The following is a 288,358-nucleotide window of genomic DNA, read 5'->3' on the forward strand; positions in this document are numbered from 1 at the left end:
AGAAATTACTCTTCAGAGCGATCTTCCGCTAACCTGCCAGCCGCGAATTATGACACCTATGCGCATATATTCAATACCGAATTTAACATTGGATTTCGTGTTTCAATGAAGGATCAGTGCGACCAATGTGAAGCTTACAAAAACAGTACAGATGAAGACAAGGCAAAGCTACAAGAAGCATTTCAAGAACATCAGGAAGAAAAAGAATTGAGTTGCACAGAAAAAAATTTTTGATAAGGAGTTGGCTCAAAAGAAGAAGATACAACTAGCTGTTTATGATTTACAATCTGCAATCTGTCTTACCGGTACCAATGGGACAAACATCTGCCTTTTTCTACAAGTCGAGGCTCAACTGTTACAATTTCCCAGTATGTGTTCATACATACAGTTTTTTCACTATGTATTATTACTCTTGAAGTCTGTTTTACATATTTTTGTTGTTTGTTGCTGGTTACTGAGACTGGAAACAACAAAACTACCCGTTTCTTTTGGCACCAGGGCATTGTAAACTGAGGCGTGGTAGAAATAGCAACTTGCATCTTACAATATCTTTAAGAGTTATCCAAGAGTTCTTGGGACAGATGTCGTATTTTACTCTGACAATTGTTGAGGGCAACAGAAGGACAAGTAAGTACCATAAACTCAGACTGTGACTCACAGAAATCATGTAACAAAACGTTTCTATTGTAAAAATCAGATTGTTTAAAATGTTCATTCTCTTCTATTTCAGATACATGATTCCAACGTATTTGTATGCAGTACAAAGGCTGGATATTCGGTCCATTATGCAAAAGTATTTGATTTGTGGTCACACCCACAATGAGGGAGATGCACTTCACAGCATCATTGAGAGAGCAGCTAAAGAGTGCTAAGAAGTCAGGGGCAGTTTATTTCCTGATCAATACATATCAGTCATCCTTAATGCAAAAAAGGAGGGAAATCCGTTACATCTTACAGAAATGGGTTTTTCAGATTTCAATGACATTAAAGCTTTTCATGATGAGATGGCTCCTTGCATGGCCAAGGACGTTGACGGGAGTATTTTCAGAGTGTCCGAAATTAAATATTTCCATGTAAAAAGGGAAGTGATGTGTTTCAGTATAAGAACAGCTACAAACAGTCTGAGTGGGGACAGGTTCAGTTCAGAGGGAGAAAGAGACATTTAACAGGGAATGTAGATGGGAGTAATTTGGATCTGAAACCTGCTTATACTACAAAAGTGACCCTCTCAGGAAATAAAATTCAAGATCTAAAGAATTTGGTTAACAGCAACATTATTTCTAAATATTACAAGGCCTTCTATGACCCTCTTTCCACATAAATGTAATTTGTTGCTTTTATGTCATTTGGAAATTCTTAATTTCACTTAATATATTATTTTTTGTCAGTTATAAGATGCAAATAATAAAAATGATAATAATACAATGAAACTGTAAGAGTGAACAAAAAATTATGGTTTAGAGATACATTTCTTTTTTTCTCCATACACCTTCTTTAGTCATATTTGTTAATTTTGATAATGATGTCGGAAGAACAGTGACACATTTACTTACATGGTTGCAAGGGGGTGAATGGGATGCTGTTTCAAGGAAATAATTTTTGTAATTTGTAGAGTCACAATTAGGCCAACTTTCAATTCCATAGATAATTTTACTGTTGTTTCATGAAGTTTTTAAAAAATGTCGTTTGGTTTTCTGCCCCTCCTGTAAACCAGTCATATTGACAGTTATGTCATTAGAATGAAATTTTCACTCTACAGCGGAGTGTGCGCTGATATGAAACTTGCTGGCAGATTAAATCTGTGTGCCGGACCGAGACTCGAACTCGGGACCTTTGCCTTTCGTGTGCAAGTGCTCTACCAAAGCTCTACCCAAGCACGATTCACGGCCCATCCTCACAACTTTAATTCTGCCAGTACCTCGTCTCCTAACTTCCAAACTTCACAGAAGCTCTCCTGCAAAAGGCAAAGGTCCCGAGTCCGAGTCTCGGTCCGGCACACAGTTTTACTTTGCCAGGAAGTTTCATATCAGCGCACACTCCGCTGTAGAGTGAAAATTTCATTCTAGAAACATCCCCCAGGCTGTGGCTAAGCCATGTCTCCACAATATCCTTTCTTCCACAAGTGCTAGTTCTGCAAGGTTTGCAGGAGAGCTTCTGTGAAGTTTGGAAGGTAGGAGACGAGGTACTGGCGGAATTAAAGTTGTGAGGACAGGCCGTGTGTCGTGCTTGGGTAGCTCAATTGGTAGAGCTCTTGTCCGCGAAAGGCAAAGGTCCTGAATTCGAGTCTCGGTCCAGCACACAGTTTTAATCTGCCAGGAAGTTTCAGTTATGTCATTATTTTCCTGGTTGGCGATATGCTCTTGATGTACAAGGATGTCGAACAGAAGGTTGGGGTAAATACTGCCCATCGTGACATCCACAAAAAACACAGGCTTCGTACCATTCTTTCTGCTCCACAGTTGTGAGGCAGAAACAACAAAGGATACACTGTTCCAACTTCAACTAGACGATACTAAGGATAACTAGGTGAAACCATTCATCACCAGGACTGAAGAAGCAAGACAATGGCTTGCATATGGACACTGGATGCCCTGGGCAAAGACGGAGAGCACTGTAATGACAAGCACTGGCCACTGAGATACAGCATTGGAGACTTGGTATGGATTTTTACACTTGTGCAGAAAATTACTAAAGTGCTATTTTGGACTGTAGCGTATCCTTTGTTGCTTGTCGGACATCACATACGAAGTCGAGGATTATGATCCTTCATCAAAAAGACAAAAACTTAGAGACAACATCAATGTCATCTGTATGTAGCCCTACTACATTTCAGGTATGCAGACTGGTGATGGGTGGTTCAAGTAAAGTGAAGACCCTTGTGATTATTATGAACCTTTGATGGGAGGCGCCATCTACAACGTTCATCACAGTGAAGTGGCTGTAATGAGATCAGAACATGAGGATCTGCCAGTGGCACCATTCAGACGACCATTGACAATATCTACAGCCACAGTACTGTAGTTGGCTCCAATAAGAACTTCTGAAACAGCAAATCACTATTACTCCAGTAGAGGGAGCAATGCCACAAGCTGTGGTTCTTGCTGGGTGGTGTAGTGGTTAGTGTCACTGGCTGGCGTGCTGTCGGTTGTCAGTTTACACCCAACAACCAGCAATCATTTGTTACTTAGTATTTATCATTTCTGGAAGGTTCTTGTAATCTTGTGTTTATAATGCTTCTATATTCTGGAGTATTCTACATAAATACCAGCATTCTGAAATATCCAGTGTTTGTATAAATAGCTGCTCTCTCCGTCCCAGAATTCAGTTTTGTTCTGGCTGTAGAATGGCGTTTGTAATAAACATACTTTCAGTGCTATAAACTGTATTTAACTGATGACCCTGCTTTTCGATTTGGATTTGAGTACGGTTACGATGTGATAATATGCTTCTCTTATTAATGTTTTCAGATTTGGAAGTAGCACATCACAGTTGATGGAATCATACACATTTTTAAAATCTACAAACATAGATAGAGTTTGCCTCCTTCTTGGCATACATTATGTTATTAATATCATCAGATTTGGAAGTAACATATCACAGGTTATGGAGTCATATGTATTTTTAAAATCTACAAACGTAGATGCATATGGCCTTCCTCAAAGCACATATTTTCTTATAAATATTTTCACACTTTTTGAGATTTTACATCACTTCATGACAAATGCAGTGTAGATCTTTTCTTTCTCTGGCAAGCACAGAATTAACAGTAATAAAGGGTAATCAACTGAACCCAACTCAAGTATTCCATGTTTGCTGCAAATATACCCCACAACAAGTGACTAAATAATTTATTGTGCTTCAAACTATCTGATTGTCATTTACAATGGTGCAGTCACTAGGCAAGGGATTTCATATGACTGCAACATGTAACTGTTGGGTGTCAATTTTTTATTGCTATATTACAGTGAGTTGCTCATTAACTTGGACGAACTCTAAACATTATATTGTGTATTATCTGTTAGAAAACTTGGAACGGTTGTTCATTCTTCTTTGAATTAGTTTGTGTAGTATGTTGCAGTGTCTGTTGTGTCAGTCTGCTGAATAAGTGGGTATGATCAGTATTGGCACTGTCACCACATGTTTGTGAGACCAAGGACTTTCGACGCAGCTCTCTGGCAAAAACAGATACCAGCTCTAAAAACATAATCTATTATCAGCAGTAATCTGTACCCCATTTCAGACCTGGAAGAAGTTTGGTCTTTGGCCAGAAGTTCAATGACACATTTTGTTCCCTAGTAGAGCAGTCTCATTTTTTTCCCCTTGAAATGAAACTATATGGTTCCAGAGACCTTTTTAAGTCTCAGACATCTGTGATGTATATATGCAAACTAAAGTGATGAATGGAAATTTATATCAAGGTCAGGGTTTGAATCAGGGTCTCCTGCTCACTAAGCAGATGCACTAACCACTACACCACTCTGGCACAGTAGCTTTGCACAACTGCATGGACTGCCCTTCATTCCTCAAACCAAATTCCCATTCACACCCCAGATCACTTTTTTCTTGGATCACAATTACAAACAGATTTTACTCACTCAGTTGTCCAGTTCTCTTAAGTACTGACAGCAAAATTTTGTTTTCAGGTTAAAAATAAATAAAAACTGTGAGTCTGTGACTAGTTTCTACCACGAGGTTCATAAACCTGTGCCTTCACGACATATCATTTACACTCTGAGTCCATCAAGTGTCTCTCTCTCTCTCTCTCTCTCTCTCTCTCTCTCTCTCTCTCTCACACACACACACACACACACACACACACACACACACACACACACACCCACACACACATGATGCTATTAGTACCACTTATAAAAGCAGAATATAGTTTCAAAAGAAGCAACTTCAGTTATTAAAAAAAGAAGTTCACAAAAAGGAGAATATGTATGTGATGCTAAAAATGAAATTCCATACATAAATATTATTAATATACTTAATACACTTCAATAACTTTGTAACTTTTGACTGATTATTTACACCTACTTTAAACTCTACTTCCCATGCTTTCCACTGACCAGATTAAAGTTAACGTGATAACACAATTAATTTTGGTTTTGTTCAATTTTTAGACAAAACAGATCTAAAAATATTGTACATATTTACTTTATTCAAGTTTTACATTACATTGTTACTACAGAGTTCTGCCTATTGTCTAATAAAACATACAAAATACTGATTTTGGTACCAGACACTGCTAGCATGAGGATTCTTAAATAGTGTAACTACATGCCTGAAGGCTTAAGTTATAAAAGTTTCTTCAAATGTTCAAGAAAATGTGTAACTTAATAATTTTAGTGTTTAAATATTTAAGTGTTTTCCTGCGGTTCTGTGGGCGTTTTTGGACCTTTTGGCCTCACAAGTTCATATTTTTCACTGGTGTAGCCTGGTGTTAGAAGGGCTTTCATAATGCGGAAAGGTTCCACTTTTCTCGAAATCACTAAATGCCGTTGCTCCTGCTTGCCATAGCTCTTTGACTTCAGGTCAAATTTGGCAGCAAGGCTAAAAAAGAAAGGACAGATCACTTCATTATCACATCACATACATGTAAGAACTTGAGACAACCATACTATCTATGACTGCCTAAAATGTCTCAAGAATTAACAGAGGCACATGTGGCACTATAAGAAGACTAGCAACTACAATTAAACTATTATATACAACATATGCTGTATTTTCCACACATGGCAAAGTTACAAGGGTGTTATAGAGTAGGATATTTGCCATTCACAGCAATACTCTACCAACAGAACCACATGAGCTCATGCATTACTTCTAATTAAAATTAAACTAGTTGAAACAGAGAAAACATCCTAATACACTTTCCTTCTCATCCCGTGCAGTAAGTCTCCCCTGACCCAGGGTTCTGGGTGACTTTCCCGAAATCTACCCCTTTTCCTAGACCTCTCCAGTCCTTTTTCTTCATTCCTCTTCCTTCCCCTTCAACCCTTCTGCGTGAAGAAGGCACCACTGTCTCTGAAAGCTTGCCTAATTACTACCTTCTTTTAAGAGAGTGTTCTGCGGCTGCTTGGTGAGTAAATTTTTTTATGTATCCAATTAAATTGTTATACACTCTTTGAATTGTGCAGTGAAAATTATTTCAAATTTCAAAACTAATAGAAAAAAGACTTCATGTTAGAAGTCAATGCCGTTAGCATATGTAAACTGATGCAGTAAATGTGTATTATATCTTAAATAAGAAAGATTATTTAATAGGAAACAGTATTTCCCTAAGCACTGATGAGGCTTTATTAACTCCAGACACCACACAAGCTTTTCGAGCAGAAAAAATAGTTGCCAGTAAGGAATACTTTTAAGTTTTCCAGATTTCCAATTTCCTATCTTCAGTGTGCCACAAAACTTCCGTACTCAAAATCCTTGGATGCAAAGTCCATATGGAAATCATCCTAGTATTATGAATAATTATTTTTTAATCACAATTTATTCACTGCCAAGAATTTAATTCATTTCACCTTCGACCAGAAACTTGCATTGTGTCCAATAATGGAACAAAATACCCCTTGCCATGCACTGCACAGAGGCTTGCACAATATGTTATGTACATGCAGATTTAAATAGATTGTAAGCTGTTTTTATCACACTGTATGTCTATTGTTTCAATCTGGGGTGCACTGTTAAAGCAAATTTGCTCTGATAATATGTATTAGTCAGCAAGATGAACTGGTGACTAGGCTGTAGTGAGAACTAAGTTGGTCACATGACTAGGCACAGTCAAGTTCCAATTCAAAGCAGTGTACATAGTTACTTCACAGTGCAAGTGTGGAAAGTGATCACAAAAAGCAATCACGAAAATACATTTGCGGGAAGCCATGATAACTTTCTGTTAATGCCATTAATTTTAATGACAATGAGAATGAAAAAGGTGTGATACATGATAGAAGATGTTAGTAAGCAACTATTAAATAAACCAATGGTGTGCAAATTACAGGAGGAGGGACATGATACCGACCGGAGCAGAAATCAAATATCTTCTCAGAACAGAACAAGTAAAATGTATATAGTAAATGTATTATTAGACAGCAATTTCTCTGACATAATGAAAAGTACACAGAAAAGGACTTAAAGGCTAGCAAAGAAAGTGAGAGAGAAAAGTGTTGCATCTATGGAATTTGATTTTAAAAGGTGCCTGAATGAACGAATTAATGTGTGTTGATGAAAGAATACATTTTTTATTAAAAAATGAAGCAACAGAATTAGAGTGGCCAGTGTTTTCTATATTTTTGATACACGCTACACTGTGAATAAATGTTGCAATGAGGCAGAGTCCACCAAGTGTTGTCAAACAAAAGTCCCAGGTAATGTTTGATTGATGTATAAGTACAGTTTTGCTTCATGGTCACTTTTCCTCTATGATGGTAAGAGGAAATCTTTGGCCTATCAAGGATAAATGATCAGAAAAAGGTTAAAAATACACGGAGGCGGAAAATGCCAAACTTCTGGCATTAATTAAGGAGCATCAATCTTCCTCTCTTTATTCTACTGACAAAATTTTGCAACAAAATAGTTCCCTACCTATTGCCGCAATACTATCTAGACCTAAATCACACCCAACTAGTGTGGAATCCATAGTCGTAATACGCTGAGACTCTTGCGCTCATAAACACCCCCCCCCCCGCCCCCCCAAAAAAAAAAAAAAAAAAAAAGAAAAGCTAATAATGCTTTTGGTGCTAATAAATAATTGTTGTCTGTCATCTTGCCTATTGTAAACCTTTTGATGTAACACTACGTTGGTGCGTGTGCATCAATATTTCTGCATTTATACTCAAGTGGATTTTCAGTTGCTCTCACAAGGCCAAGTGGGCCTCTTTCCAGACCTTTAAATTTGAAGTGGTTACCAGGAATCAAACTAAAGACCTCAGCATTAGTAGCCTGAAACACTAACCACAGTGTCAGTTTGCTTTGGCTGTTGTGGCATTAGCTTTTACTGTAGTGACGTTCGAAGACCTGAAACGCCATGGATCCCAGCAAAAAAAGTGTGCGATTACTATTGAAGGACAGATACTTTGACAGATGAGCAAACTAAAAATGTAATAAAATTGGTCAGCAAAGATTCTAACAAATATCATTATCACCCACGACTGAGACAGCATATGACAAATCAACAGACACCCCTATGGAAAACAGTGACACCACCAGAGAAGTTAGTTTCAAGGCCAATGCCAGTGAAGTGCCATGAGCAGCAAAGGTAAGACATACCTTATGTCCTGTTATTGTTCTTGTTCTAAATGGGCATCTCATTCAGTGCTGTGTAAAGACGTGTAGCATGTGACAGCATCCCACTTGCATGAGTACTGGAATCTATGCTGTGTAAGTATGAGGGTTCTGTCACCATAGCCAGACAACCAGTTTTTACTGAAACCCCTAATTGTTTAAAGTGAATTCTAATACATTTCTGGATGGATAATGCGTGTGGCTCAGTGGATAAATTTGTTCGAACTTGAAAGTTGTTAATATCGGATTTCTTTTCCTGTTAGATGATCCGACATCCAGCTCCTGCAATGTTTTGTATGTATAAGGTGCTCTGAGGCCCCGAATGTCAGTAATATTTATTATTTAAATTTTACAAACAGACCGCCTTTTCATCCATTGCTTTTTTGCAGAGACTACAACACTCAACTGCTTCACACTGGAATAGGCCATATTGTTGGCAGCAAACTTGCCATGCCAATCGAATCACATTACAGGATCGTGTGACTTGTGCAACTGAGGACTCTCGAAGTGGTTGCCGAAAAACTTCTCTCTCTTCTGTTCCGAGCCGCCACTAAACTGCTTTAGTTTCTTTATCTTGGCAATCTCCCTTGTCCTTCAAGGTGGGTCTGGAGCTATTGGAGTTACCTTCTCTCACCCCCCGACAATCATTAGCATATAATCCCCACGACTAGATAATCCAATATAGTTTCTTTTTCTAAATTTGAGTACTGTATATTAATTATAAGCCCATGCCACTTTCCAATCCTGACTACACCACCATGTAGAGTGCAAAAACTGTCATCAGAATCGGGATGCCGGATTCATCTTGTTTTCGGCTTTGAGATGATGCGTACAAATTACTAAGACACGAGCAGATGTGTGAAATCATTATGCGGGGAAGTCTGGCTCTGTGCTGTGACACAACAACTGATCACTTAGCGTAATCAGGATCACTTAGCGCAATCAGTTAGGACTGCCTGACGCAGTGTAGCCAGAGCTGCCACCACTGCTACCACTGCTACAGCTGTGCAGGGTCGTCCCACTTCTCTCACCTCCTCTGACACTTTCGCACGAGGTCATGTCATGGGTACGATGACCCTGCACCATCCCGATGTCAGATGCTGCTACCATGTTACTACCGTGCCATTTGTCGATAAACAAATGAAAGTCATGAGCTTTGCTTTTAGAAAGAAGATGGCACCAAAGCTGAAACCGCCAGTGATGTTGCCAAAAGCTGCTGCTGAAGACTTTGTTTGATGTCTGTAGTTTAAAGGGATGCCCACAACCAGGTCACAGGGCCACCTGGAGATGGATCCAGAAATGCAGTTCCGAGTGGAGAATGAAGATCTGCAAATGCACCTTTAATGAGGCATTAGTAAATGGAAGCTGCAAAGCAGCACTGTACCCACAGCCAGCCTCGCTTGTACATTTTTGGGGTTCCCACAGGCAGTTCTGTTCCAGCCAGTAACTGATGTTGCTATGGGTTTGCTGTTTTTCACCTTTACAGGTAAACCAGGCATAAATGTCTACATTTTCATACAAAATTTAATGATGTATGGAAACACTCTGCAAGGGGTCATGAAATGTTGGCAGGGGTCACATACGTGAAGTTGCAAGCAGAGGCTCGTGCTTTTGTAAATTCCGGGGAAGGGCTAACAAACTATCAAGGCATTTGATTTCCTTTCAAAAGGGCTAATTGATAGATATAGAAATAAACATAGTGTTAACTGCTGTAAGGAAAAAATTTACATCCTATGCCAAAATTTCAGACAGGATTTAGAGCGCTTTGCTGGAGAAATCAGAGTTGTGTTGTGGTGTACTTGTGTACTAGGGGAATGAGGAACTTCTCAGGAAAGTACGTTGTGAAGATGTATTTGTCCATGGGACAGACCCAGAGTTAAGTGCCATACACAATTGTGCTTTGCCAAATACATTAAGGGAGGCCATACAACTTATGTTTCTATGCAAGAAGGCAAGGCAATTGGTCCAATCTTTCACTAGGGTTAATCCCACTAGATATGCATTCACTGCTGAAGTGTTCTGCATTTGTTGTAAATGCTCAGGTCACAAGGTTCCTGAGTGTTTGGCACTGGCATGTGCCTATTGTAGAAAGAGCGGACACAAAGGAGAAATTGTCCATCTCTACAGCATCACTTGGCAAACAAAATATGTTGGTGAGGTGCTCGAAGGAATGCGAATATGGAAAATGTAAATGGGAGCAGTTCTGTACTGTCCCTTGAATCCAGTAAGGCAGGTTGGACTCACTCAGGTGCAAACACAATTTTGTAAGGTAAAATCGAAGACAGACAGTCTACCTTTATCACTCATTCAGGTGCACAAGTAAGTGTTTTGTTCATTAAATCTACAAACGGCCAAGAACTAAAACTACCGCATTGTACACCGAGTTGAATGAGAAAAAAGGTAATTCACTCAACAGGCTCACAAAATGTGGAACTGGAAATAAGACGAAAGGAAGTACCAGTTCATATTCAATGTGTGTTAGAATTTTGATACCATTCTAGGCAACAATTTCCTGTGTCATTTTCAGGCATAGTTAATTTTTTTCAAAAACACCACCTCCAATTTGGGGGGGGGGGGGTTGGAGTCCACGATTCTGGCTGGGTCCCTGTTATATGAATGCAAGGGAGTCCGGAAAGAACAGCCACATTCCAACAACACACTAACCCACATACCATTGCACAGTACCGGAAAAATCATTTGGATAGATTTGATGAAAGATTCTTTAAGCAGAGATATTTTCTTATTGGATCCACTAACAAGAAATGAAGTTTTAGACAGTAAACAGACACATGTGAAGTGCAGTTTATTTGGGATAAGTGTGACTGAAAAAGGTACGTTTTTGCTCATGAGCATAGAAATTTTGAAGCATAAATGCGAAAATTCCCTGGGGTAACATACTTGCCAAAGTGCATGAAGTAAATACTGATGAGATGAACAGCATACCAAGAAAATGAGCAGCCTGAAAGAACAGTTTACATAAATTCCATCTCAGTTACTCATCTATACAAGCAGAAACTGAAAAGAAACTTGGAACACCTGTGTCAGCTAGATCAGGATGTACTGTACCCTGTTCTAAACAATTTTACGAGTTTGTTGAAGAAAAGAAACAACTTCCAGCACCCTCTTTAACATACCATGAGATTCCTACGGGTGATGCTAAGTTTATAGCCAAGAAACCATATCGCTTACCCTGTTGCTTGAAGCGCATAGTGCAGACAAATAAGGCAGATTTACTGGAAGCTAGAGTAATTCAACCTTCTTTCAGTACGTAAGGGTCACTGGTCACGGTAATCCCCAAGAAAACCAATAATGGAGAAAAGCCTTACCTAATTTGTTTAGACATGAGAGCAGTCAACATGATTGCAAAACTGCATACTTATCTCCTTCCAAGGATTGATGACACATTGGATCACCCTGGCAAATGCAAATTCTTCACTGTCTTTTATATGTGCTCTGGTTACTATCAAATTCCTATGGCAATGGAATATCGGGAAAATAAAGCTTTTTCTGTGTCCTCCGGGCATTACGAATACCTATGGATGCCTTTTGGCCTCGGATATGCCCCTGCTACATTTAGTGTTTTGCTGATTTACTTTTATGAGGTTTACAGTTAGCCATATGCCTAGTATACCTGGATAACATAACTGTCTTTCCAAGCACCATGAGAGAGCATGCAGAATGACTAAGAAACATACTAACTAGTGTTAGTGATGCTAATCTAAAAACGAAATTAGAAAAGTTCAGTTTCATGTCATCAGGAGTACATTATTTAGGCCACATAATTTTAGCAGATGGTGTGAGGCCAGACCCGCGATTAATGGACGCAGTGGAAATTAGAGGATTGGTTACAAAATTACTAAAGAAGGGAATTTTTTTTTTTGCCTGGACAGTGAACAGCAAGAGTGCTATGTTCAAACTGAAAGAAATTCTTACAAATTCACCTAACTTGGTTCACCTGGATAATGTGATATCTTTTATCTTGTCAGCCGATGCTAGCAACATCGCTGTCAGCTACGTTTTGAGTCAAATACAAGACGGTAAAGAAAAACCAATCCATTATGCATCACATCTGCTGTATCAAGCTGTGCAAACCTACATCACCACAGGAAAGGAACTTCTGCCACTTGTTTTCGGCACCCATTACTTTCAGTATTACCTATGTGGTTATCAGTTCAGAGTAACTACTGATCATACGACTTTAGAATGCCTTTTGAATTCAAAAAATGCCAGTAGCAGACTTGTTAGATGGTCCTTGAAATGCAGTGAATATGACTACACAGTCAAACATATGCTGGACAAGTTAAACCAGTATGCAGATGCCACGAGTAGGAAAGTTAAGATCCTGCAAGTAGATGACATACTTATCACAAGAATATGGTGCTGAGTGTAAAAAATTGGGTACCTTGCTCAATTTTGTTACGAAAGATGACAATTTAGATAAGACAACACCTCTTGAGAATGGACAGTAGTTGCAAAGGCTATCCGCAAGCACATACTGCAACTCTGCCATGATAGCACATAGGCATGCCACAATGGAAAAAGCACTACACAAGCATGCATGACAGGCCATTACTGATGGCTGCAACAAATGAAAGATTTAGATGATTATATTTAAAATTGTTCCTCTCTGGCTAAGAGAGCACAAGGGTGTAGACCAAATAAACCTCTTCAAACTTTGGCTGTAGCAGCAGGACCTTTTGAAATTGTAGCACTCGATACTGTGGGACTGTTTCCCCATAACAGCCCACAATAATAGATACGTTTGATCGAACACTGACCATTTCTTTCACTATCTTGTTACGATACTGACTGAAGACGTGACTGCAGAGACAGTTGCAAAAGCATTCGTCACTCATTTGTTACTACTACAGTGACACAAAAAAATAATCACAACACCAAGGAGTCGTGTGATGTAAATGGAAGACGGTAGGCGTGTGTCTACATCTAAAAGATTACGTATATTTAAATTTCACATCAATCGCATTAGAGTGGCGCCAATAGTGCCACTACGATAATTCAACTCAGGTCTGCTTTAAGTACACACTATAACGGTCTCGAGCATTAGTTACCTTCGAGACCGGACGTGGTGAGTTGACGTTAATCGAGATTGTCTTTAAGGCTACAAAGATGTCATTATCAACATTGCACCGAGTCTGAACGAGGTCGTCTAATAGCGCTACAAGATGCCGGATGTTCCTTTTGCGATGTTGCAGAAAGACTGCGCAGGAATGTAGCCACTGAACACGAGTGCTGGCAGCGGTGGTCACAAGAAGACCGGAATCCAGATGGTCACATCACACTACCAAGAGGGAAGACCGTAGTGTTCAGCATTTGGCTCAGGCGCACAATACTGCATCTGCAGCAGCAATCTGAGCAGCAGTCGACACCACCGTGACACAAAAATCTCTTACAAATTGATTACTTCGAAGGCAGCTCCGAGCCAGACGACTTCTAGCACGCATTAAACTGACCTCAAAACACTGCTCGTTCTGCCTCGGTGCCAGTGATAGCCGCGTGTTGGTTAGGAAGAGGCCAGTTGAGGGCCTACAACCAGCCTGTCTGCAAGCTAGACACACTGGACCTACACCTGGAGTTAAGGTCTGGGGTGCGATTCCGTACGACAGCAGGAACACTCTCGTGGTTATCCCGTGCACCCTGACTGCAAAATTGCACGTCAATCTGGTGATTCGACCTGTCGTGCTGTCATTCGTGACCGACATTTCAGGGGGTATTTCCCAACAGCATACGCTTGCCCACATACTGCTGTTGTAATCCAACATGTTCTACAGAGTGTCAACATATTGCCTCGGCCTGCTCGATCGACAGATCTGCCTCTAATCGAGCACAAATGGGATGATTCCAGTGTCATCCACAAACGGCATTAACCGTCCCTGTTTGACTGTCCAAGTGCAACAGACATGAAGTCCATTTTACAAACTGACATCTGGCACCTTTACAACACAATGCACGCACGTTTACATGCTGGTATTCAACAGTGGCAGTTACACTGGTTGTTACAGTAATAGATTTTACATTTGCGATGGCTTATCTCACACTTACATTAACCTCTGATCTTGCCATGTTAATCACTTATACGTGTTATCTAGACAAAGGCCCTTATAAAAGATCAAGGGGCACACTTTATGGCCAACATTATGGTACAGATATATCAAGTACCTAAATTAAAAATATGGAGAACTATGTCATTTCACCCTAAGAGTAATGATAGGGCTGAACGTGTTGATTAAACAGTGGTGATAGGTCAAAATGTTGTTGTATTATGTGCTCAGCTCACATTGAGATTGGGATAATCTATTACCATGCAATTTTGTCATGCAATGTAAGGGTGTATGAGACAATAGGACTGAGTCTCTATGAGGTTGTTTCTAGTCACAAACTGCATTACCCTTTCAAGACCGAGAAGTCGCTTTCTGGGATAAATTCCACGAAAGTGAAAAACCTGTGCAAAAGATTTAAACTGATTTGGTAGGGATTTCATCAGAATAATGCAGCTGTGACACAGACAACAGCTCCGTAATCATAAGAATGGTAGGATGGCACTATACTGAGTAGGAAATTACATAATGTTACAACAAACCACAAAGAAACCGTGCAGAACTAAGAAATTTAAGTTTCCATGGGATGGACCGTTCTGGATATTGCATTTCACATCACCTGTCAATGTCGAATTACAGCTCTCAGACCAGAACATTGTAATTAATTTTGATCACTTAACATAGTATAAAGAAAAATGGTTCAAATGGCTCCGAGCACTATGGGACTTAACATCTGAGGTCATCAGTCCCCTAGAAATTAGAACTTCTTAAACCTAACTAACCTAAGGACATCACACACATCCATGACCGAGGCAGGATTCAAACTTGCGACCGTAGCGGCCGTAGTATAAAGATAGTGATATAGTATCTTCCACAGTGGAATCAGAAAAACTCTGAAGGAACTGTTCAGAACAGAAGCAAATGTTGAGTAAACTGTTACACAGATGTTGCTGTAATTTACTTCTATTCCTGCATATAATTTATGGTCCAGGGATTGAGACTGAATCTTAAGTCTCGAGTTGGAAATAATGTCAGTATTTTCTATGTCACTCTTTTGCTTAGCCATACTGATGATTCTGCTGTGAGCTTTTGCCTCGCTGGTCATGATTAAGTAGAAACTTTGCGTAAGTGTAGCATATATATTGTCGTGAAGTTACCTCTGTGCCTTACAGGGTTTTCTAGCATGTTAATTTGGTATTACCACTGCCTGGACAGAACTTCTCCCCCACTGGATTGCTTGCTATGGGCCAAAAATCTGTCCATTGTCAACATCTACCCTTTGTCAAACAACATTAGTCACACAGTCGTTTCTCCTCTGCGCACAACTCTGTGTTCTAATGTGGTTCTCTATGGTCGTAATGTGGTTCCACAAGACTAGCAGGCCCCTGTACCACAAATGCATCACTCTTTTGTATTTGTTTGTTGCACACTCCCCATTATCCCAAAAATTAAAGTGTGCCCTTTTCAGCCTAGTTACCCTCTTTTGCTTATTCCTCTATATTTTATTATGTGCCTCTACTACAGAGTGATTTCATAATATGTTTGCATTATTTTGCTATTTAGAGGCATTGTCACTGCATGGTATTCACCATTATCTGGTGTGGCAAAGTTATGTTCAAAGTTTACAAAATTTGAAAACTTTTGCAACAAGGACGCACATCACAAGCCACTAATGTGGAGAAGGTAGCTGCTGTGTTTTGAAGGAATATGTAGGAAAAAGATCCCACTCTCCATAGGACTGAACCACCTATTGTTCAACCACCACTGAATTCAACACTGTTCCACGTGACTCATGCTTACAGCCACTCTGGCTGATCATGTGTCTGGGCAGGTTCCAGTGGATTGTACCGACATAAAGAGCAAAAGTTAATGACAACTTTTATTTTTCTATTGCCCTAAACAGCAATTCCTCAATGTCACTCTTCTTTAATTAAAAGTATTATTTTGTATTTGTCTTATGAATTGCTTACTTTGTGACTGTTTCAAACTTCTATTATTGTGATTATCTGTTCATTTGATATTTTATTGTCATGAGCTATTTTTACAATATTTCTATTCATTGTGACTGAACTTAATTACCTTACTGTTGTGATACATAAATTTAGGTTAAGGGAATCACCCTTCAGGTGTTTACTGTTAATGATTCATTATTTGTTTATAAGATGAATTAATGCAATGAGAAGTGTAATATTCTGCAGTTGTTATTTTATACTTTTTTTTTAGTTACATCTGTTTAATTTCATACATCATTCTGGTTGATACTCAAAAAGATTCAATCAAGCAGTTGACTTGGTACCTTCTCCACATTAACATATTTTCAATTTGGCAACTTTTCTTTTATCAGTTAAGTAATTACAGTGGTACTTCAAGTACTTAATCAGTGGGGCTAACTAACTTAAAATTTTATTTACAGTGCTGCTCCCTGACTACACATAAAACAAAATGTTCCGTTTCAAAATTCTGTTCTGTAATTTTGATCTGCCTTATCATCAGGTTGGCAACTGAATGGTGCCTTCCTGGTGATTACCTAGTCACCATAAGGACACTGGACACCGTGTCTCCATGTCGTCTTAAAAACTGACTGCAGTCTGATGAGGAGGCCTTTCAATGTCACACAGCCCACATTCTATTACAAATCACATCAAGTCCATTATCTCCTCCAATAATGCTAGAAATCAATCATTTGCCTCTTTCTTAAATCTTGAAAAATGACCTGTAAACTTATGTTGCTTATTTTCACGTTATCTTCTCATCCTTGTTGTGCAAGTGTTTCAGTTGTTTGTACTCCTTAAAACTCTCTCTGAAGCCAGCTCTGGTTGCCTTTCTAACACTGCCACCATCATAGTTCTGTGCCAACAACTGTAGTCACCATATTGTCACGTAACAATTATACTCACACTCCAAGATTTGAATTGTTAAATTAAATTAAAATAGTGAACTGTTAAATAAAATTAAAATTGTTAAATGAAACTAAAATACTGAACTGTTAATTGAAATTAATATATTGGTATCCCTAGATTTAAGCCTGATTGCGATTGTTGAATTCAGGGAGAGGGGAATAGATGTACATGATGCTCCCAGGCTCCGATTGCAAGTAACATTTATCATTTAAGCTTCACAAAGAGGCTGCCTTTCTGTTTATCACTTTTCCACTGATACAATAAAAATCGATTAGTTCATGCCAGAACAGGTCAAATCATCATCAGCAAAGTCTCTCTGTCAATCAAATCACATCACAGGATCAGTTGACTTATGAGACTAAGGGCTCTAGAAGCCATGGCATCTGTTCCAAGCCGCCATCTAGAGTAGATACTAAATGGTTTACTTTCTTTACTGTGGCAATTTCCCTTCCCCTCCAAGATGGATCTGGAGCTACTGGAGTTATCTTCCCTTATGCCAATTGCAACCCTTATAGGCAAATAAACTGATACAGTTTCTTGTTAAAAACGTGAGTTCCGTATATTAACTACAAGCCCACATCATAGGCAATCCTGACTACACCCCCTGGAGGGGTGTAACTGTATATGCTGAAATATAAATTGCCTTTGATTCATTTCCTTGTCCAAACGGTAGGTCCCACAATAACCAGTTATGTCAATCAGTTCACAAGCTGGAAAAGGGAAAGGCATAATGACAATAAGGCACTGCACAATAGTTAATCATTGTGAAGTTCAAAGCAACCTTCTACCTGAGGGTTGCTTTATTTAATCTGTACATATCGTTCTGACTGCTCAGGTTTATCAATATTTCTTGCATGTCTCACAATACTGTGCAGGAAAACAGTATGTAGCGGCAGAGAAACTTACACCTTGTTTGCATTTACATTAGCTGTTCTTGAAAAAAGAAAAGCAACATTGTGTGAACTTCTTTATACCTACCCGTGTGTGTGTGTGTGTGTGTGTGTGTGTGTGTGTGTGTGTGTGTGTGTGTGTTTTTTTATGTCAAGTTCTTCTGATATTGACCACAAAGCAGCCAGCTTCCTGGCATTGCTTTGTTCAAGATGTAATTGATATAGAATTGTCTTATGCTAATTTTCAATGGATGATTGATACACATATTCGAAAGCTGCAACACACTTGTCAGGCTGCCAGCTTTTCTTTTTTCAGTTTTTGTTTCACTCAACCACCAGTGTACCTGGGAAAACTATTCAACAAAAGCATTGATTTTGAGTGAAGAAGAGCTCTTGGCTACTTTTTCCATACTACTGAAACCCAGTCTAGGACCAGCTCATCTGTCATCCACCTGCCATCACAAGCTCTTACAATAAAACCAGCAGGGAAACTTTCTCCCTTTGGGACTGTTTTCTGATTAAAAACCACATACGGTGGCAATTTTATCCATCAGCCATAATGCTGAACATCACTGGCCACCGCTGTTTTTCAGCACCACATGTACACATTTGTATGCCACATTTCCCTACGTTATTTATTGTAGTGCCGTTTGGCATATCAAAGTAGACTGACATTTGGCTTGCATTTCCTATTTGAGAACGTAAATAAAAATTTTTTGTGCTGTAGTTGGGTCACATAAATGCTGAAAAAACATCAAATTGTTTTCTAAGCTTGAGGCAGTTTTTGTGCTATTGTAGTTCTGCAATGAATACACAGTTTATTTCATAACATAAGTTGTCCAACCCATTCATACAAAACGTTAAATTCCATTGGCAAAATGTTTCTCTCACGTGCTGTTTTGCAGCCTTCAATTTCAATTATTTCAGTTGTAATGGCATATGCACATTTCCTGTTTTGAACTAAAAAATCAAGCACGTCTTTTTCCAAATCTGCAGATTTGCACTTTTACCCTCAAAATGAACACTGAGTTTTCAAACTACTAAGAGTTTCTCTTCACTTGTACAGCAGTGAGGAAAGCTGATAACTTGAAGCTTAAATTTTGCTGAGTAACTTATGTTGCTTTCTCATCATCACTCACTGTCTCTTAAATTAGTCACTTTATCAAACCTCCAATACGCAAAACCTGTCCTACTGGTGATGAGTCATCTTTTCTTATGAGGTAGTTGAAGACAGGGAGGGAAGGGAGATGGACTCTTTTTCTACTTGAACCTCCTACTGAAACCTGTCCTGTTGCTGATGAGTCTCACTTAGTTATGTGAAAGCTAAAGATGGGGAGGGAGAGAGATGCAACTCACAAAGTACTGTCACTAAATTAGCTTTTCAGTTAAGCACTCTGGCAGGAACAAGGGAAGATAAGCTTTTTATCTCCCATCAGTAATGAAGTCACTGCTGGTGGAACACAAGCTCTGACTGAGGAAGGAAATAGGCCATTCAATCTCCCGCAACCCAGCGTGGGATTCATCTTAAGCAATTTACGAAAATAAGGTAAAAATCTAAATCTGGATGGTTGGATAGCGAGTTGAAACACTAGACTTCTGAATATGGCTCCAGTGGCTGACCACAGCACCACCATGCTCGGTCTCTGAAGGCAAGCAAATTTTTGCAGGCTTGTATCCTGTTTAAGCAGCATCGAGTATTTGACTGGTTTAGTTAATTCTATCATCTAAGTATGGAGCTCATGCACAAACTTCAATTATCGAAATAATCAGTGTGATATAAACTGCAAGGGTTAAAGAAATTTTAATTTTATATATATCTACGCACTGCAACAGGGGCACAAGCACTTATGATAACATTTTTTCTGCCACCAGCAGGATCAAAACTCACAGCAGAAATTGTATGTCTATAAATTACTGACATTATAAATATAATTGGAGAACAAACAAGATTCAAGTATAATAAATTCAAAAACTTACTTGTGAAGAACACTCCGTTCATCACTGGTAAACTCTGCCGTGAACACGAGATCTTGTTCAGAGTTACTCCTTGCATATGATTCGAGAAATACAAGTGCTTTATTTTCGAATGAGGTTCCCGGTTTCTCAGCACTTTCTTTCTTCCCTTCCTTAAATTGACTACCAAAGCCACTTCTGTTCATTTTGGCTGTCAAACTAAAAAAAAAAAAGGAAGCAATAAGTTATTCAATGACAACAGCTGCAGAATTTGGGAGTTAAGTAGATGTGATCCATATATCTTGAGATAAAATTGTTTCATTTCCATACATATTTCACAAATACATGTTCTCTGTTTATCACCACTGTAAGGAGATTAAAACAACAAGTATATATTCACATTAATGTGCAGGTGCTGGCCAAAAATGTGGAAACACCACGAGAAATGCATGCATAAATACTAATGCAGATGGTAAACAAGCCTGCAGGTTGTGCCGTTGTATCTGAACATGAATAGCACCTGTGCAATGTCCTCAATACGTTGCAAGTGTAAGTCATGGTCACAACAGTGTTCTATGTAACTTTGAGTTCATTATGTCGGAGATAAGTGAATTCAAACATGGGCAAATTGTTGGTGTTTACATGGTAGGTACTTCCATAAGCATGGTGATCAAAGCATTTGATGTTTCAAGAGGCATTATATCAAAAAATTTTACTGCATACAGGGAATGTGGAAAAACATCATTCACTAAATCACAGTGTGAACAGAAGTGTGTGTGTTAAGTGTTCATGACAGAAGGTCATTGAAGAGGCTAATGATGAAAAATAAAAGGAAGACACCTATAAAAGTCACTGCAGAACTGAATGTTGCACTCACAAACCCTGTCAGCACCAAAAAATATGAAGTGAGCACCATAAGTTGGGTATTGTAGGGTGAGCGAGAACTCCAAACCCACTCATCAGTGATGCAAATGCCCATAACATGGAAATGTGGGGATGAAGCTGTAAAACTTGGATTATGGAGCAAGGGGAAAAGTCAATTGGTCAGATGAATCTTGTTTCACACTGTTTTCTGGCTGAATTTATGTTCCAAGAGGGAAACAAGGAGGAGAGTTGTTGTTGATTTGGGTAGCCAAGTCATAATATTTCTGGGCCCCATGGCTACTCTGCAAAGTCGCATTACTGTCAATGATTATGTGACCATTTTGGCTGATCAGGTCCATCCCATGGTACAATGTTTGTTCTCCAATGGTGATGCCATGTTCCAAGATGACAGAGTCCCTGTTTACACAGCTCACATCGTCCAAGACTGGTTTTTTGAGCACAAGGATGAATTGTTACATCTCCCCTGGCCACCGGTCACCAGATCTTAATATTTTTAACCTTTGTGGTCTTCTTTGGAGAGAAGAATCTGTGATTGCTATCCACCATCATCATTACCTGAACTTGACATTATTTTGCAGGAAGAATGGTTTATGATTCCCTTGAAAGTCATACAGGACCTGCATTTATCCATTTCAAGATTATCGCAGGCTGTTTTGAATGTCAATGGGTTTCCTAAACATATTAGACATGTTAAAGTGCTATGTTCTGGATGTTTCCATATTTTGTCCAACCCCTGTATACTGCACATTATAAAATACTAGCGAATCCACCAATGCTTCACAATTGCTAAATATGTACTAATATCCTTCTCCCCCTTCTTTGTCCATCTCCTCCTCCTCCTCCTCCTCCTCCTCCTCCCCCCATTCTCTATCCAGCATCTCCCCCCCCCCCCCCCCCGGCCATCTCTTTCTCCTCCTCCCTATCTTTCTTCTTTCTCCACCTCCTCCCCTCCTCTCTATCCATGTCCTCCCTATGTCCATCCGCACCTCCCCAGCCATCTTTTCTTCCCCCTCTCTTTGACCTTAAACCACACACACACACACACACACACACACACACACACACACACACACACACACAAAAATGAGGTTTAAGGTCAAAGAAAGGGGGAAGAAGGGATGGCCGGGGGAGGTGTGGGTGATACTACACGTGACCCCCAAACCCCGCCCCCTTGGGTGGGGCAGGGGGCAACTTTTAAATCTTAAATGGAAACCCCTATTTTTTATTGCAGATTCGGATTCTCCATAAAAAAGTAATCAAGTTTTGTCTGAAACATATTTTAAACCATTGACAGATGGCGCTGAAATCGAGAAAAATTAAAACTGGGGAAGAACTCTGATTTATTTAGAATGATCCAAGGAAGACGCATCAAATCGATACAATATGTGCACCAATTCTTTCATTACGCCAAATTAAGCTTTTTTTTTTTTTTAACAAAATGCATCCTACCCGCCACAGTTTTTGATGGAGGAAGGTGGAATGATATTAAAATCTCGTTACGGAACTCTTCACAATTGCATTACTCACCCAACTGTGGCACTACCGTGACCAAATTGTGAACTACGGCTCAGTATAAAGGTCATTGCAATGTGATCAGACGTCGCTTCACTTTCAGATTGTGAACCGTAAACATGGCTTACTATCCTCGTACAGAGATTGTTGATTTGATGTTACGTTTAGGTGAATGCCATAACAATTACGCTGCACCTGCGCAATTGTATGTGGATAGTTTCCCAAACAGACGACATCCAAGTGAAAACATTATTCAAAATTGCACTCAATGAGCTCGAAATGGATACATGCACTGTTCACCTTGTCATCGCGACTACAGTGAAAATGACGCTTGTTCCCTTATCGTTCTCGCCTGTGTTCGACTGGATCCCAAAATGAGTAGTTGTGTGATTCAGAGACTAACTGGAATACCAAAAGCAACTGTTTTGAGGATTTTGAAGGCACATAAATATCATGCGTATCATATCACACTGACACAGGCATTAATGCCGAAAGATATGCAAATGCGCGTGCATTTCTGGCAATGGGCCTTGGAAATGGTAAGAGGTGAAATGATTTTTTTAGATACATTATGTTCACCGATGTAGCCACATTCAAAAACAATGGCGAATTAAATCGTCATGACTGTCATTATTGGTCCCCTGTCAATCCACACTGGCACAGACCCGTTGACAATCAACACAAATGGTTGTTAATGGTCTGATGTGAAATTTTAAACGGTTTCTTGATAGGACCATATTTTTTTGACGGAAATGTTACTGGGGAATCTTTCTTACAACTTCTCTGCGATGATTTGTTGGAGCGAATGGAAGATGCTGATTTAGAAACTAAGCAACAAATGTCATTCAAACAGGATGGAGCAGCTCCTCATTATGCTAAAAATGTGCAGAACGTTTTAAATTTACAGTACCCTGGTCAGTGGATAGGACGCAGCAGACCAATTCAGTGGCCTCCACGTTCACCAGACCTAACATCTCTTCATTTTTTCTTGTGGGGTTATTTAAAAAATATTGTTTATGAAAGACAGCCCACAACCTGAAACGATATGGAGCAATGCATTCAAAGAGCGTTTGCAGCCATACCACAGGATGTGCTGCTGAAAACTGTGGACAACTTTCGCAGATGATTGACTTTATGCATTGAAGCAAATAGGGATAATTTTGAACAATTTCTTCATGGCTAATTTCATTAATTAAGCACCCCAAATTGTGAGATGCACGGGGACTCACACTAATGAATCACCCCAACATGTGAGAGGCAAGGGGACTCACACTAAATTTTATTTTTTTCTCTATTTCAGCGCCACCTGTCAATGGTTAAAAAATTTTTTCAAACAACCTGGTCATACTGTGGACATTGCTACTCTCATAAAGAAATGTGGAAGGCATGCTAATTGTACAACAAGCTCCTTAATGTGTTGCCCTGCAAGTACACAAATGCATTAAACCTGATTGTGGACTTTCTGAATATGTATTGTAGATTGTACTGTGATAGTGATTGTTAATAGTTACAAATTTGCAGCCTGAGAGATAAATACAACAGATTCTTAAAAAACAGTATACTGCCTTTTGTCCTGCAATATCCTGTGAGTGTCTATATGTACTACCTACACTGCGTAAAAGAATTGAAAGGTCACTTTTTTGCAACTCCAGCATTTTCCCCCGTTGGTATGCAGAAGTTTGAAATTTGATTCAATGGTGCCTACAACCTTTCTCTGTAAGGATGCAAAAGCGATGTCACATTGGCACCAAATTTCACCATAATTCTGCCTAATGCCACCGTGCATGTGTCACACAATAGACTCCCCTTACCACAGCTCACCAATTCTCTTGATGCCTCTGTGATGGACGTCTGAACTGTGGCACCCAGCATTACAATCCCCAGCATTGAAATCAGGTAGTTTTCTTTTGTGTGGCTGATGAAAATATTTCAGACACATTCCCACTCAGAAGAGATACAAAAAGGCCTAAGGAGATGGCATAAAGGGTGTCAATGTAAGTACCTCTTCCCTTGGGGAGTATTCATTGAGACACACCATTGAGACACATTTTATCGTCTAAAATCGCAGTCTGCAGTACAATGCGCAACAGAACGACATTCTTGACAACCTTTGACAGTGCTGACACCCCTCAGATGATTCAATCCTTCTTTAAGGACATTGTGGGATTGTAACCCAAATTAATTTGATATGATCCATTTTGAATGTAGCATGACCACAAATTTTGCTCTGGTGTACAGTGTGAAACCACTAGGGACTGTTCAGAACTATTCAATGAAAACTAAACATGATCTGAAGCAGCAAGAGTGTTTGTGCTTTTTGTGCCCTCCTGTGGAATCATAATGGGGATCCTCAGTGCCACCCTTGACTGATACCTATGCACATGCATGCACGCAACCCCTTCAACATCATTCAAATTCTGCATGCCTGCAAAGAGGCACCGGAGCAGCAGTGTAGTTCCACTCAAATGAATGGTGTCGAAGGGGATGCCTGTGCCGAGTCACCCAGGAATCAGTCAAAGGCTGTCTATTTACAGATACATTTTTAAAGTGCTCAATACAGGTATGCAGGTGACACAGAATGTGTTGCCCCCACCCCATAATCACACCACAGGAGGACTGTAAAATCATAAACATCCTTTGTTGAACCAGATCATGTTCAAATTTCGTCAAATGGTTTTGAACAATCCCTAGTGGTTTCACACTCAGGATAAAGGGGAAATTCTTTAACTACTCCATAATTAATGCCCATGCACCAACAGAAGAATCCGAAGAAGAAGAGAAAGAAGTATTCTATGAATCTTTGGAAGAAGTATATGATGAGTACCCAGGCCATGATATTAAAATAATAGCTGGAGACCTAAACGCTCAGGTGGGGAAAGAACAGATTTATAGACCAATAATTGGCCCCCACAGCAAACACGCAACAAGTAATGATAACGGAACAAGGCTTATACTGTTCACAGCATCTAGAAATATGGTAATAGGATCAACACTGTTCCCACAGAAAGAAATTCACAAGGGAACATGGAACTCACCGGATGGAAACACAGTAAATCAGATTGACCATGTGTTGATAGATCTGAGACAGAAATCGGGTCTATTGGACGTGAGGGGTCTCAGAGGCCCAAACATAGATACAGATCATTTTCTGGTATGGGCACAGGAGAAGGCAAGGATATCTAATGCAGCGAAAGGAGACCGACCCAGGGCACAGAAATATAATATAACAACTTTAGAATCAGTGGAAGTAAGAAAACAGTATCAGGAAAAGATAACTCGGATTTTGGAAAACACTGGAGAATATAACAATATTGAAGATCAGTGGGAAGTGATAAAAACGATGGTGGAGACAGTGGCAAGAGAGATACTTGGAATTGGGACAAGACAAGTAAGACCATCATGGTTTGGTACTGAATGCAAAATAGTAACTGAAGAAAAGAACAAAGCATATAGAAGGATACTGTGATCACACTGTACGAGGAGGATAGTAGAAGAATACAAAGAAAAACAGAGGATTGAAAAGAGGACCCACCAAAGAAAAAAGAGAGAATGGATGAAAGCAAGTGTCAAAGAAATGGAGCTCAAGAGAAGCAAAAATGAAATAAGAAAATTCTATAGAGAGGTGAATGCGGCACGGAAGCCTTTTGGTAGTACAACAAGCTTAATAAAAGATGAGACAGGGAATATAATAAGTGAAGGGAAGGGAATATGCGAAAGATGGCGCAGGTATTTTGATAGTCTCCTCAACCCTAGAATAACTATACCAGAGAACCCAACAGACACTAATGGGGAAGAGGACCCAGACAACAACACTACCCCACCGAATATAGAAGAAGCGAAAACTGCCATGAAGAAATTGAAAAACAACAAGGCGGCAGGGACAGATGGTATTCCAGCAGAACAGTTTAAGCAAGGAGGCAGAGAGTTGGAACAAAGCCTTCTGAAAATGGTCACCAGAATATGGGAAGAGGAGAAAATGCCCCAACAATGGAAAGAGGGTATCATATGTTCCACATATAAGAAAGGAGATAAGATGGAGTGTGGCAATTACAGAGGGATCACACTACTTAATTTGGGATATAAAATACTCTCTAATATACTATTCGACAGAATACTCCCAATCATACAGAGGGAGATGGGGCCGTACCAATATCCTTCCTGGGAAGTCAACCATAGATCAAATATTCACCTTAAGACAAATCCTGGAAAAAACAAATGAATATGGAGTTGGCACGCATCAACTCTTTATAGATTTCAAAGCAGCTTATGATAGCATAAATAGAGAGTAGTTATATCAAGCTCTAGATGAACTGGGAATCTCGAGAAAGTTGGTAAGGCTGGTGAGAATGACAATGAGCGAAACACAAGGTAGTGTAAGAATAGGAGGAATGATGTCCAACACATTGAGTATTAAAAATGGAGTGTGACAAGGGGATGCATTGGCATTCCTTCTCTTTAATGCCACCCTGGAGAAAGTGACGAGAAACGCAAACCTTCTAAACAGAGGAACGATCTTCTGTAAATCCGTGCAGATACTGGCCTACGCAGATGACATAGATATAATAGCAAGAACCCAAAAAGCAATGGAAGAGACATTTACAGCTCTTGAACAGGCCAGTAGGAACACGGGGTTAATCATTAATGAACAAAAAACAAAATATATGGCAGCTGGAAAAGCACATAGAGAAAATATGCCAAATGAAATAACAATGGGCAATTATACATTTGAGAGAGTTGAACATTTCAAGTATCTGGGCTCGACAGTTACACATCTAAATGATACCTCCTTTGAAATTAAGCAGAGATTAATACTGGCCAACAGAGCCTATTTTGCCCTAACAAGACTTCTATCCTCAAGGCTCCTGACTCGTGCCACGAAATTAACTATGTATAAATCACTTATGCAACCAGCGTTTACCTATGCCTCTGAAGCCTGGACATTAACAACTAAAGATATTGAAACACTGGATGCATTTGAAAGAAAGGTACTTAATGAATTATTGGCCCAATCTGTGAAAGAGGAAGGTGGAGGAGGAGATACAACCATGAGTTGTATACAATATACAAAGACCAACCCATCAGAAGGATAGTGAAATCATTCAGACTGAGATGGGCGGGACATGTGGCTCGCATGAATGATACAGAAGTACCAAAAAGGATATTACAAGGAAAGCCAGGAGGGCAGAGAGGACGTGGTTGACCAAGAGCCAGATGGGAAGATGGAGTAATTGAAGATCTTAGGAAGATGGGCTATAGAAACTGGACAGTATTGGCAAAGGACCGAGAGAGATGGAAGAAAATTGTAGAAGAGGCCAAGGCTCATCATGAGCTGTAGTGCCAAGAAAGAAGAAGACAATACAGGTATGCAAGGTGGCACAGAATGTGTTGTCCCCACCCCATAATCACACCACAGGAGGACTGTAAAATCATAAACATCCTTTATTGAACCAGATCATGTTTAAATTTCGTCAAATGGTTTTGAACAATCCCTAGTGGTTTCACCCTGTACATCAGAACAAAAATTGCAGTCACAATACACTCCAAAGGGGTCAGATCACATCAAATGGGGTTGAAACTTCACTATGTACTTAGAGAAGGGCTGAATATCCAGGGGTCACAGCACTGTCGAAGGTTGTCAAGAACATCATTCTGTTGCACATCGCCCTGAAAACCATCAGTTTTGACAGTGAAGTGTGTGTCCATGAATGTCCTATGCGAAATGGAGGTTTCACTGACATCCATTATGACACCTCCTGAGGTCTTTTTGTGTCGATTGAAATGTTTTCCTCAGTCACCCATAAGAGAACTGTGTGACTTCAACACTGAGTGCCACAGTTCTAACCTCCATTATGAAGGCATCAAGAGAAGGGGGTGAGATGTGGGTAGAGGAAGGTGTGACATACCCGCAGTGGCATTTGGCAGAATTGCAGTGAAATTTGGTGCCAAATGTGACATCATTAACCCACAATGCACCTCACATGAACTGTTGAGGACTGGCCTTTTTCCCTGGATGTCTCGACACATTGCTGTTTCAAGTGTTGCTGAGCCCAAGTATGACATTACAGGGTGCTACACTTATGTACCATTATGCAGGAAGGTTGTAGGCACCTTTTAGTCAAATTTCAAACTAGTGGGTCGCAACAGGGGAAAATGATGTGGTTTCAATCAAATGACCCTTTAATTCTTTTGTGCAGTTATATCTTGATGACAAATTATTATCACTTACACACGAATAAACACAGTGTCACTGTGTATAAATTAAGATATAAAACAATAACTAAAAAACAACAAAAATGAAATAATTAAAAGGTGGGGGGGGGGGGGGGGGGGGGGTAGTGAGTGAGATTGTAAGCTCTTTGAGGAATGACTTTGTGTACCAATGCCCAACTATTAATTTTCATTTTTTACATATCTGTCTTTTACTAGCCGGCCTGGGTGGCCGAGCGGTTCTAGGTGCTACAGTCTGGAACCACGAGACCGCTATGGTCGCAGGTTCGAATTCTGCCTCGGGCATGGATGTGTGTGATGTCCTTAGGTTAGTTAGGTTTAAGTAGTTCTAAGTTCTAGGGGACTGATGACCTCTGAAGTTAAGTCCCATAGTGCTCAGAGCCATTTGAACCATTTTTTGTCTTTTACTTCTGTTCCCTCATATTTATTGCATTTAAAACATTTAAAATTTCTATTGATCATGCTGTATCCAAATATAGTAATCTAATAATGGCTGTACATCACAGCCCATAAAGCTGTTGCTTTCAGTGAAGTACGCAGTATCTAACACTTATGGACTTTTATTTTGTGAATATTATCACCTTAGTTTTCCTGGATGATTTTTTAAAATGTACTCATAACAATTATCTTGTACAAATGCAGTATGGATTTTCCACTTTGCAATGGTGTTTTGCTGTTTTGAATTTTGTAGGCAGATTAAACCTCTGTTGACAGATTGCTGTCAACTGCAATGGCCACTTTTGCTTCACAGTCCATATAACCTGGATCCCCCCTCCTCATAACTTCACTGATTTACATAAATGGGAATTGTACTTAAAACATATTCTTTGGTGCCAGAATCCTTCTGCTCCAAATCTCCACTAGACCCTGTTCCACACCCACTTCCATGCCTGTCCCCATGCCTCCCACTGCCATCAATCTCCACAGTGTCCCTCCCACTCTGTCATCATGTGCTACATGCAACTTCACCTGCCAGCACCAGAGTGAGCTCACCAGTGCCACATCACTGTCCATCCCTGCCAGTTACCTGTCTCTTTTCCCCCTCATCCTCCCCACCTCTTTGCTCACCGCACCTACAACACCCAACACGACCCCTCATCCCTGTTCAGCTACTGCCCCAGAACACGGTAGCTGTGTGTATGTGTATGTGTATGTGCATGTGCGTGTGAGAGCGAGTGTTTATCGTTGCCTGAAAAATCACCAATGTTTTCAGCCTCACCATTTATGTGCTCATTGACCCCTTGATGTGTCATCTATATGGCAAATAACTGTCATGTTTCAAAGTTCTTTTCTTTAGTATCCTCAGTAGTGAGTTTCTCGCTTCGTTTTGTGCTGTCTCGTATGAATAATTGTATCATGTCCTTTTAATATTAATGATCAAAATCACTTGCAGTCCTTAGCCTACAACTGTACATCAATTTTTTTATATATAAAAACACCTGCCACTTTCCTCTCTGTACCTAATCCCTTTTGGATCATCTCCAAATTAATTCACCCATTAATTTATTGCCTTGTGTCTTCAGAGGTAGACGTAAAGTCATGGTTTAAACATATTTTATATATATATATATATATATATATATATATATATATATATATATATATATATATATTTAATTTCTGGTTAATACCCATGAGTGACAACAACGGATTAAAATAAGCAAAATGACTATATACATTGGGTGACAATGTGTTGAAGAGGAAGAAGGCATATGAAATGCTTAGCGCAACTATCCAGTAAGAGGAACTTTCTAGATTCTTCAGGAATTTATTATTGTAAACCTTTATAAGCAGTCTCCTCTTTCTCATACCCTGCAAAAGTAACGCTATACAGCCATCATTTATAATACTCAACTGAAATATTTTACTGAGAAGAATAAAATACTGTAATAATAATAATAGGCATAAATACCATAAATAAATGTATATTTGATAACAGAATATGCAATTACATCTTGTTTTCAAGCAAATAAGCCATGCAAAAGAATAAGCACGAACACCCTGTGTAACAGTTACCAACATCTAAGTAATTACCTTATTGGCTCTACTATTCCCTGCTGTGCTTTGCCAAGGCCACCACCTGTCCAGCCCATATTTGCCATCATTCTCAAAGCTACACCCCCAACAGCAGGTGTAACAGGTCCTCTATTCTGTGGTTCTTCTACCTCCGAAACTTCTGGTTCACCAAAGTTTTTCCCAACAATTTGGTCGTAACGCCGACGTTTTATCTGAAAATATTTATGTTTTTCAATATGTAGACTTGTTTCAAAAGCTACTTGAGACCGTACCATAGATGAATCACATTTCACAGCACCTTCACTTCAAAGCCTCTCAAAATAGACCACAAGTGGTGCTGAAAAGCTAACAGTGATTCACCATTAGATACTGAAAACAACAAAGCAGGGAAATACTCTCCTCGCAATAATAATAATAATAATAATAATAATAATAATAATAACAGCAATTTGTTGCAGAATATAACTTTCATTGCTAGAAATTTACCTCAGAATGCAAAGAAAGCAGAAAAAGTTGCAGTCGAAGTAAACAGAGATAACAGATAAACAAATTAACACATTTGCAAGGAATAAAATAAAACATTAATAAATTTGTGAAAAGGCACAAAAATACCAAGAAAGGATTTTCTACTTTCTACACTACTGGCCATTAAAATGACAACTCCAGGAAGGATAGAAAATACCAAAAATTAATGTATTGTCTGTATACAGTATAGCAAGAATATACATGAGATTTGGTGGTACACAGTCTGAAAAATTTTGTACACATAACTACAATGTCTTGCAGAAATGAGGGCTGGGCATCATGTTACAGTGAACTCGGATGACAGATACAAGTCTCTCATTCCAGGCCGATTCCACTCTATGACAGAATTTGTCAATCGCAGGGCTCACAAGCGGTGGCATGCCAATCTCTCGGCAAACCGAGACAGGGCTTTTCGACACGAGACCTAGAAAGCGGCGCACAGCCACCAACCTTGAACACATCATGCATAATGCTGGCTTATTAGCTGTTTCAACTGGATGTGATCACGCCGTGTACCTGATGGTTCCTTGTACCATGATGCTAACTGCTGGGACCATACAATGATGGCAAATACAATGTGGTAATTTTCATTCTCCTCAGAGCCTCCACACATGGATAAGTCTGCCCTGTCGCCAAACACAGAAGTAAGACTCATCTGAAAAGATGATGCCGTGTCACTCCTGTATCCTGTATCATTGGCACATGCACCACTGTTGGTGCAACTCTCTCTGCTCCGTGGCAAAAAAAGCCGCTACTGTGATTGCTGTGCTGACTGTCCGTGGTGCTGCAGACTTTGTCTTAGTGTCTATGTGGATATTTGCTTTGCTGCAAATGAGTCAATTTCCCCAACTCACAGTACGTGATGAGGCTGTACCATCCCACATGGCTGGCCGAAAAATGAGTCTTGTTTCTCAGGTGGTCAATGTGTTATATCCTGCATGGCGTCAAATATGGCTCTCTCCGACTCGTCAATTCCAGATTTGCATGAGAGCATCAGGGTCACAACAGACGTGAGTGGTGTCATTGGGGAACAATAAACTGCAGTCTCAATACGCCAAAATTCTGTCACTGGCGAATTATGACATGTGCTCTCTTTGTTACACAAGTCATAACATAAACTTCTGACAAACAACTAACATTCACATGTGATTCTCGAATGAGAAATCTGCTGTATAATCTCAACTTATGCACCGATTGTGGATGGCATTACTCCTATTGACTCCATGCAGTTGTGTTGAAATGCTTGGATATTTACATATTCTAACATGTAGTACAATCCTTGCCAATTTGACTTTTGTTGTGCTGTCTTCACAGTGTTCAATTTTAAGGACCAGCAGTGTAGATAGTAATAAACAAGCAGGGCGGAAATCAGAAGCAAGCATCTTTACCTTAATTGTAAAGCATTGTTCCTGAAGCTTTTCCAGAGCTTTTAGGTAAGCCCTCTCTCGGGCTTTCTTTCTCACCGCATCTGCTTCCACAGATATCTCTTTCCCTCGAATGTAAACTTTAAAAAGCCTGTTGATATGAAAGTCAACACAATTATAATATAAATGCGTTAAGTTCAATTGCAGAAAAAAATGTAGGATTCAGAAAATGACTTTTGATAATAATAAAAATAACAGTGAAATATGAGTATTAAGCATATTTCAGGCACAAGAGAACTGTCTACTTGCCAGACACCACAGCTGAAATAACTGTAGGAAAGGTGACACACAAATTATTAAAAAACGTGAATGTTTCCAGCTTACAATAATATTTAAATTAATTTTCTTAAAAGAGATAAAGGAAGTCAATGTCTGGCCCGCATCAGATGAGATTCTATGTGCACAGAAGGATATGGAAGTAGCAATGACTAATAATGAGCTGTGAGAAACTGAAACAGCACAGGTGAGAGGTATAAATAAAAGCAGAAGGTAGGTGAGGAAAAACATTAGCACCAAATTTTACAGTTCTGAAAGTTTAAGATTCAACCAAGTTTCCCAGTTTGCTTGTTCATGATCCACACTTCAGTTTTTCGGGCTTAATAAAACTATATATGAAGGGTTTATTTCAATAGTGGTACAAGTCCATTCTTGTTCATTCTGAGATACAGAGTCCTAAGGTTAAATAAGTGCTGAAAAATCTGCAGTTGAGATACCAGAAATATTCCAGTATATATACTGGTATCTCAGCTGCAGATTTTTCAGTGCTCATTTACCTTTAGGACTCTGCATCTCAGAATGAACAAAAATGGACTTGTACCACTATTGAAATAAGCCCTTCATATGTTACCATATAAAATTAAGTGCATCAAAAGTTCTCGTAGGCAGCTTAATGGACGAGAAAATGCCCACTCATCAGATGTTATGGGAGGATGTTGGCCAAGGGAAGGAAGGTATTAATTTTGGCAACATTTATAACAAGTACATTGTCAAAATAAAGAGGAGCCTCTTGCACTTCTGGCAGATCAAGTAACACATTTTATCAAAAACACAAAAATCATAAGCAGACAACACAATGTTTTGAAGTATTTGTCAGATAATTGTGAAAAAATGATAAATGCAGGGGTCAGAAAGTCAATTTTATCATGCTTTGGATGCTTTAGTAAAATTTTATCAAGGCCCAGAGAAAAAAGAAAAATTCAAATTTAGCTCAATTTCAATTTATATAAAAAAAGCTTTGGTCTACTTATTAGAAACCCATATTATAGGTAGCAAAAGGTTTTTAATTTTTATTTTTACTCTTAAAAATAGTGTAAGATAGACAAGTTTACAAATGGACAAGTGAAATTACGTTTGCAGCCTTGAACCAATCTTTTGTAGTTCGGTTCTCACAGGGAAAAATTCACGTGAAAAGTTTCTGCAGGTGGGCATCCATCCATTACCCTTGAACAATATTTGGTTTTCAAATAATTATTTTTGAGAAAGATGTTTGACATAAGTTGTGTGGAAGTAAACATAGAAGCCATGCAAATAGGATTTTTTTAAAGCAATTTGTATACTTTTCCAAACCATATTTACCACAAAATTATTCAGTGGCTGGAGTTTTGTAAGTCTGCAAGGACTTCTTGTAAATCAATTACTTCCATATGAAGTGAAGATTTTGGAAGATTAGATACCTTTACAGCCACATCTGCCAAGTCTGTCACTGGAGAAATTCATATGGTAACAGTTTCCCTATTTCTGCAAAGTTTCGGAATCTTTCTGCAAATTCCTTGGCAAGATCTGATACAAAACTTCAAAACACTGCTGTGTATATTTCAGAATTATATATTTTTATATTCATATTATCAGAAAATGAACAAATTTTTGATTTCTAATACCTTTCTCACATATATCAAGCTTGTGAAGGAAAGCAGACATTTTTAGCATCATATTAACTGAGTTGCTACAGAAGAATGCTGAAGATTAGATGGGTAGATCACATAACTAATGAGGAAGTATTGAATAGGATGGGGAGAAGAGAAGTTTGTGGCACGACTTGACAAGAAGAAGGGATCGGTTGGTAGGACATGTTCTAAGGCATCAAGGGATCACCAATTTAGTATTGGAGGGCAGCGTGGAGGGTAAAAATCGTAGGGGGAGACCAAGAGATGAATACACTAAGCAGATTCAGAAGGATGTAGGTTGCAGTAGGTACTGGGAGATGAAGAAGCTTGCACAGGATAGAGTAGCATGGAGAGCTGCATCAAACCAGTCTCAGGACTGAAGACCACAACAACAACATTAACTCAGTGTTGAGTGCACGTAAATATTTGATAATGTCTTTCAGGTAAGCCACAGCTAGCATACTGCACATATCTGCTGGGAATTGCAAGTTGCTTTCTGTAACTCCAAATTTTCCAAGAAAGAGGTTACTTTTTTTTATCTGCCCTTTTCTTAGCCAACAAACACGGTTATGTTACAGAAAGTCACAATATTCTGAATCACATTCAGACAGAATCTCCTTGAACTGCCTGTGCTGAAGGGTAGAAGAATACCTCATGAAACTGATTAACTTGACTAAGTTGTACATTACATCATTCAGTGTAGTGCACAAATGGTTGTCTGGTGAATTATGCACCAATAATAAAGTAATTCAGATTCGTATCTCTGATAATCCTTACACAGCTCTTTTCTCTGCCCCGCATTGTACAAGCCCAGTCCATTGAAAGGGGAAATCATTTCACCATAATTAATGTCTGATTATGACGTCAGGGAAAGCCTGCAACAAATCATCTCTACAAGTCTTGTCTTTAAACGGCTATGATGCTAGCAATTCGTCCCATAATACTGTTATTCCTTTTCACCATTTAAAAGGAAACAACTCACACAGGAACTAACATTAGTTCATCATCAACAATGTCACATGATTTGTCAAGGGCAGTAGGGTAGCAAGGTATCTTCTGTAAAAGCCCGAGCAGGCTTCTTTTGTTATCAGCAGCCAAAATTTCAGTTTTCTTGTATTGCTTCTTGCAAATAATGGAATACCTTGAATAGTGGTAACAATATCCTCCTCCTCTTCTAGAAGCGTTGTGGCCACTACAAACATACATTCTTTTACTATCTAGGACTCTGAATATGGCTTCTGGTTCTTATTAAACCTCCAGCACAAACACAAAAAAAATTGCTTCTCCTAATTTTTCTTGCTCGCTTATGCACAGAGCAAGTATAATTGTGTTTTTTCTTTTCTTTTCTTTTTTGTATGAGCTAAAATATGTCTGAAGTTTATCTCGACATGATGCACTGGCAAAAGCTTCTATGGAACTGCTGATGAGTTGTTAGCTGTTTCGTAGTGTCGCTTTGAATTAGCACTTTCAACAACAGCAACCGTTTTGTTGCATGTGAGGTTAACTGGGATGGCTTCAGCCCTATCAGGTAGTGTAAAACAATACTGTTTAGTCCACTCAGTTAGAAACAGTGTGTTTTCATTGCCAACTTTGCACTTTTTAGGATCCATATTAAATGATGCACAAAATGTTACTATCATGCATCAATAAACAACACAAATAAATTAACAGTTGTGTAGCATGAGATCGCAACAATGAAATCTGGCCTGCTACCACCCGCACTACAACCCATACTTTCATCAACTAAGGGTCGAAACACATCTGGTGGAGAGCACAGCAGCATTGCTTTTACTGCCAAATAAATTTCAACATTGCTGATGTTGAAATAAAGTAAAAACTACACAAACTTAACCCTAGTCTCTGAGGGCATGAAAGTAGACTCTTGAGCATGTGAGTGCAGATGGTTACTACGAGGTGCATTCAAGTTCTAAGGCCTCCGATTTTTTTTCTCCGGACTGGAAAGAGATAGAAACGCGCATTGTTTTAAAATGAGGCCGCATTCATTGTCAATATGTCCCAGAGATGGCAGCACCGTACGGCAGATGGAATTTTACCACCAGCAGCGAGAATGAGAACTGTTTTAAATACTTAAAATGGCGACGTTTTCCTTACTTGAACAGCGTGCAATCATTCGTTTTCTGAATTTGCGTGGTGTGAAACCAATTGAAATTCATCGACAGTTGAAGGAGACATGTGGTGATGGAGTTATGGATGTGTCAAAAGTGCGTTCGTGGGTGCAACAGTTTAATGAAGGCAGAACATCGTGTGACAACAAACCGAAACAACCTCGGGCTCGCACAAGCAGGTCTGACGACATGATCGAGAAAGTGGAGAGAATTGTTTTGGGGGATCGCCGAATGACTGTTGAAGAGATCGCCTCCAGAGTTGGCATTTCTGTGGGTTCTGTGCACACAGTCCTGCATGATGACCTGAAAATGCGAAAAGTGTCATCCAGGTGGGTGCCACGAATGCTGACGGATGACCACATGGCTGCCCGTGTGGCATGTTGCCAAGCAATGTTGACGCGCAATGACAGCATGAATGGGACTTTCTTTTCGTCGGTTGTGACAATGGATGAGACCTGGATGCCATTTTTCAATCCAGAAACAAAGCGCCAGTCAGCTCAATGGAAGCACACAGATTCACCGACACCAAAAAAATTTCGGGTAACCGCCAGTGCTGAAAAAATGATGGTGTCCATGTTCTGGGACAGCGAGGGCGTAATCCTTACCTATTGTGTTCCAAAGGGCACTACGGTAACAGGTGCATCCTACGAAAATGTTTTGAAAGCACTGAAACAAAAACGTCCGGGAAGGGCTGCGCGTGTGCTGTTTCACCAAGACAACACACCCGCACATCGAGCTAACGTTATGAAACAGTTTCTTCGTGATAACAACTTTGAAGTGATTCCTCATGCTCCCTACTCACCTGCCTGGCTCCTAGTGACTTTTGGCTTTTTCCAACAATGAAAGACACTCTCCGTGGCTGCACATTCACCAGCCGTGCTGCTATTGCCTCAGCGATTTTCCAGTGGTCAAAACAGACTCCTAAAGAAGCCTTCGCCGCTGCCATGGAATCATGGCGGCAGCGTTGTGAAAAATGTGTACGTCTGCAGGGTGATTACGTCGAGAAGTAACGCCAGTTTCATCGATTTCGGGTGAGTAGTTAATTAGAAAAAAAAATCGGAGGCCTTAGAACTTGAATGCACCTCGTAGAATGAATTTTATTTATTCCTGATTTTATTTTAACATCAGCAACGTTGGACTTTATCTGTGATGTGAATCTAAATGGGTGTGTGTGCTCGAGCATCCGCACCCCTCTTAGAAACCAGCTTGAGCATGCTGTGCTCTGCTCTCCAATCTAAGCCAACATTGTCTGACTATTTGTTGGATGGCTACTTGATCTGGCAGTGCTGTGAAGTTTAGGCATAATATTGGCGTGTTAATATAGGACAGAGTTACGAATCCAGTTTAAAAAGTTCTTATATCTGCTCAGTTGTGCTATTATCACTGTGGAGGCACACAAAGAGTGAGACAACTGTCTCTTGAATTTAAACTGAATGAGAAATCAAAAGTTTGGAAAAGTTGTTGGCAGTCCAGTTTTCAACCTTCTATGTATGGAACAAACCATGGTCATCCAGTTGCCAACCATTGCTGTGTCATATTATCAGGGCACTGACACTCAACTTCAGGACTAAAACTAACGACTGTAGTTGCCAATACCAAATTATTTTCAAAGACAAGGAAAGAGCATAAGTTTTTCCAACTACATTTTATTTTTATCATGCTAATGGGAGATGGATAAGTGACTTGACACTACCAGTCACAACAGATGCTAATATATATTATTACTACATTGACTAATTTCGTCTCTGTTCCCATAAACACTTTGCCAAAGACCACATTAAAAACTGTTGCTCCCAAGGCAACACTGAACAAAGCTCTAGGAGGGTAACGTACATCCGAATATATTAGTTTCTTATAACCTCTGTTTAAGAGCTGAAGTAGTGATCTACTACCCATTCACTATATGATTAATTCCCACATAGTTATCCAAAATAATGGAAGTTTCACATTTAATGTACACCATCCAGAAAAATGTGCGACGGACTTTATTCCTGACATATAAACAACACTAGTACAATAACTATGGTGGCAGTTTAAAGTAACAACTGTAAACAACAAATGCGCATTTGAACATTCACTCATGAGCAGGCAGTGTTAAGTAATAGACATACGGCCATAAGCACTTTACTGTCATTGTGTCACAAATTGCAATGGCGCAAAAAAGGGGACATCTCTAAATTAAATGTTCAAGATATCATCTAGAATGTTTAGAAAAAGAGAAAAAGTGTGCAAAATTTGTCCCACACACCTTGACTTCTGAACAGAAACCAAACATGGAGATGCCTGCTGTGACTTGATTGAAACGAAAACCATGAACAATTCTTTTCTGTAAAAAGTCATCACAAATGATTATATATGGTGTTATCAATATGATCCTGCCACAAAATGTCAAAATGCAGAGTGGGTACCTGAAGGTTCAACAAGACCAATGAAGGTGCAACTGTGATGCAGGAGTTGAGCAACATCCATAAGAAGGACTTTCCTGAAAGTTTCACGTCGTATCAACATGCTGTACAATATACTCAAATGTACGTGTGTGTGTGTGTGTGTGTGTGTGTGTGTGTGAGTGTGTGTGTGAGTGTGTGTGCGAGGGGGGGAGGAGAGGGGGGAGGGGTGTCTATGTAGAATACTTGAAGCATTAAAACCACCATCCTAACTTTTCTGTTTTTTACTAATTCACTCTCCAAACTTTTTAAATGTTTAAACAGCTTTGTTATAACACCATATGTAGACTTTAATTACACCAACAATAAAAACATGGCAGCAACTTTCAACAATATTTTATACTATCTGAAGTATACAAATCAATTTTGATTCCCCAAAATACCATACTGACACAAAGTTAAACTGACTGTACTTTACTTTACGATGCCAAAATTACATTAATAGTCCGCCGCTACATATCTGTGCTCCCTGCTGTCGTTGGATAAGCAGCTGCAGCAGCAAGTCGTATACTCCTAGCTCACTCATTTGTTATATAGTTTAATTCTTAATTTCTTTGCGTGTTTTTGGTACTTGCATTGTTTAATTCATAAATTTCGGGCGTATTATAGTATTTGAGAGTTGTAGCATCGCGTTTTAGTACCCGAATAGTGTAAAATCGCATAGTCTCCTTCCGCCGCCGAGCAGTGTGTCAGCAGTGCGCAAGTAGCAGCATTACTGCATTTACTAGGCAATCTTGTATTTTAATAACCATTTAAATTTTGTGTCGATTTGTTTGCGCTCTCTGTAGATTAGTTCAGACGTTCTTTCCACAACAGATTTTAGCATGGATAGGGACTGCAACTGCTGTGCTCGGATGCAGGCTGAGTTGGCATCCCTTCGCTCCCAGCTTCAGGCTGTGTTGGCTACGGTCACACAGCTTGAGGCTGTTGCAAATGGGCATCACTGTGGGGGTCCGGATAGGGGTTTGTCGGATACGGCCAGCTCGTCCCACGCATCCCCCAATCGGACTACGACTGTGGTTGCCCGGGATACTGCCCGCATTGAGGCTGATCCCTCACCTGTGGTAGAGTGGGAGGTCGTCTCAAGGTGTGGCAGGGGGCGAAAGACGTTGCGGAGGGCTGAACGGAAGGCCTCTCCAGTTTGTCTGACGAACCAGTTTCAGGCTCTGTCTCAGGCTGATACTGATCTTCGGCCTGACATGGCTGCTTGTCCTGTTCCAGAGGTTGCCCCTCAGTCTGCAAGATCCGGGCGGTCGCAGAGGGTGGGCTTACTGGTAGTTGGGAGCTCCAACGTCAGGCGCGTAATGGGGCCCCTTAGGGATATGGCAGCAAGAGAGGGGAAGAAAACCAATGTGCACTCCGTGTGCATACCGGGGGGAGTCATTCCAGATGTGGAAAGGGTCCTTCCGGATGCCATGAAGGGTACAGGATGCACCCATCTGCAGGTGGTCGCTCATGTCGGCACCAATGATGTGTGTCGCTATGGATCGGAGGAAATCCTCTCTGGCTTCCGGCGGCTATCTGATTTGGTGAAGACTGCCAGTCTCGCTAGCGGGATGAAAGCAGAGCTCACCATCTTGCAGCATCGTCGACAGGACTGACTGCATACCTTTTGTACAGAGCTGAGTGGAGGGTCTGAATCAGAGGCTGAGACGGTTCTGCGACCGTATGGGCTGCAGATTCCTCGACTTGCACCATAGGGTGGTGGGGTTTCGGGTTCCGCTGGATAGGTCAGGAGTCCACTACACGCAACAAGCGGCTACACGGGTAGCAGGGGTTGTGTGGCGTGGGCTGGGCGGTTTTTTAGGTTAGATGGCCTTGGGCAAGTACAGAAAGGGAAACAGCCTCAACGGGTGCGGGGCAAAGTCAGGACATGCAGGGACCAAGCAGCAATCGGTATTGTAATTGTAAACTGTCGAAGCTGCGTTGGTAAAGTACCGGAACTTCAAGCGCTGATAGAAAGCACCGAAGCTGAAATCGTTATAGGTACAGAAAGCTGGCTGAAGCCAGAGATAAATTCTGCCGAAATTTTTACAAAGGTCAAGACGGTGTTTAGAAAGGATAGATTGCATGCAATCGGTGGTGGAGTGTTCGTCGCTGTTAGTAGTAGTTTATCCTGTAGTGAAGTAGAAGTGGATAGTTCCTGTGAATTATTATGGGTGGAGGTTACACTCAACAACCGAGCTAGGTTAGTAATTGGCTCCTTTTACTGACCTCCCGACTCAGCAGCATTAGTGGCAGAACAACTGAGAGAAAATTTGGAATACATTTCACATAAATTTTCTCAGCATGTTATAGTCTTAGGTGGAGATTTCAATTTACCAGATATACACTGGGACACTCAGATGTTTAGGACGGGTGGTAGGGACAGAGCATCGAGTGACATTATACTGAGTGCACTATCCGAAAATTACCTCGAGCAATTAAACAGAGAACCGACTCGTGGAGATAACATCTTGGACCTACTGATAACACTGTTCGACATGGGTTCTATTTCTGGGTTCTATTTCTGATATGAAAGTATGTGCTTCTAGACCATTTTACCATGAGAAATTCGAATATGTAAACAAAATATTGTTGTCAGGGATACTTTTTATGTAATATGTATATATATGTATATTTACAATTCATGGCATCGAGTTTACAACAGTGGTGTTAGCCGCAATTTGTGTCAGTCTTAACGAGTGGCTGTTTTGGCTGACAAGTAACTATCTGTCATATTTCCGAGCACAGTTGAATTTCACTTATATTTCACAGGAGTGGAGACTTTTCATAGATGCATCGAAAACAAGTCTGAAGGGTGTTTTGCTCCATAACGGAAATAAAATACCCTCTGTTCCAGTAGCTTACGCTAGTTTGACAAAAGAGAATTACGAATTCGTACAAAGGATGCTAAATTCATTAAAATACAATGAACACAAATGGAAAATATGTGCAGATTTCAAGGTAATTGCTATGGCACTAGGAATGCAACAAGGCTACACAAAGTATGCCTGTTTTCTTTGCGAGTGGGATAGTCAAGACCGAAATTCTCACTACGTGAAAAAGAAATGGCCTAGGCGAAGATAAAAAGTTGGTGAAAAAAATGTACAACGTGAAAGTCTGGTAGCTTCTGCATATATACTACTTCCACCGCTTCACCTCAAACTTGGCCTGATGAAACAATTCGTGAAGGCCACGGATCCAACAGGTTGTGGGTTTGCATATCTAGCTACCAAATTCCCCCGTCTTTCAGCTGCAAAAATAAAGGAAGGTGTATTTGTGGGCCCACAAATCAGGGAACTGCAAAAAGATGCAAATTTTGAAGCATGTTTAACTGATAAAGAAAAAACCGCATAGGACTGTTTCAATGTGGTGTCGGAAAACTTCCTGAAGAAGAAGAGCTACTAACTACAAAGCAATGGTGAAGGATATGATCAAAGCATATCAAGATTTGGGGTGCAATATGTCTTTGAAGGTACATATGATGGACTCTCATCTGGACTACTTCACAGAGAGATGTAGTGACGTATCGGATGAACATGGGGAAAGATTCCATAAAGACATATCTACCATAGAAAGGCGCTATGAAGGGAAGTGGGTACCTTCTATGTTAGCAGATTATTGCTGGAATATCATTCAAGAGAAGAAAGATTCACAATACAAGAGAAAAAGTGATGTTCATTACAAGGCAGTGGCTCATTGTTTGTCAATTTTCTGTAATTTCTCATGTCAAATAAATGCTTCAAAGTGTATACACAAAGGTTACCGTGTTATACGTTAGATCCCACCCTTCATTAATGTGATGAACTTATAACATCATAAAGATGTGCATTTGTTTGTCGAAATTCACCTCATGTTTGCTGCACTATATCAGAAACTGAAAACAGAAATAAAATTGCGATTACTCATAAACTATCCCTGACAGAAAAAAAACCAAAAACAGTTTTCAATTCAGCACTCAAAATACAACTAGGATCACAATATTTTTTATCAGAAATAGAAAAAAAGGTTTTTTTTGTAGAACAGTGTAACAAACAGACCCGAACTTTTCGACTCTGTAAGCGCAGAACAGGGAATCAGTGATCATAAGGCCGTTGCAGCATCCCTGAATATGGAAGTAAATAGGAATATAAAAAAAGGGAGGAAGGTTTATCTGTTTAGCAAGAGTAATAGAAGGCAGATTTCAGACTACCTAACAGATCAAAACGAACATTTCTGTTCCGACACTGACAATGTTGAGTGTTTATGGAAAAAGTTCAAGGCAATCGTAAAATGCGTTTTAGACAGGTACGTGCCGAGTAAAACTGTGAGGGACGGGAAAAACCCACTGTGGTACAACAACAAAGTTAGGAAACTACTGCGAAAGCAAAGAGTGCTTTACTGCAAGTTTAAACGCAGCCAAAACCTCTCAGACAAACAGAAGCTAAACGATGTCAAAGTTAGCGTAAGGAGGGCTATGCATGAAGCGTTCAGTGAATTCGAAAGTAAAATTCTATGTACCGACTTCACAGAAAATCCTAGGAAGTTCTGGTCTTACGTTAAATCAGTAAGTGGATCGAAACAGCATATCCAGACACTCCGGGATGATGAAGGTATTGAAACAGAGGATGACATGCGTAAAGCTGAAATACTAAACACCTTTTTCCAAAGCTGTTTCACAGAGGAAGACCGCACTGCAGTTCCTTCTCTAAATCCTCGCACAAACGAAAAAATGGCTGACATCGAAATAAGTGTCCAAGGAATAGAAAAGCAACTGGAATCACTCAACAGAGGAAAGTCCACTGGGCCTGACGGGATACCAACTTGATTCTACACAGAGTACGCGAAAGAACTTGCCCCCCTTCTAACAGCCGTGTACCGCAAGTCTCTAGAGGAACAGAAGGTTCCAAATGATTGGAAAAGATCACAGGTAGTCCCAGTCTTCAAGAAGGGTCGTCGAGCAGATGCGCAAAACTATAGGCCTATATCTCTGACGTCGATCTGCTGTAGAATTTTAGAACATGTTTTTTGCTCAAGTATCATGTCGTTTTTGGAAACCCAGAATCTACTATGTAGGAATCATTATGGATTCCGGTAACAGCGATCCTGTGAGACCCAACTCGCTTTATTTGTTCATGAGACCCAGAAAATATTAGATACAGGCTCCCAGGTAGATGCTATTTTCCTTGACTTCCGGAAGGCGTTTGATACAGTTCCGCACTGTCGCCTGATAAACAAAGTAAGATCCTAAGGAACATCAGACCAGCTGTGTGGCTGGATTGAAGAGTTTTTAGCAAACAGAACACAGCATGTTGTTATCAATGGAGAGACGTCTACAGACGTTAAAGTAACTTCTGGCGTGCCACAGGGGAGTGTTATGGGACCATTGCTTTTCACAATATTGTATATAAATGACCTAGTAGATAGTGTCGGAAGTTCCATGCGGCTTTTCGCGGATGATGCTGTAATATACAGAGAAGTTGCAGCATTAGAAAATTGTAGCGAAATGCAGGAAGATCTGCAGTGGATAGGCACTTGGTGCAGGGAGTGGCAACTGACCCTTAACATAGACAAACGTAATGTATTGCGAATACATAGAAAGAAGGATCCTTTATTGTATGATTATATGATAGCAGAACAAACACTGGTAGCAGTTACTTCTGTAAAATATCTGGGAGTATGCGTGCGGAACGATTTGAAGTGGAATGATCATATAAAATTAATTGTTGGTAAGGCGGGTACCAGGTTGAGATTCATTGGGAGAGTCCTTAGAAAATGTAGTCCATCAACAAAAGAGGTGGCTTACAAAACACTCGTTCGACCTATACTTGAGTCTTGCGCATCAGTGTGGGATCCGTACCAGGTCGGGTTGACGGAGGAGATAGAAAAGGTCCAAAGAAGAGCGGCGCATTTCGTCACAGGGTTATATGGTAACCGTGATAGCGTTACGGAGATGTTTAACAAACTCAAGTGGCAGACTCTGCAAGAGAGGCGCTCTGCATCGCGGTGTAGCTTGCTCGCCAGGTTTCGAGAGGGTGCGTTTCTGGATGAGGTATCGAATATATTGCTTCCCCCTACTTATACCTCCCGAGGAGATCACGAATGTAAAATTAGAGAGATTAGAGCGCGCACAGAGGCTTTCAGACAGTCGTTCTTCCCGCGAACCATACGCGACTGGAACAGGAAAGGGAGGTAATGACAATGGCATGTAAAGTGCCCTCCGCCACACACCGTTGGGTGGCTTGCGGAGTATAAATGTAGATGTAGATGTAGACCAGTATTTTATTCTTGGAAGCAGTTTCACCCATTTCTTCAAAATATCTGTGAACAGTGCAAATTATATTCCATGTGTTTGTACATTGTGCATTATACATGGAAACACTAAGTATATGCAAAGATGTAAAAGCCATATCAACTGTTATTAATGTGGCATATGCATCAAGTAGCCACAAAATTCTTCTGCCTGTCTCAAAAGCAACAACTTAACTTATTATACACTATGTGATCAAAAGTACCCGGACACGTTTTTCATATCAGGTGCCGGTGCAGGTGATTGGGTGTCACTTGTGTCATACGCCTGTATGCGAGATTTCCACACTCCTACACATTCCTAGGGCCACTGTTTCTGATGCGATAGTGAAGTGGAAATGTGAAGGGGCACGTACAGCACAAAATCATACAGGCCGACCTTGTCTGTTGACTGACAGAGACCACTGACAGTTGAAGAGGGTCGTAATGTGTAATAGTCAGTCATCTATTCAGACCATCACACAGGAATTCCAGACTGCATCAGGATCCACTGCAAGTACTATAACAGTTAGGCGAGAGGTGACAAAACATGGATTTCATGGTCATGTGGCTGCTAATAAGCCACACATCACGCAGGTAGATGCCAAATGACGCCTTGCTTGGTGTAAGCAGCATAAACACTTTCAGTGCTTATGAAACATCGATATTCATTTGACTAAAGATCAGAGGAAGTCGATGGTGTACCACTTCTAACAGAACCATGCTTAGTAAAGCACTATGGTGTTCAAATCAACTTTTGTGTTACAAACAGCTTTACAAGGGTATGATAAGCACAAAGTAAGCAAAATGCCAGGAAAAATTCCCAAAGCACATGAAACCTCTGATGACACCCAACACAAGATAGAACCCAGATGAAGGAGGCAATACACAGTCTTATACTTGGATTGTTTGGGACTGGGGGAAAAATGTGTCAAGCACCCCTACCAGAGTAGGTAGTACAGCAGGCAGTGATTTAACAAACACAAGATTAAACAAAAGCACTGCAATAAGTTCCAAAAAATCCTACATGTTGTATCAACGGTTGTCACAGAGGAACAACTGGCTGAGATGGCATTGTGGATGAGATGCTGGATTCACTTTTGAGTGGATTGGAGCTCAAAACCCTGTCCAGCCTTCCAGGTTTAGGTACTTCATGGTTTCTTCCAATCTATTAAGGGAATACCAGGTTTGTTCATACGATGTCAAGCCTGACTCTTTCTTTTCATACAGAGGCTTATTATTAGCACAGAACTGAGATAGCAGCCTCCTGTTGTGAGTATTAAGAGCACAGATACTTTAACTGGATTACTGCAACACACTTCCATGCAACAGTTACTGGTGTGCGCCCTCCGCCACACACCGGTGGGTGGCTTGCGGAGTATAAATGTAGATGTAGATGTGTTTTTAGCAAAGTGATTGTCATAAGCCAGGAGGGAAATAAATAATGATCTTAGGTCTCTTGAACTACTGTTGACATAAATTAAAAAAAAATACTGCTCCAGTCTAAATTTAAATTAAAATAAAAAACAACAATATGCAGGTGTCCCGGGGAACAGTTAATATTTGCTTTGGACGACTCTTTCTGCCATATCCCTGAATACTGACAATTCCTTCTGGGACACACTGTATTGAGGCTCCTTGTGCATGAAAGAGTGATTGTGGAAAAAAAGGTAACAAATTAGCTAACATTGTAACACTATAAGAACACATACACAGTGACACAACAGTCATCTGGGTAGGGGGGGGGGGGGAGTGATAGGAAAGAGGGGGGGGGAGGGGGGAGGGAGGGAGGGAGGGTGGGGGGGAGAGAGAGAGAGAGGGGGGGGGCGTGAGGGGGGGGTTAGGGGGGGGATAATAGGAGATGGAATTTCCAATGAAGGAAATACGGGGTGTAGCTTTCAGAACTGTAGACATATGCTTACCTTACAGAAATGGTTAATTTGCAAATTAGGAGACTTTATTTAATATACTTAAACAAAACTGGATAACAGAAAGAGAATGGTCATTTAAGAACACATTAATCACCCTCACAAATTAATTAATAACTGGACTGGGTAAAGGTAACAAGCAATGGGCAAAAGGGGAACAGCTCATCAACTTCTACATTTGAGCTATCAACACTGAATACATTTGGCTTGCTACCTGAAGTAGGAGGGGAAGAGCCTCATAGAGCTGTAGGTTACAGTAGGGTGCAGCAGGCTTCTAGCCAAGAAACTCAGCATAGGTCAGTACCAAAAGAGAGTAGGAAGATAAGAGTCTTGCTACTGGGTAGTAGCCATGGGAGGGGTGTAGGCCAGATGGTGCAGGAAAAGTTAGGAGCACGGTACTAGGTCACAAGTATTGTAAAGCCAAGTGCTAACCTTAGCCAGGTGACAAAGGACACAGCAAAACTGTGCAAAGGTTTTGGCAAAGAAGGTCATGTTATTAGAGTAGGTGCAGTAGTAAACAGCCTGGCTAATAACAGTAATTACAGCATTAAGGGTGACTTGGATAAAATAGTAGTAGCAATTACACACACAAATGTGAGTTTCATGGAGATCCTGCAGCTCCATGACCAGTGATGGGTTGATACTGGTGTAGGTCGTGTTAACTCTGAGTTGAGCATGTTATTGCTGACTGAAATGAATTCTCATATGAGTGCAGTGCCCGTTACTACAATTGGGAGGTGGGGTTATACTAGACATGGCCTTCACCTGAATAGGAAAGGGAAAGATACATTGGCTGAACTTCTTGCAGCAAATGTACGGGAGGGGGGGAGCACAATCACACAATGCAAGGAGAGCCCCACAAGAATGCACAGAAAAGTAAGGTTAGCTTATTCCACCAAAATAATAGAGGATTGAGTACTAAGGTGGAAGAGCGTCTTGCCTCCTTGCAAAATTTAGAAGAAAAGATAGACATCCCATGCCTGTTTGAGCACCACATAACCATGGGGTTAGGTAAGTTACATATAAAAGATTACCGTCTAGCAGTTTACTCATGCAGAACTAATAAGGGAAAAGGAGGAGTTGTTGCATATATTAAGACAGAACACAAGTTCAAAAGCACTGATGCAAGCAGATTTTGTAGTGATCAGCACACACAAGTGTGTGCTTGTGAATTAATGCTGAAAAACAGTTCACTTTTAATTGTAACAGTATATAGATCCCCACTGGGAAATTTTGAATTATTTATGAGGAACATGGATTCCTTACTGCGCTGTCTGTCAGATATCAGCAAGCAGTTAATAGTCTGTGGTGACTTCAATGCAGATTTTCTAAAGGATTCTGATAGGAAAAATGATCTGGAAACCTTATTTGGATCTTACAATTTGCTCTCAGTAGTTAACTTTCCAACACGGATGGATAAAGGCAGTAGGTCCCTAATTGATAATGTTTTCTTTGATGAGGCACAAAGCAAGAAAATAACTGTTTTCCCAGTAACAAATTCTGTCTCTGATCATGATGCACAGTTAATCAGGATAAATGACATAGTGCCTTACAGTGTGGATATACATCAGTGGAAGTCATTCAGAATCATTAATGACTACAGGGCAAATGTTTTCAAGAGTAGTTTACATGAAACAACCTGGGATGAAATTTTAAAAGAACTAAATGTCAATATAAAATTTAATCTATTCAATGATAAATTCATATCAGTATTAGAAAACAGCTTTCCATATAAGCTAATCAGAAGGGACATTAAACATCCATGTAAAAACCCATGGATCACTAAGGCGATTAAGGGATCTTGTGAAAGGAAAAGGGAAATTTATCTTTTGGCAAGAACAAGTAGAGACCCTGCAGTAGTTGCACACTACAAAAACTACTCAAAATTACTAAGAAATATTATTAAAAAATCAAGGAACATGCAATTTATGTCAGAAATCAGTACATCTGACAACAGAGTTAAGGCAATATGGAATATAGTGAAGCAAGAGACAGGACAACCAACCACAGAAGAGTATAACATTACTACTGAATTGAATGGATGGGATGTAAATGACAAGTCACAGGTGGCAAATGTATTTAATAATAATTTCTTAAACATAGTATAAAGCATAGGGACCAACAGTTCTAGAGAGATCACAGCAATATGTTGAAGAAGTAACACTCTTAAAATTACGTCATATGAATGTACCATCAACTTCTACTTCTGAAATCGAGAGGGTCATACATTATCTCAAGAATAAAAGCTCTTCTGGTTTTGATGGTGTTTCCAATAGAGGACTAAAGATATGTTCCATACAATACGTCCGGTATTGTCCGAAATATGTAATGCATCACTAACTCAAGGTATTTTTCCAGAGAGACTAAAATATGCCGTTGTTAAACCCCTCTTTAAGAAAGGTGATAAGAGAGATGTCAGTCACTACTGACCTATTTCATTGCTGACATCATTTTCCAAAATTTTTGAGAAGGTGATGTATTCTAGAATAGTATCTCACTTTGGCAACAATAATATCTTCAGCAAATCACAGTTTGGGTTTCAGAAGAGTCACTCTATTGAGAATGCCATTTACGTGATCACACACCAGATATTACGAGGGTAATCCCAAAAGTAAGGTCTCCTATTTTTTTTATAAGTACATAGACCTGTTTATTTCTACAATGAAATCACGATTTTTATGATGAGGTGAAAGAAGAGGTTCATAACTTTCTGAACAGCATGGCAGTGAGCTGGTATGACATGGGCATACAAAAACTGCCACAGTGTCTACAAAAATGCATCGACAGAAATGGTGATTATGTGAAAAAATAGCTAAATCTTCAAGCTGTAAATTCATGTAAACCATTGTAGAAATAAACAGGTCTATGTACTTATAAACAAATAGGAGACCTTACTTTTGGGATTACCCTCGTACAAGCATTAAATAACAAAATAGCACTGGTAGGTATTTTCTGTGACCTGTCCAAGGCATTTGATTGTGTGAATCACAGTATTCTCCTAGATAAATTGAAGTTTTACAGGATTTATGGTGTAGCCAACCAATGGATCATGTCACATCTAACCAAAAGAACGCAAAAAGTTGTACTTAGTAGTAATTCAACCAACAGAGTCCAGGGACATAATTCTGACTTGGGAGAAATCATGTATGGTGTTCCCCAAGGCTCAGTCTTCGGTCCACTACTGTTTCTCATATATGTACATGACCTACTGTCTAATGTACAACAAGCAGAATTAGTTCTTTTTGCAGATGACACCAGTATACATACAGAAATGGAAGAAATGGTGAACAAAGTTCTTAAAAGCATCATTGACTGGTTTTCTGCGAATCGTCTCATCCTGAATTTCATAAAGACACATCATATTCAGTTCTGCGCCTCTACAGGTACTGCACCAGTGACAAGTGTAACATATGGTGATGAAATAACACATTGGGCGGAAATTTCAAAATTTTTAGGTGTCCATATTGACGAGAATTTCAGTTGGAAAAAAATTTTTATTTTAACTCCTAAAACAACTTAGTTCACCCACATTTGCACTTAGAATTATAGCAAATTTTGGGGAGAGAGAAATAAGTAAGTTGACATATTTTGCTTATTTTTATTCAGTAATGCCATATGGAATAATGTTCTGGGGTAACTCATCTTTATGAAAGGTCTTCATTGCCCAAAAACGTGCTCACCCATGATCATACTGTGGAGTTGGGCATTCTGACTACTGCTTCATTGGGCATTCTGACTGCTGCTTCACAGTATATTTATTCCCTCATGAAGTTTGTTGTAAATTATTCACTACAGTTCAAAAGGAACAATGAGGTACATAATTACGACACTAGAAGAAAAAATGACATTCATTACTCAACATTAAGGTTGTCTTTAGCACAGAAAGGGGTGCACAACACTGCAAAAAAAATTTTTGACCACTTACCCAGTGATATAAAATGTCTAAAAGACAACAAGGTAAAATTTGACACTAAATTGAAAAAGTTTCTCCTTGACAACACCATCTATTCTGTAGAAGAATTTTTATGTTTTTAATGTGTAAAAGTTGGTGGGTAGGAACTGCTAACTCAATCTGTAAACATCGTTTTCATTTCAAGGAAAAAAACAATAATTATATGGTGATGTTTAGAGTACAAATAGATGTACAAATTAATTTGCGATACTAATACAAAATGACTCGATCCACATCATAACAATTTATCGTGCAAACGGATCCATGGAACATGAATATAACTAATTAACTAAAATTATTTCATAAGTTGTTCCAAAACACATGTAACATTACTTTACACCTGCAGTAATAACAGTGCTGGATACACAATAGCAGTAAGCAAGCGCGCACCCGCGCACGCACACACTCACACACACGCACGCACGCACGCACGCACACACACACACACACACACACACACACACACACACACACACACACGGAGAGAGAGAGAGAGAGAGAGAGAGAGAGAGAACACACTTTAATTGTTATTAAAGAGTACTTACGATATGATTATGGTTTGCCCGCACTCCACAATAGTATGCTTTTTTTCCTGAACTATAAGCTTTGCACGGCACAAACTTGTTGAACGTTCTATGATTTGCTGGGGAACTACGTGTGTATCAGCATCTTCAATGAGCACCATATATCCATAGGTTGTCCAGCATTCTCTTGGTATATCGGTTGCTCTCAGATCTCGAGATACATACATTTGACCTTTAACTTTTTTCACTTTTTTTAGTTTTTGTCTTCTTCTTCTTTTCATATTATTATTTCCTTGTTCAGTGTAAAACTCTTCTTCCGACTGGAACAACACAATCTCGCGGTAACAACTTTTCTTTCCTCTTGTCTGATATATACTAGCCATAAGTAGTAGTTTAACTGCAGTTTCTAAACATCAATAATTTATATGGAACAATATTCATATAATTAATGCACTTTGAAGGATGCACTTTGAAAGAGTAAGTATTTGAAAATTTATGATTTATAAAGCTTAATAAAATTAAATTGCAATGCTAGATTAAAAACACACAATTTCCTGATATTTTAGACATTTCTGAAATTTCCTGAGATTACCCTGATTCTTCCACGTAAAATGTAATTCCCTGAGATTCCAGGTTTTCCAGAAAAATCACCACCCTCTTGTTACATAGTTTACACATAAGAAGCAAGCTAGTTAGTACTAAGAATCTGCCTATATGATTTTTTTATTGTGAAAGAAAAGATGGTTAAAGTATAACATCCAACAGATGGTAAGGCTGTTAGAGATAAAGCCCTAGTTCATTTGATCAAGGATGGGAAACTTTATTGGAAGAACTGTTTTAGGATTCTAATGCATAACTACCCATTACAAATTCCAGCAGCAGCCCTAATAATGACCAAATTTCAGAACCACATATGAAGAGGTGCTGGAAGTATCAAAACACCTACAAAAGTAGCAAAGCAGTGGGGAGTGATGTAATTCCAGCTGAGATACTAAAATATGGAGGAGAAGAACTGCACTCATGCTTTTTTCCCTCCCTTTTCCCCACTTGATACAGGTAATCTGTAAAACTGAGACCATACCAACAGAACGGTAAGAAGCATTAATAGTCCATTTACATAAAAAAGGAAACTTCAGAAATTATAGGGGAATATCACTAGTTAACACAGACTATAAGATTTTATCTTTTTTATTGCTGAACCACTTGAAACCATAGGCATAAAATATAACTGCAGATTATCAAAATGGCTTTTGCAGAAATGGATCCACTACTGATGGTTCAAATGGCTCTGAGCACTATGGAACTTAACTTCTGAGGTCATCAGTCCCCTAGAACTTTGAAATACTTAAACCTAACTAACCTACGGACGTCATACACATCCATACCCGAGGCAGGATTCGAACTTGCGACCGTAGTGGAAGCACGGTTCCAGACTGTAGCGCCTAGAAGCGCTTGGCCACCCCGGCCAGCGATCCACTACTGACAATATATTTGCAATCAAAACAATAAATGAAAGACTATGGGAATGTAAACAAAAAATATAATCATTTTCTCACCATTTTATAAAAAGCTTATGACTCCATTCACAGGAAAGCCTGTTGAATGTAATGACGGACTTGGGATTTCCAATTAAACTCGTGTAAAAGTGCATAGATGATAATATAAGTAGGGTTTTGTGAAATGGAATAAAATCTGACCATTCAAAAATTAAAACTGGACTAATAACAGGGAGATCCTCTACCCCTTCCTCTCTCTAATGTAGCCTGGGAGAGAGTTGTGAGGAAAGAGGAAAGTCAAACTACTACTTGCTGGGACACTACAAAGAAATAAAGTTGACATTTTAGTGTATGTAGATGACGTAGTGTTCATTGGAAAAAGTGAAGTAGAGATCAGACAGTTATTCGTGGAGGTCTTAGAAGAACCATCTAAACTTGGTCTAAAAGTAAATGATCAGAAAACAAAATACATGGTAGTTCAAAAAGAGAGAGATTAACAAGACAACCATTCACATCTAATAATCGGCAAACATAAATTCAAACGCACTGAACAGTTGAAATCTCTGGGTGCAAAGATAATCAAACAAAAGCAGAGACAAGCAGAAGTGAAAATGAGACTGCAAAATGCTAACAGAGTTTACTATTCCACACAAAAACGTCTAGTGCTGAAACTGCTGTCAAGGAAAACTAAAATGAGAACTATAAAACACAATTATCGGACCAGTCCTAACTTATGGAATAGAAACATGGAGTTGCACTAAAATGGAAGCACACCAGACACAAATGAATAAGAAAGTTGTTTGTACCACATACAAGTATCTGAAAACAAAATTTATAGGAAACACTTTGGTCCATACTATGATAATGAATTGCGAAGCTGGAAGAAATGACACAACACAGAAAGCCCAATGCTATCACAACAAGCAACAATAATGAGCAAAGCAAATAGCAAAAGACTTAATGGGTGGGCCAACTGATGAGAATGAAAGATGGTTCAAGAATATTCATGGAGAAGTCATTTAACAAAGGACCAAAAGGAAGACCCAAGGAATACATGGATTAATGAAATTATAACAATATGCAACAAGATGTGCATAAATAATTGGCAGGAAGTAGCACAAGATAGAAGCATTCGGCACAGGAGCTTCAAGTTACTTAGAAGGAAAAGTTTTCATCTAAAATGATTTTGGAAAACCCAGTTCAAAACATGATGGGGGGGGGGGGGGGGGGGAATTAGTACACTGACCTTTTGAAATACGAATCTAGTGTGTTAACCATTGCATCACTTCACTTGCTTTGTCATGTGAAACATTTCTGTGTTGGAAATGTGGTTATTTGTAGTCTTACATGGTTTCCATTTTATGTGAGTGGTATCCCATTGTGTTAAGTTAGATAGGCAACAGTTGAATCAAATACTAGTCATGCACTGATGTTTACAGCTGCATTTTACCTAATTCAATTTTCCTGTCTGCATACCTACTTAATAAAGGACACAGAATACAAATCAAACTGCTGGGCATTATGCAGCTTCCGATTGGGTGCAGTTGTTGAGGATTCTTTTTCTTGAGACTTTTATGGCTGACAACATTTCTATCTATGTGAGGAACCATAGTTATACTTTGTGCAGTGAAAGAAGAGCACTGACAGCTAAAAGCTGTGTTGCGAGCTTTCAACTGTGAAGTGCAAATGGCTGCTGTCTGTTCTGAAGCTAGGTGACAAAACAACAGTTGCCTAGAGAACTGTGGTAACACTGATGCATTGCAATAGAGATGTATACAAAATAATGTCACGTGATCTGTTGTGCTACACTGACATGTGGCAGTGGCATGCCTGTCCATGTACATATTCATCATATGTCTCGTTCGTAATTAGATAAATTGACATAAATAAAGAACTGAGCAAGTTTAAACATATCTAAATGCACAGAAAATTATATTACAATAATTGTCTTGAAGACTGCAACTTGATCCGAGTAGCAAATTACAAGATATTCAGGTTTTAATCCAGCAGATCAATCTAAATTCACAAGTGATAGAGGCAAGTGAGCTCTGCCATCATTGCAGAGAGTGATTGTGTTGGTCAAGGGAATGCAAGTCACTGGGGTGTAAATGAAGCCATAGTGTTGAGAAGGTTTTGAAGACAGGCTGATGGATATCAAGTGTGTCCCAAGCAAAAATACAGAGTAGTTCGCAGAAGCAGTCAACCCTTCCTTCTGACTGGGTGGAAGAGCCCAAAGTGTCATAAAAAGACAGAGGAAAAGTAATAAATGGTAAATAATGAACTGTAATAGTTAGAAGAGAGGCAAAATTCTGACAGATCTCATTCAGCAAGTGTATCACATGGAGCTACCGATGGAATGTATTTTAATATCAGAAACATTAACAATTCTTAAAGATGATGGTGGGATGGATTTCTTGCCCAGAATGGGCAGCAATGGCGAGAACACATCATTGTTCAGGGGAACATGGGGGTAGCCTAAAGTGACTGGGCGCGGTGAGAAACGCAATTCCACAGTTGTGGCAATATATGCTTTGTCTTTGTCCATATTACATAAATAATACATTTGCAGGTCGCAAAGGATGTGAATTTGGTGGTTATAAGTATTTTTGATTGGTGACAAATTCACAGACTTAGACAATGTCTGGCAATGCGAAAACTTATGAGTCGTGAAACCATTACAACAACTCAAGTAGATAAGTTGGGTGTCTTTGCTACTACAATGTTTACTGCCTCAATGTTGTGACTTTATTGTCACTGATGACTAGAGACCAGATTATATGCATCATAAAAACCTTAAAATATGCATGCAAATATGCATGAAAAATGTTTAAAAAATGGATGAAAATTGTCAAAATATGCAAGATCAAATAAAAAAAGGTAATTACTGCATGCATTATACCTCAAAGTCAAACCTGTGCATATCAATTACAAGTAAGAGCACCAGCCACATGTAAAATCTGTACATTTAGAATGCTGATATAATTTTCTGAATACTTTCTCTTGAGGTTAGGAAGAGGGCCTTTACGGGATTATTTTCTAAAAATTTGCAAAATGGGGACGCATTCTGTGTTTCAATAACTGTTCCTCCTTTGCTACTGCCGTTGGTAACAATTGGATGCGATGCGAGTGAGTTACAGTGAAACAATTGATATGTACAGGACCAACTTCAAGATATATTGCACACAGAGGGGCTTGCTCAAAATTCTGTAATATTTAATTTAAAAAACAACTTACAATCATGAATTTTTTGAACAGCTTTACCTTTTAATTACTACTACTGGACCAAAGCATCGTTTACAATTTGTTTTACATTATTCTATTATTGTAAACATAAATGGCCAAGTACTGTTCCAAATGTTCGGAAGTACGACTGTGTCTTCGTTCACTCAAAACATTTTTATAAGCAAAAAAGGACCATTCTACATCAACTGAGGTAACTGGGCAGTATTTGAATTTGGGTGCTGTGTTGGCACTTAGTGTTTGTGGTAAAAGTTAACCAATCCCATTAATAAAACTATCATTTTGGCACAAGAGTTAAAAGGCTGAGTTATTGTTTAAAATGTTCTCAAACTTTTCTTTAAGTTTTCTAGGGAACACCTCCGGCAAAGAGAAGTTCACTAACACAACTAACATTAACTGAATAGATTCATTCAACTCTAAACCTTGAGTTTCAAGCTTTTTAATACTTTAGGTACATGGGAAAAAGAAGAGCTAATCACAGCAATGTCTTTAGTAATACCGGAATCATTAAAGCTTCCTTGTACTGGCGAACTGCCAAACCTCTGCACTATCGAAGTCATTTATTACCCCTCTAATGGCCTCGAAATGTTCATTGTAAAACAACACAGCTTCAACCCACATACCCCAATGAGTTACCACTGGTTCACGAGGTAATTTTTCGGTAGTTTTTCTTTGAAAGTCTTGATGCGATCAGGAGAAACACTTTCTTTGTGGATAACATCAGTTTATTTACATTCACAAATGTGGAACATACTTCTTCAGCAAGGCGGTGTACTCCTGGAGCAAAGCACATCACATGAATCAAATTGGGATAAAATAATTGGGGGGCTTTTCCTGCTTTGATCATACAGGGAGCAGCATCTGAAATAAACACAAACACCCTTCCATCTGCAGAAGATTCTGGAAATATTGTCAGTATGTAATTTTTACGCAATGTTGATTCATCTGGTACATTTTGATTTAAGCAATATTTGCACATGGAGCCTTTGAGTATAGGGTTTGTAACTTTGTGAAGAGGAATATTGCTTGCAGTGAATGCTTCACACAGATCCATGTTCCACTGACTTTTTTGGTTACCTTCAGACAAACTCCTGCTACTGCAACCTGCTCTTGTCAGAAGTTGTTGTCATGGTCCTTTCTTCTGCATTCCTGTGATATGAAGACTTATCTTGACATGCTCGTCTATTTGAAACTTTTTTTGCATGAAATGGTTTTCTAACAAACTCTACAATATAAAACAATTCCATCATATGTAAATGTTCCAGGATGGTCAGCTATCCCTGAAACAACGTTTCTTATTTCGGGTGGCATGGCCCACCTGTTCCTATTCCTTTTCTGTAATGATTTTGCTAGGCAGTGGCCTGCCTCTTGGTTAGCAACTGCACGTATTTCTATGTTGCGGTCAATCTGTGAGAAATCAAAACCAGATCGAGCTAGAGAATGCCCATCTAAATTTTTAAAATATTGTAAACATAGAGCGCAAATATGCATCGTCACTAGTTTTTAGTTAAAATCTGCAATAACCAGTGAAAAGGAGCCAAATATGCAAATACATATGCAAATGCATATAATCCAGTCTCTACTGATGACCCTTTGGTTGTGACAGGGAGAGGATTCAGTTATGTTGTGTTTGTTGAGAAAATGCCAGCGGTGTGGTAACTGTGTGACAGCAACTGTGTGGCAGGCACAGGTTTCAAAGCATAGCAGAACTGCGGCAGATTAGTATTGTGCATTCGAGAGCAAGTACTTTCTCTTGTGTATTGGTAGTGTCAGGGTGAGAGTAAAAAGCTATATTCCAAAGAGCACTGTGAATTCTGACTTTGTGCAGCTGCTGTAACAATTGCATACCTATAAAACACTGGGCCTTAACAATACATTAAGCCTTTACCAGATTTGCCTTAGAGTCATTTACAGGTGTAACAACTTGTCCAAAGTGTTATTTTCATAGCATATTTGTTATCAGAATTCATATGCCGGTGAGCAACATGCTGGTAGCTGTCCTACAAATCAATTTGACAGGTGGGGAGGGTGTGATTGGACTTCAAAGAGGCAGAATCAAGACAGGACCTCACTCACAAGATCAAAGGACTCATGTTAGATTACCACTTCCTGATACAGGCAGTTTACATGTGGTATGTCATTGGTTAGGGTTTGGACTGTGGTTATTTTCTCTCGTAGTAAATCAATGTGTGTTGTTTTGATTGATACATAAAAGGATAACAATTCAAATTTACAATGGGGATAAGGAAATAAGTTACAAGATGTGTGAAGCAGCCATGCTAAGCCCTTTTCTTTTGCCGTATGTAGCATTTTTCAAGAGCATTCATTCCCAGTTTTCACATAATGCAAGTAACAACATTTTTTGCTAATAACTGATCAATTTATGTGAGGTATAGCATACTGAAGATACAGAAAATTAAAGACACTACTTGAAAATTAATTTAAAAGCAGTTAGAATTTATTATGTCATTCCTATGCAATAGGTCAACAACTACAGCACATAAATCAAAAGGAAAGACAAATACGATAACCAATGCTTGAGCAGCCAAATTACCTGGACTGGAGTTTCGATGTCTCAAATTACACTTTATTGCTTTTCAGGCTGCCCTAAATGATTACTGATGATAACTCTGCTATCTCTGATGATAACTCTGCTACTGCTACACTAAGGACATTGCCTACACTATGTTTGTCTGTCCTCTTTTAGAATACTGCTATCCGTAGCAGATAGGATTGACGGAGTACACCGAAAAAATTCAAAGAAGGGCAGAATAATTTGTATTATTGCAAAATAGAGGAGAGAGTGTCACTGAAATGATACAGGATTTGGGGCGGACATAATTTAACAAAGGCATTTTTCACTGCAGCGGAATCTTCTCACGAAATTCCAATCACCAACTTCCTCCTCCAAATGCAAAAATATTTTGTTGACACTGACCTACATGGGGAGGAACAATCACCATGATAAAATAAGGCAAATCAGAGCTCGCACAGAAAGATATAGATGTCCGTTCTTTCTGCGTACTATACGAGAGTGCAATAATTGAGAATTTTGAAGGTGGTTCGATGAACACTCTCTGCCAGGCACTTAAATATGATTTGCAGAGTATCCACGCAGATGTAGATGTAGAGGTAGAGGTAGAGGTTGATCCTCATCCACCACACATAGTAAAATATATTACAATCATTACGAATACAAAATTGTGACAACAGCTTTACACAAGTTTCCCTCATTAATGAGAATGAACTGTGCTAGGTAAGGGACAGGAAAATTTCCCAATAATGATAACATGAAACATAACACGAAATTAGCGGTTTTCAGCAAAATATTGTAACATCAGTGATTTTTTACGGAATTAGTGAAATTTATAATTTTCCTGTATAAAAATGTTATAAATCTAAAGACGACAGCCTACCAATATTCATAGCTGATATGTACTGAATGTTGAAATTGCATTTTGCCTTCTTTTTTCCTCAAGGCTGAAGTTCATCTACAATATTAAAATGACAGTTCATGTCCCATGTTATGAACTAAGGTGTGATGTCAAAAAAAGCATCGAAACTGATAAAAAAATTAAGAGTGACTTTGGCAAAAATCACTAAATTTGGCAAAAAGTATCCAACTTGGCAATAAGCATGCTGAAGCTGGCAGAAACATAACAGTGACAGTGATGAAAAATACCAAATTTATCAAAAGAAACAGTGAATCTGGGAAAAAAGTAAGACTCAATCTGGTTAAAAAGGGTAACACTGAATCTGACAAGAAAGTAACACTGAATTTCACAAAAAAGTAACAATGAATTTGGCAAAAAGCTAATTCAGAACTTGGCACAAAAGAGCACCAAAATCGGAAAAAATAAACATTGGAAAAAAAAAAAAAAAAATATATATATATATATATATATATATATATATATATATATATATATATATATATATATATATATATATATAAAACACAGAAAATGGCAAAAAAATTGCAGTGCAACAGGCAAAATAGCATCTAATTTGATAACGAAACAGCACCGAATTTTGCAAAAAATAGCCTTGGAATTGGTCAAAAATAATACCTAAACTGTAAAAGTATACACCCCTAAACTGAACAAGTGTAAACACCTAAATTGGAAAAATATAACACTGGATTTGGCAAAAAGAATAACAATTAATTTGTCAAAAAAATAACACCCAAACTGAAGAAAAAAAAATACAGAAAGTGGCTAAAACATCACAGAAAGTGGCTAAAACCACACAGAAAGCGGCTAAAACACCACCAAATTTGGCAGAAAATATCAAGATGGCAAAAAAATAGCACCAAAATTGGAAAAAGTTACACTGAAATTGGAGAAAAAATATCACAAAAAAGGGGCAAGAAACAATGACAGGGAAAAACGAATTTGGCAATAAAATACTAATGAACTTGACAAAAATAACACTGAAATTGGTAAAAAAAAAAAAAGAATTTGGTCACAAAATAACATTATTTTTTTCCTATTGCTAGTGGCCCTGTGTTTTCCACCAGTGTTTTCTTCAATGCAACCTATCTGAGAAGCAAGAAAGATTAAGGTTTAATTTCCCTTTCAAGATGAGATAATTAGAGATAGAACACAAGCACTGGTTGGACAATGGCGGTGGAGGGAACTGGCTGAATTCTTTTCACTGGAAACACCCAAGCATTTGCCGCCATCAGTTTAGTGAAACCAAGAAAAACCTCAATTAGGCTGGCCACATGGGACTTTAAATGTCATTCATCCAGAATGTGGGTACAGTGTGCTAAAATTGTGCCACCTAAGTCAGTAAACTGCTCACAAGTTCCTGAAGCATGCACAATATTGCGAATATTGCAGATGTACAAAGCTGAATTCCACAGAATACTCAGAGTTTACTCTATGACAGTCATTCCAAATTTCATAAAGCTAACACAAAAAGAACATTCAGAAGACAAATATTTTTGTTGAGAGTAATGTGCCTTACAAACACTTAGCATTTCAAACTGACAATTACATCTTATCTTCGTTTTAAAAATAAAACATACAAATAATTAAAAGACTGCTGTTTGTATGTTTATGTTAAATTAGATTCCACACTGTAAACCACTTTCCAGAATATACAGGTCAAACTCCATTACCACCATCAAAATTCTGAATTTGTTCTGGGGTATTTTCCAACTGTTTTGGTACCAGCAGAAGAACGCTCCTATCAGAGCACAAAAAATGTGAATATTACAAAGGCTCTGACTTGAAAGTGGGGTACTTTCCTCAGCACCTTTTTCCCAAAAATTTTGACATGCAAACATTTTCACTATTTTTTTTTCAACATGCAACTCACCTCAAACTCCCACAAGCTTTCCTAAATGTAACTCACACCCATTAGTCCACTGCTATAAGTTGTTCATACCTATCCACTCCCAGTTGCCCTTTCTCCTCACTCATTCAGCATCATTCTCTCTTTGTCTCTCTCTGTCATTGTCTCCTGTGTCACAGTCACATTCCCTTCATTCTGTCCTACTAGTACAGTCTCCAATCTCTGTCACTGTCTTGGTCTTTCTCTCTCTTACTGCTAATATCTCATTCCTTCCATACTTTCTACTGCTACTGATGTCTCTCATACACTCTGTCTCTCATTATCAATGACTCTCACCTACTTCCACATTATCCCCTCACCCCTAGCACTGTATCCTTCACTCTTTTCCTAGCACTGTTCTGTCCCTGTCAAGAATGTTCCATTGTTACTGTGTCCCTCTTTTTCTCTCACACTGACATTGTCTCCTTCACTCTTTCTATAGCACAACCACTGTCTACTATCTTCCAGTATTTATTACTTTTCCATCTCTTTGCCACTGCCACTGTCCTCTTCTCTCTCACAGCATAACAAAGTGCAAATATGTTTGCATACCAAAACTTTTAGGATAATTTTTAAAGGTGCTGAGGACAGTAGAATGAGGCAGCTGGTACCCCACTTTTCAGTCAGAGTCTTTTATGTAAACATGAACATATTTGCATTTTTTCCCACACTGGTTCCTTCTTTTCTCTGCTGCACCAGGACACCTAATGCATAGGAAAAGAAATGTATTGACCACTAAAATTTTACTTATGTGAAACTGAAATAATGTGAAACTAATTTTACACCTCAGACCGGATTTCATGCACCAATAAGTTTTACATATGCTTCAGCACTACAACACGGGGTTCCAAGACAATAACAGAAACACTTTACAGTATATGTCTTCATGCTACCTCACTTTATAAACTACATTTTCATGTCACACCAGATTTTGTGTGTATATTTTATGTGTACAAGCAGGAATACATCAAATGCATCATAAAAATTACAGCCATTTCATGCACATAGCTGTCTCGGAATTTGCGGCTGGGTTTTGGATCCCAGAAAACGTGTTATTGGTGTTTCTCGATAATGGACGTAGATTTTTGAAAATGAGAAGGTTCTTCTAGAGAATATACCGTTAAAATTTGAGCAATTTGCTGAAGTTATTTATTATTTAGATTTCGCCTCATACCAGATTTTACATGCAGAAGTAGGATAGCTTTGAATCTCTGTATCTTGGAAACACACAAAGATAGCAAGAAAATTTTCAAGGTAGTTTGAGATTGGAGTCTTAGGAATTTTATAAAAATTTCAGCCATTTGCTGCGCACAGCCATCTTTGGAACTCTCGGTTGGGTTTGGGCCCGCTTGTGACGGCAAAAACATTTCTCAGGAACCGCCCATTAACTAATGGTGCCTCGATAAGTCCTATGAAGCCCACCATAGACCATGTCAAATGCAAAATGAACCAACTGATATGCACCACTTGCCTAAGCAGAAGGAAGTGTGTAATTTTCTTACTTTAACCCTGTAATGTAGGATACTGACACCAAGATGATCCTTTCATTGGATATACAAATGGTCCCTTGCCAAAGGGCTATCCCAAACACCTAATCCTACATTTTTATCACCAACAGAACTTGAGGTTAAAGCACTGGAAAATTCAGTTTTTGTGCACGGCATTTTGGAACATATTATGTACACATGCTGTCGTATGCACATCAATAAGGGGTGTGTGGTCTCCAGTGGCTTAACACAGAGTAACTGTGTTTAGTTTGATTTCTTACCTCCATTTGTCTGTTTATCGCACTGAAAATATAGAAATGTGAGTGGTATGTGCTGTGTGTTCTTTGGAAAATGTCTCACCCATTCATGGTACTTGCTGTTGTCAAGAGTAATGCTCACTTTACTCTTACCCTAAATTTTGCATTTTGGTGCAGTCTCAATTTTCTCCTTGACACAAGAACTAACAGCTCCAAAAACTAGGTACATCTTTTTGTAATTTCTAAGTACTAACATGATTACAAGCTTGAAGAGGTTACTTGTGGAAATACATAGGATATCAATTTACAAGGCTTATTCGGTATGTGTAGATGAGAGCTCAGAGACCTCAGAGGGGAGCTAGGAGATATGATATGTTGTTTAGAAAATGCAAGAAGGTGTTAAGTTTCAGCTGTATGAGAGATGACAAAACAGTTTCAAAATAAAAGATATTGTCACGTAGAGGAAGGTGTATGTAGATGAATGACGGACACTAACTTCACTTAACGAAGATTTATTCAGCACTTGCGCATACAAGAGCGCAGAGAAAACTGCCTCTGGCCAGAACACATATGGTATATATACAGCTACAGAACATTCCAATACAATGATTCTTGCCATTTTTGGATACTTCTAGAATGTACTCGAACCGAATATAGAAACTAAAATTTCACAGTTCAGGTCAGTTTGGAACTCACGACTCTCCATGCAACAGTCTAGTGTCACAACCACTACACTGTGGCGACTGTGCTACTCCGTGAGACAGTGCTCCCTCCTTAAGAGAACAGCGTCTCAGTGTTACGTCCTCCTAGTCCGGGAACGAGTCATCGGTCCTGCATACTCCTGCTCCTGACAACTGATGTTCGCCCTGGCGGTGATCTTCTTAGAACTTCCCTTGCTGCTTCGTTCTTCATCACCTTTCCGCTTGTTGCCTGTCACTGGAGATTCAAATTTACCCTAGGTTGCAGGATCCTTAAAGGGCTTCATTCGAAGGACGTGGACCGTATCTCTGATCTTTCATTGTCTTGTATTGGGGTCGAAATCTTCAACTTCATAAGTAACATCAGACAACTGCCTTACAACCTTATAAGGTCCAAAGTAGCACCGGAGGGTCTTTTCAGAGAGACCACCCTTCTGAACAGGAGTGAAGATCCAGATGAGGTCACCAGGCTGGTATACAACAGGGCGGTGGCTTGCGTCATACCTTCGGCGATCGTTTTCTAGAGCCTGCCGTGTGCGGAGACGATCTAACTCCTCAGCTTCCTCAGCTCTGGTTAAGACCTTGCCGATGTAGTCATTGTCCACATGATCAGGTTGTAACGGAAACACAGTGTCCATTGTCGTCATTGCCTCACAGCCGTGCACCAGAAAAAATGGTGTAAATCCTGTGGTGTCTGGTTTGGCAGTGTTGTAGGCAAACATCACTAAAGGTAGCACCTCATCCCAATTGCTCTTCTCAACATTGACGAACATTGATAGCATGTCGGCCAAGGTCTTATTAAGGCGTTCAGTAAGCCCATTAGTTTGTGGATGGTAGTCAGTTGTCATGTAATGAGTAATGTTGCAGCGATGGTTTATCTTTGTCACAATATTCGATAGAAAAACTTTCCCTCGATCCATAATTAGCGACCTTGGGGCATAGTGTTTTAATAGAATTTCTTCTATGATGAATTTGGCTACCTTGAATGTTTTGGTTGTTTTCATGGCTTTTGTACTGGCATAGCTTGTCAGATAATCAGTGCAAACAATAATCCATCTATTTCCACTAGCAGACATTGGAAATCGTCTGAGGAGGTGAATCCCAACACGCTGGAAAGGCGTTTTGGCTGGTGGAATTGGTATGAGTAAGCCAGGTGGTTTCTGAAGAACTGCCTTTCTCCTCTGGCACTCTCGACAGTGCGACACATAGTGACGGACACTCCTAAATAAACCTGGCCAGAAAAATCTCTTGCGGATTCTATTGTATGTCTTAATAACTCCTAAATGTCTGGCCTCAGGTGTGTCATGAAATTTCTGTAGAACATCTAAGCGCATGTGTTTAGGAATCACTGGCAGCCACCTCTTTCCAAACGATCAAAGTTTTTCTTGCAAAGTAATCCATTAATTACCTTAAATTGTCCTCTCACATCCTCTGACCAATTTAAGGCAAGTATAATCTGAGATATATTTGCGTCCTCCTTCTATTCAGCAGATAGATCCTGGAGTGCAGCGAGATAGTGACTACCTTCATCAAAGTCTTGATGGTCTTGCATAGGGTTTCTTGGGAGACAGTCAGCATCTTGGTGTTTTCTTCCACTTTTGACCACTATGGTAATGTCATACTCTTGAAAACATAGTGCCCACTTGGCAAATTGTCCTGTTGGATCCTCAAGACCTGTCAACCAACAAAGTGAATAATGGTCTGTAACAACTGTGAATGGCCTTCCATAGAGATACTGTCAACATTTGCACATGGCCCCAGATCACAGCAACACATTCTCTTTCTGTGGTTGAGTAGTTTCTCTCGGCTTTAGTAAGTGTCCTAGAAGCATAGGCTATACCCTTCTCTCTTCCATCTGAAATCTGCACCAGAACAGCGCTGATCACATACCCACTGGTATCTGTGTGTAGTTCTGTAGGTGCTCTCTCATCATACAGACCAAGTACAGGGTCAGTCGTCAGTGCTTTTCGCAGCACATTGAAAGAATCTTGTTGAGCACCACCACAGATAAATTCAGCATGGGCTTTTAACAACTCTTGGAGTGGCCTGGCTTTGATACAAAAGTCTTTGATAAAACGACAGTAACAAGAACACAATCCGAGGAAGCTTCTCACATCTCTAATAATTTTAGGAATAGGAAATTCCGTTATAGCTCTCACCTCTTCTGGGTCTGGCCGCACACCTTCGTTGGACACAAGGTGTCCAAGTATTTTGATTTTTTTCCCCCCCTCCAAGTTTCAGTCCGGCTTGTTGGAGACACTTAAGAACGGCACTCAGTCTTTTTATCTGTTCATCCAACGTCTCTGAGAACACTGTAATGTCATCTAAATAGCAAGGTCACATCGTCCACTTCAGGTGACTTAGAAGATCATCCATCATTCGTTGAAAAGTTGCTGGTGAATTACACAAACCAAACGGCATTACCTTAAACTCATACAGGCCCTCAGGGGTGATGAATGCAGTTTTCTCACAATCAGCCTCATCTACTTCGATTTGCCAGTATCCCGAGTACATGTCCATGGATGACAAAAACTTAGCCTCCTTCAGACCATCTAGTGTATCATCAATTCATGGAAGAGGGTGACGAGAACCGCTGGTGATGACCATGGGCTCTGTGAAGGCTGAATGTCATTCTTCATCATTTTCTCTACCTCATCGCGAATTATTCAACGTTCTGTTGATGACACACGGTATGCTCTCTGGCTTATTGGTTGATGGTCTCCAGTGCTAATCCAGTGCTTCACCGTTGATTTGCGTAATTTGCTCTTAACCTGTAGATTGAATCATTCAGAGAACTCTTGAAGAATGGCAAGAAGCTTCTTCTGTTGTTCCTTAGTGAGATCTGGTGATAGTTGAGCTAGAAGATCTTGTCTCATAGTGGTAGTGCTAATTTCGCCCACAGACTCGGCATGGGAGGTTTCTATGATGCTCAGCTGTTTGGCAATTAATGGCTCAGTATTTGCTACGAGTTTTCTGCAACTGGCAACGGTACTTCTCCAAAATAACTGAATATGATGCTCCAGAGCCCAGAAGAGCTTGGGATGGTCAGCCATCCATGAGGATATGGACATAGTTTCCTATCATTTTTGTAGTGATTGACGGCGGAGGATTTTTCTCTTCGGCGGTCTAACCTCCAATGAAGGTCGCACCCTTTAGTTTTCCTGGTTATGGCAGCTAGGTGGTCGGGTGGAGCTTCTATACGGCAATGGAGACCTTGATCGGCATGTTGGGGAGCGTCCTCTCCCATGGCTAGCTTGCAGTGATGGTGACCTACGTTGTCATGCACCCACATCCTCTCGTTGATCTTCGTCGTCCCAGAGTTGGCGTCGGCAAAGATTGGTCTGCTGTCTTCTGGTGCGGGCGTCATCAAATATCCGCCGCCTTTCTCGACAATAGTGCACCACATGTCCCAGTCGTCCACAGTGGAAACATAATGGTTGGTTATCTCGGGTCCTCCAGACGTCAGTCTTCCTTGGTGCCCAAACAGGTTCCTCATGCGGCATTGTAGGAATGTAACTTCACCTGGGTCTCAACGTTTTTACCATTTTAAAGGGAAATGAAGGACAAGAGATTGGGATCAATGTCTGTTCCAGTTCCTCCCTTATGGCCTCTTGAAGTGTCCCGGTTTTTATGCTCGCCGTGCAATCCAAGTACCTTCTGAACTTCCTCTCTCACTATCTGACGAAGAACACTTGTGAGATCAGTTTCTTCCTCCATCACAGACATTGATACCACGTTTGGAAGCCGTTCAAAGTTCTTGCATGTAATTCTTTTTTGATGCATTGTCTCAATGTACTGGCACCATTTTACAAAGTCGTCTGCTGTTGAAACCTCCTTCAAGAGTAGGGCTTGATACATGTGCTCAGCAACACCCTTCATGAAATGTGCAACGTTATCTTCCTCCTTCATTCTAGGATCCACTAGTTTACACAGCTCCACGACGCCTTGAATGTAGGATGCGGTAGTTTCTCCTGGAAGCTCTGTCCTGCACTTTAATTTATCTTCAGTCTTGCACTTCTGTCATCATGTGTCGCCAAAATACTTGCACAGTTCTGCTTGGAATATTTCCCAGCTTGTGGACTTCTCCTCGTTGTTCTCATACCATTGCTTTGCAGTGTCCTTCAAATAAAAAAATACATTGGCCAAACACAGTGTCATCCCATTTGTTAAATTTGGCTATACACTCACATATCTTCAGCCACTTGTTGGGATCTTGGCCATCGTCACCAGAGAACCCGGAAGGATGTCTCATGTGGTTGCACACAGCTGCTGTCATCGTAATGTCCTCTTCTTGTTCTGTCACCGATAGATTGCGATCTGTTGAATATGGCTCGAACTCAGGTTTCTTGCCACGTAAATGGCGGCTCTGTTGTGGCCTGATGGGAGCAACTGTCTCATCGATAATGTGCGCTATTTCGAGTTCCAATACCCAGTGCCTCCACCAGAATAACATCGTGTAGAGGAAGGCATATGCAAATGAATGACGAACACTAACTTCACTTAACGAAAGTTTATTCAGCACTAGTGGAGCGAACTGCCTCCAGCCTGACCTGAACACATCCGGTGTGTGTGTGTGTATATATATATATATATATATATATATATATATATATATATATATATATATATATATATATAGAGACACAGAACATTCCAGTACAATGATTTTTGCCATTTTTGGATACTTCTAGAACGTATTCGAACCGAATATAGAAATTAAAATTTCACAGTTCAGGTGAGTTTTGAACTCACGACTCTCCATGCAACAGTCTGGTGTCATAACCACTACACTGTGGCGACTGTGCTACTCCGCTTCTTTTGCGACAATATGACACTACATATTGTCAGCTTATAATGAAAGCCCCAGAAAAAACAAATTTTACAGGAGGTGAAATGAACTGATTTTGAATTGCAAGTTCTTCATTCTATCTGACCTTATCTTTATACCTGGTTTTTACATACAATTATAGAATTTAAGAGGTAACATTATCAGGAATATTGATTAATATCTTAACTTAAAGATAAATATAACTGTACATACTTAGCAGAGACAAACATATTCTTCCCACTGTTGAAAATTGCCGCAAACCATTAAAACACGCACAACAAACATCACAAGTTATGTTATGGTTTCCTCACTTAACACGGTTGCCTAGCAATATACACTACTGGCCATTAAAATTGCTACACCACGAAGATGACGTGCTACAGACGCGAAATTTAACCGACAGGAAGAAGATGCTGTGATATGCAAATGATTAGCTTTTCAGAGCATTCGCACAAGGTTGGCGCCGGTGGCGACACCTACAACATGCTGACAGGAGGAAAGTTTCCAACCAATTTCTCATACACAAAGAGCAGTTGACTGGTGTTGCCTCATGCAATGTTGTTGTGATGCCTCGTGTAAGGAGGAGAAATGCGTACCGTCACGTTTCCGGTTTTGATAAAGGTCGGATTGCAGCCTATCGCGATTGCAGTTTATCGTATCGCGACATTGCTGCTCGTGTTGGTCGAGATCCAATGACTGTTAGCACAATATGGAAACGGTGGGTTCAGGATGGTAATACGGAATGCCGTGCTGGATCCCAACGGCCTCGTATCACTAGCAGTAGAGATGACAGGCATCTTATCCGCATGGCTGTAACGGATCGTGCAGACACGTCTCAATCCCTGAGTCAACAGATGCGGACGTTTGCAAGACAACAACCATCTGTACGAACAGTTCAACAATGTTTGCAGCAGTATAGACTATTAGCTCGGAGACCATGGCTGCGATTACCCTTGATGCTGCATCACAGACAGGAGCGCCTGTGATGGTGTACTCAATGACAAACCTGGGTGCACAAATGGCAAAACGTCATTTTTCAGATGAATCCAGGTTCTGTTTACAGCATCATGATGGTCGCATCTGTGTTTGGCGACATCGCAGTGAACGCACATTGGAAGCATGTATTCGTCATCGCCATACTGGCGTATCACCCGACATAATGGTATGGGGTGCCATTGGTTACACGTCTCGGTCACCTCTTGTTCGTATTGACGGCACTTTGAACAGTGGATGTTACATTTCAGATGTGATACGACCCGTGGCTCTGCCATTCGTTCTATCCCTGCGAAACCCTACATTTCAGCAGGATAATGCACGACCGCATGTTGCAGGTCCTGTATGGGCATTTCTGGATACAGAAAATGTTCGACTACTGCCCTGGCCAGCACAGTCTCCAGTTCTCTCACCAATTGAAAACGTCTGGTCAATGGTGGCCGAGCAACTGGCTCGTCACAATATGCCAGTCACTACTCTTGATGAACTGTGGTATCGTGTTGAAGCTGTATGGGCAGCTGTAACTGTACACGCCATCCAAGCTCTGTTTGACTCAATGCCCAGGCGTATCAAGGCCGTTATTACAGCCAGAGGTGATTGTTCTGGGTACTGATTTCTCAGGATCTATGCATCCAAATTGCGTGAAAATGTAATCACATGTCAGGTCTAGTGTAATATATTTGCCCAATGAATACCTGTTCATCATCTGCATTTCTTCTTGGTGTAGCAATTTTAATGGCCAGTAGTGTATGTTGTTACTTTTTTCCCCTCACTAGAGCGCAGCACATAAGTTATTATTTCTCATTGCCTTACTAACAGTTGCGATACAAGTTTTTTTTACCTAATAAGGCAATAAATATAATTTTGATTTTCATTCTAATATGATGATATGTAATCTACAAGCTACCTCATGTTGTGTGGTGAATGGTAGACTTATTTCCCATCTTTTCTGTATTCTTCAATAATGACTTAAGGGAAGAAAGACAGTTGGCAAGCTCCATATAATCTAAAATTGCTCTGATTTTATCACTGTGGCTGTTTCATCTGAGGTACACTAGAGGGAATAATATATAACTCGGTTCTTCTCAGAGTATGTATTCTCGGAATTTTACGAATAAACCTGTCTTGCAGCAGTTGCCACTAGAGTTGGAACATGTTTCTCATTTTTTCCTAAGTCAATAGGTGAAGCAGCAGTTTCTTTGCTACCATAACATTAAGGGCGCATGTATGAACTATCTGTGCACAAGACCATCTCCATTATTTATGAAAATTTCTTTACTAATTGATTACCAACATCTGCAAGTACAATTGGATAATTCGCTCAGTAAATCGACTTTCATTTTATATATTATTAATAATGATGTATAAAACAAAAGTATTAATAATATGTAAGAACAGCTGAAAAAATCAATGTTCTCATAGCAATTTGTGAAATGCAACTGAACTGTTTCTCACATTTTGCAACTATATTGGCATAATCCCTCATTCTTTTGTAATTAATCTTAAGACCTGGATGGACCAACAGATACGATCAGGAGAAGATTGGAATCCTAATGAGATATCTTTCATATTTACCAAAAAAAGAGCGGTGGACCTACGCATCTGTCTGTCACCGTCACCTCAGTTCTTAACACCTGTACCATCAGAAGGAAAGCATAAATGCTACTTTTAGTATCTTAAATGCACACATCAGACTGCTTCCAACTGATTAAATAACTGAAATAGATAATAAGACTGTAGGAAACACACAATCACACTTGCAGATAATAATAATTTTAGAGTAGCTGAGAATGCTGCCCTACGCAGTAACAAAACTCATTCGTCCATAATGTAACAATAATAATTTAGGTCAAAATTTGTTAAGACACTATTTCAGTGCAATCTAAGCCAGAGCTGACGACAGTGCACACACTGAGTTAATGAGGGTAGTATACACCCCAGGGATAACAGATTCTGCTCATCTTCTGCACAATTAAAGTACATAGTTAAATGTAACAAATGCTACTCTAGTACAACACACTTTTTGAGCAGTTTTAAGACTTTGGGGTTAAAAGTTTTATGAACCTGTGGAATTATCATACAAGAATGGCAGCTGTCGAGCAGCGCCGCTATCAAAATTGGTTAGGGTGGCAGAGTAAAAATCTGCCTGTACTGCGCTCCGAGGTACATCAATTTCTTCCCCTCCAATCTTCCACAAAACTTTTTGTTCGTATCCGTTTCTTTGGTTAGAACAATAATAATAATAATAATAATAATAATAATCATTGTAATACATTTGTGGTGAGGTATAATTGAGATACAATAAGGAATTGTGAAGAACTCAACATTTATTTATCTATACATTTGTATATATGCGTTGAATATGTGATGTATGTTATTGAAAGCAGATATAGCAAAGTTTGACTTCACTGCAATATGAATGTATCAATTAAAAAAATGATCACTTCATCATGATTCTGTATGGTATCTCTATTATAACTTGCCACAAATATACTTCAATAATTATCATTCCTTTCCAAAGGAACATGATTCACTGCAGTTGTACAAGTGATTGATTGGTAGAAGAGTAAAGAGGAAATGCTGCAGCAGCATTTGTTACATCCAAGTACACACTACAACTGTGTGACAGATGAGCAAAATTGGTGATCCTTTGGCTGTATGTTTTGTTTGTTAGTGGTAAGGAACCAGCAGACTACAGCACATCATAATGAGAGATTATGCTAAGAAAAGAGGACTATAGCAGATGAGGTGGTTAAGTCACTGCACTTGCATTCGAGAATAGTGGGGTTTAACTCTTTGTTTGGCCAACCAGATTTAGATTTTCAGTGTATTCCCTAAGTCACTCTAAGGAATACAGGGATCATTTGCTCATAAAAAAGGAATGGTCAATTCTCTTTACCATCCTTGCCCTGTCTAAGTTCGGGCTCTGTCTCCAGTGACCACCTCTTTATTGGAAGCTTAAACCCCAAACTTCCTCCCACATATACTATGTGATCAAAAGTTTCCACATACCCCCAAAAACATATGTTTTTCATATTAGGTGCATTGTGCTGCCACCTACTGACAGGTGCTCCATATCAGTGATCTCAGTAGTCATTAGACGACATGAGAGAGCAGAATGGGGCACTCCGCGAAATTCGCGGACTTCGAACGTCGTCAGGTGATTGGGTGTCACTTGTGTCATATATCTGTAAGCAAGATTTCCACACTCCTGAACATCCTTAGGTCCACTGCTTCCGATGTGACAGTGAAGTCGACATGTGTAGGGCCACGTACAGCACAAAAGTGTACAGGCTGACAACGTCTGTTGACTGACAATAGACTGCCTACAGTTGAAGAGGGTCGTAATTTGTAATAGGCAGACATCTATCCAGACCATCACACATGAATTCCAGACTGCATCAGGATCCACTGCAAGTACTATGACAGTTAGGCGAGAGGTGAGAAAACTTGGATTTCATGGTTGAGCAACTGCTCCTAAGCCACACATCATGAAGGTAAGTGCCAAACGATGCCTCCCTTGGTGTAAGGAGCATAAACATTGGATGATTGAACAGTGGAAAAACGATGTGTGGAATGATGAATCACAGTACACAATCTGGCGATCTGATGGCAGGACGTGGGTATGGCGAATGCCTGGTGAACATCATCTGCCAGCGTGTGTTGTGGCAACTGAAAAATTCGGAGGCGGTGGTGTTATGGTGTGGTCATGTTTTTCATGGAGGGGGCTTGCACACTTTGTTTTATGTGGCACTATCACAGCACAGGCTTACAATGTTGTTTTAAGCACCTTCTTGCTTCCCAAGTTGAAGAGCAATTTGAGGACGGTGATTGCATCTTTCAACATGATCGAGCACCTGTTCATAATGCATTCCCTGTGGCGGAGTGGTTACATGACAATAACATCCCTGTAATGGACTGACCTGCACACATTCCTGACTTGAATCCTATAAAACACCTTTGGGATGTTTTGGAACGCTGACTTCATGCCAGGCCTCACCGACCAACATCAATACCTCTCCTCAATGCAGCATTATATTAAGAATGGGCTCCTATTCCCCAAGGAACCTTCCAGTACCTGACTGAACATAGGCGTGCGGGAGTGGAAGCTGTTATCAAGGCTAAGGCTGGGCCAACACCATACTGAATTCCAGCATTGCTGATGTAGGGTGCCACAAACTTCATCTTCAGCCAGGTATCTGGATACTTTTGATCACATACTGTATTAAATCTACAAACCAAGGTATCTTGAAAATTGGACAAAAGAGTTTTAAAGAAACACATACGGATACATTTTTGTCTTATTTTGCAATTAAATGAAAATATCTATAAAAACAAACACATAGATATACACTGAGGTTACAAAAATCACGAATAGCAATGTGCACATATACAGATGGCAGTAGTATTGCATACACACAGTACAAAAGGGCAGGGCATTGGCAGGGCTGTCATTTGTACTCAGTTGATTCATGTGAAAAGGTTTCCGGCTTGATTATGTCTGCATGATGGGAGCTAACAGACTGAACGCAGAATGGTATTTGGAGCTATATGCATTTAAGATACTGTTACGGAATTCAATTTTCTGATATCCACAGTGTCAAGCATACCAAATTTCAGACATTACCTCTCACCATGGACAATGCAGTGGCCAACAGCCTTCACTTAATGACCTAGAGCAGCAGTGTTTGTGTAGAGTTGTCAGTGCTAACAGACAAACAACACTGTGTGAAATTGTGGTGTCACCACCAGACACCACACTTGCTACGTGGTAGCCTTTAAATCGGCCGCGGTCCGTTAGTATACGTCAGACCCGCGTGTCGCCACTATCAGTGATTGCAGACCGAGTGCCGCCACAGTTGTACAGCCGACTTTGCTAGCGATGGTTCACTGACAAATTACGCTCTCATTTGCCGAGACGATAGTTAGCTTAGCCTTCAGCTACGTCATTTGCTATGACCTAGCAAGGCGCCATTACCAGTTACTATTGATGCTGTAAAACATGTACCGTCAAGAGCGATGTTCACCAATTATGGATTAAAGTTAAGTATTCCAGCAGCTACGTACTGTTTTTACTAGTCTCAATTCCTTTAACTGTTCCAGACCTCACACCAGCCTGCGTGAGCTTAAACGCGTGCCTTTCGGCTTCCTGTCATAGTGGGTTGGCTGTCTTGCCAATCCACAACAATTTTGGCGACGAGGCCAACTCGCGTTCGTAACTATACTGCCCTGATTTACTTGTGTAATGGCTTCGCCACCATCTCCAGATGTACTGTCCGAATTTTATCGCTTACAGAATCAGCAGATGCAGGCCTTACTGGATGCCCTCGGACAGCTCGTCCAGGGTCAACGTGCACTGCAAAACGATGCGGCAGTCGCCGCTCCACCGCTACTGCAGCCACAACACGCAGTTGCACCACCTTTTCGTCCTTTTGGTGCTGCACTGGAAAGCTGGATGGAGTGGTCATGCCAATTTGGATTCCATCTCGCCGCCTACAGAATTCAAGGTAATGAGCGGCAGCCTTTTCTCCTTTCGTCCGTAGGCGTCCACACGTACCGTGTGATAGTCAAATTATTTCCCCGACGCGACGTAACAACTCTGTCCTACGACGAAATTTTGTCTGCATTAGATGCATATTTCAAAGAATCAGTCAATGTAGTTGCCAAACGGTATACGTTCTTTCGTACAAAACGTACAGGGTCTTGCGTGGACTTCAAGGCAACAGTGAATCCACAACTAGTGACTGCAACTTTTCCTTTACCCCGCCCGGAAGATCTTTTTGACAAACTGTGCCCGGGTAAATATTTTTCGAAGTTAGACCTAGCAGATGCGTACTTGGATATACCGGTGGACAAAAAATCTCAGCGCGTTTTGGTGGTTAACACGCATCTTGGTTTGTATCGATTCAAACGACTGCCATTCGGGTGTGCATCCGCCCCTGCATTGTTTCAGCAATATCTACAAACTGTTTGTGCATCGGTCCCTACTGCAGCAAACTATCGGACGATATTGTGATCTCCGGAAAGACGGAAGAACAACATTTAGCCAATCTCAGAACATTATTTCAGGTCTTGCGACAAAATGGTCTTCACTTGCGGAAGGACAAATGTGTGTTTTTTGCTCGTGACTTACCCTACCTGGGACATGTACTCAATGCCCAAGGCATACACCCCAGTCCAGAGCACCTCCGTGCCATACAAGACTTGCCTTCGCCGCAGAATTTGAAGCAGCTACAGAGTGTGCTGGGAAAAATTAATTATTATCATCGCTATGTGCGCCATGCCTCTTCCATTTCAGCTCTGCTTCATCGCTTACGCCGTAAGGGTGTTCCGTTCATCTGGACGATGGAATGCGAACGTGCCTTTCGCCAGTTGAAATTGGCGTTGCTTTCCAATACTTGCCTTACGCCATTCGATCCCTGGAAGCCCCTTTTGTTGATGGTGGATGCATCGGATTTCGGGATCGGTGCTGTACTTGCGCACAAAGATTGTTCGCACGATTGCCCTATTGCCGTCCAAATTGCTCTCGTCTGCGCAACGAAATTATTCACAGATCGAGAAAGAAGCATTGGCTCTCGTATTTGGTGTTACAAAATTTCATGATTTCTTGTATGGTCGTCACTTTACCATCATCACGGACCACAAACCTTTGACATCGTTTTTTAACCCGACCAAGCCTGTCCCTCCACGTACAGCGCAGAAATTCATTCACTGGTCTACTTTCCTCTCGCAGTACCGCTACGATATCTTGTATCGGTCCACTGCTAAGCACGGAAACGCCGATGCGTTGTCCCGTTTGCCTGTTGCTGTGGATAGAGCATTCGATTCTTCCGAACTTGCTTGCATGTTCATTGATTCGGAAACTGATGACGTGGTTGAATCGTTTCCGATTGATTTTCGTCGTGTAGCTACAGCCACAGCTGCTGACCCTGTCCTTGCTACCGTTCTGCGTTTTGTTGCTACGCAATGGCCCTTGTCAAAATCACGGATCGGGGATCCATTGGTTCGTCAATTTTTTGCTCACAAGGAGAGACTTTTTGTACGACATGGTGTTTTGCTGTTGCGTTCAGATAATGATCAGTCCAGGGTCGTGGTCCCACGTTCGTTACAGTCCTCTGTCTTACAGCTTCTCCACCAAGGACATTGGGGTATAGTGCGAACGAAACAACTTGCTCGTCAGCACTGTACTTGGTTCGGAATCAATGCCGCGATTACGAATATGTGCTCTTCTTGCATGGTGTGTGCCGAACAACAATCAGCACCACCGCGGCAATTCTTTGCATGGCCAAAAACCACTTCCCCTTGGCAATGCTTACACATCGATTTTGCTGGTCCATTCTGGAATGCTCGATGGTTGGTTGTGGTAGATTCATTCAGAAATTTTCCTTTTGTTGTCCGGATGTCTTCCACGACCTCATCTGCCACCATCCAAGCGTTATCTGCTATCTTTTGCATTGAAGGTCTTCCACAGACTATTGTTTCCGACAATGGCCCACAATTCGTGTCCGCAGAATTTCAGTCATTCTGCATGGCCAATAGTATTCAACATCTGACGTCCGCACTGTTTTCGCCACAGTCAAACGGTGCCGCTGAACGTTTGGTCAGGACTTTCAAGTTACAGATGTTGAAGTTGAAAGAGTCTCATTCTTGGGAGGACACGTTATTGCTCTTTTTGTCCTCGTATCGCTCTCAGCCTCGCGATGGTCGCTCGCCAGCTGAGTTGCTTCATGGTCGCCCTCATCGCATCTTGATGTTGTTGCTCCATCAGCCGCATCAGGTTCCTGTGCAGCGGCAGACACCTGCTTTTGCTCCAGGCGACGTTGTCTACTACCGCAACTATCGAGGTTCACGGTGTTGGCTCGCAGGGCGCATTCTTCGCTGCCTTGGCCGCGCGATGTATCTGATTTTGGGGGCCTCTGGTGAGGTGCGTCGGCATCTCAATCAGCTGCGCCTCTGTCGTCGCACAGGATCTGCCGCTCCCCATCTGCTTTCAGCGACGGTGCCGTCCGGTCAGCGCCCTGGGGACCCGTCTACTGGCTCGCCTCAGCCCCAGGTGTTACCGACGATGCCTTCCATTTTGCCCCATGGCGATGCGCCACCGCCGCCGCCGCCTGTTCTCCCGCCGGCGACGCCCGCAGTGGACGCGGCGCTGCAACCGCTGGGCGCCTCCCTGGGTCACGCGGCGCCGATCGCTTCCCGTGACCAGTTGCCCTCCGCCATGGAACTCTTGCCCGCTCCGGACCATATGTCGTCTTCGCCAGTTGGGTGCCCCAGCCCGATGGAGGTCGACCCTTCGGCCCCTCCTGTCTCTCTACGGGCGCAATCACCACATGTTGGCGTGCACCCTGGAGCAGGTTTTCAGGCGTTTCCTCGCTCCCCTCGGTCTGCATGGCAGGGTGCGGGTGGCACAGCCTCGCCTGTAGTTAGGCTCCCCACCTCGTCGCATACGTCAACATGGGGTCCTCCCCACGGTGGGCGGAAGCCTTATGCCACAACCGTCCGCCGATTTGCGGGGGAGGAATGTGGTGTCACCGCCAGACACCACACTTGCTACGTGGTAGCCTTTAAATAGGCCACGGTCCGTTAGTATACGTCGGACCCGCGTGTCGCCACTATCAGTGATTGCAGACCGAGTGCCGCCACACGGCAGGTCTAGAGAGACTTCCTAGCACTCGCCCCAGTTGTACAGCCGATTTTGCTAGCGATGGTTCACTGACAAATTACGCTCTCATTTGCCGAGACGATAGTTAGCTTAGCCTTCAGCTACATCATTTGCTACGACCTAGCAAGGCGCCATTACCAGTTACTATTGATGCTGTAAAACATGTACCGTCAAGAGCGATGTTCACCAATTATGGATTAAAGTTAAGTATTCCAGCAGTTACGTACTTTTTTTACTGGTCTCAATTCCTTTAACTGTTCCAGACCTCACTCCAGCCTGCATGAGCTTAAACGTGTGCCTTTCGGCTTCCTGTCATAGTGGGTTGGCTGTCTTGCCAATCCACAACAGAAATAAGCACAGAAATCAATGCGGGACATACGAAAAACATATCCGTTAGGACAGTGTAGCAAAATTTGGTGTTAATGGACTATGGCAGCAGACGACCAATGCGAGTGCCTTTGCTAACAGCACGGCACCACCTGCGGAGCCTCTCCTGGGCTCGTGAATGTATCTGTTGGGCCCTAGATGACTGGAAAACTGTGGCCTGGTCAAATGAGTTCTGATTTAGGTTGGTAACAGCTGCTGGCAGGGTTCGAGTGTGTTGCAGACCCCACAAAGCCATGGATTCAAATTGTGAACAAGGCACTGTGAAAATTGCTGGTGGGTCCATAATGATGTGGGCTGTGTTTACACGGAACAGACTGGGCCCTCTGGTCCGACTGAACCAATCTTTGACCGGAAATGGTTATGTTCAGCTACTTGGAGACCATTTGCAGCCATTCATGGAATTCACATTTCCAAGCAACAATGCACCATGTCACCATTGTTAACGACTGGTTTGAAGAACATTCTGGACAATTCGAGCAAATGATTTGGACACCCAGATCACCTGACGTGAATCACATTGAACATTTATGGGATATAACTGAGAGATCAATTCAAGTACAAACGCCTGAACTGGGAACATTCTCACAATTATGGATAGTTACATAGGGAGCATGGACCAATATTTCTGCAGGGGACTTCCAACAACTTGTTGGGTCAATGTCACGTTGAGATGCTGCCCGTATGCTGGACAAAATGAGGTCTAACACAATATTAGGAGGTATCCCATGACTTTTGTCATCTCAATGAACAATTTCTTTTAATTATTTAAAATTATTTGAAAATATTCCTCACAACTATGAAGTGCCCCAAAGATTTAGGGTGAATATTATACAAATGGTAGAGGATAACAAAATGAGATAAGGAAGCAATGGCTGAAAATGAATATTTAAGGGGTACAAGGTTTCTGGAAGAGCAATGCACGTGAAGTACACACCGCATATGTTCTTGCATCAACATTGGTGGCACTACTTGAAACATAATATACAATCATCCACATTGTTTCAGAAGCAGAATTTTTCCTTTAGGTTTGCAAAAAGTTGTCAATGTATGAAACTCGCTAGCAGGGTCCTGGCTGGCTGCCTGCCTAGTTGTACTACACAGAACACAGACATCTGATATTGTGCGGCAAAATTTTACATGCTACTGTAATGCAACGAACAGTTACAATGAAGCTGTTGACATAAGGTGTAAGTTACTTATGTGAATTTCCAACCACTCACTATTTACCTGGAAGTACTCAGTTTAGAATGCTGTATAATGTTGACTCTGAAGTTATGAAACACCCTGTATTATTATAAACATTTTAAATAAATCTGTGAAACAAATTAATTATCTTGCAGGGGAAAAACTTACCTCACATGAGTCATCACTTAATTCAATTACATCATCATCATCCACATATCCAGGATCCGTTGCTGGTACACATCCAGGATCCGTTGCTGGTACACATCCAGGATCCGTTGCTGGTACACATCCAGGAAGCGTTGCTGGTACACATCCAGGAAGCGTTGCTGGTACACATCCAGGAAGCGTTGCTGGTACACATGCAGGATGCGATGCTGGTACACATGCAGGATGCGATGCTGGTACACATGCAGGATGCGATGCTGGTACACATCCAGGATGCGATGCTGGTACACATCCAGGAGGCGATGCTGGTACACATCCAGGATGCGATGCTGGTCCATATCTACGATCTGTTGGTGGTCCATATCTACGATCCACTGCTGGTCCATATCTACGATCCACTGCTGGTCCATATCTACGATCCACTGCTAGTCCATATCTACGATCCACTGCTAATCCATATCTACGATCCACTGCTAATCCATATCTAGGATCCACTGCTAGTCCATATCTAGGATCTACTTCTAGTCCATATCTAGGATCCACTTCTAGTCCATATCTAGGATCCACTTCTAGTCCATATCCGGTATCCACTGTCAGTTCACATCTAGGATCCACTGTCGGTTCACATCTAGGATCCACTGCCGGTCCATATCTAGGATCCACTGCCGGTCCATATCTAGGATCCACTGCTAGTCCATATCTAGGATCCACTGCCGGTCCATATCTAGGATCCACTGCCGGCCCATATCTAGGATCCAGGGCTAGTCCATATCTAGGATCCACTGCTGGTCCATATCTGGGATCCACTGCTGGTCCATATCTGGGATCCACTGCTGGTCCATATCTGGGATCCACTGCTGGTCCATATCTAGGATTCACTGCTGGTCCATATCTAAGATCCACTGCTGGTCCATATCCAGGATCCACTGTTGGTTCATTTTCAGGATCCGTTGTTGGTTCATTTTCAGGATCCGTTGCTGGTTCATTTTCAGGATCCGTTGCTGGTTCAACATCATCATCATCATCATCATCATCATCATCATCATCAGCAATATCTATGAGGGGGATCTTGCTTGAAATAGATGCACCAGCTACATTTGGCTCACTTGTTATGGTAGCTTCTGCCTGGCCTGTGGAATTAAAATCATTGTACAATTTCTTTGTACTAACTTACATAAATTTAAAGCTTATGTGATAAACGTGCATAGGTGAGACTATCTGTAATAATTAATCATTAACACATTTTGTGCTGCCAGCAGAACTGCAATTACCTTGGTATTTTGTTGATACACTGTGATTTAGGAGTTAATTTTACAGGTGCCCATATTTGTGATAACAGTCTAAAACATACCAGGGGTGCCAAGATAAACTGTCTGTAGTGTAATGCCACTGTACAAAGTCAATGTAAAACCTGTCAGACACAATGGTGGAGAATAAACTAAACTTACTGATAGGCAATGAAACTTAGCAAGGTCGAATTGCTTTCCTTGCTATAATGCTACTCATAATTTAAATACTTTTTTCCTGCTCTCTTTTCCATGATATGGATTATCATATACATATCAAATACATATACATACAATAGAATTACATATCAAATATCCAAATTCTTATCTGAGCCATATTTTTCAAAATTGTGTGTAGGTTGCAGGCTGTCAGTTGTTCATGAGGAAACATTTTCTTTAATGAAATATGCAAAATTTACTGCTTGTGAATACCATGTGCACTTGAACATTTAACTCTGTTAATAATTACTTGTTCTACAACTGACATACCTTATTTAAAGGCTGTTATTTCTTCTTTTTAAAGAACATCTTATATTTTCAGAAGATAGTGTATTTAAAAAGTGAACTTTATTCAAAATTGTCTGTTTCCAGAATCTTAGGACATAATCCTTTTGAAACTCCAGTTTTCAGAAAATTCTTGGTGGCCTTTGCTAAATCGCAGGGATACAACTGCACATCCAAAATTTTGCTACCTCAAATACAACATATCATTATAAAATTTTGACGATATTTATGCCATTGTTAATCAACATAACTTTGCTGCCTAATGTATATCTATATTGTCTGCTTGTTCTGTCTTTTATATTACTATTAAAATTCTATTCAGGGTAATCCCAAAGAAAGGTCTCTAAAGTGTTGAAGATCACAGAGAAACTGTTTGTGAGTGTGTTGTCCTCACTGTTGTGATCGGTGCTTCACTCACCCCCCAAACGAGCATGTATGGGCCTCACTGGGATTCTCTGTCTCAGCTTGGCAGATGTTGACAATGGAGCTCCCATTGGACTTTTATACCGAGTGCAGAGTTCATACAGTGATTTCATTATTGAATACAAAGGGGTTGAATCGACTGAAATTCATCACCAAGAGATGGATGTTTATGGAGAGTTGTGCATGGATGTCAAAAATGTTCACTAGTGGTGTAGAGTTTACAGCCGGTCATATTGAAATTTATGAAAAATAAAGGAGCAGGAGACCATCAATTTCTGATGAGACAGTCACGAAGGTTGAGCAATCCACATGTGAAGACCAGCAGATCACTCTCGACAATATCTGAATTTTTGTTCCTGGGGTTTCCTGAAGCACCATTCACAGGATTTTAATGTAAAAGTTGCAATATCGGAAGGTGTGCATAAGATGAGTACCACGAATGCTATAGGACAACCACAAACAGCAACGAGTTAATTCTCCCCAAAAATTTCTTCACCATTGTGCAGACAAAAAGGTCAACTTTTTGTAACTGTCTGTCATGCATAATGAAACCTGGGCATTCAACTTAATAACTGAGACCAAACAACAATAAATACAGTCTGCTAGTACAGTCATGGCAATTGTGCTTTGGAATCAATAAGGGGTACTGTTGGTCAATTTTATGCCTGCTGGGATCACAGTAAATACTGACAGGTACTGTGAAACACTGAAAAGACGCAGACAGGCAAAGCAGAACTGGAGAAGAGGAATGTCAAGCAAGTGTGTAAGCATTCTCCTTGACAATGATTGCCCACATGTCGTCAGTCAAACTTTTGCTCTCCTGCAAATGTTTCAATAGAAGGAAGAAAGAGGAAAGGAAGACAGAGTTTAACGCTCTGTTGACATTGAGGTCATTAGAGATGGGGCACAAGCTCAGAAGGTGTCAGGGATGAGGAAGGAAATAGGCCGCACCCTTTCAAAGGAACCATCGTGGTATTTGCCTGGAGCAATTTAGGGAAATCACAGAAAACCTAAAACTGGATGGCCAGATGTGGGTTTGAAGCATCGTCCTCCCGAATGCGAGTCCAGTGTGCTAACCAATGCGCCACCTCGCTCGGTGTCTCAATAGGAAATCATCCCCCACCCACCCTATAGTCCAGACTTGGCACACAACAATTACCACCTGTATCCTAAGGCAAAAGTACATGGGAACACAATTCAGCTTTGATAATCGGGTGAAAGGTTTGGTTCAAGTCTTCCTCAATGATATAGCAGCATATGTGAGCATACAAAAACCATCACAGCATCTACAAAAATTCAGTGACTGAACTGGAGATTATATGGAAAAATGTAAGCATTCAACCTCTAAAATTATGTAATTATTATAAAAAAGAAACAGTTTTTTTATTTTTAAAAAGCAGAAGCCCATAATTTGGGGGAAGTACCCTTGTAACTACCCTTTATTTGATCGTATTATAAAGGTAATCTTATGTGTGCCTTTAAATAGGTACTCTGCACAAAGTCAAAGTCACAGTCACAGTCACTTTGCAACCAAAACTCATTATGTAAAATTCCTAGTCAGAAAGCACTATTTAAAGTCAGCCCCGGTTGTGTTTTCATAGAGTAATATTTGTATAGGAAGTTACCACCAAGATTCAGTCGTGTGTAGTTAGTTGTCAGTCTATCTGTGTTTTGCCGTCACCACATAAAGTTTTGTTTCAGTCAGCACTATGTAGTCACTTACTTGAAGTCAGTCCACACTACGCAATCATCAAGTAACATTCACATAATGAGCCTGTGTCCAATATTATAATGTTCACTCATGGCTGTGCTTTTACTGATTAATGTTTAGACAGTCAGTTGGTGCAGAGCATTCATTATGTTCAGTCAGATGAATTAAGATATAATTAGACATTTATCGGGTTCGTACCAAGCATTATTCCATTCATTCATGTTATTTAGATTCATTGTAATCTATATGAGTTAACTGATCTGTATTATTACAAGTGAGAGTTTATACTTTTTTTAAAAAGATCATCAACATAAGAAATGAAATCAAAATTCCATAAAATTCAAATCTACTTTGGGAATGTTGTGTATGGTAATTCTAAGTTCACTCAAAACACTTAGTAGCAGTTAACTATTGGATTTAATGAGAAGAATTCCAGGGAACCCAGTTACAAGTAAGTAAACTTGATGAAAAACAGGGGAGAGTTAAAGAGGATTATTATCTCTAATAACATGTCCTCTGTCATGAGAACGACTGCTGAGCTTAATATCCATCTTCAAAACACAGTGAGGTGAAGTTGGATAAACAAATTATTCATGGTGGAGATGCTATTGCTATACGTCTTGCAATCCAAATCGATGCAAAGGAGAGGCTTCAGACTGCCAACCAATGGAAACATGCCATCAGGTCTAAACTTTTCATTACTTTATACTGTAATGTGTGGATAGTACCAGGAGAAGCATATAGTCCACACTGAACACTCCCAACTGTGAAGCATGCTCGACATTTGGTAACTAATCTGATAATCCTGAACTGGATTTTCCTTGGTTTTCACAAAATTTGTAACAAGGTTATAGCAGTTCTATAAAAAACAAAATTAAGAAATACTGTGGCTTTCAGTCATTCCATAGGTCTGTGAAACCATTTTAGATGATCCTACCCCCCCCCCCTCTCTCTCTCTCTCTCTCTCTCTCTCTCTCTCTCTCTCTCTGTGTGTGTGTGTGTGTGTGTGTGTGTGTGTGTGTGTGTGTTACAGACTTTGTTGTCAGCAAGAGATTGCATCTTACTTCAGCCTCCACGATGATTACATTTTAATATTATTGAGCAACTAGCTTCACATCCCAATGAACTAGTTTTATCACCAGTATGATCACAATTACTGTGGAAGTCTCTTCTGAATACACAGAAATTGGTCTTGCCTGCATTAGAAGCAGTACTGTCTCAAATTGCACTGAAAAATGGAAACCATTTGATAACAGAAGTCTATCTTTCTCCTTCTCCTTCCTTTCTGTCAAGGTGAGCTTCCAATACTTGTTTGGACAGAGGAAACTGTGGGAGGGAGGACTTGTGAGACTTTTCATTCGGCCCTGGCAGATATCAGTATCCACAGCAATAATTCACAATTAGTATCTCTATCGGATAACATCTGTGGCGTCCTTTACGATAGTTTGCTACCTGAAAATATTTGTACTGAGATGAGAAACTTGCCTTACATCGGGAAACACACTTGGACAGAAAGCATTTTGCTCAATAGAAGCAGATGAGGATCAAAATATAGATAGTTGCACCATTTTATTCGTTTACTTTGCTTCTGCAAATGGTATTTGTTTTGTAATTTTCAGTTCTTCAATTTTCTTTTCCTCAGTGTAAATTAAACAGCCTCTAACCATACAAGGTGCAAACCAGAACAGTTAATGCAAACCTGAGGCAATGGATAACATTTTTCATCTTCATAAATACACTACTGGAAATTGAAATAAGAACACCGTGAATTCATTGTCCCAGGAAGGGGAAACTTTATTGGCACATTCCTGGGGTCAGATACATCACATGATCACACTGACAGAACCACAGGCACATAGACACAGGCAACAGAGCATGCACAATGTCGGCACTAGTACAGTGTATATCCACCTTTCGCAGCAATGCAGGCTGCTATTCTCCCATGGAGACGATCGTAGAGATGCTGGATGTAGTCCTGTGGAACGGCTTGCCATGCCATTTCCACCTGGCACCTCAGTTGGACCAGCGTTCGTGCTGGACGTGCAGACCGCGTGAGACGACGCTTCATCCAGTCCCAAACATGCTCAATGGGGGACAGATCCGGAGATCTTGCTGGCCAGGGTAGTTGACTTACACCTTCTAGAGCACGTTGGGTGGCACGGGATACATGCGGACGCGCATTGTCCTGTTCGAACAGCAAGTTCCCTTGCCGGTCTAGGAATGGTAGAACGATGGGTTCGATGACGGTTTGGATGTACCGTGCACTATTCAGTGTCCCCTCGACGATCACCAGTGGTGTACGGCCAGTGTAGGAGATCGCTCCCCACACCATGATGCCGGGTGTTGGCCCTGTGTGCCTCGGTCGTATGCAGTCCTGATTGTGGCGCTCACCTGCACGGCGCCAAACACGCATACGACCATCATTGGCACCAAGGCAGAAGCGACTCTCATCGCTGAAGACGACACGTCTCCATTCGTCCCTCCATTCACGCCTGTCGCGACACCACTGGAGGCGGGCTGCACGATGTTGGGGCGTGAGCGGAAGACGGCCTAACGGTGTGCGGGACCATAGCCCAGCTTCATGGAGACGGTTGCGAATGGTCCTCGCCGATACCCCAGGAGCAACAGTGTCCCTAATTTGCTGGGAAGTGGCGGTGCGGTCCCCTACGGCACTGCGTAGGATCCTACGGTCTTGGCGTGCATCCGTGCGTCGCTGCGGTCCGGTCCCAGGTCGACGGGCACGTGCACCTTCCGCCGACCACTGGCGACAACATCGATGTACTGTGGAGACCTCACGTCCCACGTGTTGAGCAATTCGGCAGTACGTCCACCCGGCCTCCCGCATGCCCACTATACGCCCTCGCTCAAAGTCCGTCAACTGCACATACGGTTCACGTCCACGCTGTTGCGGCATGCTACCAGTGTTAAAGACTGCGATGGAGCTCCGTATGCCACGGCAAACTGGCTGACACTGACGGCGGCGCGGCGGTGCACAAATGCTGCGCAGCTAGCGCCATTCGACGGCCAACACCGCGGTTCCTGGTGTGTCCGCTGTGCCGTGCGTGTGATCATTGCTTGTACAGCCCTCTCGCAGTGTCCGGAGCAAGTATGGTGGGTCTGACACACCGGTGTCAATGTGTTCTTTTTTCCATTTCCAGGAGTGTAGATTTGACAGATTTGTTGCACGTTCCCCAGTCCTTAAGTGGCAAAGTGTTGATCTTATTAACAACACTTATGACAAGATCTATAGGGACATAGCTGTGAGCAATGCCTGCCTTTGTATATACTGGCTGTAACTGAGCAATTAATGTCAGAATTAAAGCAGCTTTCCTTCCCAAATGCTTAGTTACTGGCTTTGTTATGGTTCTTACACTGTACTGCTTTCGTTACCTCAGCCATCTTAAGTTCATTAACATCAACTTTTTTAATTCACCACAAATGATAAATTCCCCTTGAAGAATTAGAGGAACATGCATATCAGACTTTCTAGAGTATTACCCAAGTCGACTTACATTAACAAGCTATGTGGCTTGGTAGGCTAACACTATGCCATTGAGGAGTGTGCTGCTGCAGGCAGCAAAGGCACATTCTAAACATTCAATATGGCAGATCACTAATACCAATCATCAGAGCAGGGCAATAACACAACACAAATTTTGGTGATCCATCTGTCTTCCATCTTCAGGAGGGACATCGCTGCAGCTGCCGAGTCCCATTGAAAATTATGTCAAGGCTGGGTACCATTATCCTATGGAAGGAAAGAAGAAATGGAAGGAAGGAAGGAAGGTGTTTAACTACTTGTTGACAATGAGATCATTAGAGATGGAGTATAGATCCTGATTAGTGAAGGATGGGGAAGGATCAGCCTTCACCTTTCAAAGAACTTACCCTGTCATTTGCCTTTGGAGATTTAGGGAGATCATGGAAAACATAAATCGGGATAGAGGGACAGAGATTTGAACAGTCATCCTCCAGAATGCGAGTGCAGTGAACTAAACACTGTGACACATCGCTCGGTGTCATCCTACATAGCCCCTGTACCAAACATGGCGCATGTGCTGCCCGCCATGGTTACTGCCCTGACGACTGGGCTTGTGGCACAGCCCCTAGCAGAACAAAGACTATCCTCAAACACTTGGGCCAGCCACACCAAAGAATTTTGTGCATTGATGTACAATAATACAGGCTTCCACATCCTACTGCGAGAAATACCATTACCTCTACTAATCACATTTGTCTGCCAACCTAATTTCAATTGACTCCTTATCAATATCATTCTTAAAATTCTTCCATTCTTAAAGGATATGCCTCCAGCATCAGGAATAAAGGCGACATATCTATGCTTCTTTTCATGTACCTATGGGAATGGTTCAAACTCCATAGCCCAAAAAATCTGCTTCTCACAGTATCATTTTCCTTAAATACAAGATGTCAAATGTGCAAGTTCCTGTTAGTGAAAACCATATCAAAATCCACACAGTACTTTTTAAGATTAGCTTTCGCATACAGAACAATTTGGCAGGGGACTTCAATTTATAATGTGTGTGTATGGTAAATATAATGCTGCGATGAAGACAGCTGAAGTGATCCAAAAATCGAATAAGAACATCATGTCCATGAGGACAGACAAAAATGTTATCATAAATGTATTTCCAGAAGGTCATTGCCTGCAAAACTTAAGTCCTCAGTGCCCTGTCCTCAAAGCCCTTTAAGAATAAATTGGCGACTATGAGTAATGGTCAAAATCTTTGAGGCTAGATCCTTAAAATTAACTTGTGTTTTGGGTGTAGTATCTCTATTCACACTTTTCTTCTGAAAGATTCTTTGAGTTTGACTATGGAGAGTACAAGGAATTGTTGCAGCTTTTTCATCATGTGCCAACATTGACGTATTTTTCCATTTGATAGCAGTATGTTTGCGTTTCTAAAGTGATGTGATCAATCTGGAATAGACAAGACTAACAATACAAAATACACTACCTCAATATGATATATTTCAAACAGTGAGAGAAATTTTTTGTGGGGTAAAGACTGAGTTCTTGAGATGAAACTTTGAACTCAGGTGATGATAATAGACTACTTATTCATATGAAACTGTAATTTTACAATGCAGGTAAATAATCCACAGACTCCAAACATTCAGCCGATTATGCTTGTGCATTTTTTATGTTATGACAATGGAAAAATGTTACAGGCATTACTTTCATTGCTATGACAGGTGCCTGAAAACACACTGCCCAGCTCATATGTTTTTGTCAACTTGTCAATTTTATATCTGAGGAGTCGTGGTTTGTGGAGATATATTAATGCTGTTAGCTCTTTTCTTCTTAAGTTCATGGCTTACTTCTGTACTCCGATTCTGAAATCAGTCAATCACCTCCTCATTTCCGCTTTTTCACGGTAGGTGTCTTGTCAATGTCAGTGGAATAGTTACGGGCATTATCAAGAGCAATATTGTTGATGGTGCTAACTAATTTGAACTGAGTCTAAGAACCACTTAATAAACGTATCCTGGTTCTCTTCAATATGATAATCTGTTGCCATCTTTGAGTTAAAAATCAGGAGAAAGCCAAAAGAACACCGGTGCATGCATGCAACAGAATAGGTCTACTTTCCTGACCGAGAAGTACTGCCATTGGTCATTTCTTCAAGATACTCTCCAGTTGTCTTTGAGTACCACTAGAACAATGGAAGGTGTCAAAATGACCCCTGCCACACTTTTGTGTCAATGTCATATCCAATATTTTTACTTAGTTTATGAAATCATATTAATTTTCTCAAGTTTTTCTCCTCTTTACAATGATGTACTAGGACTTACAAAATATTTATATCTTCATTTGATATACTTGGAATGGCAGAAGGGGTAAGTCTGACACCAGAAGAGGTCAATCTGACACAGCTGTAATTTCTCTTTTGAATATACATAAATAATTCAACGATAAAGCAGCAACAATCAGTAATCACAAAGAGTTATCGCTGCACATTTTTACATCATGGCATGAGTACATTCCAATCTGCCTCACTTTATACAGTATCATTCAGGTAATGTTCACTGTCCATGAAAGAAATGTCTCAATGTGGACTTTCTGATGAAGAAATGTTACATCTCTTAGAGAATTCTAATGTTGAATCAGAAACTGACTTCAGTGATGAAGATGAGGATTTTGTACCAGAGGTAAGTGAAGACAAAGTCACTGTGGACAAGGAGGGATTAGTGGAGGAGGATTCAGATGCGGATCTACATCAATCCTCACCTCATCCATCACAGCATGTCCAGTTGAAAGCATATACAAAGATGGTGACTAGGAATGGAACTGAATGGGAGATTGCCAATTTTCATCTTCTGGAAAAAGGCAGGCTGTGCAAGTTCCAAAGTTGAAAGGAGGTCTCTCTACTTACACTTTCCAATAAGTAGACGACTCTGTCAACAGTGTCCTCCATCTTATTTTTGGAGAAGCAATGGTATGTCATATCAAGAAATATGCAGACTCAAATACTTAAAAAGTACTAAACTGTAAAGTTGATAGCCATCAATATATGCAACGGATGTTACTTGTACAAATGGTATGTCTGTGTATAACCTTTCGTTGCATTTCTGGGGGCCTACTTTCATTAGGAATGTTACAGCAAAGGACAGATTTCATTATGTTCTCAGATTTCTCTGTTTCGGCAAAGAATCAACCCGAGTTGAATGCCTGCCTGCCAACAAATTTGCTCTTGTATCTGAAATTTGGGGAAAGTTCATGAAAAAAGTACTCATTCTTACTGCCCTGGAAAAACTATAATCAAAGACAAGCAACTATTACCAAGCAAACCAAGATGCAAGTTTGCTTGATTCATGTTCACCAAACTCGAGAAATACAGCCTTAAAAATTCTGAACTGCTGCCAATGTAGCAAAAAGATATATAAGTAATGCTTTCTCATATCTCAGAAAACAGGACACACACAGAAAGAAGCAATCACTCAGAAAGTATGTCATTCTGTGTTTCATGAAGCCATTTCTACATCAAGGATGAAATATGATGGCAGACAACTCCTTCATGTTTCTTCATCTTGCTATGAAGCCCAAAGAAAAGATCACTTCATTATTTGGTACCATGAACAAGATTTGTCATGAAATCCCTGTTGAGATAAAGAAGCCAAATGCTGAAATACACACCACCACCATCCTGTGTCAGATTAGCAACACAAATTGCACCACGATTGTATACGAAGGAAGAAGAATAAAAATGTCATTCATCTGAATACACTGAGATGCTGAAGTGGCAATAAGCAAAGAAGAAAAGAAGAAACTTGGAGACATTACATTCTACAATGCAACAAAATACGGGATGGACACGATTCATCAGATGACCTATAAGCACACTACAAAGGTTGCATGTAGGAGGTGGCTGATACATGTCTTCTACAACACCTTGGACATGGCGGCAATAAATGCATGGGTCACCTACAAAATAGGAACAAACATGAAATTGGAAGAGAAGCAGTTCACACTTCAGCTGGTGAATGAACTCAAGGGAATGAAAGAGCAAGAAGCAGAACAGACAAGAAGAGGGGATACAGGACATAAATTATCTAGAAAGTGGAAGAAGTGCCAAATCAGCCTTTGCAAAGGCAACAAGACCAGTGACAACTATGTACAGTGCGACAAAGCAGTGTGCGGAAAGTGTGCACGTGAGACTGAAACCACCTATGCTAAGTGCTTCAAGCATATTCCAATGACTTGATTACAAAATATAACTAAAAACACATGTAGAATACATGCTTGTATAATACAAGGAATATATATTGTGTGTGTCTAAAAAGGTTCAACAAATAGTTAATATATGAAAGTCTATAGTTTAGGAAAGTTGTTTGCACAAGCAATGAGAGAACAGTAATTTTTGTTGAATTAAATATTTAATGTATTAATTACCATGTTAAATAACTATAGTTATGACTCACAAAAAGGTAGGGATGAACATACACTAAAATAAAGTACTTGTTTAAGTCAGACACGAAAATATTTTATTATGCGAGGTCAGAATGATCTCTTTCTGCTGCTTTAGGAATGTCAGAAACTCTCCATTCTAGCATTAAAAAACTGGAGAAAGCACCCCCCCCCCCCCCATGACCACCAAAAAAAGGCTCACAATGTGCCTGCATGGAAAAGACAGGGTGTCCAGCAATAAGTCATTTTCAATTCAATGTCTTTTCCAAGTTTTGCACAAGGCAATTTTTTTCCAGGTTGCTTTTTTAAAATGTGACACTACAGCATCCATTTTTAATAACAAATTACAAATTCTGTTTTTACAAATATGTAAACATTATTACTTACTGATTATAAAGGGAGAAAACTCCAAAAATCTGTCATAATAAAAATGAATACATTATTTCTTTAAATTTTCTGTCTCTGCCAGACTCTCTGAGGCTTTACTCAATATATTAGCTCTTCTTGTTTCTAATTCTTTGATTTCACCTTGCTTTCATTTGTTCAATAATCATTCCTACTTTCCTCTTTCTCCTTCCTACTCCTCATTTTTCATGTAATCTTTGTACAAAGAATGTGCACTGAGAAAACAGTGTACATGACTTTTGTTGTTGCTGAAACTTCAAGTACATTAGCATGTTGGATTGCACCGTCTATGCATCTTTGAGCAATAAGGTTTTTCCTTACGTATTTTGGAGTTTACAGGAAAGCCTTGCTAAGCAATTCCCTATGAGGTTATTAAAATAATTCACACAAAATCGTGGAAATTTGGGTATGTCTTTGAAGATAATTTGATAACAACAACCCAGAATTTACCAATATGATTTTCACTTCTCTTGTAAGATTTCACCTTATCTTCACGTCTTTTTTCTCTGCAAATCTCTACAAATTCAAGTTTGACAAGGCCTGCCTTTGAACCAGACATTCTTCCATCTGATACCAAAATTTCAAGACACACTGTCATTCTTGTTTGAGCTACTTCATGGTTTAATGCGACTGCTGGATTCACTCAGGAAATTGCATGTGTTGGGTTGTATTGGAGGACTGACCTTTCTCATAACTTCTCTAGTAGGCCAATAACACAGGTTTGCATACTTTTCTTTAGCTAATATATTTCTTCTTCAGATACATTATCAATTTTTTTAGTGCATTTCTTGTATCAAAATCCAGATTGAGCTGTCTGGCAGTAATCAGGTTCTTTACATCCTTCAAGTCAATTTTCATTAAAAACGAGTTTTTGCTTTTTAAGATGTCTAGTTTCACAACTCATCATCATCACTGGCACAACAGTCTTCTGCGAGCCTTGGCTTTCAGTAAAAGATTATTCCATTCTTCTCTGTTTAGTGCCAAACTCCACAAATTTTGAATTCCGATTTTCCTTATGTCTTCTCAGACATCTTCCTCCCACTTTAGCTTTGGTCTTCCAACTCCTGTAGTTCTTCCAGGCACTGTGCTGAATCTCTTATTGATCATTCTGTTGTTTGCTCTCAGCACACATCCTGTCCATTCCAGCATTTTAATCTTAATGTAGCTGACAATATCTGGTTCATTATAAAGATATGTTCAAATTATTAGACTAAACGATTCTTTTTGATATTCTAAGTTTTCTGCTGTAAAAATAGGAAAGTGTAATAATTGATTTGTTTCAATGGTTAGACTGATGCCATAAAATTTCCCTTCCAAGCAACTGACAGAGCACTGAATTTTTCAGAGTTGGTAACAATTGTCATTTTCTCTCTAAATAGTGTTTATGTTAGTTGTTTGTGCACATGCTTTGAAACTGTGTTTACAGTAATGTTTTGTTTCTGTGGTGTACTTCAGCTTGTTATTTGTTCTATCAACTTCTTGCTACATCAACAAGACATTATATAGCTTGTGAACTTGCAGTTTTTAGCTATAGGAATAAATCGTGGAGGTTCCAAGGAAAGTGAGGTTATGGGGAAGACTCCTTCTACTCCATGTAGGAATTTCTGTTTCAGAAATGGTAAATAAATAAAAACAAAAAAAATGTTCCTCTAAATGTAGTTGCATGTGTAGAACTAAAAATTTCAGTAATATTAATATTAGCACTATTCATGTGTGTGTATATATATCTTGTAATCTGACTTGTTCCACATCATATTGACAAAATAATTGGGAAAATAATCTACGGAACATGACATAACTATAACTACAAAAGATGTTTCACCTCAGAAAGTTTCAGCTGTGGTAGCACATCTTGCAGCTGTGGTAGCACTTCTGGCTAAAATCATTAGACACAGCAAGAAATTGCTGACAGAATGAGAATATCACAGAAAACTGTCAGCAGAATCAAACTTTCAGTGCAGAAAGGTGGTGAATACAAGACAAACAGGAAAGGAAAATGTGGGCGTAAAAGAACGATCAGTCCTAGAACAAGGAGCAGACTTACAAACATGGCAACAATGAACCGTAAACTTACTTCTACAGACTTGAGCCGTCAGCTGGAAGGTTTGGGTGTTGAAGTTTCACCTCTGACAGTGAGGAGGAGGCTGTTTCAATGTGGTTTAAAGGCATGCTGACCAAGGAAAAAACAGAAAAACCACACCTGCCATGAAAACTAAAAGATTGCAGTGGGCTACACAACTTCAGGAGTGGGCAAGTGACAACTGGGCTAAGGTATCTACAATGATGTGGTAAATTATGTGGGTCTGATCTCTAAAGTTAGGGGTTTTGGCTTGAAATTGTGATGTTTTACTGATGCTGAAGAAATGCACAGTTGAATTTTGGGACTGCTGAGGTCTCCTCTGCTACTATTCCCCAATTTTCCAACTTGCAATTTTGTACACATGCTTCAAGTACACTTCAGTGATGAATCTGTATTCACTGTGATGGAAAAAAGCAGCCAGTATGTTCATCGCAAACCTGGAGAACAGTTCAAAGCTGAGTGTGTGCAGCAATGTGTGAAACATCCAACTTCCATTATGGTCTGCAGTGGGATGTCCGTGAAAGGTCCTGGCAGATTACACATTGTTGAAGGGACAATGAAGCAAGAACAATAAAAAGAAATCCTAGAAAATGAACTTTTCCTCCAAATAAATGAGTGGTTTCCTAATAAAGATGCCACTTTTATGCACGATGAGGCACCTTGCCACAAAGCCAAAAGTGTTTCCAAGTACTTGGAAGAAAAGCAACTGAAAGTGTTGCCCTGGCCAGGAAATAGTCCCGATGTGAACCTAATTGAAAATTTATGGGCTATTGTGAAACAGAGGCTAAGGAAATTTACAATAGCCTCCAAACAAGATCTCATGGAGAAACTAGAGGAAATCTGGTACCATGACAATGATATTAAAATGTCATGTGAAAAGTTAACAAAACTACACCAAACCGGATAAAATAAGAACAAAGGTATGCATACAAAGTATTGAATGTACCAATATAATCTGTATGTAGATGTAAATCTGTAATAAATGTAAAGTTTTGGAAAAAATGTCTTTAGTCTAATAATTTGAACATGTTTGTACATATTATAGACTTCATAGCCGAATATCCTCCTCCAGACACCATTTTCTTTCACCGGCCCACGAATTTGTCTCAAGATCTTTCTTTCAAACATGCCCAGTTGCTTTTCATCAAATTTTGTTAACATCCATGTTTCAGCACCATATGTTAGCAATGGCCTTACTAAAACTTTATACATCGTAACTTTAGTTTTCCCGAACAGTAACTTAGATTTCAGATGTTTTCTGAGGCCACAGTAGCACTTGGCGGAAAACATTCATTTTTGGATTTCAGAGCCGACATTGTTCCCAAACTTTACTTTTGATCCAGGGTAAGTGAAACTACACACAACACCAAACTCATACAAACCAATTTCTATTGATGGGGGCACATTTGGATAATCTTTTTTAGTTACAAGCATATACTTAGCTTTCTCTTAATTTATCTGTGGGTTCACATTTCTAGCAGTTCTTTCAAGACTTTAAAGGTTCCTTCCATTGCTCTTGGTTTTCTTGCAATTATATCAATATCGTCTGCATATGCCAGCAACTGAGCTGATTTGTACAGGATAGTCTCTCTAGTACTGATGCCCGCATCTCTTATAACCTTTTCCACACCTATATTAAACAGAAGGCAGAATAATGTGTGTCCATGTCTTAACTCCATTTTTTGTGGCCACAGCACTTGATAACATATGCTGTATCTTAATTTGACTGCAGATGTTCCCCATAGTACCTTTCACTAAGACAATCAATTTATGAGGAATGCTTAACTCTTCCATAACGTACACAACTTCCTTCTGTCAATACCGTTGTAGGTTGATCTGAAGTCTATAAAGACGTGATGTGTATCAATCCCAAATTATTTACATGTTTCTAGTATACGCTGTATCGTGAAGATCTGATCAACAGTGGCTCTTCCTTGACAAAACACACGTTGATAGTCACCAACAGCATTTTCAACATAATGTGTAAGCCTATTAAATAGGATGTTGGAGAATATTTTATATGCTTTAAGTAATAGGCAAATTCCCCTGTAGTTAGACCAAACTATGGTATAACTTTTCTTGTGTGTTGGGCAGATGATACCTAACTTCCAATCATCAGGGAAACTTTTATCTATCTAAATCTTAACAAAAAGCTGTTTGACAAATTCCTTTCCTGCACTTTTAATGAGTTCTGATTCTATTAGATCCATTCCTGGGGTCTTATTATTCTTCAGCTTCTTGATAGCTGTCTCCACTTCCTCAGCAGTTGCTACTGGTTCCTCTATTTCCGAGTTCCCTGTAATTACAGAGGGTAATATTCCTTGGTTCTTAGCTGTACCATCACCCAACAGTTCATCAAAATATTGAGCCAATCTTCTACATACTGCTTCATCACTACTCAAAACTGAACCATCCATATTTTACATAAATTCGTCCTCAGCTGGGAATCCTTTTAACTCTTATTTAACTTCTGATAAAAAGTTCTCACTTCACTCATCCCTTTCAGCTGTTCCAGTTCTTTCTTTTCATGCTCTCAGCTTTTGTAGGGGTGTCTTTTAGGTTCCTCCATAATTCCTCGATATTCTCACTGTTGGGAAAGTTTGCCAGATCTTCCTTCAGTAGGTCAGAGAATCTTTGAGCAGTTTTTGGCTCCTTGAGCTTATCAATATGGAATTTTGAGATCCACATTTCTTCCTTGCATTAGATATTCGACTTCTGATTGTTGCTATTACAAGGTAGTGGACAGAGTCAACAATAGCACCTTTATAACTTCTCACAGCTATTAGATTGTACAGATGTCTTGTGTCTATTAGGAGATGGTCAATTTGCTTAAAAGTATTTCCATTTGGAGATTTTAATGGCATTTTATGCATATCTTTTAGCCACAAAGTTGTACTGCCCACTATCACATTTCTTGAAAGCAAAGTGTGCATGTCGGAGCCCACTGTCATTTGAGCGTAGGCTATATCTTCCAGTACACAACTAATATTCATCTTCTTTTCCTATTTTAGCATTCATATCTCCAAAAATTCTTACAGCCTCCTCTTGGACATTCAGCATATACTTCATCTAACTCATCATAAAAGTCATCATTCTCTTCTTCACTATTCTATTCAGTTGGGGCATGAGCACATATAAGACGACTAGAGCACATATAAGACGACTAGAGCTGAAAAAATTTTCCTCTGGTTCTAAGCCTGCACAATCTGCAAGATTGCACCTTGAAGTCCATAATAAGATGTTTTCCCCTCTTGTTTACAATAAAACTAGTACCAAACAAGTGACCTTGCAGTAATCAGATTCTTTACATCCTTCAAGTCAATTTTCATTAAAGATTAGTTTTTGCTTTTTAAGGCATCTAGTTTCACAACTTGCAGCATCAAAATGTTCGTAAGATTATGTAGTTCATCATACAGAAATGGAGCCATCAGGACATCGCTCTGAGAACTGAGTAAAAGTGGTTTCAAAAAATGTGCTTTTGAGCTGAAGATGTGTTTTAGTGCTAGCAATTTGTCTTTGCAGCTTCAGAAACAATTCTGAAATTTGATGACTAAAATGGGTTTTTATTTCTTTCTCTCAGTAACATAAGCTCAAATACGTTCGAAAATTTCCATAGCTTTTTCTGATGCATTGGCATTTTTGACCCACCTTGTTTCAGAAAATGATGGAGTAAAGTATGAAAATCTGGTTATCTCAGTTTATTGTGACCTCTGTGTGGGTGAGTGATGAAATAAATAATAAAGTGCCCTGAAAAGTGACACAATGTCCCTGTTAATTTTGGATGCACCTGTTTTGAAAGTGCCATGTAATATGTGCAAACTGTCAGTAGCAATTTGTAGCAGTTGTAGATCAGCAAAGGATTCTTTCAGTTCCTTGTTAAAGTCATTCAAAAGTTTTAAATTTATGTTTGGCCCACCCATTGATAATTGAAAATTTTTTTTAGCAATTTCCATCAAATTTTACACATTATTTCATAAATTTTCTAATCTTTATCTCACTTCTAGGCACACATTAGTATGATCATTGCACATTTGTCAATGTCTCGTGTGGTGCCAATCTGTATACAATGCTTTGATTTTTGCGACTGTCTCTTCTTTGTAATTTGATTACCAAGAAATAACTAAGGGGATAAAACTATAAAGTCTGCTGAGCTCCAAACTGACAAATGATTCTGATGATGCATAAACACCACAAAATTTCAGTTTGTCTGATGTCGCCTGATAGTAAATAGGACTGCACTGTAGACTGTATCATCGGATCATTCTGTGGCTTTGAATATATTGCTTTGTTTGATACCGGAATGCCTATAAAAATGATAAATAATCTATATTAGCTAGTAAATAATACACATTTACAAATTAATAAATGGTACTTTAAGCTAACAAATGTTTATAATATAATTTTCTCAAACTTCGGATGAAATTCCTACTTCCGTCCTTAAAGAACTGATGTAATACCAGACAGTTGCTTCTCATCCCCCCCTCTCTTCTCTGAAGTCGGAGTCTAACCTTTTCCATCACATATTTTCAGAAGGAAGCTGAGGTCTCTAGTACATATTATTGAGAAGAACTTCATGTGCATAACGGGGCCAATGTGGCCCTCAAGTCTCAACTCATATTATATCTGAACTTGCTTTCAGCTCATGTAGCTAACCTCACACTTGCTGAAAATCACTTTCATCTATACTATTAAATGGCCAATGGTAAAAATCTGGTTCCAGCTGCAAATTGCCTAACAGCTTCCAGGGGCAACAAACATATTAAAATCTTCACTATTTAACATAATTATTGACCAAATTTAAACATTTAAAATGCTGTTGTAACTTATTCATTAAGCGATATAAGCTTACATTAAAAGGTTTAGCACAATAAGGCAAGTATTAAAGTTAGAAACTGTGCACATGTTGAGGCAGTGTAACTCACAGCACACAAATTACCCAGACTATTCATCCAGTATTTGGGAATGAAAACATTTAGCAACTGCCATCAAATTTTACACATTATTTCAAAAATTTTCTAATCTTTTTCTCACTTATAGGCCCATTAAATAATGAAAGAAAACAGTTTATTGTTTATTAATTATTTTCTGTTTTGTGGTAAAACTTTAGCTTCATGCATGATATTTCAATTTATTACTTCTTTACTGTGTTCCGTCAAAATGTCAAACTGTTATATACAAAGGATTCTCTAAACTAACCATTGGAAACTATTGTCTGTCTCCAGAAGAATGACCAAATAATCAATATAAGTTGTTTGTGTGTCACTTATTATAATAGAATATTGCTTTTTAAACCATGTATTTTTACAAGTTTTATATTCAATACTATATTAAATTGTGATACATTAAAACTTGCACAAATCAGCACGTATATAATTTGGAAATCTGCCCAAACCGCTCAAGTATTTCAGTCCCAATGCATTCAGTGCACTTTTATACGCAGATTTTTTGTATACAGCGGAACACGCCTAACGCGGAAACAGAAAGCAAATCTTAGAACATACTTAATAATTAATTGTATAATGTGGAAAAGAGCCTAAACAGTACTACTGTATTACAGTTCATTAGTTATTCACGACTCTACAAGGACGTTACTTTTAACACCTATGTTAAGCAACTCAAAAACAAGAAAAAGAGATCCAGTGCAGCACAGCGCTGCTGGTGTGGACCTAAAACCGCACTACTCTGTGCAACAATGAATAAGTGTCGCTACACTACATCAAAGGAAATGGTTTGTTCGTCAGTGCTCTGTTTATTGGCTTTCTCGTTTTTCTCATTACTCATGCACACCAGTGCATACAGGAACATTGTTGCGCATCTAACAACACTCTGCTGCAATGTGCACAATGAAAGAGGTGGGTATTGTTCCATTAAACAATGGTTTTACCCAGAAGGTCATTATTTTCTGCCAGTTTCAGTTGATTAGTAGCACTTAAAAGATACAGTAACCTGATGTTGAACAAACAGTATGTGTCATTAACACTTAACAAAAAGATTAATGTAATTGAGGTGAGTGAGAAAGACAAACCCTCTGTGCGCGAAATTAAATTGCGTTTCACATGCGGTAAAACACAAATTTATGAGATTTTAAGAAACAAGTATAAGATTCAGGAAGAATGGATAAAAGGGAATGAGCACATGGAAAAAAAAAAGTGAAGAAGACTGGGAATGATGAAATTAACGAAATAGTGTGGGAATGGTTCGTAAGTTCGCGGGCAAAAAACTTACCTTTATTTGGACCCATGTTGCAGAGTGAGGCTCTCAAAGTCACTAAAGAGCTTGGAATTATGGAGTTTAAGGCACCCACAGGATGGCTGGGCAGTTTCAAAGCGAGGCACAACATTGTGTGGAATGAAGTGTGTGGAGAAGCTAAGGACATGCATAAAGGTGTAGCAACAGAATGGAAGACAAGACTGTCCAACTTAATTGTGAATTATGACATGTTCAATGCCAAATGAAATGGGACTGTTTTATTGCGTGTTGCCTTTGAAATCTCTAGCAATTTGAGGTGAAAAGTGCACTGGCGGAAAAATGTCCAAGGAAAGACTCACTGTACTGTTTGGTGGAAACATGTTAAGTGAGATGGAGAAGCCACTGGTGACGGGAAAGGCAGCAAAACCTTGTTGTTTCAAAAACATAGACGTCAGTAAGCTTCCAATTGCATGGTGAAGCAATAAAAAGGCGTGGATGGTGAGTGGTCTTACAGACGAATGAGTGGGCTCTTTCAATGCCAAAATGAAAAAAGGAAGTCACCAAGGTTTCCTTTTCCTAGACAATGCAACCTGCCACCCAAAAGTAATGTTATCAAATATGAAATTGGCTTGGTTCCCTCCAGGTTCAAACAGCCTCACACAACCCATGGGATTATTTACACACTCAAGTGTAATTATAGGCGATTACTGATGCAATCTCTTATTCTTAGTGTTGAAGAAGCTGAAAGTGCATTTGCTCTTGCATGGTCAGTTTCTGTACTGGATGCAGTAAATTGGATTGGCTTGGCAGTAAAGGAAATAAAACCTGAAACTGTCACACAGTGCTTCAACAAAGCAGAATTTGGGGATCAAGAACAAGATGCATCTGTGGTCATCAAAGTTCAAGAAACTGCAGCGGCACTTGCTGAATTAATGAAAATGCGGAACATTTCATGTAGTGCAGATGATTACATTTGAAGTGAAGACTTTCTGTCAATTGCACTTTCACTTTAGCAACAGATTTAATAGAAATCCTCAACACAGAGGATGATGATGAAGAAACAAAGGAAGAAGACAAGGAGCAAAATTAATACACCTGAAGAAGCCACTGCACACATCAATAACATTATGCAATTTGCAGCACACACAAATTCTCCCAACTTGTTGGAACTATTGTATGGTGCAAGAACTTGCCTAGAAAAAACAATTTTGAACAGGAAATTAAAACAAGTTTCCCTCCTCGATATGTGGTGAAAAAAGTGAAATGTAAATCGAATAAACATGGGAATAATATGTATGTACACACAATAATAAATGAATTTAAAGTTTGAGTAAAAATATAGAAATGCTGTGTTATTTATCAATTAGTGTAATAGTCCAGTGTTTTATTGTCCAATATACAGTAAATGAACATCTACTGCGCTGGAGTGAAGGTCGTAAATGATGATGTCCTCCTCGCCGTGTCCGGCGACAGCGACTCCGTCAGTCTTCTCTGTCCTTGTTGTGGTAGGCTCGGATGTGGCTCGCGAATCCGAATTTCGCTTTGAATATCCTGTTGCATGGAGCACAGTGAAGTTGACCAGCAGAGTTGTAAGTATACGTGTAGACAGGCTTGAGCTGAGATTTTCGGAGCTCTCTTTTAACATCCAGGTTCATTAGACGCTTTTGCTCGAATTGCTCGATGCTCTTATGTACAGTTGATCGCCACTCCGATCGGCGCAATGCTAGCTCCTCCCAACGGTTGCTTGGAATGTCACAGGCTGCAAGGTGGCGTTTGATGGTGTCTTTATATCGCAGGTGTTGACCACCTTTCCTCCTCTTCCCGCACGAGAGCTGCGAGTAGAACACCGCTTTAGGTAGCCTACTGTCATCCATGCGTACTATATGGCCACTCCATCTCAGTTGATGTTTCATTATTAAAGCTTCAATACCAGCCAGTTTCACGCGGCGCAAAATCTCCGTGTTTGGGACACGGTCTTCCCATTTGATGCGCAGAATTGATCTCAGACATCGAAGATGAAATTTATCTAGCTTCTTTCTTAATGTCAGCTTTGTAACAGCACCAGGTTTCCGAGGCATAGAGTAAGGTGGATAATACTACTGCTTTGTAGACTGCAATTTTTGTTTGTAGTTTGAGATCATGTGATTTCCATACTCGGTCATTAAGCTTACCGAAGGCTGAGGCTGCGCTGGCTATACGCGCTGCGATTTCCGTTGTCAGGCTGTTGTCACTTCTAATTTGGCTTCCCAGGTATTTGAACTTTGACACATTTTGCAAGGGTTTGTTATTTATCTCAATACTAGAGTCATCTGCATTAATACCTCTAAGTGGCTGTTTGAGAACTTGCGTCTTAGTGATGCTAATGGCTAAGCCAAATCTTCTGCAGGAGGCATTTAGCAGATTTATGTAAGTCTGAAGAGTTTCGCAAGAATTAGCCATCATGCATACATCATCCGCATAGAGAATCTCTAAGATGTGTAGTTTGGTTACGCGACTTTTTGTTCTGAGGCGAGAGATGTTGAAGACACTTTTGTCTGTCCTTGTGTCGAGACTAATTTGATTACTACAGGCTTTGGTCGCGTCTCTCATAACAACTGCGAAGTAAAGTGAGAAGAGTGTGGGAGCCAGAACACAGCCTTGTTTTACACCACATGTCACGGGAAACTGTTCTGAGAGCTTGTCCTCATGGCGGATTTTTGCCATCATGTTTTCATGAAACTGCCGAATCAAACTGACAATTTTGTCAGGGCACCCAGTTTTCTTTAGTATGATCCAGAGAGCTTCCCGTGGGACACGATCAAAAGCTTTTTCCAGGTCTACAAAGCACATGAACAAAGGCCGATGTTGCTCTAAGCTTTTCTCTTGCATTTGTTTGACAACAAATATGGCATCCACTGTGCCTCTGTTTGGGCGAAAGCCACACTGGGTCTTTGGTAGCAGTTTTTCTGCAAAGTGTGTTAACCGGGTGTTAATTATGTGGGCAAGGACTTTTCCCGCTGCTGAGAGAAGAGAAATGCCCCTGTGGGAGCTGCAGTCTGATATGTCACCCTTGCCTTTATAGATCTTGGAAATACAAGCATCTTTCCAGTCTTGTGGAATCATTTCATACTCCCAAATCCTTAAGATCAGAGCAAACAATGGTTTCTTGATGTTTGGCCCCCCATATTTATATAGCTCTGATGGCAAGTTATCTAATCCTGCTGTTTTGTCATTTTTCAGCTTAGCCAGTGCTGAAATGAATTCATCGTAGGAAGGGGCATCCGCAAGTTGTTCCTCAACTGGCAGGTCTTCAAGTGCTTCTATGTATGGAATATCGGTTGTCTGATGGTCGGGATTAAGAACGTCATTAAAATGTTCCGCCCACCGAGACAGGATGTCACTCTGTTGCGTCAGCCGACAACTTTTATCTTTGTTATAGACTGGTGCTATCTTCCCAACTCTTGGACCAAAGATAGTTTTCAGGGACTCAAAGAATCTGCCCGTTTGGTGCGTGTCGGCATATAGCTGTATTTCATTTGCTTTATTTGCCCACCAACTGTCTTTGAGAGCACGTACCTTCACTTTCAGATTGTAATGCGCTGCTCTACGCTTGTTATCATCAGGGGTGCGAAGAGAGGTTCTGAAATCATTAATTAGCTTTCTGATCTCTGGATCTGAGTCGTCAAACCAGTCCAGTCGGGGTTTTTGAATAAAATTAAAAGGTTTTTCCCCAATTATGAAAATTTGTAACCATTTTCCAAGCTTTCAAGATATCAAGCTTTCCTGGACACTATGGAAAGAATAAGACTGTTTCCCTTGCTGGAAGATACTGCTACGGTTTCTTTAATCATGGCATCTTTCAACGGTTTCTTTAGTCATGTCATCTTTCAAGTCCTGCTTGACTACGTGAGAGACTTGACTTGAATTTCATCGAGGCACATCATTTCAACAAGATTCACCACAGCCCCTTCCTTCTCTCTCTATCAATAATCATGGTCATAGAAATGTCCATCATGAAAACCCACGTTTCACAGAACTCTAAATGGTAATAAGTAATTGCCTTGACAAAGACCTGCTTCCTTAAGGGTGGCTAGTAATTTGTTGAGTGCCACATGTTCCTTTATGCAATAATGATTATAAGCAAGGCAGTGAATTGTGTCCTCAGCAAATGAATCTATCTTGGTAACCTGCTTATCCATAGAATGTTTCCCCTGATTTTCTAGCTTTCTGTTTTTTCCCCAATCTTTTTCTTGGGTATCCCCAGAACAGAGCTTTTGTTTGCGTTCAAACCTACAGGAGTTTTAAAAGTGAGAAGAAGGCCACCATTAAGTTTTCTTGCATCAAAGTATGCACGTAACATGCAAACCATTTGTCCCGACTGACCTCATATGGCAGTCCCTGGCCCAACGGAGTGATGTCTAACATTTCCAAACATTTGACGACAATACTTCAGACACTGCTCAGTGTCACACAACAACACATAACATATTAACCCTACAACTGCAAGAAATGAAAAGAAACAAAATTTATGCACACAACAAAGATTCCACGTAACAAAAAGCGGACCTAAATTGAAGTGAAATGCACATGGGAAGTGTTGTAGTGGTAATGTGAATCTTTGGCAACCACAGATGGTCACTGTGGCTACCAGTCTTGTGAAACTGACTGACTGCATGCTGTGCCTCCTGTGTGACCCTCATCCTACTACTTTCTTCTTAGCTCTTGATCCTAGTATAATTTTTTATTTATTCACCCATGGATTATCACATGATGATACAAGATTTGTTGACACAATAAAATGAAAATAGGTAGCTCAAAACACACACACACACACACACACACACACACACACACACACACACACACACACACACACACAGAGAGAGAGAGAGAGAGAGAGAGAGAGAGAGAGAGAGGACACTGAGGCGACAAAAGTCATGGGATAGCTATGTGCACATATACAGATGGCGGTATTATTTCGTACACAAGGTATAAAAGGCCAGTGCACTGGCAGAGCTGTCGTTTGTAATCAGGTGATTCATGTGAAAAGGTTTACGACGTGATTATGGCTGCACGATGGGAATTAACAGATTTTGAACTCAAGAGTTGGAGCTAGACGCTTAGGACATTCAATTTCAGAACTCATTAGCAAATTCAATATCCTGCTATCCACTGAGTCAAGAGTGTGACGAGAATACCACATTTCAGGCATTACCTTTCACAAAAGCCAATGCACTGGCTGATGGCCTCCATTTAACAACAGAGCAGTGAAGTTTTTGTAGAGTTGTCATTGCTAACAGGAAGTAACACTGCATGAAATAACCGCAGAAATCGATGTGGGACATAAAACAAATGTACCCGTTAGGACAGCGCAGCAAAATTTGCTGTTAATGAGCTATGGCAACAGTCATGACACTCCCTGCAGCGCCTCTCCTGGGTTCGTGACCGAATCGGTTGGACCCTAGACAACAGAAAAACTGTGGCCTGGTCAAATGAATCCCGATTTCAGGTGGTAAGCACTTATAGTATGGTTGAAGTGCGTGCAGACCCCAGGAAGCCATGGACCCAAATTGTCAACAAGGCATTGTGCATGCTGGTAGTGGCTCCATAATGGTTTGGACTGTGTTTACATGGAATGGACTGGGTCCTCTGGTCCAACTGAGGCCACTTGCAGTCATTCATGGTCTTCATGCTCCCAAACAATGATGGAATTTTTATAATGATAATGCACCATGTCACCAGGCCACAACTGTTCACAATTGGTTTGAAGAATATTCTGGACAATTCAAGTGAAAGGTTTGGCCACCCATATAGCCCAACATGAATACCATTGAACACTGATGGGATATAATCGAGTCTTAAGTTCATGCAAAAAAACCTGCATTGATAACATTTTTTTCAGTTACAGATGGCTATAGAGGCAGCATGGCTCAGTATTTCCATAGGGGCATTCCAACAACTTGTTGAGTCCATGCCATGTCAAGTTGTTGCTGTTGCACCATGTCAGGCAAAAGGAGGTCTCACACAATATAAGGAGGTATCCTATGACTTCTATCACCTCAGTGTATGTAAATATGTTATTACAAGGATACAGCAGGTGGTTGGTCAAGGCCTTGCTGAAGGGACTATCCAGGGCTGAAATAATTTAGGAAAACCACACAAAACCTACGCCAGAAGGGCTGGACAAAGGAAACTCCATCTTCCCAAAGATGAGGTCAACAGGGTGAATACATGGACAAGGTAAAAAAATTGCAGGATTTTCCCCGGATTTCCTGGTTAAAAATTCACTTTCTCCTGGGAGAAAACACACTTTTTCTGTCTTAGGTGATAGTATATTTTCTCTCTCGGAACCGCAAAACTTATCAATCCTTTGAATGGTTATGATTTTCGACACGGCCGTAGAATTTCGCGGCATTTTAGTAAACGAAACTCAGGGAAAAAGACACGTTTTGGAAATACCTTTGATGTGCAGCAACACGTATGCTGCGTATTTTCATATTACGAAAGTATACATTGGAATTCCACCAAACACTGCATGTTACTTTCCAAATCATAGAAATCGAAATTGTGATGCGCTTTTGTAAGCCAGTCATAGCTCATGTCATGTGACCTCGCCAGCTGATGGCGAATATTCAGAGCATAGGATGCGTGATGTAGTCAGCCACAAGTTAATGGTTTAAATTAATATACACAGTGTTGCTACAAGAAAAGCAAAGCTTTCACATGTAATATTGGTCTCTAAGGTTAATAATCTGCAAGGGAAGCTAATTTTTCACATATAATGTTGATCTGTTTTGTGCGTGTTACACTTTAAGATACATCACACAAATGTGCCAGTAAAATTTTTAATAATGACATAAATGTCTGATCTTCAGGGTTCGAAATTCTTCTAAATGGCTTGTTATCAAAGAGTTGATTTTTAAATGAGAGTCAAATGCTCTGTGAATTAAGAAATTCATGGTACATACTCCCACATACTTCAACTTATATAAAAGGATATTTACTTTGAAAGTAACGCTTTTCAAACCAGCAATCGCATTATTTTTCCACGACTTGTTAGAAATAGGTTCGTTTCAGGAATTGTCAGAGAGCGCCAGGTAACAGGCAACATCCCGCTTGCACAGCTACCGTGACGTAGGAAGACCGTACGTATGTACATGTAAACAATTAAAAGATCTTACTTTATGTCGTAAAAGCAGCAAGACATCACAGGATACTCCAAGAGCATCAGAATTTCGAGAACCATACTAAAATGTGCACATTTAAACTGCAACTTAAAGTGCACATTCATATGTCCAGATTCCCAATGAAGTAGACCTCGACCCGAAGATGAAACCGTGCACTTGAAATGCAGCGAACAGTTACAACTAGCTAGTACTGTGGAACTAAACATTTCGTTTCAAATATTGACTGCCTCTGCGGAATAGGTTAATAAAAGCCAAATTTCTTTAGCAAACAGACAAAAATAACTGCATTGTTCTGCAAGGCGATTAATGCTTGACTGTCAGAAAGGTGGAAATAAAATAAATTCTGAAACTAATAACGTATTTTAGCCTTTCGTAATTATGTGAATGTATTTTAATTCACTTAATAGACCCGGCCACAGATATCCGTTTTGTTTTCATTTGAAATAAGAGTAAACGAAGGGGAAACAGCAAAATCACTAAATGTAAACATGGGTCATATGGGGACTACACACTATAACTCAAACTGCTCTGCGCATTAGCCCCGGATCTATGATATTTGCGAACAGGGTGAATACTATGTCCTGTGGTGCCTCTCCTGCTCCCAATTGGCCAGTTTGACAGCCTGCCCCTCTTTATTAATAATAATAAAATTTTAAAAAATCTCATCATTAATAGTAGATGGGATTATTTGTAATAGAGATAACAAGAACTCTTCTTCAGAAAAATTTGCACTCTTTATTGCCTATTAGCTAATAACTTCTTGTTTCGTGTGACATAAAATTAAATATAGGATACATAAAACCAATATAGACAAGAGACAAGCAAGAAAGTACACATTTCTTCAATCCTTAGCTCTTAGCATTTTTTTCTCTCTAGTCTTGCTACAGCTTTAAATGGCATGCTTTCCTTTCTGCGAAAGAATCTATTACCTCACCAAAGTTCGTCAAACGCTTTGCTACATGAAAAATTGAAATTTCGTTATCTAATACTGAAAAAGCTGTTAATACAAATAATACCCAAGACCCTGTCTGCTAGATAAAACAAAATAAACCTTTCTAATATTGCAGCAGTTTTGTAAACACACACCAAATAAGCGAGACTGTTTTGGCACAATAACGACCATTTTTATAACACGATAGAATATAATTCACAAAGTACAATATCAAATGCCTATTAGGCCTACTACAAGCGAAAAGCTTTATGTTGGGAAATAGTTTCACATTTCATTCATACGCACCAGTTTCTCAAGCACGAGATCGAAAAGTAGTAATATGCAATTTTTATATAAATTTGGAATCATCTTATTCTTCCATAATTTGTGTGACGTCCCCGTCTTCTCCTTCCTCGTTCTAACAATCTTGTCATCACTAATTCTGTAGCTATTCCTGCCATTGTCAAAATTTGTTAGCCAAATAACTTCACTAACCCTTCCAGAATCAGCGGTTTAGTTATCCCACGATTATTCTCCAGTTAGGCGTTGTTGCATAGTTGTACAACACCTTGCGTTACTTCCAAATAGAACTTAAGCGACTGCTAGCCGGGGACTGTACAACTGGTCCTTACTAGTGTAGCGACCTGGTCAAAAATTTTCTATCAAAATTTCATTTTCTTGGATACCCCAAGAAGATAATATGTAATCTTTCTCACCTATTATTCCTGTTAGTCGTTTGTTTCCATTCTGGTAGTCTGAATCTATGGATTTCGATAGTAATTATAACAACTCTGATTATTTGCAAACCCAATCAACCACATAATCAGACAGCGATTGGCATTCATCCGTTCGGCTTTACTCTACTCAGCTCGTATAGCCCCATTCCCTTTTGTCTGGGGAAAGTTTATTTCTAGGTGCAACGAGGATTCTCCTGACAGAGACATCATGTACACTATGCACGCAATCAAAAATCAACTTACGATTCATTCAGAAATCAACTTAAAATGTGTTCAAAAATTTTAAAAAACCAACAGGGATGCGTTTCAAAATCATATGAATCATTGATAGATCAACGTGCGCTGGATGCCAGGCACTTAGTGAAACAAGTTTTTTTCCTCAAGAATATGAATTTGGCGTCCCCTTTTCCCGGAAGCATCTAGCTGCTTTCTGCAACTGATTGCACAGCCAACAGCCACATTCCTGTAGCCAGAAGTGGGAGAATCTACTACTCAAACATGACTCAACTGTGCATGCGCATGAGCCCGTTCATAACTGCTAACACGAATCTGATGTAAACAGTTGTGACTTCACACTCATCAGAGGCAATTTGTTGTTATGAAGCATTGCATAGTCTTCCCTAAAGCCTTTGACACATTTTGCTGTTAGCAGACGCTTGCATGAGCACTGTGTGTCGTCGTTGTATATGGCGCATTTCCTTTACAATTCAAGTCCTTTTCCTTTTTTCTCTTGTTTATGTTTTATTGTTGAAGTATTTATTCTCCAGTAGCAGGATAGAGTAACATCCTTTGTTACAGTAACGGTTCTTACCAGTCAAAATTACAAAAATTTAACTGAAAACTAAAACAATGAAAAATTCCCAGAAGTCTAAAAAATTCCCTGGTTTTTCCCGGTTTTCTCATGGATGAAAAAATTCCCAGGTATTTCCTGGATCTCCAAGGTGGTATACACCCTGGTTAATTGTACAATGCTGAACACAGTACAGAGGTAGTAATACGATTCTTTGCCTTGCGTTATGCATGAGGTTATAGGCAATAGTTTTTCTTCACTTCTGTTGCAAGAGTATATCACAACCCTGGTACACTTTGTACCATAGTTATCACAATGGCAACTTCACTACGAGAGGCTTTTTTGTCAGACACTATGACATTTCGCAAGGATGGACTCCTATGAGTTGTAATGGCAGAAATCACTCACAGTTTCATGAGTGGATAGTTTTTGCTTCCTGGTAGTCCACACCAAGTAGTTGATCTTGTTATTTGAATTAGGGAGTGCCGCTGGAATTCTGTGAGAAGTCTGAAAAACAGAAGTCAGCTTGGACAGAACCCCAAAAAATTGATGCAAATTTTTCTCATCACAGACAGCTAGCCACAAAAGAACACACTATTCAAAGAGCTATGCTAAAGCACTTCAAATCACGTTAGAGTTTAGAGAAACTCTTGATCCAGTGTAATAATAATAATGTCTCCGGGAAAAAGTAAACTATAATATTTATAACATTTTAGAACAAGAAAATGAGATTGTATATTAAACAATAGATACATTGCAGCTGCCTACATACAGTTAACATCAAGAGAAGTAAACAAGCAAGACATTGCTACACAGGGTATCCTAAATAGTGACCAATACTTACGGATAAAATTCTAACATGACAAAAAGTCATCATCCACATGAGTCTACAAGTGCTTTGTTCCCAACTAATGAGACAGGCAATTACAGACTGTCTCAGTTGTGTCATTCTATAAACTGCTTCTGGAACTTTCTCAAACTGTAACAAGTGAGCTGCACCATTACTAGCCCATCGAGCGATGTACTTCGTGCACAAAGTTGATCCTATATATTTCAGTGCACACTTAAATGCAAATTGCCCTGATAAGTGGATAGGTAGAGGTGGACCAATTCCCCAGTCTCCACTCTCAATCTACATGTACACATATACTCTAGAAGTCACCAAACAGTGTGTGGCAGGGGTACTTCTCATACTGTCACTGTTTTCCTCCTTTCTAATTGCCTTTGTGAGAGGTGCACGTGAACAACAACTGTCAGTAAGCCTTCGTGTGAACTCAACTTACTAATTTTTTTCGTTTTAGTCACTTTGCTTGTAGTATGTGGGAGGAACTGATATGTTACCAGACTCTACCCTCTTGGAATACTGACAGTAAACTTCACTGTGATGCAAAACACCTCTGCTACTGATGTATCTCCATAATACTTTTGCACTTACCAATGGAACCTATGATGGCGTTGATCTTTGGATCTTCTATAGTTCCTGTATTAATCTTACATGGTAAGGTTCTGTGATCAGTATTACTTATGAATCAGTTGAACAACTGTTTTATAAAGCCACATATTTTGTGGATGAATTACATTTCCAGTGACTGTACCCTAGCATCTGCTTTTGCTACAACTAATTGTATGTGACGTTTATACTTCAGGTCATGCTGCACAATTACTCCAAGGTGTTTTATGCTCATTACTGTTTCCAGATCTTTTGCCAATAGTATAATCAAACAGAAATGGGTTTTGCAAGCCATTTATGTGTAATACATCACATTTACTTATTTCGAGGTTCGACTACTGGCTCCTGCACTAGTCACTGATCCTCTCACATCTTCTCGCATTTCACTAGTATTTGGGTGTTCTGACCTTCCTATAAGCAACAGCATTGTATATGAACAGCCTTGTGAAACTTGTGACATCTTCTGTAAAAAGTAATGGCCCTGTAACATTCCCTTGAGGTAATCCTGAAATTACTGGTACATCTAGTCTTTCACCCTGTCAAGCACGAGGTGTCGATATCTGTCTGTTAGGATGATCTTAATTCAGTCAGAAATCTGGCAATTATATTTTTTTCACTAAACAACAGTGTAGAACTATATCAAATGCTTTCCATCAGTCGAGGTGAGTGGCATTGACCTGGACAGTAATGTCTCTGGCCCTCTTGATCACATAGGCAAACAAAGCAAACTGATTTTCACAAGATCTCTGTTTATGGAATCCGTGTTGATTTTTATACAGCAAATTTTTGTTCTCCATAAATGTCATTATACACAAGCATAAAATATCTTCCATAATTCTCCACTAGGCTGCTCTCAGCAACTGCCTGTTGGCTTTTGTCTCATGATCTTCTGTCGATGTTTGTTTAACTGTTTTCTGATGTTTCACCATCACAAGTTGCTGACATTGTCAAAGGTTCAGCCTCCATTGCCAGTGGCAGCGTGGAGTCAAGCCCACGTCTGACAGCCTTTCCTGGTCATTACCGCTGTGGTACTCCTCTTGTTATCTGCAACCATCCTTTGTTGCAGTACGGAATTCCAGGATCTCTTTGCATTGAGGGTTAATTGTTTCTTATTAAAACTACTGCTATACTTGCATATGTCCATAGCTTCCATGAACTTGCATATTTCCATAGCTTCCATGAAAAAATGGGTGTGGTAGCTCTCCTCTACAGGAGAATCTCCGTGTGGGCGAATGTTATTATGTGGCCCCATAGAAATTTACCAGCATGACAACAGCTTTAACAAGAAAGGAAAGAGCGTCTAGGTAACCACACCCTGGATTCCCATGCTGCAGCAAAAGATCATTGCAGGTAACAAGTACAGGTCCACAGCAGTAATGACCACAGAAAGGCCCTAAGACAGTGCAACAATTACACAGAATCTCTGGCCACTGACTTTACTCCAGTACATCACTAGCAATGGCATGCAAACTTTGAGAATACCAGCCACTTGGGCTGGGAAAACATCAGAAATATCATTACACAAACTTCAGCCAAAGATTCCAATACAAAAGCGAAAAGGTAATACATTCCTCGCATTGCGCCCTTTATGCTCACTCTGGCTTTGTACAGCTTTTGTTTCTGGTCAAGGATTTGATTTCACTTAAATCTTTGATAAAGCTCTTTTTGCTTCACAGCAAATTTATAAGACAGCTATTAAACAACACTGGGTTTTCCCCATCCCTCACAACCTTGATCTGCACATACATGGCAAGACCATCCCAAATATATCCAGAATGAATACATACACTGAGGTATGGTTTTCAACAATTTATAGTGGACAGCTGGTTCACTTTGCACTTTTTGTAGATAATATTCTGAGAACTGTAAACAATCTTGGAAGTCATTACCATAAAGCTATAGATGCAGCGAAACTTAAAGAGGACAAAATGCAAAGGAATGTAGTGTTTGCAGAACACTCATTTGATTGAGCCCTTTCGTACTTATGAGATGCCTCTTAGCAACTTTTGCATTGTGCTTTACTGCCGCTGAAACATTAATTTCATTTCTTTCAGTAGTAATCTTTTTATTCCTTGGTGTATTTTAGTCTTCACACTTCCAACATGTCCAGGTTCTAGAACTTTTTTTAGCAATGTTTCCAAAGACAGATAATGAGTGTTGTACTCTTCACCATACAACTGCACTGCTGCTCTAATAGTTTGGCAACAATCGACATACACGATACTCGCTTTTTCAACTGTTGTAAACATTGTGAATGTCTCAATAGCTTTACGAGCAAGTTAAGTGATTGTCACAACAGCAGAACACAGACTAATGGGCTTCAACCACACTGGTAAACATGAAAACAACATCTGAGTTATGTGTTTGCTTACATTTGGTATACATCTGTGGAACCTCTTCTCCTTATGGCAGGATGATGGTTTGAGGTGCTGTCATCTCACCACCATTTGATCAAGTCATATATATTATGTCACTGAAGTTCTCAAAGAGGCTTTTCTCAAATGCCAGAGAAAAAGCATATAGTTCTACAAGGGGGAAAAAAACACAAAGTTGGTATCATAATTTAGCAACTATAAGTGACAAAAATTACTTGCCAATGTCAGGAAATTCACCTTGTGGTCTGCTATAGCCTGGTGAAAACCACATTTCAACATATTCTTCATTCTGGCTATATTTGGGGTGGCCTGTTTAGCTGTTTCATCCTGTATATTCTACGGTGTATTGGACAATACTTTTGAATTTTAACCATTTTTGCTCCACATCTTCATCCCTAGAGATGAATATTTGGAGTTACCTGTCCAGATACTCTACAATCTATTTCCTGTCATTCTTGCTAAGAAAAATATTTTCCTACCTTTCTTAACATTCCTTCTAATACCTGTACTCTTGCAGCCACTGATTCCCTGCTCTTCTTCGAGCATTTCAAAAAACTTGTGCCCATTAGTTACTAGATCTAATACTGAGTCAGTTCTTTAACTACTCAAAGTAATTTTTAAAACTGGTATTCAGAATGATCTCAGATGACACCCTGTCCCTGGGGCCAGTTTTAACTGTGTAACTCTCCAATTCTATAGATGGGAATCTGAAAACTCCACCTGTACTATAGCATTATCAGTAAATTTAGGCATTACATTCTACAAATTTTCTCTGAAAAACTCTGCCACTACAGCTGTGAAAGGTAGTATGTAATAGCATCACATTACCATGTTTCAACCATCTTCAGTATTTACATTCACCCAAATTATTTCACATTTAGTATCTGCTTTACCTGACTAGATAGTATTGTGTTCTTTACAGTAATAAATATGCAGTACCATTACCATCTAGTATATCCTTGTGATACATACTGCAATCTGAATTTAAGAGTTCACCATTTTTGATTTTTGGTTTCAGTTAGCTTTTCTAGGCCATCATCACCTTAACATGCAAGACTAATTCTGGGACCTTACCATGAAAGCTCCTGTAGTTTACTAATACCACCTCAACATGTTCTCTTTCCAATCTGCAATTGAAATGTCTGTAAATGTTGGAATGTAGTGAAATTATAGACATGACAACCAGGCACAGAACAAGATAACATCACTACTGACCTGAATGGAAGGGCTATAAACGATGAATCACTAGTAGCAAATGTATTTAATAATCATTTCTTAAAAATAGTAGAAATCATATGGACAAACAGTTCACAAGAAAAACCACAGCAGTACGTAGAAAAAGAAATTCTCATAAAATTCAAACAGAAACTCTCATAAAATTCAATCATATGAATCAGCTTCTCCTTCTGAAATTAATAAAACTATACATTCTCTCAGAAATGAAAACTCATCTAGTTTGGATGGTGTTTCCAACAGATTACTAAGGATTTTTTCCCACATAAAAAGCCTGATTTTATACAAAATATGTAGTGCATCACTAACTCAAGGCATTTTCCCACAGAGACTGAAATATGCTGTTGTTAAACCCATCTTTAAGAAAGGTGATAAGACAGATGTCAAGAACTACTGACCTGTTTCACTGCTCACGTCATTTTCCATTTTTGAGAAGGTGATGTATTCTAGAACAGTATCTCACCTCAGCAACAATAATATCCTCAGAAAATCACAATTTGGGTTTTCAGAAGATTCGCTACTGAGAATGCCATTAACACTTTCATTCACCAGATTTTACACGCATCAAATAATAAAATAGTGCTGGTTGGTATTTTCTGCAACCTATGTAAGGCATGTAAGGCATTTGACTGTGTGAGTCACAGTATTCTCCTACATAAATTGAAGTTTTACGGGATTGACGGTATAGCCAAACAATGGATATTTGACCAATATAATCCTGGGACATAATTCTGACGGGGGAGAAAACATGTATAGGGTTCCCCAATGCTCAATCATAGGTCCACTATTGATCCTCACATATGTAAACAATCTTCCATCTAACATACAACATACAACAAGCAGAATTAGTTCTTTTTGCAGATGAAACTAGTATTGCAATCAATCCAAGCATAATACAGAAACAGAAAACATGATAAACTAAGTGTCATTCACTGGTTTTCTGTGAACGGCCCTACCCTCAATTTTAAAAAGACATAACATATTCAGTTCTGTACATCTGGGTGTACTACACCAATGATAAGTGAGGAAATAATAAATAAGGTGGACACTTGAACATTCTTAGGTGTCCATATTGATGACAATTTAAATTGGAGAAAGCACATTTTGGAACTTCTAAAACAACTTCGTTCAGCCACATTTACACTTAGAATCATTCCAAATCTTGGGGAGAGAAATCAGCAAGTTGATATATTTTGCATATTTTCATTTAATAATGTCTTATGGACTAATGTTCTGGGGTAGCTCATCTTTAAGAAAGAAAGTCATTGGGCAAAAACATGCTGTAAGAATAATAAGTGGTGCTCACTCATGATCATCTTGTAGATGATCATAGGTGTTCGATATCCTAACTACTGCTTCACAGTATTTATTCCCTTATAAAATTTATTGTAAATAATCCAATCAGTTCAAAAGGAACAATGAGGTACATAATTACAATACCAGAAGGAAAAATGACATTCATTACTCCACATACAGGCTCTCTTTAGCACAAAATGGGGTGCACAGCACCAGAACAAAATTATTTCGTCACTCACCCAGTGATATAAAATGCCTGACAGATACCAAAGTAAAATTTGAAAACAAACTGAGACAGTTTCTTCTTGACTACTCCTATTCTGCAGAAGAATTTCGATTACTGTGATGTCTAAATGGGGATAGGTAGGAATTAGTAACACAGATCTGTGTATCTTTCTTCTTTTTGTAATATAAAATAAAAAAAAGTTTGTTTGCATTACTATCTTCTGCAGCAGCTGTTAAAATCAATTATTATTGGTTTCTCCATCTTAAGCTTACTGCAATTAATTAAAGAGTATTTTACACCAGACGCATTTCGCTTTTATTCACAAAGCATCTTCTGTGGTCATTTTGCAAATTGGAAACATACATTTCTACATTTTTGATTGTTTGAGATTAAAAACAGCATGTTGTTTACAAAGCTGGTGTGCAGTTGACTTACGGTGTTCCTTCCCATTGTTTACAAATTGTCCGAGCCACTGCTTCTTCCCCCTGTTCGCAGAAGTTGGCATCAAATGAAACTTCATTACACCCACATATACTTGGCACTTTTTGTACTTTTTCTTATGCTGCATTTGTGTTACTTACAACCACTTCACCTCAATTTTGGAAATCAGACTAAAGTTATGTGAAACTACTACTACTTTTTATTTGTATACTAATAATTCGTGTGTGTGTGTGTGTGTGTGTGTGTCTTGAATGTTGTTCAGCAGAAATGTGAGAGCAGATGGCAGTGGATGAGGGGGGGTTGTTTGCAAGTAGTGGTTCGATCCACTGCTCATAACCCCCCCCCCCCCCCCAAAAAAAAATCTCCTCTCCTCACACACTGCCAAACATACAAGACATTTTTCACTAATTTTTACACACACACACACACACACACACACACACACACACACACACACACACAAACGCATGAAATATATAAAAATAGTAGTTCACAGGTTGGCAGTGCTCACAACCTACATGAAAAACAAGTGAACAAACATAAACACTGTAATACTGTGTTGAGTGAGAACACACACAACTTCGGTTCAATTTCCAACCCTGAGGTGATGTGTAAGTAACACAAATGCACTATAAGAAAAAATGCAAAAAGGCAAAAACCGTCAAGTGTAATGAAGTTTCTTTCGACATCAACATCTGCTTTCAAAGAAAGAAGAAGTGATGGTTTGGAGAATATTACACAAGATGTAGAAACACCATAAGTAAATTGCACACATACTCTACAAACAACATGCTGTTTTTTAATCTAAAACAACCAAAATTGTACAAACATATGTATCCAATTTGCAGAATGACCACAGAAGGTGCTTTGTAAATAAAAGCAAAACCTGTCTGGTGCAAAATTCTTTTTAATTAATTGCAGTACGCTTAAGACAGAGAAACCAATCATGATAAAAAACAAACAAACTTAAAAATGTTCAGAATGTAGCCACATGTATGATGTCAATTTAAATAACTTTTTCCACATCATTACGGTCTATCGTGCATAATGATCCATGGAACATATAACTAACTGTGGCTGATCCACTCCTTTCCCCATTTACGCTAAATAATTCACCAACAACACTAGGAAAGGTTTCCTCTGACACAAAAAAAACACCTATGTACACAACAAACATAATCTGTCACCTGAGTGGCTTTTTTCCTTTAATTTCCTTAATTTCTTCCTCCAAGCTCCAAAACAGCGGAATTCAGTCCATTTGTGTTTTTGACACTGCAAATAGTAAGCCATACTTCAATCTCGTGTACTGGGCATCTTGTCTTTACTGATTCAGCCAGCCATCTAAAGGAACTGAGGGTTGGTTCAGCTCAGCATTCAGTCCACAGAACCAACACAAGTCACAGTTTACAGCTATGTGCATCCAATGCATTAAATATTGCCAGCAGAGTATCTTTCACATTTTGGACAAGACCTCACAGCAAACATACTGTACGCATACTGGCCTTCCTTCTTGACCTCTCTGCTACTTTTCTCACATGCTCTATTAGCCGTCTAACGTGGAAGCTTCCAATTCCTCACATACCCACCCCCTGTGCAAGAGTTCATATCTATTAAACCATAATGAGCAGCTGTGCTCTGCGACGGGTACCTAACAGTTACCACTGGGTGTAGTTGCTGTTCCTAACAGAAGCTGCAAAGCAATTGCATCTTTACTTGGAGTTACTCGTACTTTATGTACCTGGGGTATACACTGTTCTGTTTAAAAAGAATAGCTTGATGTAGTCATAGGATCCAGCCGTGCATGTCTACTTTCATGCCTTGCAGCTAACTTGCTGTAAATAACAACCTGTAGCTGTGACCCTGAACTCAAATAGTCTAGACACTAGCTAGAATTGCAAGTTAATAAAATACACAGAAATAGAAAATAAGAGTTAAATGAATAAATGAGCTTCTATTCTAATATTTGAAACTGATGTAGATGCCAGAGAATTATGCTGAATAATGTTTATTCAAGAAAGGACATCTCCAACAAACTGGAAGTGGTCATACTATATTTAGCTGTGATACAGAGAGAAATTACCCTTATCAAATGCAGTAAAGTTATGTTGAGAGAATTAAGAGAATGGCAGCAAAATCCCCAGACTAAATAGTCATCAAAGACTCATGAAAACTAAATCCATTTCATGATCCCAATACACAAAAGATTCAACAGTTCAAAATAGTTCAGAGTCCAACACGATGATTCACGCAATATAAATAACAGTAACTCATACTCTGTCTATGTGCAGTTCTGTATTACAAGTGGAAGTAGTTAAAAGTCCTACTCTGGGGCACATTAAGACCTCTTGAATCATAAAATCACTTTAGCTCTATGATAGTGGCCATTCACCGCTCAGAATCAAACATGTCCACAATTGAATCACGCTCGTTACCACGGTTAGGTCTGCCTTCTTCCAGCACTCAGCGTGAAGTCTCCAGATTCATTCCCTTGAGCACTTCACTCGGAAATCCAAGTCTCCAATTGACTCCAGCAGTGTTCTGCCAAGTTCCAACTCTCATTGGCCTAAGACCATTCCCAACAAAAATACATCACCCTTAAGCTCTACAGACATGATTTGATTCAAGATGACCACTTTCTCGCACTAAACTAACATATTACAACAATATTTAAATAAAAGAAACATTATAAACATCAAGTTACACTCAGATCATTTACAAATATAAGTAATAGTTGGTTTATAAATAAATAAACCAGTATTCTTCCACAAGCGTGCTCACATTAAATGACTAAACGTTACTGTTAAATGTAATTTAAAAAATTATTTATGCCTTCTTGACAAGAAGTGTCTTTTGGCAATTTTTAATGGTGGTGTCCACTAACACATGCCACTGACCAATTTTAAATTAGCTCAATTTTTTAATAACGCTTTCAATCAACATTTAAATAAAGTTACTAGCAAAATAGTAAATAGTCCTTCAAGTAAACACACAAGCATGACAGAATATGAGGTATTTATGTTGTGCTCATTTGCTGAGTAAATGTGAAGAATGCAATGGTCTGACAAACACGTGCATAATAAAAAAGATATAAAAGATGTAATTAATCAAGAAGTAAAAAAGATAGAGATACATAGGTTTCAGAGGTGATAGCTATAGTACCATGCTATCACCTGAGATAACAGTTTTCTTGAAATCACCTGAAGCAAACAAAAGTTGTTAAGTCACAAATTCACTTTGAAAATGTTTATTCATGACGAGATATTAACTTGTGTAGTGTTAAAGATATTGAGATACTGTTGTGTCATTGGATGTGCCTCACTTTTCTGAGATCGCAAATATATTCAGATTTGCATTAATATTTGATGTAAGGCAGTGTCAAATCTTAAAGAGCTGTAGCTTAGCCATCTTTAAGGTTTTCTGACACTCTACCATTTCTTGGAGCATCTCCTGCACAAAGACCATGTGAGTAACAGCCATCTAAAATCCCAGGTTAGGGCTTTTCCCACATCCGGTCCTTTACTAATGCACATGGCTCGCCTAGAGCGGCTGTGACGGCCTGTGCAGCCATATTGTGCTACTGGCCCTGGGTCTGCACAGCTTTGTAAACATATTCACTTTACCTTGTGCCAACTCTAGGTGGCCAACTAGCTCGCCTACATACAGATAACATTACAAACCTCCATTTAATGTGGTGCATTAGATGGCTAATTTGGCACATTAAGTCGCACCAAATTTGACATACCTAACATAATAAATACACACATAAAATAATAAATGGAATACTCTACTTGCTTGTCAGAACAATAATGTAAGTACATTTGGGATGGTGTATGACACAGCATGTACCTCCTAGGATATGTCATAACATCTTAACAGCATACACTTACTAAATCTAACACTAATTGTAAAAATTATGGCATATTGATTAAATGTCCAAATAAACACATAAATTTTGAAGTAACTTTCAGCTCAGCTCTCTCTCGTTAGTTTTTAGCACTTTTACGCTCACCTGACAGCACCTTTTCTTTTACCACTACATCATAGAACTTCACTTTCACAGACACAGCACATGACCAGTGTTCTGGTGTCAAAGTTTAGATGGTTCACAGTCCAGCTGCCTCTGTTAAAATTCATGATACCCTTAGCCAAGCACTCTGCCAAAACATGCATCAATCTGGAATCACTGTCAGTGCTGAAGGACGATAACTGTCAAAATACGACTGTGGTGTTAATTACCAACAATCATACGACTTCCCGAATCCCAATAGAGCAGGCACTAAACACCCTCCCCAGTGAAATCGATACATCCACAAACAGGACAGCAAGCAAAAACACTGATTAATAGGCATAGGCAAAACACTTGATTCAGCTCAGCATTTCAAACACACTATCCATGTTCTCACTAGAAAATACGTCTTTCGTGCGCCATAAATCAACAAATGTTTTATCATATCTTTGCAATTTATTTACTTTCAACTCGGCAGATAACTGCAGTCTAGATTCATCAATATACTATTTGCAGAAGAAAACTGTTTTCTCTTTCATTATTCTCTAAAACATATTACAAAGTTGTCCCCAAACTTTTACATACAATTCTATTTAGAACCCTTCCAAAATAACACACATCACAGAATTAACCCACGTAATATACCCTCACAAACTTAACTCATACATTGCACATAACTGCAGTTGTACTACCACAAGCAAAATTTTAACAAGGTCTTAAGACCTCCATGATCCAAATTTTGTGCAAACAATAATTACAAGTAAATCATACACATTACACAAGAAACCCATGCAAAATACTAGAAGTACATATTTAAATAACGCCTTGAAATTTCTCTCCAATTCTTATGTACAATACAATTTATTCCCCTCTTTCGCAAATGATGAAACTTATTTACATTCTGCCAACCTCTGCACAGCAAAATTTGTGTGACCAATGTTTGCTCCTTCCTTGTACTAAATTGTGCTTTCATACTTTCTCATCTTAAAATTTCCAAATTACTCCTTTCACAAAACAAATATCCCTCAAAATTTTTATAATTAAACATGAAAATACACTTATTTACACACTTCACCATGTTCTTCTTCTACAAGGTGCAAACTTGCCACTGCTACTGCTTATATTAATCCCATCAGTGAGAGTATCTTTTGAATCTCACTTTTTTTGCCTTTTTCTCATCTGCTCGAATTCAAGTCCTCTTTCCTCATCCACCAATGGACTCTTACGTTCACATACAAAATTTATGACTACCACTGGCACATCACTTTTAGATTCAAGAAATGCATACTTTCTTTCTCCATCAATATCCTTCATTTCTCTTACAGGCTGCATGTCTTTGATTTCACCCCTCTTTGAACACTGCTCCCCCAAAAGATCATTTTCAACAACTCTTCCTTTTTCTTCCATATTCATGGTACACACAATAATTTCAGAGCAACTCTCAATCATATTATAAATTCCTAGATTCTTTTGATCTACCTCCAACTCATCTGTAGAGTTTAAATCACCCTCAAAATCCTTTGTCTTATCTTCCTCGTAAGCATAAAATACCCTGTTCCCTTCTTCTGAATTAACAATATCAGTAGCTGGAACGTTCTTATAATTAACCACACAACTTAAAACTTTCTCTCTCTTAAACAAATCCTCACGTATTTCTGCTGATATACTATAAACTTTATCACAATTGACTCCATTAAGGGGGGTAGGATGTCAAACGGGCCGACTTGGAGCAGGAGAGGCACCACAGGACATTTTATTTTCTACTGTCTATACTTCTACAAATAAATTCATAAAACTTTGTCAGCATGACCAGAAAGGATTCAGGATTCACACTCATTGCAGTGGAAGTGCAAAAACATAACAAAATAATTTTTTTTTAGATATGAAATCTCATCATTTTTTCACTTACTGTTGGCTGCATTTGTTGCTATAGGTACATTTTTCTTCTAAGAGAGATTCTTTGATGAATTTTGCACATCATACAAACCATACTTACAGGTGTATGAAACTCTAGAATTTTCCAAATCTATTAAAAACCGTGGTAAAAATTGAGATGATTAACTACAAAAATGGATTTTTTTCTACACATGAAGTTTAAAATGTAACAGCTCATTCGTTTTTTCATAAATTAAATAGATTCTAGAGTTTCAGACACCTGTAAGTATGGTTTGCATGCTGTGCAAAATTCATCGAACAGTCTCTTGTACTTATGAAGAAAAGTGTACCTATAGCTACAAATGCAGCCAATAGTAAGTGAAAAAATGATGAAATTTCACATGTAAAAAAAATTATTTTGTTATATTTTTGAACTTCCGCTGCTATGAGTGTGAATCCTGAATCCTTCCTGGTTATGCTGACAAAGTTTTATGAATTTACTTGTACAAGTATAGACAGTTGAAATTAAAATGTCCTGTGGTGCCTCTCCTGCTCCAAGTCGGCCCGTTTGATGTCCTACCCCTCTTAACATCTATCGGAAAACACCAGCACTAACTCAGTCAACCTCCACCAGTACACTATAATTGCCCCAACTGCATCATCCCACATTAGAATTCATAGTACATTCAAACTGTGCCAAACTTGGATCTACCTTTGTCTACAAACATTTTCTCTACTCTCAGACTGCTACGACACTTTGTAATCTGATCTACCATCCAACACTTCACTTTCACATTCATCCTTCCACATCCACTCATAATTCAAGCTTTCATCAAGAGCCATTGGTTCACATCCATCAATAACAATAAATCTTCCTCCAAGATACCTAGATCAGTGGCTTCAACTTTCGCAACTTCAGTGCCTGAAACATCGTCTTTACCTTCCTTTAACAATAAATCACCCACAGCCATGGATACATAATAAAATTCACCTCCAGCTGATGAGACTACAGCTTCACCACCTTCAAAGATATCCTCACATATATCCATCAACGCAAACCTGTCTATATACATTTTCACTTATTTTACTATAATTGATGCTACTGACCAGTGTCTCATCAGAATTCGTCATACATTCCATCTCCATCAAATTCAAATCCACCTCTGCCTCTCTTTTGTTCACAGAATCTTTCAACGAACATACATTCATTCCATCATTCACTTTCCTTTGACCAAATAAATTCTCCAGCCCCATACACTCATCATTAACTCTTTCTACACATTGTATATGTCTTGCGCCATTTCTATGGTTGCGTCACTTAAAATTATTCCCCACTTTATTCTTACTTTGCTTCACCTTGTACCACTTCTAGGCGGCCAACATTTGTGGCTGCTTTGCCGAATTTTCGACACCCACAGAATTTTTAAAATAGCTTGTCTTTTTCATTGCCAGTTAATTTTGTCACCTCCGAACCTGAGATGGGCAATCTCTAGTTTCCCAACCTCACGTTCTGGCGTTGCATTTGGTGAAGCTCCTGCTCCTCAAATCTTCGTTCCCGATTTTGATTTTCATTATGAAAGTTGCTGTTACCATTTCCCCTGTGAAAATTATTATTACAGTGATAGCTATTTTGGTGATTATTGTAATTCCCATTCAGGCATCCATCTTCCTGACTATTTTCCCCATTATGTGGCTTGAATTTCAATCCTTGTTCAAGTTTGTTAATAAAATCTAAAAACTCATAAATGGAATTTGTTGGGCTGTGGACAAGATCCCATTTTAAAAAGCTGGGTGGACATCTCTTGAGCATTGTGATTTCAGTCAACACTCCCAGTGGACGATTTATATGTATCAACTTAGTGAGATCATGCACACAAAAATCCCGCATCAATCCACTTCTGTGTTTGAAACTTGGTCCATTTAAATACTCATTCTGAAGTTGCATTTGCTTTGCTTCACTCTAGAATTTGTTCAGGAAACAATTCTCAAACACTTCATAGGTAGCAAATGAAGTACTCAATAAATTTGTCCATGACTGTGCACTGCCCTCAAGATGCCCAGTAGCAAACTTAATTTTTGTCTCTTCTCACTAAACTATCTTTACATGCAGCAAGAAAATCAACTGGATGATATATTCCATCATTTGCAAAACACACTGTCGGTCCTGAATTAACCCACAGAAAACCTGTCACAGTAGTAGCCTGATCTGCTACTACAGAATTTAGTTCTGCATTCATCCCTTTAAACCGCTGTTCATGTTGCACAGCTTCTTTAGTAATCTTTGCTTCTAACTGTCTTCTCTATTTTTCACAACCTCTTTTTCACACTCTGCTACTCTTCCTCAAATGCTTTTTGCCTCAGCACACTATTCTTCACCTTGCCACCCAGCTCATAATGTATCTTTTCCAACTTGTCCCCGAAACCCTTTTCCACTGGATCGGGATCAACTCTGGTGTTAACCCGCCAACCTCCTCAGAAATTTTGTCTACATTTGCCCTTACACCTTCTAATTTTGAATTAGTCATACCTTTTATATCCAATTTAATTTTCTTCACCTAAGATTTAATTTTTTCTGCTACACTTGTTTTTACTGAATCTGTCTCTGTTTCTACTAATCCTATCTCTGTACCCAATACCTCCACCATTCTTGAGTTTAGATTTGTCAGAATTTCCTTCAACCATGCGATAGAATCATTCACAATTACATATACCTTCTCTGATTTTGGACTATGTGCCTCACTAATATGGTCTCTATCAACATTACCACGTTCAAACTTTGGACTATCTGGCCCACTCACATTATCTGAACCAAACATGCTGGGTGACTGCTTAATTACTGGAAGCTCCATTACTGACGGTAACCCTGTGGGTTCAAATACATTAACGCTATCGGCAGCAGTACTGATCTTGGTCATGTTGGCAGCTTGTGCTGTACTTCTGCTGCCAGAAGTGTAGATGCTGCTGATGGCGATGCTGTTGCTGACACTGATGAACTAGAAGTTGGCACCAGTGTTCTGTGCTGCTGTGGCCGCCGATTCCCACACATGCAACTGGCACAAAATCTTATGCTTGGAGCCCCCTCACAAACTGCCTATCATGCAATACATTTGGGACCTGGATCACAGAGTCTTGTAAAGTGTTAGAAATACAGTTGCAATTCTAAAGGGGTTAGATTCAGATCCTGGACAAGAAAACTCCAACTGGGATGGTTACCTAATGGTTATCACTGCATGTAGTTGCTCTACAGAACAGCAGTCCTATCAAGCAAACCAGCTGCTTATTTACTTGTTGTTATTCGTACTTTATGTACTTGGACTATGCAAGGCTCTGTTTAAAAAGAGTAGCTCAATACAGGCATAGGGTCAAGCCGTGCACATTTGCTTTCATGCCCTGCTGCTAACTGGCTGCAAATAATATCCTGTAGCCGTGAAGCTGAATTCAAGTAGTCTACGCATTGGCTAGAATTGGAAGTTAATACAATACACAGAATTACAAAATAAAAGTTAACTGAATAACAAGGCTTCTATTCTAATGTCTGTAACTGATGTAGATGACAGAGAATTATGTTGAATAATGTTTATTCAAGAAAGGACATCTCAAATAAACTGGAAGTGGTCCTACTATATTTAGTTGCGATACACAGAAAATAACCTTATCAAATACAATAAGGTTACAGCGAGAGCGTTAAGAGAATGATAGCAAAACCCCTAAACTAAATACCCATCAAAGACTCGTGAAAACCAAATCCAACTCGTGATCAAAATACACGTTAAGATTCAACAGTTCAAAATAGTTCAAAATTCAATATAATGATTCACTAATTAAGACATACAATACAGACAACACTCTGTGTTATAAGGTCAAGTTTAACACATATATATCAGAACAACACAACACATATAAGTCACAGAGTAAGTTGACAAGCAAGACATGTGTACACGTTAGCATTTGAATGAGCACTGAGTCCCAGTCTAGCAGCCGCTGCTCGGCTGGCCGCTTAGATGGTGCAGCTGCTGCGTGGCTGGCAGACAGCGCCGCATGTAGAGGACACGCGTAATTGCGCGGCGGCGCTTTGAATGATCGGCGAGTCACAACACTTTTCCCCATTTTGAAATTGTTGCACTGGTCTTGATGGAGGTGTCCTGGATATGGCTAACGTCCATAGGCATTGTTTGACTCGTCGTAAAGTCTCGAGGAGGAGGCTTCCCGTACGGACGAAGTGTCCCCGATGATAACGGGTCGAGATGACAGGAGACGTAGGGGTCGAATCTGCTGGGGGCCCACGCACCAATCTGCCCGTTGCGGCACGTCCAGTTGATATGACAGGAGACATGGGCGATGTGCCGGCGTCCGTTGGAGGAGGAGGTGAGTAGATTTGCTCTGACAGAGGATGGTCATCCGGTTCCTGCATGGACACGTCTCCTGGTGGCGTCCGTTCTTGTGCTGGCATCGCAATGACGGTGAGAGGGCTGCGTTGTGAGTATTGAGAGATGCCAAGATCCCGAGCGTCAGTTAGAGCCAAAGGTGGTGTAGCGGCATTCGGAACAGGCGTTGCTGGCACACGAGGCCGGAGCTGGTCCAAATGACGCACTGCAACACCCGTGTCGGTCTGGATTTCATACAGGCGTCTGCCACGGTGTCTTAAGATGCGGCCCGGGCTCCATTTTGGCCGCCTGCCATATCCCCGTGCCCAGACGAAGTCATCGGCGATGAACCGGCCAAGTGAAGGCACCCGCAGCCGTGAGGTGGAAGGCCGCAGAAAATGAAGTAGCGTGCGGGGCTCTCGGCCATGTAAGAGCTCAGCCGGGCTGTGGTCGCCCATGGGGGTGAAACGGTAAGACACCCGAAACTGGAGAAGCTCATCATCAGCAGCAGAAGAAGTCAGAAGTTTCCGCATCTGAGCCTTAAATGTGCGGACCAGTCGTTCAGCCTCACCGTTGGATTGTGGATGGAACGGCGGGGCCGTGACATGCATAACGGAGTGACGAGCACAAAAATCTGCAAATTCGGATGAGGCAAATTGCGGACCATTATCAGTAACAAGAGTAGAGGGGACGCCTTCCAAAGAAAAAATGTGGGTGAGAGCACTGGTGGTTGCTGCGGTGGTAGGCGACGTGCAACGGAAATGAAAGGAAAGTTAGAGTAGGCGCCAATTACGAGGAGCCAATAAGTACCTAAAAAGGGTCCCGCAAAGTCAGCATGAATGCGCTCCCAGGGCTTCTCAGGCGAAGGCCACGGTGACAAAGATGACTTCCGGGCAGCAGACTGTGACGCACAAGGGCTGCAGGCAGCGACCATGTGTGCTATTTCAGAGTCGATGCCAGGCCACTACACATGACGGCGTGCCAGAGATTTTGTGCGAGATACACCCCAGTGCCCTTGGTGAAGGAGGTGCAAGACCGAAGCACGCAAAGACGCAGGTACCACAACACGTGGCGAAGCATTGTCAGTGGAGAGGAGAATAACACCATCCCTAGCCGTGAGGCGGTAGTGCAAAGCGTAGTAGTTCCGCAACAGATCAGAAGTCTTAGCGAAGGGCGATCTGGCCAACCCTTCTAAATACAGCGTAAAACCCGGGAGAGGGTAGGGTCAGAACCCGTAGCAGCCGCCACCCTGTCCCCAGTGATGGGGAACCCGTCCACAACCCGCTGCTCGGCAACATCCAGGTGGAAACACAAAAGTTCGTCCCTATCGAATGCCTGATCAGGACCCATGGGAAGGCGAGACAGAGCATCAGCATTTGCATGTTGAGCCGTTGGCTGGAAATGAATCTCATAATTGAAACGAGACAAGTAAAGAGCCCAACGCTGGAGGCGGTGTGCAGCCTTGTCGGGAAGTGACGTTGACGGATGAAACAAGGAAACAAGTGGTTTGTGATCCGTAACAAGATGAAAGTTTGAGCCATAGAGAAAAACACCAAACTTATGAAGAGCATAAATAATGGCCAAGGCTTCTTTCTCAATTTGAGAATACTTTTGTTGGGCATCCGTGAGCGTTTTGGAGGCATAAGCAATGGGTTGTTCCAAACCGTCAGAAAAACGGTGTGCAAGGACTGCACCGACCCCGTATTGAGAGGCGTCTGTGGCAAGAACAAGATGTTGGCCAGGTCGATAAGTAGCCAGGCACGGGGTCTGTTTCAGCATAGTCTTCAATTTCTGGAAAGCCGCTTCGCATGACGCGGACCTGTGAAAAGGCACATTTTTATGCAACAGGCGATGCAACGGCTGAGCCACCGAAGCAGCAGACGGTAAAAACTTGTGATAGTATGCTATTTTCCCCAAGAAGGCCTGCATTTCCTTAACAGATGTAGGGCGAGGAAGGGCATCGATCGCAGCGACAGTTTGCTGAAGCAGACGAATACCATCCCGAGAGAGTTGAAACCCAAAGTACGTGATAGATGCCTGGAAAAATTGTGATTTCTGAAGATTATACTTAAGACCGGCAGTCTGTAAGACATGAAAAAGTGTGCGGAGATTTTGAAGATGTTCTTCAGTGGTGCAGCCAGTGACAACAATGTCATCCATGTAATTGATACACCCAGGGACAGGGAGCAATAATTGCTCCAAGAATCGTTGAAAGAGAGCAGGGGCACTAGCAACCCCGAATGGCAAGTGTTGGTATTGATAGAGGCCGAAAGGCGCGTTAAGGACCAGAAACTGCCGGGAAGCAGCGTCGAGAGGAAGTTGATGGATGATAAGCTTCTGACAGGTCAATTTTAGAAAAATACTGGCCTCCAGCAAGTTTAGCGAACAGTTCTTCAGGACGGGGCATAGGGTAAGTGTGATGAGGCATTGAGCATTTACAGTGGCTTTGAAATCGCCACAGAGACGAATATCACCATTTGGCTTAGCAACAACAACGACAGGAGAGGACCACTCACTGGAAGTGACAGGAAGCAAGACCCCTGAAGTAGTGAGATGATCCAACTCCCGTTTTACCTTATCACGAAGGGCCACAGGAATGGGCCGAGCCCGAAAAAACTTAGGCCGAGCAGTGGGTTTGAGCGTGATATGAGCTTCAAAGTCGTTTGCACGGCCTAACCCAGGAGAAAAAAGGGACGAAAATGTCGTCAACAAGGAATCCAATTGAGCATAAGGAATAGCATCAGAGACAATATTGACAGAGTCCTCTATGAAGAACCCAAAAATGTGAAAGGCATCGAAACCAAAAAGATTTTCTATGTTGCTCTGGTCGACCACAAATATGGGAACAGTGCGAATGACGGATTTGTAAGATACCTCAGCATTAAACTGTCCCAAGAGAGAAATCTTCTGTTTATTGTACGTCCGTAATTGCCCAGTGACAGGTGACAGGAGTGGAGAACCCAACTGAAGATACGTCTGAGAATTAATTATAGTGGCAACAGAACCAGTATCCACTTGCATGCGAACATCTCGACCAAGGATTTGGACAGTGAGGAATAACTTCCCTGAAAGGGAAAGAGTACAATTGACAGACAACACAGAATCAGAATCAGCGTCATGTTCATGAACACCATGTATGCGGTCGGATTTGCAAACGGATGACACATGACCTTTCTTTTTGCAATTGTGACACACAGCCCAAAGTTGTGGACAATCCTCTCGTGAATGTTTCATAAAACACTGCGGACATTAAGGAAGTTGCCAGGGGTTTTGCTGCAGTTTCGTAGCGGGTCGTTTACGGCTAGGCCGAGGCTGCGCATGGGAGCGTACTGCGGCCACGTCGGCCGGTGGGGACGCGCTGCACGTGTCGTCAATAGCGCACAGAGGTTGTATTTCCCCGACATCACCCCACGCCTCTATTTACCCCCCAGCGGCGCGAGAAATTTCATAAGACTGCACAATGGAGAGAACTTCATCTAGAGTTGGATTCGCCAACTGAAGGGCATGTTGCCAAACTCCTTTGTCGGGCGCCGACCGGATAATAGCATCCCGTACCATGGAATCGGCATAGGATTCTTTGTGAACGTCAATAACACAATTGACACTTTCGACTGAGGCCGTGAAGTTCAGCAGCCCAAGCGCGATAGGATTGATGTGGCTGTTTTTGGCAACGATAAAAGGCAACACGAGAGGCTACCACATGTGTCTGCTTTTGAACGTAGACAGACAGAAGTGAGCACATTTCAGCAAACGACAAAGACGCAGGATCCTTCAAAGGAGCCAATTGCGACAACAACCGATACATTTGAGGTGAAATCCAGGAAAGGAACAGAGACTTACATGGTTGTTCGTCTGTGACATGAAATGCCAAGAAGTGCTGTCGAAGACATTTTTCATAATCAGACCAGTCTTCTGCCGTCTCATCATAAGGAGGAAAAGGAGGTATAGCCAACGACGAGAAACGCCCCGCATTTGACGCCGCGACGAAATCGCGAATCACCACTGTTAGAAGCGTTTGCTGTTCAAGGAGATTTTGCAATAGTTGCTCGACAGTAGCCATGGAAACCTGTGGGTCAATGGTGAAAAGGAAAAATCCCATCCTCGTCGCCAATTGTTATAACGTCAAGTTTAACACACATATTTCAGAATGACACAACACATATAAGTTACAGAGTAAGTTGACAAGCAAGACATGTGTACACGCTAGCATTCGAATCAGCACTGAGTCCCAGTCTAGCGGCCGCTGCTCGGCTGGCCGCTTAGGTGGCGCAGCTGCTGCATGGCTGGCAGACAGCGCCGCACGTAGAGGACACGCGTAATTGCGCGGCGGTGCTTTGAATGATCGGCGAGTCACAACACTCTGTCTATGTGCAGTTCTTTATTGCAAGCTGAAGAAATTAAAAGTCCTACTTTGGTGCACATTCAGACCTCTTGAATTATAAAGTCCTTTTAGGTGTATGATAGTGGCCATTCACTGCCCAGAATCAAACATGTCCATGATCAAATCACACTCATTACCACAGGTATATCTGCCTTTTTCCAGCATTTGACAAAGTCTCCAGAATCATTCCCTTGAGGGCTTCACCCGGAAAATCCAAGTCTCGACTTGACTCCTGCAGTGTTCTGCCAATGCCCAGCTCTCATTGGGTGAAGGCCATTACCAACAAAAATACATCATCCTTAAGCTCTACAAACATGATCTGATTCAAGATGACCACTTTTCCACACTAAACTAATATATGACAAAACTATTTAAATAAAAGAATATGACAAAACTATTTACATAAAAGAAACATTATAAACAACATTTGGTGACATTCACATTGTTTGCAAATATAAGTAATAGTTGGTTTATAAATAAATAAACGAGTATTCTTGCACAAGTGCACTCACATTAAATGATTACATATTATCATTAAGTATTATTTAAACAATTATTTATGCCTTCTTGACACAGGCATCTTTTGGCACTTTTTAATGGTAGTGTCTGCTAACACATGCCATTGACCACATTTAAATTAGCACAATTTTTTTAATAACACTTGCAATCAATATTTCAATAAAGTTACTGGCAAAATAGTAAACAGTTTCCAGAATGAGATTTTCACTCTGCAGTAGTGTGTGCACTGGTATGATACTTCCTGGCAGATCAAAAGGCAAAGGTCCCGAGTCTCGGTCCAGCACACAGTTTTAATCTGCCTGGAAGTTTCATAGTAAACAGTTCTTTAAATAAATACAAAAGTATGACAAAATATGAGGTATTCATGCTGTGTTCATTTGCTGTGTAAATGTGGAGAACATGATATTCTGACAAACATTTGTGTGATGAAAAAGATATAAAAGATACACTTAAGCCCGGTCCACACACAACGATCTGTCTGCGCAGACATCGGCGCAGATGTCTGTACATGCAAAAGATCGCTGCAAATGAGGTGTGTTCACACGACACAAACCCCAGTCTACTACTCGCCCGCCATCTGTCGGTGTAGAAAAGAAATATCAGTGGCAAGCGACTACGCTCCCCGTAAACGTCAAAAATTTAATTCAGTTATTTTGAAATACAGAAATGGAGGAAGTTCTGTTGTGGTCTGTGTTCGCAACTTGTGTTGCAAAAAACATTCAGATCAACCGCAGGAAACAGAGAAAGCGGTCAAAATTGTGTAGACAGTGGCTGCTAAAGCAAAAGCAGTTTTCTCACGAACATTTACTGCGAGAGTTGCAGGGCGAACCTGTTTTGTTTTACATTACCTCGTGTTCCATTTCCTGGCACATTGACACTCCAATTTCATCTTCAATTGTACTCCTGCTTGGTCTTGGCGTTTCTTGATCACTAAGAAAGCCAAGCAGATCAAAATACCATAACATTGGCTGGTATACTTGATCTACTCTTACACCAGATCTTCTAGATTTCTGAACTTTGGATAACTCTTTTCGGTAAATAGTTCGCTGACAGACCTAATTTACTTGACTTGCCTTCATGAACTCATCCTTCAGGACAGCGTAAATAGTTTCACATGTGTTGGGTATTATTTTACTCAACGCTTGTTTCGATATTGCAGTTGAAAATTCCAAATCCTTGTAGCTCCTTCCTGTTCCTAGGAATCTTAATGTTACCGCCAGCCGTTCATGAGGAGGAATTGCCCTTATCATACAAGTATTTTTTCTCATAATATGAGGGGTTACAAGCTTTAAGAGATAATTATAAGTTTCGACATCCATCCGCAAATAATTTTGCTAGTTTGCAACGAATTTTTTATTTTTTATTACCGTTTCTCTGTTTGCCAAGGCGTCAACTGCCCCCAATTTTTCAATTAGAGCATTGTATGCTGCTGTCTTTTTGTCTCGGTCACTATATTCTTTACTTTTAATCTTCCACAAACATGGGTGGTTTCTATACATTTCAATGAATTCACTTACAAACTCTCGAGAACACTGACGAGTATCAACCATTTTAATGCCCTGTGCGCACAAATACAAACACTAGACTGATCAAAAAGCTGGTTTGCGCCAGATTTGCGGCGATCTCCTGTGCACACGCTCCAACTTGTCTGCGCAGATGTGGTTTGAACCCACAGATTTGAGAGGTTTCACTCAAACCTCCAACTCCAACTTCCAGGTTTGCACACACCTCAGGTTGGTGCAAATCTTCTGTCCACACGCAACGATCTGTCTGCGCAGAGGTGATGTGCGCAGACATTTGCGCAGACAGATCGTTGCGTGTGGATGGGCCTTTAATCAAAAAATAAAATGGATAGAGATACATAGCTTTCAGAGATGATAGCTATAGTGACACACTATCACCTAGGATAACAGTCTGTTGAAATCACCTGAAGCAATTAAAAATTGTTACGTCAGTTACTGGCAAAATAGTAAACGGTTTCCAGAACGAGATTTTCACTCTGCGGCAGAGTGTGCACTTGTATGAAATTTCCTGGAAGATTAAAACTGTGTGGCGAACCAAGACTCAAACTTTGAAAATGTTTATTTATTGTGAGATATTAACTTCTGTGGTTCTAAAGATATTGGGTTGTGTCACTGGACGTGCCTAACTTTTCTGAGATTGCAAATGTATTCAGATTTGCATTAATATTTGATGTGAGTTATTGTCGAATCACAAAGAGCTGTAACTCAGCTGTCTTTAAGATTGTCTTGCACTACCATTTCTTGGAGCATCTCCTGCATAAAGCCCATGCGAGTAACAGCCATCCAAATTCCCAGCATAGAGATTTCCCCCACATCCAGTCCTTCACTAACGCACATGGCTCACCTGGAGCAGTTGTGGCAGCCTATCCGGCTGCGTTATGCTATCAGACCTGGGGCTGCACAGCTTCGTAAACAAATTCACCTTACCTTGTACCAATTCTAGGCGGCCAACTAGTTGACCTACATACACATAATATTACAGCAGACAGTAACCAAATTTGCCTTTCATGCACAGCAATACTCAAACCCACCATTGTCCTATAATCACACCTCGTGTGATAATGAACCAGTCTGGTTGTATGCACTGGAAAGCACAGAGATACCAGGAGTTAAAGCGATTCCAAAGGCATTAGAGGTGCCACAGCTTTCACTGCAGGTGCCACAATGTCATTGCAGCCTAGGGCAGCAGTGTGAAGACTGCTGCTCACCGCTAATACAGCTTGTAGCTGTTTTTGAAAGACAGTGGTTCACACACCACATGTAAATTATGATCATCTCTTCTGGCACAAGTCGTAGAAGCTGAGGCATCATGCACTATTTCATGTTTGAGCAGGTTCAGATCTCTCTTTAGTAGGTAACTGAAGGGTGTATTTATGTATAAACTGAGAAACTTAAATAGTTTGTGTGTGACGCTTTTGTCAACCGCTCACACAATGTAATAAAGGATAATTTAACATGCCAGCACGACACTGTGCATAAAATATACCTCTCAACAAGACGCTAATGATACAAACAACATCACTTTTTGAAACAGCACTTCTGGACTTATGCAGATACAATATTGTTTTCTTATCCTCACATGAAGACATCACTCTCTACCTGTTGTCCACTAGTTTTAATACAACATGTATAAACCATCTAGAAAAAAATTACATTTTGTTTTGTTGCACCATTTTTGCAGTTACAGCTTATAAGAATGCTTAGAAACTTGGGGAGTTATTTCTGTGGCAGAGATTTTAATAAAACTGGTCATTTACTACGGTTGTCTGTAGAGATTTAGCCCAATCATTAGAAGCAAAACTACAGAAATGGTAATGGCTTCTTCATAAACTGCCTCTTCATCCCATAAATTACTATGTTTTATGACTGACAAACAAAAATTAAGTTCTGCCTACATGTGCTTCAACGGCAGCAGAAAGAAAGAACATTTATGTGCATGGGTCTTGATTTAAAATGTCATCTGCTCAGTGCCCACTAGAAGTTTCTAACAGGCATTTTAAATCAACTTGCAAAAAAAATATGCGCACAAAACCATTTCTTGAAAATTGGACAAAATGCAGCACTTAGTGGGGGTTCATACAAAAATACTCCTTTATCGATGTTCCATTTCTTCCCATACAAAATGGATACAGTCACTGCATAAGCCACCTCTTACCTTTAACTTTACTGGCTGCAGCATCAGACGCCGATACATGTACACTGTGCAGTTTCATTTTTTTTTGTTCACGATATTCTTCCATAAAACCTTTTGAAAGTTCATCAACAATCTGCGTAAGTTCTGTGTTGTACCTGAAACAAATTACAATACAAAAAAAGTATTTTAGAAATGCAAGTGGCTTTTTTCTGAGGCTATCAACTCCCCCCCCCCCCCCCCCCCCATCCCCCAATGAACCATGGATCTTGTCTTTGGTGGGGAGACTTGTGTCCCTCAGCGATACAAATAGCTGTACCGTAGGTGCAACCACAACGGAGGGATATCTGTTGAGAGGCCAGACAAATGTGTGGTTCCTGAAGAGGGGCAGCAGCCTTTTCAGTAGTTGCAGGGGCAACAGTCTGGATGATTGACTGATCCAGCCTTGTAACACTAACCAAAACGGCCTTGCTATCCTGGTACTGCGAACGGCTGAAAGCAAGGGGAAACTACAGCTGTAATTTTTCCCGAGGGCATGCAGCTTTACTGTATGGTTAAAATGATGATGGTGTCCTCTTGGGTAAAATATTTCAGAGGTAAAATAGTCCCCCATTCGGATCTCCGGGCGGGGACTACTCAAGAGGATGTCGTTATCAGGAGAAAGAAAACTGGTGTTCTATGGATCGGAGCGTGGATTGTCAGATCCCCTAATCGGGCAGATAGGTTAGAAAATTTAGAAAGGGAAATGGATAGGTTAAAGTTAGATATAGTGGGAATTAGTGAAGTTCGGTGGCAGGAGGAACAAGACTTTTGGTCAGGTGAATACAGGGTTATAAATACAAAATCAAATAGGGGTAATGCAGGAGTAGGTTTAATAATGAATAAAAAAAATAGGAGTGCAGGTAAGCTACTACAAACAGCATAATAAATGCATTATTGTGGCCAAGATAGACACAAAGCCCACGCCTACTACAGTAGTACAAGTTTATATGCCAACTAGCTCTGCAGATGACAAAGAAATTGATGAAATGTATGATGAGATAAAATAAATTATTCAGATAGTGAAGGGAGATGAAAATATAATAGTCATGGGTGACTGGAATTCGATAGTAGGAAAAGGGAGAGAAGGAAACGTAGTAGGTGAAGATGGATTGGGGGTAAGAAATGAAAGAGGAAGCTGCCTGTTAGAATTTTGCACAGAGCATAACTTAATCATAGCTAACACTTGGTTCAAGAATCACGAAAGAAGGTTGTATACATGGAAGAAGCCTGGAGGTACTGGAAGGTCCCAGATAGATTATATAATGGTAAGACAGAGATTCAGGAACCAGGTTTTAAATTGTAAGACTCTGACCACAATCTATTGGTTATGAACTGTAGATTAAAACTGAAAAAACTGCAAAAAGGTGGGAATTTAAGGAGATGGGACCTGGATAAACTGAAAGAACCAGAGGTTGTAGAGTTTCAGGGAGAGCATTAGGGAACGATTGACAAGAATGGGGGAAAGAAATACAGTAGAAGAAGAATGGGTAGCTTTGAGAGACATAGTAGTGAAAGCCGCAGAGGATCAAGTAGGTAAAAAGACAAGGGCTAGTAGAAATCCTGGGATAACAGAAGAAATATTGAATTTCATTTATGAAAGGAGAAAATATAAAAATGCAGTAAATGAAGCAGGCAAAAAGGAATACAAACATCTCAAAAATGAGATTGACAGGAAGTGCAGAATGGCTAAGTAGAGGACAAATGTAAGGATGTAGAGGTGCATATCACTAGGGGTAAGATAGATACTGCCTACAGGAAAATTAAAAAGACCTTTGGAGAAAAGAGAACCACTTGTATGAATATCAAGAGCTCAGATGGAAACCCAGTTCTAAGCAAAGAACGGAAAGCAGAAAGGTGGAAGGAGTATATAGAGGGTCTATACAAGGGCAATGTGCTTGAGGACAATATTATGGAAATGGAAGATGATGTAGATGATGATGAAATGGGAGATATAATACTGCATGAAGAGTTTGACAGAGCACTGAAAGACCCAAGTTGAAACAAGGCCCTGGGACTAGACAACATTCCATTAGAACTACTGACAGCCTTGGGAGAGCGAGTCCTGACGAAACTCTACCATCTGGTGAGCAAGATGTGTGAGACAGGCGAAACACCCTCAGACTTCAAGAAGAATATAATAATTCCAATCTCAAAGAAAGCAGGTGTTGACAAATGTGAAAATTACTGAACTGTCAGTTTAATAAGTCACAGCTACAAAATACTAACTCGAATTCTTTACAGATGAATGGAAAAGCTGGTAGAAGCCGACCTCAGGGAAGATCAGTTTGGATTCCGTAGAAATTTGGAACATGTGAGGCAATACTGACCCTACGACTTATCTTAGAAAATAAATTAAGGAAAGGCAAACCTACATTTCTAGCATTTGTAGACTTAGAGAAAGTCTTTGACAGTGTTGACTGGAATACTCTCTTTCAAATTCTGAAGGGGGCAGAGGTAAAATACAGGGAGCGAAAGGCTATTTACAATTTGTACAGAAACCAGATGGCAGTTATAAGAGTTGCGGGACATGAAAGGGAAGCAGTCATTGGGAAGGGAGTGAGACAAGATTGTAGCCTCTCCCCGCTGTTATTCAATCTGTATATTGAGCAAGCAGTAAAGGAAACAAAAGAAAAATTCGGAGCAGTTATTAAAACCCATGGAGAAGAAATAAAAGCTTCGAGGTTCGCTGATGACATTGTAATTCTGTCAGAGAAAGCATAGGGCTTGGAAGAGCAGTTGAACGGAATGGACAGTGTCTTGAAAGGAGGATATAAGATGAACATCAACAAAAGCAAAATGAGGATAATGGAATGTAGTCGAATTAAGTTGGGTGATGCTGAGGAAATTAGATTAGGAAATGAGACACTTAAAGTAGTAAAGGAGTTTTGCTATTTGGGGAGCAAAATAACTGATGATGGTCGAAGTAGAGAGGATATAAAATGTAGACTGACAATAGCAAGGAAAGTGTTTCTAAAGAAGAAAAATTTGTTAACATCGAATATAGATTTAAGTGTCAGGAAGTCGTTTTTGAAAGTATTTGTATGGAGTGTAGCCATGTATGGAAGTGAAACATGGATGATAAATAGTTTGGACAAGAAGAGAATAGAAGCTTTCGAAATGTGGTACTACAGAACAATGCTGAAGATTAGATGGGTAGATCACATAACTAATGAGGAGGTATTGAAAAGAATTGGGGAGAAGAGGAGTTTGTGGCACAATTTCAGTAGAAGAAGGGATCAGTTGGTAGGACATGTTCTGAGGCATCAAGGGATCACCAATTTAGTATTGGGAGGGCAGCATGGAGGGTAAAAATCGTAGAGGGAGACCAAGAAATGAATACACTAAACAGATTCAGAAGGATGTATGTTGCAGTAGGTACTGGGAGATGATGAAGCTTGCACAGGATAGAGTAGCATGGAGAGCTGCATCAAACCAGTCTCTGGACTAAGACCACAACAACAAACAACATCAACTCACTATAATTTGTGTAGTGTTTACGATGTTTTTAATAGGATTCTAAGTTAAAGTAAAATAATTGCAGGTCATTCTGATGTAAATATAAAATTATTCGTCATCTAGATAAACCTATGTGGGAACATACATATTTAGCATTGCTATCTTCCTGAATTTATATCACATAGCATTAACTGATGAACTTTTTAAGTTGCTGTTATAACTTCAAGTTGAACAAATATATTTCAAGGACGACGCAATACATGAAAGTCCCAGATCAAGTAAATAGAGTTAGACGTGTGTCACTTTAACAGTCAAATCATCACCGAGTCCGAGTCTAGTGGCCGCTGGCTGGCTGGCCGCTTAGGTGGCGCTGCTGCTGCATGGCTGGCAGACAGCGCCGCACGTAGAGGACACGCGTAACTGAGTGGCGGCACTTTGAAAGATCAGCGAGTCACAACACTTTTCCCCCCTTTGAAGTTTTTGCACAGGTCTTGATGGAGGTGGCCTGTAGATTGCTAACATCCATAGGTGGTGTTTGACTGGCCGTAAAGTCTCGAGGAGGAGGCTTCCCGCACGGACGGAAGTGTCCCCGATGATAACGGGTCGAGATGACAGGAGACGTGGGGGTCGAATATGTTGGGGCCCCGTGCACCAGTCTGCCCATTGCAGCAAGTCTGGTTGTTATAACAGGAGACATGGGCGATATGTCCGCATCCATAGGAGAAGGAGGCTGGTAGAGTTGCTCCGACAGATGATGGACATCTGGTTCCTGCATGGGCACGTCTCCTGTTGGCGTCAGTTCTTGTGCTGGCACCGATACAACAGTGAGAGGACTGTGTTGTGAGTAATGAGAGATTCCAGGATCCCGAGCGTCAGGTAGAGCTGAAGGTGGTGTAGCGGCATCCGGAACAGGCGTTGCCAGCACACGAGGCCGAAGCTGGTCCGAATGACACACTGCAACACACGTGTCCGTCTGGATTTCATACAGGTGTCGGCCACGGTGTCGTAAGATGCAGCCAGGACTCCATATTGACCGCCTACCATATCCCTGTACCCATACAAGGTCGTCGGCGGTGAACCAGCCAAGCGAAGGCACCCACGGCCGTGAGGTGGAAGGCTACAGAAGATGAAGTAGCGTGCGGGGCTGTCGGCCATGTAAGAGCTCAGCCGGGCTGTGGTTGCCCATGGACGTGAAACGGTAAGAAGCCAGAAATTGGAGAAGCGCATCATCAGCAGCAGAAGAAGTCAGGAGTTTCCTCATTTGCGCCTTAAATGTGCGGACCAGTCGTTCAGCCTCACCGTTTGACTGTGGATGGACCGGAGGGGCCGTGACATGCATGACGCCGTGACGGGCACAAAAATCTGCAAAATTGGAAGAGGCAAATTGCGGACCATTATCAGTAACAAGAGTAGAGGGAAGGCCCTGCAAAGAGAAAATGTGAGCTAGAGCATTGGTGGTTGCCGCGGTGGTAGGCGACATGGAACGGACAATGAAAGGAAAGTTAGAGTAGGTGTCAGTAACTACACTCCTGGAAATTGAAATAAGAACACCGTGAATTCATTGTCCCAGGAAGGGGAAACTATATTGACACATTCCTGGGGTCAGATACATCACATGATCACACTGACAGAACCACAGGCACATAGACACAGGCAACAGAGCATGCACAATGTCGGCACTAGTACAGTGTATATCCACCTTTCGCAGCAATGCAGGCTGCTATTCTCCCATGGAGACGATCGTAGAGATGCTGGATGTAGTCCTGTGGAACGGCTTGCCATGCCATTTTCACCTGGCGCCTCAGTTGGACCAGCGTTCGTGCTGGACGTGCAGACCGCGTGAGACGACGCTCCATCCAGTCCCAAACATGCTCAATGGGGGACAGATCCGGAGATCTTGCTGGCCAGGGTAGTTGACTTACACCTTCTAGAGCACGTTGGGTGGCACGGGATACATGCGGACGTGCATTGTCCTGTTCGAACAGCAAGTTCCCTTGCCGGTCTAGGAATGGTAGAACGATGGGTTCGATGACGGTTTGGATGTACCGTGCACTATTCAGTGTCCCCTCGACGATCACCTGTGGTGTACGGCCAGTGTAGGAGATCGCTCCCCACACCATGATGCCGGGTGTTGGCCCTGTGTGCCTCGGTCGTATGCAGTCCTGATTGTGGCGCTCACCTGCACGGCGCCAAACACGCATACGACCATCATTGGCACCAAGGCAGAAGCGACTCTCATCGCTGAAGACGACACATCTCCATTCGTCCCTCCATTCACGCCTGTCGCGACACCACTGGAGGCGGGCTGCACGATGTTGGGGCGTGAGCGGAAGACGGCCTAACGGTGTGCGGGACCGTAGCCCAGCTTCATGGAGACGGTTGCGAATCGTCCTCGCCGATACCCCAGGAGCAACAGTGTCCCTAATTTGCTGGGAAGTGGCGGTGCGGTCCCCTACGGCACTGCGTAGGATCCTACGGTCTTGGCGTGCATCCGTGCGTCGCTGCGGTCCAGTCCCAGGTCGACGGGCACGTGCACCTTCCGCCGACCACTGGCGACAACATCGATGTACTGTGGAGACCTCACGCCCCACGTGTTGAGCAATTCGGCGGTACGTCCACCCGGCCTCCCGCATGCCCACTATACGCCCTCGCTCAAAGTCCGTCAACTGCACATACGGTTCACGTCCACGCTGTCGCGGCATGCTACCAGTGTTAAAGACTGCGATGGAGCTCCGTATGCCACGGCAAACTGGCTGACACTGACGGCGGCGCGGCGGTGCACAAATGCTGCGCAGCTAGCGCCATTCGACGGCCAACACCGCGGTTCCTGATGTGCCCGCTGTGCCGTGCGTGTGATCATTGCTTGTACAGCCCTCTCGCAGTGTCCGGAGCAAGTATGGTGGGTCTGACACACCGGTGTCATTGTGTTCTTTTTTCCATTTCCAGGAGTGTAGAAGACAATAAGTACCTAAAAATGGTCCCGCGAAGTCAGCATGAATACGCTCCCACGGCTTCTCAGGTGAAGGCCACGGTGACAAAGATGACTTCGGGGTGGCGTCCTGTGACGCACAAGGGCCGCAGGCAGCGACCATGTGTGTGATTTCAGAGTCGATGCCGGGCCAGTACAAATGACAGCACGCCAGAGATTTTGTGCGAGAGACACCCCAGTGCCCTTGGTGAAGGAGGCGCAAGACCGAAGCATGCAAAGACACAGGTACCACAACAGGAGCATTTTCGCTGGAAAGGAGGAGGAGAACAACACCCCTACCCGTGAGACAGTAACATAAAACGTAGTAGTTCCGCAACGGATCAGAAGTCTTAGCGGACGGACGATCTGGCCAACCCTTCTGAATACAGCGTAAAACCCGGGAAGGGGTAGGGTCAGAACCCGTCCACAACCCGCTGCTGAGCAACATCCAGGTGGGAACACAAAAGTTCGTCCCTATCGAATGCCTGATCAGGACCCATGGGAAGGCGAGACAGTGAATCAGCATTTGCATGTTGAGCCGTCAGCCGGAAATGTATCTCCTAATTGAAACGAGACAAGTAAAGAGCTCAACGCTGGAGACGGTGGGCAGCCTTGTCGGGAAGTGACGTTGATGGATGAAACAAGGAAACAAGTGGTTTGTGATCCGTAACAAGATGAAATTTGGATCCATAGAGAAAAACACCAAACTTATTAAGAGCATAAATAATGGCCAAAGCTTCTTTTTCAATTTGAGAATACTTTTGTTGGGCATCCGTGAGCGTTTTGGAGGCATAAGCTATGGGTTGTTCAGAACCATCAGAAAAACTGTGCGCAAGGACTGCACCGACCCCGTATTGAGATGCATCCGTGGCAAGAACAAGATGTTGGCCAAGTCGATAAGTAGCCAGGCACGGGGCCTGTTTCAGCATAGTCTTCAATTTCTGGAAAGCCTCATCGCATGACGTGGACCAGACACGTTTTTATGCAACAGGCGATGCAACAGCTGAGCCACCGAAGCAGCAGATGGTAAAAACCTGTGATAGTATGCTATTTTCCCCAAGAAGGCCTGCAGTTCCTTAACAGATGTTGGGCGAGGAAGGCCATCGATCGCAGTGACAGTTTGTTGAAGCAGACGAATACCATCCCGAGAGAGTTGAAACTCCCCCAAGTACGTGATAGATGCCTGAAAAAAATTTGATTTCTGAAGATTACACTTAAGACCGGCAGTCTGTAAGACATAAAAAAGTGTCCGGAGATTCTGAAGATGTTCTTAAGTGGTGGAGCCAGTGACAACAATGTCATCCATGTAATTTATATACCTAGGGACAGGGAACAATAATTGTTCCAAGAATCACTGAGAGAGAGCAGGGGTGCTGGCAACCCTGAATGGCAATCGTTGATATTGATAGAGACCGAAAGGTGTGTTAAGGACCAGAAACTGTCGGGAAGCAGTGTCAAGAGGAAGTTGACGATAAGCTTCTGCAGGTCAAGTTTAGAAAAATACTGGCCTCCAGCAAGTTTAGTGAACAATTCTTCAGGTCGAGGCATAGGTAAGTGTCGATAAGGCATTGAGCATTTACAGTGGCTTTGAAATCGACATAGAGATGAATATCACCATTTGGCTTAGCAATGACGACGACAGGAGAGTACCACTAACTGGAAGTGAGAGGAAGCAAGACCCCTGAAGCAGTGAGACGATCCATCTCCCGTTTGCGTTTGACCTGATCACGGGAGGGGGGGGGGGGGGGGGGGGGGCCACAGGAATGGGCCAAGCCTGAAAAAATCCAATTGAGCATAAGGAATAGCATCAGAGACGATACTGACAGAGTCCTCTATGGAGAACACAAAAACGCGAAAGGCATCGAAACCAAAAAGATTCTCCGCATTACTATGGTCGACCACAAATATGGGGACAGTGCGAACGGCAGATTTGTAAGATACCTCAGCATCAAATTGTCCCAAGAGAGAAATTTTCTGTTTATTGTTAAGTTCGTAATTGCCTAATGACAGGTGACAGGATTGGAGAACTCAATTGATGACAGCGGCAGCAGAACCAGTATCCACCTGCATGAGAACATCTCGACGAAGTATTTGGACAGTGACGAATAACTTCCCTGAAAGGGAAAAAGTACAATTGGCAGACAACACAGAATCAGAATCAGCGTCATGTTCATGAACACCATGTATGCGGTCGGATTTGCAAACGGATGACATGACCCTTTTTTTTTTTGCATTTGTGACACATGGCCCAAAGTTATGGACAATCCTCTCGTGAATGTTTCATAAAACACCGCGGACATGAAGGAAGTTGCCGTGGGTTTTGCTGCAGTTTCTTAGAGGTTTGTTTACGGTTAGGCCGAGGATGCGCTTGGGAGCGTACTGCAGCCACCTCGGCCGCCGGGGACACGCCACACGCTTCATCAACATCGCACAGAGTTTGTATTTCCCCGACGTCGCCCCATGCCTCTATTTGCGCTCCAGTGGTGTGAAAAATTTCAAAGACTGAGCGATGGATAGGACTTCATCTAGAGTCGGATATGCCAACTGAAGGGCACGTTGCCTAACTTCTTTGTCGGGCGCCGACTGGATAATAGCATCCCGTACCGTGGAATCGGCGTAGGATTCTTTGTGAACTTCAGTAACAAATTAACACTTTCTGCTGAGGCCGTGAAGTTCAGCAGCCCAAGCGCGATAGAATTGATTCGGTTGTTTTTGACAACGATAAAAGGTAACACGAGAGGCTACCACGTGCGTATGCTTTTGAAAATAGTCGGACAGAAGTGAGCACATTTCAGCAAAGGACAAAGACGCAGAATCTTTCAAAGGAGCCAACTGCGACAACAATCGATACATTTGAGGTGAAATCCATGAAAGGAACAGAGACTTACATGTTTGGTCAACAGCGACATGAAATGCCAAGAAGTGCTGTCGAAGACGTTTTTCATAATCAGACCAGTCTTCCGCCGCCTCGTCGTACGGAGGAAAAGGAGGTAGAGACGATGACGAGAGATGCCCCGCATTTGATGCCGCGACGAAATCACGAATCGCATTTGTGAGAAGCGTATGCTGTTCTATGAGACCTTGCAAGAGTTGCTCTAAAGTAGCCATGGAAATACATGGGTCAACGATGAAAAAGAAAAATTCACTCCCTCGTTGCCAATTGTTGTAACTTCAAGTTGAACAAATATATTTCAAGGACGACACAATATATGAAAGTCACAGATCAAGTAAACAGAGTACCTCGCTTTAACAGTCAAATCATCACTGAGTCCGAGTCTAGCGGCCGCTGGCTGGCTGGCTGGCCGCTTAGGTGGCGCTGCTGCTGCATGGCTGGCAGACAGCGCCGCACGTAGAGGGTGCGCGCAACTGTGCGGTGGCACTTTGAAAGATTGGCGAGTAACAACAGTTGCCAGTACTGTTTCTGATCTGAGGCTGAGAACGTCTCCCATATAAATGAATCTAACCTTCTTTCTGCCTTTATTTCAAGTGCAGTTAACAAAAATAATTCTTGTGTACAGCTAGTAGTTCATTTGTAATTAACTGTTTTCTCACCACACCTGGAGTTTTGAAATACTAGCAAGCATACATACTTCTCTGTCTTCTACATGTTCGGTACTTGATTTGTTGCCACATCACAAGAGTCACTGGTACTGTAATTATTCACTGTCACAAATAGGGCTTATAGTGGATGGGGAGTAGGTATATTGCATAATTTTTGTTTGTTTTTGAGGTGAATCCAACTGTCTTTGTAAGACCTGGCGTGTCATCAATTGGTTCTCTCCAAATCACGGAAAAAGTAAAGAATAGGAGACATGATCCTTTTACCCAACTTGTCAGTAGGGTAACACATGTGAAACAACATACACTCCTTGAAATTGAAATAAGAACACCGTGAATTCACTGTCCCAGGAAGGGGAAACTTTATTCCTGGGGTCAGATACATCACATGATCACACTGACAGAACCACAGGCACATAGACACCGGCAACAGAGCATGCACAATGTCGGCACTAGTACAGTGTATATCCACCTTTCTCAGCAATGCAGGCTGCTATTCTCCCATGGAGACGATCGTAGAGATGCTGGATGTAGTCCTGTGGAACGGCTTGCCATGCCATTTCCACCTGGCGCCTCAGTTGGACCAGCGTTCGTGCTGGACGTGCAGACCGCGTGAGACGACGCTTCATCCAGTCCCAAACATGCTCAATGGGGGACACATCCGGAGATCTTGCTGACCAGGGTAGTTGACTTACACCTTCTAGAGCACGTTGGGTGGCACGGGATACATGCGGACGTGCATTGTCCTGTTCGAAGAGCAAGTTCCCTTGCCGGTCTAGGAATGGTAGAACGATGGGTTCGATGACGGTTTGGATGTACCGTGCACTATTCAGTGTCCCCTCGACGATCACCAGTGGCGTACGGCCAGTGTAGGAGATCGCTCCCCACACCATGATGCCGGGTGTTGGCCCTGTGTGCCTCGGTCATATGCAGTCCTGATTGTGGCGCTCACCTGCACGGCGCCAAACACGCATACGACCATTATTGGCACCAAGGCAGAAGCGACTCTCATCGCTGAAGACGACACATCTCCATTCGTCCCTCCATTCACGCCTGTCGCGACACCACTGGAGGCGGGCTGCACGATGTTGGGGCGTGAGCGGAAGACGGCCTAACGGTGTGCGGGACCGTAGCCCAGCTTCATGGAGACGGTTGCGAATCGTCCTCGCCGATACCCCAGGAGCAACAGTGTCCCTAATTTGCTGGGAAGTGGCGGTGCGGTCCCCTACGGCACTGCGTAGGATCCTACGGTCTTGGCGTGCATCCGTGCGTCGCTGCGGTCCGGTCCCAGGTCGACGGGCACGTGCACCTTCCGCCGACCACTGGCGACAACATCGATGTACTGTGGAGACCTCACGCCCCACGTGTTGAGCAATTCGGCGGTACGTCCACCCGGCCTCCCGCATGCCCACTATACGCCCTCGCTCAAAGTCCGTCAACTGCACATACGGTTCATGTCCACGCTGTCGCGGCATGCTACCAGTGTTAAAGACTGCGATGGAGCTCCGTATGCCACGGCAAACTGGCTGACACTGACGGCGGCGCGGCGGTGCACAAATGCTGCGCAGCTAGCGCCATTCGACGGCCAACACCGCGGTTCCTGGTGTGTCCGCTGTGCCGTGCGTGTGATCATTGCTTGTACAGCCCTCTCGCAGTGTCCGGAGCAAGTATGGTGGGTCTGACACACCGGTGTCAATGTGTTCTTTTTTCCATTTCCAGGAGTGTATTTGTGGAAACCATTTGTTCTCCTGATCGCCAACCTTATACCCAAGAAAAAGTGTGTGTGGTTCTTTACAGGAGGATTAAATTTCCTTTGAAGGTGTAACTCTCCTCCCATACAAAAAAAAGGAGTTACACTATTTTCACAGGTACAAAGCATTTGAGCGTGACTAATCAGAAATGTTGTTAAACCTCCTCATTCCCTAGAGATGGATTTCTGAATTAACAGTCATGTTTGAGAGTCCCTTGTAAATAATATGATTGCTATCCAACATTTACAAATGCAGAGTCATTAAATCAAGTGGAATCACTATAACCAAGAAGTGTTACCAACAACTTTGGCAGAAGGTAAAGTGCCAAAAAACTGAGCCTGATGTGCAGAAACTTATTCCTTGTTTGAATACAGAACCTAGAATTGTACTAAAGGACAGATTTATATTCTTTGTAGTCCTGGAAAATTAACCTGAAAAAAGAGCACGTTGATCAATAAATATGTACAAGCTGGAAATAAAGTCAATCGATGTCAGACACCCCAAATAACACTTAAACGAGTTTGGGTTGTTTCTGGCTTGTGCTAAACATTTGAGGTCCAACTTTTTTCACTTTTTTGCTTATAACACAAAAACAATACATCCTACAGATAATTCTCAATACATCAAAACGAAAGAGCATAAAATTTCACATAGAATGACCTACTTAAAACTTAGATTCGGTTCAGCCATTTAGCCGCAATTCATCCTCAAAGATTGTTAATTTTTACCAACTTGGTTGAAAAGAGTGTTATACTCATGTTCCAATGTTTCAATACCTGTAACCCAAAATTGATCACTCTAAATGAAAAGTGTCAAGGATGAAAGTTGTTGAGCATCACTTCTGCATAAAAGCTTCTAAATTTCAAAATACACTCACACCTTTGCAAAGATACAAATAAAAATGCGGAAGCATCTGTAGCACTAAATTCCTGCTAAGACATTTTTGTAAAGTCAAATTACTTCTGAAGGCCAAATCATCCACATTTATTGAAATATTCAAATTTAAGGGCAATTTAGTGAGGTACCTATTTACCTACCTATCTAGGTAGTTGGCTCTATTTGTTAATTTAATTAATTTAATTATTCAAGTAAGTAATTTATAGTGTTTTGCAATAATTAGTTGTGTTTGGGGTAATCATACAAGAAGTATTAACAAAAGGGAAGAAGAGGTACGGAAAATATTCAAGAGAAAAACAGCAGTAAGAAAGTGCGGTTCCTGCGGAAGAACTGAGTAGTGGCCCCTACAATCTAAGAAGTGTGAGTCAAAATGGATGGTGATCAAGTGCCTGTCAGTTCTGATAAAATTTTCTTCGAATCCCTTTGCATATGAAGTCACCACAACAGCTTGAGTCATACTTCATCTCTGAGCTAGCCCCATATCATTAAACTCTTTTTGATGATGACAGAATAATGCACAAGACAAGAAAATCAGACCTATTTAAACTTTTCGGTCCAGTCAGTGTTAAAATCATATGCAACACCATTCTTGGTGGGAGGTTCCTCTTACATCAATTTGGGTGGAAATACTGATTTAGTGTTTTCCCCCATCTTTGAAAAGTATGTGAACTATGTCAAAAAACACTTTGGGTCCAATTGCATGCTGGTATTTTAAGCATAACTGGAGGAGGGAGCTGAGAAAATCACAAAATGTGCCAAACATGCCCAAATAGCCTATGGTATGTCATCCGCTTCTATTTTATTTGATGAAACAATGTCACCAACTATGCCAATAAACCATTTCTTACTAAACAAACTTAATACGAAACATCTTATCTCAATGTTGGCAGAAAAATTATATAATGAAGGGTATAAAGTCAAGCAGGTCTTTGGTGATGAAAACAGCTATCAGTATAGCCACAAAAGAAGTACTGGGGAGGACAGAATACCAAAGAATAGTGAAATGTTTTGACAAGGAATGCTCACTAGTAATCCAAGACAGAAATGGAGCAAGACAAAGAATTGCAAAGGAAAACAGCATGCTGGAAATCCCAAAACAAGACTAGTGGAGGAATACTATAGAGAGAAGAGGAAAATTGCGGATAAGTTAGGTAGGGCGAAGAAAAGGCAGTATAAAAGAAAGAAGATAGAGCAGGTGGACAAAATAAGGAATAATAATGAGATACAAAAGTTCTACGAAAGATTTAGAGGAATGAAGAGAGGACTTCAACCAAGAGCAGTCTTCTGTAAGAATAGAAATGGAAACCTAATTGAAGGTAAAAGCAAAGCTTTGGGAAGATGGAAAAGTATTTTGCCGAGTTATTTGATGAAAAGGGGAGAGGGAACAGAGATGAAACCCTGAATGATTAGGAAGAACTGAATTTGGAATTGGAATTAGAATCAGAAGTGGAAGAGAAGGAAGTCGAACCATCACACTTAGAGGAAGTAAAGACTGCAATTAAAAACTTAAAGAATAATAAGGCAGCTGGAAAAAATGGCATAGAGGTCAAATTATCCAAATTTTGGGGAAAGAAGATGAAGCCAGCTGTTAATGAATTTATAAACGAAATATGGATACAGAAGAAATGCCTAAGGATTTGAGCATGAGAATAATCTGTTTATTACATAAGAAAGATGAAAAGGGACAGGGCAGTGATTACCATGGGGTTACTCTCCTAAGACACAATGTACAAGATGTTTAGTAAGATTTTAGGCAGTCTGCTAGAATACCAAGTGAAAATGATACTGAGGGAGTATCAGGCTGGATTTAGGGAAAATAGGTCCACTATGGACCAGATATTTTTATTGAGACAAGTGCTAGAGAACTTTATGAATATAACAAGCAAATGTGTCAGTTGTATATCGATTTTAAACAGGAATAAGGTTCCATAAGCATGCAGGATTTTAGAATCACACTAAAATTTGTGAGACTGACTGGAATGGCAATAAAAGCAGCAGTCTGCACTGTCAAAATACAGCAAGAGTTGTCAGGAGAGTTCCACTTGGGGAGGGGCTGAGACAAGGAGATGTGATCTCCGGTCTACTCTTTAACTAAGCACTAGCGAAGATAATTTGGCAAATACCAACAAACCCAGGGGGAACAATATTTAATCATCAGGTCCAGGTGGTGGCATACACTGATGATGTAGCACTAATTGCATGTGATATCAGGGCTTTGAAGGACAATTATGCTGCATTGGAAGGAGCAGGGTGGAGGTAAAGACTGGAAGTGAATATAGGTTACACAAAGTATATGACGATGGGACGTCCTGGTGGGGATAGAGGACAGACTTCAACAAAAATAAATGGGAAAGAGTACCAAAGAGTGGAAAAGTTTAAATACCTAGGCTTGACAATAACAGAAGATAACAGGACAGCAGAAGAAATTTAGAAAAGATAGCAAGTGGAATCCAATGTTACTGTACTATGCAGAATATATTCAAGTACAGAAATATTAGTAGGAACACAAAAATGCAAATATATTTGACTACATTAAGATGTATAGTAATGTATGTGTCAATAGGATGGGTGATGACCACAAAGGAGGAAGGGTGGTTACTGAGATGGGAAACGAAGATTTTGAGAAAGATACATGTGGCAATGAGAGTGGAAGGAAGCTATAGAATAAGGACATACACAGAACTACAGACACTTTTTGGACAGATGAATAATGCAGTGAAAATCAAGCAAGGAAGAATAAGATGGGCTGAACATGTTCAGAGAATGCTTGAAACTCAAAGTGTTAAGAAAATGTTTATAGAAAAGCCCAAAGGGCAAATGAGAAGAGGAAGACCTAGGAAAAGGTAGCTTGAAAATATTGAGGGGGACGTCATAGCAATATGAGTCAGGAACTGGAGAAGGAAAGCAATGGACAGAGAAAATGGAGGCAGGTAACAAAGGAGGCCAAGGTTCTACAAGGAGTGTAGTGCTGACCAGTAAGTAAGTAAGTAAGTACGTAAATAAGTAAGTGTGGCTGGATACTACAACATAGCTGGTACCTATATAGTCCTACTTAAATTGGTTGCCATTTTACAGCGAGAGCCAGCAGTACACCGGTGAGAGGTTGGCATTATCGACTGCCACAGTGCTGCTACATCCACTGCACAATGCACTGTGCCTTCCAGTTCCCAAGCACAAAACTTTTCCAGATGCAAAAAAATTCAACTATTTCAAGAACATAATTAAAATTAAGAACACATTTATGACATGCTTTGAGACACTATAGAGCTGTATGCCATACGTGACTTTCAGAAGTTTTACACAATTTCTGTGGGAGACAAAGACTTTAAAATTATGTTTTATTGTCATGCAGAGCAGAGTGCTAGGGTGGCTGGCAGCAGACACAACTAGTTGTGACAACATTGCCATGCCAACCTTGAACATCAAATGTTAACTAATCTAAATTGGGTTATAATGTAAAAGAGGGAATGTCATGTATGCCACCAATCTGAATCATGTAAACACTGGTGCATGTTTTTCATATTTAAGTCCTTGTATGTAGTGTTCGTGATACAAAGATGGGGGGACAACAAAGCATGAGCCAAAATGAAAATGACAAAACTGCATAAAACAACACTCCAATGCTGGCTGACATAACAAAGAGTTAAGAACACAGAATTCAGATACAACTCAATCTGACTGTCATCTAGAAAGTCAATGCCCCACACATTACAGTACACCAGTAGGTCAACAATAAGTGAAAAATGAAACCAAACAATTCCTTAAAAAACTAATATGAGAATATACAGCAGTGCCATTGCATTATGGAATAGTGGAAAGAATCTCTGTCTATGAATGAATCAAAATGAACCATGTTGGCCTATGACGGATGAGTGTGACTGGAGACAGACTTGTGGATGTAGTCTATAGGTGTGTATAGTGCTTGTACTGGAAAGTGGAAGATGATGGCGTAATCATGAGTTTCGATGTGAGGTCTTGGATACTATATGTAGCACATCATAATCTCACCACACAAGCCTGCACACACCTTCTTACAGCCTGAAACTTCCAGACATTAAAACTATGTCCTAGTGTGGGGCTTGAACCAGAACTTTTGCCTTTTGTGGCCAATGCCCTTGCCAGCAAAGTCAAATCTTGATACATAAATGTTCACTTCATACCCTACATACAAAACTCAACGTGCATCCTCCTATATATCTTGTTGCACCAATACTCCTTGGAGAATGGATAGGATGAGAATGTCTTGAACACAGCAAATAGATTTTTTACAGAACGAATGATTCATTTCACAGCATAGTGTTTGCCATAGCAAAAGAATAGGCTAAGGTGGGAGAGGAATTTGGCATTTGCCTTTAGCAATTTTGGGAAACCAATTAAAACTTAACTGTAGAAGACTGTATCTAGATTTGAACCTTGCTCCTGCCACACATGTATCCACTGCCTTAACCATTTCATCACCTCACTCAATGTTGCTGTAGTGAACTTCCTCAATAGGCATTTCCCATCAAATCCCCCCCCCCCCCCCCCCCCTCCCAAGAGTGAACTTCTGTAAAGCCTGGAAGAGTAAAAGAGAGGTATTCACCAACTGAAGCTATGGAGGAAGGTTCCTGTTTAATGTCCCATTGGCATTACAGATGAAGCACTAGTTAGGATAATACCAAGATAAGAATGAAAATGTGTCACATTCTCATCACAGAAACTATCCCAGCATTTCCCTTAACCGATAGGAGAACTGTGGAAAACGTAAATCTGCAATGCTGAGTGAAGATCTGAATTCCGCTTCTAACAAATATGAGTCAAACTTCTAAAACACTGTGCAACCTACTTAGGCTGATGCTTTCAGGCTCAAACTATTGTCAGTTGAGCTGCCATAAAATGTAAAGATCTGAATTTAATTTCCAGTCTTGCACACTGCACCAGTCTGTTTAGGAGTACTTAAAGTGAATGTTTCCCTGTACCCAATCCAAAATCTTGCTGCATTCAAGAGGTGATGAAGCCTTTCCCTTATCACTTAACTTCCCTCTCAGAATATGCCACATGTCTTCTTCCGGTCCATCAGAAACAAAATTCTCTGTCCCTTTGTAAGCACTATACCAACTTTCCTTGTCCATCTGTCTTTCATTCTTATTTTCTGTGGCCATTGTTTTTCCTTCAGTATTTCCTCTGCTGACTTTTTTTTTTTTATTCCTCATGCCTCTCCACATTGATTAATTCCTGCTCCACACTGGATTATTTCCACACAATAGTCATGTCTTTCTGTTAGCACACAATTACTCCAGTTCGACAAGAATGTTACATAATGAGAAAAATATCAACCATAATGGTAATACAACTATACAAGGCAGGCTTTCATGATCAGCACTTGTATCCTTGGTGATTTTTGGTTATACATACACTAGGTTATGGTCTAAGGCATGTTTCTATGTCTTGTGCTTCATCTCCTAATGTTGGAGACATCACCAGAGGCAATTATAAAGACTTGGACAGTAGTTTAAAGCTCAGCAAGCAAAGCTGTTTATAGTTACATGTACCTATGCAACAGTCAGGTCACGACATCATGAGAATGCTGCGTAAGATCACAGAGTCATGTTGACTTCTGTTACAAAGATTGTGTGTGGAATAGTTGGCACTGTTTGTTTTATTTAGCACTAAATCCTACATCTTGTCCAATTTCAATCTTCCTCCTTCTCCACTAAAATTGTTTTGTGCTTTTGAATTCCTATGGCCTCTCTGTACAGCCTAGCACAATGACAATTGGACCTCGATAAAATTATAGCACGGGGGATATGAATTAGAGGACAAGCTGCTACTGTTGGTCTATCCTTGTTGCCCAGACAACATTTGCTCATACGTTCTTCAAGCCAGGTGTTAAAAATTCTTTTAGAAGTTCCTGTGTACACTCCAGGCGCTCCCAGGGGACCCTGCCTCGTTGAAGACAGCTTCAGTACCAGGTGCGAGGGGTTGTGAGCTCCGACGAAGTCAAGGATTGTGCCGGTGGTTGCACAGCTATTGGCACGGCCACCTAAGCTGGAGTGATCTTCACAGGAGCCAGACAAAGTGTGTCCCACAATGTAGGACAGGGAGGGCTATCAAGGAATAGTGAAGTTAGCTTCCCTAAAGGAATAAACTTCATAAGAAACCTGGTTCTCCAGGCTGGGGGTTGATCATGAGGTTAACAATCCCATATTGGAAAAAGGCATGTGATTATAAACCTCAAACACAGAAGCAGCTGAGCTTATGGTATTAATTGAATGACCCACACAAGGGAAAGGACCATGCAAATGGAACACTGACACACACTTTGCTACTTGGAATGTGAGAAATTAGAACAAACCAGGATCTCTAAAAGGACTCAAAAGGAGTTCGGCCACATAGAATGAATGTCAAGAGGATAGATCCATCAAGAAGGTCTACAGAGAAAATTTATGTGGCACAACGAGCAAAGGGAGACGATGGAAGTGATGGCTGGATTATTGGGGAATGACTTGAGAAAGATGGAAATAAGAGATGAAGGAAAGGAGCAAAAGACTATCAAGACTGGACTGGGATCATCAGCAGGATCAAGGCTCTACAGAGGCTGTAGTGCCAAGGAGTAACTAAGTAACTCATGCACTTAAATGTGAATTGCAGAGTAATCATGTAGATGTAGATGAAGTATGGCAAGCAGCAGGCATATATCCTTGTAGTATTAAAATATTCACACACCTTTATTGTCAGCTTACACTCTGTGTCTTATTAGCACCATGCTGTTGTTATCTGTGACTGTTTTTGTGAACAGTAGGAACACTTTTCCTTTAGGTGGCTGTTTTTCAATATAGGTTTCAGATTTTTGAGGATGTAGCACCCTACTTCTCTCTTTTTCAGAGTAGCCATTTCTTTCAGTTATTCTTAAATCATCTAGCTCTTCCTCCAAGTACTGTGGCTCACAGATTCTTTTAACCCGACTCCTCTTTCCTGTATGAAATGACTGAAATTTTTGTGAAAGCACCAATATAGTTATTCGAGTGGGCTTGTTGTAGACATTACACCATAAAGTCATTACAGTTTTCTAAGAACACGTATATCCAAAAACGAAATATGACCTCCTTCCTCCTTTTAGACACTTTGTATAAGAAATAATATAATTTAAAAGTTTAGAAATTCTAAGATTTTGTTTTCTCCATGGTGTCAATTTTCATTTTTGGATATACACATACATAGAAAACCTGAAAGAACTTTGGGGTGCGAAGTCAACAGAAAGCCCATGCACACGAATATATACCTAAAAAAATGAATCATATCACCATACCAAGCACAAAAGGGGTGTGATTAAAACATTGATGGACCAGGCCAAAATAAACTGTAAGCCATAGTATTTGGATGAAGACTTAGATCATTTAAGAATTATTTTCAAAAGAAATGGCTAGTATGACATAATCAGAATAATGCCACTAAGATACAAGGAAAAAGAACTCATGAATCCACAGGGTCACTAAAACTTATGTAAATTGTTCAAATGGCTTTAAGCACTATGGGACTTAACATATGAGGCCATCAGTCCCCTAGACTTAGAACTACTTAAACCTAACCAACCTAAGGACATGACCGTAGCAGCAGCGCAGTTCCGGACTGAAGCGCCTAGAACCACTCAGCCACAGCGGTCGGCAAAACTTATGTAAATGCCACTGTGTAAACTCTAGTGCCCTAGTCTCTCTTTTACAAATTGTATTTCTTTATCTAGTCATTTTTCCATGCTAATTACCCGTGTTTACTACAACTACAAAAATCAGCTTGACAATGTTTTAGACATACATAATTAATTAGAAATATAACAAAAGTTAAATAATAATCGTTTTCCTCTGCATTGCTGTATGTGATACAGTTCAGATTCATCAAAGAGAAGTTATACTCACGAGCAACCCAGAACTTCGATATCAATAAACGCTGCAGCTAAAGAAATTAATTTCTGCTCTGGATATTTATCTTTATTGGCTTCTAGGAATTTCCTGCGCAGTTTCCAGTGTTCTGGTGGTTCAAGAGGGCTGTGATACTTCTCTGCAGCCCATTCAGTATCAAAACTCATGATTAATCCTATAACACAAAATAAATCAATGAGTTAAAATAAGCATGAAAGACAGCATAGGACACACACACACACACACACACACACACACACACACACACACACACACACACACATTGCGAAACAGATGTCCTTCAAAACAGCAGTTTACAAACAGAAAAACAGGGTCCAAGATTTTTCTTTGTCTTTCCCACACTTTTGCACTCCCAAACCATGGTGTTTCTCCCCTTCAATATTTAATAGCAAATTAACCACAAATACAGAACAATTCACAAACTTTTTGAAATATACTGCTATTTACTTTTCAAAATAACTTCAGAAGCACAATTTCTTCCAAATTGCTAATCATAATACTAGAGGTTTTTCAAGCACCAAGGCACACAGCAAGATATCCGATTTTCAGCTGAAGTGAATGGAAACTAGTCTCAGCCACGCAATGTATTCATACCATTTCCTAGTGGCTTATTTAAATTATAACGATGATAATAGGATTGTTAAGATGCACAAGGCTGAGGCTTTTAACACCCAAATTAAAAATGCCTTTATGCACACGTGTGTGCCACTGCCTCTCTCCCCCCCCCCCCCCTTTTTCAGTCTCTCTCTCTCTCTCTATGTCACACACACACACACACACACACACACACACACACACACACGGTGGGCGAGAAGGGGGGGGGGAGAGGGCGGAGGGGGGAGAGAGAGAGAGAGAGAGAGTGAGTGAGTTTATGTTCCTACATAAATTCTTAAAATTGTTGCTTAAAACAGACACAGAGCTCATTAAAGAAGTGAGGCGCTCAGGCAAATCAATGTGGTATGCACATAACTGGATAAAAAAATCAGATTAACCAGCCATTTTCTGACAAACTAAAATCTTCAACTTATGAGGTTAAGTTGGAGTCAAGCAAGTCACAAAATATTAAAAGCTTTGCAATACGTCTCATCGGCAACTGAAATGGCAGGCAGGAACTTCTGCTCTCACGTCAAGACAGAAAATGTACTCGGTTAAAATTTAGCATAAAGTGATTTGTTCATCACAGTCATTGCAAGCTGGAGGGGCGGGGAGGGGGGGGGGGGGGGGGGAGTCCTGCCCACGCCCAGGTAGCACAAGAATGATACCTGCTTCCCTACTGTTGAAGTAGGAGCATTTTACCCCATATTAATTTGATTATTTTCTCTGCTGTATAAATGTGGTGCATTTCTTAAGGGAACTGGAATTTAAGAGAAATTTTTTGCTTTGATGATGCAATTGCCTTCAGGATTCAGCTCGGCACTAAAAGCAGTAAACTGGTGGGGAATTCGGCCATTCCTTCCAGCCTCCTGACTATCTGCTGCAGCTAGCATGCACAGTGTCCAATGCTGGATGATGAGCTAAAAAAATGGAGAATTCATCCACAAATAGGGACTCCTGACCAGGGTCCCTTAGTATGAGCTTAATACTCTTTACAGCAACTGAAAACAATTTCATGCTTAAAACATGACCCCGAAGAATACGGTATTCTTGTTCAAAACAATCACACAAGTCATTGCCAACACTGCATTAAAATTAGCATCGGGAAAATAAGGACTTGATGTATACTGGTTGTTGAATCCACACTGAAAGTGACTATGGGGCTGTCTGGGTTAGAAAATCCAGGCAAGGTGGTGGTTGACCACAGTCTTCACCATGTAGCTAGTGAGAGCAAAAACACTACAAAAGTTCTGGGAGGCAAGTACAGCCTTCCCTACCACAATTACTAATATAGTAAGATGATCTGTAATGCTGAACAGTTTTGATTGTGGGAGCAAGTGCTCTCTCACACCATCTGATCAAGGGTTCCCACATGACATTATGAAACTTATGTGATGCAATCAGTCTCAAGTAATAATAAGTGCTCATATAATAATTCGACTATCACTATGTTTTATTATATATAAAAAAGATAATGTCTTGCAAATTTTCAAAACAATGAAGTAAATACTTCTGGTGTTAGTCGACATGATTCAGCATTTTTATGGGGACCAGGAAACATAGGTAGAATGCCCAAATTTGGCAACGAATAATTTTTTCACCCGGTTAATGTTTCCTTATTTACCACACAACTTAATAATTATGGTAAAAACAAATGGCATGCAAAATTTAGTAGAGTCTGTGTAGATTTTCTACATTTCGGTTTTGCCTTATAGTTTCAAAATTCTGGTATCTTAAAGGGTCAAAGATTTAAATATGTGGTATAGTTATTGCGTATTGTAATACAAATAATTCAGCCCCAATCTATATTTAAATAATCCTTCCACAGTACAAAGGTTTTTCTGTTATGTCTTTGAAAAATTCTGTTAATTTTATTTTGCAATTAGGGTCAGAGATGGTCCATCCAGGGGTGCAACAAGTTCACTGCACCTGAGCACTAACTCCAAGAGGTTGCTGGAGGTTGAGCACACCATCCATTAGTGAGCTAATTATTAACTTGTTCTCTCACAGCAACTAATTTACATATATTATTTTACATATAAATATATCTAAAAACAAAGATGATGTAACTTACCAAACGAAAGTGGTATGTTGATAGACACACAAACAAACACAAACACACACACAAAATTCAAGCTTTCTCAACCCATGGTTGCTTCATCAGGAAAGAGGGAAGGAGAGGGAAAGATGAAAGGATATGGGTTTTTAAGGAGAGGGTGAGGGGTCATTCCAATCCCGGGAGCAGAAAGACTTACCCACACACACACACACACACACACACACACACACACATATCCATCCGCACATATAGAGACACAAGCAGACATATGTAAAGGCAAAGAGTTTGGGCAGAGATGTATATATAGGTTGCCTATATATACATCTCTGCCGATATATACATCTCTGTCCAAACTCTTTGCCTTTACATATGTCTGCTAGTGTCTGTATATGTGCGGATGGATATATCTGTGTGTGTGTGTGTGTGTGTGTGTGTGTCTGTGTGTGTGTGTGTGTGTGTGTGTGTGGGCGGGCGCGCGTGGGTACGCGCGCGCTGTCACGGGCACACGCGCGCGCGAGAGAGTGTATACCTGCCCTTTTTCCCCCTAAGGTAAGTCTTTCTGCTCCGGGGATTGGAATGACTTCTCACTCTCTCCCTTAAAACCCACATCCTTTCGTCTTTCCCTCTCCTTCCTTCTTTCCTGATGAAGCAACCGTGGGTTGCGAAAGCTTGAATTTTGTGTGTGTGTTTGTGTTTGTTTGTGTGTCTATCAACATACCAATGCTTTCATTTGGTAAGTTACATCATCTTTGTTTTTAGATATATTTTTCCCACGTGGAATGTTTCCCTCTATTATATTCATTTTACATTTAAATATGGACAACAGAACCATTTTATATAAATGGTAGGCTAACAAACACTAACATCTCATTTGTTTAACTGAGCCCTTTTTTAAGTAATTCTGATACCGGAAATACTCACAGGTATTGGATATAGCCTCCAGTTTAATGCAGAGATAGATACTACCCTCTACAGTGGCACGTAGTAAGATATTTGGACAGGAGGGATGTGGAGTCAAACTCTGTGTTAAATCATATAGGGTATGTATTTACCACATGCAGATCCCTATAACATATTTTCACATGAATTCTAGCACCAGAAGTACATTAGATTGACAGACAGCACGAAAAACATGTTATCTTATTTTGCAACCTGCATGGTACACAGGTGCATACGAGGTCTGTTCAAAAAATTTCAGAACTTTGTCAGCAAAATTTTTTCGTGCTTATCTTTTACTTATGGTCTCCTTTGAAATACTCTCCTCCACAATTGATACATCACTTCCAATGCCATTTCCACTTCTGGAACCAGCCTTAGCATGCTTCTTGCCGGATCACATGATGCAGTGAATTTTCTATCTTGTCTATTATTGCAAATCTTCATCCTTTCAATGGGATTTTCAACTTTGGAAATAAAAAATAGTCAGCAGGGGCCAGGTCTGGAGAGTACAGAGGATGAGGCAGCGCAATGATCTCATTCTTCGTGCAAGAGTCACGCACCAACAGGGATGAATGTGTGGGTGCATTGTCATGATGCATGAGCCAAGGATTGTCTCGCCACATTTCATTTCAGGCTGTTTCCTTCCTCGCAGGTGTCGCAACACACTCTTCTGCAATCTCTTGGAGAGTCAGGTCTTTGACTGGTACACACAATTCCGTTGACGTTCCTGACATAAGTGTTGTCAGTAGACGTCAAAGGGTGTCCTGAATGAGGGTCATCTTTAACTTTCATCCACTCCTTTTTAAACCGTGTGAACCATTCATAACATCAAGTATGGCTTAAGCACTCAACACTGCAGGCCTCCTGCATCACTTGGTGTGTGTCTGTAAAGGTTTGCTTGAGTTTCAAGTGAAATTTAATGCAGACATGTTGCTTCTCTAACTCTGCCATTTTTAAATTCGCAAACTGTGTGACACAACATTCTACTCAATGGAGCACTGAACAATAACTAAGAGACATACAACAATGAAACTTTGGCCAGTTCCATATTAGACACAGGTGTGTGCAGGGATGCCAACACACCACTGGCGCGAAATTGCAAATGTTTCGGAATTTTCTGAGCAGACCTTGTAAATACAGAGATTACTTCTGGCTTATCTAGGAGGAGGAGGAGGAGGAGGAGGAGGAGGAGGAGTGTACATTGGGTGGGCAGATTATCAGGACGGGTAAGGGAGTCCCGCTGATGGAAAGAAGCAGAAGTTGATTAGTATGATAGGAATCTCCAGACAAGTGAAAGCAAGTACAGTTTTGTTGAGACCAAGCCAACTGGATAATGGAGGGATATCAGTACAGTTAGGTGGAGATTAATACTAATCCAGTTTTAGACACTGTGCAGCTTCTTAAGTGGGGGGCTGTGAAGCAATCAAGTTGAAAGAACGGAATTGTGATACGGGAGAATGAACACACAGGAAAAGTTGACAAGAACAGCAATGGAGCAGATGCAAGAGAAAGAGGGATACAATAGTTGAGTTGGCCTAAGAAGATTCCTGAGAGTCGCAGTAGGTCGGGCACTACAGCTTCACGCATCTACCTTAACTGTTCACATAACACGATTTTGTACATGTCTCTATCGCAACATCCCTATGTTATTGCTGCTATACAGGCAACTATAGTTTCTGCCTGCAGTCACTAGCGCTATGCACCTGAAAACTGGCAACAGTACTTAACCTGCAACTACTGGGACTTTGGCTAAACAAATAGATGGACCTGAAGATGAAAGAAAGGCATTTTTGTGATCACAATACCTTAGGCTGCATTTACACTGCAGCCTCACTGTCAGCATATTGCTGCTTGTGTGTCCCCAGTCACCGAGAACACTTACCCTGCAGGTGTTCACATCAGTAACTGAGTGCATTACTTGCAGCGGTGTGAAGTGAAAACAGGATTGCCACAAGTTTCCCCAAGTGAAATTCCCTGATATTTCCCTGATTTCCAGACAAGTTTTAGCATTTTTCCTTAGAAATTTTGAGATCTCAATGGTAAGTAAAGACATAAGCTGACAATCTGTCTTTGCAGTTATGCTACAAGAAACAATACAGCAAACAAGGAAAAAAAGCTTGCAAGCAGCTGGCATTTCCTGATGTGAGCAAAAATCACAAGTACTAACATCAACATATTTTGTAATGAACAATTTTTGGATGGAAAAAGCAAGGCAAATGGTATGTGTGTTTCATTAAGACCACTGATTTTATTTTATTTCAATAAAACGGAACACATTTGGTGACAAAAATATGCATTTCCTCGAGTCGCAAGACAGATTTAAAATACCTTCACTGATTTCAGAAACAACCGCAGAAAAAAGTAGGCCTCTTGCAAGATGTGTATAAGGTGGAACAAAATTGCATAAACCAACACTATAGGTGACTGCAAAGAAAATATTGGTTCTACAATGTTCATTTTTGTCGGTTATTGCCCACTGTGTTAACCTATTATCTTACAGGTATTGTGTGATTTTTCTTTCAAGATATATATGAGTATGTAGTGTACAAACTGCCAGCAACTGACAAGTTTCTTCTTCTAATCTTCCATACTTTCAAACATATAAACTACTTCTGAAGAGCCAAAATGTACTGGAACAAATAAAATGTCTATAAAATGTCACACTGTACAAATGTACTTGTGGTGAGACAGCCACAATTCCTGAAATCCATCGCCCATGGCCTGCTAAGAAGCACTGCACTCACAGGTCCATGGATACACCATGAAAATCCAATGCATTACGCCACACCCAAACAGACCCGGCCTACAGGCAGATTGATGCGACTAGATCTGACTGACAGGGCCTGAACATTACTGGGAACCAAATAGCATGCCCATCCATTATAGATACCTGCAGAAATGGCCCGTGGTTTTGGTCTGTCACGGAAATCCTCTTGTGTGGCCAGTTATTCACAAGCCACAGACAGCATGTTGCTGAAATGAAACCACGGTGCTCAATCCATGCAACAGATAACTTGTTCAAATACTCTGAGAATCAGTAATAATGACGATAGGTAGCAACTCATTGTAAAGATGATTGCTGAGCCACAGACAGGCACATAGAAAAGACAATCACACTCTCACAACTAAATTTTCAGCAATAGCTTTTGTCAGAAAACGAGAGCACACACACATTCACACAATCACTCAGACACAACTCATGCATACATGACTGCCGTCTCCGGGTGCTGCATCTACAGTCTCTGAGAATCAGATCCAAACAAATCATTCTTCATGCCTCCCTGCTTCTCGTCAGCAGCTGCTAGGCTAGCGGCAAGAAGTGGTGGCAGCACTAACAGCAAGCTGAAGGGATTGGTAGGAAGGGAAGAAGCAGTAGTAATGGAGGAGTACGGAAGCGGCAAACGTACTCAGCTGCACCCAGCCAGTGACGATGCGTGATACCTCAGTAAACAAACCATTTCATCTACCGAGATAAAAACGAGATTTTTCCAGTGTCCCCCCCCCCCCCTCCCCCGCCCCCAGATTGCCCTGATGTGTTTGAAATTCCCTGATTTCCAGAACCAGTGGCAACCCTGGAACATGATGTTCTTTGGAAATATGATAGCAGTGCCACAGATTACTGACAAAAATGTGGTTATTGGCTAAGAGGCAGAAAAGGAGGTATGGAACGCACCACTGAATGCATATCATCCACACTACAGATACTTTCATCACTTCGATTAGCAGCTCAAAAACTGGATGGGCTTTCGGACTGTTACAAATGTCACTAAAAAACTTTTGAAATTTCAAGTATTACTGAACCCAAAATAGTTAAAAATATGAAGTTTCAGCCTAAACTTGTTAATACAATTTCTGTGAGACAAATTTTGATACTACTATCTACTTCTACTTCATGTACTACATCTGCCATGTATATATTTTCATGCTGATATTGTATCAAATAAAAATGATAATGTAATTAAGCACTTGTACAATCTTTTTTAAATATCACACCAATATGACTTAATATGAAGTGGTTAGGATGATATACATGCCTCCAATTTCATAGAGATCTGCATACAAAAGCAAGTGAAATAACTGCCTGTTTATATTATCAATCACAGTTATCACATTCGAAATTGTCTCCGAAGGTCAGAAGAGACACTAATGTCTGCATATGGTGTCAAAGAAATTGCATTATGAAGAAAAGTCCATTCAATAATGGCTCCTTAATGCATTTCTCAGAGATCAGGTTTCAGGACAACCAGAGAGTGTCACTGCTCGAGACACAGACCATGTCGATATTCTTGGCTGGTGCAGATCGGTGCTGCATAGATTATGTGCACATGTGGGCCTGTCTCATCATTCCTGGCAAATGTCAGCAGTGTAGAAGCAGTGAGGTTGCAGGATAAATGTACCTTTAGAAAAATAAAGGCAGAGAAACACGTATTTTAAATGCCACCATTATTTAAATGGTGACCTCAAGTACAGCAGAGCATCGGTTATCTGAACTAACTGGGGGATGTGGGTGCTCGGAAAATCAGTTTATTCGGATAATCGAACTGCATACTTTTATTTGACAATTCATCAATAAAAACTACAAATGTTTATAAAAACACTAATTTAGCTTATTATTACACAGGCAAGTACAACAGGAATGTGCATAGTACAGGCCTCATAAACAAAAAACTGTAATACATATGTATTTTGAATTTACAATACATATGTATTGAATGAACACTTAAAAATAACCTTAATTAATGCTTAAAAAATCCGTGATTTTGGTCTGTCTATATAAGTCTACCCACTTATGAACAGCCAGGTCACATATTTCTTCAGGATAGATATCTGATACTGGTTGCTTTCATTTTAAGCTTCAAACAATCACAAGGCAGTATCTAAACACATAGTAAATACTTCACAAGCAGCCGGAACATTTTCATCTTTACTTTCTGGACTACTAATTAATGAGATGCTATGGCAAGAGATGCTGGTGACTAGGTTTACAATTTCGTGATCCAGCACAATTTGGTGACCTGGATCTACATTGTTGACATGCATTCATTCTTTAATGTCTTCTTAGAATATTGAGCATTTCGGACATATCATTACGTTTATCATTTTCAATTAGATTTGATAATTTTCTGCCATACCCAAAATTTTATTCCAGCCCTTTTCAAATTCTATTTCTTTACAGTAACCCGTATTGCTCTGACCACATATGACACGTCATTCAAGTCAATATTTTTATGATTTTCAACAGACTTTCTTCTCTTCTCTTTCTAACAATAGCTTATGTAACAATTCTTTTCTGTAATACAGTTTGAAAGTCTCAATAATGTCTTGATCAATGGGCTGTAGTATGGAGTTTACATTAGGTGGAAGGAACATCACTTTTATGAACTCTTTCTTTTCATTTAATATATCACACAACACATGAGTTGGTGTGTTGTCAAGGAGCAGAACCGTTTTCTCCCTCTTGTCATTCACTAATTAGTTAGCTTTTACAGAGGATACAAAAACTCTGATAAAACATTTGGTGAAAACAGTACTATTCACGCAGTCAACCTTTAGAGGGGTCTTAACAGTAGGTACTGCAGACATACTACCATGTTTGAAACAACACCGTTTATTACTTTGACCAACAACAAGCATAGGCAATTGGTGGTTACCAGTCGCTGAAGCAGTAATATGATCCTTACTTATTAAGACCAGGTGCTACTAATTCATGATGTGAAGCAAAAGTTTTTCTTGGCAAATTTTTCCAATTTCGCACAGTTTTATCAGTATTGTAAACGTTTTCATGAGCATAATTTTCTTCTCTCTACGACAGTTATGGGGAACCAAGATTACTGGAAATATACAACTACCATGAAGATGCATAACATGGACATTTAGCTTGTGGTGAGGTAAGTGAATTAGTTCACTTACTATGAATGCCGGATAGCATAGAGCAGCAGACAGAGAAGAGGGGATGGGAGGGGAGGGGATGGGAGGGGAGGGAGGGAGGGAGGGAGGGAGGGAGGGATTGGGGGTGGGGGGAGTCCTCCTCTCTTCTGAGGGGTGTGAAGCACCTGACCACACATGCAGCTACAGATTGTGTTACAACACATTCAAAAAAATCTTAATAATTAATATATTGCCATTCATAACTTAAACTGTTCAGATGCATATGAAAGTACGAGATACTGTGTTTGGAAATGTTTTTTAATAGTTTCTGTAAAAATCGAAGCCTTCAGTAATTTTTTTGAGGCACGAGAGATTAAAGCTACAAACCTGAAAATTTGATAGCAGAGGTATGTTACCTAAAATCGTCACTCTGAAGTTTCCAATGCACTATTTTTATTAATTTTCAAGCTTCTCCTAAACATGTAAAATCTGACACAGAATAAGGAACAATGTGACACTGGACACACCCTCCCTCTCCCCCTTAAATATTGGTTGTGGAGACAGATTTATCTGTACTGTAAGCACGGTCCAGGTTAGGTTAAGAGATGATAACCTGGTTGCAAGTTGGCAAAGCTGACACATGTGAGTGGCAAATAAAGGCTGTGGTAACAGATTGACTTGTTGGGTACCCTAGTGCTTATGTTCACATCGTCTTTCAATGTACTTTGCAATATTTAACACACCTCCGGAGAGTATTTTAATGCACATTAGATACATATATCACATATAAACCGTGTAAAATGAGAGGGTGGGTCCACTATGTAACTTTTATCAAAAGCACTGTACATTATTTACTCCCCTGGGGTAAGATGGCAAGCAGACATTTCAGCACCACATCCCAATTATAGATTAATAAAGAAGCACCAATTTTTAAAGTGGCAAGTTGAGAAAAGAATACCTATGAGTAGTTTTGTTAAAAAACTTGTAGAGGTTGTAATTATTTAACAGGAGACTCCAAATTGGGTCAGTGTATTTTACAAACCATTCTCTATCACAGAAAAAATTGCTATCAAAATAGAATCCCTATTGGGAAGAATATTTGAGATTTGTTGGGGAGTTTGCTTTTGATTAGGCTGTTGAGGTGGTGCCAGTGGAAAGTCGAGTGCTGTCCGCACTGAATGGTAAAAGCGACACCATTACAGACAGAGGAATCAGTCCTCAGCAGTCAGTCACTGTGAACACTTTGTGATGGAAGCAACGGTAGTCCACGAATCTGAACTTTTGTGTGTAATTTATGAAAATATAGAAAAACTATACGGTATTACTGCCACATTCTTCTTGGTATTCCTCAGTTTTTGTTTGCTGTCTGTATAAAAAAAAATCTATGGTGGGTGGAGCATGAGACTTGCCGCTTTACGGATGAGCAAAGCTACCTCTGACTAAACTGGCTGATGTTTAGTATGACAGGAATTATTATTGACAGAACTTTAGAAGGATTTTTGAATCTGAATGATGGCAAATGCTGAGGGAAAATTAACAACCTTATGGGCTTTACTGTTTAGTGTGTTTCATCAAACATAACTGATCATAAATGGACATTTCAATGGAACTGAGTCATGCTATCAAAACTGGTGCCAGAGACAGGAATTCTTGTAACATTATTCAGAATGTCTTGTCTGAAAATTAGTTTGAGGAGATACTTAGAGAACTAACTCATGAAGATAATGTCTTAGACTTCCTAGCAACAAACAGACTTGAACTTCTCAAATCATTAACATAGTGGAGACTATCAGAGATCAGCCTTAGGCTGTGATAGCATCCATGATTATGGATATTACAAGGAATGTTAAGAAATGTAGCAAGAGTGACAAGATACAAGTTGCAGAGTATCTGAATAGTCAGCATCAAATATTCAGTGCTGAGGATGAAGGTGTGGAGCAAAAACCGAAAAAATTCAAAAGCATCCTTCAATATGCCTTCGACAAGTATGTTCCAAGCAAGGTCTTAAGGGAGGGCGAAAGACCCACAGGGGTTTAATAGCTGTGTCAGAAAACTCTTATGTAACCAAAGAAAACTTCATCATGGATTCAAGAGAAATTAAAACCTAGCTGACAAACAAAGTTGAACGAACTGAAATTTAGCATAAGGAGATCAATGATAGAAATGTTCAATGACTCTGAAAGTAAAATTTTGTCAACCAACCTGACTAAAAATTGTTGGAGGTTTTGATTTTACATAAATTCAATAAGCATTACAAAATCATCTATTCAGTCACTCTGTGGCCATGGTACGAAAACAGAAAATGATAGAGAGAAGGCTGAAATTCTGAATTCTGTCTCACAAAATTGTTTCACTATGGAAGATCGTAATACAGCCTCTCCTTTCAATCATTGTACAAACATCAAAATGGCAGATATTGAGATGACCGATCGCAGAATAAAAAAAAAACAACCACAATTGCTTTGTAGTGGAATGGCATCACGACCATATGAGATACCTGTAACATTCCACACAGGCTACGCGCAAGAACTTGCTCCCCTTCTAGCAGCACTTTATTGTGGGTCGCTGGCGCAAAAAGAGGGTGCCTAGCAACTGGAAAAAAATTAGCATTTTTAAGAAGGGTCATACGCTGCTGCAAACACTGTTGATCAAGTTGATGTCATGTTCCTTGACCTCAGGAAGGCATTTCACACTGTCCCACAATGCCATATAGTGAAACAAATATGAGTTTACCAAGTATCACACCAGATTTGAGACTGGATTTAAGATTTCTTGCAGATAGAACTCAACACATTGCTCTTGGTGGAACAAAATCGACAGGTATAATTTTGGGAGTATCCCAAGGAAGCATGAGAGGACCATGCCGTTTACAATGTATATTAATGATTTAGGAGAATGTGTTGGAAGCTGTTCACAGATGATGTGGTTGTCCGCAAGAAGGTAGCAATGGCAGAAGACAGTAACAAATCACCTAAGGACCTATAGCAGATTGATGAATGGCACAGGGTCTGGCAGTGGACCATGAACGTAAATAAATGTAACATAGTCTGCATACATAGGAAAAGAAGTCCACTATTGTACAATATGCTATTGATGACAATTTCCTGGGAACAGTAAATACTGTAAAATATCTAGACGTATCTATCCAGAGTGGAGTGACCACAAAAAAGAAATAATAGGTAAAGTAGATGATATATTGAGATTCACAGGAAGACTTTTAAGAAAATGTAAGTAGGTTTGTTTACTACTAAGTAAATCTTCTGCTACCAGTCACGATTTTTCTTTATTTTACTTTTCGCACGACGCGTTTCGAGAAATAATTCCCATTTTCAAGTGCGTTTTTTGTGTGTATTAAGCCATTTCTTTTGATGTTGTCAGTGTGTGTGAGTCTGCTTCATTTCGTTGACTTTTCTGCAATATATAAGAAACACGTGAATTTTTTAGTTGGGTATCAATTCTTTTTGTGAAGTTATTGGTGAAGTTTAGAAGAATTTGTACTTACAGTTTTCTAATGGTCCATTTGTGCAGAGTCTCACACACACTAAACATCACACATAACTTCTTGTACACTTTACACATAAAAAATATCTTATGTAAACAAAACAGTTACGAAGATCTTCTTACAGGTAGTCCACAGAGATAACATTATAGGTCTTCCACAGATTATATGTTTTTGTACAAAGGTTATTTATCTTAACAATTTGGCTCATAAATTACATATATTTATTTTAGAATTGTGCTTAATTCTATGTTTTACTCTTTTTATTTAAGTATATTATCGAAACATCTGAAGAAATTCACTGATTCACTTTCAAGTTTTTCATTTAATATTCTATCTTCACATTTTCTGTAATGTGAATATATCTCCAGTTCTTCAAGTAAATCCATTTTGTGTCCTTTATGTAGTCAGTGGAGTACTTTGACATTTTGCTCTATTTTTCCAAATGAGTGTCCTGTATTATGTATGTGTGTTGCTATTGCTGATGTAGTGTGTTTGTTGTGTGTGTATGCTCTAATGTGCTCTGTGTACCTGGTGTTGAAATTTCGGCCTGTTTGTCCTACGTAGAACTAGGAGCACTCCTGGCATGTTACCTTGTACATTCCAGAGTCTGAATATGGATCATGATTACACTTTATATTATGTATTAGTTTTTGGTGTAGTTTATTAGATGCAGAAAACCAATTTTTACCCTGTGATTTTTGAAAACATTTGCAATCTTCTGTGATACATTGCCTATGTATGGGATAATGGGATACTAGATATACATTTGTTTTTCTCTTTTTCTTCTGTGGTAGTTTGTACCTGGGTTTTTCTTCACTTTGTCTAAGATTGTGTCCACCATGGAAGCATTGTAACCATTGGCAACTGCAATCTGTGTTTATTTCTTGTTGCATATTTTCTTGGTTCAATGGTATTTTTGTTGCCCTATGCAGCATAAACCTGTATGCTGCCTGTTTATGGATATTTGGGTGACATGAGGTTGCAGGGATTGTGGTGTCAGTCATTGTGTTTTTCCTATAAATTTTGAATGTGCATGTGTTGTTGTGTCTTGTAATATTTAGGTCTAGAAAGTTGATACTTTTATTTTGCTCATGTTCCACTGTAAATTTACTTTTCTCATTTAGATTATTGAAATGATTTAGAATGTCTGTGATGTCTTTGGTATCCCCTTTCACTAACAGTAGTGTGTCATCTACATATCTCCTATAAAATTCTATTTTCTTTAGGCAAGGTTTATGGCTGTCAAATAATTTTTGTTCTAAGTGATTTATGTATATGTCAGCTATGGTACCGGATATACATGATCCCATTGTTAGGCCATCTGGTTGTTTATAAATGTTGTCATTAAATGTAATGTAATGTAGTTGTACCTTAGGGATAGCTGAAGGAGTTCCATAAATTCAACACTCTCTGTGTATGAAAGTTTCTTGTGTTGCATAAGGTTCTTCTGTATTACTGTTGGAGCTTCTTGTATGGGTATGTTTGAATAAAGATTGGTGATGTCAAGTGATATAAACTGTGCATCTTGGGGGAGTTTTCTGGTTCTTAGTTCTTTAGCTAGAATCGTGCTGCTTTTTATGAAATATGTTGTTTCATATGTATAATTTTTCATCAGTATGTTATTCAGTTTTTGTGACAGTTTGTATGCTGGGCTATTTATAGAGTTGACCACGGGACGTATCTGGTTTCCATTTTTGTGTATTTTTGGCTGTGCTCTTAGGTGTGGTGCTTTTGGATTCATACATGTAAGGTATTTCTTTTCGGTTTCTGTCAACAGGACATGTGTGTTCTTTAATTGTTCCTTAACTTTCTTTGAAATTGTTTGGTTGGGTCTTTTTCAATATGCTGAATATTATTAGTATCAAAAAATTAATTTGTTTTGTCTATGTATTCTTTTTCTTTCATCACAAATAATGTATTACTTTTGTCTGGCTGTACAACTATGGACTGGTTGTTTTTCAGTTTATTATTTATAGATTTTAAAGTTTTTGTATCATTTATTGTATATTTAGATCTAAACTTATCTTTATTCATTTCTTTCTCAAGAAGCTTGCTTATTTTGTGACCTATTGCTGCTTTTGTATTTGAATTTAATTTTGCATCATCTGCTGCACTTTTAGTTGAGTTGGAGCTATAACCTGTTTCAGTGTATGGTTGTTGAGGTTAGGCTTTATATTGTATTTTAGTCCTTTTTGGAGTAGATCGTTTTCTCTTTGGTTGAACTTTATGTCTGTGTTGTTCACCATTCTGCTGTAAAATGTGTGTATGCTTTCGTCAGTTATCTCAAGGTTGGATCTCTTATCGTGTTTGGATGTCAAGGTCTGTAGTTTCTTGTTATGTGTGTTGCAAATGGTCAAGTACTCCTTGTCGACTATGTCTTGGATGTGTCTGCAAATGCTGTCATAAACTGTGGATTCCATGTTGTTTGCTGCTTCTATCTGCATGTAAGTAGCTTTCTGTTTACTAAGTCCTTCTTCTTGTGTAACTACCTTATTTCGGTTTTCAGCCAGAGTTTTTCTGCTTTGTGTTTTATAAGTTTTGCTATGCTGCTGCTAGAACATATTTTCACTTTTATATATTTCAGAATTATGCCTAGTTGTTGACAGTGCTTGTTGAATCTTATGTGTGCAACTGTTTTCAGTACTTTCATTTTGAGGTTTTTGTATTTATATATAGCTTTCATTGCCTGGCTTGGCACTAACAATCTGATTTAATTCATTATAAATGGTTTTTGAAAGCCTGCGACTGTAGAAACAATAGATTTTACTTTTTGCACGACACGTTTCAAGAAAAATTGTGACTGGTAGCAGAAGATTTACTTATTAATAAACAAACCTATTGTTTCTACAGTCACAGGCTTTCAAAAACCATTTATAATGGATCCAACCAAAATGTAAGTAATTCACTAATGAAGTCACTTACAAGCGACTGAGATACTAGATTGATATTCACAGGAAGAATCTTAACAAAATGTAGCAATTCACTGAAGAAATGGCTTACAAAGCGATTGTTTGACTGACTCCCGAGTATTATTCATCAATCTGCGACCATTGTCTGGTACAAATGACAGAAGAGAGAGAGAAGTTCCAAGGACAGTGCAAAGATGCTCAACAAACTCAAATGGCAGATGCATCGTGCATAACAAACATGTTTACTATTGAAATTTCGAGAGAGTACTTTCTAGCAAGAGTCAGACAACATATTGCTTCTTCCCACATAGGTCTCGCGAAATGATCACAATGAGAAAATTCAAGAAATTACAGCTAATACAGATGCTTACCAACATTCACTCTTCCTACACAACACTGGAGAGTGGAACAGGGAAGGGGGGAGGGGGAAGGAATCAGTGGCATCAGTAGTACTCAGCTACACACCAACAGATGGCTTGCAGGGTATTGATGTACACAGTATACGTAATATGAGAAAAATTTTCTCACTGTCTCATCCCGTCATTTATTAAGAACCTTTCAGCTAGCGGCAACTGAGATATCAGCAAACAGAATGCAGACTTCATGTAACTTTTTCTGATAATTTTCAGGCAACCTATATGAGTAGTTTACAGGCCCATGTGTAGTTGGCTAAAGACTGGTATTTGCTGTTGAGATTGATTTTTGTTCTTGTTTTGTTCTGTGAAACGAAAATATAGAAGTAATGTCTAGTGATACGATCCAAGAAAGTGATAGGAAAAAATTATTCCATCCTTCCACAAGCCAAATAAAGTAGTCTAAATTTAGTATCAAGTAAATGAAACAAAATTTTTAGCATACGGCACTAAAAAGTTACATCATCTGAGACAGAAATTACTGGCAAAATAGGTGCTCCATCTATGACTTATGCACAGTTGATACATGACATAACTGCAGAATATGCTACGTTTCATACTTGAGGAGTAACACTGATTCAACAGTGAGAATTGTCTGACAACCTGTCAATCCGAGAGTCCCCCCACCCCTCTCTTAAACTAGATACAGTTTTCGCTAAATAGACCCAAAAAAATGAGATGATTCTCATGGGTGCGGAACATGTCAGAAATTATAACATAAAAACCATAAAACATTTGAATATAATACTTACTAGCCTAATCACTTGTCAGAAGATTGTCAAAATAGGTGAATACATTACAGTAAACTGGAACTGCTACTATTTACGAAATTAATATGCTGTGAGAATGAAACATTGTTATGCCCCATTAATAAATTTATCATAGACAAAATATCTAATTTTGACTTGTAACCAAGTACTGTCAAAACTGAAAACTAACAGACATTTTTACTTAAGCTGGTCTACCAGTACCTGTTAAGATATTCATCTAGAGCATAGAAGGAGTTGCCCATCAAAAAGTCTTACAAACTCTATTTAAATTGTGCTTTACCTGAAACCAAGTTTTTAATGGTTACTGGCAATTTATTGAAATTGTGTATTCCTGAACATTGGACCCCTTTTTGGAACAAGGTAAGTAATTTTAGGTCTTTATGTAGATTGTTCTTATTCCTAGTATTGATATTATGTGTTGAGCTATTGGAAACAGATATATATTACTTGCAACAAATTTCATTCAGAAATAAATACACTAAGAAGCAGAGGTTAGAATACAAAGTTCCTTGAACAGGTTTCTACATGATGTTCTTGAACTTACACTACAGATGATCCTTATTACATGCTTTTGGATGCTAAAAACTATTGTTTGGTTTGAGGAGTTACCCCAGAATATGATTCTGTATGACATAATAGAATGAAAGTATGCAAGTTTTTTTTAATTATATTTACATCTCCTACATCTGACATAATTCTCACTGCAAATACAGACTTGTTTAGGCACTTAAGCATTTTGTGGTATGCCCCTCCCATTTGAATTTATTATCGAGTTGTAGCCCCAGAAATTTAGCACTGTCAACCTCTTCAATCTGCATGTCTTCATATGTTATACACATGCTGGAAGGAAATGTCTTACATATAATGGGTCTTTTCAAAGTTTAATGACAGTGATTTAGCTTTAAACCATTTTTTAATGTCAGTGAAAATTTGATTAGCGACTATTTCTAAATCTGGACTTGACTTTCTACTTATTGCAACGTTTGTATCATCTGCAAACAAAACAAACTTAGCATCTGGCAACGTAACAGACGAGAGGTCATTAATATACTCAAGAGAAAGCAATGGGCCCAAGATGGAACCCTGATGAACACCACACATAATTAATTCCCAATCAGATGAAGACTGACTGCTTACTGCACAGGTATTTCATGATGACACCCTTCGTTTCCCGTTAGTTAGGTAAGACTCAAACCATTTCACAACACTGTCGGTGATATTATAATGCTCTAATTTACTTAAGAGAATGCTGTGGTTCACACAATTAAAGGCTTTTGACAGGTCACAGTAAATGCCAGTAGACTCTCATTAATTATCTAATGAATTAAGTACATTCTCACAGTAAGTGTAAGTAGCTTCCTCTGTGTCAGAACCCTTAAGAAACCCAAACTGTGACTTGGACAATATACTATTTGTAGTCAGATGCTTAAGGAGATGCTTGAACACAACCTTTCCAAATATTTTTGACAAAGCTAGCAAAAGTGAAATTGGTAAATAGTTTGATGGTATCCCTATCCCCTTTTTGTAAAGAGGGTTAACTTCAGCATCCTTTACCCAGTCTGGAAATGTTCCACTGATAAGACATTGATTACACAAATAACTTAAGATAGACCTCAACCTGCATGAGTACTCTTTGATTAACTTTGTTGATACGTTATCATACCTACTAGAATACTTAGATTTTAAGAATTTTATGATGGATGCTATTTCTTTGGGAGACATGAGTGTGATTTCCATATTACTCAAGTTGTTTTTAAAGACTGGTCTCAGATAGTCCATTGCACTGTTCGCTGAACCTGATAACCACAAGCTGTCAGTAACAGAAACGAAGTACCTGTTTAAGAGGTTTGTAACACTACATGCACTTGTTACCAAAGTCTCATTTATTTTTAGAGCTATTTGTTCCTCTTCCTTTTTGGCCCTAACTGTCTCCGTCTTCACTATACCCCCAACTGTTTTTACTTTGTTGTCCAATGTACATATCTTTTTCTCATAATAAAGCTGCTTCAATTTCTGGACCACTTGCTTCAATATTTTGCAGTATACTTTGTAATGCATTATAATACTAATATAAGAGCTGTTCCTACATAGCAGATAAAGTCTCCTTTTCGTACCACATGATATCTTTATTCCTTGTGTAATACATGATTTATTATTATTATTATTATTTACTTTTGTTTCATTTGAGTTACCTTTGAAAACAATTTTCAAAAATGAAAACTTTATTAATAAATGCTTTGTATTTTCCATTTGAGTCAGAAGTACTGTAAACATCTATCCAGTTCATGTCTTTGAGCAACTTCCTGAATTTTTCAATCTTTGACTGATTTATTACCCTCCTTTACTCAGATTTAACAGATTTTTTATCCTGACAAGTTTCCACATTTAACACAAGATGCTGCATGCCATGATCAGATAGTCCATTTACTATTGGCTTTGTGTTATGACTTTTTCCCTAGATTTGTCTACAAAGATATTATCGATTGCAGTCTCAGAGCATTTACATATCCTGGTTGCAAAGTTCACAGGAGGAACATTTCAATGGTGCCAGTTGGGTCTATCAGTAGATCGGGTTTCACTACGCATGGCCTGCACCTTAATAGGTATGGAAAGGGGAGGCTGGCAAAGCTTATAGGTGACAGGGTAATGGGTGGTGGTGGTGGTGGGTTCACTGATGGAAAAATTAATTTTGTAGTTGGTTTTAGAGCTGCGCCTTTTTTAGACTGAAGTCAGCTGATAGGTATACCTGCTTAAAGGAAGTCCCTCTAACTAAAGGCTCACCTTCAGAGGACATCATGTTTCCAAGTAGAGAAGCAATTAGCATATTTCACCAGAATATAAGAGGTAATACAAATAAAGTTAGTGAATTGCTTATAGATGTTGACTCTGAAATTATTGGCATATCAGAGCACCACTTAAATAATCTGACAATTCAGAGGCTTCCTTTACCATGATACAGATTAGCTGGCTGTTTTTCACGCAGTTCCTTGCGGGGTGGGGGAGTGGCTATGTACGTAAAAAAAAAAACAGTATTCCATTTGAGTCCATAGACGTATCATGACACTGCACTGAACAGATGTATGAATGTTGTGCAGGGTCAGTTGAACTAAGTGAAACTAAACTTCAAATTGCTGTTGTTTGAAGGTCCCTTAACTCTGACTTCTGAGCATTTCTGCTCAAGCTAGAGAGGGTTCTTGATTCACTTTGTAGAACGTACCAGAAATTAGTCATATGTGGTGACTTCAATACAAATTTTGTATATGATGGTGAAAGAAAAAGGATGCTGGTAGATCTCCTAAATTCATATGAACTGATGTAGACTGTGATTTTTTTCAACTAGGGTGCACGGGAACAGTAGCACAGCCATAGACAATATTTTTATTCATTCTTCATTACTAATGGTTCAAATGGCTCTGAGCACTATGCGACTTAACTTCTGAGGTCATCAGTCACCTAGAACTTAGAACTAATTAAACCTAACTAACCTAAGGACATCACACACATCCATGCCCGAGGCAGGATTCGAACCTGCGACCATAGCGGTCGCTCGACTCCAGACTGCAGCGCCTAGAACCACACGGCCACTCCGGCCGGTTCTTCATTACTAGATGGGCATTCTGTTAGTAAAAGGATGACTGGCCTTTCAGACCATGATGCACAAATTTTAACACTAAAAGGCTGTTGTACTCAAACAAGTGTCACATATAATTACAAACTATGTAGGAAAGTTAATCCAACAACAATAGAGAATTTTTTAAATCTTGTCAAGGAACAAGAGTGGCAGGATGTTTATAGTGCCGATAACATAGATGATAAATACAATGCTTTCCATAACACATTTCTCATGCTCTTTGAGAGTTGCTTTCTATTAGAACATTCTAAACGGGGTACTAGCAGTAATAGGCAGCCCGGGTGGCTGACTAGTGGGATAAGGATATCATATAGAACAAAGTGGGAATTGAATCAAAATGTTAGAAGTAGTCACAATCAAAAAATTAAAACCATATGGCCAGTGGGGAAGGAAGTGTCTGGTTAGCAGCACAAGGTCGACGATATAAAGTCAGTTCATAGTAAAAATATGTCTGTTACTTATAAATCAGATATATGTACAGTATTTTATAATCATTTTCTGATCATTGCTGGTGAATAAAATAAAAATTTAGTTTCTACAGGGAATCATGTAACTCTCTTGGCAAATGCCTTTCAAAGACTGATGTCTGAAATACTCCTCTGTGATACAGACTAAGGGGAGATTGAGTCAATAAGTAAATCACTGAAGACTAAGGACTCTCATGTACATGAAGAAGTGCCTATCAGAATATTAAAGTGCTGTGCTGCATATGTTAGCCCTGTACTTAGTCATATTTGTAATTATTCCATTAACAATTGTCAGTTTCCTGAACAATTAAAGTACTCAGTAATAAATCCGCTTTATAAAAAGGGAGAAAAGGACAATGTAGACAATTTTAGACCTATTTCTATGCCAACAGTGTTTGCTAAAGTTATTGAAAAGGCTGTGTCTGTAAGGATAATTGATAATTTTGTATCACACGATTTGCTATCAAATTGTACAGTTCTGCTTTAAAAGTCGTTTAACAACTGAAGATGCTATATTCTCTTTTCTCTGTGAGGTACTGGATGGGTTAAACAAAAGGTTTACAACAATATACACTTTTTTGATTTAACTAAGGCATTTGATTGTGTTGATCACAAAATATTGCTTCAGAAGTTGGACCATTATGGAATATAGGGAGTAGCTCACAACTGGTTCACCTCTTACTGTAGCAACAAACAGCAAAAGGTCATTATTCACAATGATGAGAATGGCTGTGATGTGGGGTCTGAGTGGGGTACAGTCAAGTGGGGGGTGCCCCAGGGATCAGCGTTGGGGCCGACTGTTCCTTATTTATACAAATGATATGCACTCTAGTATTACAGGTAACTCTAAAATATTTCTGTTTGCAGATGACACTAGCTTGGTAGTAAAGGATGTTGTGTGCAACATTGGCCCGGTTTCAAATAGTGCAGTTCACGACCAAAGTTCATGGCTTGTAGAAAATAAACTAACACTAAATCACAGTAAGACTCAGTTTTTACAGTTTCGAACACACAATTCAACAAAACCTGACATTTTAATTTCACAGACTGGGCATATGATTAGTGAAACTGAACAGTTCAGATTTCTAGGTGTTCAGATAGATAGTAAACTGTTGTGGAAAGCCCACATTCAGGATCTTATTAAAAGACTTAATGCTGCCATTTTTAGTATTCGAATGGTATCTGAACTGAGTGATTGTTTGACACAAAAATTTGTCTACTTTCTTATTTTCATTCGCTTACATCATACGGTATTATACTTTGCAGTAACTCTTCCATTTCTAAAAGTATATTTTTGGCTCAGAAACGGGAGGTTCGGGCAATAAGTGGTGTAAGTTCACGAACCTCTTGTTGACCCCTGTTCATGAGTCTTGGAATTTGGACATTGGCCTGTCCCCCCCCCCCCCCCTCTCTCTCTCTCTCTCTCTCTCTATATATATATATATATATATATATATATATATATATATATATATATAAAAACAAAGATGATGTGACTTACCAAATGAAAGTGCTGGCAGGTCGACAGACACACAAACGAACACAAACATACACACAAAATTCAAGCTTTCGCAACAAACTGTTGCCTCATCAGGAAAGAGGGAAGGAGAGGGAAAGACGAAAAGACGAAAGGATGTGGGTTTTAAGGGAGAGGGTAAGGAGTCATTCCAGTCCCGGGAGCGGAAAGACTTACCTTAGGGGGAAAAATGACGGGTATACACTCGCACACACACACATATCCATCCACACATGGTATATGTGTGGATGGATATGTGTGTGTGTGCGAGTGTATACCTGTCCTTTTTCCCCCCTAAGGTAAGTCTTTCCGCTCCCGGGACTGGAATGACTCCATACCCTCTCCCTTAAAACCCACATCCTTTCGTCTTTCCCTCTCCTTCCCTCTTTCCTGATGAGGCAGCAGTTTGTTGCGAAAGCTTGAATTTTGTGTGTATGTTTGTGTTCGTTTGTGTGTCTGTCGACCTGCCAGCACTTTCATTTGGTAAGTCACATCATCTTTGTTTTTAGGTATATTTTTCCTTCGTGGAATGTTTCCTTCTATTATATAAGCAGCTTTCACTCAGCTAATACTTGACAGAAATCAAACCTGCATTTGGATCGGACTTCCTTAACTCTTGTGCAGAAAGGTGTGCAGTATACTGCTGCATCAATTTTCAATAAGCTACCGCTCGAATTCAAAAATCTTAGCAGTAAACCACACGCTTTCAAATTTAAACTGAAGACTTTCCTTCTATTCTGTCGAAGAGTTCCTTGAAACACTAAGCTGATTCTTGTTGTACTGCTGATTGCTTTTACTTAAACTTATGGCTTGACTTTTTTAGGTTCATAAACATTTTATTTTTATCTGTTATTACTTTTTATGTTGTAATTCCAAGTACTGACATGTTCCATGAACTTGGAGATTTGCTCCTCAATTTGGTCCTATGGAACTTGACATGTAAATAAATAAAATAAAAATAAATTGAGTGATAGTGTTGCTGATTCCAATAATTGTTCACAGACACAGTTTTTCAATAAATCCACATTAAAATCACCAACAATTACTATTTCCTCAGTTTTTACTGTGAGATGGGACAACAGTTTTTCCAGATTTTTTATGAAGAGGTTAAAATTTCCTGAAGGTGATCTGTATATACCTACTATTATAAAAGGCTCATTATGAAATATTACTACTGTTGTACAAGCTTGTAAGTGCTGCTCTGAGCAAAATTTATTAATATCAATATTCTTACAATAAAGACAGTTTCTGACAAATGTCACCTCCTCCTTCCTCCATATTTCCTCTACTGAAGTAAGAAGTTAACGTGAATCCCATAGCATTTAACATATCTCTCTCTCTCTCTCTCTCTCTCTCTCTCTCTCTCTCTCTCTCTCTCTCCCCCCCCCCTACCCCATTCAACTGAGGTGAGAGGGTAAAGACAGTTAGGCCTCACTCACGAGATGGAAGCAGAACTACTGTTTTGTAGCCCTGTTCCCAGAACTAATTGCAGTCCTCCGGTTTGGAGCTGAGTGGAAGGCTTAAACCTGAGGCTCAGATGAATCTGTGATGATGATCCTCCCATCGTCTATGCAGAACATGATCACATGGACATCTGTTGACAGATTGTATCATTATATCGCGAATTAGACACAGGACAGGTAACTAGTTGTTTGTTGCTTTAACTTCGGACACCAGTGTAATTCTGCTTCTGTATAGTAGATGGAAGATTGTTTACATAGGCCTATCTGAGGAACAGTAGTGAGCCTAAGACTGAACCTTGGGAAACAACATACGTAATTTTTTTCCCCAGTCAGAATTATATCCCTAGACTATATTGCTTGAATTACTAAATACAATTTTCCGCATCATTTTGGTTAGATACGACATTATCCAGTGGACCTAAACGGGATTTCCCAGCTTTTTAGAAATACAGCATAATGAATAATCCAGTGGTTGGCTATACCATCAATCCCATAAAATGTCAATTTAGCTAGGAGAATACTGTGATTCACACAGTCAAATGCCTTTGATAGGTTGCAGAAAATACTAACTGGTGGTATTTTATTATTTAGTATTTGTAAGATATGGTAAATAAAAGCGTAACTGGCATTCTCAGTAGAGCAACTCTTCTGAAGCCCAAACTGTGATTTGCTAAGATACTATTGTTGCTAAGGTGAGATACTATTCTAAAATACATCATCATCCCAAAAATTTTGGAGAATGATGTCAGCAGTGAAATAGGTCACCAGTTATTGAGATCTCTCTCTTATCACCTTTCTTAAAGGGGGGGGGGGGGGGGGGGTTAACAACTGTATATTTCAGTCTCTCTGGAAAAACGTGATGTGTTACATATTTCAGGTAAGACTGGGCTTATTACATGAGAACAAATATTTTGTACTCAATTGGAAACACCATCAAAACAAAATGAGCGCCCCCTGCCCCCCCCCCCCTCTCTCTCTCTCTCTCTCTCTCCCCCCCCCCCCCCCCCCGCCAGAAGAAGAAGAAGAAGAAGAAGAAGAAGTTGGTGATGGAAATGGAAATGATCGTATGGTGTCAGTGGCCGGGAGTTCCCAGACGGGAAGTTCAGCTGCTAAGTGCAAGTCTTATTGAGGGCGACGCCACATTAGGTGACTTGCATGTCGACAATAGGGATGAAATGATGATGAGGAAAACACAACATCCAGTCCCTGAGGGGAGAAAATCTCCCACCCCAGCCAGGAATCGAAACAGGGTCCCCATGCGTGGCATTCTAACATGCTTACCGTTCAGCTATTGGGGCGGACAAGTTGGTGATATATTTATATGATTAGATTTCTTGATAGTTACATTTTCAACATACTGCTGTCATTTTGCTCTTGAACTATTTGTCTCTATGCTTTCTGCTACATTTAAGAAATGATTATTAGATACATTTGATATCTGGGACTCTTCATTTATAACCCGTCCACTCAGTTCAATAGTGATGTCTTGTTCTGTAGCTGGTTGCCCTATCTCTTATTTCACTATCCACGCAGCCTTAAGTCTGCTGTCAGAAGTACTGATTTCTGACATGAAGTACACGTTCCTTAATTTTTTTTAGTAACATTTCTTAGTAATTCTGAGCACTTTTTGCAGGAGTCTGAATCATTCTTGCCAAAGATGCAATTCCCTCTTCCTTTCACAAGAGACTTTAATCCTTCTAGTGAGCCATGGGTTTTTTTTTTTTTTTTTTTTTTTTTTTTACATGGCTGTTTGGCGTCCTTCCTGATTAGCTTATGAAAAAAGCTATTTTCAAATAATGATATGAGTTTATCATGGAACAGATTAAATTTTATATTAGCATTTGGTTCACAATAGATTACATCCCATGTCATCTGTAAACTATTCTTAAAAACATTTGTACTGGAGTTATTAATTATTCGAACAGATTTCCACTGAGGAGTATCCATATTGTAAGGCACTATGTTATTTATCCTAACTCACTGTGCATCATGATCAAAGAGAGAATTTGTTACTGGGTAAACAGTTATTTTCTAGCTCTGAGCTTCATCACAGAAAACGTAATTAATTAGGGTCCTACTGTCTTTATCCACCAGCTTTGGAAAGTTAATTACTAAGACCCAATTGTAGGATCCAAATAAGGTTTCCAGATAATTTTTATTACTAGGACAGGAAGTAAGGAAGGGGAATTGTGTGAATATGTTCTAAGTGCAATATCTGACTATTATCTTGAGCAGTTAATCAACTAGTGATGGTAATATTTTAGACCTACTTAACAGACACAAACTTTTTGACTCAGTGTACAGCAGGGAATCAAAGATCATAAGGCCACTGCAATATCACTGAATACGGCTGTAAAAAGGAATATAAAGGAAGGTAAAAAGATCTTTCTACTTGCACAAGAAACAGATTTCACATTACCTGAATGGTCAGCATGAAAATTTCATCTCCAGCACTAATAATGTTAAGCATCAATCGATAAAGTTCAAAAGCACTATACAATAACCTTTAGACTGGTATGTTCTGAGCAAAGTTGTGAGGGGTGGGAAAGACCCACCATGGTCTGACAACCATGTTTGAAAGCTGCTACCAAAGCAAAGAGAACTACACTGCAAATTTAAATGTAGTCGCAGCCTCGTAGACACACAAAAACCAAACAATGCCAAAATTGGCATAATGATGGCCACGTGTGATGCGGTCAACGAATTCAAAAGCCAAATTTTATCAACCAATTTTGTCTAATGTTAAATCAGAATACAGATCAAAGCCATCTATCCAGACACTCTATGACCATAATGGGATTGAAATGGTGGCTAACACAGACCAGGTCGTAATGTCTTTTACAAAAACTGTTTCACAGAGGAGGACTTCACAGTAGTTCCTCCTTTAAATTGTCACACGAATGGCAAAATGACAGATATTGAAAAAGTGACCAAGAGATTGAAAAGCAAGTGAAATCGCTAAACAGAGGATAGGTAACTAGACCTGGTGGGACACCAATTCGATTCTATGTAGTGTATGCTAAAGAACTCACCCCTCTTCTAGCAGCCGTGTACAGCAGGTATCTGGACGAGTGAAGCATTCCTAATGACTGTAAAAAAAGCATAGGTCATTCCTGTTTTCAAAAAGGGTTGTCAGACATGCACAAAACTGTATGCCTATGTCTTTGATGTTGGTCTGTCATAGAATTTTTGAACATTTCACGCTTGTGTAGTATAACAATTCTGGATACCAAAAATCTTCTCTGTAGGAATCAAGAATGGGTCCAAAAACAACGATGGTGAGACACCCAGCACACACTATTTATTCATGACACCCAGAAAGAAGTAGATACAGGCACTCAGGTAAATTATGTGTTCCTCGACTTTTGGAAGGTATTCGAAACAGATCTGCACTGCCTCCTAATGAATGAAAAACAACCGTACAACAACCAGACCAGCTGTGTGATTAGGTTGAAGAACTACCAGCAAACAGAACACGGCATGTCGTCCTCAACAAAGAGAAGCCTTCAGATATAAAAGTAGCTTCGAGCATGCATCAAGGGAGTGTTACAGGACCATTACTTTCTGCTATACATATAAATGACCTAGCATATAACATCAGAAGTTCCATGAGGATTTTTATGGATGATGCTGTTGCATCCAGAGAAGTTGCAACTCTAAAAAATCATATAAAAATGCAGGAAGATCTGCCGAGGATCGAAACTTGGTACAGAGTTACACAACTGCAAAACAATGACTGGAAGACGTTACTTCGATAAAATATCTACAGAGTATGCATATGGAGGAATTTGAAGTGGAATGACTGCATAAAATTAACTGTGGGTAAGGCAGACCAGAGACTGAAATTCAGTAGAAGAATCCACAGGGAATACTATCCATCCATAAAGGAAGTAGCTTAGATAACACTTGCTCGACCTATATTTGAATATTGCTTATCAGTCTGCGAGCTGTACCAGGTAGGATTGATAGAAGAAAATAGAGAAAATCCAAAGAAGAGCAGCATGTTTCATTAAGTAAGTGCAAAAGCATTTCAAATATGCTCAGCTACCTCCAGTGACAGACTCCACATGAGAAGTGTTCTGCATCATGATGTGATTTAAGAGAGCATATGTTTTTTAAAGAGTCCACAAATATATTACTTCCACTTATGTACATCTCACAAAAAGACCACTAAGATAAAATAAGAGGGATTCGAGCCCTCAAAGAGGCTTACCATTTGCACCTGGAATATAAGAAGGGGGAAGTGATACTAACGCACAAAGTACTCTGCACCACAAACCATAAGGTGGCTTGTGGAGTGTAGGTGTAGATGGTATTCAGCATTACACAGTGGTTCATTCTATGAGAGCGGGTGAAATGTCATGTTGCATACTTATGAAAAAAAGTTAGAGAACAAGTATAAATTACTGACCTGTTCCCCAATGGTGAAAAATTACATGTCCTGTTTCCACAATGGTGAATATTTACAATGATTTAAATAGGTCTACACACAAATCAGACAATTTATAAATTTGCATCAATATCCTCCACTAAATTCTTGCCACATATTCGTGCATATTACAGATTCCTCTCACAGGTAGCAACTTTTTATGAGACGACATAGAAAGCAAATAATATTATCCTTGTTACCTGCACTCAGGTACACAAAAGTCACATAATTATATAACAGTCAGATTAGGAGAAAGCTCCAAGGAGATGCAGCTAGGTGCAAGGAAACAGAGATATCCCATAGATCACCATCACACAACAACCACAATATTGTGTGCACATTAGTTGGCTTCACCAATTCAGAACCAAATAGTCAGCTTTCAACCTAACCTATATCTTGGGCTACACCACAAAAAAATAATGTAGAGATAAAAAAAAAAATATACTGACGGTGTTCTGTTCTCTTTCTGCCCTAGTATGCACTACAGCACTGTTAGAAATATGGATTCTAACATCGATTACAGCCAACAAAGAGCCAGCCTCGGAACAATGCTGCATGGTATCTTCTTGTCAAGGCAGTAAATCATATGCATTTGGATATCAATTCAAATAGTAAATTGACTGTGTACCACATTCAACAACTTCCATAGAAAGAAGGAATTTCACTGGAAATTTTGTAAGCCTACCTTAGTTGAGTCATGGTATTTCTACTGCATCATTAACACTGCCAAGTCAAGTTCACAATTATGACACAGAAGTAGCAAAGTAGAAGTAAAGACTACAAAAATTGTTTTTAAACATTTTTATGCAGCGACAGCAACTGATATTGTTTATATGAGAATATACAGCCTACAGTTGCAGGTTAACTTTATCGTTTACCTAGGTTTCAACGTTAGTAATAACATCTTCTTCAGAGTTTGATTCTACACGTCTCGCGCATGCGTGCCGCCCTCTGTGAGGCAGACCGCGAAGCCCTCGTGGTCCGCAGTCTCTAGTCACACGACGAGGCCCATACAACGAGCTTAAAGTGAATTTGCTACAGCTTGTTTAATACAAGTGACAAAAGCTTATGGTTATGCATCAGTTTTATAAAGTTGACTTAGGACATGGCTTGTTTTAGGCAAACATTTAAATAATATTTCATGTAAGTATTACATGTTGCAACCTGTAGGATGACCATATCTAATATAATTTAATAGCACATTATAATACTAACTTTTTGCAGGTTCTGAAGAAGACGTTATTACTAACGTTGAAACCTAGGTAAACGATAAAACTAACCTGCAACTATAGGTTGTATATTCTCATAACTATAAAAAACACTAGATATACATTAGAAAGAGTTGAAAATTATGTTTATACCTAACTGATTATACACCCTAAGCAATATATATATTTGCACACTGATACAGGTCTGCCACTTTATTAAAAAGTGTGTGATGTTGTTTATTATATACTTCATATAAATAATTTTTGCTGTTGCTTCCCAGTCAGACGACACACTGGATAACTGCAGAAATGATGTGATGTGACAAGTATAGGAAAATAATGTGCTTTGTCCACTTTCTTTCCAAAAATGAATTATGTACGCCATGACACATAGGATTCTGTGTTGCTTAATAATGTTAATCGACCAATGTGATAATATGAATAGTATACGTCTTACAATCTATTTTAGGTTAAAAGCAGGGAAAGAACGCTGCTGAAGAAACTTCAAATATTATATGAAAATTTTGTGATATGGCAGACTGAAATGAACAACCATTGTATCTGAAAGGCCTCATTACAATACCTCCACTTCACAAAAGGTGATCAAGGAAGAATGAAGATGAAGCAAAGCTTAGAGAGTGTGATTTCAGCTACAGAGTAAGACTGAAAGGTGACGACACTGTGCATGAAATTCTTGTACAAAGAAAAGTCATTATGGCAGTATGTGGAGTAACATGGTGACAATTAATGACAGTTAAGAAATTTTTGAAACTGGGCAAGTCCCTACATGCTGGAATGGGTAAGCATGGAAGTAGTATACGGAAAATTAAGGAAGAAGTAGGAATGGCAGTTTATGATCACATTCATTCATTTAAGAGTAGTTCAACTCATTACAGCAAAGACATGACCAAGAAATTTTATCTTTCCGAGGAACTTTGGGGGGAAAAATTCCATAAACTGATCCATGAAAACTGCCCGAATTTTGACATTTCATATGAAATGTATATAACAGTATTCAACACCAAATTCAACATAGCTTTGAGTATTAAGGAATGATACATGCTCAACCTGCGATAAGTACACTGCTAAGATGGAAGTGCTGAATGCAATGTTATCTGAAAATTTAGATCATGACATGAAGAAACAAGACTTGAAAAAAATATTAATAAGATCACCATTGACTAGAAAGTACACAAATTAAAAGCTGGAATTTTTTATTTCAGAAAGAGAAATTCTCATTTAAAATGCCAAAATTCTAATGAAGCAGAAGCAATCTGCACTGAATACCAAAACAACATATGCTTACCAAACATTAAGTACTAATAACATCTATTCCAAAAGGCAGATGTCTGTTTCCTCTGTCAATATTCATCAGCCTTCAAATGCAGCTTCAGTGTTCTACACTTACACTGAAGATATTGGAAGAAAAGAGGCCAATAAAGTTTTTTCCTTTTTAATTCACTTTGTGACAGAATTACTGCACAAGAAAGTCAAACATATTGACGTTTTTGTGATTCATGCTCAAGCCAGAACAAGAATTACACTGTACCAAGATATCTTAATTATCTTATGAGTGAACTGCAACTTTTGGAGACAGTGAAAGTAACTACACCTATTAGAGGACATGTTTTTATGGCGTGTGATAAGAATATGAAACTGATTAACATATAAGCAGTAGCATGGATTTTATCAGTGCGGAGGGTCTCACAGCGACTTCAAGAGCAGCCCTCTGGAGAATATTCAACCCCAGCTTACAGAGCTAAAATAAAAATACAGTAGACCTATAACAAAATATTTTTAATATATTTTTATATAATGCTGATAACAATAATAATATAATATGATAGTGGATGTTGGGACAAGGTGATATTACATTTTATTCTTTTTACCACTTTATCACATGAAGTTAAACTAGCATAGAGAGCCTGCTTACCAAGAAATATTTTTATTGTTTCAAACATTGTTTTTAATTACAAACTAATCTGACACGTAATGTTTAAGAAAGATATACAGTTTTACTACCAATATCCTCAGTTCTGCTATACACAAGTAGCACGTCTTTTTTCCTTCTACTGCAGGACATTAATTTACTATGCCAATAAAACCACAACTTAAATTTCTAAGGAATTACTTTATATTAAATTAAATGTATATAACATATCTTTCTAAATGACAATTGTATTCATTAATATTGTCCATTCCTATCCATGAAGTTCGGTTTCAAACTTTAAAATTGCTCCATGAACAATTTCATAATATGAACAAACCATGTTCCTTTACTGTACTCTTCATATGTGACTTAAGAATAAAAGATGTTCGCTGCTTCTATTCATAATTTAGACCAAAGTTTGCTTCCTCGGTATATCATTTACAGGCTGTTTGCTGCATAATTCCTAAGAAGGGGCTTGTCTACAACATCATACAAAGTCACAAAAAAATGTGTAAACGTTTTAATACTACCGAGTTCCATTAAGTCGTGCGAAACACCAGCATATAGTGTCAATCATTATTTCCCCCGTTATCAAATTTTCTCGCAGAGCGGTTACAATAATGAAATACTATAATTTCATAACACTGTTTTTCTTCTGATAATAATGGAATATCTTTTATTCCATGGTTTCGGATGTAACAGCAGAAATAAAGACAAAAATTCTACATTAAAAAATTACTTCATTCTCGAAATATTACAAATTTAACCCATTTCTCACATAAAATTTTATTTGTTCCTAAAACGTGTACATAGACAAAAATCAGTCAAACATACGTACATCAACCAAGATTCACAATAAAAATCCTGACACTTAGTTGAATCAGCTTTAAAAATAGGAAAACAAGGAGAAATTATGCTTTTCGTTTGCTATACATACCGAACAAAACTAGTTACCAGCAACGGCTTCATTTTCACTCCACTACAATGACCACAATTCGTAACAACACACATATGTACAAAACAAACTTCAGAATTTATTGACGATAGACACCCTCAGAACAGACCAAAGTTCTACAAACTGAAACCAGAGGTCTCTGAGGTGTCTAATCGATAACACGAATTGCCAGCGCACGCCGCAGTCACTACAGGTGGCTACACGATCGCCAAACTTATTTGTCAAATTCGGTCGTAGCTATCCACGGATTTGTCAAACAAGCCTGTGCGCAATCCAACATGTTTGTCAATTTGACCTCGCTTTCGAAGTAGGCGTTCGTGTATACCGTATTGTGACGCTAGTGGGAATACCTATAAACATTACATTACATTAACACTTGTTCCACATATCACGAATATATTTTGTAATGATGTGGAATGTATCAGTTTAACATAAGGTTTCTTTACACACATAATAATTTTTTACAAACAATTACAATTTCATATCTAAAAATTCATCTACTGGGTAGGAGTAGTTGTCATTCAGAAATTCCTTTGATTTGTTTTTACATGCTGGTTGGCAGGCAGACAAAGCATTTCTAACTCCCGGTCCACACGCAACGATCTGTCTGCGCAGATGTCTGTACATGCAAAAGATCGCTGCAAATGTGGTGTGTTCACACGACACAAACCCCAATCTAGTACTCACCCACCATCTGTCGGTGTAGAAAAGAAATCAGTGGCGAGCGACTACGCTCCCTGTAAACGTCAAAAATTTAATTCAGTTATTCTGAAATATAGAAATGGAGGAAGTTCTGTTGTGGTCTGTGTTCCCAACTTGTGTTGCAAAAAACATTCAGACCAACCGCAGGAAACAGAGAAAGCGGTCAAAATGGTGTAGACAGTGGCTGCTAAAGCAAAGCAGTTTTCTCACGTAAATTTACTGCGAGATTTGCAGGGCGAACCTTAAGAAAGACAAGCAGATCAAAATACTATAACGTTGGCTGGTATACTTGATCTACTCCTACACCAGATATTCTAGATTTCTGGACTTTGGATGACTCTTTTCGGTAAACAGTTCGCAAGGATTTTTTTTATTACTGTTTCTCTGTTTGCCGAGGCGTCAACTGCCCGCAATTTTTCAATTAGAGCATTGTATGGTGCTGTCTTTTTGTCTCGGTCACTATATCCTTTACTTTAATCTTCTACAAACGTGTGTGGTTTCTACATATTTCAATGAATTCACTAACAAACTCTCGAGAACACTGACGAGTTATCAGCCATTTTAATGCCCTGTGCGCACAAACTCAAACACTAGACTGAGCAAACAGCTGTTTCGCGCCAGATTTGCGGCGATCTCCTGTCCACACGCTCCGACTCATCTGCGCAGATGTGGTTTGAACCCACAGATTTGAGAGGTTTCGCTCAAACCTCCAACTTCCAGGTTTGCACACACCTCAGGTTGGTGCAAATCTTCTGTCCACACGCAACGATCTGTCTGCGCAGATGTGATGTGCGCAGACATTTCCGCAGACAGATCGTTGCGTGTGGACGGCACTATGTTTGAAGAAGAAGACGATATGGTGCTCCAGCGAATGGTTCAAATGAGACAGAAATATATATATATGAAAACCAATGCAAGGAAACTGATGATTATACCAATTTTCTCCAACCTGGCGGTCAAAAGACACAAGTAGGCTTATGCGAACATTTATTGTTTATATATTCCTGACTTGTGCCAGAATGAGGGCGATCTGCAGTATTTGTATGGATCATGTGGCATGTAACTTTTCCAACTCTATGAACAATTATTTTTGCACACTGTAATAGTTGACATGTAATCCTATTAGCCTGCGAACTCAGTTCAATACATTGCATACACAAAGATGGTAATGTAGTCGTAGCGAAACTGGTTATCGCAATCAATGCTTTGGTAGCGATAATGTATCTTGAGGTTTTTCTTCTGAGTTTTTTTTTTAATACTCTTGTACTTGATCCTCTAGTGACAGTTCATTAAAACACCGGAGCGTGGGAACATATGGCCTACACCATTTGCGGAAAAACCGGAGAAGTTAGATTTTTTTTATTTTATTGCACTCCTTGCTGTATGCTGTGCGTAGAATATTGATTTTCTTTTAATGGCCAATTAACTGGTCGTCACAGCACTCGGCAGGTCAAGTTAATAGAAGTCATATGGCCTCAACGCGAATAGCTGTCCTCATCCACTGCCACCTATGTAACTAGGTATTTCTGAGTAGCGCTGCTGAACTGTGATTTTCGCGAGAACTGCGGACTTCGCAGGATGAATCGCAACTGTTTTGCGCGAAATACAGACACGACGCGGAATCTACGTGTGTCTTTGGTTCACATTTGCAGTAAAATAACATTTATGTGACTTGACAAGGTGCGCCTATAGCTTGAGCATTAAAGCAGGAGGAAGAAAATTCGAAACAACACGACACAAGAGGGTGGGTGCGAAAAATATTACGTGGTACAGAAGGGGAGTTACACACACTCTACAAGGACCTCGAGGAAGAAGAATCTTTATTTTATGTTTCAGAATGGCAGGCCAAATTTTTCACTTGGTACGTAAGATTAATCTAGAATTACCAAAAGGAACACAGCCTTGTGAGCTACCATCACACCCTGTGAAAAATTGATGGTTTGTTTAAGGTAGGTTGCTTGCCAGTCCAGTGCAAATTTTTATTTGATAGTTATATCTCCCAAAATATTGTTAAACTGTCTTATCTGTATTCGAGTTAGCTAGTGAAGCCACACTGACCACTGAAGCTTGAAAAACTGATTCACACTTGATGCAGACATCCACTTAACAATAAAAAATCCTGCTACTGTTTAGTGTACATATTCAGTTCCCTTCAAGCTTTGTGTTTGTCTGCTAAATGTTGCAAAAGCCTTACCTGTGCTAGGGATAACAAGTGAAACCACATGAAAACTGACCAGATGCTTGCAACTACTCCTTGTTAGTACGCTGCACAATTAAATATGGTTGTGATATTATACATACAAAATGATGGTGCCCTGATTCAATACATGAAAAATGGAGTCTCTGAATTATTTTCTTTTTAGTTTTGTATTTTACAATATACTGAAACTGATAAAGTAGTATGTGGTTCTAAGGGAATATAAAGTAACACAGGTATGTCTTACACTTTCTTCCACAAATTAGAAGTCCTGATTATCACTGGTCTGAGAGCTACAAGGAGAAAGCAACTTATATTTACAGTAATACCTGTTAGAGTAACAGAGTATGAGAGATTCTATGCACCGTAACTGACTGGAAGAAAGGAAAAAAAAAAAGAAATGCCACTGTTGCAGTGTCTGAAAGTTTGTTCATTTCTCTGTCAATTAGTAGAAATGCTTTACAACATATACCGACAGAAGCGTCCAATGTCACACGTCAGCTTTGACCCGTGACGTAAGGGTGTTGTGGTGTGTGACGTCATTACGGCGCGGAGTTTGGTTTGTGAGTGTGGCGTGTTTGTAGATGTCTTCGTGTTGTGGTTTGTTGTGCCCTCTGGTGGTATGTTCAGGGTTTTCGTTTGTTTGGTGTATTGGGCTCAGTTTGCTGTTGCTCAGTGGCGAGTGCTGCTTGCGTATTTTTGAAGCGGAATTTGTATCAGTGAGTTAACGGTTTTGTGTGAAGGTTAATGTAGTGATGATTGCTGTACGTCGGGTGGTTTTGTTATTAAGTTTAATCGGTTGTGGTTTTTTGTTCAGGAATGGATATGAAAGACAAGATCAATAGTTCTCGGTAGAGGGCTATGATGGGGGGGGACAGCTTTAGAGCTGATTAAGTTCCTACAGCTTTTTGGCTTAATTGCCGAGGTGAAGTGCGGTGTGTGCCGTGAACCAATGAAATTGGTTAAAGTTCCGGCCTCTCGGACCAGGGACGGTTATATGTGACGCTGTCGCAAAGATGACATATGGCGTACCATACGACGCGGTACCTGGTTCGAGAAGTCTAGGTTGGGCATGCGCGAGATATTATTTTTGTTATAGAGCCCCACAGAGTTTTTGCGCGCATGTGACTGGTGTGAGTGAGAGGAGCGTTTTAGATTGGTCGTGAAGTGTGTTCGGAATTTATTAAGTACAGGGGTAAGTTGGGGGGGCATGCGGTTGTTGCGGAGGTGGACGAGTCACAGTTTGGGAAAAGGAAATATGGGAGGGGGAAATCTGTGGCTGGTCTTTGGGTGTGGGGGGCTGTTGTTCCGGGGGGGGGGGGGATTCCGAATGTGTTTTTAGGGTTGTGGAAGGGAGGTCCAAGGCTGAATTAGTGGGGTTAATTGAGGAATATATAGAGCCGGTGTCCACAATAGTTTCTGATGCTTTTTCTTCTTATAGGGGGTTGGGTGAGAGGGGATTTAATCATTTAGTAGTGAACCATAGTTTAGAGTTTAAGAATTATGAGACAGGGGCTTGTACTAATACAATAGAGGGGATTTGGAGGGCGGTTAAGTCAGTTCTTGGGAGGGGGAAGAGGCACTCTTCCAACCTTCAGTCTCATTTAGATGAGTACTGTTGGCGGAAGAGTGTCCCAGAGGGTTATTGTATTGTTCGGATTTCCTTAAGGGCTGTGGGTAAAATGTATAGGCCGAAAGTGGTTAGTTAGGGTGGCCTGGGTAGGTAGGTAGGTAGGTAGGTGGCTGTGGCTCAGGGTGGGGTGGGTGGTTTATTTTGTTGTATAGTATTTGTTAAGGAGGGGGGGGGGGGGAGAAACGGAAGGTGTTTGTTTTTTGTTTTAGTTGTGGAGGGTCTATTTTGTTGAAGTTTTTGTTGAGTTGTAGTGTGTGATTGAGATGTTTTTTATGCTGCATTTGGTTTTTGTTTGTGGGTTTTTTATTTTGGGGTCGGGGTGGGTTGAGGTGTGGGTGGGTTGGGTTGGGTTTTTCTTTTGGTTTAGTATTTTTTCGTTTTGTGTGTGTGTGTGTGTGTGTGTGTGTGTGTGTGTGTGTGTGTGTGTGTGTGTGTGTGTGTGTGCGTGCGTGCGTGCGTGCGTGCGTGCGTGCGTGCGTGCGTGCGTGCGTGCGTGTGTGTGTGTTTGCGTGCGATTGTGGTGGCCAATCTAGTTTGTGGGGCTGGAACTTTCTTGTGGTAAGTTCTCATTTTTTTGTTTCTGCCATATGTGTTGTGTATTGGGGTATAGGGAAGTGTTTCATTGAAATTTGTGGCTGTGAAGGTTGGTATTGGTATTGGGAGATGTTTTTGAGTTACATAGGTCAAGGGATAGTGGTCGATCCTAATTTATGGGATTGGGAGCTGCTGTTGAGCTATATAGTTGGAGGGAAGTGTTCAATCTCAATGTTTGGTGGAGTATGTTGGTTTTTGTAATGGGAGAGGGTCGGGAGCTGCTGTTGAGCTATGTAGTTCAAGGGAAGTGTTCGATCCTAATTTATGGGATCTGGAGCTGCTGTAGATCTGTGTAGGTTAAGGGAAGTAAGTGTTTGTTCGTAATGTTTGGCGGTGCATTTTGGTTTTTGTATTCAAAGATGGGATCGGGAGCTGCTGTTGAGCTATATAGGTCAAGGGAAGTGTTCGATCCCAATTTATGGGATCGGGAGCTGCTGTAGATCTGTGTAGGTCAAGGGAAGTGTTTGTTCGTAATATTTGGCGGTGCATTTTGGTTTTTGTATTGGGAGATGGGATCGGGAGCTGCTGTTGAGCTATATAGGTCAAGGAAGTGTCCGATTCCAGATAATATTGTTTTTTGTGGTATTTGGTGAGTTTTGTGATGTCGATTTTTTTCGTTGTTTTGGGTGGTTTTGTATGGGGGTGGGTGGCTAAATTTGTTTATATTTAGTTTCTCCCCACCCAAAAACCCCCAATTTCCCACGCTTGTCCCGTTAGAGTCATTAGGCTTTTTGTGAAACGTGTGTGTGTTGTCATGACGTCACAAACTTGAAGCCGACCCAAGTGAAGATCCGCCATGTTAGCTACCCCAAAACATTTGCTTCTGGTGGTTTGATTCCGTGTAGTCGTGAAGTGTTTTGATAAAAAATGACGGCTTGCATCGCTTACTGGTGTTCTAATCGTTGTGATTGTAGTCTTAAGTTTAAACAAATCACATTTCATTCGTAAGTTGGCTTATTTAAGCGATATTTTCTTATATATACTTGAAATTCTGATGCACTGTAAAGTTTTACAGTATGGTCTTATTTCTGTGATTTGACTTTAGATTTCCTATCAATCCAACGCGAAGAGCTCTCTGAAGGTGAGCAATACACTTGGTTTTCATCGTTTGGTTATTCCCAAGTAACTGAAAAGTCCTGGCTAGAAATATCCTGGAAATGAGGACTAATGTTTTAAAATGCAATAATTTAATATACTACATTTAGTTAAATCTTCAGAAAAATGTGTTGAACACCTGTTACAGTGGTTAAATTATAAAGGGTTACATATTTGTTAAAGCAAAGTTCCCTATCTAAGACCAGTCTTAGATAATTACACTAATCACTGTGTTGTCGTGTTACCCTTTAAATTGCTGTTATTTGCCACACTGAATGTCATTTGGTAGGTACAATTTAAAAACGAAGCAGACGTGTAAACTACAATGGACCTGACAATCTTAATTCACTTCTTTTCCTTCGTAATTTAACGAATCTTTCACTTTGTTGACATGACAGCTAGTTTATTCCATCCCTAAGGGACACCAAAGGAAACGAGGTAAATTTTTTGCAAACTGGAACATTTAAAATTTGCATTTGGCTTGAAAATACAACGAATACAAATCGGTGCCTGTAAACTATCAATCATTGCTTTTGGAGTTCTGGCTTTATCAGTTATCGACACAAACACAATGAATGTGAGTAGAAATGGATTACGAAAGCACGCTTTTCATAGCACATACTTCTCTTCTCGGTTATTCGAAGTGTATAAACAAAAAGGAATTACTGTACTGAGGCCAGAAGCGTCATAATTTCGTGTCGTATTACTGTATCGAATACGCATTTAAGACCAGAAAAACGTTTGAAGTTGCGTTCCTTATGCTTCGTTGTTCACTAAACCAGTGTAACATTTACTATATAAAACGAATATCGCGTGTACACGACAGAAATAACGAACAAGAAGCAATTGTAAACACTCGTCTGATAATGTTTTGGGGGATCCAAGATGGCGGCAGGCCCCGCCCACTGGCTTCAAAACAACGTACAGCGTAAGTCTGTAGCGCCATCTCCCCTCATTCTACCTCCATGGTTATGGTCGTTTCCGCCATATTTGTGACGTCATGGGTCAAAGCCGACGGGTGGGATCAGACGCTTCCGTATTTCCAATAAATTTCACTTATTTATCAATCTGAGTCTATGAGTAGTACTTTTTTCACTTCTAGATTGCAGCCTTACTGCAACCCATTTCATTGTAAAATTAAATATTTATAAAAATCCACTTTATACAGGGTTTTGAGGAAAAGTAATTTAGAAGTGCTACTGAAAATCCATCGCATGCACATAATTACAACACAAACGTGAAAAGGTTTAAGATGCTCATGTATTAGAATACTCACAATTTTTGAAGTTATTTATTAAAAAAAGTACATTGTGAAAATTCTTTAGGGTTGAAACCTGAAACACACCTTCTTAACTCTCTAATCTAGTTACAATTTTGTATATTTCATTCCTGGGGGATTAGCACATTATCTACAGTGCTCATGAAGACTAATGATATAGGGTACTGAGCTCCATGCGGCAGTAATTCCTTAACCAGCCCAGAGGAGCTTGATGATGTTTCCCTCTTACACTATCTGACCGAGCCAAATGGGGGAGTTAAATTTTGAACTGAGAAACTGGTGATGCCGGGAGGTAATGTGGACAGTTCTTCTGCTTGAGAGACTAAAACATCATCTGTATTAGCTCGGAATGTACTTGATATTCTCTCTCTCTCCCTAAAATAGACTTTAAGAAGCTCATGATGTTCTTGTACTTCCACCCTTCTTGTTGGTACTTTCACTCTCTTTTGTTGGTTGGTGCCTGTCCACATTATTTTTTTTTTTTTTTTTTTTTTTTTATTCGTTCCTTAGTGAAGCCCACCAAGACATGCATTCACAACCTGAAATAAAAGCAAGGAATTGTAATTTTATTCACAAACAAGTACACACCCAAGGCCACAGGATGGAAAAGTTGTCTCTAAGAACCAATTAGGGTAAGGTGTCCTAAATATGATACAAAATCACAAAATGTGTTTTCATTTTTTAAAGAAAAAGAGTACCCGAAAGGAAAAAAATGTAAATGAAAGACAATTAGCTGCTTTAAAATGGCACTCTAATTCTTTAGAGCTGTAAATCCAAACCAAAAATAAATAAAACACTGTATCATTTTTTTGGACTGAAAATCTTAGATATGATATGACTGGTTCAAAATATGGTAATACGAGATATTCCTAAGTACAATGAAGATAGGAGACTGAGGTCTTAAAAATGAGATAGAGCACACAAAAAATGATACTTATGTATATCTGGGAGTTTTCTTTCACAGATTTTTTAAGAATATTTATGGCATGAAATGAACGTCTGTGTCAACTACAAAAACTTCTTTACTTGTTTCTTCTATTTTCGATATTATTAAGTTAAGCTACAATGAGTAGAAACGGTTTACAATTATACTTGATATATTGACACTGATACAAATATAATAAATGCACAGAAGAGAATCACTATTTTTTTTATTTTATTTATTTATTTATTTTTTTTTTTTCGTGCACATCAACTGGACTGTTAAACACAAAACAGATTCCTCGTCTGATATTTCCAAAACCAGAGGAATTGGCAATTTCCCTATCACATCACTCTTATTAATCAGAGAAATGTCTTTTTCATTTAATTTAAAAACTGTTTTGTCGTTGTCTATAGACTCTAGAGCCATAACTTCAAGATCATTTTCTAATATTTTTTTAACAGTGCACACATACCTATATCTGTAAGAATTTCTCTTCCCTCCTTGAAATTTAACCAAAATATAATCTCCTTCAGCTACATGTGCTGGATTAGTCATTACAACAGGATCTGGTGTGGATTCTTCAAACAGATCGACATCATGAAGGCTGTTGTCACTCTTCAAAGAGATATCAGAATCTGAATCAGTCTCCTTAGGCCTACTCTTTTGTGTATTTGCAGTAGTTTTGGCTGTAGGCATAACTTTCCTAGTCTTCTGCTTTTGGCTGAGGCCTAATCCTTTGTTGTTTGGAGGCTTTTCTTTTTCAGCAGTGAGTTTGCTGTATTCTTCTGAAGTTATTACTTGTGACTTTGGGTTGATGCGACTACGCTTGGTCACAGGTTTCTCAGTTTTTTTTATTCTCTGAAGGAGTAAATTTTCAAAACTTGCTGATGATTCACTGCTGCAAACAGGGGTTGCACTAATTTTTTTCAGAACCACTAGCTTCAACTTCACCGCCAACAGAGCAGGACAACAGGGTGCTCTCTTCCGAAATGCTGAGGTCTGGCTCACTGATATTTGTGGATTTGTTCATGACAGTTTTGTTTTGGATATTATATCTGTGTAATTTTTTAGGATCCAGTTGATGAACAGGATACTGTGACCTGTCATAGGGGCAGATTCCTGTGTTCTTGAAGCCTGATGTTATGTTTTTAGGTTTCAAAGCATCTGGCCACACTTTACACACAAGATCCACAAATTCTGATTTAGATGGTTTTCTCTGATTGCTTTTTTGCCACTGAATCAACTCAGTATTCCAAGTGTCCTTAAAAAACTTGAAGCAACACTTGTCTAAAGGTTGCAGCTGGTCAGTTGTATGTGGGGGCAGCTTCACGATTGCAATTCTCTCATTCCTTGCTTTTTCAATTACTGTGGGATCTAAATGACTAAGGTGACCATCCAACAGTAGAAGTAAAGGTCTCTCTTTCACAGTGTCACAGAAATGACTGAAGTAGCTCGAAAAGATTGATTACGTCATGAAACCATTAACAGCAGTTGAATAAAATGTGCTAGATAAATCACGTGCTCCCTTCCAGAACCTCCATAAGTGCACTCCCTCAAAAATGATAAGTGGTGAAAGAGCTGTGCCTGCAGCTGACACACAAGCAAGCACTGTTGTGTTGTCTTTTTCAGAACCCTGAATATCCTGGAAAAACTTATGACCAATACCTCCAACAGCTCCTACCCTGGAAGGATCAGTTGAAAAGTATGTCTCATCCAAATTCCGTATATTGGCTGGTTTATCTTTGATGTCCAGCTCTTCCAATATTGCTTCTAATTTATCATAGAAATCATAAATAATAAAAGTATCACTTGTAGCTTTTCTACGATTCATTTCACGAGCTTCAGGCTTCTTCAGTGTTGATGAATTTCGTGAACAGAAATGTCTGGACCACTTTGAACCAGGTTTTCCATCTTTAAAATGAGTGGTCAAACAATTTTGTTCCACAAAGTCTTGAACAACCAGCAACACTTCAGCTCTTGTCATTGGAAATCCCCATTTAGCAAGTGTCTTCAAGTGATTAGATAAAGTTGTTTCTTGATCTGCTGTCAAGTCTGTTTTCCTACCTTGCACACCTGAGTGAGTACCATGTACTCTTCTGTGTGCAGGAGCATTTTATCCATTTTATATTTCAATGCTACCTGACGGAGTGAAGCTCTATCTTTCACCTCTCTTATGGCTGAAGAAATATCTTCTTTACTATATGACGTTTCTTTTTTCTTATATGAGGGTGCCATACTGTTCCTGTCATGACCCAAAATATTCCAATTTAATATTATATAATATTGGCATAAAATAAATTTAAGAACAGTTGGGGCCTATTCTAGATGAAACCTATACTTAGGCCTACCTGTAAAAGAGACCTGAGAGGAACAGCAATACACCACTAACTCAAAACTGTAGCACAGTCTATATCCTCTGCTGCTGCTGCTTTTGCTGCGCTAATGTTAACAATAGCATGAAATAAAGAACAACAACTGCTGCATTATTGTCCTAACAACAAGAGCAAGAAATACAGCACAACTGCTGCATTGTTGCCAATTGCAGCAAGTAACACACATTTCAGTGAACAGAATGGCATGATTAAAAAAACAAAGAGTGTACCACTTTTAGGAAACTGCTGTATCATATTTTGGAACTGGAGTGTATCATATTTAGGGATAATATTGACTGTTTATTAATTAACTCCATATAATAAATGTGAAGGTAATGAAGTCCAGCAGACAGAGCACATCTTTCTGTCTATATAATCCAAATTTGGTGGGTACAGAATCAATATTTCCAAGATTGTGGCAAATGTTGTAGAACCGTGTGCATATTTATTTTCGATGTGAAAAATGGTGACTGACTAAATTATTTTATACATCATTTTGAGTTTATAATTGAAAAAACAAAATATGACTGGCCATTCCCAAAGAACAGCAGCATAAATAATAGTAGGAACATTTGTGATAAGTACGGTTTTCCTATGAATAGACTGGGTGTACTATTTTTTGGAAAATTTTTGCTGTATCAGTTTTAGGACACCTTACCCTACCACAATAAACTTGAAAATTACTGTGTTGTAATTATGTGCATGCAATGGATTTTCAGTAGCACTTCTAAATTACTTTTCCTAAAAACCTTGTATAAGGTGGATTTTTATAAATATTTAATTTTACAGTGAAATGGGTTGCAGTAAGGCTGCAATCTAGAAGTGAAAAAGTACTGTTCATAGAATCAGACTGGTTAATAAGTAAAATTTATTTATATGTTGTAAAGCATTTCTAAGTATTGAGAAGTTTTTTGAAGCAGGTGCTGTCCAGCTATATGGCCTGATGAAAAAAGTCATAGTCATAACAGTGTATAGGGCACCATGTGGAAACATAGAAGTCTTTTTTGATAAATTAGATTTGTTGCTAAATACTTTTTACAAAAAAGAAACTGTGATTATTCTCAATATTAATCTTATAGTTGAAAGTCAACAAAAAGGAAATTTTTGGACATATTAAAGAGTTTCAACATGTCAACACAAATAAACAATTCAACTAGAATAACAAACACCTCCAATAGCCTCATAGATAACATTTTCTCAAATATGTCAACAACTGAAATAGAGGTAACAAACATAGATTTAGGATTGTCTGACCACAATGCTCTCACCATTGAAATCCCTTTAAGGTCAAAAGAAGATAAAGGTGTAAATAATATTTACAAAAGAAATTTCTCTGTGGACAGCTGTCATCAGTTCATAAGTATCTTAGAAAATGAAAATTGGTTAGATGTTATGAAACAAACAAGTACATATGAGGCACATAGTGTATTTGCATCAATTTATATGATGAACTTTGAGATGTGTTTTCCAAAGAAACTGACCAGAATGAAGTCTACTAGACACATCAAGTCAAGTTCTTGGATGACTCTTGGCATTAAGAAATCATGTGAAAACATGAAAAAACTGAATTCAGAGTTGAGGGAGTGTTCAGATACTGATTTTATAGAATATGTAAAAAGGTATAGAAAAATATACCGCAGAGTAATTGCAAATGCAAAGTTACTAAGTAATGACATGGAAATAAAACAGCCCAGAAATAAAACTAAAATAGCATGGGAAATTGTGAGAAAAGAAACTGGGGTACCTATCAAAGATAAGGAAATTATTCTAAAAGATGAGGAGAATAAAATGGTAGATAAATATGCCATGCCTAATTATATAAATAATTACTTTTTAAATATACCCCAGACATTAAGCAGGAATTTTGGGCAGCAGATTAAGATAGCAGCACCCAAGGTAGCCAGCAGTATGATGGCAGTAAAAAAGTGGTTTGAGTCGTATCTGGAAAAGAGGATGCAGGTGGCTGAATTACAGCACCAAATATTAACCAAAAAATTAAACTAACATCAGATCCAAAGGAGGTCACAGTAGGAGTACCCTAAGGAAGTGTATTAGGTCCCTTATTGTTCCTCATTTACATTAATGATATTCAGGTGTCAGAGAGAAAAGCTAGAATCATGTTATTTGCTGATACTAGTTTAATAGTTAGTGATATGAAGCAGTCATTGCACAGTACTGTGGACCATGTCCTACAAGAGATACAAAAATGGTTTAGTGTAAACAAGCTAAAACCGAATGGAAAAAAAACTAATTATGTGCAATATGGAAAAATAAGTGAACATGATGACCTAAATCCCACCATGGAAGGCAAACAACTTGAAAGAGTACAGTGTGAAATTCCTGGGTATGCACATTGATGAGAAGATAAACTGGAAGGACCATGTGGTGAGCTTAGCACTAAAACTAAATTCAGCATGTTTTGTACTTAGAATAATTTCAAGTTTGTAGTAATGACTGTACCAGATTAGTATATTTTGCCTGTTTTCAGTCAATTGCATCCTATGGGATAGTATTCTGGGGAAAACAAATTGTTGGCTAAATGAGATTTTCAAATTACAAAAACGCGCTATTCGGATAATGACCCAGAGCCCACCTGAAACACATTGTAGGCCCCTTTTTAAAGCATTGAAAATTTTAACAATTCTATCATTATACATTCTGAAATGTCTGTTAGTGATCAAAAGAAATCAGGACAACAAAATGAAAACCAATACAGACTACCATAACTACAATACACGGCAATGTAAAGATCTCCATTTACAAGCTGTAATAAGGACCCGAAGTCAGAAATATGTATGTAATTAAGGCATCACAAAACATGTCAAAGAGCTGGAAAATGAGGATATAGTTAAAACTGTTATAAAGAACCACATGCTTGACAAATGTTATTACAGCATAAGTGAATATCTCTGCACAACTGTATAAGAATATATGTTTAAGTTAACATGACAAATGAAATTACATCAATTAATATGTCTGTCAAGCACATAAGAAATTGTGTTATCAAAACACTTATTAGTCATATATTGTATTAAACATAAGATTGTATTGTATGTTAACTGGAGACCTAGAAACGACAGAGGCTCCGTCCCCGCCACAGCTGCAGTGGTCCACAACCCCACGACGACTACCGCAGTCCACTTAACCCCTCCGCTGCCCCACACCAAACCAGGGTTATTGTGCGGTTCAGCCCCCGGTGGACCCACCCCCCCTCCCGGGAACGTGTCACACCAGACGAGTGTAATCCCTATGTTTGTGTGATAGAGTAATGGTGGTGTACGCGTACATGGAGAACTTGTTTGCAAAGCAATCGCCGACATAGTGTAATAGAGGCGGAATAAGGGGAACTAGGCCACATTCACCGAGGCAGATGGAAAACCACCTAAAAACCATCCACAGACTGGCTGGTTCACCGGACCTCGACACAGGTCCGCCGGAAGGATTCGTGCCGGGGACCAGGCGCTCTTTCACGCCCGGAAAGTCGTGCGTTAGACCGCACGGCCAACCGGGCAGGCCAAACATAAGATAGATTCATATGAATTCAGCATAGGAAAAAAAAAATGTAAAGATGTTATATAGTTGTTAAAATGTATCCTGACAAATCCTATATCACAAGTGTGATCATTTGGATGATAATAAATAAATACTGTTTGATAGGGAAATGAACTGAAACTTTCAGACACTGCAAACAGTGGCTTTTTTTTCGGACAGTAATGGTACATAGAATCTCAAATACTCTCTTACTTTAAAAGGGATTACTGTAAATAGAAGTTGCTTACTGCTTGTAGCTCTCAGACCAGTGATAATCAGAATTTTAATTTGTGGAGGAAAGTGCAGGAAATACCTGTGTTACTTTATATGCCCTCAGAACCACATATTACTTTATCAATTTCAGTCTATTGTGAAATAAAAAACTAAAAAGAAAGTAATTCAAAGGTTCCATTTTTCATGTTTTGAATCAAGGCACCATCATTCCTGTGTGTATAATATTATAACCATATTTAATTGTGCAATGTAATAACAAGGAGTAGTTGCAAGCATCTGGTCAGTTTTTATGTGGTTTCATTAGTCATCCCTAGCACAGGTAAAGCATTTGCAACATTTAGCAGGCAAACACAAAGCTTGAAGGGAACTGAATATGTACACTAAACAGTAGCAGGATTTTTTATTGTTAAGTAGATGTCTGCATTGCATGTGAAACAATTTTTCAAGTGTCATTGGTCAATACGTGGTTTCAGTAGTGAACCCCAGTATAGGTAAATCTCTTGCAACATTCAGCAGCCAAACACAGAGGTACATAGCAGTAAGCTTATTTGTTGTGTAGTTCTCTGCATTGTGTGTGAAACGGTTTTTCAAACATCTGTGGTCAGTACATGTTTGCACTAGCTAACCTGAGCACAAGTGAGGCACTTGCAACATTTATCAAGCAAACACAATGCTTGAAAGGAAATGAATGTGTACACTACACAGTAGCAGCCTTACTTGTTGTTAAGTATTAGGTTGGTGGTGAAGTTTGCAGCATTTTTGTTTTACATGTTGGTATTCGGTTACTATGGGTTTATTTATCAACTGTCATTTTTTATCTGTAGTTCACTGTTGCTATTTGAGTTTATGTTTTGTCATTTCACAATAAATAGTGAAGCTGTGGATGCTAGAAAATGGAGTGTCAAGTGGAGGAATATATAATTCTGACATACTCTTGTGTTTGAGTTCAATAGATGCAGGGCAGCAGTGGAGGCAGCCAGAAACATTTGCACCATGTATGGGGATAATGCCACTGGACAGGGCTTGGTAAGAAAATGGTTTGCTTGTTTTTAAGAGGATTCTTCAATAGTAGCTCTCCACATTCAAGAAAACCTTTGCAGTTTGATGAAGAGCTTTTAAATGCAGTGTATTAGAGAACTGGCAAATGTGATTAACTGTGATGATTCCAACATCATGCAACATCTGAATGCAGTTGGGAAGGTTAAAAAATTGGGTGTATGGGCACTGCTTGTTGTAAGCCAAAATCACAAAATTCAGCAGGTGGCTATATGTGCATCTCTGCTTGTTCACCATTGATTGGCTCATGTTCAATATCTGTTGTTCCTCGCCTGTATTGTCCCTGGAGATGAGAAATTGTGTCTTCATGTTAACATAAGGAAGAGAAAGGAATAGTTGAGCCCAAACAAAGCAGCAACTCCCAGTATAAAGACCTTTGCACATCCCGAAAAGATAATGTTATGGATCTTGTGGAACAGTGATATTGTGGTGTACTATGAATTGCTTCCTTTAGGTGTAACCGTCACTGCTGACATTTATTGTCGACAACTGAGATATCTTGGCCGGCCGGAGTGGCCGAGCGGTTTTAGGCGCTACAGTCCGGAACCGCGCGACCGCTACGGTCGCAGGTTCGAATCCTGCCTCGGGCATGGGTGTGTGTGATGTCCTTAGGTTAGTTCAGTTTAAGTAGTTCTAAGTTCTAGGGGACTGATGACCACAACAGTTGAGTCCCATAGTGCTCAGAGCCATTTGAACCATTTGAGATATCTTGCAGATGGACCATTCCTTGTCAATTCTACCAATTTGAGAAAATGTTCCAGCTGATAGTCTCAGATTTGGCTGAAATTCAGTACACTAATTCTACCATGTGTGGAACATTCATGTACAAAGTATTAGTTCCCCTGCCAATTAGTTCCAGAATTATGACTTGTGAAAGAAGGTGGCGTGACCCAGAAATTGCATCCCGCATCTGGCAATCTATCTTCAGACCCAGCTTCAGGTCTTAATAACTTTGGAACTATTCCACACAGTCCAGTTAAATCTTTACAACCCAGTAACATACACTTAGAGAACACACTCTATGAATCAAAACACCAACATATTTCTGAGGGAAAATAAAAAATTCCAAAATGTGATTAAAAAAATGTAATACGTTAAAAGGTACATATTGTAGGTGCCCTCTATGCCAAATATAATTCACTCAAAAAGGGTATAAATATTGTTGTGGTAAGCTTAATGTGGCCTAAGCACACAGTGAACTCATCATGCCCATATCAGTCACAAAAACTGAGTTACATGCACATGAAAATACAAAAATTTGAAAAATTACCTGAAAACCATGAATTTTTTAAGTGTAGTAGCAGAAAAGGGACAAGTGGTGTCCAAGCCAAATTTCACACACTGCATACGTAGACCATAATGATATATATCTCAAAATTTCAGCATGTTATTGCAAGGCATTTGTGTACAATAAAAGTTGACAGAGATGTATTTGGTTACGTTTCTTTTAACACGATTTAGCAAGTAATAGTGATGATACAAACAGCTTGTTTCAGATAAAGCTGCAATTGTTGGGAACCATTAGGCAACAGAAAGTTAAACAATGGTAGTTTTCAGGGACAGAATGAGTCATTGTTAAGCAGGAACAACAAAGGAAACAAGCAACAATTACAGGTTACTCATGTTTTTAAGATTCTAGTTCAGACTGGTCAGTACTGTTGAGGAAAGTCAGTATGGAGGCAGAAGAGTGTACTAGTGATGCTTTTGTTCAAACAAGTTGCAGTATTGGTAGAGCACAAGCATCTGAATGTCATAAAACAACATATGGAACAAAATGTGCCATTCGCTTTGTACTGTATGATCTGGATGAATCGGACCAAGATTTGTTGCTATGGAGATCCGGGATACACCCTGTGGACACAAGAAGTACAGTTCCAGGAAACTTTAGTGTTTCTTACCATCATATGAAAGTGTTTCTGGATAAGTATTCTTTCCTACAATGAAGTTGTTTTGATCCATTTTGGATTCATAAGAAGAAAGTGAAGTGTAGCCTCAGAGAAATTTATATAAAATCAGTATTGAAAGTGAATCAGTGCATGGGACTTAACATGAAACAAGGACAAAAGTTATGTTCCAGATGTGTTACACTGCTAAAAAATGAAGAATATTCTGATAATTTACATGACAGTGACGAGGAGTATCAGCCACCTACAACCCCAGTGGATGAGCAATTAAATACTTCTGTGACTGCTCTTGGTTTGTCTCCCATGAAGACACACAAAGTTGGCAAAAGAGACAGGCCCAGCTATGGTAGAAGAAAACTACAAGAAGCTCAAATGGAATTAAAACACAAAATAGCTGACACACTAATGGTGGAAGAGGAAGAACTATCTGCACCAAAGGAACAGAAATCATGCCAGAAATGCTCTGATTTGGACAAAATTGTACATGATTTGAAAGAAAAATGTGTCATATCCACACGCCAGAAAAAGCAGCTATTCTTACCCTTGCACCTTCCAACTGGTCTATTGACTACACTGCAAAGGAATTCAGTGTTTCTACATATATGGTAAAGCAAACTAGGAAAATAAAAGCAACCCAAGGAGTGCTTCTACAACTTCAGCAGGCTCAGGGTAAGCAACTGAGTTCAGAAATAAAGGTGCTAGTGTCGGAGTTTTATGAAAATAATGACTACAGCCAAATAATGCCTGGAAAAAAGACTACGTAATGGTGAAAATGGGAAATATACGTGTACAGATGCAAAAAAGACTGTTGCTGTGCAACATATCATAACTATATGTAGAATTCAAGGAAGCGTATCCCAATACCAAAGTAGGTTTATCATCTTTTTTCAGTCTTTGGCCAAAATGGGTTGTGCCTGTAATAGCAAGGGGCACACACAATGTTTGTGTATGTGAGATGCATCAAAATGCTAAGCTGATTTTTGCTGCTATAAAGGATTCTGGTCTGGATTACAAAGGTGCAATGAAGCTGCTAGTGTGAGACATCAGTTCCTACCAGTGCATGATACACAGGTGTGAAAAGTGTCCTGGTAAGGCAAATCTTGCAGAACACATGAATAACAAACTGTATAGTGAATTCCTTATGGATGACGATGAATTTGTTTCTTATAGACAATGGACACACATGGATCGCACAAGTCTTGAAACAAAGCAAAGTACAGCGGAAGATTTTGTTGAAATGTGTTGTCACAAAATGGACAAACTCACCCCACACAGCTTCACAGCAACAGCACAATTGGCTTATCTCCAGTTTTGTAAGGATAATTTGAAACAAGATGAAATTATAGTAATACTAGACTTTTCTGAAAATTATGCATTTATAGTTCAAGATGCCATCCAAGGATATCATTGGGACAACAATCAAGCAACTCTCCAGCCATTTGTGATTTACTATAGAGGTGAATCAGGTGATGTGTCTGTCATGAACCTGTGCATTTTTAGTGACTGTTTAATTCATGATCCCATTGCAGTTCATGCCCACATTCGCACTGTCATGGCATACGTGAAAAACAAACTGCCTCACATACATTTTGCGAAATACTTCAGTGATGGGGCAGCTATTCAGTACAAAAACTAAAAATCTCAAAAATTTATGCATGCATTACCACGATTTTCAGATTCATGCAGAATGGAATTTTTTCACAACTCATGGTAAAAATGTATGTGAGTGTATTGGTGCTACCATTAAGTGCATGGCATCACGACCTAGTCTGCAGCACCCTACAGAAGGTCACATTCTAACACCTCTTCAATTATTTACCTGGGTACAGAAAAATATCTATGGCATACAGTCATTCTATGTTTCGAAAGATAAGGTGAAATCAGTTGAAGAGTTGCTAAAAAGCAGACTAGAACACGTTAAAACTGTTGCAGGCACAAGGAGCCATCATCACTTCTCTCCAGCGGACTCTGACAATGTGCAGATGAGCAGACTTTCTGGTTATAACTATAGGTTCATGCACAACATGTGTCTTCATAGTGTGTCTGACCCAGGATTCAGAAGCTAAAGCAGCAACATACAACCAGGTTGCTATGTTATTGCTGTTTATGATGACAAATGGTACTTAGGATGTGTTGCAGAGTGTTGTGAAGCAGAAGGTGATGTATTTGTGAACTTCATGGCACCAGCTGGACCAACAAGATCATTTCATTGGCCATGTTTGGCAGACAGGTGTTGGATTCCTTTTGAACATATTCTTATGACAGTTCCAGTTCTTACCACAGTGTCAGGAAGACAGTACAATTTGCCACCTAATGTACAGAGTACAGTAGCTAAAGTGTGGGAGAACTTCTGTTCGAAGCACAATCGACTGGTTTTTAGCAGTTACGGTGCAGTAAACATTAACGATAGGTTGTGTTAATCTGTCTATATGTTGTTGCTTAGTGACTAAACAGTTGTGGAAGAGAATAAGAAGAGGCAGAACAGTTTATGATATGTTTTTGCAAAATTGTGTTGTGGAACAATGGTCACATCACCAAATCCATCTGTCAACTTCCATTGTACACAAATGTCTTGCAATAACATGCTGAAATTTTGAGATATATATCATTATGGTCTACTTATGCAGTGTGTGAAATTTGGTTTGGACACCACTTGTCCCTTTTGTGCTACCTCACTTAGAAAATCCATGGTTTTCAGGTAATTTTTCAAATTTTTGTATTTTCATGTGCATGTAACTCAGTTTTTGTGACTGATATGGGCATGATGAGTTCTCTGTGTGTTTAGGCCACATTAAGCTTACCACAACAAAATTTATACCCAATTTGAGTTAATTATACACTCCTGGAAATAGAAAAAAGAACACATTGACACCGGCGTGTCAGACCCACCATACTTGCTCCGGACACTGCGAGAGGGCTGTACAAGCAATGGTCACACGCACGGCACAGCAGACACACCAAGAACCGCGGTGTTGGCCGTCGAATGGCGCTAGCTGCGCAGCATTTGTGCACCGCCGCGCCGCCGTCAGTGTCAGCCAGTTTGCCGTGGCATACGGAGCTCCATCGCAGTCTTTAACACTGGTAGCATGCCGCGATAGCGTGGACGTGAACCGTATGTGCAGTTGACGGACTTTGAGCGAGGGCGTATAGTGGGCATGCGGGAGGCCGGGTGGACGTACCGCCGAATTGCTCAACATGTGGGGCGTGAGGTCTCCACAGTACATCGATGTTGTCGCCAGTGGTCGGCGGAAGGTGCACGTGCCCGTCGACCTGGACCGGACCGCAGCGACGCACGGATGCACGCCAAGACCGTAGGATCCTACGCAGTGCCGTAGGGGACCGCACCGCCACTTCCCAGCAAATTAGGGACACTGTTGCTCCTGGGGTATCGGCGAGGACGATTCGCAACCGTCTCCATGAAGCTGGGCTACAGTCCCGCACACCGTTAGGCCGTCTTCCGCTCACGCCCCAACATCGTGCAGCCCGCCTCCAGTGGTGTCGCGACAGGCGTGAATGGAGGGACGAATGGAGACGTGTCGTCTTCAGCAATGAGAGTCACTTCTGCCTTGGTGCCAATGATGGTCGTATGCGTGTTTGGCGCCGTGCAGGTGAGCGCCACAATCAGGACTGCATACGACCGAGGCACACAGGGCCAACACCCGGCATCACGGTGTGGGGAGCGATCTCCTACACTGGCCGTACACCACTGGTGATCGTCGAGGGGACACTGAATAGTGCACGGTACATCCAAACCGTCATCGAACCCATCGTTCTACCATTCCTAGACCGGCAAGGGAACTTGCTGTTCCAACAGGACAATGCACGTCCGCATGTATCTTGTGCCACCCAACGTGCTCTAGAAGGTGTAAGTCAACTACCCTGGCCAGCAAGATCTCCAGATCTGTCCCTCATTGAGCATGTTTGGGACTGGATGAAGCGTCGTCTCACGCGGTCTGCACGTCCAGCACGAACGCTGGTCCAACTGAGGCGCCAGGTGGAAATGGCATGGCAAGCCGTTCCACAGGACTACATCCAGCATCTCTACGATTGTCTCCATGGGAGAATAGCAGCCTGCATTGCTGCGAAAGGTGGATATACACTGTACTAGTGCCGACATTGTGCATGCTCTGTTGCCTGTGTCTATGTGCCTGTGGTTCTGTCAGTGTGATCATGTGATGTATCTGACCCCAGGAATGTGTCAATAAAGTTTCCCCTTCCTGGGACAATGAATTCACGGTGTTCTTATTTCAATTTCCAGGAGTGTATTTGGCATAGAGGGCACCTACAATATGTACCTTTTAACGTATTACATTTTTTTAATCACATTTTGGAATTTTTTTATTTTCCCTCAGAAATATGTTGTTGGTGTTTCGATTCATGGAGTGTGTTCTCTAAATGAATGTTACTGGGTTGTAAAAATTTAACTTGACTGAGTGGAATAGTTCCAAAGTTATTAATACCTGAAGTTGGGTCTGAAGATAGATTGCCAGATGCGGGTTGCAATTTCCGGGTCACGCCACCTTCTTTCACAAGTCATAATTCTGGAACTAATTGGCAGGGGAAACTAATACTTTGTACATGAGTGTTCCACACATGGTAGAATTAGTGTACTGAATTTCAATCAAATCTGAGACTATGAGCTGGAGCCCCTGGTTGAACTGACATGGAATGACCCAGATGCAGTCCAAGAATGACGACCAGAAAGACAGCAAGAAGTGATGCTACCCCATGATGAAGCCTGTCCGCATTCAGCTAGACTGATAGAAAACACTGTACAGGAGTTGGGTTGGGAAGTCATTCTGCACCCATCTTAAGAGGGTTGTTTTTTTAATTAAGGGCCGTTCGCGCGTATAGTCTCGTAGTTCATGCGGACACCTCAACAAGCCACCGCGCCACTTGCCGGCATCCTTCCTGTTCACACTGATGCAAGTTGCAGCTCTGTAGCTGATGTGTACGCATTGCTGTGCTACTTTATAATGTTTATGATTATTGAATCGCCCGCCGCGTGTGAGATACGGTCAGTGATACGTTTTTTGACCGCGAGAAGCCTATCAGCTGCAGAAATTCATCGTCAGTTAACGGAAGTTTATGGCTGGAATGCAATGAGTGAAGGTAAAGTGCGTCAATGGGTTAGAGAGTTTAAAAATGGCCGTCAAAACGTCCATGATGAAGAACGCTCAGGCCGGTCCTCTGTGATCACTGATGATTTTGGTGGCTGCAGTCGAAACAAAGATTCGTGAGGACAGAATATTCACAATTTCCACTCTTTCTTTAGAATTTCCACGAGTTTCAAGATCGGTTTTGTACAAAATTGTGTCTGAAAACCTAAACTTTAAGAAACTTTGTTCTCGGTGGGTACCCAGACTCCTTACAGAGGACCACAGAGGGAAGAGATTTGCCACTTCATTGGACTTTTTGATTCATTATGAGGAAGAAGGGGATGACATGTTGAGTCAAATTGTCACTGGAGATGAAACATGGGTATCCCATATCACTCCTGAAAGCAAGCGACAATCGATGGAATGGTGACACACAACCTCACCCGTCAAGGTCAAAGCCAAACAGACACTGTCAAAGCGCAAGATTATGGCAACTGTGTTCTGGGACCGGTGCGGTGTTTTGCTAGTGGACCTTATGCCATGAGGAACGACAATCAATTCGGATGCCTACTGTGCAACTCTAAAGAAGCTCCACAGAGCAATTCAAAACAAAAGGTGCGGCATGCTGACAAAAGGAGTTTTGCTCCTGCATGATAACGCTAGGCCTCACACCTCTCAAAAGACTCTGGATTTGATTGATTCTTTTGGCTGGGAAGTTTAGGACCATGCACCATACAGCCCCGACCTTGCTCCTAGCGATTTTCACCTTTTCTGGTACCTGAAACACCATCTTGGCGGGCAGCGCTTCAATGACGACAATGAAGTGAAAGCGGCCGTGAACTCTTGGCTGTCGGAGCAGGCGGCCGAATTCTTTGAAGAGGGAATTAAAAACTTAGTTGTACGGTATGACAAGTGCTTAAATAAACAAGGCAACTATGTAGAAAAATAGGTAAAAGTGTGTAGAATCAGAAAACAAAATTTTTTTGCAAAAGTATTTGTATCTTTTTTAAAAATAAAAACGGCCCTTACTTAAAAAACAACCCTCGTATTTTGTGCCCTTAGATTTTCACCTTTTCTACTCTTTATCGAACAACCTTCAAGGTACTTCCTTTCCAGATGAAAAAGCACTCCAAACATGGCTTGATGAGTTCTTCACCTCAGAACCATGTGATTTCTACAGTGGCCGAATCGAAAAGTTACCCCAGTGTTGCAGACTGTTGTAAATAGTGAAGAATAATATAATATTGATGACTAAAGCCTCTGTTAGATGTATTTATTGTGTTTATTAAACTTAGGGAAAAACACTAAGATCTGCATTGTGTGTGAAAGTTTTGCAAGCATCAGTGGTCAATGTGGTTTCACTAGCTAACTTCAGTACAGATAATGCACTTTTACAATACTGAGGGAGATACGACTATTAAATAAAAATTTGCACTGGATTGGAAACCGAGCTTATCTTAAACAAACCATCAATTTTTCACGGGGTGTGATGGCAGCTCATAATACTGCCTTCCTTTTGGTGATTCTGGGTTAATTTTACATAAAAATTGAAAAAATTGATGTTTAACATGTTGAAATATTTATAAAATGAAGATTCTTCTTCCTTGAGCTCCTTGTAGAGTGTGTGAAACTCTCCTTCTGTACCCTGTAATGACGTTTTTCGCACCCACTCTCTTCCTTTGCATTGTTTTGCATTTATTTCTTCCTCGTCTAGTATACAGGTTATTGCTGCAGGCTGCAATCCATTTAGTTGGATAAATGACATTTTACTGCAAATGTGGACCAAACACACATGTATTTACCGCATTATGCCTGTACTTCACATGTAAAAATAATTGAGACCCTGCCTGTGGAGTCCGCAGTTCCCACAAAAAGCTGTTGAGGACAGCCATGTGAGGTTAGATCACATGACCTGTATTGACTTTGACAGTCAGTGTGAATACACCTTGATGTGATGGTGCCGTGATGACCTGTGTGAATTGGCCTTTAACCTCTTCCTGCCATAACATATGGCTGGGGAAGATGTGACACCTCCACCATTTTGGTAACAGTCAATGCTGTTTCGTTTTTATCCTTGATCATAGTTTCCATATCTGTGTGGAAACTCACGAAAAAGTGAGATAAATTGTAATTAAATTATTTTTCACTAACCATATGTGACAAAACTTCAACACACTACACTTGTCACCTTTCTGACAACCACACAAAACATATTTTATGTTTGAGGAACACATCGAACAGCACCAAACATGGTCAAAGTTTTTGACATATATAGTACAGTTTGACAAATTGTTTGATCGTTTACAGGTGCCTTCAACTGCACACTTGAAAAACACTCATCTGCAAGTGTGCTTGTACAAGCATGCTTGTGTGTGTAGGACAAATTTGCACAAGTGTCAGGACTGTACAAGCAGAACGATGCTTGATCAAATTTCGATTATACATGCTTATGCAAGCGTTCAAATGTGTGCGTGGTTGAGCATGTGTATTAGGGATAGGGAGGCTTGCACAAGCATTGGTCAGTGATTTGATTTGATTTAATTTTATTTGGTCATGTTAAATAGCATTCTGTACATAAGTTGTACTGCAATGTAGGATAAGTCAAAATATACAATATTACATTGCAAAAAGGAGAAGAAAAACATCACCCCTATGAGACAGTTTCCATAGCGTGTACTGCAAGTAGTTAATGTGGGAATAATATTTTTGTTTCTTTAACAACTATTTACTCCACATATCACATGTACTTTTTGTTTTTGTCATAACACAAGCTAAAATGTTGCCAAAGCCAGTGCATCGTTGTATGAGCTGGACTTTTTTTCACAAACAGACTGATGCTTGTCAAGCCTGCAGTTACGTGTGTGGCTAGCTTTACGTTGGACTCGCAAAGCTACATCTGCCTCCATATTTTGCAAACCACTGTGAAGTGCATGACACAGAGTACTTCCTGTTCTTCCCATTCCAGTCTCATATAGAGGACAGCAAAAATGTTTAAATACCTTTGTGCATTCTGTCATTAATCTAATCTTGTCCTCATGATTCCTATGGGAGCAAAAGTCTGGGGTTGTAGTACATTCGTAGATTCATCGTTTAAAGCTGGCTTTTGAAATTTTGTGACTTAAGTGTTCTCTCGATAGATTGCATCTGTGAGTGTCTGCCAGCTCAGTTTGTTTGGTATCTCTGTGACTGGATCTCATGGGTCAAACAAACCTGTGACCATGTTGCCTTTCTCTATATACATTCAATATCCTTTATTAGTCTTGTCTGGTAAGAGTCCAACACACTTGAGCAATATTCTAGGCTGGGTGACATGAGTGATTTGTAATCAGTCTCCCTTGTAGAACGATGGATTTTCCATAGTTTTATACCAGTAAACTGAAGTCTGCTACCTGCTTTACCCCTGACCGAGCCTAAGTGACTATTCCACTTCATGTCCGTACAAACTGTTATACCCAGGTATTTGTATGAGTACACCAACTCCAGTTGTGACTCGTGGATACTGCAGCCATAGGATACTACATTTTTCTGTTTTGTGAACTGCACAGTTTCACATTCCTGACCATTTACAGTAAGTTGCCAATTTTTGTACCATTTTGAAATCTTATCACGGTCCAACTGAGTATTTGCGCAGCTTCTTTCAGATAGTACTTCATTACAGATAACTGCATTATCTTCAAAAAGTCAGATGTTACAATTAATATTGCCTGCAAGGTCATTAATATGTAAAGGTGATCATCAAACTCTTGACTGTGAGCTCCTAGTAGCTTGCGGGGACATTTTTGGTATATCGCGGTAAAGCTCAGGCTTGCTTACCTGGACTGTTCCACTTTGTTGAAACCGTGCTCATGACAACAATGGTTTGTTTGTCCTGTGCAGCTGCCATTGTCAGTCAAGAATATTACATTGTCAGCTGCATAACTGATTATATATGTACGAGCTTGTGCACATTATGCTTTTATGTGTACATTAACTAATGTGGACTGTTTGATCAACACATTGATACTAAGCTAAGCTAGTTTTGTTATAATGATGGGATGTTCAAGAAAAAATGTGTTACTTCCCTTCAGAATGGGGAAACTGATTACTACTTTATCCAGGGAAAGGAAAAATGTGTATGTTTACCATTCTACACAAGTGTATCTGTTGGGAAGAAAGTGAATGTCAAATATCACTTCAAAATCATTCACTCAGGGCTTGGAAAAGGTTTCCCACGGAATTCTGCTCGAAGGAAAAAAAAGATAAGATGAAATGCAAACTTAATGCTCAATTATCAACTTTTTTAAAAACCTTTAGACAACAAGAGACCAGCAACTTCTGCATCATTACAAGTTTCAAAAATTGTAGAAAACTGTAGAAAAACAGTGCACTAATTGAAAGTGTATTTTTAGAAGATGCAGTGTCATTATTTGATGGTTTGAAAAATAAATCTGTTTGGTATTAAACCTGTACAACTTTCTACAAATACAGTAATGAGGAATATTGAGATTTTGATGTCTGATGTTACTTTGGAACTTGAAACTGACTTTGATTCTTGCAGCTATTTTCCCTTACAACTTGATAAATCGACTGATATAGTTGATACAGTTCAGTTTTAGCAAGAATGGCCTTTGATTATTTCGAAATAGGAGAGACTGTGGTATCGATTATTGCCATTAATAGGACACATTACAGGATATCGCATATTTTTAGCAGTTACAGATCTTATAAACTGTAAAAATTTTCCTGTAATGATGTCGAAAGGCTTAGCAACTAATGGAGTTTCTGTGGGGTAGGAAGAGAGAAGGCCATGTGTCATAATGATGACAGCGTTCTGAAATTTCTGTCTTACCATTGTGTAATATACCAGTAGTCTCTGTTTGGGAACTTTTCAACTATGAACAATGTAATGAAAATTGTCATTAAAGTTGTGAACAAAGTTAGAGATATGCAATTCAGAGAGTTTTGTTCATAGCACTGACTGATGAACTAGACTGGCAGTATAGTGATCTTCTGCTTCACACTTTAGTCTGTTGGTGAGTAGAGGCAGAGATTTAAGGCAAAGATCAGATTTGGCTGCATGATTTTTCTTTTCTTGCAGACAGCACTGAAAAGTTAAATATGGGTAAAACACGGACAGATGGCCATGATTTTTTTTTCAAAATGTCGATATCAAAACTTAACAGCCATAAAACACTGGGAAATTTATATATATATATATATATATATATATATATATATATATATATATTGCTTTATATATTCATTGAAAACAAAATAAGACTTTGTTCTTGAAGTTGGACCAAATTTCAAACTAAGAAAAGTTTTTTTAATATAGCCATCTCACCTGTGTATCAAGGTTAGATGGCCAGACATGCAAGGGACAGAGGGCCTGTTGGCAAAACACTTGAAAAACAATGAGGAAATCATATTAAAAAAGTATCCAATTGTCTAAACATGTTTTAGTAACTACTAGTTACAGTTAAGTTTTGTGAAGAAAATTATAGGAAATCACACAAATTGTTCTCCATTGTCTAAACCCAGACAGGAACCTGGACCCATTGCAGTTTCTGAATCACAACCAGTTTTTACACTTTGCTCTACGGTTTTCCTTGGAATATTAAATTCTATGCAACCTTTTCTGACTGAATGCTCTACAGTTTTCCTTGGAATATTAAATTCTATACAACCTTTTGTGAATTTCACACACAGCATAAGTAGACCATAATGATATATATCTCAAAATTTCAGCATGTTATTGCAAGACATTTGTGTACAATGGAAGTTGACAGATGGATTTGGTGATGTGACCATTGTTCCACAACACATTTTTGTAAAAACATATCATAAACTGTTCTGCCTCTTCTTATCCTCTTCCACAACTGTTTAATCACTAAACAACAACATATAGACAGATTAACACAACCTATCGTTAATGTTTACTGCACCTTAACTGCTAAAAACCAGTCTTTTTTACTCTATTAATGCAATTTGAAATCTTCTTCATTCCATTTGCCTTTAATGGAACCAATATTAGGAAAGGACTTAGTTGATGTATGTAAAAAAATAACAAAATTTACAGACTGGCTAACTATTGCAAAGATAGGCCCTATAACATCATCAAACATGGTGGACAAGAATGCAACGAGAAACAACATGGCATTATGCAGCTAAACCCATAAATCCCTGAAATATAAGTTTCCGTAACTACTCACATTCTAACATCTACAACTCCATCTGTGCTTTGCAAACCACTGTGAAGTGCATGTCGGAGGGTACATTCCATTTTACCATTTATTAGGGTTTCTTCCTGTCCAATTCATGTATGGAGTGCAGGAAGAATGATTGTCTGAATGCCTCTATGTGTGATGTAATTATTCTAATCTTATCCTCATGATCCCTATATGAGCGATATGTAGGGGATTGTTGTGCATTCTTAGTCATCATTTAAAGCTGGTTCCTTAAAGTTTGTTACTAAACTTTCTCGGGATAGATTACACCTCCAAGAGCCTGCTAATTCAGTTTCTTCACTATCTCTGCGACACACTCCCTAGGATCAAACAAATTTGTGACCATTTGTGCTGCCCTTCTCTTTATATGTTCAATATCCACTGTTAGTCCTATTTGGTATGGATCTCACACACTCAAGCAATATTCTAGATCCAACTGCATGGTGATTTGTAAGCAATCTCCTCTGTAGACTGATTGCACTTCCTCAGCATTCTACCAATAAACCAAAGTATACCACCTGCATTACTCACAACTGAGCCTATTTATTTATTATTTAGTCCTTCAAATCCTATATGTATAGAATATATACAAGGATATTGGACATGGTTAAGTATTTACAAGATAAAATACAGTTTGTATTGCAATCCTATGGACTAGATGTTGAAGTAATTTAGCAAAGATTCATAAATACAACAAACATTACAGGCAACATACAAAGTAGAATATTAATAATGCATCTTTATTTTTGTTGTTTGGCTTTTATATATTCTGTCAGACTGTAAAAGCAATGATCAATTAAATATGCCTTTACTTCAGCCTTAAAACTACAGAGTTTACCTATTGATTTAATATGTTTGGGTAGATTATTGAAAATCTTTATCCCAGTATGCAGTGTGCCTGTTTGGCACAATGATGTTCTCACCTGTTTCATATGAAGGTCAGATTTTTGCCTTGTATTGTGTGCATGTATACCTTCATTTTTTAATAAGATATCTGGGTGTCTATCGGTATATTGTTTGATGAAAACTGTTTCGTAGATAAAAATGCAAGGAAGAGGAAGAACTGACAGTTTTTGGAATATGGGTCTGCATGATTTCGTATTGTTTACCCCTTCAATAATTCTTAGTATTCTCTTTTGCATCCTGAAAAGTTTAATATTTGTTGTTGTATTGCCCCTGAAGATTATGCCATATTTAATTACAAAATGCACATAGGAGTAGTATACATTTAACAGGCTGGCTTTGCTGCAACAAGTTTTTAAGATCCATATCATGTAACAGGTTTTGCTTAGTTCTCTTTGCAAATATTCAATGTGTACCTCCCATTTTGTGTTGTTCTGGAGCCAGAGTTCCAGAAATTTAGTGCTTTCAAGAACTCTGTCCGTAAGTTCTATTTCTATGTTTGGGTGGTGTCTTGCATTTACATTATAGAAGTTCAGTGCTACTGTCTTTTCTTTGTTTATAATTAGCTTGTTGTAGCTGAACCACTGTTCTTTGTTTGGATAGCGGAGTCTTTTAGTTTTTCTTCTGTTTTACCACTAATAAGGAAGCTTGTATCGTCTGAAAATTGGAGGGTAGTTTGGCAATATTTGTTGTACATAAGATCATTGACATAGAAGAGAAACAGAATGGGTCCTAATACTGATCCTTGAGGGACGCCATATTTCACATTTTCATATCCTTAATAGTAGTAGCTGATTTTGTTATGGTCAGTATATTGCACTTCAACCACCTGTTTGCGACCACATAGGTATGTCTTGAGCCACTCATTGGATATACCTCTAATTCCTAATTGGTCAAGCTTCTGCAGTAGGGAATTATGGTCAATGACGTCAAAAGCTTTAGATAAATAAAGACATATGCCTGTTACAAACTCACTTGCATGCAGCTTAGTGTAGATTTCATTAAGAAATTCAAATATTGCACTTTCAGTTGAATAGCCTTTCCTGAAGCTATGCTGTGAAGGAGACAGAATTTTATTTTTATTTAGGAAGTCAGACAATCTCTCATAAAAATTTTTTTCTATAATTTTTGAAAATACAGGCAGTAGGGCTATTGGTCTATAATTTGAAACACATTCTGGATTTCCTCTTTTGAACAGTGGTTTCAGTTTTGCTGTTTTTAAGCATGAAGGGAAGTTTCCTGATGCCAGTGAGCTGTTGCACAAATGTGTAAAGGGTTCAGCTATGGCAAGACAGCATTTTTTTATAATTGCATCTGGTATTCCATCAATTCCACATGAGTACTCTGTTTTCAAGGGTTTTATAACTGATAAAATTTCTTCAGTATTTGTGGGTGAAAGGCACAAAGACGTAGACATATTTCTCACACTATTGCATGATGGAAGTGATATTTTGTTGTGTTCTTCCAGTCCACTCACCAACTGTTCACTTACGTTTGCAAAATATTTGTTGAAGGTCCCTGCAATTTCTGTTGGGCAAGAAATCATTTGTCCTTCATAACATAAGTTCATATTTTTATATTGTTTAGTTTCACTTGTTGTTTGATTTTTTTATAACTTCCCATATAGCTTTAGATTTGTTTTTTGAATTTTCAATGTATTTGTCATTTGCCATTGTTTTAGCTTTCCTAACAACATTTTTGAGGATCCTCTTGTTATTCTTCAGGTACAAATGAAATTCATGAGGCATGTTCTGTGTCTTTGCTATATCGTGTAATCTTCTTTTCTCTGCACAAGGTATTCTAATACCTGTTGTAATCCATTTGTTCTTTTTGAAGTTAGGTTGACATTTTTGATTTTTTAATGGAAATGCAACTTCAAAGTATGACATGAAGATTTCCATGAATTTTTCAAACTTTTTGTTAGTATTTTCACAAGTATACACTTCATACCAAGTTTCTTCACTTAGTCTCTGTACAAAAAGGTTTATTTGTTTGTTAGTGAATTTCCTTGCTTCTTTTACAAGTTCCTCTTTCTCAGTTGTTTCACTTGGGGTGTGCAAAGCAATAAACTGTGCATAGTGATCACTGAAGCCAGTATTAAGATTTCCGGCACAGAAATTGTGATTTGCTTTTGTGTTTATTAATATCTGATCAATTGTTGAGCTAGTTGTTGGTGTAACTCTTGTAGGAGAGTCTATGGTGGCTTTTATGTTATGTTTCCAGTAGGGTCATCAAGCTTTGCTGGTCTTTTGAGATTTCCTGAAAATCAATATTAAAATCTCCACATATGATCACTGTTTTGTTGAAGTTTTTTATAGTATTTAAAGCTGCTTCTAGTTGATGACAGAAATCATTTAAGTTCCCATCAGGGCTCCTATATACACAGATGATTATTAATTTTAATGCAGAGTGTTCAACTGCGGATACTTAAAAAACTTTCTCTTCAGCTAACAGTTCAATGGGTTTTATGTTACAATAATCAATGCCACTTTTAACAAATATACATGCCCCTCCATGACTGGATGTAATTCTAGAAAATGATCCCCCTGCGGGTTCGGGGTAAGAATAGGCCCGCGGTATTCCTGCCTGTCGTAAGAGGCGACTAAAAGGAGTCTCAACTGTTTCGGCCTTTAATATGATGGTCCCCTAAGGGGTTTGACCACTACATTTCAAAATTTTCCATTAGTGCGTACCATTTGGGGAAGGACACCTTACGTGGTGCATCTTACATCCATCTTGCCATAAGATCTGGCACACCCAGTATTGTCACGGAGTTGGATGTACATCGAGCTTCCGGCCACGTCCGCTAAAGTGTGTTCCGGATAGCATACATTCCCTCCATTGTGCACTTCCATCTTTGCCCTCGTGATGTACATGGATATTTCGACACCCAACATCCAGCATGGTAGCCAGTCCGTTGTGGTGGGGTTTTCACGTACCCTCTTGGTGGTAGCCCCCTGACTACATAGGGATCGCACTGCTGATGCCTGAGCTGAGGCCTCCCCACGTATGCCGAGGAGTAGATGCCTATCCCTCTGGGGCATCGGGACTCCCGGCAAAGGCCATCCTGCCAGGTGGTCTTTGCTGCGGCTGGGTGGCGCCCATGGGGAGAGCCCCTGGTCGGAGTGGGTGGCATCAGGGCGGATGACCCGCAATGAAGCGTGGTACATCATCTCTCGCTGGTGGGCCTCCACCAGCAGTCTCTAAGCGATCGAGGTCTAACCTCAACGGGCAGAAATACGATCCGAAATCATTTCCCTCCCTGGCCACTCCATGGGAGGAACGCATGGCAAAAGACAGCAGTGGAGATTATTCACCCCGGTACCTTGTCTGTACGTGGGTTGATGGTGAATCTTTTATGCCAACCAAGCCTCAGTTTTTTGTGGAGCATTTAGAGGACAAGTTCGGGGAGGTGGAGGGCTTGTCCAAAATGCACTCTGGGTCAGTTCTCATCAAAACAGCATCCTCTGTCCAGTCACAGAGGTTGCTCACTTGCGACAAGTTGGGGGATGTTTCTGTCACCATCACTCCCCATAACAGTTTAAACATGGCCCAGGGTATTATCTTCCAAAGGGGTCTTCTTCTATAGTCCGATGATGAACTACGCGCCAACCTAGAACGACGAGGTGTTCACTTCATCCGGCGCATCCATCGGGGTCCGAGGGATAATCAGGTGGCCACCGGTGCCTTCATCTTGGCCTTTGAGGGTGATGTCTTACCCGAAAAGGTCAAGGTGATGGTTTACCGCTGTGACGTGAAACCATATATCCCTCCTCCGATGCGGTGTTTTAAATGCTGGAAGTTCGGACACATGTCATCCCTCTGTACTTCCAGCATCACGTGTAGAGATTGTGGACGTCCTTCACATCCCAATACTCCATGTGCCCCACCTCCTATCTGTGTTAACTGCGGAGAACACCATTCCCCTTGCTCGCCAGACTGTAGGATGTTCCAGAAAGAAAGGAAGATAATGGAATATAAGACCCTGGACCGCCTGACCTACTCTGAGGCTAGGCGGAAATATGAGAGGCTCCATCCTGTGCCAATGACGTCAATGTACGCCGCTGCTGCAACGACGGTTCTTCCATCTCCTGTGTCGTCCCGTATGGTTGGTTCTATGATTGGTCAGAATCCAACAGCCCCCTCTATTGTGGGGGCACTTCACACCCTGTGGCTCCTGCTCCATCTTCTTCAGGAGCAACACCCTCCCAACCATCGGGGACATCAGCTCCCCCTTCCCAGCCGGAGAAGCGTAAGACTTCTTCGGCTACTCTCGCCAGGAAGGGATCCCTTGGGGACCTCCCTTCGCAAGTTCCGACCAGTGGAAAAGCGGACACACGAAAGTGGCTGAAACAACCACCTGTCCCTGGTCGTAGGGCCTCACGGTCATCGTCTGTCCCTGAGACTGACCCAGTGAAGCCCATGAAGCCTGAACCACCGAAGGCACAGCGCGACAAGCAGAAAAAGAAGAAAGTCCCCAAGACCAACGATATTGCGGTGGCACCCGTCCCACCGCTTCCTACAAGCTCTGCGTCTGAGGACGAGGTGGAGCTTCTGGCGTCCGCTGAGGACCTCGCTCTCGCCGGTCCCTCAGACACGATGGATAGCATTTGCATGGGTGCTCCATTGGAGGCAGCAGGTGACCCAGCGGCGTAATCTGCCTTCTCAGTCCCGTCACGCCTTTCACAGACATGGGAAATACCATCCTCCAGTGGAACTGTGGCGGTTATTTTAGCCATCTACCTGAGCTACGTCAGCTTCTAAGCATGACACCTGCTTTATGCATTGCCCTCCAGGAAACGTGGTTCCCGGCAATGCGGACCCCTGTCCTTCGTGGATACAGGGGTTATTACTGCAACCGTAGCACTTACAATTGTGTGTCAGGTGGAGCCTGCGTGTATGTCCTTACCTCTGTATATAGTGCTCCTGTGCCCCTTCAAACAACATTGGAAGCTGTGGCTGTCCGCGTAAGGACTACCCAGGACATAACCGTCTGCAGTGTCTATCTCCCTCCAGGTGGTACAGTCTCCCTGACCGAATTGGCTGCACTTGTCACCCAACTTCCCACGCCTTTTCTTCTCCTGGGGGATTTTAACGCCCACAATCCCCTGTGGGGTGGAACGAAGATTACTGGTCGAGGCAGAGATGTCGAGAATCTCATCTCCCATCTCGACCTCTGCCTCCTAAACACTGGCACCGTCACACATTTCAGTGTGGCGCATGGCACGTTCTCGGCCATAGATCTGTCGTTGTGCGGCCCAGGGCTTGTACCATCGGTCCACTGGAGAGTCCATGACGACTTGTGTGGTAGTGACCATTTTCACATCTTCCTTTCACTACCCCAGCGTCGCTCCCATGAACGCTTGCCTAGATGGGCATTTAGCAAGGCAAACTGGGAAAAGTTCTCCTCTGCTGCCACTGTTGACTCTCTCCCCCACGGTACCATCGACGTGGCGGTTGAGACACTGACTGCAGCGATTGCTTCCGTACCATTCCTCGTTCATTAGGGTGCCCCCGGCGGAAGTCAGTGCCTTGGTGGTCTCCAGAGGTCGCTGAAGCCATTAAAGAACGTCGGCGGGCTCTTCAGCGACATAAGCGGCACCCGTCTTTGGAGAACCTAATTTTTTTCAAACGTCTCCTTGCTCAGGCACAGCAGCTCATCAAAAGGCGGAAACAGGAGTGCTGGGAGAGGCACATTTCCACCATTGGTTCCCGTACTTCACCCTCCCAGGTGTGGATGAAGATTCGGCTCATCTTTGGATTGCAGCACTCTACAGGTGTCGCAGGGCTTACCATCAACGGGGCGGTATCCACCGATGCCGATCCAATCGCCGGTGTCGCAGGGCTTACCATCAACGGGGCGGTATCCACCGATGCCGATGCAATCGCCGAGCCTTTCGCCCAGCACTATGTTCGGGCCTCTGCGTCGGGGAATTACCCGCCCGCGTTCTGCGCGCTAAAACGCCAGGAGGAATGCAAACGGCTTTCTTTTGCTTCTCGCCACCCTGAGGCGTATAACACCCCATTTAGTTTGTGGGAACTCCAAAGCGCCCTGACACAGTGCCCCGATACAGCCTCTGGGCCAGATGGCATCCACAATCAGATGATCAAACACCTGTCCCCGGACTGTCAGCGGTGTGTTCTTGCCATCTTCAACCGCATATGGGGCGATGGTGTCTTTCCGTCGCAGTGGCGGGAGAGTACAGTCATTCCGGTGCTGAAGCCTGGTAAGGACCCGCTTAATGTGGATAGCTATCGGCCCATCAGCTTTACAAATACTCTGTGCAAGCTATTGGAACGCATGGTGAGTCGACGGCTGTGTTGGCTGCTCGAGTCTCGGGGTCTTCTGGCTCCGTGGCAGAGAGGCTTCCATCAGGGCCGTTCCACCGCCGATGCTTTGGTCTTTCTTGAGCCTGCAATCCGCACTGCTTTTTCCAGGCGCCAACACCTCGTCTTCGTCTTTTTCGACCTCTCCAGAGCATATGACACGACGTGGCGGCACCATATTCTCGCCATGTTGCACGGGTGGGGTCTCCGGGGCTCTCTCCCCATTTTTATTCAGAATTTTTTCTCTCTTCGGACATTCCGCGTTTTAATTGGCACATCCCATAGTTCGCTTCATATCCAGGAGAACGGCGTTCCACAGGGCTCTGTATTGAGCGTGCCCCTTTTCCTTGTGGCCATTAATGGCCTTGCAGCAGCAGTAGGGTCGTCTGTCTCACCCACGTTATATGCTGACGATTTCTGCATATTTTTCAGCTCTTCCACCATTAGTGTTGCAGAACGTAGGTTGCAGGGAGCCATACGCAAGGCACAGGCGTGGGCCCTAGCCCATGGGTTTCAATTTTCTCCTGCGAAGACTTGTGTTATGCACTTTTGTCGGCGTCAAACTGTCCATCCCCACCCTGAGCTCTATCTTCAGGATGCCATGCTCAGGGTTGTTGACACTTACCGTTTTCTGGGATTGCTGTTCGATGCCCGGCTTACTTGGCTTCCACATATTCGTCAACTCAAGCGTCAGTGCTGGCAGCATCTGAATGCCCTTCGCTGCCTCAGCAACACAACTTGGGGTGCAGATCGTAATACGCTGCTGGAGCTCTACAAAGCCCTTGTGCTGTCCCGGCTTGATTATGGGAGTGTGGAGTATGGCTCAGCGTCGCCCTTGGCGTTGCAACTGCTGGATCCCGTTCACCACTGTCTGGTTCGACAGGCGACAGGAGCATTCCGCACCAGCCCTGTTAATGGCCTCCTTGCTGAGGCTGGGGTTCCTCCGCTTCATATTCGGCATCAACAATTGTTAGCCAACTATGCTGCCCACGTCCGTTGTTCTCCCCGTCACCCTAACTACCGTCTCCTTTTCGCCAATGCGGCAGTCCATATCCCACACCGGCGGCCGCGATCAGGCCACGCAATTGGGATCCGTGTTTGGCCACTCCTTAGTGAACTCGAGTGTTTGACTCTTCCATCTGCTTTCCATGTCCGCCCACATACACCACCTTGGTGTATTCGTCGGCCGCAGCTTCGGCTGGAACTTTCCCGATGGCCAAAAGATTCATTTCCTCCTGCAGTCTTGCGCCGCCAATTCCTTGCTCTCCTAGGCGCATTCCATGACTCGGAGGTTATCTATAGAGATGGCTCGATGGTTGATGGCCGTGTGGGGTACGCTTATGCTCATGCGGACTATGTAGACCAGTGCTCCTTGCCGGAAGGCTGCAGTGTTTACACCGCAGAGCTAACAGCCATTTTTCATGCCCTTGAGCGTATTCGTACCAGCACTGGCGAGTCTTTTATCATTTGCAGTGACTCTCTCAGTAGTCTACAGGCTCTTGACCAGTGCTACCCACGCCATCCCATTGTTGTTGCCATCCAGGAGTCTGTTCACGCTCTTGAACAGCGTGGACGTTCAGTGGTGTTCATATGGACCCCGGGACACGTTGGGATAGCGGGAAACGAACACGCCGACAAGTTAGCTAAAGAAGCCACCCGCAAACTGCCGTTGGAGATCGGCCTCCCGGCAACTGATCTCCGATCGGTGTTACGCCGTCGGGTCTTTGGGATGTGGGCAGATGAATGGCGCACTCTGTCTGTACCCAACAAGCTGCGGCGAGTAAAGGAGACCACGACCGTGTGGGGTTCCTCCATGCGGGCCTCTCGCAGGGATTCTGTTATTCTCTGTAGGCTCCGCATTGGTCACTCTTGGCTGACGCATGGTCATCTGCTGCATCGAGAGGACCCCCCTCATTGTCGCTGTGGTGCAAACATGACGGTGGCCCATATATTGTTGGAATGTCCCCTTTTAACCGCCCTCAGGCGAGCTTTTAATCTCCTGGGTGATTTATCATCTCTTTTAGGTGATGATGTCTCTATGGCAGATCGTGTTTTAAGTTTTATTCGAGCAAGTGGCTTTTATAGGTCCCTCTAATTTTATTGCGTCACCCTCTTTTGTGCTGTATCTTTTACTTTGTTTTGTAATTCGACTCCACCCTAATCTTTTAGGCTGGGGGTTTTAACGTGTTGCAGAGTGGCTGGCTCATTCTATTATTTTCGTGATCAGCCAGCCACAGTCCTCTGCTGTGCAGTTTTAATTCCTTCTGCCTTTGTTCTCTATGTTGTTTTTGTTGCTGTACTCTGTTTTTCGTGTTGTCTTCCCATTGACCTTGGGGCTTTTCTTCCCCCGGCATTTTTATTTTAGTGCTTCGCCTGACTGGTGGATGGTTTCACTGTGCTCTGTGTTTTTATGACACAAGGGACCGATGACCTTTGCAGTTTGGTCCCTTAAATCTTTAAACCAACCAACCAAACCAACCTAGAAAATGATGATGAAAGATTGACGTCTGCAAGGTTTGTGACTGACAATGCATCTTTAGGCAGCCAGTGTTCAGTTATACACTTTACAGAAGCGTTTTTTAGCTCATCAGTACATAAAATTTCAACTTCACTTAATTTGTTTAGCAATGATTGGACATTTTGATGAATCAGCATGAAATTAAAGGATTTGTTAGGCTTTGGCATATTGTTAGACTTTGGCATATTGAATTGATCACTTACCTTTACCTTGTCAATAAAAAATCATTCAGGTGTGCTGGAAGTACTGCTTTTCATTTCCTGACTGCACCTATTCTTCTATTATCGTCTGCAGCAGAATTTTCTTTTCCCCTGGTAGTTGTTCAGCTGCTGCTCCTACTGTTGATAATATTGCTGCTGGTGTTAGAGCTGGGTCTGCAATTGGTAGAGCTGTTACTGCATTCATTGTTTTTGCTGTGCCTGAATATTGGAGGCACCTAGTTCCTTCTTTTGTTGTTGATGTTGGTGAGTGAGGTCTTGCTGGCGTTGTTTCCGTCGAATATTTAGGGGGCCAATCCAGGATGATTTTTCTTTTGAGTGTTTGATGCCTCTTGATGATAATTTCTTCAATTTTTCCGACGAGCAGTTTTTTCCCCATGTTGTTATCGTGCAATCCATGTAATGTGTGGAAACTGCGCCCAATATTGTTAACATTTACGAGTTCTATATTTCCGAAATGTTTGCAAAGTAATGAAATTTGTTGGTTGGCATTGATTATTTCTTTATATACGCATGACCATGACGGTAAGTCATGCCGATGTGGGATGTTCAGCACTAAATCATTTGTGTGTGTCAACTGTCATAAGCACCTTTTTAGTTCTTGTTTTGCCTTGTGGGTTTCGTTTTTATATACGTCATTTGACCCACCAATTAGCACAACAAAGTCTTCAGAGGATAAGTCAGCAACGTCTGTGGATCGTACATGATTTCAAACTTCCGACATAGAACATAGAAGCACCAGGCTTTATGTAAGCGATTGTTTGTAAACTGAACTGACCGTTCAGAAGGCGAGCAAATCCACGACCATGACTGTCTGCCATCAAAACTACTTTTCTTCGTTTAGGTTTCTCTGCATGTTCAGAAGGCCCACCGTCGTTATGGCCAAACAATTTAGTATCAGCGCTGGACAAATACTTGATATCTGGATCACGCAAGTGTTCAGTTTCATTTCCCTTCATAACAGTAGTTGAGTTGTTAGGCATTCTTTTGGATGTATCACTCAGCGTATTTGTAGTTTCATATTCAGCTCGGAAGTTAGTTTTATCACATGCCCTTGCACAGTTGATTGCACACTGAACCTGCTTGTGAACGCGATATTAGGCTCATACAATAAGCTTCGTTGAGAATGAGGCACTTTGTTTTTCACTTTGCCTGGAATTTCGTGGTTACTGTGAGGCAAGTTTGATGTAGGTTCACACTTTCCGGACGTAAGTTTTCTTAGTTCGCTCATCAGAGTATTAATGGTTAGTTGCAGACTACTTACACGATCATTTAACTTTCTGATTTCATCACTACAATTCGTGCACACGCTGTTTTTATCGGTGTAATTTTCACTTTTTTTTTCGCATGAACACTATGCATATCAACACTAGCCTACATGATCATTCCATTTTATATCCCTACAAAGTGTTAAAACCATGGATTCGTAGAGTTGGCCAATTCCAACAGTGAATCATTGAGATTATAGTCATAGGCTACTATGTTTGTTTTTTAAGTGCACAATATGACATTTTTCAACATTTAAAGCAAGTTGTCAATATCACTTTGAAATTTTATCAAAATCTGACTGAATATATATGCAGCTACTTTCAGACAGTACTTCATTAGAGATAACTGCATCATCTGCAAAATGGCTGAGGCTACTATTAATATTTTCTGCAAGGTCATTAATATACAACATAAACAGCAAAGGTCCCAACACCCTTCCCAGAGGCACACCTGAAGTTACTTCTACATCTGATGATGACTCTCAGTTCAAGATAACTCACTGTGTCCTCCCTACCAAAAAGTCCTGAATCCAGTCACAAATTTCCCTTGAGATATCCCATATGATCATACCATTGACAATAAGTGTAGGTGTGGTATTGAGGCAAATGCTTTTCAGAAATCAAGAAGTACCGCATCTACCCGACTGCCTTTATTGAAAGATTTCAAATGTCGTGTGACAAACGAGCACATTGGCTTTCACAGGATCGATGTTTTCGGGATCCATGCTGGTTGCCGTGGTGGAGGTCATTCCGTTCGGGACACCTCATAATGTTTGAGCTATAAGATTCTACAGTAAGTCATTGTCAAGGACACTGGTTGGTAGTCTTGTGGATCACTTCTACTACCCTTCTTGTAGATGGGTGTGATGTGCTTTTCTCCAAGAACTGGATATGGTTTTTTGTTCGAGGGATCTACATTAGATTATAGTTGGAAGAGGGACTAACTTGGTCATAAATTCAGTACAGAATCTGACAGAGATTCTGTTGGACCCTGGAGTTTTGTTCAGTTTCAACGATTTCAGCTATTTCTCAACACTAATACTTATTTCACTCATCTTTTCAGTGGTACGAGGATGAAACTGGGGCAGTTCTCCTGGATTTCTTTTGTAAAGGAATATTTGAAAATGGAGTCAAGCATTTCAGCTTTTCCATGGCTATCCTCAATTTCTGTTCCTGTTTCATTTGCTAGGGACTGGACACTAACTTTTGGTACCAATAACAGCCTTTACATACATCCAGAATTTCTTTGGGTTTTGTGGAAGATCATTTGACAATATTCTGCTATGGTAGTCATTGAAGGCATTATCGATTGCTCTGTTTAACAGCTAACTGTGTTTCATTCAGCATTTCTCTAACTACAGACCTATTCTTTGTTTTACACCTGTTTGGCAGTAATCTCTGTTTCTTTTAGAACTTTCTTTACAGTGACTGTACCATAGAGGGGTCCCTCCCATTGTGAACTGTTCTACTGGGCACTTATCTATGCAGTGCATGGTCAATTAATCTTTTAAACTCTAGCCATACTTCCTCCACATGCTCCCACCCTGTGCTGAAGGTTTAAAGTTCCTCATTGAGATATGACACTACTGACAGTTTATCTAGCTTATTGAACACAAACACAAACACAAACACACACACACACACACACACACACTATATATATATATATATATATATATATATATATATATATATATATATATATATATATACTTTCTATTTATTGTACTTGTCCTTTGGTAATCATTGTTGTCACAACCATGTCCTGGTCACTGATACCAGTTTCAATGTGAGCATCCTCAAAGAGGTCAGGTCTGTTTGTTGCTATTAGATCCAGGATATTTCCGTCATAAGTGGGGTTCCAAACTATCTGTTCTAAGTTGGTTTCAGAGAAGAAATTTGGTAATTTTTCACTTATTAGGCCCACCACTAACAAACCTGTAATTTTCCCAACAGATCGTTGAATAGTTTAAAGTCTCCACTGATGGTTACAGTGTAATTGGGGAACTTATGTACAAGTGACCTGAGATTTTCTCTAAAGTTTTCGGTCACATCAGGACACTCTCTATCCTCGTGGATCTGAGTTCCTTGTCTACTGGGGCAAATATCCACCTCCATTTACTCTTCGCTAGCCTTTTGATATACACTTAAATGTTCCCCAAAAATCTCACTGCTATCAATTTCACATTTCAGCCAGCTTTCTGTACCTAGTATTATGTGCACTGCCCCTTTTTTCAGGAGTGCTTCAAATTCTGGCACTTCATTGTGATGCTGTGGCAGTTAACCGTTAGGATTCTAATACTCTCAGCTGTGGGAGGCGTTTCTTTCGATCTTACACTGATACTTCAAGTTTCCTACAGCTATCAATGTTTGGATTGGATAGACTGTCATCTAATCTAAAAGGCCCTCGTGTCCACCCCCTACACAGTCAACTACCAGAGTAGCAGTCTCTGATGTGTAGTACACACATGACCCATTTAGAGGGACACTACAGTTCTCCAGGTCTCAACCCTATGGCGCAAGTCCAGGAAGTCACAGCCTAGCTTGTCACAGAACCTATGAAGTCTCTAATTCAGTTCTACTCCTCAACTCGGAACCAAAGGGCCACGACCAATTCTGGGGACAAATGCTGCAAATTGTGAGCTTCGTTGAAACACTGTGCACAAGGCTGGTCTTCTCTTCCAGTCCCTGGAATGTCCCAAGAATAACCTCGAAGCCCAGATGGCAGACATTGTTTTGTTACAATGTGTGCCACAGTCTGCAGTTGGTTGTACCCTGATCCATCAGTGGCTGCTGGAATAGCCTTTTCAACATGTTGAATGAGGCCCCCAGGCATACACATTGAGCGCACATGGTGTCCTATCCTGCCCTTTCCTTAACAACTACCTTCATTCGCCATATGTTTGAATTGCCAATGACTGACAGACCCATGTTCTTTTGCGCTTGCCTCCCCCTGACATCAGATAAAACTGTTTCCCCGAAACAGGTGAAGTGAGTTCCACTAGCTCAGTTTCAGTGAAAGACAGCACCTCAGACTTGTTGGTTGGGGGGATCAGTACATCACCCAGAGTCTTCCCTTGTGCCAGCCCGCCTCCTGTGCAAGATGCTTAACCTTACTACTGAAATGCTACTCACAGTCAAGTGTAAGGGTAATGACAGATTACGTACTTTCTGCAGAGGAGGCAGGATCCATGAGTAGATAGTACTTGAGGTACCTTTGGTACATGACACGACGATTCACAGGAGCTACCAATCAATTGACAGTAGTCGGAGCAATTTCCAGCTGCTTGCTAATGTCAACCAACACATTCCATGTTCGAGAACTATATTCACAGTGGGGCTGCATTTTAGTTTGTGCAATATTACAGGGCAGTGAACAAATAACTTTAAATTAAGCCCACTGATTATCATTTAATCTGTTGAGCTGAATGGTTGCCAGTTCCCTATAAGAAATTAATCAAATACACAAAACGAGATTTCTATTAGGGCAACAGCAAGACCTCCGGTAAAAAATAATAATTTCCTAAAACTTTTACAGGTTAATTAAAGTTTTTAGCAAATTCGAAAACAGTTAAGTTGCGATAAATGAAGATAATATAGGGCTGCTAATCTTCCAGGGAAAAACTAGATGTAACACAATATATTAGTTGGAATATCTGCTACAGTAACTAAATCACAAACGCCGACTTACAACAAATAACTCGTAGATAATGCACAGGACAATGATAGTTCCGAAAATTCTCAAAAGCACACGTTTATCTACGTTGCTTTAGAATGAAACTCAGGCGTGATGTATCATTTGGCAGTAACTATGAACCAGAAACACTGATTTGCTGTGAATTACGTTACGTATACAAAACACTAGTACCGGTAACTTACGAAAATGTAGGTTTGTAAGCGTGCGAAAATTCGCAAAATAACCTATTTCTCACCTAATTATACAATGAATTAGAGAACAATTGTTTTGAACGAGGATAGGCCTACTGCTCTCAAAAATTTTTAAAGAGCACAAGTAAGTTTGAGCCTACAGTACGAGTTTATCGTGGCAATCGCAAATGTTCGAAATTTCACAATATATCACAATACAAATGGGTATCGATACAATCTATGACAGATTATGCAGAACCGACGCGAACAGTAAATTATGCGAATCTCTAATTTCGAATTGGCATACGAATCTCGAGCATGCGATCTCACACAAAGAAAAATTCCGAAGTTTGCTTTTATATATAAAAAAAACGTCCGAATTGGACGAATTTTTCACTTGACTGCTTCTGTGCCAACTTCTACACTGAAGTGCGAAAGAAGAACGCTGCAGCCTGAGTTTATGTCAATGACAATCGTTAAAATGTGCACCACCAACAAAGCACGTCTTCTGCCTGTTGCAGCTAACAATGCAGCTTACGGCAAAATGGAAAAGTATTGACATGCTATATAATATTAAGGTGTAGTAAAAACTAAAATCAGGAAAACTACTTCGTTTTGTTGAAATAAAGAGTCAGGGAAACATCACTGTGTCACTCGCAACAAACACTCACAGTCAACTGACTGGCAACACTGTAAATTAGGTAGCTGTACAACCCTAGCCGTTGGCCATCTCCCCAGTATGGCTGTCTATCCCTGTTTTACCCTACTTGACCTGCAGCGTCAAGTTACAGATAAAGAGATTGGCGGAACAATTTCAGATGTTGCTTCAGTCTTAAAAAAAAAACGCTGATACTGCGAACAAAACTTTCAACCAAGGTCAACACAAACACTTCGTCTGTTTGAAACAAATCCTTGACAAGCAAAGCTCTTTATTGGCACCTTACAACAGCAAACATTACATTCAAATTCTTTCAGATTTGAGAAGTCAATTCAACAAATGCTTTCAAGATTTAAAAAGCATTCAGTTGTTCAACAGTTTATCAAATCGCCTTTTATAGTGATTTATGAAGATTGATGCTGAGGAGTTCTCTACTTGGGTCATAGAGAATTTTGATTTTCAAGGACAGAATAGAATATTAATTCACTTTTAAACAGATTTACATGCAGTCAGTGTCATCATATAAAATTTATGTACACATATAGTTACAACATTACAGAGATTTTACATGGATTCTTACACAATTATGTTACATGGTGGGTTTTATGTAAGTTACTACTTTAGGAAAGTACTTGATATACAAACTGATTACTGTTTGCAAATCTAATACAATATGCCACAATGAATCAGCATATCATGTTACCATTATATAAGTCCAAATCTGCAAATAATTATAATTATTGTAAACTTTATCTCTATATTTTCTAATATAACATGGCACAGTGAGTCAACATACTAGACTGGTAATTTCATAAGGTAGGACCATGTATAATCTTGTGTACTTTAGTATCAAAAATCCAAGTCATCTACTGTACATTCTTCAGATTCATTCACTGTATGAAAAGCTTAACTTTTTACCTACTTTGTTATTACACTTTTAAATTTATTCAGGGGCGCTGAATAGGCATTTTTAGGTAATTTTTTGTAATATGAGAGATTTAGATATTGACAGGTGTTGTCAGGGCTGTATTTAGGATGTGTGACGCCCCAGTGTAGAAATTTATTTTAAATACCCTGTTCCTAAACTTCAGCATAGCTATTTGTTTACGGGCTACCAACAAAAATCCTGCATAATTATTAAATTCATTTCGAAACCTTACTGGCGTATTTATATTACATATAACACAAAACATGTGCAAGTTAAATATTCAAAACTAATAAAATAGCCCCTTTAACTGAAAAATTACCAATGAAACATCAAATTTGGACATAGCATATGGTAAAAATACAAAGAATATCATTTAACGTATTTCATAACGGCTGTAGTCGCCGCAGTGCCTGTTTCTTTGGACATGCATGTATGTCGAAAGGAACTTTGCATTATAATTCAGAATAACACATGCACTGCAATATTGTATTTATCTGCCAACACCAGGCAAGCAACTTTCAAGTAAAATGTCTCACCTGTACAGTAATATAGATAATGGATGTACGAGTACAGATTGTAGGCACGTGGTTGGTGACACATGGACACATCTACATCTACGTGATTACTCTGCTATTCACAATAAAGTGCCTGGCAGAGGGTTCAATGAACCACCTTCAAACTGTCTGTCTACCGTTCCACTCTTGAACGGTACGCGGGAAAAACGAGCACTTAAATTTTTCTGTGCGAGCCCTGATTTCTCTTATTTTATCGTGATGATCATTTCTCCCTATGTAGGTGGGTACCAACAGAATGTTTTCGCAATCGGAGGAGAAAACTGGTGATTGAAATTTCATGAGAAGATCCCGTCGCAAAGAAAAACGCCTTTGTTTTAATGATTGCCACTCAAATTCACGTATCATGTCTGTGACACTATCTCCCATATTTCGCGATAATACAAAACGAGCTGCCCTTCTTTGTACTTTTTCGATGTCATCCGTCAGTCCCACCTGATGCGGATCCCACACGGCACAGCAATACTCCAGAATAGGGCGGACAAGCGTGGTGTAAGCAGTTTCTTTAGTAGACCTGTTGCACCTTCTAAGTGTTCTACCAATGAATCGCAGTCTTTGGTTTGCTCTACCCACGATATTATCTATGTGAGCATTCCAATTTAGGTTATTTGTAATTGTAATCCCCAAGTATTTAGTTGAATTTACAGCCTTCAGGTCTATGTGACTTATAGCGTAATCGAAATTAAGCTGATTTCTTTTAGTACTCATGTGAATAACTTCACACTTTTCCTTATTCAGGGTCAATTGCTACTTTTCGCACCATACAGATATCTAAATCATTTTGCAAGTCGTTTTGATCATCTGATGACTTTACGAGGCGGTGAATGACAGCATCATCTGCAAACAATCTAAGACGGCTACTCAGATTGTCTCCTATGTCGTTAATATAGATCAGTAACAATAGAGGGCCTGTAACACTTCCTCGGGGAACGCCGGATATTACTTCTGTTTTACTCGATGACTTTCCGTCTATTACTACAAACTGTGACCTTTCTGACAGGAAATCACGAATCCAGTCGCACAACTGAGGCGATACTCCGTAGGCACGTAGTTTGGTTAGAAGACGCTTGTGAGGAATGTTGTCGAAAGCTTTCTGGAAATCAGAAAATATGGAATCAATCAAACATCCCCTATCGACAGCGCTTATTACTTCATGAGTATAAAGAGCTAGTTGTGTTTCACAAGAACGATATTTTCTGAAACCGTGCTGACTATGTGTCAATAAATCGTTTTCTTTGAGGTTCTTCATAATGTTCGAATACAGTATATGTTCCAAAACCCTACTGCAAATCGACGTTAGTGATACCTTTTTGTGTATTGGTGTGACTTGAGCAATTTTCCAGTCTTTAGGTACGGATCTTTCTGTGAGCGAGTACTTGTATACTGTATAATTGCTAAATATGAAGCTATTTTATCAGCATACTATGAGAGGAACCTGACTGGTATACAATCTGGACCGAAAGCCCTACCTTTATTAAGTGATTTAAGCTGCTTCGTTACTCTGAGGATATCTACTTCTATGTTTCTCATCTTGGCAGTTGTTCTTGATTGGAATTCAGTAATATTTACTTCGTCTTCTTTGGTGAAGGAGTTTCGGAAAACCGTGTTTAATAACTCTTCTGTAGTGGCACTGTCATCAGTGACTTCACCGTTTTTATCGCGCAGTGCAGGTGTTGATTGCGTCTTGCCACTGGTGTACTTTGTATATGACCAGAATCTCTTTGGGTTTTCTGCCAGATTTCGAGACAGAATTTCGTTGTGGAAATTATTAAAAGTATCTCGCATTGAAGTACGCGCCATATTTCGAACTTCTGTAAGACTTTACCAATCTTGGGGATTTTGCGTTCTTTTAATTTTGGCATGCTCTTTTCGTTGCATCTGCAACAACGATCTGACGTTTTGTGTACCATGGGGGATCAGTACCATCACTTATTAATTTGTTATATATATATATATATATATATATATATATATATATATATATATCAATTGCTGTCGATACTATGTCTCTGAAAACATTCCACAACTTTTATACACTTACATGATCAGATCGTAAGGAGTGAAGACTGAAGACTGTCTCTTAAGAAGGCGTTAAGAGCATTTTTATCAGATTTTTTTAAATAGATATACTTCGCGTTTCTTTTTGGTGGTTGTAAGTGTTACGGTATTCGGCCTAGCAGTAACTGCCTTGTTGTCGCTAATCCCTGTATTCGTCACAATACTCACTATTTGTCCAGTATTATTTGTTGCTATAAGGTCAATTATGCTTTCGCAACCATTTACGCTTCGAGTGGGCTCATGAACTAATTGTTCAAAATAATTTTCTGAGAAAGCATTCAGTAAAATTTCGGATGACGTTTTATGCCTGCCGCCGGCTTTAAACGTACAATTTTTCCAGCATATCGAGGGCTGATTAAAGTCACCACCGACTATAATTGTATGAGTGGGGTACTTACTTGAAATGAGACTCAAGTTTTCTTCGAACTGTTCCGCAACTGTATCTTCTGAGTCGGGCGGGGGGGGGGGTCGATAAAACGATCCAATTAATAATTTAATCCAATTGTCAGGTATAACCTCTACCCATACTATTTCACACGAACTATCTACTTCAATTTCGCTACAAGGCAAACTATCTCTGACAGCAATAAATATTCCATCACCAACTGTATTTAATCGATCCTTTCTGATCAATGTTAGATCGTTTGAAAATATTTCGGCTGAACTTCTTTCCGGCTTTAGCCCGATCTCTGTACCTACAACTATTTGAGCTTCAGTGCTTTCTATTAGAGCTTGGAGCACTGGGTCTTTCGCCCGCCTCTCGTGGTCGTGCGGTAGCGTTCTCGCTTCCCACGCCCGGGTTCCCGGGTTCGATTCCCGGCGGGGTCAGGGATTTTCTCTGCCTCGTGATGGCTGGGTGTTGTGTGCTGTCCTTAGGTTAGTTAGGTTTAAGTAGTTCTAAGTTCTAGGGGACTTATGACCACAGCAGTTGAGTCCCATAGTGCTCAGAGCCATTTGAACCATTTGAACTGGGTCTTTACCATCATAGCTACGACAATTTACAACTACAATACCAATCGTTTCTCCAATTACCTTACTGTGTTTTACCTGCCCACTTATTGACGGACGTCCCTTCAGTGGTTTACTGAGACCCTCTAACCTAAAAAACCGCCCAGTCCCTTCCACACAGCCCCCGCTACCCTTGTAGCCACCTCCTGTGTGTAGTGGGCTCCTGACCTATTAAACGGAACCCGGAAACCCACCACCCGATGGCGCAAGTCAAGTAATCTGCAGCCTACACGGTCACAGAACCGCCTGAGCCTCTGATTCAGATCCTCCACTCGGCTCTGCACTAAAGGTGCACAGTCGGTTCTATCGACGATGCTGCAGATGGTGAGCTCCGCCTTAATCTCGGAAGCAAGACTGGCAGTCTTTACCATTTCCGCTAGCCGCCCGAAATCAGACAGAATCTGCTCCGATCCAAAGCGACACACGTCACTGGTACCGACATGAGCCACCACCTGCAGTTGGCTGCACCCTGTAGTCTTCATGGCATCCGGAAGCACCCTTTCCACATCCTGAATGACTCCCCCTGGAACGCACACGGAGTGCACACTGGCTTCCTTCCCCTCCTTGGCAGCCATGTTCCTAAGGGGCCCCATTACGCGCCTAACGTCGGAGCTCCCAACTACCAGCTCAGAGACATCGTCAGCCACAGATAACGCCCGAAACTTGTTCGTCAAACGAACTGGGAAAGCCCTACGATCGGCCCCTCGGAAAGTTTTCAGCTGCCTGCCAGACTTTGGAATAATCTCCGATTCGACCACGGATGAGGGGTCAACCTCAGTGCAGGCAGTACCCGGGGCAGCCACAGCAGTGGGCCAATCGGAGGACACGTAGGACGTGCTCGACGTCCCTCGTATCCTCGCGTTCGATCCCCCACAGTGACGCTCCTCGGCAGCTGCCTCAAGCTGTGTGATGGAAGCCAAAGCAGGCTGGAGCTGTGAGTGAAGGTTCGCCAACTCAGCTCGCATCTGTACACAACAACCACAGTTCCCATCCATTACTGTAGTCGTTCCTGTTTGAAGCTCGTAAAAATATGTAACAAGCTAATGGTGTATTCGCCTTATTAGTAGCAGGAACTGCTCACGCTGATGGTCTAACCGACACTGAGCTGTTATAACCAAACAAATAAAAGTCTGTACGATATGAGGGTCGATACAAGCGTCGATAACAACGGTGGTTGTGTACGCTACACTGTTATTAAAATAAAAGATTGTGCCTAGTAAGCACTCAAACACGCAAGAAATTACAAAAATAAACTATTAACTACACAGATAAATGAAAATAAGTCACTCCTGTTTGAAGCTCGTAAAAATATATAACAAGCGAACGGTGTATTCACCTTATTAGTAGCAGGAACTAGGGGTGCTGCTCTCACTGACAGTCTAACCGAAGTTTGGGTGTGGCCGTGAGCTGTGCATGGATAGTCAAATGGTAACAGCTCGCAATAAGCAAGAAATCGATGTGAGAGTCCCAGTCTGGCACAAATTTTCATTATCGTCATTGCATTCTACAGCTGGTGGATATCCATATTAGAAATTGTGAATACAATTAACACATTCAACTAATAAAAAGACTTCATCATTTTTTCAGTTAATTGATTGAAATGTATTTTTTTATTTCTAATTCTTTGCCAGATCATTTTCATCATCTTACTGACTTTTTTTATTTGCTCATATTTTTCTACCTTTCATTGTTTTTTACATCTAGAATCTACTGGTGTCGCCCATAATCTTCAATCAGATGTCAGTGAGGACTGATCGTCAGTTGGTAATGGGGCAGCTTGTGCAGCCAGTGAGAGGATGGTTTCGGATAACCAATCATAGCGATAAATTACAGTTTCCTTTTAATGCTGAAACTGAACTTTTTCTGTCTTGCATTTGCTCATAAAAGTTAGAATGAATAGCTGTGAATAAAGCAATCATGATTTTAGTCCTACCCAGATTGTTGACCACCATTTTTTTGGTACGTACATTGCACATCAGGAGGTTGTGTTTAGCTTAGGACGTGACTTTAAACTCAAGGCTACAAAACATGTCTCCCGCTGGAGTTCAGTCATTGGTCACTTAAAATTAGCTGTTGACAGAGCATCTCACATTTGCGACACACCTTGCAGCAGCCACTTCCAACATTGCTCCGTGTTCACATTAACAGCATTTGTCAAGTGACTTGCTGTGTTTGTGTGTTACTGATAACTGATAGCTGGCAGCCAATGTGGCAGCACTGTAGCAATAAGTGACAGACGTCAACTATCACGTAATTTGAAACCGACTTGGGTGCAAGCACATTATTATTCCAGCCGAACTGTATTGTACACTACAACATTAATCTGGTACTAAACCAAGCAACGGTGTATTTATTTATAAACAAAGAAAACACCTGTTTTATATACACTTAAATCTATTTTCTTCCCTGTTGCTGTCTTATTCATCACATTTTTATAAATACAGTGTCATATGTAGTACAAAAATACAGTTGCATGCACCAATTCCATCAGTCTTTCTGTTTCCACTGCCATCTTGTGCCACTTGCCTACCACAGAATTTTGTAGTAATTCACAGCCTGCCAGCTGTTTGACTGGGGCAATGCTGTAGCGTAGCATGCAACACAGAGACTGCAGTGGGTGCCCTCACAGGTAGCATTTTCCCTTTTTGGCAGAGACCTAATGTGGTCATACACGGAAGACTATATGGTTTGGCTGGTAGTAAAATACAACTTTAATGATAGGTACAAATATTCATCAACACTTTGCCAATAAATTATTGAATGCCAGAATGCTGATGCAATGAACATGAAAGTTATCTTTACAAAAATTTTTCGATGACAGTTTGCCACCATATGCAGTTGCATGTGCTGCATCTGTCTAAATCTGACCCTGGCTTTTGTGGAACTTTACTAGTTTGCACGTGGCTTATGCACTATGTAGAATTTGTGGCATCATCTGTGAACAGTAGCACATGTTAACCACCATAGAAAGCTACAAGCTGTGAAGTCACTTCAATTGCGTGTGTGAACTCAGCTTCATATGCACAATAATTGATGCGGATAGGATGTTGGATAATTTATGCTGGTCTGTCCCATTAAAAATATTAAGCAGATGTATTCCCCAGATGTGTCTATAACAGCCTGTGAGATTATTGTACAGACAGGCAAGTGCAGTTGGAATCTCCCAGAACGAAAATTGTGAAAAACATTGCTGAAGTCTGCCCCAAGGACTGTGTTTGTGTTTGTGTTTTTTGTGTTTGTGTTTTTTGTGTTTGTGTTTTTTGTGTTTGTGTTTTTTGTGTTTGTTTTTTTTGTGTTTGTTTTTTTTTGTGTTTGTGTTTTTTGTGTTTGTGTTTGTGTTTGTGTTTGTGGTGGTGGTGGTGGTGGTTTGTGGGGCACCCAACTGCGCAGTCATCAGCACCCATACAAAGACTAATTTTTACACAGTCAATTTTCTTTTCACAATCCACTCTCACAAGTGGTGGTGGTGGTGGTGGTGGTGGTGGTGGTGGTGGTGGTGGTGGTAGTGACGCTGACGACGACACAAACACCCAGTCCCTGAGCAGAGAAAATATCCAACCTGGCTGGGAATCGAACCCTGGACTCTGTGATCCAGAGACAGCAATGCTAGACTCTTTTTGTGGACCTGAGTGCTGGGATGTTGGCATAGATCCATTGATGAACCAGCTTTAGAGTATAACAAACTCTGGAAGCTGCATCATCTATGCACACGATCTGCTAATTATAGTAACTGTCACCACAAGGGTTAAATTTTTAAAAAACAATAGGGAAGTTCTTGAAAGACAAAGTGACTGGCACATAGAAAACAAAGTAACGATAGCAGCACAGAAAACAGTTTACATGTTACTAAAAGGAGTATTATCAAGACCTACAAACCCACAATCAGAATAAATGACCAACTTGTGAGAAGAATAGAAATACCAGGTGGTTATAATTAAAGTGGATCCACTCACAGAGGTCCAATGTGGGCTGTAATTATATGATGACAGCGAAACTTCCGATTTATGCTGGAAAAGAATTAGTTCAAATTCTGGCCACCAGCTGCAAATCTGTCACTGTGAATGCAAGAAAGATGTATTGGAAATGTTTCCATATGTACATCTACATCTACATCTATACTCCGCGAGCCACCTTACGGTGTGTGGCGGAGGGTACTTATTGTACCACTATCTGATCCCCCCTTCCCTGTTCCATTCACGAATTGTGCGTGGGAAGAACGACTGCTTGTAAGTCTCCGTATTTGCTCTAATTTCTCGGATCTTTTCGTTGTGATCATTACGCGAGATATATGTGGGCGGTAGTAATATGTTGCCCATCTCTTCCCGGAATGTGCTCTCTCGTAATTTCGATAATAAACCTCTCCGTATTGCGTAACGCCTTTCTTGAAGTGTCCGTCACTGGAGCTTGTTCAGCATCTCCGTAACGCTCTCGCGCTGACTAAATGTCCCCATGACGAATCGCGCTGCTTTTCGCTGGATCATGTCTATCTCTTCTATTAATCCAACCTGGTAAGGGTCCCATACTGATGAGCAATACTCAAGAATCGGACGAACAAGCGTTTTGTAATGTATTAAGAACAGGACATGGACTGTCAAGGGCAAACAAATGAGAAGGGCATAATGTTGATGTTGTTATAAATAATCGCTTACATAATTTGCCCAATATGAGTACCAAAGGTGTCAACTAGAGGCTGCATCCGTAAAACAACGTGATCAGTAGTTGCTTGCAGCAGTTGTGGTGGAATCTGAGCAATGTGTTCCTGTAAACTGGCCTTCAGATGAGGTAGAGACCAAACGCATTATTTTGGATATCCTCAGAGAAGTCACATGAATTTACATCAAGTGATCTTGCAGGCCACGCATCTGGAAAACTGCTGCAGATAACACGTTCATGTAAGGCTGCATTACGGAAACGTTTCACTGGGCCAGTGACATGAAGTATTGCCATACCCTGCAGGAAAACAGTGGTTTCCTAACAGCTGCACTCTTCCAAAGCAGGAATTACATGCCGTACAAGGAGGTCTCAGTAACATGCAGATGTCACATTACACCTGACAGGCCCAGTGGGTGCGTTCTCTTCCAAGAAGAAGGGGCTGAGAGTAAAGGTGCTTGTGAATTCACACCACTCAGTGACATACAGTGAGTGCAATGCCTCTTCGTGCACAACACACAGTTTAACAGTACTCCAAATTTAACAGTTCTATATATTCACTGTGCCCTGTGGTGTAAAATGTGCCTAGGCATTGCATAGAACATCCCCTAGCCACACGTTATCAACTTTGATCAATGCCAGAAACCAAAGAGCAACGTTGCTTTGGATCATGAGATTTCAACTTCTGCACCGTCTGGGTATTTTAGGGGTACCAGTGTAAAATAGACAGCAAAACCTTCCATACTGTTGACCATGGGATAGACAATTCTCATGACACTACAGAAGCAGTAGCATTATCCATAGCACATGCTGCCTCCTTAGTTACGGCAACAGCAACCTTGTCAGTAAGTTTCACCGGGATGGGACACCTCTTCCATGTGCTACACCCAGTTCAACATGTTTTCGAATTTCATTATCATCATCTTTAAAGCATTTGACGATAGTGGGCCTCTCCTCAGACCTTTCAACCAGCGTATTCTCTCTGTGCCTCACTGTAATTGCTTCCATTCACATAAAACAGTTTCACTAATAACACACGGTCTCTCTTCTCAATGGCCATACTGTTTACTCATATTATGCCTTGTCAAATGACAGCATGGATGTAATACCATCATACAAACAGTGTACAGTGCCAGATCTTCACCTGGTGGTCAAAATTGGAACTTATTTTTTCCCTGCATAAATCTGTTCCACATTAACACATTAGCATACCTAGCAAGTTTTGCTGCCATACGAGAATTGCAGCCTACACTGGAACTGTGTGAGTAACTGCATTTTAATTATAACCATCCTGTATATAGGTATCTTGGTATAAACATCGACAACAGACTTAATTTTTACACACGTGTAGAAATCGACTGTCGGAGAGGCAACAACTGGCCAAAGAAGCTTTCAGCTGCCTCTAAGTGCTATAAGAACATACCACAACCCAATATTAATCACTATTGTGGGCTATGGGTCGAGCATTTGGGTTCATAGAGCCAGAAAGGTAAGAAGTATACTCCTGCACCTGAAAGGCACATATAAAACAACACTGAGTGAGGCACTGCTGGTAATACTAAGCTTGCTGCCTCCGGGCTTAGCTGTAACAAAGAGAGGTGCACAATACTGGCTGAAAATGGGCGAATAAGATAGAGCACAGTGGCTACTGGGCACAAGAACTATTTTAATTGAGGAAATAAAGGCATGCCTTGATAGATAATGGCATGAAATCTGGGTGAGAATGTCATACTTCCAAACAAGGGAGCTACACACTACCTGTCAGGACAGGGCTCATATCCCAGTTACTTACTAAAAAATACAACAATGTGCCACAGACTTTCGTGAATCTGGAGCAATTGGCAGCCTGGATCAAATGGTCTGGAAGTGTGCCATTAGACAAGATGTTTCACCCAGGATAGGAACATCTTTGGTAATACAACAGTCTACAACATAATAATGAGTGAGGAGCTACGGCACAAGCTGAACTCACTGACAGCCAAAATACCAATTTATGAACAGCAAGCCTACATGGCTGAGAGGCAATGAAGAAAAGGCCATATATCATGACAACGAGGTGCACCATTGCACATCATCAACCTACAGCAACCTTCAGAGAGCAGTGAAGAGATGAATGTCTTGGAGGACCAGGAAGGATTTCCTGAGTCCCTGACAAAGATCTCTTAGTCACTTCATATTACATCCACATTTATACTCCGCAAGCCACCCAGCGTTGTGTGGCGGAGGGCGCTTTACGTGCCACTGTCATTACCTCCCTTTCCTGTTCCAGTCGCGTATGTTTCGCGGGAAGAACGACTACTGGAAAGCCTCCGTGCGCGCTCGAATCCCTCTAATTTTACATTCGTGATCTCCTTGGGAGGTATAAGTAGGGGGAAGCAATATATTCGATACCTCATCCAGAAACGCACCCTCTCGAAACCTGGACAGCAAGCTACATCTTGAGTGGCATAGCAGCATAGCCCCTGTGAATGATGAGTTGTGCCCCATAGCCCCTTGGGCTAACTATCCAGACATATCTAGATTGGTCCTGATACCAAGTACATTAGTGTAGTGTAGTGCTGTGTAGTGTAGTGTAGTGTAGTACTGTATAGGTGTGTAGACCAGTAGCATATGCCTTCTGGATTCTGGATGAAAATATCTGTGCACCAGACAAGCAAAGTGGACTGCAGAGGCAAAATAAGCTGTTGGTGAAGATTTATCGATCAGAAAGGATGCTATAAATTTTAAATTATCTTGTAGCAAAATTCTAGTAATGCATCTATAAAATCCGTTGTTAAACAAACGTTAACATTTGCCTTGGAGAATGATTTTTCGCCTACTTGAACTTTTGTTGTTTCTGGACCTATTATTGGTGCTGATTTCTTGAGTTATTTTTCTCAGGTAGAAGACTTGGTGAATAAGCGTCTTTTGAGTGGACCTTCATGTGCTCAACTCCTAATGTATTGGGTCTTGAGTGGCATAATGTGCACACCATGGACAGCATGAAGATTTCCGTACCAATCACATCTGTAATGACGGTGCAATGCTACACGGAGCCACATTCGTCTGCATGAGGAACACACACATGTGCATTATGCAAGACGACATTGCTTTCTCCTGCATGCATCACAGTGCAAATTTCAGAGTTCAGTGCACAGTGCTCCACACTTAGAGCTCAAATTGAGGAACGTTTGGAAATGAAGAAAACTTTGCAATGAGACATCTATAAGAGCAAACCCGCACTTGCAAGATCAGACAAAGCACGTGAGTAATATCCTTTGAGCAGGAAATGCGCAAGTTACGACTGTTCCGCTAAGCAACTGCCCTGCAAATCGTAGAGCTGCCATCTCCTCCCCCCCCCCTCCGCCCCCCACCCACCCAAGGCCGACCGGGTAGTGGATAATGACCTTGGCCAGCTGTTACTGAAGGATTTTCCATTGCTGATTGACTCAATGTTCGCAACGGAGAGGCATTGCCATTAAAAAAATGAAAACTTGAGGATCTGTGGGGATTACAGAGCTTTGAACTCTTGTACAATTCCTAATAGGCATCTTGCTCCTAATGTATCTAATAATGCCAGTAACTTATCAGGTGCACATTTCTTTTACTGTTCTTGACTGCGATAAGGTCTTTGCACAAATTGCACAAATGTTCAGCACATTTCTTACAGGTCAATGTGGTGGCAGATCAGGACTCTGACCCACTCCTCCTCCAGTACCAGAAGCATCCAGAATCAACAGGTTTACATCTGAAACGCCTGCCCCTGGATGGGTCCGCAAATAGTATTTGGTGTGACACTTCTGCACAACAAATACGTCCATGTATCCTTGAAAAGTGGCGTCGAATTGTTTTTAATTCATTTCACTCTTTCGCTTACCCAGCGATAAGAGAAACTATGTATCTGATTACAGACAAAGCTGTCTGGCCTGGGATACGGAAGTGTTGCTGCAGTTGGGCGAAGGAATGCGTCAAATGTCAAACATGCAGAATTATCAGGCATATGGCGGCTCCTACGGCTAATTTTCCCACACCTTCTGGGAAATTAACTCATTTGCATGTCGACATTGTTGGCCCCCTCCCCCCTTCTGAGGGAAAACGGTTTTTTGGTCACGATGATAGGCCATTTTACTCAGTGTACAGAGGCTGAACCTGCTCAGGATATTTCTGGAATATCTATTGCTCTTGTTTTGGTATGGTATCTGTTTGGTTCAGACGTTTTGGCATCCCGCAGGTCTACTTCAAATAGGGGACACCAGTTTGAGTGCCAGCTATTCACAGAACTATTGCGTATTTGTGGCTACAAGCATATCCGTACTATGAGCTACCGTCCCTACAGTAACAGGACGGTAAAATGGAAATGAGCGTTTGGCGTCATTGGCCAGGAGACCCCTTGCGGGGCAGGTCCGGCCGCCTTGGTGCAGATCCTACTACATTCGACGCCACATTGGGCGACCTGCGCGCCGGATGGGGATGAAATGATGATGAAGACACCACAACATCCAGTCCCTGAGCGGATAAAATCTCCGACCCAGCCGGGAATCGAACCCAGGCCCGCAGGACGGCAATCCATCACGCTGACTACTCAGCTATCAGGGCGGCAAACAGGACGGAAGAGCATACACACTGGATCTTAGAGGACAGCGTTGGCATGCTGTTTAGAATCTTGGGTCTTGGCATTGCCTCTGGTTGTATTGGGATTGCATACTAGTATTATGGAGGACATGCAATATTCCCATGCACAGTTGGTTTGTAGTGAATCAATAAATGTGCTTGGTGATTTTTTTTCGCCATCTAAATTTCCTCCTTTGCAATCCGAGAATTTGTTGATTTTTTAAACAAACTACGAAAGCTTGTGCGAAGTCTGGTTCCCAAAAATCCTACTAACATGGCACCAAACCTGTTTTCGTACATAAGGTCTTGAAGTCATGCCGTTATGTTTGGTTAAGTAATGATGCTTTCAGACTACCCCTTACCCCTCACTCTTCTGGCTCTTTCAGGGTCCTACAGTGTGACGACAAGGCAATTATGATCGACAGAAATGATAAACCAGATGCGGTCTCAGTTGATCGTTTAAAGCCAGCCTATTGCTATAGCAGTTTGAATGTGTAATTTTCATTCCTTTCCTATGTTGTTAGACGAGCTACAGCTCTCCCAAAAATGGGGGGGGGTTAATGTGGCGGGACCGATTTGAATCAAGTTATGGACTTAGGATAGACTTTGATTTCTACGAGGGTTGACTGAAAAGTAATGCCTCCACATTCGTAACTCTTCAACAGTTTGCAGCATTAGTATACGGCAGAAGCTGCCTTGTTCCGTAGCCTCTTCTCTACAACTCAAGTTGGCGGGCAGCCTTAGCATGGTTGTGTTGTTACAATATTAAGTATGGAACCCTGCACAGACGGTCGGTCAATGCGATTTAAGCAACGTGCAGTCATTGAATTCTTGACAGCACGTGTCACCCCAAAGGAAATTCATCAGAGAATGAAAGCAGTTTATGGTGATTGTGTTGCTGTGAGTACTGTGTGTCGTTGGGTGAGTAAGTTTAAAGTTGTTGAGGTAGGAATAACTGACCTGCGTGACAAACAAAAAGTTGGACGTCCTGTGAAAGCAACTACCGAGTTTCATAAGCAAAATGTTGACAGATTGATTCAGGACGATCGTCTTACCACTCAGAGAGAAACTGCCAGCACAATCGGCATTTCACAAGAACGTGTGAGTCACATTATTGCTCAATACCAAACCACACATTAAATTCTTGGTATTACAGCTTGATAATAAATTCAACTGGGAGGAGCACACCACAGAACTGCTGAAGCGTCTTAACAAATCTCTATTTGCAATGCGAATTGCGTCAGACATAGGGGATATAAAAATGAAAAATCTGGCATAATATGCTTACTTTCGTTCCATAATGTCATATGGGATTATTGTTTGGTGTAATTCGTCAAGCCAAGTTAAAGTTTTCCGGGCACGAAAACTTGCAATAAGATTTATATGTGATGTGAACTCTAGAACATCCTGCAGAAGCCTGTTTAGGGAACTAGGGATACTAACTACTGCTTCCCAATACATTTATTCCTTAATAACCAATGAAATTCAGTTTAAGAGATGCCTAAAGGATTTATTTGTGGTCAACTCCTTCTATCCCACTGATGAATTTCTCAGTAGAACCAACAGATTTGTGTGTGTGTGTGTGTGTGTGTGTGTGTGTGTAAGTACAATCTAACTTCTGCACCATTTCAGTGCTGTAATGTGTTCATTGTAAATAAGTATTGTAGTAGCTCTACCATATGTTTATTACTTTATAAATAAATTTTTTTTTAAATTTTAAATTCAGTGCATTAACGCGATCTTAGTAAATGAGTGTTTGTAAAATGTTTCTTTCATATAGTGTTCATTAAAAAAATGACGATCATTCCACTTGGGACCTGTGGAAGATACATTAGCTTATTTCTTTCAGTTGTAAAAATCTGTCATGTATTATTGTTTTTCTGACATGTTCTACATCCTGGAGGACCTTCTCACTGTGGATCAATTGGAATGAAAGTAAATCTAAAATAAAATACTTATCCCGTGTTCAGGACTGTAAACTTGATTCACCCGTTTGCTTGAACACAATGCTAGTGGTAAGTGAAGAATACAAACGACATCAATGATGGAGAGGAGCCCTAAACACTAAAAGCAAGGACAGGAAGGGTGCTACTTTCGAACCAATCTTCCTTCGTTTTGCTTGTAATGTTGCCAACACTGGCTGTATTTATAATACATAAGTTTTCTGGCCAGAGATAATCACATTTCAGGCTCAAAAATATCTTCTATTTTATAAGCCATGTTAAATCTGACATTTTTCAGAACTTAAAAAGAAGAAACCAGAAAATTAGTTACTCTGAGTAAAAATAAATGGAGGGGCTAAATTAAAGCCAAAAAACCGGGGGAACCCATCAAGAAAAACTTATCTGGCAACCCAACTTGATGTCCAAACAAAAACTATCAACATAGCTTTCACTGCATGTCTCAAATTTGAAGACTACTGCTAGGTTGCACTCACCATCATGGACATAAACTTACAGGGAGACCCCCTTCTCCCCCACCTCCCCAAAAAGGAAAACATTATATATTTATGTTTCGAAACACACTATTCTCTGTTCATCATAAGAATAAATCTGATGTAAACATTATACCATGTATTCTTCCGCGTTTGCTTGAATCTCAAAGCCCCTCCCACTGGAGGTTCGAGTCCTCCCTCTGGCATGGGTGTGTGTGTTGCTCTTAGCATAAGTTAGTTTAAGGAGTGTGTAAGTCTAGGGACCGATGACCTAACCAGTTTGGTCCCTTAGGAATTCAAACATTCGAGTCTCATTGGATTTCGTTTAACGTGGAGCACAAGCCAAGCTGTGACCAGTGCAGTCAATTACGATCATAAGGATACCTTTTATGCTGTGTTACACGCATATTGATTGGCTATAATGCGGGACAACAGCTTTACTGGTGCATTAAACTTGGACAGCACTGGCCAACCAGAGGTCCAACTAATCTGCAATTATGTGAGCAGTTGCAGTTCAGACGTAAAAAGAGACGAGCAAAGTAACAATATAGCTTGGAATGTCATTAATTTTTAAAGAGAATGAAATAATATTCTCCAAAACTCCAGAACTACCGCGGCCTTCTTAGGTGACCAGACGGAAAGCATAAAACGCTCTCGTTCTCACCTAGATGGTATTCTAATTACAAACAAGAGTGATGAAACTTTCTAACTTAAACACAGGGTAAGTTTTGTGAGCCAGCTGTGTGTGATCCAAAAGCACACTACAGGGATTTCAACGTACTGATGAATACTGAAGCCACCGAAATTGTTAGTCAGTCGTCGGTAATCTCATAGCCCCTTTCTTTTCCGAATCCGAGAAATATATTAAAATTCTGGAAGTGTCATCTGCTTCATTGATAACGTGCCTTTCAACAACAGAATCCACAAAGCCAACCAGGCGCCACATTTTCTCCTCTTCTTCTATGACAAGCTGTTCTATATCCTGACAGCGTTCTGCAGTGACACGTGAAAAAACTGCGTGCCTTAGTTTCAGTTTGCCCCAGATCAGTTGTGTTGGGTTCACATTGTAATGGTACTGTGGCAAACGTAAAAATGCAGCATTTGAATTGTGTGCTCGATGTGGTGAAAATGATTATTTTTCATGTTTCTATGACATTTATTTACGTCTGTGATACAAAATGATGGACATAGTCCAAATAAAATTTGTACAATGAAGGCTTTCACGACCGGATGTTTCAGCTGCTGAGAATTCCTCTGGGTTGTATGGCCGTGGTCCATGGAACTCTTCTATCCCTGACGTTTCGTCCAAGGCTACGCTGGACATCTTCAGAGGTGCTCCTGGTTGCGCTGAGTCTTGCTGACTGACGAGTCGGCCTTTTTTTTTTTTTTTTTTTTTTTTTAATAGGATGGGGCCCCTCCACGCCCACACCAACGTGGTGACCAAACCAAAAGTTCTACTGTCACCTCCGTAAACATGTTAGTTTTTGAATCAGGCGTCACAGGATGCAGGCTGTGATGTTATCCATGCGTCTGGGTAAGATTACTCATTAACATGGTCCATCAGGAGATAGAAGTGGTCGAAAACGATTGAAGGGTAGCGGTTGTAAGGGCAGAGGAAAAAAAGTGCCAAGGCCAGCGCCAAGGGAAAAAAACCTCTGCGACAGTAGGACGGGTAGTAAGGGCAGTAGCGGCTTGCTAGCTGCGACAGAGCATGCAAGGTGAGGGAAGGTTAGCGTGAGGTATCGTGCATCGTTACCTATGTGCTGCGTGTTCGTTAGCTGGGTCAGTTCGGGTGCTGCGGCTGGGCTCGCTTGTAGTCTCCTGGGCCGGCCGCAGTGGCTTTCTCCCTGTAACATAAGAGTTCGGCGCGGCAACAAATGCGTTGCTGTTAGGCCCTCCACTGCGCCTTGTCTTCGGTGACTTGGTGCAGCTTTATCAGGCTGGTGCAGAACGGCGGCGATCGGCTACCGTTCAGCGTCCTCCTCTACTGCACGGCGCAGGACATCTGCAGCGTAGCTTCGAGCAGCTCCGCATGTTCAGTGAGCTGCGCCGCTTGAGCGTCGGAGAAATGCACGCCGTTCGCTCGCGCTTCCGCGTTGATGGCTGCCTTTTTCTCTTCTCGGGTCCTTGGAGGGGCTGTTCTCGCAGCGGTCGGCGTCGCCACCGGTTCCGCTGGGGCGGCTATTTTCTTCTTTGCGCCCTTCACCTGCGGTGCTGCTGGGGCGACCACTGGGATGGGCGCGCGAACGTCCTTCTGCGAGGTCGCAGGAGTGTTCGCAGGTACGACTGCGCTGAGGCCTTGGGCGAAGACTGCTCGCAGTTGCCTCAAGGCCTCTTCCTTCTCTGCAGCCACGGCGGCTGCGAAGGCAGCCCTCTCCGCCGCCATGACGGCTTTGAGGGCTGCTGTGGCCTCCTTCACGGCGGTGCCGAGTTCGAGGTCACACTTCTTCACGGGAGAGCGAGCTGCGTCCTGGCTGCCCGTTTCCGAGCGGTCGTCCCTGCCCCTGGCAGGTGGATCTGCTACTGCGCCGTCCCTCAGCTGCGCCGGGCTGTTCTGGGCCCTACGCCGTTTCCGGCGTCGTCTTCGCTTCTGCCGCTGCGGCCGCGGGCGCCTCGCCGCCCCCGGCACGCTTGCGGCTTGAGAAAGCTGCACAACCGCGCCAACTGGCGACGTGCGGGCCGCCACACCGGACACAAGTCGGCAGAACGTTGCTGCCGCGGTCGCAGGCGCGGCTGTCGTGCTCGCCTCAGCACTTGACGCACCGCGCCGCGTTGCGGCAATACTTCGCAACATGGCCCTCGCCCTGGCACCTGAAGCACTGGGGCAGAGGGTCCATGGCGGTCGGGAGAGCCTCTGTCGTAACCGGGAAGCCCAGCAGCTTCCGCAAGTCGAAGATGTCGCTCCCGCCGTCGACCGCTTGCACGGTCACAGCATAGAGCGGCGCCCTCTTCCTTTTGGTCCGGTTGTGCAACCTTGCGGCTGCATTGCCAAACCCGGCTCGCAGCAGCCCTTCCCGGACCGCTGCCTCGTCACAGCACCAAGGTAACCACCTGAGGAGTGCCTCGGTCGTCTTCATCCTTCCTACGGAATGTACCTTCTCACGCGCCGGCGGCGCGTCGACGATGTGGTCGGCCACTGCGACCTTGATCGCCCTGTGGTCGGCCACGTTTGCAGCTCGAACGCAGATCAGCGAGTCTGTAACGACAGGCTCGTAGACCACCTCGTTCCGAGCGCAATTCGTGATGGTGTCGAACAGCGCTGTCCACCCGCCTTTGCACTTGACGTACAAAGGGGGGACAGGCAGCGACTCGTCTTCTCGGGAGTTCCTTGCATGGTCTGCAGACTCAGTGAGTTGCACAACCGAAGGGCCCCTCGTAGCTGCAGGTTTCCTCTGCGCACCCTTTTTTCCCATGCTGCGAGGCGCGGAACACGACAATCTGCACGCGTTGTTGAAACAACGCACGACAATTTGCTCTCCGCGGCGCCCACAGCACAGAAACCTCTTCACGAGCTCTCAACGGCCGAGTAAGCGATGCGCGCAACGGCATCGATGCGCTCGCCTCGCCAGCTCAGGCCGCTCTTGACGAGTCGGCCGTCGAAGAGCGGCCTAAATACCGTGGAAAGCGGGCGTGGTCTGGATTTCGTGTGATAGGAGAGATAAACCTTGTCAAAGATAAAATATAACTATCAATCATAGTACGTCAAAGATAAAAACTTCTAATCGATTCTGTAGTGGCACTGTCCACATATCGCTGAGTTTCATGGCGTCTTCTTTTCTCTTAAAATTATCCCCATGTTTATATATTTCGATGGCTTCTGTATATAGCCGTGGATAATAGTTCGTCATAGTACATAAAACTTCAGTTTCCTAAAATTTCACTACATGATCACCTGACTGAAGAGCATGTTCCGCCATGGATGACTTGTCTGTTTTCCCTAGTCGGCAAAGACATTTATGTCCCTTCAACCATGTATCTACACTCCTCTTTGTAATTCCAATGTAGACCTTACCACACGTACACGGAATTTTGTATTCACCACTTACAGACAGAGGGGGACGTTTATCTTGCAGAGCTGCGACGGCGGTATTGCACGCACGATTTGTTGAAATGGCTCTCAGTACTATGGGACTTAACATATGAGGGCATTAGTCCCCTAGAACTTAGAAATACTTAAACCTAACTAACCTAAGGACATCACACATCCATACCCGAGGCAGGATTCTAACCTGCGACCGGAGCGGTCCGCGGTTCCAGACTGAAGCGCCTAGAACCACTCGTCCACACCGGCCGGCTGAAAATCGGTAGAACGTTATGTTTCCTTAAAATCTTGCTGATTTGATCCGTTACTTTTTTGATGAAAGGTAGAGAGAGACCGTGTTCTTCCAACGCTGTGTCCTATCTTTGTCCTTAGGCCTCCTGTTATTCGTTCGCAAAACTCTATTTATTTCCGTACTAGAGTACTCATTCTTCTCAAAAGCCTGCTTTAGATGTTTTAACTCGGCGTCCAGGTATTCCGGCATACAAATCCTTTTAGCTCTGTCCACTAGACTTTTAACTACACCTCTTTTCTGTTGTGGATGATGATTGGAATCCTTATGCAAGTATCTGTCAGTATGTGTAACCTTCCGAAAGACTTTTATGTTTCACGCTGCCATCAGTCTGTCTCATAACGAAAACATCCAAGAAGGATATTGCATTTTCTTTCTCCATTTCCACGGTAAACTGGATTTTAGAATTTATACTATTTAAGTAACAAATGAATTCCTCTAAAGATTTTTTGCCATGTGACCAAACTACAAATGTATTATCCATGTATCGATACGATCGACATGGTTTCTTATTCGCTTTGCCCAGAGCTAATTGTTCTAATTTTTCTATGTAAAAAATAGCGATCGTAGGACTCAATGGGTTACGCATCTAAATATATAAACATGGGGATAATTTTAACAGAAAAGAAGAAGCCATGAAACTCAGTGATATATGGACAGTGCCGCTACGGAATCGAGGGGAAGTTTTTATCTTTGACGTACTATGATCGATAGCTATATTATCTTTGACAAGGTTTACCTCTGCTATCACATGAAATCCAGACCACGCCAGCTTTCCACGGTATTTAGGCCGCTCTTCGACGTTCGACTCCTCAGTCTGCAAGACTCAGCACAACCAAGAGCGCGTCCGAAGATGTCCAACATAGCCTTGGACGAAACGTCACGGATGGTAGAGTTCCATGGACCACGGCCATACACCTCAGAAGAATTCTCAGCACTTGCAAGAGTATTTGGTTTTTCATTTTTGCCTTAAAAAATGAAATTGTTATGTTTTCTTACTTTAAGCATGTTTTATTGATTGTCTTTAATAAAATATCTATACAGTGGAAACTCGATTAACCGTCATCTTCGGGACCGTGGTCGTGACGGTTGAGCGAATAGACGGATAACAGGAACACCGTATTCCTCCAAAACATAACCTCAATCAATTATTTTATGTATAGACACATATCACTCTCACAGTAATATAATAATATTTCGGAGCGAAAACAAATTAAACACGATTGTGGTTCAAATGGCTCTGAGCACTATGGGACTAAACTTCTGAGGTCATCAGTCACCTAGAACTTAGAACTAATTAAACCTAACTAACATAAGGACATCACACACATCCATGCCCGAGGCAGGATTCGAACCTGCGACCGTAGCAGTCCCGTGGTTCCGGACTGCAGCGCCTAGAACCGCAAGACCACCGCGGCCGGCAAACACGATTGTAATAGCAAATAAAACTATTTATTACATGATAAACACATCCGTACAGAAGCTACAAAAGTTGCAAAATATGTAATGTACAGTACTGTACTGTACTATAAACTTGCAGGTGAAATAGTTTATCTAGCTTGGAAATAGTCAATTTCTTCTGCCTTTTTGATGTTCGAGCTTTCACCGCGGCAATATTTCGTATTTTTTGGAGCAGTAGTGCCTGCGTTGCATTAGCCTCTTCCTGACTTTCAAACCATTCTGTACACTTGGACAGCATTGTTTCGGCCTCTGAATGGCTAATACTTTGTTTTTCTTCATGGTTTGAACACTCGTCTTCGTCAGCCCCTTCTTCTTCTTCTTCTTCTTCTTCTTCTTCTTCTTTGGTGGCACTTACGCTGGCAACAATTTCGTCATCACTCAAAATTTGAAAACCCCCGTACACTTTGTCACACTCTAACCACTCTGATACTTCTTCTGACGTCAAATTTGTGCTGATTTGTAAATTATTGCACAAATTGACCGTCTCGTCAACTGTCACACACTCAGGTTCCTCCGATTCTTTACCTCTAGGTTGAGGCCAAATTTTATTCCAGCCGTTCTTGAGATTTGGCACTGACAAATCACTCCATGCACTGGAAACATTGAAAATGGCATCTTTAATACTTTAAGACCTCCAAAACTTTTACATATGTTGATTCATCAGATGAGAGCAAAATTTCGATAAATATTTTTCTATAACGACGTTTCATGTTTTCGATGATTCCCTGATCCATGGGCTGTATAAGCGAAGTTGTGTTTGCTGGAAGGAAGAGACGTGTTATGTTGCCGTCATCACTTTTCATTTCACAAGTAGGGTGCGTTGGGGCATTGTCTAATAGATGTGCTTTCAATTGTCATTTTGGCAAAGCCAGTTCTCATCGAGAAAAATGACAGGGAGACTATGATTTTCTTTGCTGATGTGCATTCATCTCAGAAAAGTAGCCCTAACTGTTAAAATATCGGATCTCACCATCACAATGCATCTTCCATAGTTGCAGTTCTCTATACCGGTACCTGAATCACAAGGATTTCAGTAATCTTCCACTCGAATGGCGACCCCCTTTGAAAGCAATCTTATCGTGTAAAACATCTGCCACCTTTTGCCATGTAGAATACTCACAACGATTATAAAATTCCGATTAAATACGATGAACAATGTCTTTCTGAATATCGTCCAAATCACTGACATTTCATCCTCCATTGAAATCTTTCTTCAGAGAATGTAACTTCATTTCTTGACCACGGGTTCCCACCGCCAGTGCTTCTACAAATATTCTTTTTACATGCTTGTTTCGTAAATAAAACTACCTTTTCCTGCTGCTAGTTACTTTATTTATCCCATACGCGTTTCGCCTTCTCCTGTTCTAAGGCATCATCAGTGGGATCTATAACGATACAATTCTGTTAGTTTTAGATTACTAAACAGTTCACTACGCGATTTTTTTCTAAAAAAAGTAATTACTTACGATTTGCTGATCCGCGTTTTCTCACATCTGGTCTGGAGGTCGCACTATCACTTTTATCACTGCCATATAATCACATCTTTGTGTTCTCGCCTTCCACACACTGTTCACCATGTTTCTCACTCTTTTTTGTGGTGAACCACCACATATTATATGTAGAAGACTGTGTTCCTATATAATAAGTGACCCTGAAAAAGAAACTGTACTCTCGTGAATAGTTCGCCTGCTGCGATTCGATAAGATACGTACCGTCATGTCTACCGTGTGTAACGTACTGCACGCCATCGACATTAAAAACGAGATCGCCGTTCTATAGCATCCGTCTCCTGTGCTCCAGCCACCGGATTCCGTGCCACATGCTGATCCATCTCGGAACATAACGGTTTCAACCGCGCCGATCGTGAAATCCTACACAGTGACGCAAAAACACAACAGCGCTTGGCACAGCCATGCAACAGCCTCGTGTGACATCAAACCAAGAGTGTACATGCTCCAGGTCCTTTCAGTTGCACAAGTACCATTTATGAGAGCAACAGGCTTCCATCAAACCAAGCGTTTATATGCTCCAGGTTCTTCAGTTGCACAAGAACCATTTATGAGAGCAACAAACTTCCCGCTCATCGGCTTTCGCCCCCCCCCCCCCCCCCCCCACCGCGTCGCGTTTGCAAAAAAGGCGGGAATTTAGTTTACAATACTGGAGATCATTTTCACGCAACAGCAAATCCGTGACGATTCTGAATAGTTCAACCTTAGTGATCAGTATTCTCCATCGACGTGCTACTTCAGTGGTGTCAGATATTATACACACATCAAAAAAAGTTTTGCATCACCTCGGTTCCGAGAGTTCTGGAACCTGTACAGAAAACTGGAATAGAGATCAACATAAATATCATTCCCGCCCTTTTTATTGCTCATGAAAACCACACATTGAATGTTGCACCACCTTCAGAGGTGGTGGTCCAGATTGCGGTACAAACCGATACCTCTAATACCAGTAGCACGTCCTCTAGCATTGATGTATGGCTGTATTCGTCGTGGCATACTATCCACAAGTTCATCAAGGCGCTGTTGGTCCAGATTGTCCCACTCCTCAACGGCGATTCGGCGTAGATCCCTCAGAGTGGTTGGTGGGTCACGTCGTCCGTAAACAGCCCTTTTCAATCTATCCCAGGCATGTTCGATAGGGGTCATGTCTGGAGAACATGCTGGCGACTCTAGTCGAGGGATGTCGTTGTCCTGAAGGAAGTCATTCGCAAGATGTGCACGATGGGGGCGCGAACTGTCGTCCACGAAGACAAATGCCTCGCCAATATGCTGCCGATATGGTTGCACTATCGGTCGGAGGATGGCATTCACGTATCGTACAGCCGTTACGGAGCCTTCCATCACCACCGGTGGCGTACGTCAGCCCCACATAATGCCACCCCAAAACAGCAGGGAACCTCCACCTTGCTACATTCGTTGGACAGTGTGTCTAAGGCGTTCAGCCTGACCAGGTTGCCTCCAAACACGTCTCCGAAGATTGTCTGGTTGAAGGCATATGCGACACTCATCAGTGAAGAGAACGTGATGCCAGTCCTGAGCGGTCCATTCGGCATGTTCTTGGGCCCATCTGTACCGCGCTGCATGATGTCGTGGTTACAAAGATGGACCTCGCCATGGACGTCAGGAGTGAAGATGCGTATCATGCAGCCTATTGTGCACAGTTTGAGTCGTAACACGACGTCCTGTGGCTGCAAGAAAAGCATTATTCAACATGGTGGCGTTACTATCAGGGTTCCTCCGAGCCACAATCCGTAGGTAGCAGTAGTAGCCCTTTGGCGACCTGAGCGAGGCATGTCATCGACAGTGCCTGTCTCTCTGTATCTCCTCCATGTCGGGTTCTGGGAACCAGGGTGATGCAATACTGTTACAGTTACAGTTGTAGGAATCAGTAATAGGCGTGGATATTTGTAGGAAAATTTGTGACAAAAGATATCAAATGGTATCGCATTTGATGTCAGTAGTACAGGATATAACGAGACATGACCGATTCAGGTGGTAGAGGGTGAATTCCACCCTCTACCACCTGAATAGACGATATCTCGTTATATCCTGTACTACTGACATCAAATGGCAGTCGGCTGTGTATGGTGTTAGTGTGTGCCTTTGTGCCTTTACTGCACATAAGAAAGAGACACCATTAATGACAGTGCGTGTTGTGTACAAAAACCATGATTGTGACAATGCGACACGGAAAACAGTTATCATAAGATGAAAAAGCAAAATTTGGTGCGTACAGGGTAACAGGGTAATGGGACTCTCTAATCGTCAAATCGCCAAGAAGCTGAACCGTTCAAGACAGTGATTAATAATTTAGTTAGATTGGAGCAGGATGTGGAGAGAACATAAAATATGAGCTAAGCAGAAAATTCATGGAAACGATTCCTTTTGTGCAAAGTAGCAACCACCGACCGTTATTCTACTGAACTTGTTGCAGATTTACAGTTGTCGATACCTGGCAGACGTGTATGACAAATTTTGTCAAATGAGAAACATCGCGCATTCAAGAAATGACTGCTGTAATACTCAAACATAAAGAGGTTGGATTGGAATTTGCTGAAAAACATATGTCATGGACTTCAGAAAGGGACAAAGTGATCTTCAGTGACGAGAAGAAGTTTAACATAAATGGGCCAGGTGGATTTCAGTATTATTGGAATGATTGGAGAAGAGAGCAGCAGGTAAGAATGAGCATAAAATTGATGGTGGAAGTGTTATGAATTGGGCAACCTTCTGCGCTAAACGTTAATCACGCATTGCTTGGCTAAATACTGCAGTGAACTGTAAAATGTATACTGAGAAGCTAGAGACAGGAATGATTAAAATTTATGAGGACCTAGGGAACGAAACCCTAATGTTTCCACAAGATTAGCACCTATGCATGTTTGTGCTACAGCCAGAAGTGGTTTGAACATAAAGGAATCATGCCCTACCATGCATGAAATCCAGACATGACTCCGTGAAAAACCATTGGGGAATGCTGGCAAGGCGTGTCTATCGCAGTGGAAGGCAATTTTGGAACTAGTCACGTGTTTGCTATTGTGGGATTCTTAACTGATATTCATGCCAGGGACAGAATCATGATCCTATGCAAATCACACCCAAGTGGGTTTATACTGAATTTGCACAAGGTGGGTAACACAATTTTGTAAAAGCCCTGCTGCAGTCATTGACTGTGCGGCTGATCCCGGCGGATGTTCGTGTCCTCCCTTCGGGCATGGGTGTGTGTGTTTGTCCTTAGGATAATTTAGGTTAAGTAGTGTGTAAGCTTAGGGACTGATGACCTTAGCAGTTAAGTCCCATAAGATTTCACACACATTTGAACATTTAATAGCCCTGATATAAATTCTGCCTGGGGCGGCTAGCCTCTCATATAATTTTTTCATTAAATTAACTGATCGAAGTTCCTCTCCAAAACTGATGATGGGAAAGGATTCTGGTGAGTGTGACTGTTCAACAGATAAATACTGCCCCACAAATTTATAATTACACGTATTTCTTACCGTCCTCTAAATTTACAATTACACATATTTCTTTAAATTGAACACAAAATTGATCATGAATATGCACAGGGAACTGTCACTTATGTTAACGTAAACCAAACATGTTAATATTCCTCACATGATAGAAGTGTTGGCAAGAACACTCCAAGAAATGTAGTGTGATTCCCTACTACGAGAAAAGGGAGCAGAGAGAACAGGTGAAATGTATATAATATTGATAACAAGAGGGTAATCAGATACAGTACCACAATATCACCTAAGGAGGCAAAGGGTTTCTACAGATGCCAGCTCTGAGAAACCTCAGTTCGAATTTTTGGTGCCTGAAAGATCAACTGAAAGCCTACGGGCTGGAGCTGCTTATACACTCCTGGAAATTGAAATAAGAACACCGTGAATTCATTGTCCCAGGAAGGGGAAACTTTATTGACACATTCCTGGGGTCAGATACATCACATGATCACACTGACAGAACCACAGGCACATAGACACAAGCAACAGAGCATGCACAATGTCGACACTAGTACAGTGTATATCCACCTTTCACAGCAATGCAGGCTGCTATTCTCCCATGGAGACGATCGTAGAGATGCTGGATGTAGTCCTGTGGAACGGCTTGCCATGCCATTTCCACCTGGCGCCTCAGTTGGACCAGCGTTCGTGCTGGACGTGCAGACCGCGTGAGACGACGCTTCATCCAGTCCCAAACATGCTCAATGGGGGACAGATCCGGAGATCTTGCTGGCCAGGGTAGTTGACTTACACCTTCTAGAGCACGTTGGGTGGCACGGGATACATGCGGACGTGCATTGTCCTGTTGGAACAGCAAGTTCCCTTGCCGGTCTAGGAATGGTAGAACGATGGGTTCGATGACGGTTTGGATGTACCGTGCACTATTCAGTGTCCCCTCGACGATCACCAGTGGTGTACGGCCAGTGTAGGAGATCGCTCCCCACACCATGATGCCGGGTGTTGGCCCTGTGTGCCTCGGTCGTATGCAGTCCTGATTGTGGCGCTCACCTGCACGGCGCCAAACACGCATACGACCATCATTGGCACCAAGGCAGAAGCGACTCTCATCGCTGAAGGCGACACGTCTCCATTCGTCCCTCCATTCACGCCTGTCGCGACACCACTGGAGGCGGGCTGCACGATGTTGGGGCGTGAGCGGAAGACGGCCTAACGGTGTGCGGGACCGTAGCCCAGCTTCATGGAGACGGTTGCGAATGGTCCTCGCCGATACCCCAGGAGCAACAGTGTCCCTAATTTGCTGGGAAGTGGCGGTGCGGTCCCCTACGGCACTGCGTAGGATCCTACGGTCTTGGCGTGCATCCGTGCGTCGCTGCGGTCCGGTCCCAGGTCGACGGGCACGTGCACCTTCCGCCGACCACTGGCGACAACATCGATGTACTGTGGAGACCTCACGCCCCACGTGTTGAGCAATTCGGCGGTACGTCCACCCGGCCTCCCGCATGCCCAGTATACGCCCTCCCTCAAAGTCCGTCAACTGCACATACGGTTCACGTCCACGCTGTCGCGGCATGCTACCAGTGTTAAAGACTGCGATGGAGCTCCGTGTGCCACGGCAAACTGGCTGACACTGACGGCGGCGGTGCACAAATGCTGCGCAGCTAGCGCCATTCGACGGCCAACACCGCGGTTCCTGGTGTGTCCGCTGTGCCGTGCGTGTGATCATTGCTTGTACAGCCCTCTCGCAGTGTCCGGAGCAAGTATGGTGGGTCTGACACACCGGTGTCAATGTGTTCTTTTTTCCATTTCCAGGAGTGTATTACCAACTGTACGGCGCAAGGCTGAGTGCTGATGACGGCTGCCACTCGACTTGTGGTCGGCTGCGCTTCATGGAGATGGGGCTCTGTCTTGGAGACCGATCGAAGCGCAAGCAGACAAGTGGAAACTGCGAATGAGATTACTGTGCAGCAAGGGCGGCAAAGTATGCGAGCGATTCCTGAGGTGGCCAGGAACCAATTCCAGTTCTCTTCCGTTACGCATCCACAGCGCAAGCGATCCGTTTGCGCGAGAACTCGGCCAATCGTTGCCAATAAACAAAGCTTTCGTCAGTTACAGCTTTACATTGTATTCGTCTAGACTCCCGCTACTGTACTCTGTCAACCTAGGCGCCAGTACTTTTCTTTCCCACCAATTCCTGACAATGACTGCAAACGTGTACTGACGAAACAGTCGAGCAACCTATCATAGCCTGCGCCAGGACTTGCGTGGGTATCTTCCTGGTGACGGGAGCCATCGGAATATAAATGCAGTGCGTCATTTGGCGCCGTTCTGTCGGCTATCCCGTGGCGACCATATCCTCGAAACGTCCCAGACAATAGCACAGCCGTGGCACCGAGCTGGTGCGTCCGTGCGCAAATTATGAGGCTTTCGCGAGAAAACTGTTCCCAGCCATTTTAAAAATAGTGAGCGTCCGTCGCTCTGGCTCCTGAGACCCGTCATCAAAAGAGAAAACTGCCAGTCAAGGTTCGTGACTCTGTCGTCAATTTCCTGTGACTGGATGCCCCCCCCCCCTCCTTTCTACCTCTCATGTTCCACGTAAAATGAACAGAATTACAGTATGCATCACGCATCCTACTCCCGATCATGTAAATGCCGGTACATAGCATACGTTTATCTACTTTTCTTGACAGTATACTAAAGTTAGGAAATGACATTAATTTGCTATTAGCATATATGCAAACTCAGATTTTAGAAATGCAAGATAGGCTGGTTTCAAAGCCCTGAATAAGCGAATGACGAAGCCAGAGGGCCTGCCACGTTGCATTACCCTGCCGATCACACTAGATTTTTAAGCAGCGTTGTGCCTCACTTCAGAAGCGAAGATTGCGTGGCAGAACACCAAGTGAAAATCACACCTAACTCGAATGTTTCACAATATCCCCGAAGGAAGCAAAGGGTTTAATACAGAAACAGAGGTTAAGAATTGCCAGCCTACTATCCATTCATCATAATTAACATAGACAACATGGGGAGATCCTCTGGGACATCACACTTATTCATTCAGTTTGTCACACACATCTGGAGAACTGGACACCAGGCTGCTGCTCTTAAATTAATGTGCACAAATAGCAAATTACGATAATCAAAGCATATGCTTGTGCTAGTAAGAAATACCATACACATCCACAAAAAAAGGAGACCAACACAGTCTGATTGTATCTCCGACTAATGTAAGTATCACACGTAAACAAGCATTGCAGAACAACAAATAATTAGTGTATGATCAATTAAAGTTGACCTAATGACCAATCATGATCATCCATTTGAAAAACATCTGTAGAGCAAGAGTCAAACGCCAGACATGCACATCATAAAAGCAGAACCATGTAACACAACAAAATGCATAATGTTTATAATCAACTAAACTCGAAGGGAATAGAGGATCATGTACATAGACAAGTAGATTATCATAAAAATGAATGTCTAGTATGGTGGAGTGGACATCTATAAGATTATATAATAAGATCACATGTATGAAACAATGCAGTGTTTACAAGGTGAAAATAAACAAAATCCAGTGTTCATTAAATCATGCATAAACTACCTGTAATTGAGAACAAATTACTTGTAGGAATGAGCTGCAGATATCCATTGTAGACTTGTAGTTACGGTACCTATAAAAACAATCAATGTGTTTATCAGTAAAAAGTAGTGAACTGAATGTATCCCTACCACACATGGCTTATAAACATATTAATTGCTGCAAGCAGAAAGAGATAAAATGTGTCTTGTTGCATTGAGGAAAACGCTGAATTGATTAGTTATGACATATTAGAAAATATAATACAATAATAATTTGCCATTACAGACTGTACAAATGTGTACAAATACATATGAGTTGAAACTGGATTGTGTTTTAGTTGTTGCACCCATCAAATGCCTACCATAATGTAAAGAAAGTTTAACATGCATACCTCAAAACAAAACATTTGTTACATCCAGTGTCTTGAGTGCAGTGTGGTGGGCAGGGTTGTGTCGAGGGTGTGGCAAGAGAGGGAGAGAAGACTGGAGATGGTGTGCGGTTACATGTACTACCCCCACAGAAGAGCATTAGGAGCGATGCAGCTGTCAACCGCACAGACTCTCGTCAGGCGACCATTAGGTGGCTCTTTGATAGTAGCACATTATGCAACAGGTGTCCCACTACTACGATGAGTATTGTCTTCTGCGCCACGTAACGATGTGTACGTTTCCCACATAGTGCGTTATTAGCCATGCACACGAACTGGGCAGCAAGCTGTACCTTGGTTGACTCTGCTGCATGGACGTTCGATGCTTCATTTCAGTTCTCGTCTGTGAGCCGGACGCCAGCAGGTGCATGGATGTGCATTGCACCCTGCTGCCAGGCCAGTGTCTCAACCGGCGGGCGAGGCGCCCCAGCTACTACAGGCCACTTACACCCAGGCATGTTGCCCATCTCCCCTGGGAAGATCAGGACTCCTGTAATTCTTGGGCACGCTAGCCCCCTCGTGGTGGGCTGTGGTGTTATTGTGTCTGGTGTGACCCATATTTGTGAACTTGTCTTGCACCTGTGTCCACTATGCCTCACTGAGAGCGAAATTTGTTGTTGCTGGGGATTATGTCACCTCGACTGCTCGGGGAATGTCTGTGGGCTCTTGCTACACATCAGTTGGCTGCTCAGCTATTCTGTCCCTCCACCTCACTCCTCTGCTGACCATTTGCATACCAGGCCCCTCAATATCCCTTCTCGAGCTCCATTGTGAATCACTGTACAATACAGCACTGATGCAGTCTGTTTTTTGGTACATTGTACACAACCCTTACCGATATGTACAAGTGCATGAAAGCAAGGAACCACACATACTATGGACCTCAGTATTTCTCACTCTTGTGAGATCCAAAAAGAAACATGAGACAAGGATAATCTAATTTCTGCACTATACTATTTCTGTACTATGTCTAACAATGAACATGATATACAGCTTAATCCTCGGGTGTGCCATAATTCGAAACTTGCGCAAGTAAAGGACTTACATTAGACGTGAATGGTTGGGGGGGGGGGGGGGGAGGGGAGGGGGAAGGGAGTCTTCTAGGACTATTATAAAGTAGTGTTTATCATTAACAAAAGCAGAAATCCAATGCCACTTATCACTTTCTACTTCCCAAACGGCCCTTATGAATTACCATACATAAAAAATCGACATGCAGGTAATTAAATTAAATATTCTTTTGTGGTTATCCTAGTGCAGCAGATATGTAACATCTGTTATCTATGTAATTTTTTTGTTTCTTTTTGTTTAGATGTATATCTACTTCTTGAGTAGTCTATTAATAATTCCACCTCTTCTTTTGTGTGTGTGTGTGTGTGTGTGTGTGTGTGTGTGTGTGTGTGTGTGTGTGTGTGCGCGCGCGCGAGTATGTGTGTGTCTGTGTGTGTGTGTATCAGGCCTAGGCCGCTTCTTGCTTTAGTCTTCGCTTCCCTTCTGTGAGGATAGTGCCTGTGGACATAGTTGCAACATATCTCTCAAACACACTACGATAATGGACATCAGCCGCCACTTTCATCGACATGGCCGAAATTATAAGTAAGTTTGATATACGCAAGCTATATACTTCTCATTCCATGTTATTGAGCAAATGGACTTCCCTATTTTGCTGCCGCGAAGGAAACTCCCTCGTGAGATGGCGTTATCCCCCATTTGGTTTCTGTGTGATGTGGATCTATGTGTGGTCTGCATGCTGCCGATCAGGATGATTTTGTTTCCCTAAAACTCGTAAGATATTGTTAGTCACGAAGACCTGCTAGATCCTACGACACACGCAGTGACACGAAATTTACGAAACCTACAAGTTAGTATAAAAGGTGTGACCTGAATGAGTCACACTTCTGGCATCAGTATGGGGCATATGCACAGCAAACATGTCATTATCGGTCACGCCAAATTGTGCACGCGTACAAGGACGCTGTGACATTGTGACAATTGCAAAACGATAGGGCGACCCTTCGCAACTACGGCGAGGATGGTTCAAAAATGGTTCAAATGGCTCTGAGCAGTATGCGACTTAACTTCTGAGGTCATCAGTCGCCTAGAACTTAGAACTAATTAAACCGAATTAACCTAAGGACATCACATACATCCATGCCCGAGGCAGGATTCGAACCTGCGACCGTAGCGAGGATGGGCTCTATGGTTCCTTTATCACCTTAAGAATAAGACTATGGAACTTCGCGCTTCCAAAACTGGCGGAACCTCACGCTGCTGTCTAAAACAATACTCGATGACCCTGCCCACTTGTCGCGAGGGTGGGCACTCTGGTCACTTTAGCATCCTAAATATATAACAATTATTCCGGAGATGGACTTATACACTAACGCGCGACCGTACTTATCCCAAACAGAACGACAAGGGCGGTACGCTGTCTACACGTGTGCCAGTCTCTAGTACATTTACACTCACATACAGAACACACCCCAGTATAGAACAATAACTTCTGATCAAAGACAGTTCGACTGCAAACACGACAGCCCACAGGGAATGGAAGGGTGTCCATCTCTACGGTGCAGACAGATAACGACCACGTTGAGATATTTGCCCTTAACAGAAAACGGTGACTTTGGGAACCAGGGACGGGTTCTGACGTACAATTGTCATTCACACAAAACAAAAAAATGAGACCTAGAGAAACACGCAAAAGCAACAAAAATCATAGAGACTAATGTGGACCCTATTCTACACACCCGTAACACATAAAGAAAAATTCAAAAAAATAAAAAGCTCAAACCTAATACTAACAACAAAAAATTAAAACAACAAATGACAAAGTTCCTATTCTAGAAATGGTCTGACATCTGGCGTCAGTTAAGATTGTCCTTTCGCTGTTTTAGTCCCCTGCACAGATTTGGACCCCTAATTTTGATTCTGTCACCGTTGCTGTTATTATGGGTCTGTCTACCCCATCTGTTGTCTCCCTGCGGGCTACGCCTTGTTCGCGCCAGTTTCTCGCAAACCTACGAGGTTTCTCAGCTCCGTAGCCCTGATATACACTCCTGGAAATGGAAAAAAGAACACATTGACACCGGTGTGTCAGACCCACCATACTTGCTCCGGACACTGCGAGAGGGCTGTACATGCAATGATCACACGCACGGCACAGCGGACACACCAGGAACCGCGGTGTTGGCCGTCGAATGGCGCTAGCTGCGCAGCATTTGTGCACCGCCGCCGTCAGTGTCAGCCAGTTTGCCGTGGCATACGGAGCTCCATCGCAGTCTTTAACACTGGTAGCATGCCGCGACAGCGTAGACGTGAACCGTATGTGCAGTTGACGGACTTTGAGCGAGGGCGTATAGTGGGCATGCGGGAGGCCGGGTGGACGTACCGCCGAATTGCTCAACACGTGGGGCGTGAGGTCTCCACAGTACATCGATGTTGTCGCCAGTGGTCGGCGGAAGGTGCACGTGCCCGTCGACCTGGGACCGGACCGCAGCGACGCACGGATGCACGCCAAGACCGTAGGATCCTACGCAGTGCCGTAGGGGACCGCACCGCCACTTCCCAGCAAATTAGGGACACTGTTGCTCCTGGGGTATCGGCGAGGACCATTCGCAACCGTCTCCATGAAGCTGGGCTACGGTCCCGCACACCGTTAGGCCGTCTTCCGCTCACGCCCCAACATCGTGCAGCCCGCCTCCAGTGGTGTCGCGACAGGCGTGAATGGAGGGACGAATGGAGACGTGTCGTCTTCAGCGATGAGAGTCGCTTCTGCCTCGGTGCCAATGATGGTCGTATGCGTGTTTGGCGCCGTGCAGGTGAGCGCCACAATCAGGACTGCATACGACCGAGGCACACAGGGCCAACACCCGGCATCGTGGTGTGGGGAGCGATCTCCTACACTGGCCGTACACCACTGGTGATCGTCGAGGGGACACTGAATAGTGCACGGTACATCCAAACCGTCATCGAACCCATCGTTCTACCATTCCTAGACCGGCAAGGGAACTTGCTGTTCCAACAGACAATGCACGTCGGCATGTATCCCCTGCCACCCAACGTGCTCTAGAAGGTGTAAGTCAACTACCCTGGCCAGCAAGATCTCCGGATCTGTCCCCCCTTGAGCATGTTAGGGACTGGATGAAGCGTCGTCTCACGCGGTCTGCACGTTCAGCACGAACGCTGGTCCAACTGAGGCGCCAGGTGGAAATGGCATGGCAAGCCGTTCCACAGGACTACATCCAGCATCTCTACGATCGTCTCCATGGGAGAATAGCAGCCTGCATTGCTGCGAAAGGTGGATATACACTGTACTAGTGCCGACATTGTGCATGCTCTGTTGCCTGTGTCTATGTGCCTGTGGTTCTGTCAGTGTGATCATGTGATGTATCTGACCCCAGGAATGTGTCAATAAAGTTTCCCCTTCCTGGGACAATGAATTCACGGTGTTCTTATTTCAATTTCCAGGAGTGTAAATTCCTATGGTCCGACCGAGCTACTCTTTCCTGTCGCACACCCTGTCGTTCGTTTGGCTCACTGCTGCTTTCGTTACTCTCGCGGGTTTGCTGATTATTCCCTTCGTTTGCCATTCTTCTTTTCTTTCCATTTTGTTTGTCAAACACGAACTCCAGTTTGGACAGTAAACAATTGAACGATTCATTGTTGTCACCGCAGCCGCCAATTAACGCCGCACAAATCATCTCAGTCGCTGTAAAGGAGGGGTCTAAGAATGGATTTTTCCTAAGCAATGCGTCGACCATTTTTGAGAGCTTTTGTATCCGGACGCTTCTAGATCAGACCACATCATTATGTCTTGCTTAATGTGGTCTTCCATTTCTCGTGACCAATCTGTGGCGAGAAACGCGTCTCTAAATTCGTCCGAAGGAACTGCTGCGCGCTGCAACGTCTCTCATTTTTTCCACATGGACACCCTCCAGGTGAGCATAAATAAATTCCAGCTTCTCATACAGTGGCCATGAAGAGGGGAGAGACTTACTTAACTGTCCCAACCAAATCTTGGAATGTAAACCACTCCCTACCTCTTGGAAGTTCTGAAATATCACGACGGACAGGAAGTGTTTGTCATCGAGTGCGAGTGTTCCTTTCGCTCTTGAACAGCCTATAGACTCCGATATCTGAACAAAATGGTTCAAATGGCTCTGAGCACTATAGGACTTAACATCTGAGGTCATCAGTCCCCTAGAACTTAGAACTACTTAAACCTAACTAACCTAAGGACATCACACACATCCATGCCCGAGGCAGGATTCGAACCTGCGACCGCAGCAGTCGCGCGGTTCCGGACTGAAGCGCCTAGAACCGCTCGGCCACTGCGGCCGGCGATATCTGAACAGGTTCGACATGATGTGCTAAATCATGTCTGCGGTGCCCATCGTACGGACCGAAATTACCGCTAAGGGAGTCGGATGTTGCTTCTCGCGTACGTCCGGAGTGGATCTCTGAGTGCACATTGATTGTGTCTCTGTTCGAATTGTGCGGGCTGCTGCTTATACCAGAACCCATTGGTAGAAATTGAACCGCAGATGACCCACGTAACTGTACAGGCTTCAGTACATCTTTCCGTGCTGTGCCTGTTTTGAACTCATGCTCAAGGTGATCCACTCGATCATCTATTTTAGTGACTTTACTCGCGATGCGTTCGACCACGACCTCGCCCTCTCTTAGTCGACTGGTGAATATCTTTATGTTTCGATTCGCTCTTTTATTCTAGTGCTTAGCTCTCCTAACTGCAGTGATAACTATCTTCTTGTCTTATGCCGCATCTAATTTAGCTAAACACGTATCTCTTTTTGCGCAAGTTGCAGTTTGTTTTGCTACTGCACACGTTTTCGCTACTTTCAACATCTTTTGTCCTAGTTCACTCATTTAAGTGGAAATTCGGTTTGTAAGTTCTTTGAAATTTTGCATCTCATGTCCTTTCAGCCTCATCCCATCTTTTATCTGTTTCCTCTCTTTTTTCCATCTCTCTAAGAAAAGCCAAAACAGGAGTATTAGGGAAAAGTTTGTATGGCCCTGTCTGCATTGTTGCCAAATTTATTCAATATCACGAATCCAAGATGGCGGCCATAGATGTGGCGAAGTTGCAGTGATGTCACAGTGGGAAGTTCAAACTCTGGGGAGGTGGGGGAGGGGGGAGTGGGGGAGAGGGGGAGGGGGGGAACAGGTCACCCCTCCCCTACCTCAGACTTGGTCTGCGCTAAGCTGCTGGATAGGATGGACACAAGTATGCACTGTTTATTTCAACGATTTGACTTGTCATAGACAATAGTACCATCCAGTGTATTCACCATGAGGTCTGGAGTCCAACTGACCTAGTTCACAACACTGCTACCAGAGAGCGCAATCGTCTCGCCCCCCCTCCCCACCCCTCCTGTGACATAATCCAAGACGGTGGTCTGGAGAAAATGGCAGATAAAGGACTCAGTCTGTGTCTACCTGCTGGATTGGGAGGCTGGATGTAATTGTTTACTGTGTTCTATGGATGAGATGTCGGTGCTACAGAAGGAGGAGTTTATTAGCTGTAACCATGCATCAAAGGACTTTGTCGATAGCGATGATATTTGGTGAAGATGAATATGGTTTATGAAATAATGAATATGCTGCAGGATGGGGCTAAGTTTCGCTTCGCAACTCATACTGATAAATGCGTGTGCTGTAACTGTAGATTATTCGACAAAGGTCCAGCCTGTCTTCCAAAGTGCAAGAGGCAAGACGTTCACTTCGGCGTGTGCGCTCCATTGGAAGAGATAAGATGCGCTGGCTGATGGAACGGCCTTACGGTAGCCGCAGGAGCAGCCACGTACTTCCTGTCGCATTGGACATACCCGCGGCCTTCCTCCTCCTCCCCATCCCTGGCACACAGATGCCCTTTGTCGTTGAACATGAACTGCGTTAGGAGTTATTACATCCTGCGTTGTGGGATATTGTCACATACACAACTTGAAGATGACACACGAATTGAATGAGCCACTGCACGAAGGCAAAGAGATCACTTTGCAGATGACGCGAGAATATTTAAACAGTTAAAACGTTTTATTCCACACTTTAACACGGACTCTAGAAAGATCGGGATACACTTGTGAAACCATCTCTGAGACACTTTGCGCTGTCTTGAGCAGGAGTTACTAAATCCAACTAAATATTTTTCTAAATGCAACTTCAAAAAAGATCGCTGCACAGTAGTTTGCGTCAATTTTGCAATGTATACCGCCACGCTCGAACACAGACTCTAAGAAAAGATCGCTGCACACTTGTGAAACCTCCCTGAGAAACTTCACACGCTTTTGCAGGAAACAGATCCCAAAACCGATATCAGCTGCAATAGCTGATTTTACACACCAAAATGGCGATATTTGGAAGTCGAAATAAATGTCTCTGCAACAGTAAAAACAGGACGCTTACCACTTTTCAAGTTTTAGGTGCTTGTTTGAAGGCACAGTCAGAGAGAGAAAAATTTCTGATTCCTGCAACTGCAGTGGTGTTCATCACTTTTCTGGAACAGTGAGTGGGCTTAGTTTATACTTGCTGCTGCTAGAGTCTGGGATGTTTCTTTTCTCACTTCTCGAAGCACACACTGGTGTCGAAGCACAGATGGGAAAATCAAAACAAATACACAAAAAGAATTCGAAGCACTGTCCTACAGACGAGAAAAATGGCTGGAATTTCCGGTGAATTTTCGATGTTCTACAGGTGCTGCTCTAAAGTCACAATGGCAAGTGAGCGACAGCATCCTGCCAGAGGGGGATGGTCTGCTTCGATTTGTCTATGAACACTCAAACAAAGAAGACATCACATGACTCTCAGACATCACAGAATTTTCTATAGATACCTTGCCCACCTTCCCCCCTCCCCCACCTCCCACCTTGTTTAAACCAGTCTGTAGCGGTACCTAAGCCTCGTACAAAGGATGCCTTGTGACTCTCTGATGTAATCGAACTTCTTGTGAATGGAGCATTCGGACTAGTTTTTACTGAATTCACTCTCCAACTGCTGCTGCAGCTGCTGTGGGAGCAGTGCCTGCCATTTCGTGCAGACGAGATTTTCAGTGGCAGAACTATTTTGTACAGATCGAAAAAATAACATACAGCATCCATATTGCATTGACAGTTAAACCCTGCAAAAGCGGTCTACAGATCATGAAATACGGAAACTACCGCCAAAGACCCTTCCTCAATTACACTGCTCTGCTACTGCCGTCGAAAGCGTGAATTTTTCTGTGTGAAACCGACTAACTGCTGCTGCCGCCGGTGTGTGTGTGTGTGTGTGTGTGTGTGTGTGTGTGTGTGGTTTGAGGTTTTCGGGCGCTAAACAGCATGGTCATCATGGGAGCACTGTCCGCCGTATTTGTCTGCGGTCAGACAAATTACGAGACTTTCAGCGGCAATACTATTTTGCACAGATGAAAATAAAAAAACATACAGCAGTAATATTGCACTGACACTTAAAACCTGCCAAAGTGGTACACTGATCATGAAATACGGAAACTATCACGAAAGGCACTTCCTCAATTACAATGCCCTGCTACTGGCGTGAAAACCGATCTCCAAACGGGCTATATCGCCACAAACCATATCGATGTAGTAAACACAGTATGCTGCAGCATACCAAATCATCAGTTCTGCATCCTGCATATAGCTATCGATCGCTAGACACTTGTACATATACTGCAAAGCTAAAAATATCTCACAAAAAAACATAAGCACATGCACCATATATAGCACTTGCAGCACTAGATAATTTCCCAAAAGGTCTGCCTGTCATCTACCGTGGCCAACAGTCACGAGTCAGCAGCCCCCCTCACACACATGCTGGGCCAACGCATGATCAGAGCACCCTCCACAGACAGTGGTCACTCTCCGAACTGGTGTACGAAGGCTGGGTTGGTTCCTCCTGGCACAAAGAATTTACTGTTTCTGGCCCCGACATGCTTGCTTATTCACTTGCTGCCACGCTTACTTCACCCATCTCCACACTCTGGGATTACAAGAACATACGAATTTTCACATAGTTTGTCAGAATATCATACCATTCACGCGATAGTTCTCGATGTCACGCGCATAGCAGTATGCTACCGATTGCTTGAACATTATAATTCCCGAAGATAAAGAGTGGAAATTACGAGGACTGGAATTTTAATAGTGGCAACCATTTATTTACAGCTCGTACAAAATAGATATGTGTTTCAAAGTTTTTCTGACCTTCAAAGTAGTCACCAGCATTGTGTTCAACGCGTTGCCAGCGATGTGGAAGTCGTAGGATACTCATAGCCGCTCCAGTTGTGTTGACAGTTCGAGCGGCGCGGTCTATTGCCCGACGAATTTGTAGCAGTTCTGAAGCGAATGGTTTCCTTCGGTTTAGAAATCGAGTTCAACTTACGAGAGCTTAAGTCAGGGAGTGCAGTAGGTGGTATAGTACTTAGCAGCCCTATCAGTCAAACAAATCAGTAATAGCTTGCACTGTACGTGCTTGAGCACTGTCCCGCAAAATGATGGTCAGGTCCTGCAGAAAGTGTCATCACTTCTGTCTCTATGCTGTTCATTTTTGGAATACAACCTACAACTAGCTTAGAGACAGAAGTGATGACACTTCCTGCAGGATCTGGCCATCATTTTGCGGGACAATGCTCAAGCACGTACAGTGCAAGCTGTTACTGATTTGTTTGACTAATGGGGCTGCTAAATGCTATACCACCTACTGCACTCCCCTGACTTAAGCCCTCGTGAGTTCAACTCGATTTTTAAACTGAAGGAAATACTCCACGGCATTCGCTTCTGATCTGCTACAAATTCTTCGAGCAATAGACGGCAACGCTCGAACTGTTAACACAACTGGCACTGCTAATAGTATCCTACGACTTACACATCGCTGGCAACGGATTATACACAATGCTGGTGACTACTTTAAAGGTCAGTAAAACTTTGAAACACGTATCTATTATGAACGAGCTGTAAATAAATAGTTCTCACTATTAAAGTTCCAACCCTCGTATATCTCTACAAACCCCAAACTTTAGCGAGCTGCAGCGAGGTGGAACGTACTGCAAACCACTGAGTAACTAGAAACTTATCTCGTCTGTGAAGATCTTTACATGAAAACTCGAAAAATAGAGGAAACTGGTAGTTTCACTTGCGAATATCGATGTCAATTATATAACAGATTCCAAATCACCCTTCTAATTCACTAGGTGTTTCTCATGTCTAGAGAACCAGAAAGCATTTCTTCCACCTGTCTTTCATGATCTAGATGCACACAAAACGCACCACAATCGATGTTCTCTCAACGAAATAAAGACAGGAAATGTGTAGAAACAGTCAATCAGACAATTTACACAGGAGTGAATAACTGTCCAGGCAAACACATGCCCACATGAAATCTTCTCAAGTTTCCACAGACAACACTCATGATAACGAAGGCTGCCCAACACATACTGAGTATTAGTTCTCTATTCAACCACCTAGAAGGCGAGAGCGTTAGCTCAGCTACATTCCTGTACTCCAGCCAGCATCTCCAGTCTGGACAGCTACCACTGTAAGCTGGAAATATCAATCGTTCCAGCCATAGTCCACCGTTGATATGCGCTCCTCACAAGCCAGGTAGAACCGTCCTAGGATACCAGCCACATTTATTTTATCACTGTACTTACAATTAAATATTGCGATTGCAGCCTCAATCTGACGACATTTGACAATGAGCGAAGCATCGGAAATGCCCTCTCCTGACGACTGTAGCGCTGAAAAATGAATATCCACAGCATTCTTATGACTGGACATAATTTTTCAAAGAAAAAATCTTTCATTTCCATTACGGCTATCGCAGTTTTCCATGTCAAATCCATATCTTCTTTACGTCAGGACATAGTCATTTTCTTTGTACATGTCGGAACACACACATACGTATTAAGCCTGCTGATCACAGCGAATCATCACGCATCCCCTACTAACAAGGGAACCTCCCCATCGCATCCCCCTCAGATTTAGTTATAAGTTGGCACAGTGGATAGGCCTTGAAAAACTGAACACAGATCAATCGAGAAAACAGGAAGAAGTTGTATGGAACTATGAAAAAAATAAGCAAAATATACAAACTGAGTAGTCCATGAGAAGAGAGCTATATCTACCACCTCCTCTAACCCGTGAAAAAACAGGGTGAGCTAAGTTAATGCTACACGGCCATGTTTTGGCCATTCGGTGGAAATGGGAACATGTCGTAGCTCCACCAACAGTGTACGATGCGTAAGGCCAACGCCAAACGAAGCTTTCTCCCACAACACACACATCAGATGATTTTAAATAAAAGACAGTCAAAACATATGGAAACTGCAAAAGTTTTGCGGCGTTGTGGAGCGTTTCCAAACACAAGGATTTTGCTACCGCATTGTGTTGTGTCTCCACACTACATACTGGTACTGCAGTCCAAAGGAGGTCTGCATCCCCCAGGGGGCATTCACGTCTATCATCCATACAGTCTCTCTATTATCATTATTTTGTATCATCTAACAGAGATTAAAAAAGCTACAAACTGTAAAAACTCTGCTAAAGTCACCCGGTAGAGAACTCAATAAGATGTTACAGCGGTCCTGTCTTCCAATATATATATCGAAAACAAATGCCGTGTATGTGCTGGCATCGAGCATATGTGCTGAATCACACTAAATATACAGGTATTGATCCACTCAGTCGCCTGCACATACCAATGTTAAGTATCATCGCCTGTACTTTAGAAAGAGAACCATAACCCTCAGTAGTAATAGAAAAAGGATGTATGGGAAATGAAAGAAGGACAAGCATTTTGCTATCGCATTGCGGTGCATCTCCAATCTACATACAGGTACTGCAGTCCGAAGGAGATCTGCATCCCTTAGGCTGCATTCACGTCTGTCAGCCAAACGTTATCTGTACCATCGTTGTTTTGTGCCATCCAGCAGAGAATGAAAAACTACGCTCTATAAAACTCCGCTAAGGTCATCCAATAGAGAATTCGACGAGATTGTATCACATCCTGTCTTCCGATATATATATATCGAAAACAAATACTGTGTGCATGCTGGCATCGAGCATATGCACTTACCTCCATTAAATATACAGGTATTGAACCACTCAGAGATCAAAGTCGCCTACACAGACCAGTGTAAAGTGTCATTGCCTGTAGTGTAGGTGGACCATATCCCACAGAGAGGGTCTCTGTGTTGTTGTTTGATACATTGTTTTTTTCTGCTGTAACACCTCCAAGCAGTGTATGACACAGCTTTGTATACGACAATACATTTTGTTTTCTCCACCACGACTTCAAGGTCTGTGTCAGGTTCTAAACTGACATTAACACATTTCGATGCTTATGCTCTGATTGAAAGCTGGACATCGCATGGTGTAAATTATGCTGCTTCTCCCACATCACACACACAGAGGATGGTATTAAGTAAAAGACGGTCACAACATATGGAAACTGGAAGAGTTTTGTGGTGTTGTGGAGCGTTTCCAAACAGCTGTCCGAAGACGATTGTCAGCCCCAACATTTATACTCATCTTTCACAGTGACAGGATAGCAGATGGCTCAGTATTCCATTTCGATTGATTCCTCATATTGCATTCATGTACACGATCACTGTTTCAATGCTAGCCATCCACAGAATGTGTTGCCCCTCTGCCAAGACTCTTTCTCCATCTCAAACAATTGATGTCAGTTAATCATAATGTGGTAATCAATAGTGTACCAGTGAATGGATGGGATGGAGAAGACACCGCTGATATACTGTAATAAGCATCACAGTTGATAGTGTGATCAATTTTAGCAATTTTACTGCAAGTTGAACTCTGACCAATGACACGGCTGCATGCTTCCCAAATTTTGTATCATCGTTAAACTGCCCCTCCACTACTTTGAAAGTGCCATATACTAGGGCAGGCCGGAGTGGCCGAGCGGAGTCTGGAGCCGCGCGACCGCTGCGGTCGCGGGTTCGAGTCCTGCTTCGGACATGGATGTGTGTGATGTCCTTAGGTTAGTTGGATTTAAGTAGTTCTAAGTTCTAGGGGACTGATGACCTCAGAAGTTAAGTCCTATAGTGCTCAGAGCCAGTTGCACCATATACTAGATTGCGAACGTAGATCTTTGACTGTGCAGTACGTCCATCATTGTTAATTCTAAAACATATACACCAAAGTATACCAGACAGCGATCTACATATTACTTGCACTTCAATCATAGAGCGTAATTTACGATTACGATTACCTGTCTTTCCCTATATTGATGGGAGTCACAGAGCATTGTCACATTCTTAGGATAAAGTTAGAGATTGAAAGATCTCCTCACATTGCCTTTGACCAATGCTCCCTGCAACACTGTCACCAATTACATTTGCAGCTGATTAGAAGTAGACCTCTACATTCCGTGTTCAAAATGGCTCTGAGCACTATGGGACTTAACATCTGTGGTCATCAGTCCCCTAGAACTTAGAACTACATAAACCTAACTAACCTAAGGACATCACACACATCCATGCCCGAGGCAGGGACCTGCGACCGTAGCGGTCACGTGGGTCCAGACTGAAGCGCCTAGAACCGCACGGCCACACCGGCCGGCTACATTCCATGTCTCGTGAAGGAACAGAGAGGGCTGAGTCCGTAACTGCTGTTCTGCACCAATCTTACTCACAGCACTCATCCAGCTGCACAAAATTTCTCCAAATGAGTGCATGTCGAGGAGGTTAGCACCCCTCATCGGTGTATAGAATATATACACTCTTGGAAATTGAAATAAGAACACCGTGAATTCATTGTCCCAGGAAGGGGAAACTTTATTGACACATTCCTGGGGTCAGATACATCACATGATCACACTGACAGAACCACAGGCACATAGACACAGGCAACAGAGCATGCACAATGTCGGCACTAGTACAGTGTATATCCACCTTTCGCAGCAATGCAGGCTGCTATTCTCCCATGGAGACGATCGTAGAGATGCTGGATGTAGTCCTGTGGAACGGCTTGCCATGCCATTTCCACCTGGCGCCTCAGTTGGACCAGCGTTCGTGCTGGACATGCAGACCGCGTGAGACGACGCTTCATCCAGTCCCAAACATGCTAAATGGGGGACAGATCCGGAGATCTTGCTGGCCAGGGTAGTTGACTTACACCTTCTAGAGCACGTTGGGTGGCACGGGATACATGCGGACGTGCATTGTCCTGTTGGAACAGCAAGTTCCCTTGCCGGTCTAGGAATGGTAGAACGAGGGGTTCGATGACGGTTTGGATGTACCGTGCACTATTCAGTGTCCCCTCGACGATCACCAGTGGTGTACGGCCAGTGTAGGAGATCGCTCCCCACACCATGATGCCGGGTGTTGGCCCTGTGTGCCTCGGTCGTATGCAGTCCTGATTGTGGCGCTCACCTGCACGGCGCCAAACACGCATACGACCATCATTGGCACCAAGGCAGAAGCGACTCTCATCGCTGAAGACGACACGTCTCCATTCGTCCCCCCATTCACGCCTGTCGCGACACCACTGGAGGCGGGCTGCACGATTTTGGGCCGTGAGTGGAAGACGGCCTAACGGTGTGCGGGACCGTAGCCCAGCTTCATGGAGACGGTTGCGAATGGTCCTCGCCGATACCCCAGGAGCAACAGTGTCCCTAATTTGCTGGGAAGTGGCGGTGCGGTCCCCTACGGCACTGCGTAGGATCCTACGGTCTTGGCGTGCATCCGTGCGTCGCTGCGGTCCGGTCCCAGGTCGACGGGCACGTGCACCTTCCGCCGACCACTGGCGACAACATTGATGTACTGTGGAGACCTCACGCCCCACGTGTTGAGCAATTCGGCGGTACGTCCACCCGGCCTCCCGCATGCCCACTATACGCCCTCGCGCAAAGTCCGTCAACTGCACATACGGTTCACGTCCACGCTGTCGCGGCATGCTACCAGTGTTAAAGACTGCGATGGAGCTCCGTATGCCACGGCAAACTGGCTGACACTGACGGCGGCGGTGCACAAATGCTGCACAGCTAGCGCCATTCGACGGCCAACACCGCGGTTCCTGGTGTGTCCGCTGTGCCGTGCGTGTGATCATTGCTTGTACAGCCCTCTCGCAGTGTCCGGAGCAAGTATGGTGGGTCTGACACACCGGTGTCAATGTGTTCTTTTTTCCATTTCTAGGAGTGTAGAAATGTTGTCAAGATGTAACAGACGAAAAAAATGGTTCAAATGGCTCTGAGCACTATGGGACTCAACATCTTAGGTCATAAGTCCCCTAGAACTTAGAACTACTGAAACCTAACTTACCTAAGGACATCACACACACCCATGCCCGAGGCAGGATTCGAACCTGCGACCGTAGCAGTCCCGCGGTTAAGGACTGCAGCGCCAGAACCGCACGGCCACCGCGGCCGGCTGTAACAGACGGTTAAGAAGAAGAAACGTGCGGTTTTTATGCATGATGGAACTCCAGACGGACAGAGTTTGAACCATTTTACGTAAATCAACTGCGCTATCGATTCTGAAGTTTTGTTCTTGTGTCATCGGTAAGAGAGAACATAAACACATGCACTCCTAAGTCTACATGGTTCTCCACGCTATAATGTTAGAGAATGGTGTATTGACACACAGTCAAAACGGATTTAGAAAACATCGTTCTTGTGAAGCATAACTTGCTCTTTAGTCACACAAAGTGCTGAGTGCTATTAACATGGGACTTCAAACTATTCCGTATTTCTAGACTTCCAGGAGGCTTTTGACACTGTACCTCACAAGCGGCTTGTAGTCAAATTGCGCACTTATGGGATGCTGTCTCATTTATGTGACAGGATTCTTGATTTCCTGTCAGAGAGATCTGAGTTCCTAGTAACTGACGGAAAGTCATTGAATAAAACAGAAGTGATTTTTGGTATGCCCTCTGCTGTTCTTTATCAATATAAACGATTTAGGAGACAATCTAAGCAGCTGTCTTATGTTGTTCACAGATAATGCTGTCATTCATCGTCTAGTAGAGTTAACAGAAGATTAAAAGAAATTGTTAAAATTGTTAATTGACCCTAAATAATCAAAAGTGCGAGGTCATCCACACGAGTGCTAAAAGTAATCCATGTAAATGCAACTAAATATCTAGGAATTACAACTATGAACAACTTAAGTTGGAAAGAACACACAGACAATATTGTGGGGAAGACTAACCAAAAACTGCGTTTTATTGGCAAAACATTTAGAATATGCAACAGATCAACTAAAGAGACTAACCACACAGTGCTAATCCGTCCTGGTTTGGACTACTGCTGCGCAGTGTGGGGTCCTTATCATATAAGATTAATGGAGTCCATCAAGAAAGTTCATAGAAGAGCAGCACGTCTTGTATTATCGAGAAATATGGGGATAGTGTCACTGACATGATACAGGATTTCGGGTGGATATCATTAAAACAAAGTATCTTCTCACCAATTATCAATCAAAACCTTTCTCCTCCGAATGGGAAAATGTTTTGTCGACACAAACCTACATAGGGAGAAAAGGTCATCATAATAAAATAAGGAACATCAGACGCGCATGGAAAGATATAGGTGTTCGCTTTTTCTGTGTACTGTTCGAGACTGGAATAATAGAGAATTATCGTGAATGTGGTTCGATGAACCTTCTGCCAGGCAGTTGAGTGTGATTTGCAAAATATCCATATAGATGTAGATCTAGTAGGATGATGGGGATGTGAGCACACTTTTATATCAATTTAATTATGAAATTAATAAAATTGAACAATTAATTACCCCCACCCTCCTGATGACATCAGCCAGCATGTGGGTCCCTTCCCCCACTCCTCTGGGAAATCCTGACCCCTCGCCCGTCCCTTCCCCTCCCCATCCCCTCCCCCACCCCTCCAGAAGCTCGCTCAGTCTGAGTTGAGCCGCCAGACAGGGAGGACCAGTACAGTATTTATTTAAACAATTTCACCGGTTTATTTGTTTATTTAATCAATTAGTAACAATTTCACACTGTTTACTTATTTATTTAAACAATCTGAGGCATGAATTTCACACTCACTGGTAAGTATTCCTGGAAATTCTTTGTGTGCTCATAATACTGATGTTTATTTAAACAATTTGTGGGAATTTTTTTATTTGATCAATTTGCAGGAGGAATTTTCTGGTGCTGTCCATTCACAGACTCAGAGTTCGACCACTATACCATATATTTGAAAGATTGGAAACTCTTTCCATAACGGTTGGCAGTAAAAAAACATAGATAAATTCTGACATTCTGAGCCACCTGGAAGAATTTGTTCCACAAAGTAACAGATCGCGACAAAAAAAAGTAGTTACTTTCTGACATATCGAGCCACCGTGGGTAGTTGGAATCTTCCACACCAGGACCACTTGATTCTACAAAGTAATAGATCATGCACATTGAAAGATGTCTCAGTCCAATAGACTGTGGCACAAGACATGGTCTTCAGAATCGTAGCATAAATCATTTAATTAAATTCTGAAAAACATAAACAGAACAATATATATCCGAAATCTTCAACTACAGAACACTGTTGTACCAACAAGTCGAAAAAAAAACACATCGCGCGCGTAAACAGTCGAATAAGCGATGAACACCGCGCACAGTATGCCCCGTGGCGATACTGCCCCGCGCCAATGGTGCCCCACCAAGGAGGCATCGCTGTGGCTAGCAGCCCTGACCGGAAACGGTGCTCCAAAAAAGGCGGTACTGATCTTAAGCGGTTACTTCCTGTCGCAACACCTGAGCGTCAGGTAGTGTGAGGGTAATGGAGACTCCTCCAAATTCTCTCTCTTTCTGTTTCAAACGGTTACTATGAAACCTTGGGAACCGCTCTTTGTGTGCACCTCAAACAGATTTCGACACACATACTTGAATAGAGCTCTCCTATTGGCTAATACAGAATGTCTGAGGGTATTTAAACCCCAACCCCTCCAGAACTAGATACCAGAATGCGTCAGGGAAATGCTGGCGGAAGAAGAGGCGCGGAGGAGCCACGACCTGGCCCTTTTAGACGAGGAGGGATATTCGTGATGACTTCGAAGAAATGCTCATACTATGGACCTAGAGAGTAGTAAGGCAATGGGGGTGCGGCCCCACTCTCCATGGGTACCAAATTGATTCAAGATGGAGGATCTACGATGGCGGCCATAGATGTGGCAATGTCTTAGTGACATCATGGCAGGAAGTTCAAATTTTGGCGTGAAAATAGGTCATAGGCTACCTTCACTAACCTAACCACCCCCCTCGCCCTTCCCCTACCCACTCCTCTCCCCTCCCCCCCCTCATCCATCTGTAAATTCGCCGGAAAAGGACTGTCTGTGCTGGGCTGCCAGACAAGGTGGACGTAAGTCTTTATTTTGTATGCATTGTTTATTTCGAGACGTTGAGTTGTCATAGGCAGTAGCTCCATAGAATGTGTTCACCATGAGCTCCGGAGTCCAACTGGCATAGTTCACAACACAGCTACCAGAGGACGCTATCTCCCCTCCACCTCTCCCCTCCCATGACGTAATTCAAGATGGTCGTCTGTGGAAAAATGACGAAAAACGATTCAATCTTTTCCTAGCTGCTGGTTAAAACGGTTCAAATGGCTCTAAGCACTATGGGACTTAACATCTGACGTCATCAGTCCCCTAGACTTAGAACTACTTAAACCTAACTAACCTAAGAACATCACACACATCCATGCCCGAGGCAGGATTCGAACCTGCGACCGTAGGAGCAGCGCGATTCCAGTCTGAAGCCCCTTGAACCGCTCGTCCCCTAGCTGCTGGACTGAGAGGATAGACATAATTATTTATTGTGTTCAATGGATGAGACGTCTTTGCGGGAGAAGGAGGAGTTTAATGGATAGATTAGCTGTAACCATGCATCTGAGGACTCCAGCGATAGGAATTATATTTGATGAAGATGAATATGTCTTATTAAATAATGAAGATGCAGCAGTTTGGGGCTAAGTTACACTTCACAACTCATGCTGATAAATACGTGTGCTGTAAGTGTAGATCATTCGATAAAAGTCTAGTCAGTTTTCCACAGCACAAGAGGCAAGACATTCACCCACTCTGGCGCAAGTATCCATGTGTACAACTGCGGAAAGCCTGACGATTAGCAGGGATGAATTTAGTACATGTACTGCATGTAAGCACACAGCTGAGGACTGCATCCAGAGCCTCCTACAAAATGAGTGGAACGAAAAGATAATGGACGAGTGTGTGGCGAATACTCTTCGACAAATAATGGCAATGCATTGGGATGGCGTGAACATGCATCTCAGTACTCATGAAGGGAGATGGTTGTGCTGAAACTGCCTACTGTTTTTGCAATTGCCTAACGCCCCACATCAACTTTGCCCTATTGCACAATGAACCACAGGTGTTCAAAAAAAATGTTCAAATGGCTCTGAGCACTATGGGACTTAACATCTGTGGTCATCAGTCCCCTAGAACTTAGAACTACTTAAACCTAACTAACCTAAGGACATCTCACACATCCATGCCCGAGGCAGGATTCGAACCTGCGACCGTAGCAGTCACGCGGTTCCAGACTGAAGCGCCTTTAAACGCACAGCCACACCGGCCGGCCCACAGGTGTTCACCTTGAGGTTTGGAGACCAACTGACCTAGTTCACAACAGAGTCACCACTTCCCTCCAGTAACGTAGTCCAAGGTGGTGGCCCAGAAAAGGAAGGGTGGGGATCAATAGGAACCCTGAATCCGGTCACTGATAGGCTTCAGCCAGTCGCAGGGTAGTATATGGTGATGTCATCAGAGGAGATATAGGGCAGGCACAGCAGCTCTGCGGCCTCAGTCTCTCTCAGCCGCAGTAGCAGCAGCAGTAGCAGAATAAGATGAAGAAAGAGAACCATGAAGTGTCAACAGCAGTCACGATCCAGCATAGCCCTGCAGAACAGGAAGAAACGGAAAAATAAGTTCCCATATAACATTTAATCTGTAGTTAGCATAATAATAATAATAATAATAATAATAATAATAATTATTATTATTATTATTATCATTAATATTTTGGTTGTTTTCGTTTCTCGGCCCATATGTAACTCTTCCTCCTCTTTGTTCAGTAGTAGCCTTTGACATGTCCAAGCCTGCAGGGGCAAGTGCCAACATGATTACCTGCACCGACCTCCAGACCTGTGGCAGGAAAAAGCCTCCAGCATGTCTGAACTTACGTATAATGACCACGTGGGATCCTGTAGCAAACATAGCCCACCTGCTGAAGCATGATACGGAGCTGTTATTGTCTGTCCCATTTATCAGTTTGTGTGATTGGGACATGCGGTTTGCTCCCAACACCTTGAATGCTGCTGGTAGTCCTAAACAACAGCAAGATTGAAGACAGTACTGGTCACCCACTTACAACTCAACCCAGCAGAACATCCCTGTGCTAGTGCAGGCACAGAGTGCAGGTGCTGTGGATAAAAAGGTACCTAGGGCACCTGTGCTTTCCAGTTCTACCTACAATTTAACTCCTAATGGAATGAAAGGTGTAAACATGGGCATAGAAGCGCATCATGATTGGGACTTGCATATGAGAATACAAATTGAAGGGTGTTAAAAGTGTAAGTAGGCTGTTTAGATTTTTATATTGGTAATGCCACGTAGCGCTCTGTATGAAAATCACTGGCTGTGCTGTGTGCAGTCTGTGGCTAGTTTGCATTGTTGTCTGCCATTGTAGAGGGCCAGCTGGATGTTAACAGCGCGTAGCAGTGCGCAGTTAGAGGTGAGCCGCCAGCAGTGGTGGATGTGTGGAAGGAAATGGCGGAGTTTTGAAATTACATATATTATGACTTTTGATGATATTAAGGTAAATACATTGTTTGTTCTCTATTAAAATCTTTCATTTGCTAACTATGCCTATCAGTAGCTAGTGCCTTCCGTAGTTTGAATCTTTTATTTAGCTGGCAGTAGTGGCGCTCGCTGTATTGCAGTAGTTCCAGTAACGAAGATTTTTGTGAGGTAAGTGATTTGTGAAAGGTATAGGTTAATGTTAGTCAGGGCCATTCTTTTGTAGGGATTATTGGAAGTCAGATTGCGTTGCGCTAAAAATATTGTGTGTCAGGTTAAGCACAGTCTGTCAGGTTAAGCACAGTCTTGTATAATTGTTCAAAGGGGACGTTTTATATGTCGACCCTTAGCCTAGGATATCTCACTGGAATCTTCTGAATTTTTCTTGTAGTTTGTGTATTTAGTGTAGCTTTTGTTTATTGCTAGCGCGTAATTATAGAGAGAATTTCCTTGGTAGTTGTGGTTTTTCATTGTTGCACAGTAAAACAGTTGTGGCATGCATGTAGATTTGCACCAAGTATTTCGCAAATGCGCTTGCAATTAACTAGATATTATTTTCAGTGCTATGTTAATGTGTTCTCTTATTTTTGCTCTTCAAATTGTGCTTTTCTGTGTTGTCGTGTGAAATATTGTGACAATAATGGCTTGTGAAAAATGTAATACTAGGCTCCAAAGTAAACTGAGAAATGACAGTGAAGACGAAAGCAGTGTGTTAGCGCCACCGTGTAAGGAATGAACTAATGTTCAAATTAGTAATTTGGTAATTGTGGATAGGGAAATGGAGCGGGCTGCAAATAATGGTGTAGGCAGTGAAACAATTAGTGAAAGGGAAGCATTATCGATCGATCGGTCGGCAACAGCTTGCCTCAGGAATCCGAAATGACAGGACACAATCTTGCAAATACTGTAGATTCAGGTTTTGTGTCCTCGCCCTTTTCTCAAATAAGTCAAGACGCATTTTCTGCTTGTCAAAATGTGAATGTTGCCGGTGCAAATTCACTGCCGAAAAGCACTGAGAAACATGTTTCAGACACCAGTGCATTGTTATTACAATTAATGCAACAAATGGGACAAAAGCTTCAAAAGTTAGACACAATGGAACAACACCAGAGACAAACACAGCAACAGTTAGACACAGTGGAACAAAATCTTAAAAAGTTAGACACAATGGAACAAAATCTTCAAAAGTTAGACACAATGGAACAAAATCAGAGACAAACACAGCAACAGTTAGACACAATGGAACAAAATCAGAGACAAACACAGCAAAAGCTTCAAAAGTTAGACACCACACTTGAACAAACACGTGAAGATTACTGAGTTACATAACATTGAATCGAAATGTCAAAAAGTCTGTAATGACGTAAAAACACAAATTTGTGAGCATTTTCAACCTATTTTTTCGCGACATGAAAATGCATTACAGAATCACGAAGCAGCCATAAAAGAACTGCAAACTATTGTTCATGAAAATCACGACACCTTGCAATCTATAATTGACTCAGTTGCATCTACCGATTCGGTTACGCAACTTGCAAAAACTCAGGAAAACTTAAAGGACACAGTAGATACGATTTCAACACAAATGAACACTCTGAAACTTGGTTCAGAAAAACACACAGAAGAAATAATTTCACTATCGGATAAAGTAGCAGAACTTTCAGATCAGTTCACTAACTTATCTACAAAGGCAGATGATGATCTGAATGACACATGACCTGTAGCCTTCACGGACACTGAACAGTATGAACAAATTAGAAAATTTAAACAAAATCAAAATCAAATCAATACACAGTACAAAAGAGAAATCCGGGAAGTACAAGATCAGTTGGCACAAGTAATACAAGAATTGCATATTTCAGAGGACACTCGCGCCCCAGTATGGGAAGAGGGACATAGAAATACGGAACAACCACAAAATAATAACACAGGACACTTCGGAAATTATGAAAGAAATTGGCAAGGCGCATTGGATTTTGAGATGGAACCGCCGAAACGAAGTAACAATGAGCGATGTGCGACTCGCCGACACGATGATTTTGACTATAAGCTGTTCATTACCACACGTAAATTCAAAACATTTAAGAATTCTAGCAATTCTAGCATTCATGTACAAGCATGGCTTCATCAATTCTCTCATTGTTTTCCTCCCAACTGGTCATTGGAGAACAGGTTAGAATTTATGTGTGGCTACTTGGAGAATGAACAAGCTGTA

General features: G+C 41.0%; 1 protein-coding gene across 2 annotated transcripts; it reads right to left on the reverse strand.

Annotated features, from left to right (window-relative positions):
* Window positions 1-5,144: 5,144 nt before the first annotated feature.
* LOC126183884 (uncharacterized) lies at window positions 5,145-189,880 on the reverse strand. 2 transcript variants are annotated; one of them, XM_049926189.1, is made up of 10 exons: window positions 189,715-189,880; window positions 184,243-184,299; window positions 157,056-157,233; window positions 136,516-136,649; window positions 80,523-81,649; window positions 51,803-52,101; window positions 32,640-32,766; window positions 30,745-30,938; window positions 20,110-20,304; window positions 5,145-5,556 (listed from the first exon to the last, which is right to left on the reverse strand). In XM_049926189.1, exons 3-10 carry the CDS (start codon window positions 157,223-157,225, stop codon window positions 5,364-5,366), a joined length of 2,439 nt encoding a protein of 812 aa, XP_049782146.1. In that variant the 5' UTR covers window positions 157,226-157,233; window positions 184,243-184,299; window positions 189,715-189,880; the 3' UTR covers window positions 5,145-5,363. The 2 variants fall into 2 exon arrangements, with proteins under 2 accessions (XP_049782146.1, XP_049782145.1); XM_049926188.1 differs by lacking the exon at window positions 184,243-184,299.
* Window positions 189,881-288,358: the final 98,478 nt, after the last annotated feature.

Source organism: Schistocerca cancellata, chromosome 4 (genome assembly GCF_023864275.1).
Source record: "Schistocerca cancellata isolate TAMUIC-IGC-003103 chromosome 4, iqSchCanc2.1, whole genome shotgun sequence".
Lineage (NCBI taxonomy): Eukaryota > Metazoa > Arthropoda > Insecta > Orthoptera > Acrididae > Schistocerca > Schistocerca cancellata.

Coding starts and splice junctions, on each gene's coding strand:
- LOC126183884 (XM_049926188.1), bottom strand. CDS start 157,225: ATGAGTTTTGATACTGAATGGGCTGCAGAGAAGTATCACAGCCCTCTT. Junction 81,650..136,515: donor TGCAGCCAGTAAAGTTAAAG/GTAAGAGGTGGC, acceptor TTAATTCCACAG/GCCAGGCAGAAGCTACCATA. Junction 5,557..20,109: donor GAACGGAGTGTTCTTCACAA/GTAAGTTTTTGA, acceptor TTTCTTTTTTAG/CCTTGCTGCCAAATTTGACC.